The 288,358-nt window shown below is 41.6% G+C and overlaps 13 protein-coding genes and 1 long non-coding RNA gene across 25 annotated transcripts in view; 8 read left to right on the top strand and 6 right to left on the bottom strand.

The window, feature by feature from the left end:
* Positions 1-35,582, top strand: part of LOC133527635 (protein prickle) — a 681,722-nt gene extending 646,140 nt beyond the window's left edge. For all 3 annotated transcript variants that reach the window (XM_061864727.1, XM_061864726.1, XM_061864725.1), the window contains 3 exons: positions 16,972-17,175; positions 32,703-32,982; positions 33,236-35,582. In XM_061864727.1, the coding sequence (XP_061720711.1) occupies positions 16,972-17,175; positions 32,703-32,982; positions 33,236-33,984 (1,233 nt within the window). In that variant the 3' untranslated portion in view covers positions 33,985-35,582. The remainder of the gene's footprint in view (positions 1-16,971; positions 17,176-32,702; positions 32,983-33,235) is intronic.
* Positions 35,583-93,260: 57,678 nt separating this feature from the next.
* Positions 93,261-203,780, bottom strand: LOC133527633 (uncharacterized). The gene is made up of 2 exons (XR_009800905.1): positions 203,653-203,780; positions 93,261-93,509 (listed from the first exon to the last, which is right to left on the bottom strand). It is a non-coding gene; the product is annotated as an uncharacterized LOC133527633 (long non-coding RNA).
* LOC133527350 (protein spitz-like) lies at positions 95,955-98,800 on the bottom strand. Its single transcript, XM_061864300.1, has one exon. It carries the CDS (start codon positions 98,210-98,212, stop codon positions 97,517-97,519), a length of 696 nt encoding a protein of 231 aa, XP_061720284.1. The 5' UTR covers positions 98,213-98,800; the 3' UTR covers positions 95,955-97,516.
* LOC133527349 (general transcription factor IIH subunit 4) lies at positions 102,833-124,268 on the top strand. 2 transcript variants are annotated; one of them, XM_061864298.1, is made up of 10 exons: positions 102,833-103,143; positions 103,379-103,483; positions 112,168-112,299; positions 112,752-112,937; positions 113,661-113,841; positions 114,383-114,466; positions 118,006-118,196; positions 118,510-118,624; positions 121,910-122,050; positions 124,124-124,268. In XM_061864298.1, the coding sequence occupies exons 1-10, from the start codon at positions 102,992-102,994 to the stop codon at positions 124,265-124,267; spliced, it is 1,431 nt and encodes a 476-aa protein (XP_061720282.1). In that variant the 5' UTR covers positions 102,833-102,991; the 3' UTR covers position 124,268. The 2 variants fall into 2 exon arrangements, with proteins under 2 accessions (XP_061720282.1, XP_061720283.1); XM_061864299.1 differs by lacking the exons at positions 121,910-122,050; positions 124,124-124,268 and adding an exon at positions 121,789-121,839 and having other exon boundaries at positions 102,835-103,143.
* Positions 127,754-160,790, bottom strand: LOC133527625 (cleavage and polyadenylation specificity factor 73). Its single transcript, XM_061864708.1, has 17 exons — positions 160,582-160,790; positions 160,294-160,357; positions 159,305-159,402; positions 158,733-158,861; positions 157,487-157,664; positions 156,955-157,044; positions 149,689-149,839; positions 148,175-148,350; positions 142,153-142,282; positions 141,419-141,594; positions 140,813-140,953; positions 140,359-140,467; positions 139,989-140,080; positions 139,804-139,896; positions 138,845-138,970; positions 130,091-130,213; positions 127,754-127,910 (listed from the first exon to the last, which is right to left on the bottom strand). Exons 1-17 carry the CDS (start codon positions 160,653-160,655, stop codon positions 127,800-127,802), a joined length of 2,061 nt encoding a protein of 686 aa, XP_061720692.1. The 5' UTR covers positions 160,656-160,790; the 3' UTR covers positions 127,754-127,799.
* On the top strand, positions 142,295-147,613 carry LOC133527627 (delta(24)-sterol reductase-like). Of its 2 annotated transcripts, XM_061864710.1 has the most exons (5): positions 142,295-143,828; positions 144,344-144,528; positions 144,792-144,902; positions 145,279-145,435; positions 146,379-147,613. In XM_061864710.1, the coding sequence occupies exons 1-5, from the start codon at positions 143,795-143,797 to the stop codon at positions 147,530-147,532; spliced, it is 1,641 nt and encodes a 546-aa protein (XP_061720694.1). In that variant the 5' UTR covers positions 142,295-143,794; the 3' UTR covers positions 147,533-147,613. The 2 variants fall into 2 exon arrangements, with proteins under 2 accessions (XP_061720694.1, XP_061720695.1); XM_061864711.1 differs by lacking the exon at positions 144,792-144,902.
* On the top strand, positions 160,914-164,261 carry LOC133528007 (protein KRI1 homolog). The gene is made up of 3 exons (XM_061865246.1): positions 160,914-162,449; positions 162,992-163,161; positions 163,365-164,261. Exons 1-3 carry the CDS (start codon positions 161,007-161,009, stop codon positions 164,197-164,199), a joined length of 2,448 nt encoding a protein of 815 aa, XP_061721230.1. The 5' UTR covers positions 160,914-161,006; the 3' UTR covers positions 164,200-164,261.
* On the top strand, positions 168,430-171,694 carry LOC133528008 (small ribosomal subunit protein uS4). The gene is made up of 4 exons (XM_061865248.1): positions 168,430-168,579; positions 169,261-169,489; positions 169,782-169,968; positions 171,500-171,694. Exons 2-4 carry the CDS (start codon positions 169,267-169,269, stop codon positions 171,672-171,674), a joined length of 585 nt encoding a protein of 194 aa, XP_061721232.1. The 5' UTR covers positions 168,430-168,579; positions 169,261-169,266; the 3' UTR covers positions 171,675-171,694.
* LOC133527632 (pyroglutamyl-peptidase 1) lies at positions 179,275-185,650 on the bottom strand. The gene is made up of 3 exons (XM_061864723.1): positions 185,289-185,650; positions 181,061-181,296; positions 179,275-179,503 (listed from the first exon to the last, which is right to left on the bottom strand). The coding sequence occupies exons 1-3, from the start codon at positions 185,511-185,513 to the stop codon at positions 179,281-179,283; spliced, it is 684 nt and encodes a 227-aa protein (XP_061720707.1). The 5' UTR covers positions 185,514-185,650; the 3' UTR covers positions 179,275-179,280.
* Positions 185,853-191,925, top strand: LOC133527626 (dnaJ homolog subfamily C member 2). Its single transcript, XM_061864709.1, has 3 exons — positions 185,853-186,953; positions 189,570-189,713; positions 191,032-191,925. Exons 1-3 carry the CDS (start codon positions 186,084-186,086, stop codon positions 191,869-191,871), a joined length of 1,854 nt encoding a protein of 617 aa, XP_061720693.1. The 5' UTR covers positions 185,853-186,083; the 3' UTR covers positions 191,872-191,925.
* Positions 197,663-202,527, top strand: LOC133527481 (uncharacterized). Its single transcript, XM_061864503.1, has one exon. The coding sequence runs from the start codon at positions 198,557-198,559 to the stop codon at positions 202,337-202,339; it is 3,783 nt and encodes a 1,260-aa protein (XP_061720487.1). The 5' UTR covers positions 197,663-198,556; the 3' UTR covers positions 202,340-202,527.
* A 13,780-nt stretch (positions 203,781-217,560) lies between the features above and the next one.
* On the bottom strand, positions 217,561-224,504 carry LOC133527775 (uncharacterized). The gene has a single exon (XM_061864940.1). The coding sequence runs from the start codon at positions 224,026-224,028 to the stop codon at positions 222,718-222,720; it is 1,311 nt and encodes a 436-aa protein (XP_061720924.1). The 5' UTR covers positions 224,029-224,504; the 3' UTR covers positions 217,561-222,717.
* Positions 224,505-232,825: 8,321 nt separating this feature from the next.
* On the bottom strand, positions 232,826-235,983 carry LOC133527629 (glutathione S-transferase 1-like). Of its 3 annotated transcripts, none has more exons than XM_061864715.1 (7): positions 235,856-235,983; positions 235,637-235,775; positions 235,408-235,466; positions 234,560-234,707; positions 234,088-234,284; positions 233,710-233,838; positions 232,826-233,025 (listed from the first exon to the last, which is right to left on the bottom strand). In XM_061864715.1, exons 1-6 carry the CDS (start codon positions 235,894-235,896, stop codon positions 233,712-233,714), a joined length of 711 nt encoding a protein of 236 aa, XP_061720699.1. In that variant the 5' UTR covers positions 235,897-235,983; the 3' UTR covers positions 232,826-233,025; positions 233,710-233,711. The 3 variants fall into 3 exon arrangements, with proteins under 3 accessions (XP_061720699.1, XP_061720697.1, XP_061720698.1); XM_061864713.1 differs by having other exon boundaries at positions 233,741-233,838; XM_061864714.1 differs by having other exon boundaries at positions 233,741-233,838; positions 235,697-235,775.
* On the top strand, positions 235,698-239,973 carry LOC133527631 (glutathione S-transferase E14-like). Of its 6 annotated transcripts, none has more exons than XM_061864722.1 (6): positions 235,698-235,928; positions 237,702-237,759; positions 238,286-238,442; positions 238,535-238,732; positions 239,213-239,329; positions 239,707-239,973. In XM_061864722.1, exons 3-6 carry the CDS (start codon positions 238,356-238,358, stop codon positions 239,884-239,886), a joined length of 582 nt encoding a protein of 193 aa, XP_061720706.1. In that variant the 5' UTR covers positions 235,698-235,928; positions 237,702-237,759; positions 238,286-238,355; the 3' UTR covers positions 239,887-239,973. The 6 variants fall into 6 exon arrangements, with proteins under 6 accessions (XP_061720706.1, XP_061720704.1, XP_061720702.1 ...); XM_061864720.1 differs by having other exon boundaries at positions 237,702-237,832; XM_061864718.1 differs by lacking the exon at positions 235,698-235,928 and adding an exon at positions 235,984-236,134 and having other exon boundaries at positions 237,702-237,832.
* Positions 239,974-288,358: the final 48,385 nt, after the last annotated feature.

The raw sequence follows: 288,358 nt of genomic DNA, 5'->3' as shown, positions 1-288,358 counted from the left end.
CACATGAAACCACATGGATTTAATTTAAATGTGGTGTAGTTATAATTTTTTAAGAATATTTCTACCACAAATCCCACGACCGGTTTGGCCTAGTGGGTAGTGACCCTGCCTACGAAGCTGATGGTCCCGGGTTCAAATCCTGGTAAGCGCATTTATTCGTGTGATGAGCATGGATATTTGTCATGGGTGTTTTCTATGTATTTAAGTATTTATAAATATTTATATATTATATATATCGTTGTCTAAGTACCCTCAACACAAGCCTTATTGAGCTTACTGTGGGACTTAGTCAATTTGTGTATTTATATTTAATTTTATATTTGTGGGTTGTGGAAACGGGCGAGAAATTAAGTTTTACAATCACTTCTCAATTCACAAATTAAATATCTTAAAGCAATAGCATTTAGTTTAGAATGTATATCAAATTTTTAAATTTAAAAATACAATTAATACTTCCCAAATAATAATTTCCAAGCCCGTATAGTGCACCTTATTAGTGGTGTAGAGCCGAATGTTACTCGGATATCGTTTTAGACAAAAAACAAAGTTGGAATATATTACAAACGAATCTCGGGCATTTGGCACGCCCACCGGTCGGCCTTAAGGCTGAGTTCATCACAACATTTGAATATCTCCTTCATATGCTAGCCCCACAGCAACAAACATAATAGCACCTCCGGACGAACAGGGCCCCGGTCCCGGATATATACATATATATATACAAGAATTGCTCGTTTAAAGGTATAAGATATTTCTGTGATCTCGAAAACGGCTCTAACGATTTCGCTGAAATTTGGTATATGGGGGTTTATGGGGGTATACAATCGATCTAGATCAGTTTTATGTTTGGGAAATCGCGTGTTTTCGAGTTTTCATGCGTTTTTCTTTCGACGCAGAATATGGTCGCTAATTTCGTGTTGCCAGCCACTGTCCGTCTGGCCCAGCGGGTTAAGACGCGGACGGCTAGAAACGAGTGTTACGGGTTCGAATCTCGCCCAGTGACTAACTTTTGTTTTTTTTTATATGTTCAAGTTTATACATATATTTTTAATTTTTATTGTTTTAGACAAGTTTATTTTAGTAAAAAAATGTAGTTAAGATTATCACCTATACACCACCATATTACAATAAATAGTTATAACCGAGCAACGCCCGTACAAACACTACAAACGGCAAACTGAATGCCTAAAGGAATTATCTATCAATCAACCATCAGGCTCAACAGAAACATTATTGATATTGGCGGCAACAATACAGTTGACAGTATAATTCAGCAATAATGCTGAAGTATTCTGGATCCAAACGGTACCTATATAAAACCGAGCCCAGACAATATGTAAACATCTCCTTAAGAGTGTGAGCATGCGTGGAATTTTAACAGCACGCCGCCTACCGCCGCGGGCGGCGATACCCTAATCATTTACTTCAATAATCCTGATTTACTCACAGCTTTTTGTTTCTTGTATGGACTTGATTGCAAAGTTTTCCTTGTTAAAATTTAACTTAGCTACTTATTCGGCTTGTTCCAGCGAAGGAATATATAGGTATATAGACGAGAATCTCAGTACCGTGACTGACTCTTATCTGATAAATATCGCTGAAAGTTATTCCTTCTCTAGTATAAGTAAACCCTATCAAGCATATGACCCGCCTGATGGTACGCCTATGGACGCCTGCAACTCCAAAAGAACATACTCGTTGACGACTCTTTAAAAACCTGTACACACCATTTTTGAAGGACCCCATACTGCAGACCCTCGGGAAAACCTCGGCAGGGAGCTCATTCTACAGCCGGAGCGTCCGCGGGAGGAAATTAACCTAACTATACGCGACCATCCAGGGTTGGAGGATGAACACCCTGCTGACGGCGAGCGGTGCGGTGATAGAAAGTGGCCCTTGGCATCATGTCAAACCATTCTTCAGAGTAAACAGTTGTGATTGGTCAATAAAAGTTTTGATTCCTTAAAACAAAAAGTTCTGTATGTCAAACATCTTGCGCGGCAAAGTAGCGTGGTAAAGGGAAGTATTGAATACTTATTTTGATGTTGTCAAGCTGCGCGCAGTACAGTTAAGTCCTTCAGGACACAATAGTTTTTCTAGTGGATTGCAAGTAACGCAATGCCAATTTTCAAAACTGCTCCATTATCTAACAAAAACAATGGAGACAAACCAATCAAACTATCAACGAAATCGAAAAAAGAGCCACAAACAAAATTCAGTTTGGAAACATTAGCGATAAGAAAACAAAATCGGGTGAAAACCAATCAATTAGTAGACGTGTAAAAAACGGGAGGCGATGCCTTTTAATTAACGACTGGGCCGGCGTTGGTTCGAGCGAGATCTGTTGAAAAAACCGGCCAAGCGCGAGTCGGACTCGCACCCCAAGAGTTCCGTACTTCACACATTTATCGACCGGTCCGGTGTTGAAAAAAACAAATGAAGATCGAACAATTTGATGTAAGATGGGTTCCTTACAAACGAGAATCATAAATTCTTACCACTTCGGGAACCAATAAAATTATTTTATTAAATACTAGCCCTTACCCGCGACTACGTCTGCGTGGAATTAGTAATTTGTGTAGCTTATTTTTATGCAATCTGCTTTTTATTACTACATACAAACTTCCACCCCCTTTCACCCCCTAAAGGGATGGTCAAAAGGCATAAACATTTTTTATTTCTTACGAAAAGTTAAATGATAAAAGTCTTATAGTCCTTTTTAAGAAAATATTAATTCCCTTTACGCATATATACTTTTTATACCATTACAGGATTATTTCGGGGATAAAAACTATTATAATATCATTCCCCACAACTCAACCTTTTCAAAAATCAGAATATCAAATTAATTAAGTTATTAATCAATAAACAAATTTGCACCACCTTTTCCACCCCCTTTGGGATGAGATAAAAACTATTTTATGTCCTTCCCCGGGACTCAATCTATCTCTATACTAAATCTCAACTAAGTCGGTTCAGAAGTTTAAGCGTGAAGAGGTAACAGATAGACAGACGGACAGATGGACACACTTCCGCATTTATAATATTAGTGTGGATTTTGATTTGTGTTTAAGTAGTCACCCTACAAATGTTGAAGTTACAACGTGAATCAGTTTTTGTTCATTATTTATGTTTGTGGTTAGTATTGCACATTGTAATGTTGACAGACATAAGAAATTATATTTTATTATTTATTTATTGAATAATCATGTTCATTATATTACACCAATGGTATGTGCAAAGTAAGAGGTACATAGAAGGATAGATTTTTCCTCAATCTCCCATTGACCACCTACGCTTTAACTTTTTGAACCCTTCGAAACGTCGAGATGTATTCACATTTACATTCACATTACATTATTCGCGATAATACAGTTTACATCGTTTTATTTCATGAGTAACTATCGAGTTTACTTACAACCCTTCTGGTGTTGCGAGTGTCCATGGACGACGGTAATCGCTTACCATCAGGTGATCCGTCTGCTTATTTTCCTCCTATATCGTAGAAAAAGCTAAACTAAGACAATTATTTTGATGGCTTTATTTTATACATTTTGCCTACGGAACCCTATTCCCGGACGGCTAGATAAAGTTGTCTAGCTCCGAATTTCGTCGTCGTAATTCACAGATCGCCGATCTATGCGTCGATAAACTTACCTGGATGCTGACATTTCGGATTTTGGTCCAGTATCCAAAGTTGCAAGATGTTGAGGAGGCGTAACCAACTGACTTCGTTTATTGAAAACGCGAAACGGGACTTAACCCTGCATACTTACGCTCTAAAATTATAATACCTCCGACGTTTCGAGGACGGCATTGTCGTGTCGTCATGGTCTCGGAGAAAGATTGGCTGAAGTTAGCAATATGCCAAAGTGAATTTACAAGTATTTTTTCTCCACGTTTATTGGCAAACCTTGTTACAGTTAGTTTCGATTTCTATGACACTTGAAATAGAATGAAATAAGTGACGTAAATGTTAAATAAAACAGTCGTCAGGACTTAAGATAGAGTAATAATCCCTTATCTGATCGGGAACTTTCTAAGTGGAAACTTGCATGAGAATTATCTCATGAAAGTTTACAGAAACCATGGGAATTTTGAGAACGTTCTGCAACTTGCACATTGCCAGCTAAAGTTGACATCAACATGTTCTAGCTGCCCAAGTTTTTCCTAAGGAACCCTGTCGGGAGCTAGATAAAGTTGTACTTGTGACCCGTTGACCGCCGTGACATGGATCGCCGATCCACGCGCCGCGCCGCTTTACCTGGACGTTGACGTTTTGGTCCAGTTACATCTTCCCTAAACTTGCAAGCCGTACTTATTGATTTCAATCTAGCAGACGTATAAACAATGATATTATAACTCCAGACTAGGTTACAGTGAAGTGCTTAAATTGTACAATTTGTACAGTTGCTCTTTAGTCGCGGCTAGTAAGCGAGAGATGTAAGTACCCGTGCTAATAGGATCTCATTACAGCACACCGCAAAAAAGAGACAAGCTTAACCTCAATAACGAAGAATGGTATGCGAAAATTAATCAATAAAAACAGATTCATTCGTTGGTAATGATATTCGTAAATATGGAAGTATTTTTGTGCTTCTTATGTATAAGTACATCTATAGTTATATTATATCATTGCGTGACAATTAAACCAAAGTAGACCGTGAAAAGATATGCAGAATTCAATGCAGAAAAGAAAGCTGGTAATGTACGTTTGATATTCATATCTAGTTTCTTATAACTATAACTGTTGTGTCTATTGTTCTTAATGGTTTCCCATAAAACAAACATATAGGCGGCGTCTGAGTTTTATATGAAATAAATCCGTAAAATACGTTATAACGTCTCAATAGTGTCCCCGCAATAGACAAAATAAAAGAGTTTACGCATCATTTACAGCCAACGATGTTTTGATTTAGAATTAGAAATTATAGTTGTTGTTATTGTGTTTCTGAGGCTTTCAAAGCGCTGTCTTTCGATCTTTAGCATCATCTCGGCATCTGACGCCGATAGGAATTGTTGTTTGCTAAGTTGAAATTGTATGACAGTGATAAACACAAAAATCGACAGCTGGTTTCATATGCTGTTGATTAAAAATGAGAATTTTTATACACTTTATTTCTTACGAAGTAGTTTTCTTTCGAGAAAAGCTTTCATAGTAAGAAATTCGTCTAAAACTGCACAGTGCATAACCATGTACTTAGTTTCAAAGATGTAATGAACGCCCAAGCGGTGCAGTAGTTGCGATATTAGCCCAACGCAATCCGAATATTCCAAATCGCCACGCCATCGTCTCGTCCCATATAAACGCCAGCCGGCGCAGACGCACCGATTTCACGCCGACCGTTCCCACACGGACCAACCCGTTCTACTCGGGGGTCCACTATCCCAAACACCACTAAACAACCTATCTACACTCACTACCATTCATACGACTTTTACCTTTATCTAAAAATAAATAAAGTCTAAAACCCCATGCATGTTTGTTAGACTTGGGCCAGTTTTACGACATTTAAAGCATTGTTTTGTTGTACTCCACAGTTTTATTGAGATGTAGTTACTTGAATGTAAGGGCAGTTTGAATCTTGGCCCACCTTAGCTTAGAACGACTTTAACAAAGAAAGAACGTGATTGATGACATTGTCACTAAGAGATCGAATTTTTACTTTGGATTGGAACTAGTCTTCAGAGTTTCAGGGTCATTTTATGGTAGGCATTTTTTGTTACCAAGTCTATACACCCTTTAAGATATTTTATTGTATAATTGGACAGCCGTCAACAGCTGAAGTAGCTAAGTGCCAGATTTTATGTATTTTATTTTATAGCGAATAGTGACACAAAACCACAGTTATGTGTAATAATGACAATGACGTTGTTGTATACAAAACTTAATACATTTTTCTCCCTTTGTACAGTTGATAGTTAAATTTAAACTAGCAAATTTTGATACTCAGACTTAAGAAGACTACTCATATAAGCAGTCCGGTTTCCAAAATTTTAAGTTGGAACACAATTCTTCTCGGAATGAATTGTGTTCCAAGCTAAATAGGTCACGCGTCTGCCCACGCGCACAAACAGTGCATACAAACACAAGCTCGACTATTGGTTGACTCCACGGGTATGGCTTGGAAGAGTTGGAAGATATGGGATTTTCGTTGATCGATCTTTTTATCGATAACTTTTAAACTGAAATCATTTGACACAAATTCTTATATATCCAAAATTCGAAATATTTAATTCCTTGATAGAAAACGTGACCGATATTATCTATATATTTTAATTATTTTTCTTTTCGTTTGGCGTTTCACGATTTACGATTATCATCTTGGCTAGGCCCCCTGGTAAATTCAACGGATTTGGCATCGAAGCTATGGGATTTTCGTTGATCAATCTTATTATCAATCACTTTTAAACTGAATCATTCGTAGGTGAATATATATTACTTACACATATGTCCATACAAACATAAACTTGGAACACTGTTAGTACTCTACGGGCATAGCTCGGCACGGAGGCTATGGGTTTCTTGATCGATCTTTTTATCAATAAGTCACTTTTCATTCCTGGATCTGCAATTCCTAAAAAAACACCAAGCAATGTTGTCGCCCCCGTAACAAAACAGACCAATCATTTAATCAACTTTTCTCATTGTAGCATTAGTACTTACATATTTGTGTTTGAACCTATGGTTGACTGCGGTGGCAGCATGGTTCCATTTTTATCACTTGTCACTATGCCCGTCACTTTCGCGCTTACATTCTTATTAGAACGTGACAGGCATGGTGACAAATGATAAAGAGCCGACCATCTTAGCCCTACTGGTAGAGGATGACATTTGACATAAAGTCTGCTCTTTGTACATTGTTATATGTTGTGTATTAAAACTTAAATAAATAAACGTGGATTTTATAATTAAATGTAAAAATAATTGAGGCAAAAATAACAAAATACACGAAAAGTTGTTGCTATTAACTTCATAATTTACGGTCGTTAATAATGACGCTTATACACATTAAAATGAACATATTTTTGTAAAAGTTGTACTCCCCTTGTACTCCTGATAATTTCAAGATCTTCCTAAGATACGTCATAATCTTCCTATTTCCCAAATTTTGACCGCCAGCTTCATCTTCCAACCAAAAGGAACTACACCTTATCAAGCTTTGCCAATTTGATTTTGAGCTTTGTCAAATTTCAAGTTCTTCTACTCCTGTCGAGATATTATTTCATCAAAACAGCAAATCCCTTGTCTACATTATCTACATCCAATATTCGATTCCGTGAACTTGGTTTCGCAGCAAAGCACCGGAAAGTACGTGCTTGCCGATCGAGCTATCGATCTTACACAACTATGTCATTCCACCCACCAAATTCCATAGTAACACGATTCAGACTTGAAATACATTACTCGTTCTTTATTAAACTCCCTGGAAGTTAGCTAAGTGACTCAGCAATGGATGTATCTCTATTTTGGTTGTATTTAGTTCTGCCGCCAAAGCGTTAAATGACTGCCCAGGGGGCAGACGACAGGTAGAACCATCTTTTAACAGCCAGTATTTTAATTTTCGACTCTAAAGTCAAAGACACAAATGCTGTAGTTGATGCATTTGTAAATGATTAGAGGTTTGTACACGTTTCCAGCTACATTTATGAAATTGTACTTTAAGATAAAAGTGTTAAAGGTGATATTGGTTGTATTGTATGTAGCTTATGAAGGTTTTTTGAAGAAAAAAGAGTCCGTTCGGGACAAGTGCGTGAGGTACGCTTTATTGAAGGTGGGAATGATCGAAGTTTGCTCTGTGAATGGCCGGGATATTGTAGATAAATATTTAAGGAATTTGAGCACGTCCCGGACATTTATTTGTAAGTTGATCGAGTTATGGAAGTTTTTTGAAGCCAAAATGTTTCGGAAAGCCTTTTATTTAAGAGCCGCAGTTTATAGTTGTAAAAATCTCTATGTATTGAGAACAAAATTTCAAGAACACGGGAGGAATAGATATTCAGTCAAGTGCTTTATGTTTCTGTATGTTGTAGTCTTTAGTCCATCGATCGTCAGTGCGGATAGACGGATTTTAAATATATTAAAACGGGTCACTCACGTATTTCCAGTCAAAATATTATTATGTTCGACATGTTTCACTCCGTACCGAGAAGCATCATCGGGAGCACGTGTTGGTGTTTGGATACAGACCGATTTAATATATTTAATAAACGGTTTTTATGATTTCCTGATCGTAGATGGTTACTGGCATTGTTTTACGTTTTCGTATCTTCTCTTCCTCGTGTTGTCCCGGCGTTTCCGTATATAATACAAAATCTCATAGTCAATAGGTGTAAGTTATCCGAACTTGCGAGGATTGTCGGAACTTGGAGGAACTTGAAGAGGACTATAAAATATGTTGATGGCCATGTACCTGCTCTAGCTAATATGAACTTGGCATATAGGCTTCTCCTTTTATTTTAATGAATCATCAAAAAATTTAAAAGGGCCGGTATTGCCTCGCGACACCTCTGAATTGGCTAACTGACAGTTTTTTGTAAATAGTGTCAATCGATCTTGATTTTCCTGGGGATCAAATGTCTATATAGGACTCATGGCATTTAAGCAACACAAAGGTCAGAAATGAGAGTTAAAGTCTAACGCTCGCACTGGACGATTGAAACGCTTCTAACAAAATGATAATGTGATGTGACGTCACATTATATAAGTCTGTCCTAAATGTATGGAAGATCAAGGAAATTGCCATTTTGAGACAAATAATTTTTGTTTTTGCGACTTTGGAGCCTTGTGTTTTTTTATAAACTCAATATAATTTTTTAACTTCAACTTTTTTATAATGGACGGCTCATATTTTGTCCATTTAACTAAATTTTGTTATAATATTCGACATGTGTCAAGTACCCAATTGCAAGCCCTTTCTTTAGGCTAAATTTCCACTCACTATCAAGGGTGGCATAAACTTATTAACCTCAAAAAAACTACGAGTAAATATAATAAAACACACCAGTAAAAGGACACGCAACGCCGATAAACATCGAAGCTACCAACCCAGGAATCAAAGTCATTAACCTAATCGGCCTAGTCAACCAGCCCAGTTAGGAGTTAGTCAGCCGGTGGTCCCATCCGTCATCACGCACCCTCTAATCTCTATGCCGAAATATTTGTCCAAAACGAAATCACTGTCAATTTATAATATCACCAACTTACTTTTTTGCCACCCAGAAAATATAGCAACACCTTTGTGAAGCTTATAATAAGTGTCATGTTGCTTTGTGCGGTTATTAAGTGACGTCTTAAATTGAGAGTGGACTGCGCGTTACAGTCGGCTCTCTTTGCAAAATAATGGTCAGGGCGGGTCGTTGACGATCTGTTTGATTAGGCTGTACCGACTAGTGTTTTTTGACAAATTAGCAGCTTCGTTGGTTTTCGTGATTGAGATTTGATTGTTTTTTAAATTTGGCCAAGGTGTGGTCTGAATCCATCGGGGATGATGATAGATCTATCATTACTATTAGTCTTTGTGTGGTTAACGATCGATCGTCAGTAAAGTGTCTATAACCTTTATTTTGTTCAATAAATTACCTTTATGTGTTGAATAATTTCTTCTTCTATCTTCCATTGTTTGGATTAAGTATGAACACTTTATTGTCCACAAGGTTTTTAATATGTCAGATATAGTAATTTGAACTTATATTACTTGCATGTACATATGAACTTTTCCAGTTAATGACTGCGGGCATAAAGCAGTTTCAGTAATAATATGTTTATACTAAAACTGCTGCCTTTACCAAAATTTAATTGACAAACAACTGCTTCATGACCCTTTTGAAGGTTTGATCTTTTGTGTTTAGATATCTAGAAAACTACGGAATTCAAACACCGTTTGAGTCCATTCAGAATAAGGAACCGTTGAAAATACTTGACTAACTTTTTCTGCCAATTATGCGATTCAAAAAGTTCCGCCACACCAGGTCCTTGATGTCTGACCTTGCCAGAATCAGATGACTCACACCAAAAAAAAGGCTTTTGCATTCCCAGAGACTACGACAACGACCATTGACGTCACATCCTCTTCCGTTCCTCAACTATTCTTAACACGTCATGTGCTCGTCTGCCTGCTGGGCTCTAGTGTAACTTGGTCTTTGTTTTTGTTATACTTTTCCATAATCGGAGGTCAAAGGTATACTATGTAAGGTAAAATGGTGTTGTGAGTAGTTAGCCAGCTGGGCACGTAGCAGTGAAAGTGTGTGTCTTATGACTAACGTTACATTAAAGTTACTGTTTTACTGTTAATGCACTTCCTTTGGTCGGTGTCAAACCTCGGGTAACTCGGAGCAAAATAATTTGGCAATATCAAACCTAATCGTCATATCTCTTCCTCGTAATAGGAATAAATGTTCTCTGACCTGTCTCCATTGTCTTCTTCAATATGCCACCGTAATCTTCATTAGATTCTTTAGTTCATCATGGAAGATATTCATATTTAAGTATATTCATTTATTCGGTGATACCAGGACTAATTGAAACTTTAGTCATACAGCTTTTGATAACTAGACGGTTGGAACAAGTCCTATGCCGTCATGAAAGTTAGACTTCAAAATCCATTTATTTTATGATGTCCATGGGAAAGAAGCATAACCTTATAGAAGCATATAAATCATGCTAAAAATATTTTTGGCCGATTTTTAGAAATCAAATTCTTTGGACCTAATACCTACTTAAGGTAAAGTGAAAAATGTACTATCTTGGGCCAATTTTTTAATTTCGAGCGCGAGATTTAGTCACTAGAAAATCTGTGGAAAACGGCGATATTCTATTTTTTGAAATACGAGCGAAAGACATTGGGAATCTAGTGGTAGAGGGGTGGAGAATACAGTGGAGATAGAATTACAGGGAAAACACAAAACCGAGCGATCGAAATTCAAAAATCGTAACCCTGAACTAAGCCAGCACTGCGTTAGTGTGCCAATGTTCGATGTTCCAATATTGAAACAGAAATATAAGAATCCACGCACACCTAAAACCTGAGGGCCTACCGCAAACATCGAAAACCAAAATTTTGTTATATGCCTTTATATCTCTCGCTCTTGCATATTCGAGATTGTCAATATCCCGGCTAGCAACCGGAAAACATAACGTATGAAATCAAACATGTCTGTACTTGTTACTGATTAAATTATATATTATAGTTACAAGTGCTCGATAAGATGACTAATACATAATTTGGTTATATGACGTGGATTAAAACCCGATTGGAGTTACATAGTTTATCTGCGTCATATGAAAAACCATTTAATATTTTGCAATTTTAAAATAACATCTACTTTTCTTTCTCGACCATATAATTTTAATAATGAAAAGGATAAGGCCATAAAAGTATGAAGTCATGGGAACAGGAGTTTGTATTACTAGTTAAGATGTAGAGAAAGAATATAAGTTGAATAAGGCCTTTTCTTCGACGCACAATGAGGCGCATAGTTTAACGCCTCTGGTGCAAGTCATAAACTGATAATTGATCGCGTCTGTGCATAAGAAACTTCATAAAGTAACATGTTCAAGAAAAAGTCTCATTTCAGGATGGTACATGTAATCCAGTGTTGATTTTGACCATCAGATAAAACTCAGAAATAGGGCAATTCGAAAGAAGATCCTGGGACCTATCAAGAGAGATGACGGCACCTGGAGGATCCGTAAGAATGCCGAAATCGAGGAGTTAGTGGCCGAACCCAATATCATCGGCGAAACGAAATGCCACAGACTTCGCTGGTTCGGCCATTTACTGAGGATGGGTGAGGATCGAGGTGTTAAGAGAGCTTATTTGGGACGACCGACTGGTCGCCGTCCAGTGGGTCGGCCCAGATACCGCTGGAGCGACAGTGTACAGGCGGATCTGTGCCAACTCAAAGCCGATAACTGGCAGGAAGTGGCACAGGATCGGGACAGGCGGCGTTCTATCGATTTGGAGGCCAAGACCCTCTTTGGATCACTGCGCCACAATAGTTAGTTAGGGCAATTCGAACGTACAGCGCGCTGCACAAATGACTGACACAGCCAACAAACAAACTGGGTTTCTATGCAGGGGGATCTCAGCTTCAGCAGCTATGCGGGGTCAGCTTACTCTTCTGAAACTGATATCATAATGATAATTGAATCATGTTATTTAACTATCGTGCATTTTGCCCGTGTACGTTCAAATTAGCCTGTAGATATGTCAAATAAAGGTAGGTTTAATCAATGCGGGACTGACATTTGTGTCTGCAACTGAAGTGGGGACTCATAAATATTCTCGGAAATCTGTCGAGGTAGGTAAGGTGCTTTTGGCATGCTCCTGGCCCGTATCTTAGAACCTTTGTCGCAAGTTTCTTAATGGTATCCCTCCACACAATCTGCTTCTCCAAAGTGCTGCTATCGATTTAGAGCTTTTTTCACCATTTTAAAAGTACTTACATAGTTAGTAGGCAACAGCTCATGGCTTGCGCGGGCGCATGAGTCACCGCCAGACGGGCGGCTATGTGGAAGTAGCTATATCCGCGCTACAGGCTGCGTTGTCCTCGCCCAGCACTGTGCGATGACGATGTCAGATCTGATTGTTATGAGATATAAATAAATAAATAAATAAATATTATAGGACATTATTACACAAATTGACTAAGTCCCACAGTAAGATCAATAGGGCTTGTGTTGAGGGTACTTAGACAACGATATATATAATATATAAATATTTATAAATACTTAAATACATAGAAAACACCCATGACTCAGGAACATATCCATGGAACAAATATCCATGCTCATCACACGAATAAATGCCCGTACCAGGATTTGAACCCAGGACCATCGGCTTCATAGGCAGGGTCACTCCACGAGGCCAGACCGGTCGTCAGAGATATCAAAATCTAAATAAACAATTTAGCTACCAGCATCAAACCCCTTAATTTTGAAAATAGTATGAATACAAATATGTACTGCATGTTTGTTGCTCACATGAATAAAGTAAAGAACAGTTAAATATAGGTAATACTTAAATATAATAATAGTGTCAGAAGGAAACTAACACGTGGCCTTAGGACTAAAATCTACATACACTGATAGAATAACAAAATATGTCTGTCCTGTAAGTACGTACCCGAAAGCTAAGGATAACTTGAGAAGAAGGAGTTAAGATCTGGATTGTTAATTACATCTTTTTTAAACTACGTCGGTGGCAAACAAGCATACGGCCCGCCTGATGAGAAGCAGTCTCCGTAACCTATGTACGCCTGTGACTCCGGCTATAATGCGCGTTGGCGACCCTAACACTCCGCACCCTCGTTGAGCTCTGGCAACCTTACTCACCGGCAGGAGCATAAAGCAGCGGTTTTCTTTAAGATGGAGTACTTCCCCAGTTGGGCTCAGGATCTGGAATGACATCCGCTCTGCGAGATGACATTCACAATGCCCATACCTCTCTTTTGGACGTAGTTAAGGACAACACATATCACCCGAAACTCGTTTCGGGAGATATGTTCCTAGGCATTTTTATTGTAGGTAAATATCACCAATTTTCTAAAATTTTTGCATTTAGAAATGTAAATACATGTGAACTTTAATTTAAATCTCCATATCACTCTAAATTAGACGTTACATTAACTATTTAATTTCGGCAAATACCAAAATAACCAATTCGTGCATGCATCTATGGGCCCATTTTTTTTGCGATTCGCGTTTCTGAGGTACTCGGGAACCGACACCCAGGCACGTAGTTACCTTCCGCGAAGGTTTCACCACTACTATCCTTTACATACGACTTTAGACTTTAAAATAAGAATGATAGAGTTGTATATTGTGTTTCTGCGGTCTGGTTTTGAACTTTATCAGGCCCACCTGCACTGATATGTGTATTCACAATACAATGCTATGATTTCGTGTGCCTTTTATGTACGAAATTAAATAAAGATCACCAACTTAAGAATCAAGGACGAGTGCCAAATACGGTTTGGAATGGTTCCAACACGGATGTATGTTGGAGGTCATAAATATGTATACATTGAGTAGAGCAGTATGACGATATTTTTTCAGTGATGTAACCAATCGTTGCCAATAAATCACGAGATCTATCTATCCTTACAGGAGACAACAGTGTCCCCAGATTTTTATTTGCAATTCGTTACCATTTTTCATAGACTTTGTATGATATGGAACGGAATAATCGAAAAATTTGTGGAAATTTTTGGGCACTTTTTCTCCTCTTAAGATTGAAAGAGCTCGTGATCCTGAATATTTACAAATTTAAAAAAGCATGAAAATTTACAAATTTAATAAAGTGTACAACTTTAACCTTTTAACTGCTTAGAATTATTCATCGAGCGTGCGCATGTCACCGCCGGTACGAAGGCACACAAATTTTTGTCTTATTTATGAAACTGCGGCGAAATGAGCTGGATATTGTATGTCTTATATATCAGACTACAGCGGTTAAAAGGTTTTTAATCTATCATTAACATTTTTCCATCTTACCACCAACTATGCGTGATTCAACGCTGAATAGATGCTAATCCAAACATCGCTGGAATCCCAAACACATCGAGGTCATCGTCACCGTCAGCTGATCGTTACATCATTATGTCACAGGGTCAACAAGATTATGTCAGTCGGAAGAGGCATTTGAACTACGAATTGATCTCAATTTGAAATCCATCGCAAATCAATTGCTTGTAAATCTAAATACGTACCTAAACAAAACAGATAGAAGTATATTTAATTACTTTGATATTAACAGACAACGCACAGCATAAATAGTTGAAGTTAGGATCTTGAAATGAGGAACGTAGCTCCACTAAGAAAATATCTTGAAATAAAGAGGTACCCCTACTTCTTTGTTGTTTCACTCTTGACAGAGTGCTCAAGAGTCTCAGTTTAGCGATTTGTGACGACCTTCTCCACAAACCGCCATTCTCTTCTGTTGGCTGGTCTCCTGGCACACTCGTGTGCTAACCCATCCTCTGCGGCGTTGACATACACCTAAGGGGGTAAACATAAAGTTGAACCGCGAATAGAGCCGCTATGATAGGTACATAATAAGTATCATCGAGGAGCACTGCGAGTGATATCAAAAGGTAAATTTGTCAAACCGAATGCCGGACCTTGAATCACCTCCAAGATATGCTATTGAACCTCAAAGACCAACTAAATAAAGAAATAATAATAAATATTATAGGACATTATTACACAAATTGACTAAGTCCCACAGTAAGCTCTATAAGGCTTGTGTTGAGGGTACTTAGGCAACGATATATATAATATATAAATATTTATAAATACTTAAATACATAGAAAACACCCATGACTCAGGAACAAATATTCATGCTCATCACACGAATAAATGCCCTTACCAGGATTTGAACCCGGGACCATCGGCTTCGTAGGCAGGGTCACTACCCACTAGGCCAAACTGGTCGTCAAAACTTTCTATCAAAATCACGAAAATATAAAATTAGATCTTTAAGAGACATTTAAAATTTCACAGACAAAATACATCATTCTCATTGACGTGAGAACTTGATACAAATGGGCACAACTACGCACAATTCGGCATGAGATAAATATCGATGAACCATATTACCATCAAATATTAGTGTAAGTATCAGTATCAGTATGTGCCTCGTGGCACCGTATCAATGGCACTTGCTGTCGGAATGACAATTAGTATTGACACTTCGATGTTTGCGATTTTGTCTGGAACTGTCCACAGCTCGACAAAAACGCACTTTCGATTTCAAAACGTTGCAAGTTTGTGCAATGAATAGATAATAGATTCATTTTAGTTTTTTTGTTTATTTACTTTGGAGTTGCCACATTTGTAGTAAAATTAATTTTCTATCATTATTATTTCATAGCACTTTACAAACATAGTATAGAGTTATGCTGGTTATATAAAATGAATCCAGCAGGGTTCATTAGCCATTATTAGTTCTTCCTCAATCGCTCAAGAGTTAACTGGAAGAGATCCTTGAGAGAGATAGGTCCGCCTTTGTACAAATGATGTGTGTTCTTTCCTGTTTTATGTTTCTTTTTGTACATTAAAGTGTTTTACTACTACTACTATTAGCATTGTTACCTCACTGGACCTTGGTAAATTTAGTATAGGTATCCCATCTATTTAAGGTTTTCATAATCTATGTTCGTTATCGCCAAATTAAATTGAATCTTAATCGTAATTTCATTTTAATTCAAACAATTGTTAAGTGACCACGCATAACTTGGACTGGCATCTTCAGCATTTCTAGCTAATGCCAACCCCTAGGCCACCATGCAGGTCACAAAGACACCCATCCCAATTTCTTGAGTATAAATATTAAACCTAGGCTAGGCATCTTCAACCAAACTTTCAGTCATATAAGATGGCTTTAGTCATCAGTTCACACGCTGATTAAACCTTATGCCAATTTAGTCAAATAAAAGTGCAACAGCCGACCATCAAAACAAATGACGTTGTTTACGGCGCGGCTTGTACCGCATTATGCAAAAAAGGCAATCTTAATCGAGATCAAAAACAGAGCTCATATATATCTGAGGTACATTCTACCTGCATATGACATCTAAGTTAGGTGCTGCTAAGTATCTGGGGAAAAAAAATTCGATATTTTTATAGCTGATCTCCATAACCAAAAGATACTTCCCTGCCAGAGTTAAAAAAAGCTATGTTTTATCCACATGCAACGAATTTAGGTAAACCTTGGATGTAAATAACTGTTACTGTGGGACTAAGTCAATTTGTGTAATAATGTCCTATACTATTTATTTATTTATTTTATGTAGCTCAATAGCTGTGATGGAAAAGTAGTCTCACTGTCGCAGTCTCAACATTGTATGTCAAATACAATAAAATTAGTAACGTGGGTCATAGCAACGGGGCTTAGGTAACAAATTTTTGTACACCACACGTATCACATTTTTTTCTCGACTAACCTTTACCATATCTTTGTTCACAGTGCGAGGAGGGCATGTCCGCCGGCGACATGTGCGTGTCTGCCGCCCGCGCCGGCCCCGCCGCCCGCTGGCACCCCGCCTGCTTCGTCTGCTCCTCCTGCCAGGAGTTGCTCGTCGATCTGGTGTACTTCTGGAAGGACGGGCGGCTGTACTGCGGCCGCCATCACGCTGAGACGCTGAAGCCCCGCTGCTCGGCGTGTGACGAGGTAAGACCGCCTACGTTGCATGCTCCTTCTGACATGAGTTACTCGTCGACCTGGTGTACTTCTGGAAGGACGGGCGGCTGTTCGGCGGCCGCCATCACGCCGAGACGCCCAAACCCCGCTGCTTCACGTGTGACGAGGTAAGAATGCTTCATGCCGGTCAGGGGCTGTTCAGCCCGGTGTAGTTTTAGAAGGACGGGAGGTTGCATGAAAAAAAAACATACATGTAACACAGGTTTGTACACATCAAGAGATTCGATCGAGCTTTGTCATTCAATTCATCATCATATTGCACAATACTACTCGTACTTATGCCTTATGGCAGTTATGGCATTATATTAAATAAGGTGTTGCGTTACATTTTTATTTATTATTTAGCAGTATATATTTATTAAAATACAAAGACCACCATTAAGTACATAGTGAGCCCATTATACCCCTCACTCAACCCTCTACTTCCTGAAGAGTCTCTCTCAACCCTCCCGATGCTATCGCCGGATATTGGAGGATCGTTATCGTGCGCGTGCGCCGAGGGCCCGGGCGGCTTTACAACTTTATCAATCTGTTTTTGATTTGATATAATGTAACTTCGAAGTCCCACTTCGAAGGCTTTAAACTATTTGGGGGCCTCATTTTATCCAAACCCATTTGTTACCATGTAACAAACTTGACATAAAAACTTTCATATTTGTAATTAGTAGGATTTAATGTAGTAAATATTACTAGTAGCTTATATCAATATATACAATTTATCATTTTTCTTGCTATAAATGCTAAAATTATAAAAACTTTACGCTGGTGTATCAAAGCTAAAGGAGAATATTATTTTAAAAATACCTTTTGCTTTACTTTAATTATTTTAGTTAAAAAATTAATGGCATTTCGTAAAAGATGTAGAAAAATAATCCTAAAAAATATTTTTTTGCATATTTTTAAGCCACCCTGTGAAGTACAACCTAGATGCACTGCGAGTAATCATAATTATTCAATATCAAATCAAGAACAGATATTTGAAGTTAGAATACCGCTCACGTTTGCGGTAATTTCATGCTGAACTTCATTTCACGTTTTGCGGTGCAATTGAATTGAATTGACCAATGTAACAGGAATACTTCCATAAGTCATTTATTATTCGGTTTTTTATTAATTTCTCAAATTCACAAATCGGGCAACGGCAACAGAGAGTAAATATATTTGTAACTAGCTTCTGTCCGCGTTTTCGTCTGCGAAGAATGATAATGATGATTGATAAAACTGTTCTTTGTCCCCGGGTCTGCATCTATCCCTATACCAATTTTTTTCTAAACCGGTTCAGAGATTTAATCCTGAAGAGGTAACAGACAGACAGACAGAGTTACATTCGCATCTATAATATTAGTGTTTTGAATACCAAGGGGCTTGGAACTCAAATGAAGCATCATAGGCATTGCCAACCCTTGAAAGCCATCTATTATTGTTCACTTTATTCATTTAGTAGCGGACAAATGCCATATTCTCACTGAGATCATGTTTCATAGTACATCCTTATGAGCTTTGATGACCTCTAACTAAATAAAGTTTTGCAGCAGTAAAAACTTATCAAAAGGTATCAAAAGTTTTACCATATAAACTAAAACTCCATTGCGTATTCAAATTATACACTGTCACGTTCTGGAATTCGCATGTCTTGACATTATTTACCGCCCCTGTAATACCTCGTCACGCTCTTTTAACCCCCAAGCACCTTTACCCCAAATTTGCCAACATTAAGTACTCAGGGATGCCAAAATTGACCGTTTACCAGTTGGCCAATAAATCAGTCTTATCGAGCCGTCTGCTCAACTAACAATACACTCAACTGGCCATTTGTGAACCTTATGCTGTTGCAATAAGATATACAAATGGTCAAATCATTATTTCAACGATAGTATTAAAGCGATACTTTTTACTGATCATAGATGTGTCTTATTGTCTTAGCAATAAAGTTGAAGAATTATCAGTTAACAATGTGGACGGCGTAAGGGCAACGAAGAGGAACGGTATTCCTGAAATGACGCCTAACTGTAGGAACATGCAAATTTAAAGACCTTATGGTCAAAAAGGATTAAGAAAGTATTTACCCTCCTACAAATTTAGTAACATTAATAAAAAAAGTTATGAATATAATTTGGTGCGTTTCTCCAACCTAATGGCATGCGTTGCAACTGATAATGACCGGCAAGCGTTTTACATGTTAAACTTATTACCCGTCGGCAGCAAAGCAAAGACGAGTTATGTAATGATTTAAGCAGCCTATGTGCCAAAATAGGGCGTTGAAGCTTTTGTATTTTTTACTGTCTATCTGCGATCAAAGAACTATACGTTTACGTAATTTTTAGGTGACTTGAAAAGTCGTAATTGTACCTCCAAAAAGCCGCGTTCGGCTCGCAAGCTGTTTGCCGACTTCTGGCCAAGTGGTTATTATTCAAAATTCTAATTTGTTTTACTTACGGGAACCAAAACAAATTAGAATTTTGAATAAGTATAATCTGCTACAGCCAAATATTTCAGAACCTCCATATTCAACCGCAGTGGACGGAACACATCAATCATCCAAATCCTGCAATCGTTTCGCGTGGAGTATGAAGGGCTAATTTATTCCAACAAAAAGGTCGTAAACGCCACGATATCTCGTATATCTTACGATCTTTAGAAATGAGAGGGTTTTCTGGGTCGAGGGTCGGAGCTCGGTTCCATTAGCTAGGAAAAGTGCTCTAAGTGCTTGAGAAAATACTTAGAAGAAACACAAATATCAGTCTCTGATGGATAGAATCTGATACTCTGATACCGAATCTAGGAGAAAACTCTGAACAAAATCGATGAAATAAACAGATCAAGATAGATACGTACTATGCAAAGTCTAGGGCGTAATTGCTTATAATTGGCTGTATTACTTTACCTTATTTACCTTTCTATCATAAGACGATATGTATTTTGTAGCCTGAGTAATGTTTTTGATTCAAAATGTACCTGTATGAAACGGTGAATGTCCCGTAATTATATCTAGTTTTATTTATAGTAATACCTATTGAGTTTTCTTCATTCTCTTAATATCTTATTTAAGTACGAGTAGATATGATAAACTTCAGCTCATTTGGGTTATGATTCTCCACCAAATCTCGATAGACTTCTACGCGAACAACGTCGCAGGAGGTGGCTAGTCAATAGATATAGCATCACGATAGATCAAGATAAAATTAGAGATCGCGATAAAAAGGTCATTCAACTCTAATCAATTGGCGTTGAAGATACCATCGATAATTATCCGACGTGAACGTGATCTACATACACACTAAAGATCAATGAAATTGGTGACTTTGGTAGGAAATTTTAATACAAAGTGACCCGTTTTTATTGATCGATAGTGCAGATGTAATAATATGTGCAAGCAGCACGTTCGCGAAAACATAGGCTTTGGCGGCAGGTGTGAATATTGCAACAATAAGGATTGTTAATAAGTTGCGGTTTGTTATTTAATAACGGCAAGCTGGAGTTCAGCAGATGGAAAGTACTATATAAGACTATGACTTAGTACGTACTACGTCTAGATCTTAAAAAATCCATTAACTGACCTGCAGGCGTATTATCTATGGTTTTTAGGGTTCCGTAGCCAAATGGCAAAAAACGGAACCCTTATAGATTCGTCATGTCCGTCTGTCTGTCCGATTCTGTCACAGCCACTTTTTTCCGAAACTATAAGAGCTGTACTGTTCAAACTTTGTAAGTGGATGTATTCTATGAACCGCATTAAGATTTTCACACAAAAATAGAAAAAAAACAATAAATTTTGGGGGTTCCCCATACTTAGAACTGAAACTCAAAAAATCTTTTTTCATCAAACCCATACGTGTGGGGTATCTATGGATAGGTCTTCAAAAATGATATTGAGGTTTCTAATATCATTTTTTTCTAAAATGAATAGTTTGCGCGAGAGACACTTCCAAAGTGGTAAAATGTGTGTCCCCCCCCCCCCCCCCCGTAACTTCTAAAATAACAGAATGAAAATACAAAAAAAAATATATGATATACATTGCCATGTAAACTTCCACCGAAAATTGGTTTGAACGAGATCTAGTAAGTAGTTTTTTTTTAATACGTCATGAAATTAAAAAATTTTTTTTTTTTCAACATACCCATACATGTGGGGTATCTATGGATAGGTCTTCAAAAATGATATTAAGGTTTCTAATATCATTTTTTTCTAAACTGAATAGTTTGCGCGAGAGAACCTCCCAAAGTAAAAAAAAGTGTGTCCCCCCCCCTGTAACTTCTAAAATAACAGAATGAAAAATCTAAAAAAAATATATGATATACATTGCCATGTAAACTTCCACCGAAAATTGGTTTGAACGAGATCTAGTAAGTAGTTTTTTTTTAATACGTCATGAAATTAAAAAAATTTTTTTTTTTTCAACATACCCATACATGTGGGGTATCTATGGATAGGTCTTCAAAAATGATATTAAGGTTTCTAATATCATTTTTTTCTAAACTGAATAGTTTGCGCGAGAGAACCTCCCAAAGTAAAAAAAAGTGTGTCCCCCCCCTGTAACTTCTAAAATAACAGAATGAAAAATCTAAAAAAAATATATGATATACATTACGATGCAAACTTCTAACGAAAATTGTTTTGAACGAGATCTAGTGAGTAGTTTTTTTTTAATACGTCATAAAATTAAAAAAAAAATTATTTTCGTCAAACCCATACGTGTGGGGTATCTATGGATAGGTCTTCAAAAATGATATTTAGGTTTCTAATATAATTTTTTTCTAAAGTGAATAGTTTGCGCGAGAGACACTACCAAAGTGGTAAAATGTGTGTCCAAAGTGGTAAAATGTTGAACGAGATCTAGTAGTTTAAGTAGTTTTTTTTAATACGTCATAAAGGAACCCTTCATGGGCGAGTCCGACTCGCACTTGGCCGCTTTTTTTATCCATGTAATATAAGTGTCACTTATACACCCAATTTTTCAGACAGGTCCGATTTTTGAATTTCGATCGCTCGATTTCGTGCTCTCTTTTTGATAATATCTTCACCACTATTTAGGCATATAAATTCTACTAATATAATTGAAAACGAGTCAATACCACTAGATTCCCAATTTCTATCGCTCGTGTTTCAAAAATAGCATTTCACCGTTTTCCACAGATTTTCCTAGTGACGAGATCGAACGCTCGGAATTGAAAAATCGTTTCCTTGTAGGTAAATTTTTTTATATACTCGTATTTTGTGCTATAAAGTTTAAACAACTATGTAAATATATATTTTCGTTGTTTACTAATAATACTCAATTTCAATTCGATTTCAATTTATTCAATATAACAATATACATTGTGTCTGAATTTTGACTATCAATAACTTACAACTAACAACTTACATATTTACATTAATATAATAGAGAAAAATATTACATAATTATCCATGTTTGCTATTTCCATAATATGTGCAAGCAGCACGTTCGCGAAAACATTAATTAATTACATAATTCAAATTTTCAACATACATATTATTAATTGTTACAATACAAGTACAATACTGGTTAGACTAAGTAAAAATATCACAAATTTTCATTTTTTTTTAACTTAACCGTAACCAAAGCATTACTATAATCAAAAACTAAATATTACCCAAATACACAAAAATCACACACTCCACGTAATAAATTCTAAGCTACCCAAATACGCATTTTTAATAGGTAATTACGTTAAAGAATTCGCCGTTAACAATCATAAGCTCAATTATGAGGGAGCCAGGGAAATGGGCGCTTAATTGGTAAAAATACGAGCGTACGTCCAAGTAATAGGGGGAATGACCCCGTTGGCCGATAACGGCCACGACATTTCCACTATGACCTTATGGTTAGGGGTCATCCATTAATTACATCACACGTTTAGGGGGTGGGAGGGGGACAATAAAATGTGACATGTTGTGACAAGAGGGAGGGGGGGGGGAGTCAAAAACTTTGTGACGTCACTTTAACTTCATAGGTAACCGATGTTTTTTTATTCGCTGAACAGTTAAACAGCGAGTTTTTGGAACGGTAATCATTTTTATTCGATTATTTTTCTTTCCCAATCGGTTTTCTGTTATAAAATTACTAATATTTCTGTTGTCAAAAATATTTTAATAATATATTAATAATACCTAACTCGATTTGCCTATTTCGTTGAAAACAAAATTGCCAAAAATGTGACGTCACGCCAAATGGGGAGGTGTTTGCCAAATGTGACCAAGTGTGACAAGGGGGGCGGGGAGGGGTCAAAAAACCTCGAAATTCGTGTGACGTAATTAATGCATGACCCCTTATAGGTGGAGGCATGTTAAGAAAATGCTGGTTAGCGAAATGATTTGAAGAAGGGGATCAGGTAAAAATCCGCGCAGCGGCCATATCGTCACCAGTTTTGCGCTTGCACCATATCTTTTGTTTCCTTCTAATTTCCCTTACGCTTTAAGAAAAGATCCAAGAAATAAAAATTCTGATAGTAATGGGTAAAGTTTCCCGCCGTACGTTAGATAACTGTCATTAGCTATCAAAAAACTTTATGACGGTAACTTTAACGATTGAATACCTACTATTATTTTAAAAAAGCTTTCGGAAAAAGTTGTCTTTAATCCAAACGGCATTCAACACAAATGAAAGCGGCCGCCCAGTGTCTAAAAGCATTGATATAAATTTCATGCTTTTACCTTTTAGTCAGTTGAATGGGAGAGCTAGGTACCTATTTAGCACTCAGTATATTTTTTAAGTGGGTTGGTGGAAATGGTGGACTCAATAGGTTCTGTAGCGTCTAGACTACTAGGCTAATTTTAGTGAATGAGGTGTCAGTCGATTTATTTTTGTGGACTTCTAAAAAGTATTAAAAATACGAACTTAATCGGATTGAAGTTTTTAAACATTTTAGGTACTTGTCAAATTAAGTCATGTAATGAAACTAATGAATTGATAACGTGCCAAAAGACATATAAACTGTTAAAAATAGCCAGCAGTGTAAAGAAATTCGTTACATTTCATCAATGTAGAATCAGACGATTGCATGTGAGGCGGCCATTTTTGCGGACCCTGCAAATTCTTGTCTAATTGATACAGGGGAGAGTTCTGTCCTAAGAAGCAAAACAGTCGGAATAGGCATAGCAAAACCAGCTTGAATTTGGAATTTATTGCGTGAGAATAAGGTATATAATTTAATGAGTTTTCGAATGGCTGTTACGACTTTTTTTATTCGGTGCAATGTCTCGAGAAGAGTTTATGATACGTTTAAACAAACATTTAATTGCCTGATACATAATTAATAATTTTGGAAGTAAATATATTCGTGTCAAAAAAATTCGAAATAAACTTGGTGCCGTTGTATAAAGTGATATCTTGAATAATTTAATTTTTGTTTTTGGTACAAGCTGACTGTACCTTTCTTTCCACAGGCAACTAACACTCATCGAGACAATTCTAACAAGCCCAAGTACAATTAGGTTGCGTTGTTTTATCACAGAGTTTCTATGGCCACCTCCTGTCTCCATCATCAGATCAGCTCGATGGTACCATAATATTGCTTTTTCACGCGACTAACAAGTGTACGCAAATTTTCAACTTCATCGGAAACCGGGAAGTGGGTCAAACTTAACTTACAAGATTTGATTACAAACAGACAGACAACAAGACAGGTGAAACTAAATAAAAGCTTGTATTGAATATAAAAAACACGGTCGCGATTTAACTGACATCCTAATGGATATCCAAACATTTCATCCATAATTAGAAGTATTAGAACTAAGTAGCAGGATAGCATATAACATTATTTTCTTATGTAGTCAATACTTACATCATGACGGGAAATAGTCTGTTTGTCATTTATTAGATGATAAATATATTCATTCTCTAAGTAGGTACATGTGACATGTACGTGAGTGGCCCATTTTCACATATTTAATATATCTGTATCTCACGGAAGTTTTAAAGTAAGTACATGTTAATTTAAAATGAGAATATTTTCTTGTTTCATTCCTTTTAGAGCGTAGTTATTCAGCGGTCAGGGTTTAATTTTTGAACTTATTTTTTCCAAGGTTTGTTCAGCTACAAAAAGAGAACATACAAAACGCTGCACCAAACAGATCTACACAAAGATTAACAACATAAGTACGGTTTAATAGCAAAGGTGAAATAAATTTGACCGTAGGCCTTGCTTCACTGCGGGCGCAGGCCTGCCAAGTTTCAGACTGCAGTGCACTTGACCTTTTAATGGTCAATAAAATTTAAAACCGAATAATACACTAAATAATATAAAATAATAGTCGGTACGCTATTGAAGTCTTATAATTAAGTTCTTGAAATGTAGAGATCAAGAATTTTTGAGATCAACGTCTTTTTAAGGGGGTAAAATGTGATTAAAACTTGTACCAGTAGGTACGAAAGTGCAGGCGAAGGCTAGATATAGTAAATTTTTGAACTACAATAATAATTTAAGTCTCTGCGCCTCAAATGAAATTTGCACTCGCTGCGTTCGTGTGTTCATCACTGTCTTGGTAAATGTCATATTTTTAAACTTAAGTCATTGTCAATAGAAATGACTGCAGGGTCTCATTTATTGGGCATTAGCATGTCGAGCACTGGGACGTTTACATTACTCGGCGGTATCAACATACGTGTAATTGAGCATGAATATCGATATCGATATGTGTAATTGTGTATATTCGGCGGTATCGATTGAGTCGATGTCGGTAAATCAGCGTCGCGTGTCGCGCCGCCATCAGGTTCGTGTATCGGCCTCCTGACACACGCAGGGCTAGCAACAATATATAACCATATCTTAATCATGAAACGACGAAAAACTATAATCATAATCTTTATCACATTGTATCTAAACCTATTACATAGAATTGTATAGAATGTGACACCTTGTAGGGCGCAGCAAACATTTTATTCAAGAGGAGATCGAGTTTTTTGTACAAGATGTTATATAATTATTAATTATTGTATAGGTACTTTATTAATTGCAATTATTGGTCAATCAATAGGTACCATGGCTAAAAGTTAGATAGCGTAAGAGAAGCATTTGAAGGGAATCGTCATACTGTTGTTCTTGCTCCGAGAAAAATAAACACATTATCTCATAAACTATTTTTTAAATCTGGAACAAAGTACAATCTTATACACTTTATCTTTTGAAAGTCATATTTTTTTCTTATATTGGGATCGGCTAGCCAAAAAATAAAGTTAAACATTAAATAAACTATAGGTAGTCGACCAATTAGGTACATACGACTAATACTTTAACATCTAAATCATTAAACAACCTTAAAATAACAATCGTTCCTGTCTATCTTTTCTGAAGAATTAACAACAAAAAAGGTTGATTATCTCGGCTAGGTTAGGCTCTCGCTTGCAAATAGGCATTGGTCACATTTATCAAAATATTAAGTTCTAATCATCTTTATCTCTCATCAATCTTCCGAAACACAGTCGTGTGAAATTGCCAAATATGTACAATAGGTGTCAAACGAAAACTTTCAACCCGATTTTCTAGAAAATTGCCTTTTGGCAGCCCTACCGACAGTGCACGAGGGTGAACGCTACTAAACTCACTGCCAATCCACTCAGCCCCTATTCCCTCAGCCATAAGACCACTAGTGCTGGAATGCATCCATTACATTTCACTTTTGGCAACGACGGCGGTTCGGTACTTTGTAAAACAATTTGGCTTGATATTTGAAAAGTCGATGTCTTTATTCGTTTGGGTCTTGTTCTTGTTTTACTGCACTACTGCAAGAATACGATTATAATGCAACTTGTAAGTTGTTTTGCCTGTAAATTGTCTTTGAAATTTGCGTACGTACTTAAATGGAATTGGGTGGATTAATTTAATTTCTCGTGGACAGCTACAGTTTATTACCACACATTATCAAGTAAATGAATACTTACTCAGATACGTGTGTGCGGTTTGTAGGTACAATTACTAAAACCAGACATTTGGCAATGACTCCGGGGAATATTTTTTTATTTTTTATTTAATCGTATATTTGTCAAGGTCGCTTACAGTATTAGTAAAACTTTAACTAATTAGGTACTATAATTTTACATCTAGCTCCTTCACCCATCGGGCTGCATTTTCATCAGGGAGGAGCAAGTTCAGAGTATCTCCAGGGTATTTATTTGACAAGTATTCGATACAGTCAGCATCAATGGCATCGCACCAAAAGTATCTGCCAGCCTAGAATACTTTTCCAAATAAAGATATGTATAAATATATCTACAGTTCGCGTTTGTGTTTAAAGAACTTTATTTCTCAAAAGAAATTTTACATTTCACTTAATGAGAATATATACTAAATCAAAAGTAAATCAGTATCGTTTAAGAGTATCTGTTCCAATTTGATCATAACATCATCATATATCACATCAAACGTGAAACATTTTATTCAGCAAATAGGCCACAGGGGCACTTTTACACATAACATTTTTACAAGCAATAAAAATAACCAAAAAATACAAAATATAATTACAAATATGGAATCAATGAAATATTAGATACTTTATACAGTCTTTAAATGTCGAATAACACAAAAAAAAACTATGATAAAAAAATAAAAACAACAAATACTCAAATTATTTAGAGATGTCTCTGTGTCAAAATATAATTTTAAAAACTATCATTAAATTATCCTTAAGGATGTAAAGGGTATCCAAGACTTGAATTCTTATATAAATAATTAAAAAAATAAGAACTGACAAACAGACAAGAACCGAATAAAGTGTCTTGAAAGTAAAGTTACATATTTATAACATAACATGTAGCCCGTGTAAGTTTAAACAGACCGGTCTCTACAAGCAGCACCCGCTCACGAGTATGACGCGTATCTCAGCCATCGCCGCCCTCAACGTTATTTCAGGACCTTCATCTCTTTTTGGTAAGCTGTTAGAGAATGAATGAATTAATACTTTTAACGCCTACCTACAAATATAATAATAAGCATCCAGTATACATCTGCCATGAGTTGCACTGAAATCTACACTGATCAAACCCACGTCTTTGCCAAAAGCACTACTTTTAAGTATGTTAACCGCACCAATCATGGAACATTTAAGAGAAAAAATTGAGTATTTTTGATATTTCACCGACATCTGTAAGTTTCTACCGCTTTATGCTTTAAAAGTTGAATGTCCAATTCGTCCTCTATGTTTTCTATGTATTTAATAAAAGCTACTGCAATTGGTTTCAATATTATTAACCGATTAAAATTATAGTTTTTAGCTCCAGTCATGGGATATATGACGTCATTAATTTTCGAACTAACAAATATCAATGAAAAATTAAACTTAAGCAGCTCTTTGGCTCTTGTTTATGGTAAAATGTTGTCAGCGTTATAAACTGGTGATAAATACTTGTTTTACAGGATTTGTCTATACCATCCCATTACTGGTGCCTGTTCCATTATAGGGGTGTTTACTATACGTACATAGTTAATTAGAGTGTGTAATATCTTATGTTTTCGCTGTCCGCGACATTCCTTATCTAAGCATAACATTTTTCCTGACACTGCCAACAATAGGCACGTTTATGTTATCTAAGCAAGTATAAAAATGAACTTTTCCGTTATTTCAACAAGTACAATGAATCAGAGATTCCTGCGCTCCTGCGTGTCGTGTCGTATGCGTCGAGTTATGTAAACGACAGTCCTTGCAATTGTATAATTAGTTAAGTGATGTAACGATCAAGGTTGCCGTATCATAAAGATAGGTCTATCGCAGATACAAAGTCGTGCACGAAGGTGTAATCTATATCCTCGTAAGGCATACGACGGCCCTACCTGTACAGCCTACTCGACAAGTTCAAAACGGTGAATAATAGAGATACTACTCCTAAAAATACATGTGCACCTCATTGGATTGGGAATGATGTATGGAAAAAAGGACTCTGGTCGCATAATAACTTTTCTCATATTTTTAATTGTCATAACACTTTATGCATAAAATTGTAAGTCATAAAAATCTTTAGTCAGAATTATTCCTGAGTATAACTGGGTTTTTGTCATAAATGAGTTATGTCATAATTTTTATAGTCATAAATTTAATTCGCATAAAATTTTAGGTATGCACAAAAAATATATGACAACTGCTGTGTATGTCATAAAATATTATGGCTAAAAATATATGACACAATATAATATGACTTTTCATTTGTATGCGCAATGATGATTATGACACAAGTTGTTATGCTTATCAAAGATATGACTTAAACTTTTATACAACCCAATATGGACCCATGGAAAAATGTATTCGAAGCCTTTATTTTATTAGCATGCAAATCAAAAGTTTAAAAAGTTATTGACAGAAAAAGGCGGAAATCAATGAGGTATCACACGTACTTTTAGGAGTAAGTATCACTATTTTTCACCGTTTTGAACTTGTTGAGTAGACTAGTAGTACTTAGTATCTAAACGAATATCAATTGGGATATTTCTTTTATTATTTATTTATCGTATGGCGTTTACACACTGGTTTTTACAATAATGATAACATCGAATTTTTTGTTTTGTTTTGTTCGATTTTAAAATAAAATCAAATCCAAGTCAATTTTTATATATATAGGGAGCCTTAGGAGGTGATGCAGTGTCAATGTTTGACACTGCTCCAATAGTTCTACCTTCTTTTCTAATTCTTAGTTAATAGAAGTGACAAATATTAGAATCTGTGTGTCTAATAATTACTTCCAGCCTTAATCTATGTACTCGTTCATCATTCAACGATAAAAAGATTCAACTTTGGCCCATTTATGCTTTTCTGGCTACGGGACGCTAAAAATGGTCAAGCGTTTGAAAAAGAAACACTAAAAATACCAAGCTTTATCTGTGCAAAGCAACATAAATATTGAACATAATACGGTAGCGTGTTAGACGGTGCATTGTGGCACAGACAATGTGGCATCTCGACGGCTCCCAGGCCGCCATTGAAATCCGGCAGGCGAGGATTGGAACACTTGAATCAGAGGTCATACATAACATTACGCGGGATGAATTACCTTTTTCACGACTTGGAAAAAGGAGGTAGGTGGATTGGGGTTTTTTTTTAATGCTGGGGAAAATAGCAATGTATTATCTTAAAGCAGATTTAACCTTTCATATGTGCATGGTAGTCAAAAATACCTATAGTTCTTATAGTTTCGGAAAAAAGTGGCTGTGACATAGACGGACAGACAGACAGACATGACGAATCCATATGGGTTTTCTTTTTTGCCATTTGGCTACGGAACCCTAAAAACTCTTAACACCCTTAAAAAAAATTTAAGGATTTCAGGATTTCATAAAGTAAATCGTCCATCGCGTCTCTTGGACCGTTTACTAAAATGAAATTGTTAAAGAATTTGAAAATCAATTAATCAACTTAATTAATTAATAATAAGAGCCTATTGTCAACAGAACCTTTAACTACGAAGGCTTATGTAAACTACCTGGTCAACTGTATTTATATCGCTACACAAAGTTCAACAAGAGATAGCAACATTAGCAACCATTCTAAATCACAAGAAAAACCACTATTGAAGGAAAGGAGTCAATTTGGAGATACATCTCTGTAGTGGACTTTGGTCCAGTACTGTCCAAAAGTCCACTACAGAGATGATGCATATTTAAGAAATTTTAAACAAGATAGACTATAAAACATGATGTACCTATAAACCAACCGCAGTTATGCGATAAAGTGATATTAGCAGCACAACAACAACACACACTTAGCTTGAGTCACCCGGTACTTGTAATCCTGCTACGCCAATACTTCTCAATTAAATTCTTACATCTTGTTTAAGGGGTATCCTGTGCGCATTTTGTATATAACACTTTTTAGTGCTTTTAATTTCGTACCTATTTGTTCAACATTTTTATGCTACCGTATAATGTGAGTACTTTGCTCCTCACTACGTAATTGAGCTACTACACTATGCTATAGGCATATATATATACTATCCAAATACCTGCCTACCTAATTTGCCTATCGAATCTTGGAGCAAAGTAGGTACATTTTGCGGTAGCATAAAAATGTTTAGCAAATAGGTAGGTACAAACCAAAAAGTTTACGGGTATTATTGTTTCACATAACACATTATCACGAAACGTAGAAATCAAAAATTAAAAGTATTAAAACTCAAAAAATAGAATAGTTTTTTTGCATTCGCCTTAAAAATAACCATAATTGTCCAAATTAGTATAAATTTGAAGAAGTATAAAAATTTAGTTGCGCCTTAACTAAGTGCCAAAATATTGTAGTAAAATTGCACTAATTGATTGCATTAGTATTAATGACAGCAGTTACGTAATCCCGTTAATCAATTAAACTCAAAAACTGCAACGAGATCTTGACAACTGTAACACTTGCATCAAATGTACCGTTCTAAATATTAATATGAGGAAACTTCACTAATGAACATGAACAAACATAAGTTTGAGGCCCGTGGGAGACTCCCAGTGGTATTGTGCGCACGCGTCGGCTCAAAGCGATGTAAGCGCCGTTGGATCTTCACTGTTATAACCATCTTTTTCATCACTAACCAATATAAAAGTATCTTCAATATCTGTAACAATTCTTCCTTTGTCACGGCACATTTTATACTGGCTTAATGGAATGCTGCGCTTGGAAAGCGATTTTAATAAATTCGCTCAAGAAATCTTAGTGCTTTTTAGTTAAAATAAGTGCGGGGTCGACAGCATCTGCCCAGGCGCACGTTGAATGCCCAATTAGTCTCCAGATTCTTAATTAGAAGGAACTGGTTTGGGGCGTGGGGAAAGTTCGGATTTGGCTGGAATCGTCGTAAGTTTTTAGATGATCGAACGAGCCTGCTACGTTACGGTGCTTTCCGTTTACGATCATGATATGTGTGGTTAAGAGTACGGCAGTTTGTTTTATTGCAAAAATAATGATGATTTTTAAAAGTGGTGGAAATGAGGGAACGCGAACATTTTTCAATAAAATTAATTAGTCTTGCTGCCTGTTGTCTTAGTAAGTAAGTAAGTAATATTTTATTTGTGAAACACAGATGACATATAATACAGATGACAGTGAAATGATATAGTACTCTGTGATCTACCATATAGGTGTACAAATATTACTACTAACATTTAGTCTTATAGCTGACTTATTATCTAGATAGCTTAGAACCTATTATATATTTACATTATAGCAAATTAATTTTACATTCGGATACATTGAAATTATGTCACATAAAATAAATTAATAGAAAGGATACTTTTGGTCACGGGCAAAGTTTTTGTCAGATATTATTGATGGTACAGTATGTTCCTTTAATGAGCTCTGTCTTTAATATGTTTTTAATATTTATAAGACTGTAGGCTTCTATTTAGCCTCCAGATTTTCCGTAAATTGTTAATTTCCTTAGTTCATTAGTAATAACTCTCTCTCCTGTTCACGCTATTTTAATATGTATCATGTTTAATCGTGATATTTCATTATCCATTAAAGTCCACTTAATTTAATTTTCAAACAGCAAACTCACCCTAATCTTCTTCTGCAGATAATCCTCGCCGACGAATGCACGGAAGCCGAAGGCCGAGCGTGGCACATGAAGCACTTCGCCTGCGCCGAGTGCTCCCGCCAACTCGGCGGCCAACGCTACATCATGCGCGAAGCCCGACCATACTGCTTGCCTTGCTTCGATGGATGCTTCGCGGAGTACTGTGACGCCTGTGGAGAGCCGGTCGGAGTGGACCAGGGACAGATGTCGCATGAAGGGCAACATTGGCACGCTACTGAGCGCTGCTTTGCGTGTCATACTTGTCGAGCCAGCTTGCTAGGTTAGTATCGTTATGAGTAAATCCGTGGTCTTTTAGATATATCCTGAAGGTCCCGATGCGTTAATAATTTGCCGAAATTGAGAGCATATCACCAGCTAGCAGAACCAGCTAACCAATAATTGATTCAGTTTTATAGTTTGATTGTGACACTATATAAAAAGGAACGTCATTAACTGTGATTCTTATAATTTATACTATTTTTTTAATAAATTTAAAGATATTTAAAGATCTATATCACTATTTTGTCCCCCAGGTCGTCCATTTCTACCCCGGAAAGGAGCAATATTCTGCTCCATAGCGTGCTCAAAAGGCGAGCCGCCGACGCCCTCCGACTCCTCGGGCCCCGGCCCGCGGCCCCCACGTGCGCCCCGCCCCCGGAGACCACCGTCTCCCAAATCCCCGCCTGTGACGCCGCAGCGAGAACCCTCACCACATATAGACGCAGATTCTGAGCCTAGTGGGTCGCTGGCACCAGAAACACCGCCTCCGCACCCTCCGCCGCCGCACGCTTGCCTCAGCCTCGACAGGGCTCTAGCTGATCTGCGTCTAGAACAATCTATGACCGAACACCAGATCCAACCCACACCAACGTCTGAAGAACCTAAGGAGGAGTCGCCAGAAGATTGGAGACCACCGCATCCTGTTGACGCGCAAGTTGTGAACCCTGGGCACTCTTCTTCAATGCCGGAACTTACGTTAGTAGACGGTAACTCCCCGAGGAAACCTAGAGGAGGGAGAACTGTGAGGTTCTGCGGTGATGATAACCAAGCGTTTGAGCCTGACGAGCCTGTAAGAAAAGAAAGAGTAAGAGATGATGACGCGAGCAGCTACTGCAGTACATGCTCCTCGTCTTCTTCATCAGCTGAGTCTTATACTTTACCGACGAGACGAGCTTACGGTGGTGTAAGAATCTCCTACGTGCCCAATGACGCTGTGGCATGTGCCAAGAGAGAAAGACAGAGAAAGAATGCGCAGAACGACAAGAACTGCATCATCTCGTGATCCTGGACCTTCCTCACGCATCCTCCGATCGAAAGACTGACTTTTTGATAGTTTTATCACACGCCATAGTTAAGGAGAATTTTAAAACTCAATGTAATAAAAACTAGAGCTCGGCTACGGAACAACGCCACCATAATACAATACATTTTCCAGGCAGCCCACATTTAAGACAAAGAAAAATAAAAATAAATTGTGTTTGAGTAAAGGAAAAACGAAAGTCTATATCCCAGCAGTTTAAAAACGAGTGTATTAAAATCTACACATTTTGCTTGCCAATACTTTTAATTATAAAGGGTTGACGTAGGTTTATTGTGTAATAAATCTTCTTAAAAACAGCCTTTTTGATTCCGTAGCTGACAAACAAGGACATTGTCTTCCTTAGTAATAGAAACAGCTTTGCTTTTGGCAAATTGCTCGCAAATGGAAACCAGGTGTCGAACTAACCATGTTGTGACGTGCGCGTCAAACACAAATAGACGGATTTTAATACTTATGGTATTGAAATTAAAGCATATAATAGTTCGTCTGTGAAATTCGCCGCCGCTGTCAGATCGTATGCTTATGCGTATCTGTATAAAAGGCTTGTCCATTGACAATTTTGACAAATTTATAAACGACGTGTAATTTGGACGTAATCGCTTCTAAATGTGACGTCCTATTCATGGCAGCACCTTTCCGTATGATGGATTAAAGGGGTGTGTTTACGTCTCGTAAAAAGGCTTAAGTAACATGGTAATGCTCTGAAACGTCATTTCGTGCGATAATATAGCATTAACGAATTGTATGGCCTATTTTGTCCGATCTAGTTAAATAGGGAGAAAAATGTTAAAGAGTATGCAATTCTGTCTATTTTTCTAGGTTGGTTCGTAAATATTTATATATTTAAATGGCAGCTTTAAATTATTTGGATTATTATAACATATCTAACGCTTTGTACGTAACCATATCTTATATTATATGTTAAGACATATCCCACTTTGCCACTTAGGATAAGTTAGCTTAGTTTATTTGTATGATAAAGAGATAAGTACAAATAATTGTATTATTTTGTATTACACTTTGATAACGTGTGTTCAAATGTAAATAACGTATGAGTAATATAACATTAGTATTAAAGTTGCCTTCGAGTAAATTGCCTGTAACTATGTTAAGTAGGTTTTTGAATTATAAATGTAATTTTAATTTAGTTTTTGTTGACCACCTTTAATTGCATGATTTATAAATGAATTAAAACACTCATCCTACTTTCACCTGTTTTTGGATTTTTTTTAACAACAAAAATTATGATTATAGGTAATAGAATTGTTTTCTTTTTCAGAATTTTGAATGATTTGCATAAACAATTTCGAAATTAAGTATTGTTCTTATTAACTTAGGTTTGAGATGCTTTATGATTTATGACCTAAATAAATGTGTTTCTTTTATGTACTTTACCTAAAATATACTTTACCTTTTAATACTCTTCTGAAACGGAAATATATGGAAAAAGCAATACAAATTTATAAGTTTTATACAAGTGTTTGTACAAATAAATAATGTAAACTCGTATGATTGTAAGTTACTTGTAATGCGAAGAAAATAAAATGTTTTGAAATATAGGTATCCTGTTTTATTGAGCACACCGGCACCAGAATTTAGTAATAGAGTTTTGACATCCGCAAACGTATTTATAAGGTAGATCCAAACCATTTTTAGGGTTCCGTAGCCAAATGGCAAAAAACGGAACCCTTATAGATTCGTCATGTCCGTCTGTCTGTCCGATTCTGTCACAGCCACTTTTTTCCGAAACTATAAAAGCTATACTGTTCAAACTTGGTAAGTAGATGTATTCTATGAACCGCATTATGATGTTTACACAAAAATAGAAAAAAAACAATAAATTTTGGGGGTTCCCCATACTTAGAACTGAAACTCAAAAAATCTTTTTTTATCAAACCCATACGTGTGGGATATCTATGGATAGGTCTTTAAAAATGATATTGAAGTTTCTAATATCATTTTTTTCTAAAGTGAATAGTTTGCGCGAGAGACGCTTCCAAAGTGGTAAAAAGTGTGTCCCCCCCGTAACTTCTAAAATAACAGAATGAAAAATCTAAAAAAAATATATGATATACATTGCCATGCAAACTTCCACCGAAAATTGGTTCGAACGAGATCTAGTAAGTAGTTTTTTTTTAATACGCCATAAATGGTACGGAACCCTTCATGGGCGAGTCCGACTCGCACTTGGCCGCTTTTTTTAAAATTATATCACATACTTATTTAAAAAATTATACCACGCATATATGAAACTACAGTTTAAAGACAAAAGCTAGTCAAACTTTGTATAACATTGAAATAATATAAATAAATTTCGACTTTAAACAAAGCTGAAATAAAATAAATATAAATAGATATCGCATTACTACTAGCATTATTCGTAATAACAAAACCACGAAAAAATCAGGGAGAGGCATTTTTACTACTATGGAAGGTAGAGGCAAGGAACATAAACTCCATATACCAAAAATTGTCCGACAAAAAACCATAAATAGGTGGCGCTACAATACCTAGAATACTTGAGAAAAAAATCTAATCATAGACAGCGCAATTCACTCCGTCAATAACGCCTAGGTATTCGCTACTCTAGCGCTTATCTGGAGAGATTTGGAAATATTATTTATAGCTGACAGTGGACACTTTTGCAACAGTTCTGCCTAAGGAGACTTTGTTCCTTGCCTCTACCTTTCATACTCGTATTTACGACAAACACAGGAACGTCAGTTGTCATATAGTTTTCATCATGAATTTTCATCGAGTCATTATCGAGCAAAGACAAGTCATGGGCTCAGTCACACCAGTGTAGTGCGCTCTCAGATGACGCCATCCATGACACGGTCAGCAACAGAAGTTGCTAAGCATTCTATGAGTTTAAAATCTGCTCAGAAGTCCAACATTATTCTTGAGGGAAAGGGAGCATGTCGTATCATCAAAAAGTTATTAAACACAGCCTTGTCCGAAATTTTTTAGGCACAAAGGAAAGGCAAGATTACTTTTGGCAACCTTATTGTAAATAATTAAATAAAATTTCATAAAATATAAGTTTCATCTGGTAGGTAGATGGGTGAAGGTCGGCCTTACATGGGATATTTGTCTTAAAATTAAATATAAATTAAAATAATGATTGCCTTGCATCGTACCCGGCTCAAATGTCTCCAAACCGCCTGCAGTGCAGCATTGCCTCGATGCACTCCAATTGAAAGCTGTTGAACCAGGTACGATCTAGAACGCAGCACCGCTCCTTTCGTCGATAGTCCGGCCCAGTTCTAAAATCAGGCGGCCAACCTCACTGTCCCATGGCTCATACATAATTATTTTTTTATTAAGCAAAAATGTCTGCACGCGATGCCATGAAGCTTAGAAATAAATTAAAAGTGTAAAAATTTACTGACTCAGGGAGCGAAGCTCGAACTCGTGACTCTAGGAGTCTAGTCTAGGGCTAGTCGCGAGATCAAGCATCGCCCGAGACAGTGAATTTTTCTACTATGTTTTTATTAATAATAATTTATTTGTATAACTCTAGAAGTCTTGTAACATTGGCGTAAGAGTCGCGTCGCCTGCGCAGCGACGGTCTTGTCAGCGAAAGTGCATATTGACGGCGCTGGGAACAGCCGCCATTGTTGGCCAGAGAAACCCGGATTAACATACGGGTGAGATTATCATGTGATCATATTTATGACGATATCGATGACTGACAAGTGTTATATGGTTCAATTATAAATGAGTACCATAAAACCACCCTGCTATAGTCCATAATCACAGAAATCTGGTACAAACTTAACGCAAAATATCTTAGAAGTAAGAGCTAAACTGATACAACCTTCAAACCGAGAAGAGCGTACTCCCATCTTAGCCCACCAGCAACGTACTTACTACCCCTCTGGTGATGCGGGTGTCCATGAGCGATGGTAATCGCTTACCCCATCTGCTCGTTTCATATTATTTGAATATTATTTGAACGAGCCTATTGTAAGGCGAAATATTTTCATAAATGAGAGCACAAACTCGAAAAAATGCGAAAACAACATTGGATACTCGTACTTGCTCTCGTGGACTATAGTTGTAGTATTGGACTATTATATATATATACGTATAGTAGTCTATGGGTGGTTTGACAGTAGCTCAACAACAAAGGAAATTCTAGGCTGAACCCAAATCGGCAAACCACACGGCTCACGAGTCACATGCGGCCCTTTCGATCTGCAATGATTGGAACACCCAAATCAGTATCGCTTACAGGACTTCGACCACTCTGAGATTGCTAAAACTGGAGATTTCTACTGCGTTAAGCTTTTCTTCAAATGAGCTAGGCCTTAAGGCAAACAATACCAAATACTTAGTACAGTAGTTAAACAGGCGACATCGAAATCATTTCTAATTTAAATGTTCCAGACACTACCTACATTTAACGATATCCCCATAAAATACGTTTTTACTTAGGAACTCTTTGCTTCTTAATTTTAAAGAAAAAAATAATGTCTAGAAGCTCTCAAACAAGAAATCAAAACCAACGCAATATCCGCATCACACTTTATATTGCCAAACTTGAACAGTCTTGAAAAAAAAACAACCGTAAAACCTGTAGGTATAATCAATATACACCGTGGACTGGTAAAACCCGACAGATTTTAACCACGCATTCCTGAGGTCATGAGGAGCAAAAAATTTTATATAAGTTAAAATTCGGCAAAAAATTATTTTTATCGGACTAAAAAATTTTTTTTTCTTTTTCTTCATACGACACGTTATTTCTTCTTACATCTTGTCGAAAAAAAAAAAACTAATTAGTTACAACGAATAACTAAAGTTTTTTTTATTTACACTAAAAATTGCGAGTTTCTTATAAAACTTTTATTTCTGCCAACAGGTATATCTAAACCAAGTCACATAGTGGCAGCGTCGCAGCCAAAAATGCGTTTTTCACTAAGTTATTACTACTTATTACAGAAACAATTTTTTACAAAAATTGTCATTATCTCTAAAACAAGGCCGATTTCAGGAAACTTTGTATCACATTTTGGTCTCTAAATGCGGTCAAGAATACACCTTTAAAATTTGTCGGGTTTTATCAGCCCACGGTGTATGTATCTTCAGACATACGGTCGATTGCCAACAAAGCCGAGATATTTTCTTCATATATTATACCTGACCTACCAACAGTACGACAGCAAATGAGAGAAGCAGCAAGATAGGTATAATAAATTTCTGTTTCTTGGAAATATTGCATATACTTACATATAAGTATTATTTGTATATGATATATTGTTTTGTTTTGTGTTTATTCTGTGCTAGACTTCTTTTATTGCATCTGGAACACCCACTGACATGACATAAATTTATTTAATTCCGCTACCTAAAGGTTGTCTGGAAGAGATCGCTTTTTAGCGATAAGACCGCCTGTTGTTTACTACCCGCTATTTGTATTGTATTGTATTACCTAGTATATGTATGTCACTACTCCAACCCTAGCCGAAGAACTCACCCGATATTAGTTCTACCATACATCTCATTTCCATTCATGATATATGATGTTATATATTATAGTGAAACAGCAACTTATGAATTTGAATGGCAATTTTTGTGGCACGAGGCGAGCGATTGAAGATTATGCAGACAATACCGCCCAACAACTAGAAGGTCCAACAGTCGATTTTAAACTATATGCCATTGCATTAAGAACTATCAAGTGTCACGTAACAGTGGCAAGGCTTTAACTGCAACCGTGGAAAGTTGGTAGTTTAAGTTATTTGGCTGGATTTTTATGGGACTTACTTTCTAGGACTAAGAAAATTGCTTTCTGAGAAGTAACTGTCGTCAACCTTTTTTTCTATTTACAATAGCGGAAAAAAAATATTTACTCCTCCCTCAGAAAGTTAAGCATACTGGAGCCTATTGCCAGATAGTGGTATAAATATGGATACATTTATTAGTCACAACGTAGTTTTGGGTTATAAACACAAAATAGATATTAACTGAGAAGGTTTTCTTTACATTTAATATGTCATAGTTTATGTATTGAACAAGAAAATTAGGTTAGGGAACATATTCATACCTTTTCTCACAATTTTTGCTGCGGCCACTGAATAATCCGCGTAAATTAATAAGGATTTATAAATAAGTAGGTAAACAATGCGTTGATAACGAGCAGTATTGTGCAACTCCTGACTCACAGCGACGCAAGTATCACGGCAAATACAATCAATTGACTCAGAGAAATCCCCGACACGTAAGAACCCTTGAAACTGCATGTAATATTGACACAAACCTTCTCATTCTCATATTCCCGGTTGCCTGAAGGAGCCTGGAGTCCATTTTTTTGTAGCCTTAGGTACCCTTCTAAGAAGTATGGCTGAGGGACGTGACAACTGTGGACACTCTTGACCAGTGTTCGCCAAGCCGCTCTATCTTGGGTCCGGTGTATGCTGTCAAACGTCCGTTCCGTCAAACGTCCATCCCTACGCTTCCTTGCCATGCGGAAAGTAATCATGAGCTTCTCCAGACTATCGTTCTCCGATCGCCGCACGAGCTCCCTCAATATCAAATTATTAATTTAACTAGGCACTTTTAGCCCAATATAAACTTAGTCTTATATTTAACATTATATATGTGTAGTTCCTCGTTTCGCTTTTTGAATTTTATATGTTTGAATCTTGTCAGCACTGTAACTACTAATATTATCGTCAGTGTAATAATATTAGTTTAGTACATATTTTACCTAACATTTTATACCTCAATCCGAAGACAATGCCACTTATATATTATTAGTTTATAAATCTTAGTGGGAATTGTCTCAAGATGTAGGTTGCACTTATAATGTAAAAACCAATATCCTTTTTTCTGTATCATCTGCCTATGTCTGTTTTTTCCCCAATAAAGAAAATAGATAAATCAACGTCAGATTTTCTAAGTTCAAATGCTACTCGTGGTCTATGGTGCGTACGTTTCCGCAATAAATTCAAGTTACCATAGCGTATTCGTCTGCCAAACACCACGCCAGGGCTTCCGTAACTGTGCGACACGACAGTGAGTCGCGACGTTCAGACGACGCTAAGAATCCACATAATACACAGTACTGTAGGCATCGCATACCCCCATGGCTCCGCCATTTTTAATCAATTTACAAAAAATTATCCTACTATCAAAATTTTACGAAAATCGGTATAATTTCTAACCCAATTCGTGTGCAATTTTGTGAACAGATTCGATAATTGTGTGGATTTTTTCAAAATTCCGACATTTTGAACTTTACATTTATTTTTTGTTAACCCTTTGACCACCAACGACGTCAACTGACGCGCGCAGCTACGGCACAATTTCAACCTTCGTGCATCACGACAAGGTTCACAATTACGTACCGCATATAATAATCGTGCTTTTAAAGGGACAATAAACTCTGGAGATACACAGCTAATAGAGCCACTAGTTCACTAGGTAGATAGTAGTATCTAGTTCAACGTAGGTTGAAGGGAGTTGGAGGAGGGAAGAGTCATAAAAAAATGACAAACTCCTTTGAGCGTAAAGTAAGTAAAAAGAGTTTGGGAAGCCGTGCACTAGGCCATTTAGACGGCTAGACGCAATTCGCTAGATAAGCCTAACTCGATGGCTGTTTCCCGCCGAACGCCATTTGTACTCGTTGTTTATTGTCGGACAAATGTTTCGGCCCTCGTGAAATCGAGTCATACATAAATTACGGCCCTTCAGAGCTGAAGTCTCGGCGTTTCAGATTAGTCTTATAGCGAACCCGAGTCGAGTAAACAGAGATCAATCATTTTCTTTCGTCCTTTCTTCTTATAACTAACTACTTAATATTTATTTAGTTAAAACAGTCTAGACATATATATGATACTGGGGGACGAGTTTTCGAGCGATCGATTCTGTCACTCGAAAATCTGTGAAGAACGGCGATTTTAGAAATACGAGCAATAGAAATTGGCAATCTTGTGGTATCGACCACTCGTAGAATTCTACTCATAAAATTGAAAAATAAAAAAAAATCTATGAGTATAATTAAAATGCCTTGCAGTGGAGATATATGGAAGGGAGCCACACGAAATCGGGCGCTCGAAATTCAAAAATCGGCATCATTGACATATATTAGCATGTTCGGAGTACAAATTTAAAGGCCACACTCAAATAAATAACCCATTGACCTTGGCGCACCCTCCGGCTGGCTGATCCGCCATGCCCCGCCCTCTGCAATTATTAACTCGGTAGAAACAAGAGTTGAGGGAATGTCGCGGGACTCGTGGGAAAGGGTTGATCAGATGATCATAGACTAGATAATGACGTAGACACGATTTAGGAATATTCTAACGATAAATATACCTAATTTAAACTTAAATATACGTAAAGAAGAAATCTTAGCTACTGTGCGCCTTAATATTAATAACTAGAATCAAAATATTTACTTAAAAAAATATATGAATTATTATATTCTTCCTGGTATTAGTAGTTTAACAAGGTACTTTACATGGCTTGCATGGTTGTCGCCTTGTCGTAGGTCAATCCTGTCTGTGTACGAAACATATTTCTTGTTAGATCGGTGAATATGACTATAACCTTCATTTGTGGTTATATCAAAACTACACAATAAAATAAATTGATGTATTAACTAAGTTGATAGTTATTTTACTATTACGAACTTAGTTACAAAACTAACGCTCCTAGCGTGCCTAAATATCTGATGTTATTTAAATATAAATTGTCATAGTGTATATTTGATATAACCAACGAACGAAGGGTTTAGTCCCATTTATCGATCTAACAATATTTTTTTCGTATTTATATTATTTGACCTAAGACAACAATGCCAGCCATATAAAGTACCTTGTGAAACTTCAAATATCTGGAATAATATAATAACACATGCAATCTTTACCCTCTTTCTGCAAAATTATAATTAATTTTTGTTTGTTTGAAATAAAAATGACAATTAATAGAAATAACGAACAATTCAGAGAAGGTTGTCTGCAAGAGTTTTTAGCGATAAGACCGCTTGTTGTTGGTGCTCTATTTACTGTACAGCTGCATTATATTTTATAATATTAAGGTATGCATTTGTTTGTATTTGTATTGTAATTGTAATTTCCCTATATCTACACACATTCGTGGGGGTTATTTTACGAAATTCAAATTATTTTGCGTCAACACAACACGCCAAATTGTGTCGCCTCTGAAAGATATTACTCTCACAGTTCCTAGGGGCAGAATTAACCCTTCCGCCGCTACAATACCGCATTGTTTCAGTTGTGATCTCATTCGTTAGCAGTAATCGCCGGGTGTCGGGTTAGTCGTTAATCGTTGGTAAATTGCCCTGTTAATTGTTCTCAAATCGGTTAGCGTCGTAATGGGTTTCTTTTATAAACACTATATTACTGTAATATCTGAAATGGAATCGGGGTTAAACTTTAGTGACCTTGTTAGTTTTTTATGGCTTTTGATAACTGTGAAAGCAAAATATACAATTTAGGTAATTTCGTGGTAAACTATTTATTTATTCTATGTTTCTTCCTTTTGTTATGTTGTTATACTTTTGTATGTCATAGTTTATCACGAATAAATGCTATGATTTCTGATTTCTGATTTCTGAGGTACCTTTTTCAGCGTCTTGAAACTCATCATAGTCATCTAAGTTTAAGTTTAAATTTAAAATAACTTACTTTTGCTATTAACTTAAGTGTTAATGTTATTCTTTAAATTGTATTCAAATATTGTAATAATTTATAGTTGTTAATTTAGCAACTAAAGAAGAGCGGCGGAGTATCTGTTAGTTAAAAAGAGGTACCAACCCTGTATAATGTAAACTAACACTTATACGAAATAACCAATTGTATTATTAATCTACCCATATATAGGAGCACCATGTAACACCTCTGGAGTTACAGGCGTCCATAGGCTACGGTGACTGCTTACCATCAGGCGGGCCGTATGCTTGCTTGCCACCGTCGTGGTATAAAAAAAACCATCCTTGACGTAGAGGTCGGCAGGAGAGTTGAAGTGGATATCAATTTCTACGAGTAACTTCGATTTTTCCACCAGGTCCTTTAGCCCTTAAATTGGCACAAAAGGTCGTGAGTTTAAGTCCTATAATTCAAATTATTTTGTTTCGGAAAAAACGGTCAAAGTCAATGGGTTTTTTATACTTTTTAAGACTAGAATTTTTCTAACATCAAAAACGGTAAAGTCAATGGGTTTCCTATACTTTTTTAAGATTAAAATTTTTCTAACGTCAAAAACGGTCAAAGTCAATGTGTTTCCTATACTTTTTTAAGATTAGAATTTTTCTAACGTCAAAAGTAGTGGTAATTAACTTTTTCTTCGGAAATGCAGAGGTTCATATGACCTCTAATATTGAGGTCAATAAATAAATATAAATATTATAGGACATTATTACACAAATTGACTAAGTCCCACAGTAAGCTCAATAAGGCTTGTGTTGAGGGTACTTAGACTTAGGGTATTTAAATATTTATAAATACTTAAATACATAGAAAACACCCATGACTCAGGAACAAATATCCATGCTCATCACACGAATAAATGCCCTTACCAGGATTTGAACCCGGGATCATCAGCTTCGTAGGCAGGGTCACTACCCACTAGGCCAAACCGGTCGTCAAAACAAAGAAATAAATTCTAAAACATCTAATCTGAAAAAAACGGGGTATAGTTGTATCCCGTTGCCACTTCAAGGGTTAAGAGCGTGTTACACCTTCCTGAATTAAGTTAGTGACGAGAGGAACGATGCAATACGTGAGACACGTTGAATATATCTCCATCTCATCTCTACGTATCGCTTCGTCCTTGTTCCGAGTTATAACAAACTCTTCAGAGACCCGTGGCAAGACAATACAGAACAAAGCTAAGAAAATGATGATAGTGATGTATCAAGTAGGTACACGGCCCACACCTGATGCGGTCATCGTTGCCTATGAGGTGTCACAAGCGCGTAGCCCATCCTATCTGGAATCCCGACAGGTGTGAGCAGGTGGACATGTAATCTCGGCCGCGGCGGCGCGTGACGGTCAGCTGCGTTCCGCTGCGCGCGCGCACCTGATCGCTATTGATTTATTGGCGGTCGATCAGTGCCTGTGGTAAAGCACGAGGAACTTTACCGGGGGACGCAGAAGCTTGCAACCTGTAATCGAAAATCAAGTCAAACAAGTGATTTTGATATTTATGTTAGGTTAAGGCTATTTTTGATTCGTTTGCGTGTATTTTTATTATTTTTGACAAATGTATCTGTTTTCTCAACGTTTAAGTAAATAGGTCTAACTATAAGCTTTCATTGTGTTCAATAAATAAATATACCCCAACTGCAAAGTCGTGAAAGCTTGTACCTACATAGTTATATTGTACGTATTCTAAGCGCACGCAGAAATGCGGAATTGCACTGTAGTTTTTCTTATATTTCTCTCACCAACTGTTTTTAAAAATGTTGCATGTTTTTGTGTAAGTTACTGGCAGAATACGAGCGATGTGGCTTGCCGCATCACAATGCCAGCGCCTTTTCTATGCCACACATGGCTTCATTATGTATTAGTTTTAGTAATTAAGTTTTGCATGTTTTTATCTTATACTTTTCTTTGTTGTTATCATGCCATGTACCTATGTTAATAAAAAAATATCTATCTAAGCCTGTCTTTTTTAGCTAAGCTAAACTCTCTCTTAAAAGTTAAATAGAAACTTCTATGAAGTGCCGATCAGCAGTAAAGTGCCAGGGCCGTGGAAGTTTGAGACTTATTGTCTCGTAAGATGAAGGCACTTTTTCAAAGTTCCATAGTAACTTCTGTTCAGTGCCGATCAGCAGTAAAGTGCCAGGGCCGTGGAAGTTTGACACTTAGTGTCTCGTAAGATGAAGGCACTTTTTTCAAAGTTCAATAGTAACTTCTGTTCAGTGCCGATCAGCAGTAAAGTGCCAGGGCCGTGGAAGTTTGAGACTTATTGTCTCGTAAGATGAAGGCACTTTTTCAAAGTTCCATAGTAACTTCTGTTCAGTGCCGATCAGCAGTAAGGTGCCAGGGCCGTGGAAGTTTGACACTTAGTGTCTCGTAAGATGAAGGCACTTTTTTCAAAGTTCAATAGTAACTTCTGTTCAGTGCCGATCAGCAGTAAAGTGCCAGGGCCGTGGAAGTTTGACGCTTATTGTCTCGTAAGATAAAAGCATTTTTTTTAAAGTTAAATAAAAACTTCTGTAAAGAGCCAATCAGCAGTAAAGTGCCAAGGGCCGTGGAAGGTGGATGTTTGGTACTTGTCTCGTAAGGTGAAGGTTCTTTCTATAAAAAAAAGGAATAGAAACTTCTAACTACTTTATTTACACCAGCTTTCATGAAACGGGCGCATAAGTAATTGTTGTAGGTCCTTACATTTGGAATACCTATTAAATTAACCACGATAGGTATGATTCACGTAAAAAGTAAGTATCCTTATTCGACACACACGGTTTATTGTTTATTATTGCGGTTAGCTTTGTAGTAATTAGTACAAACCTATAACAGTCATTCTATAAAGTGGAATTAACTTAATATCACTACTAAACAAAAAATATATATGTACATATACAACGTGTCCCTACTCTCTGGACATTGACCGAGATCCCGAGTAGAGTTCCTTCCCAGGCATGTTCTAATATGATAAATCATTAGATAAACATTAAAAAAATATTTTTTAAAGTTAATTTAATCCTAATCTAGTCGTTCACAATGACCATAACATAGAAGTGACACTAGTGACATGACTTACTCTTTAATTACCGTGTACATACAGGCTGTTCCGAATTATTAAATTGTAAATTATTAATGTCTCCGTTAATACTGTGGCATTTGCAATGAGACTCTGTACATACGTTAGAAATACCCTAATCAACACGTCCTATTCATCTATGTACTTTTTTAATTCCACACGAAATATCTTACGTTATATCATCTAAGCTTCTCCTGAACTTGTGAGGTACTGTATTAACAATGCAAGCGTCACGTCTCTGTCAATTCTGACGTCCCAAAATTGTTATTTTTCTGGTTTTGGAGACCTCGAATGTCATAAACTATTTCATGTATTACTCCTGCTCTAACTGCCCTATACTTTAGTATAGATACTAAACTTACTCTATGCAGTCTACTAAGCCATAGACATTGTATCTACATACATGTTTTGATCAATCTAATAAATAACTCAACCAATAAAAGCCGACCATATTACGAGATTTAAGGTCGAAGAATCTAAGGCGAATGCTTCATTTTGCCGAAGCGTGTTGCAGATGTTTTTTGCTCTATATTGGTAATACTTTTTGCAGGCACCAAGAATTGGGGGGATATCAAAATATCTGGCATTGATGGAATCTGATGGATGATCCCGGAGTGAGATTGGCACCATGATTTTCCGCAAGGCATCAAAGGCTATCCAGAACGGCAAAGACATCTCACACGTCCCGCGAGAATGAATATATTAAAACCCGGGGTAAAACGGTTTAAAATATGGTAGTCTGTATTTGTAACTGACCATTGATAACCAAGCTTACGCGCCGTTCACCCGGTCGATAGTCGATAGTCCACCCCCGGTAACTCGACCCCTGCGGTCGCCGGTGCCATGGTCATCATAAATACACAGTATCTTGACTCTAAGTAAACCCTCCGACACTAACTCTTCGCCGACTTACACAGAACATAGTGAGGGAGGGTCATTATAAATATCATATTTCCATATAAATTTGCCTTTTAGGCTCCGTTTTCACCAGAGAATGTGGGAGGATGCCATGTGTTTGTTAAGAACCAATAGAATTTCCTTGTTCAGTGTGTAGTGATTATATTGGCTCTTAACAAACACATCCCTCGCAACGCATCCTCGCCTAATGAAGACATGACGTCACATTGTCATTGCAAATTCCATGCATAGTTATCTTGGTCCGACTTTAAACGTCTTGTGCGTGTCGTCGTTTGACATTTCGTTCATTGTGATATAGAACATCTGATTAATTTTCACGTGAAATATGATGCGGCCATACTTTGGCACTGCCAAGTTGCTGGTGTTGCTGCAAACGGACTCTAGAGGCTCTGTACTCTGTACTCGACCAAACCAAATAGACTTAAATGTCATCAACAACTTACAAAATGCCTTTAGCCAGGACCGGGATAAGTGGCGTACTCCGCGAAGAGAGGCCTATGCTCAGCAGTGGGCGACTGGAGGCTAAAATGATGATGATGATGATGTAGCCTAAAGTATTATTTTTCAATTCACCTACCGTGTAAGTGTCACCTATTTATTATTTATACTTATTCGCAATTTTCACGGCGTTAAAACGATGCAGAAGAAGAAAGCATCAAACACCATTTCTGAAAGTATTTTGCTATGTGGTGTGAAGTCAAGTATTTTACTGTGAAGCTCTGATGTTTGTCAATATTTCATTAAAATTCACAAGCAGTTGTTTGATATTAAAATACTGTTCATAAAACCTTAGTCGTACAACTATCCATACAGCACGTTATAAAAATATTTACAAATAGATTAAAGACCTCGATCCGACACTAATATGATGAATGAAACATTGTAGTTAGTTTTTGGGAAAGTTTTTAGTTAGACCAGGTCACAGGCAGGTAAAGAGGTAAACAGGAAAAAAAACAATTCATCCGAATTTAGGCTATACTTGCCGCCAAACTAAGTGGCGAGTCAGGTCATAATGCCATCTCTTTCACTCTTGGTTGGTCTTAACAAGGGTAAAGGAAATTATGATGTCAGTCGCCAGTAAGTTTTGCGACAAGTATAACTCTGCGCCGTTTTGAAAAGTGACAAAGTGAACTCCAAACTCCTCTGATAATACTAAACTTGTCGTGTCTAGATAGATAATACGTGTTTCTGGTTAAAGAATATTTTAATTTTCTCAAAAATAAATTTACATTTCACTTATATGAGAAACATTTTTCTATAAAATTTAATGAATAGGTACATACAATTCATAATTATTATTTATACATTGCGTAGATAAAGTATTTAAGTTTTACAAATGTTTGGTTCAACAAACATTCATTAATATAATACGATAAACGTAAACAATAATATTACAGATTTATTTCTAAGTACTAAAGCATGCAGTATCACTAAAATTACATGGTTTGTAATTAAAGTAATTATTATCATAATAAAAAAGATAAGATCGAAAAATCCAGAAATTAGACGTTAAAAATGAGTGTGATGAACGCGCGTTATTTATTGAAACACTTGGATAAACTGAACACAAAAATATATTTAAAGAATTACAATTAATGGGTCATCGCTGTTACGACGATATTTTCAGACTGCCATGGTTACATACATTTCAAATTATTCTATTTTACTGTGACATGGTTCTAAAACCAAATAGAAAATAATACAAGAAAACTAAAGCATAAATAAAATCTTTTTGTAATGCGGAGCAGAATACGTCACAATGAGGTAAACGTAGAATCTCAACGACAGGCAAGGTGTACATAGTGTTTCTACTCTGGTACTCTTGTTTGTCGATTCAATGACTGCCAGTGAGATCAACTTCATAAGAAGAGCGACGCGTGAGGCCCTCGCGCAGGGGCGATATAGAATCCTAAAAGCAGTGTTGTTAGGAATGAATGAATGAATGAATTAATTAATTACTGAAAGAAAGAATGAATGAATGAATGAATGAATGAAATTTAATCCAGATTTTTTTTTTCCATATACATTATACATACAATACAATACATATAATATTCATACAATATTATGCAACTGTTGTTCTTTTTTAATTCTAACTTCTAGGCAAAAATCTACATACCAATATTTACTTTGATTTTATATATACTTGTAGGTGTTTGCAGCTGTCTTAGAAAAAATAACCTCGATTAATTATGTAAGTTCGGCCCTTGAATAAAGAGCCCTTATTATGTACCTACCAAAAGTTGGTGCCGAGATAGTAAAACAAAGCCGAGCAAAGCAAAGCAAACCACCGCAAAGGAAAGCAAAGCACCGCAAAACAAAGCAAAGCACCGCAAAGGAAAGCAAAGCACCGCAAAGCAAAGCAAAGCACCGCAAAGTAAAGAAAAGTAAAGCATCTCTTTACATTTTATGCAACCTTTTAATCAGTCAACAATAACAAATGATTGGTAAAATAATAAATATAAAAAATAAAATGTCATTAGCTAGTAGAGCTTTTATACGTTTTGTATGCTTTGTATATAGCTTTGCAGAATTCTTAATGTAGCTTTCAATAAAATATTAATTTGATGTTTACGTAACATATCTACTTATAAATGTAGCACAATATTGTTAACATTCTTCAGATAAGGAAGAGCGGTACCTCCTGGCACAAGCTATATTAAAGCTTAAAAGGAGGTTCCAATCACTAACTTTAAGATGATTATTGTGAAAGTAAAATAAACATTTTGATTTTTTTGATTTTTTTTTTTGATTTGATTTAGTAGAAAATGTCATTAAGCTTCGGTGGGCTTTATTATTCAAAGGGACAGATGGGACAATCGGGATGTTTTCAGTTGGACTGTCCAAATAAACCTCAGTCAGAGATGCATGGAAAAGCGAAAGGCTTTGGCCAGCTGAGGGTTGTTGGTAGGTAATGATTCGGAGAGACGCGAAGTGCAGTGTAGTAGACAGCAGAGGGCCTACCGCGAACACCGAAGTTCGCAAATTGCGGGCATCTTTCTCTTTTACTCCAATTAAGGCGTAATTAGAGTGACAGAGAAATCAATCAATCGCCAAAAACTAGACGTGATCGCCAACGTAAGCTCCAAGTTGTACCAAACTTAACATTCGTGTACCTAATTGAAATAAAAGTGTGTAAATGTCCGTTGCGTGCTCCGGGATCGATCGTCGCGGTCACGGGCGCCATTAGAAAGCAGACTTTGGAGTTTAGACCAACTTTCCAGCTTACCCTGGTCAACGACGATTGTAAAAATAAGTTCGTTTTTTTATTACTACGTCGGTAGCAATCAAGCATACGGTCTGCCTGATGTTAAGCAGTCTCCGTAGACTATTGACGCCTGCAACTCTGTTACATGCGCGTTGCCGACCCTAACACTCCTCACCCTGTTTGAGTTACCGTCAAAAATATGTTTTTGATGTACACTTAACACTTTTATTGCCAACTGTATTCTTTTTTTACTACGTTGGCGGCAAACAAGCATATCCGCCCGCCTAGTGGTTAGCAGTCTCCGTAGCCTTATACCCGAAATTTCGAAAAAAATCTGCTATCTCATACATTTCGGTGAATAACAATAATAACTTACCATCAGGTGTGATCGTGATCAAACGCCTGCCTAACCTCCATAAAAAAAAAAATGTCAACGTTTTGTACGGAACTTTTTTTCACGATTTCGGGGCTGGCCCTGTAGTAAAAGTTATTCAGAATGCCCTATATACCTATCCATCCCTCACAACATGGTCAAACATAACAAAATCAACCTGTATAAAACTATGCCCGGTAAATCTTTATACTATATTGACATATTGACTATATTGACAATCTTTATTGGAGCTATAATTTTATTTCATTAGTACTGTTATTATTTTCATTTTTATTTTATTTTGACGATCATGTTAGAAATTCTTATGTTTTTGACGTCAATGCAAATTTATTATGTAATTGTCTTTCATGAAAAAAAAAAACAACTCTCATATGCGATGCAAATCTGTACAAAGGGACATCGACGGGGTGAGGAAGTAAGTACGAGTAGAGCCTTGTCGATTGGAGTAGAAAGCCAAGATACCGATCGAGATGACCAGGCCCTTGCCAAAACACCTAATGATCGAAAGTTTTGTTACAATCAACCTTAAATCTTGTGTAAACCATCATTTTATACTTATTAAAGGAAGGATTCCATTTTTGACTGCATTTTCGCGCCACTTGCTGCCGGCATTAATACAGCCCTTGCTGCCGAATATGCTGTTAAACGGATCTCCTTTTTAAGTGGAGATCCGTTTAACAGCATATTCGTGTTCTCATAAGAAAAGTAGAAGAAAAAAATTTGATGCGAAAATTTTTTTTTCTACCCAACCCTCCATACAAAGGCCAAAAATTTTTTCATCAAAAATTTTTTTTCTTCTCCTTTTTTTTCCTGTATGTGCTCCATTGCTATGACAATTGGGTGAAATAGAATTAATTTAAAGTACATTAAATTAAAATATAACATATTTATAAATGTAGATTAAAATAATATTGTATACAGCCTATTCATAAAGATGAACTTTACTTTTTTTTGGTGTCTGAATTTAATTATTATATAAAAAAAATAGGTACGGAAAGTAAAAAGCGGCAAATTTAAAAAATTTAGGGGCGAAGGGTTATTGTCCTATAGAAAATTTTAAATTCGCACCTTTTTCTACTGACAAACTTGTTTGATCGGCTTTATACTGCTGTATCGTAGTACCGTCTTGGTCACATGCAATATTTCTCCGCCAATAAAAAAAGACCAATAAGACACAGCGTCGCATACTTAGTGGTGGCACACTTACGCTCGGCCAAAGCCCACTACCTGTTATTTAGCAACACTTGTGCGAATTCCATCGCGGCTTTCCAGACGTACATAAATGTATCAATACAGAGTTTTAGCTATAATATAACGCCGTAGTAGATGGCGCTATTTATTATATTACCATTTTAGCTTAGTGCATTCAAAAATCTTAATACTAAATTCAAATAACGAATCTCGATCCTAGTCATTTCCCTGGTGGTTGCTGATCTACCGCGTTGTGTTTTGAAGGGCGCGAAACTAGTTCTAGTTGTATGGTGAGTTTTTTTTTTGTAGTTTTGACGACTTAAGTTTTTACTTTGTACATAAGTACCTGATGAAATTCTTGCCAAAAAGTTATTCGTTTCGTTTGAAGTTATAAATAACAGTAATATAACAGTTTATCATACTTACGCATAAAGTTGAAATAAAATAATACATAACGATCATCTACAACAATGATAACGCACACTACGTTGAATGGAAGTTAAAACTCTTAATCAATTTCCTTCTCTCCGCCGCAGCTTAATGACTAAACGACGTACATCGATGTCGTCACAGACGCGACGCGACATCGGCAAGGACGCCAGACTCAACGTCAACAGTGTTCCTTCTAATGACTTGGGTAAATTCAGCAACTTTGTGGAGTAAATAGCACCTAAACTTGTTATTTGGCAACTTTGTTCCGTATTTTTTTTTTTTTCAGTTAAAAAAAGTCCTAGTCTTCGCGATAGCAACTAGCGATTTTTAATATACGCTGGCCACACTATCAAATTTAAGTTCAACACTGGGTTAAAATTCTCGTAACCAGACCATTCAAAGTGAAAAAAAAACAGTCTGACAGCGCGCGGCCGGCGCGGCGCGGGAAATGGGGAAATTTTACGAAGCTATGAATCATTGGACAAACAGCCAAGCACCAGATTCGATTGTAAAATGTTACCGGAAAACAACGTGTATTTTACAAGCAGGTATTTCATATTAGATAATTACTTACTGTACTATTTAGCCATCTGTAGGTGTAGGTCTGATATAATATATACTCAAACACACCCAGCTTGTCAGTAGAAAAACGCGCGAAAATTAATTACCTATGGGATCAAATCTTCGCGCCTACATTTATTAAATTTGTCGCATTTTTCTAGACAAAGTGGATGGGCCAGAGAACAGCTAATAAAAAGCGAACTTTTTTCTCATTCGTCCATAGCCCACTTTAAAAGTGCGCCCACACCGCAGTTAATTTTTGTGGAGTCGTGCAACATGGTAACATTAAGGTTACTTACCGGGCGGCTAACGATCAACGGTAAAAAAATAGGTCAGCTGCAAAAATTGTATCAAACATTAAACATTATTGATAATTCAAGACAAAGTTTTTACTTACATGTACAAATATTGTTAACAATGTTCTCAAATTTCCTGAAACGGAAAACTATCTTGCTCGGAGCGACGTTAGTACCGACGACGTCGCCGGCCGGACGGCAGGATGGATGTAATAAGCCGTATTTTCCTAGTTACGTACTGTTGCAAAGTTGACACCTGCACCTTTAAGCTAATTTTATTTAATAACTATGTGCCATAACATAACTGTACGTCAACTTCTAATGATGTTCTAATGATAATTAAATAGCCTCTAATTAAAACAAACAATCAACCTGCGACGTCATTGGATCTCCCAAATAACAGTATTAAACGCGGTAAATATTTGCCGTAAGAATTCATGCAATTGTGCATGAGTCAAGCGTCAAACATTTTTATAATGCAATAATTGTGCTTATCATATAACCGTCGCAACAGCCATTGGGAAACCAATTTGAACTTGAAACTTGTTACTCGGGAATACGATACTGAATTGAATGGGTTTTCCGATGGTTACGGCTGTCGGGCGGGTGGCAGAATGGCCGTCAGGATGTGGTAGGTATCGTAATTTACTCGGTTAAGTGGGTTATCAAGTTATTAAGAAGTAGGAATTCGCGTATTTTGGGTCGTGTATTTGTGTTGTTTTATTTTTTGTGGGAACATATTAAACTGTATGTTTGTATGAGGCTGAGAAATCTAAAATTAAATAAATCCAAAAATATTTGTAGGTAGGTGTACTACGTAGACTGGAGTGCTATGGACAGGAAAACCTCCTAAAGTGCCGAGCCCCTTATCATTCCTCTTGATTAGCTGATCCGAGGGTAAGGGAATGGCTCTTGGACGGTGCGCCCCGGGGGCAATGATAAGTAATCTCTTTGTTTCCAAGTAATTGCTCACCGGTGCTGCCAATGTCCTGTCTTGGGGAGGTTGGGGAGGTTCCAGGGTGTCCTCTCAATGCGGGAGAGTGTGCTGGAGGGGCATCTTTGGGCCGGGCGGCTGCGGTCGCAAATGGGGCCTTCGGGCCGGGCGCCTTCGGCCGGGCTTCATTGGGCGCGCGAAAGCACAGGAATGCCGCTGACCTGTATAAAACTGCGGTCCCCGTAACTGTCTATGATGACGGCCGGGGGTGTTGCCACTGCTGACCACCTCTATAAAAATCGCTAAGGAACCTAACGCTAGGGAACCAGGCTGTGTTCGCGGTGGCATGCTCCGCGTCCACGTTTGGTCTTATATACTTACGTCACACTGCACGTGGCAACAGGCAGCCACGTTAGCACAATGCGGATTGGGGACTTCACGCACACCAATTAATGTATGTTATAAATATTGGATTTCTTATTTGAAAACACTTAAAAGCGAATCTTACCAACAATAAAACCTAGATGCATCGATGTTTCGCCCTCCTTAGCCTCTGGTTTGAAAATTAAATCTAATCATTATTTTACAATTTAATACCCACCGTGCTACCGCGAAAACTCGGGCAAACTAGTTTAAAAATGCACCCATTCATCGAAATCGCTAAAGCCGTTTTTGAGAAATAACCAAAATAATTATACAGCTGTATCAGAAAAAAATATGATAAATCATTTGCCGCTACTGTATGTTGATTTATATTATTTTAGTTTCGTAATAATACAAGTAATAACGACTATATTTTAAAAGCGTTACTCTATAAAAAGACACGTTAATATCATGTAGCCTTTTCTAATGCTAGAAAAACGAGGTACAGCTGAAATGGAAATATTCAATGACGCCTAGCTCAGGGGTCCCTCCCATCAGTATGGGAAAGCAATACTGATATCCCGCACGTAATATTTGATCTTCAGTAGAAGTTTTACATACAAAACTTCTACTCACTTTTTTTTGCTTTATGTAACAATTTCTAGCAAGGATAACTATAGTACTAAACGTAGATAGGTATATATATGTTACTTAAATATTAATATTATTCTGGGCGCTAATGAACTAAGTGTTTCCGAACCTAGGGTCTATTTTAATGGCTTCTATGTATTTTCATTTTCAATTGTGTTTTTGTTTTTTTCTCACTTTGTACGTATGTGTGTGTGCGTCAGTGTTAGCATTAATTTTTTTTATATACTTTGTAATTACTTGTGAGTTCCTGTAATTGGCTCTCTGTATTAATCTTGTTGTCCTATTGTAAGTTTAAACAACTGGAATAATAATTGTACCCGCCTGGCATGTTTTTTTTTTTTAAAAGCCTGTTTGAGTGTCCCACTGCTGAGCAAAGGCCTCTCCCCTTGATTTCCACGATTCCCGATTTGGTGTTTCCTCCGGCCAGTTGTTCAGGAAGTTGTCCAGGTCATCCCGCCATCTCCGCCTGGGCCTGCCCCGTCCACGTCCCTGGCATGTTATACCTAACATTATAATAGACTGATGTTATATTATGTAAGTTAGCTATAAATAGTTCTAAATATGAAAAATTGTATTGACATGTAAAACTATGTTTTATAAAGATAAAGATAAAAAAAACCTGTTGGTTCTCCTGGACATAAATAAATAAATAAATAAAATGTTCAAGCCAAATTACATGTAATTTAAGCATCTAATTTCAAAGTGAACGCCTTTTTCGCGGCGGATTCGTAGGAATCATAACTGTGGCTATTATCTCCTCTCGCCATAATTCGGCGCACATAGGCGCCACTCGCGCGTGCTGATTGTATGATTGCCCGATTGTGTGATTGTATGAAGTGTTTGATTGCGCTCATGGACAACATCCTCCTGACTCAGAGAATTTTCCATTTCCTCCTTAACATCGACAACGTTACATAACACGTGAATCAGAAGCCTAATGGGCTACAATATTAGTTGAATCAGTACTTTGTGATAAATATTTCCTTTTTTGATGATTGTTCAATTGGAATGAGATATAAATAAATAATAAATATTATACGACATTATTACACAAATTGACTGAGTCCCACAGTAAGCTCAATAAGGCTTGTGTTGAGGGTACTTAGGCAACGATATATATAATATATAAATATTTATAAATACTTAAATACATAGAAAACACCCATGACTCAGGAACAAATATCCATGCTCATCACACGAATACATGCCCTTACCAGGATTTGAACCCTGGGCCATCGGCTTCGTAGGCAGGATCACTACCTACTAGGCAAAACACCACCACTAGGCCACTAGGTCCTCATATATTTCGTAAGAGATGTCCTATTTGAATCATCATAGACTGAATAATTTAAAACGAAAGCCGAATAGGACTTGTATTGAGGGTACACCTACTACTACCACTGGACGACGAATTATATATGCCCCAACCGGGATTCGTACCCGGGACCTCCTGCTTCGTAGGGCACTACTTAGGCTAGGAGGCTTTTCATAATAGACAAAATCTCTACAGTTTGCGTTCAATGTACTTATTCTATATATATATAATTTTACACACTCAATATATTTTTTATTTCTACCCTATTATATTAAACGTCAGAGTTCATGTGATATGTAGATACTGATTTACTCTAAAGACTATTAAATAGAATTTAAGTATGGCTCATGATTTCATTTTCTTTCTGCTGTTACTATGTATGTTAAGTTGTTAACATTATGTACTTAATTAATAATGAACCTCCGTCTATAATTCTTAAGTATGTTAAGTACACTACATTGTACTTCAAATCCATTTGTATATGTGACTGTTTTGTTCTGAATAAATTAAAAAAAAATACCTAATACATACCTACTATATCTCTTTTTGTTAAGCTGTTACAGAATGGTATATACTTTTGATGCGTGGTCTGGGTGCCTAGCCAAGGTGACTATCATTTGCGCTATGGTAACATTGATAACGCAATGCTTTGTTTCTCTCTATCACTCTTCCATGCGACAGTGACAGTTGTGTTTAGACAGTGACAGTAGACTGTACAACAACGGCTTACCAAACTTCTCAACAGTACAGTATTTATTTACAATAGCAATATACATAATGGATATATACAGAGGATTACTATAACTAGCTTAAATTTAAAATAGACCCTTGAGGCATTGTACCAAGGATGCTGCCGGCATTTCCTCGTTGTATCGCAATAAGACTTATCTTATCAGTATCAGTTGTGCGAAGAAGCCGCCAGCTCTTCGGTTACCAGTTACGTCAACCAGACGTTTCGCGATTTCTGCAAAAAACCATAGACATGGAGATACAACGCCAAATGGTACAAAATGGTTATCTCTACCTACAGTACAATTAAGTTCAAACATGACATTAAGACAGTGACGCTAAACGCTACTAGTTATGCTTACGTGTCCGTCGTGTGTCGTGTGCCCAAACTGCCAGGTGCTCTATAAAATGCAGAAGAGGTCTGCACTACAAGTAAGTAGGTCGGCGCGAGCGCAGATGCTTGCCATTATGTTTGGCATTTGTTCGAAGTAGTGATTAAAGGGTATTTTCATCTTAGACACGCGGCATTTTTTGTTCTGCCTTCAGATCAGTTGGATAATCTTACACCTGCAATGATATCCTGCAAAAGGAAACGCGCCCAAATATTAGAGACAATATTTAAATATATAGAGATCCATTTATCAAAATATGATTGCAGTTACTTATCCTTCACGACTGGCAATTCTACTTAGATGCTTACGAATATTAGTTATGTTTTTAGAGCTCCGTACCTTAAAAGGAAAAACGGAACCGGCTATAGGATCGCTTCGATGTACGTCCGTCCGTTCGTCGGTCTGGTCAAGACCTTTTATCTTAGTGTCGGGTGGAGATATCAAGTTGAAATCAAAACCATATAGTGAGATCTACAGTTCCTTGAAACTGTGAAAAAATCAAACTTCTACGTTAACGAAAAATAAAGATAAGGATGTCGCAAAAAACGTATATTTCGACGTTCTCAAGGGTACTTTCCATTGACCTAGAACTATGAAAATAGACAAGTAGAGTCAAACCTATAAGTTGGCAGCGATTTTCATATCATATCATATCATATTATCATATTATATAATTTATTCAGTAATAATCATACATTGTCATTTATATATACAATTCATTTAGCTAAGGATAATATAGAATTAGATAAAAATTAATATGTCAATTTGCATAAAGATGGAATGTTAATATTTTTATATAAGTAAAAAATAATAATAATAAAGTTTTTACGATATGTATGCCATACGATTAAATAAATAATAATAATGTCATGTCTCATTGTTCCTATTAATAAACTCATTTACGGAGTAATAAGCCTTTTGAATCAACAAACGTTTTAAACGCGAGTTAAAACCCGAAATGGTGTTTATGTTTTTAATGTCACATGGGATATTATTGTAAATCTTAGTTCCAACTACATGTATAGAATTGCCAGTCTTCCTAAGGCGATGAGTGGGCTGCTGCAAGTCATGCTGACGACTGTCCCGGAATCTCTTGCTGTTCCACTGTTTTTTGGGGAACGAAAACAAGTTAACTCGCACGTACTTTGCCACCTCGAGTATAAACAGGGAGGGGAGTGTTAGAATGCGGAAATTAATGAAAAGTTGGCGGGCAGGTGCATCGGGGGCAACTCTCGCCATTGTCCTGATTATCTTTTTCTGGATTACAAATTGCCGGTCCCTGGCTAGACGGTGCACAGGTTACTTTACTCGTCAAACGTCTATCTATGCAATTATGACGTTTATTTGACACTTGCACCGTCAGGGCTATCAAAATCAGTGCCGACTGATCTTGGTCTGACTTTAATATTGTCTTACACTAAGAGTACAGAAAAAAATCTCAAACCTATATTTTAATATGAAATAAAAAATTAAATTAAATTTGTACGTAACCCTCGGTGGGCGAGGCCGACTCGCACTTGTCCGGTTTTTCTTTTGTTTGATACCGCGCTATTTGGATTTATCTCTTCTACTTATATATTGGCGTAGGTACTCATTCCCTATTAGGTACTTACTGTACAACGACCTACCTAGTTTTATAAAAAAAAGTAGTTCCTTCTAGATCTTATTCAATTTTTTTTTTTATAAATATTATAGGACATTATTACACAAATTGACTAAGTCCCACAGTAAGCTCAATAAGGCTTGTGTTGAGGGTACTTAGACAACGATATATATAATATATAAATATTTTATAAATACTTAAATACATAGAAAACACCCATGACTCAGGAACAAATATCCATGCTAATCACACGAATAAATGCCCTTACCAGGATTTGAACCCGGGACCATCGGCTTCATAGGCAGGGTCACTACCCACGAGGCCAGACCGGTCGTCAAATTAGAGCAAAAAGTAAAGTTATTGTGGTTGCCAGGCGATATTTCTTTACCTAGTAACCTGTACCCAAATATCTATTCAATTACTTAGCCGGGCTAGATATAGAAGATATAGTTTTACAATATTCACTTACTTATTACACGCATCTCGACTGAAACTTCTATGGAAACTGCGCACTGACTGCGTACTTTCAATGCAATTAATCTGTTCGTGAATCTGTTTTTTTTTAAATATTACGTCGATGGCATACAAGCGACGGCCTGCCTGATGGTAAGCAGTTTTGGTAGTCTAAGGACGCCTGCAACTCCAGAGGTGTTACCTACATTTTATTTATATTGCTTTATATTTGTGTATAACAACCGTTACATATATAAGTCATATTGCTGAGTGGTATTGTAAGTACCTAACACGTGGCATAATTTTAAAATGATTTAATCTCCAATAGTCATAAATACCGGTGTGACCACATCAACATTCACGGAACGTAGGTAGGTACGCATATCGACGTACGTAATACGTATAAGGAGAAAATGGCCAACTATGACTAACCGAAACTCAACTAGATAAGGCATGACTTAGTAATCGACAAATATTTGCTCTTTCTTACAAACTTGTTCAAAATAGACGAGTACATTATATACTAAAAAATTACAATCACCTTTATGCACTTATATAGTACTTATCTTACTATCAAGGAAAATAACTTTTTTTCAGTCAGTTCGCCGGACGATATCGGCCTGTCATTTATTCGCGATTGTCATCAGCTTTTGCGAATAACCGAAGCAAGCCCTTTAGAGACAATTAGGACCGTGTCATATATTTTTGCAAACAAGAGATTATATCTGATACTTAGGTTTCTATACAATGTGAGTAACTAGACTTTGAGCTTGATTGAGGGTTGGATACGTCCAAAGAGTTAACGAGCAAGTCCCACTAAGAGGTCACCGGAACGGCAGACTGAGAAAAGTGGACGTGAGCGGTTTCTACAAGGAATGCCGCGCCAATGTCATATAACCCATTATAATATAACTATACATATTATAATAAGTAAACAAATATTTAAACATACGATCTGTAGCACTAATTAATGGCTTTGATATTCTAATTTAATTCCTTGGTTCCAAAACGACATCGACACAGGATAAATCTAACGCTTCCCCATTTATGTTTCCTCCATTTCTTATCTACGGTGGTTGCACGTTTGACATGACTATCGATAAATCGCAGATTACCTAATCATTAGCTAAATAAGCCGTTTACCTGAACCGTCTCCAAACATCTGGCGCTTAGAGCTTATCTAAACAGCCTCAACGAAGCAAAACAATTACAAACAAATCAGCTTATAACCATAAAATAAATGCGACTTTATCTCTTCACCCGACTGCCGTAAAATAGATGAAAACCTTATTGAGATTGTGATAAAAGTTATTTTTGAATAGCTTTATGGTTTGAGGAATGATTAGCCAAAACAGCTTGGTTATCTGCGCTTTTAAATTGCAATAGATAAGGTGTGGTGTGAAGGTTGGCGATCTATTGTGGTCGCACGTGTTTGGGTTGCCCAAAGGTGAATGGGCCCGGACTTTACCTGTATATTATCGTAGTCTGTATTCAAATACTATGTATAGTATTATAGGAGGGTCATACCCACAAAACGTAACATAAGATGCCTCTCGTATTCCTGAAAGTTAACGATACTCAACCTTAAATTCAGCTTGTGACTAAATCTAATTGACGTAGTTTTGGCCTGTGTCAAAATTATAGGAAAATGTACTGAACATTTAACTTAGAGTTGGTTAAAGGCGCCTAGACTTTCAAAGATATGGGGAGTCCGGGAGACTTGACCAGATGGGAGACTTAAACCCATATACAAAAGTGACAATATAATAATATTATTTATAAATATAGGGGTCTCGGCGCCGAATACAATTTCATACATTTTGGCGTCGAGACCCTTGGCCCGTGGGGTCCAAGTGCCCTTAAACTCTTTAAGGACCTTTCAAAAAGGTTAGCAGAAGTCACCGGCGACCGCAGAGCTGGCAGCTTCCTCGCTCAAAGAATTAGTCTTGCAATACAGCGAGGAAATGCTGCCAGTATCTACGGCACCATGCCGCAGGGGGATATTTTTTAGTATTTTATTTTAAGTTTAGTATTATTTATTTTTAGATTTAGGTTTTAAGTTTTATAGTGTATTCTACAAATTGTATAGTCATGTTACAATAAATAAATAAAATAACAAAAAAAAAAAAAATATTATTTAGTTTTTAGAATACATGTGTCATGTCTAAGATAAACATCATTAGGTGATATTGGAGTGCTGATAAATTAAATTTGATTTTTGGACTTTTTTTAGTAAAATGGTTCCAGCTTCCCACCTGATCAAGTCTCCCGGACTCCCGCTACACCAGAGAATTTTGGACGGGTACCGCCGTGGCCGGGTGGTCTATAAGCTGAAGACGCGGGATCGATTCCCGCCTCGGCCACCGGTGTACTTGGTCACTTTTTCTTTAGTGTATGATATCTACTTCAGTTTATAGAGATAGATATCCGTACAGAAATGTGTCTCGTGGACAAATCTGCTGTACATGTATAGGGATATAATATGTGTCAAGCCATTTGGCTTGAGCAAGCTATTTAGCTAGGGAGCTTATGAAGATCCAAAGCTTGACCTATTTGGTTTGACTTACATCTACCGACAATTTTAGGACCAGCCAAACGGGGGCACGGGCAACATGGCCCTCCACCTGTACACGGTGACTCACAGACCAGTCAATGGCTATATCCTACTTACGACGATTGTCGTAATCTGCCCGCGACAATGTAGATGTAGTGCCTAGTGGACATTTCTTGTAATGTCCGATTTTGGGCGCTTTCTCAAAAGACGTCTAATACAACTGTTATTTTATTCCCCTTCCCCAACTAGGAGAAGGGGGGTAGGTACCATAAGATTTCCACAGAATTTAGACAGATTTTTCGTATCCATTAAAGTCTGAAAACTTACATACCGTCGAATTTTCACAAGTTAGACTACTGCGTGAACTCTAACGGTTATATTAGTATCTAAGCTTCATTTTTTAAAGGCTTGGAAAATTATATAATAACATAATTTTGGAAATTCGGATACAAAAAACGTATCACAGTGGTATTATTAGTCTTATGTTTGACCATAGCATAAACAAGGTGTTAGATAATTTTCTTAGCACCCCTGTATACATATTTGCACATTAAGCTGTTAAAGCTAATAATTTTGCTGACTGTACCAAGATACTTGTAGGCAAGGATTAAAATTCAAGACATGTTTTCTTGGTATTTGATTTACCTAAGTGTATTGCATAATTATCTAGTCCATACCACTTTAGATTATAGCAAGTGTTGATTAAGAATCCTTCGCGTGTATTGAGAAAGTGGAGCGCGTGACGTCACTTCCCGCCGCGGCCGGGCAGGAAGCGCGTGGGATGAGTCCTAGCTCGGGCTAGGTCTGAGTGGAGCCTAGGTTCTCTGGGACTTGTCTAACCTACGCTTAAGATCCATTGATTGTGGAAGATGTGTAAAATAATAATAATATAATAATAATTCAGCCTATATACCACCAGTGCCAGCCTATATACCAGCAGTGGGACATATACGTCCCACTGCTGGGCACAGGCCTCCTCTCATACGCGAGAGGGCTCGGGCCATAGTCCCCACGCTCCAGGGATCGGAAACCGGTATGTTTTGTATGGGAACGAAATAGTTATTTGTACAACAAGAGAGCAAAGTTTGATATTTCTTCGAGTGCTTGTTTTGAGTCCCGTGCAAGCGAAAGATTCTATAATAGATTCACGAGCGTAGCGAGTGAATCTAATTTAGAATCTTGAGCGTAGTAAGGGACTCAAAAGCGCACGAGATGTAAATAACTTTGATCTCGTGTAGTACACAAAATTTTTCACGTCAGTCAGCCATCAAAAAATACAACCTGAAAAAATGTAATCCGTCTTCATCACTATTTCACTCATGTTTTCTGAAGGTATTCTAACAATTAACTTTAATTACCGCAGTAAAACAAAACGAAAGAAATTTCAATAAAATGATACGAAAATAATGAATTAACGAACATCAATTGACAGTTCAATCGTCAACTTTTTTTTGTTAAAAAAAACCTTTGTAAGATACGGTCCGAATTGCGGATACTACTATTTGTCAACTATAGTAGAGATCGTTAAAAGTCGTTAAGTAGAATTATTTACTGCGTAACAATTGCGTAAATTTGTATAAGTACATTGTTTTGATTGTATAATAAAATACGTAAAATATGGTATTTTTGTTAAATTTTAAACTTTTATTTCATTAATTAATTATTACGAATGAAAACTCGTAGGGTGTTTTGGAACGATGCGGTCTGACTTATTTCGAGGGTCTATTATAAACCGTCAATATATCGTTGAATTACGTATGCACTTTTTTTGTCTCTTTCTTTTTGCTAATGACGTGAAAGGGACAAAGACAATAGAATCCAAATACTTCGAACTTGTATTAGGCCCCGCACGTTGAAATGACATTTGAATATGAAGGTCACTTGAATGTTATTTTGTCTCACTCAGTGAGCAAAATGCGATTTTGCTCACTGTTTTTAAGCAGCAAATTACCCTTGTTCCAGCTGCTGACGTGAAAACGGTATTTTTTCGTTCTTTGTTAATTATTTCATTTCTAATTGGGCAATCTAATATTACGAAGTCGTTATCTAAAAACACAACCGAGTCCTATATTTGGAGTATAAAATAAACCGAAATATACGTTTATTTCAGAATTTTTCCAAAAAACCGGTTCCGATCCCTGCCACGCTCTAGCCCAATACGGATTGGGGACTTCACATACACCTTTGAATTTCTTCGCAGATGTATGCAGGTTTCCTCGCGATGTTTTCCTTCACCGAAAAGCTGGTGATAAATATCAAATGATATTTCGTACATAAGTTCCGAGAAACTCATTGGTACGAGCCAGGATTTGAACCCGCGACCTCCGGATTTGGAAAGTCGGACGTCATATCCACTCGGCCACCACCGCTTGGAAGATGTGTAAAGTTTAAGACAAATTCATCTCTCGAATTTGATAAACGGTACCTACATTATGCTGCTCGAAGGTTGACGTTCGACAATTCAATAACCATCAAACATATGCAGCAGCATGGCTTCTGTTCGAATGTCCGAATGGCTAATTTACTTCGCAATCATCACAATGCATTTGTACGCATTTTGTATTGGACTAATTGGGTCCAAGTATATATTATGGGTTATTCAAATAAGGTTTAAGTGATAGGTACACTTTTTTTATGATAGAGGAGGCAAACGAGCAGACGGATAACCTGATGGTAAGCGATTACCGCCGCCCATGGACACCTGCAACACCAGAGGGGTTGTTAGTGCGTTGCCGGCCTTTAAGATGGGAGTACGCTCTTTTCTTGAAGGTTTGAAGGTCGTATCGGTCCGGAAATACCGCAAGCGACAGTTCATTCCACAGTTTAGCTGTGCGAGGCAGAAAGTGACACTGAAAATGATATCTTATAATCCTTTAAACACAGGTGCGAAAAGTGAGTAATAAGTTAAAAAAACAAATGTCTTTATCGCAAGTAGTCATTAATATTTTACGAGTACACACTCCACACCTCCTTTTCTGTACTGCGTGTAAAATCGATTTTTGCTCCTTCTACATTTTTCTTTTGCCGCGCGGTTGGTGGGCGCTGGTTCTTCATAACCAAAAGTGTTAGAATAATTTGTAATAATTATTTGACACCAAGAACATTACCATTTTATTTTTTTTCATTTTATTTAAATACCTCCGTGCTCAATTCCCGTTATTCGAGCAGGTATGCCCTTATCTCACCCACGTGTCCAAACAAAAGATAATGGCTGTGTCCAGTGCGGGCCAGATGGTGGCTGGTCTCCGTTACCTGTGGAGCTGCAGATAAAGATAATTAATCTACATGTGGACACCAGATGTTGCATTGTCAGTGTTTGCAGAATAAGGTTCAAGAAATGTTTGGGGAAAATTTCCCGTATTCCGAATATCTTAAACGTGCCCTAGTAAGCTCTGACGTAAGAGTTACTTGTACACGAAGCCGCGCCATCCAGCGAAATATCTTCAGTCTCAGTTCTTTGCCCACAGGCATGGTGAAAGTAAAGTAAAATCTGTTTTTTTTACATATTTGTCTTCGTTTAAATTGAATCCGAAAAGTGAAGAGTGTAATTAAACATATTTTTTTCCCGGTGTGTTACAATGGCTAAACGGCGTTTTGACCAAGTATTTGGATCAAATATTTCTAACATTCGAGAACAGAAAAAATAAATTAAAACCTAAATCAGTGTATGACCCAACGTTATTGCCTAAAATCTGTCAACTCAACCAATATTGCAATACTACAAGACGCGACAAAAGTAGCGACTTGTACCTACTTATATTTATTTTATCTGCATTGTGGTTTGAAACGGCAGGCATATTCAAAAAGGTTTGTCTCTTCTCTACTCGTTCGCAGTTAGTAAAATGTCACGAAAATGCTTTTTCCCAGCAAAACAGACAGGCAGAACTCAAAGTCCAGTTTCTTGAACTTGATCCTATTCCACGTTCAGTTTAAGCAGACGAGCATCAGTCACAGGTGACGTCAGACGCCATCTTGGGCTCTCCCACGCGCTTCCAACAACACCAACACATTGAACATTCGTATACCTTATGGCTTTCTGATAAGGTTGATAAAAGGTCAGCTGGTGGCCATGGCACAATATAACACAACTTATGACGATCTAACATAACATCTCGATTCGCGACATGGTTAGGTCAGGTGGGAATAAAACCACATTTTACAAACTTTTATTTAACTTGCAATGATTGTTAGATATTCGAGTAAAATCTTGCAAACTAAATCAGACCCACTTCCCATTATTCAATAGAACTAAAACTTCACGTATAATTTAAAAAGGTTCAAAATGCAATAATATGGTACCGTCGAGCTGATCTGATGATGGACACAGGAGGTGGCCATAGGAACTCTGTGTTGAAACAACGAAACCTAATTGTGTTTGGGTTTTGTTAGAATTTTCTCGATGAGTATTTGTTGCCTTTTGAAAAAAAGTACAGTCAGCGATAAAAGCTTGTATCAAAAATTTTATTTTATTGGTTTTGTTTTGGAGCATTCCATGAATGTATCTATCGTTGTCCCGTACAAACGCAAATTTTCAGAAAAATTGCAGGTTAGGAATTTCTTTTTTTATGATAAATGGTCTCATGGTAAACAAAGGGAAAGCTCTATAAGCTACTGTCTTATAAGACCTGCATTAATGTACGGAGCTGAATGTTGGACTACTACCATACCATACCCATACTTCCTTGCCGTATCCGGCAATGGCGACTCCATCAACAGTTCTTATCCGGATTATGAAATGCCCTTATGTGGCTCGCAAAACCAAACTTTGTTTTGAAGATGCGGTCACACGAAGCGCAATGGAGTTGTCCAGTCGAGTTGCGGGTGTATGTGTAGGAGGGCTTAGGTTGCGTCTTGCGGATATGACGCTTAGCATCTAGGTCTTCCAGACGCTGCTGCTCAAATTGAGCTACTTTCTTTTGAACACTAGAACGCCATTCCAATCTTTGCAATGCAATGACCTCCCAGCAGTCGTGGACTACTAAAGCAGTACACGAGCAACAACTACATACAATGAAGATGCTTAGATGGGCAGGTGGAGTGACCCGTCTGGACAAAGTCCGCAACGAACACGTGAGGGGATCCTTTAAAGTAGCTCCAATAGCTGAACAAATAAAGGAAAGCCGACTACGCTGGTACGGACATATTTCCAGGCGAGATGACGACTATGTAGTCAAAAATGTCCTGAACATACCAAACCGATCAAGAGGACGAGGTAGACCCCCCCGCTACTTGGTGGACCAAAGTACAAAATGAGATGAACCAGGACAGCCTAACTACGCAAACAACCCAGAACAGAGCTCTCTGGCGCAAACGTACAAGGAGACCCGACCCCAGATGAGCTGGGAAGGGGGTTGGCCAAAGAAGAGGTCTCATGGTAAACTAGATTATAATACACGAAATAAATTGCGTTTGTAAGGGACAGTAAATACTTTATATTGTTATTAATTACATATATAATTATGGATTAACCTAAGTACCTGCGAGCGAGATGCACTAGTAATGTCCAATCAACATAAGCCTTTCGAATACCGAATGCTGCTCCAGACCTAGCCTTATTGAGTCAGATATCGATCGGGGATCGATAAGTGATCGCATAAATATTAAATCAACGAGGAATGCGAGAGGTAGGCAGAAGCGCCGATATTTTAATATGGTAGCTTCGGTTTTATCTTTTTATTGGACTGGCCATGTGGCCAGTGTCAGTTTGCGTTCATATTGTTCGAGTTGTATTGTTACCCAAGACGGAAAAGGTACATAGAGTTCGTCTAAGGACCACCTCCCGAGAGTTGGCGTCTCTATGGCTGCTGCTCGACGCAATGTTGGGCAACTGCGCCGCGACACCATTTTCCATAGCGTTCTCTAGATGTCGACGCTAAAAAGATGCTAGTGTGGGATGACTCTAAGCTAACTTTATGCCGACTTCAACAGTTAAGCCGAAGTGAGACATTGCCATTATAAATTACGTATATGTGGTGATGTCTACGATTAAACGTACATTTTGTGGGGCTGAGCACAGACTTATTACACATAGACAAGTATGAGAATTAAATAAGTATGGGACATGCGGCTAATCTGCCAAAAGTGAAGCCTAAACACGATCTATGTGTGCGTACGACGATGATGAAGTGATCGCACCTATATAGAAAGCATCCATCCCATCTCATGTATCCAATTACATAGTTTTCATAAATAAAAAATTATAACAAAACAAATATTTATGATTTTATAACATGTAAATAGGAAATAGCAACCCGTGCCGAACTGCCGGAGAACATGGCTCATGAAGGCTTTGATCATAAAAAACATTGAATTAAAGTACAAAGTTAAAATATTACTAAAATATTAATTATCGTATAGAAAACATGTCAAAAATTATCGAATAGGTTAGTTAATAGTACTTCTAGGAACAACGGAAAGCTCACAAGGGCGCTCCTTCAACTAGGGAAGGTCCGACTGAGTATGGTAACCAGTGTAATAACAGGTCATGGACTATTAAACAAACATCTTTTCATAACAGGTGTCACAGACAGTCCCCTATGCCGAGGATGCATGGAAACAGAAGAAACAGCCTCTCACGTGGTGCTGGAATGCAGCGGAGTGGCCCCATACAGGGCAATACATCTCGGATCCCCGAGAGACCTCCCTGAGGTCCTACTCAACATCAAAGGTTTGATAGGATTCCTCGAGGAGCTGGGCTGGCAGGACTAGCCCACCCTCCACCCCCCCCCCCCCCCCCCCCCCCCTTGTCACGCAAAATAGGTGCCAGTCGTCGAGTTGCGGAAAATCGCCCGTACTACAATACAATACAATAGTACTTCTAGGCATATTCCGCAAGTTGATAACCATTGAGCCTATTTTGCGTGAAACAAGGTAGCGCTGCTCTAACCACCCCAGCTCCTCCGCGAAGCCTAGAAATGTCTTGTGTATTGCTATTGAGAAATAAATAAATCTGAATCTGAATCTGAATCAGGTTGCTAACTGCCTCTTTTAGTGTGCACGGAGTCCCTAGGTATTTGCTTCTGTATATTTCTACCTAGAAGAATGTGTTTTGTTGTTTCCTGTTCTTCCATGCACGCTCTGCACATGGGGCTGTCTGTTTTACCCATATTGTGGATGATAGTCTGATAGGTATAGGTATATACCTAAACCTATCACGATTCATATATATGATTCGTGTTATATTAATGTGTGGGTAGGGTACCTTACATATCTAAGATGAGTAACTTTTTAGTAGAAAACAATGATTAGATCAGAGGTAAAACCTCACCGTAACCTATGCATACCTGCAAGTCCAGAGGTGTTATATGCGCGTTGCCGCCCCTTTAAAAACCTGTACACTCCTTTTTTAGGGTTCTGTACCCAAAGAGTAAAACGAGACCCTATTACTAAGATTCCGCTGTCGTCTGTCACCAGGCTGTATCTCATGAACCGTGACAGTTAGACAGTTGAAATTTTCACAGATGATGTATTTCTAATGCCGCTATAACAACAAATACTAAACAGTACGGAACCCTCGGTGGGCGAGTCCAACTTGTCCGGTTTTTTGAAGTACCCCATACTGTAGGCCCTCGAAAATCGGCATCGATTATCAGTATGCAACTGTTGCACCTAATAGCTAAAAAGAAAAATTATACACTAAAAATAACCAAAACTAGTTATATTTAATATTTAGAATGTATTCTTGAAAAGTTGTTAAATACGAAAAGCATTTGTTGATAACAATATATTTTATATTTATCATGGGTCTGATTTGATTGACTCTAACTACATTTATTAATCCTGGGCAACAAAAAAATAATCTTAGCAAACTTTGTGCTTTGTTGGCGAACAGTTTTCATACTAATTGTGACTCAAAATGTTCGCATATCATGTCATGTCATTCGGCGATCGAATATTCAGCGCTTCGGCCGAGAAAGGAGCCGTATATTCGGTATTCGGCCAAAACCATTATTCGGGGCATCTCTAATGTGGATGACAATCAATGCTATTGGTTGATTCCCGCACGCCTCCTCTCATCTCCGCCTCAGTGCCGCCTTATAGTTTTCCCCAATTTGCAAATGGTCGAAACCCCAAGTATGGTTTCCCGCATTGTGTGGTGGCGGCGCGCACAGGTCCTGTGAGCAAGGATCCCGCGACGGATACGGCAGAGCCTTGCTCATATGCATATCTGCCGCCAGTTTTCCCTTAGTCACCTTTTACGACACCCACGGGACGAGATGGGGTGCTATTCTTTTCTGACGCCGGCACCACAAGGCACAAACAATCGGTTTTCCGCATTTGCAAATGGGCAAAGCCCTAAGAATTCGTAACAGCCAGCGTGTGTGTATGACGCAAGCCACAATGTAGGGAAGCCGCCGCGCCGTGGGAAGATCGCGGGATCATGTTCTGGTACCGCACGAATGGAGATCTGATGCTGGTGTGTGGGGAATGCGGCGTTGCGTATTACGAAAAGTGTATATAACAGAGTTAAGTGGATAGAGGTTGACAACTTCCCCGTATATTTTCAGACTTGACTGTATAAACGTAGTCCCCGTTTCCGCTCTGGAGATTGACATTATAGAAAAGTATTGCGATACAACGAGGAAATGCCTCCAGCATCCTTGGTACAATATCTCAAGGGCCTATTTTAGATTTAAGCTATAGTAATCTCTTACTATATCCATTATGTATATTGTGATTACGGGCAATATATTTCCTTACATTTTTTAACAGCTCCCAACTCTCACAATAGGTAATAAAATTCAAAGATTGAAAAAAAACAATAAAATCAATAGCTGTGGTTAATTTACATCAAATTGTGGAAAAATATTTTCTATAATTTTCTATGAATGAAAGTGTCTTTAAAATTGTAGATTAAATTGTTTTGGAAAATAAGGAAGTTCATCAAATTATGCAACGCGCGGGTACCGGAAATTCTGTAAACTTTCATGGGAAAATTCTCATGCAAGTTTCCACTTAGAAAGTTCCCGATCAGGTTAGGGATTATCACTCAATACACTTACAACTGTTGACGACTGTTTCATTCAACATTTACGTCGCTTATTGGCGTATATTCAAGTATATATCGAAACTAACTGTAAGAAGGCAATAAACGTGCAGAAAAAAATACCGAGGGCATTTGTCAAGGAACTCAGTAAAAAAATGATTCGCTGACATATTCTAGAACGAAGACCCCTGTCTATGGTTGTTTTTATTGACATTTGACAGGTCAATCTAACAATCGTAACTAACAATCATAGATGATGTGATTGTTTTCTTTCGTCGCATAAATACCTCGCTATTGTCCAGTGCGAACAGTTGTCACAATGGTCTGGTATTTTGCAATACAGTCCCCTCTGACCTGAGGAATGCTTGCATAAAACTCTATTATATGTATAAAACTCCGTACAAATAGTACCTAATGAAGCCATTGGTACTTTAAGAAAGCAAATTCTTAGCTATTTAGTTCAGTTATATTTTTTTTAAATACCTACGCTTCGAATGATAAACAACCTAAGTCTCTAATAACACTTATATACACAATAAATAGTTTATTCATGGCAAAAATATACAGATAGAAAGAGGAACAAAAAGAAACTTATACATAACATTACAACATATAACATTACATTTGTATTTTTTAATCTAAAAGTCACATACACAATTTTTAAACACACACAAGTAAATTATTAAAAACTAAAGAAAACAAACCTTAAAATAAAATAAAAAACTTAAAAATAAAATTAATAATACGCTTAGCCTAAAATAACCCCCCCTGCATTGCACCTGGCCCAAAGGTCCCCATAATGCCTGCAGCATTCCCCCGCTGAACTGCTATGGAGAGCTGTTGGACCAAGTACGACCCAGAACGAGGATCACCACCCCTGTCCCGCAAACGCCGGCCTAATTCCCTAAATAATTGGCGGGCTTCCATACCCCACGGCCCCGCTGTCTCTACAGCCACCGGCACAAAGTCTTACGCCGATGCCAGTGTGGAGTATTTAGCGTGTTTCTGCTTAGCAGCAGCCTCTGCCGCTGCACCAGCACGACGCACGGTCTGCCCCAAATGGGATGCAGCGAAGGTCCTCACGCAAGTCGCATCCCACAAAAGGCAACGCCCTCTCCGCCACGGCACCAACGTCAGGCCGTCCCGACACTTATATTGTCGCATTAAAAATGTTGTCCCACAGATGTGTAATTAATTATAGTACAAAACTGGTACAAGATGAGGACGATTTGGTAGCAAAATGCCGAATGGAACTATCATTTACTTATATTTTGGTATCTGGGATATAGAACACAGCTAATTACTCGTAATGTACCTTATAATTGCTAATTTTAAGAAGAAAAACTAATGAAATTGTGTGGCGTATTTAATTACGTAAAAACACATACACATAAATCGATATCCACACTTCAACCACGCTTAGTACCCTTGCCATAACGTAATAAAGTTTATATTAACCACTTTTAACAAAAAAAATCACCAACTTAATAATGCGGTCATCCAATTACTTTTCCCTTGTAAAAATCCTGAAATGGTGGAGATGCTGGGTGAAAGGGTGAGTTGGTTGGTCGACCAACTTAACAATGCGGTCCACCGAATCCTTTTCCCTAATAAAAGTCCTGGAGTGGTGGATTCACTGGGTGAAAGGGTAAGGTGGTTGTCACTCGTGACGAGTGGAACAGGTGACACGTGCGCGAGCGCCGTTTTTGCCGCAACTGGTTCGAGGACCGCAGACTAGAGGGCAGAGATGGCAGAGGCTGCGAATTCACTACACTAGCTGTTGGCGGCGGTTTGGCGTATTGCATACCTTCAACAATTTTAGATAAGAACGCTAACGATTGTCATCTCTTGGCTAGGGCTCCTCCTTTTATACAAGCTTTTATTTACTTTCACCTGACCGTTGTCTGTTTGTAATCAAATCTTGCAAGTTAAATTTGATCCACTTCCCGGTTTCCGATGAAGCTGAAAATTTGCATACATATGTAAGTCGGGTGCTAATGCAATATTATGGTACCATCGAGATGATCTGATGATGGAGACAGGATGTGGAGGAGGCAGGAGGAACTCTGTGATAAAACAACGTAACCTAATTGTGTTTGGGGTTTTTAGAATTGTCTCCATGAGTATTAGTTACTTGTGGAAAGAAACGTACAGTCAGCGATAAAAGCTTGTACCAAAAATGAAATTTTTGCCAAAAACTGATTTGTGTTAGAGGGCCTACCGCAAAAAACGAAACTCGTAAATTGCGGGGATCTTTCTCTTTTACTCTCACTAAGACGTAATTAGAGTGACAGAGAAAAATGCCCGCAATTGACGTACTTCGATTTTTGCGGTTATAGCCCTTAGAGCTCATCAGTTGCAATCCGCTGTGTCGTGTCAGTGAAGGAAAAGCAATACTACGAGTACATATTAATAGTTGATTGTTAATCAAGGGATGAAACGCACCATTTCTGTCAAGGTAACGCAGAGAGAGAGCCAATAGTCTGAGACTGAAACCTTTGCCTTTCACCTGAGTTAAACACTCTACTCTTCATTTTAAGTCCGAGGAAAGTAAAATACATGTGTATCAAAAAAACATGACTAGGTATTAAGTATAAACTTTCATAGTACTTCTTAAGGGTAAGTACTTTATTTATAAAACTATAGTTAAATATCAGAATGGAAACTGTCCAACAAATCCATTTAAAACCAAATATTAATGATTAATTGCTATCGTAAAAAAAATAAAGAAACGTATTTAGATTGTAAAATGCTTTAGTGCAGAAAAGTATTACTTTCTGCACTGCACACCTTGTAGAACAACAATGACCCACTTTCACAGCATCAGAAATGAAAACACATTATCTTCATTGATTATCTTTGCTTTAGGTTATTAGACTAATTACTATTGTATTTAATAACTTTGGCTTAAATTAGAAAGACACGGCTTTTGTTTTCCTGTGTCTTCAACTCGAACACTATAATATTTTTATTTATTTTCATAATTGTAATGAAACAAAACGGTGCGTTAGGGTCTCCCCAAACCAGTCGACGCGGAGTCGGCTTTCGCCGAGTGTTTTACACCACACTATTCGCATTTAGCCGATCGACCGTCTCCGCGGTTGGACACCTGCGTTTAGCAGTCTCATCCTCCTTGCGGCCGTAGAGACGCCCGATCGCCTGCGACTTGCTATCGCAACAGTTGTAAAGCGACGGTCGGCTCTCCCGTGCTCCGTCCTGCCGTCGAGACGTCAGACAGCACACGTACAGCCGTTGAGTCCGACGAACAGATGTAGGACAGCGGGTGATCGGCAATCGTAAATCTCATTTTTGGAAACTGATTGTTAGTAACAACCTGAGTTTGAAATTGAACAGACCTGTAAGATTATTTTCCTTGGTAATTGTTACATATTATATAATAACCTGTGATGATGGATATTTTACGTAGACAGGCATGGAAAAAAAGGCTTACCAGCATTTTTACCGTCATCGGCTCTGTTCGGCCGTCGTCAGCTATGTTCGGCCGTCGAAGACGCTGAACGGCTTCCGCCAGCTCTGACCGGTCCTTATCGTAGGTACTCGGCCGTGATCGGAGCCGTTCAACTCTTTCCGGCACCGTACGGCGGTATAAGGAGATTTATGAATGCGAACGTGTGCGGTAGTCTGCAAACAGCGTCGTACGAATGCGAACAGCTTTACGGCAAAACGCCGTTTTCCCGTCGAAAGACGTCGTTTCGCGTGGGCCGAGCCGATTTACGACTTATTCGCTCTTATTGCGTTGACATAAAGCTTTTTCCGTACGCGATTTGCCGAAACGGCGTCGACTAGTTTGGGGAGACCCTTACTCTATGCCGCTCGGTGCGCACGCGCCGCGCCGCAGGAAGCGCGCTCGCCTGGAAGATGGGCTTCGCACAGGTGGCGGCCGCCCGGCGCATGATCATACTGATCACGGCCCTCGCCACTTACTTCGTCCGTCTTTTCACCTCTCTATCACTCGGATATGCAAGAGTAGCGAGGTAGACGCGATTTTCGAGGCCCTCTGACGTTATTTTATACTACTGTGTTTTATGATTGTCTCCACCAAATAATTTAGTCTTGTAAAACGAGATGAGAGCTATAGTATCCAGATGAATATGTTTAATTGTTTATGCTTAGACTAGAGATGATGACCTTTAGCCTCTTACCCTATCGTTTAGTCGGACAAAGTTAAGTAGGCCAGCGGTGGCAGTATGGTTCCATTTTTATCGCTTGTCACTATGCCCGTCACTTTCGCACTTACATACTTGTTGGAACGTGACAGGCATGGTGACAAATGATAAAGAGACGAACATCTTAGCCCTACAGGCAGGCATTAGCAAAGACAAAGTGTAACAATGTCTTATATGATGTCTGTTTTGACGACCGGTTTGGCCTAGTGGGTAGTCACCCTGCCTACGAAGCTGATGGTCCCGGGTTCAAATCCTGGTAAGGGCATTTATTTGTGTGATGAGCATGGATATTTGTTCCTGAGTCATGGGTGTTTTCTATGTATTTAAGTATTTATAAATATTTATATATATTATATATATCGTTGCCTTAGTACCCTCAACACAAGCCTTATTGAGCTTACCGTGGGACTTAGTCAATTTGTGTAATAATGTCCTATAATATTTATTTATTTATTTATTTTTATATAATGGCACTACTTCACTTTGTCCTATTCACACCGAGGCACAGTTAGCTTAGAACATTAGACAGACTAAGTATATTAAATTCCTTGTCCTAATTATTTGTATATCACTCACCAGCAGTAGGGCTGGTTGGCTCTTTATCATTTGTCACCATGCCTGTCACGTTCTAACAAGTATGTAAGTGCGAAAGTGACGCATGACATGACAGGTGATAAAAATGCGACCATGACACCGCCGCAGAACGGTCGTTTATACTCTACGTCTAGTTGACATGCGGGCATTAGACACATATGATATGACACATGGCGTCTAGTTAACGATACCCACAATAATCAACTTGTCTCCCTCGCTAGCACGCAATGATGCGAAAGTAAAGAGGAAACTATTATAACGTGAACGTGAACATTAAAATGAGGAAACTAGTATGACATAAGTCGGATTAGCCGACTATTTTCCGTAGTTGGACCTAAGTATATGAAAATGTATTCTGTATGACCACAGTCCATTTTTTTGTAATTTTTGATCTTGATTATGTAGTACCTATTAGATACGACTATGCACGCCAGAGCTAGAATGCATTTAAATACAATCATCATAATTATGATTTACAGCGCAATACGAACATTAACATACGCCAAATATTCGGTGGGTAGATAAAGAGAGTTTTTGTTTGATGAAACGTCACTTTTGACACTGACATATCCGATCCGTCTCGTACCTAATATCTGACGTACTTAAAGTTCGAAGCGCGCCGTTAGACGTAATTAAAAGTCCGAGATTTCTACCAAAAGTTAACGTCCGTGCAAAACAAAACACGAAACAATGCCGTCTCGTATGACAAGTAAATATTCGAGAAAGTAAAACGTTACAATTGTTACAAAGATCCCACGGCAACTATGAAATTATTCGATCCAGGTCATCACGGCTTGCGTAAAATTCGTTCGTTTGGCCACGAGGGCGCTAATAGTAGTTTTTCTGTTTGATCCATTGTGGTCAGATCTTTGGCAGAACAATGTGGTTTTATTTATGTTCACCGGTAGACCAATATAAGCGAACCTACCGGTGAACTAAAGTATGATTAGTTAGTGAAGCTATTTCGGGCTGGTTTAAATAAATAAATAAATATTATAGGACATTATTACACAAATTGACTAAGTCCCACAGTACGCTCAATAAGGCTTGTGTTGAGGGTACTTAGACAACGGTATATATAATATGTAAATATTTATAAATACTTAAATACATAGAAAACACCCATGACTCAGGAACAAATATCCATGCTCATCACACAAATAAATGCCCTTACCAGGATTTGAACCCGGGACCATCGGCTTCACAGGGTCACTACCCACTAGGCCAGAGCGGTCGTCGTAGTTTAATGTTTTGCATACATTTTTGGTGTGGAATATGTAGAGCAGGGGTGGCCAACAGGTCAATCGCGACTGTTCGTACAGTCGATCGTGGCAAGGCAAAAAATATAAATACGTAGACCACAGTTTCATTTAAGGTTTCAAGAAGTATGTAATTGGTAGATCGCACAGGGTTTCGTTAGTAAACAGGAGATCTTGGGTCTAATCAAGTTGGCCACCCCTGATGTAGAGTAACTAGAGTTAGTAAAGATATAATATGTATCTAAACTAGTTTTAATCCTAAAACTCAGCTATCTTCGACTATCACCGCATTACTAGCTTTACCAACCATCTGAGATAATTGGTAAACCGGTCAATTAACCGGATGCTATAACTATAAACCAAAACTCATTAGTAAACCGGTACGTAGATAGGTACCCTATGTACAATAACATAAGTACATTTTAGCGACACTGATTTGGTTGGGTCATATACATAGATTTTAACCGTGGACAATATTTTAGTTAGGTATTGTACACGGCGACAAAAATTCCACAATCAGTCTTTGGGAAAAGACTTTGCTAAATTAGGCTTTTCGTATCTTCGGATCGTCGTCACACATTACTGTGTGATGCTTATCATAATATGTCACATTACATGTCAACAATTTTTGGTCAGCTAATAAAGTTCATAAAGTACAGTAATTATTTGATAAAACGATAATTGATGAACGATCGCCAGAGATCGCCAAAGACCCACGTGCAGTATTTATCGCCGAGTACTGTACGAGCTTGCCCTTAAATGTAGGTGCTTTGGTATGTCCACATGACAGGCGTGAAACTAACTACTGTGTATGACCCATTTCAGTTTACTTCGAGAATTCGGGGGCTTAAAATTTCCCTACACTGACAATTGACAAATGACAATTGACAGCGGATGTCATTCCAGATCTAGAGCAGAGCCCAACTGGGGAAGTACCTCCACCTTACAGAAAATCGCAGCCAAATAACACTAGACCCTACTCATAGTGTTGTGTTCCTGCCGGTGAGTAAGGTTGCCAGAGCTCAACGAGGGTGGGAGGGGGTTAGGGTCGGCAACGCGCATGTAACTCCTCTGGAGTTGCAGGCGTACATAGGCTACGGATACTGATTACCATTAGGCAGGCCGTATGCTTGTTTGCCACCGACGTAGTATAAAAAAAAATTGACACCTGACAATATCCTGTCCATTTCGGGGTCGATAGGTAACGACGTTACCGAGCGTCAATATTTACTTGTTAGACCAGCAATGCACAGCAAATTGTCATTGTCAGATCAGCAGGCCTATCCAAAAACCAACAGATTAAATTTAACTACTGATCGCTCTCATAAAATATCGTCTCCATGATTCATTAGGAAAGGCCTAACTTTGGGCCCTACAAGCAACTATTCCTATAAATACTAAGATATTTACAAAAGAGAAGGAATTTACAAAACATGCATTTAATATATTTGATAACAAACTATATTCCTCAACAATACAATTTAGATTGTGTACTCGTATGTTAATGCGTTCCAACGAAAAATCGCGGCGTCTGGCCGTGACATCGATTGTTTGCTCGTTCGATTCTTTCTGTTGCAGCGTTACGTGAGAACATATCAACACATATCGAGTATCGGCATGTGCGATCTTGATCATGGAAGCAAGGAGGAGGGAAGTATGAGGTGATTTTTCAAAATCACCTCATACTTCCCTCCTCCTTGCTTCCATGATCACGATCACATGAATGAAAATGATCACACGAAAAAAAATTCGTCAAAAATGCTTCAGCTTGTTATCGCCCAGTACTGAACATATGATCAATCGAAATTGAGTACAGTCAAAAGATGTTAATCTGAACTTAGGTTAAATCCTAAATGGCTTTATAATAAAAATAAAAGTAGGTACGTCACACTATCCATATACCTATCTATCTATCACGATATCTATCCCGATGCGAAGCTACTCTTTTTCAGAAATGACTTGCGTTTAACCCGCGATCTTCCGATTATAGTTTTTTGGTTGTGAACCCCGGAAATTTTGAGATGTTTTTACGTCATTTTAGTCTCAAGACTGCATAGCTACCTGTACGATAAGTAATCCTAGACTTACACGATATGTTACTAAAATTACCGGTCCACCACTACACGAGATGGCAGAAAACGAATACTTCCTACACTCAAATTAATAAAAAAGGGTAATTTTAAGCGGAAATTTCCATGATCTCTTGAGTGCCTACATGAAACATAATTTCCAAGTGAACTCCCAAAATTCCATCGTGACAGTTCATCCAAAACAAAGTTAGGTACCTAACAAACGTAGATCTGCACGCCATGTTTGTAGTTCGCAGGTAATGACAAGTGGGCCGCACGTAGGCACGTTAATTGCTCGGAATGGACTGCCCGTCGGCTATTTAGGCCCTGCGTGGGCTTTGACTGGACAAACCAGACCCCTAAAGACTTTCAATAGCCCGCAATGTCGTCTCAAGTACTAGGGCCGAAGGAGCGCGCGGGAGTCCTTCTTAAACTGGCGTTAAGAGTTACAGACCAGCGTAAAGAGCTATAATTTTGCTATTATATCCTCGCTTCCCTTACATCATGTGAGTGAGAGGTACGGGGGAGGTCTGGTTATGATGGCGCGTTGCGATTGTCTTAATGTGTTCATTCACAGAGTTTCGCAGGCACGCGTCCATCTAGACTTTCGCTATGTTTTGCTATCTCTGTGTGATTGATAAGTTTACTTGTGATCTAGGCTCGTATACAGTTGAAATATTTAGGTTTATATATAGCGTACGGTGAAATAACCAAGCAGCCCAAGCAATATACTGAATAATTCGTGTTGTTTTAGGAACATTAGACATCGATAAAAGTAGATCATCGATGGTACAATATGAATAAGAATATGACTAGGTATTCCAAGAAGAGAGGTATTATCATTTGAGTGTGAAAATCCGACATTAGCGTCGGATTCAACCTGACTAAGCTGAATTAGGCCGTGTGTCATGATTTATGAAACATCCGAGTTAGGCGTACCACTAAACTAAAATAAACTAAAATAGGCACTGGACAGCTACCGCGAAAACCGAAATTTGCAAATTGTGGGGATCTTTCTCTTTTACTCCAATGAAGGCGTCAGGGCCGGATTTAGGGGAGGGCAACCGGGGCTACAGCCCCGGGGCCTCCACAAAAGAGGGGCCCCCACAATAGAGACTTCGGAAAATTTACCATTTTACTTGGAAAATAATTTGAGCCCAGGGGGCCTCCACTCCTTTATTGCCCGAGGCCTCCAGACCTCTAAATCCGGCATTGGAAGGCGTACTGGTAATTAGAGTGACAGAGGAAAATGCCCGCATCCCGCGCACTTCGATTTTCGCGGTTATAGCCCTGATCTGATTTATTTATTTATTTAGAACACAAACAGTCACATATACAAATGGATTTGAAGTACAATGTAGAGTACTTAACATACTTAAGAATCATAGACCTGGAGGTTCATTTACATAATGTTAACATACATACTAACAGCATAAAGAAAATGAAATCATGAGCCATACTTATCGGACCTATTTTTTTACCAACCTATCGGATAGGTTGTATTTTTTTTTCTATTAGTAAAATATCTGGTAGGTATTAGGACAACCGGAAAGTTACATTTATACATTGTATTATATTTAATTATTTGAAACACTTGAACTAAAACAATTTACGTTTAAGTATCATTTTGAGACTAGACAATGAAGTGTGAAAAGGATCAATATCAAGTAGGTACTTTATTATAATAACTAGGGACTCGTCTGAAAAAAGTGTGCCGAGAGTAATTCTTGCGGGCAAAGGTGATATAAAATAGAGATCTAAAAATATGAAAATATTACAGCATTAAGTAATAAGGAAAAGGTAGCAGTGGCCAGGCGTCCATAGAATTCCATTCAGATAGACCTCACTAAGAATAGGAAAGCCAATTTGGCTGGGGCTTGCCTACGAATACCTACTTTTGACACGCCGCGCCGCCACTATATGTATATATTATTCCAATGGTAGGTAATATTATTAATAGATACTATTGATATGAAGGCCTATGATATCCGCACATATTACATAGATGACGCAACGTTTTAACATATTCAACATCGCGCAACATAGCGCCGATACGTCTGTTCTGATAAACCGGAAAAATGGCCGACTAGTTCTAAAAATAAACCAGATCTGCCGAAATCGGTCATCTGGTCACCGTCGTCACTAGATCGGTGACCCACTTGTACAGGTGCCAACGTCTGGGGTGTGTCATTCATCGGTAGCCCTTGACTTGAGATCATTGCCAACGTCTCAGTTTCAGAGAACGAGAAATATATGATATATGGAGACATTTAGTATTTCAGTAGCACCTGACGACCGGTCTGGCCTAGTGGGTAGTGACCCGATGGTCCCGGGTTCATGAACACAGATATTTGTTCTTAAGTCATGGGCGTTTTCTATGTATATAAGTATATATTTATCTATATACGTATGTGTATCGACGCCTAGTACCTATAGTACAAACTTGGCTTAGTTTGGGGCTAGGTCACACCTCTAGAGTCGCAGGCGTCCATAGGCTACGGTGACTGCTTGCCATCAGGCGGGCCGTATGTTTCCCACCGTCGTGGTATAAAATAAAATATAAATACTCGTACACTTAGGTTCCAGGATTACTTTACATAACTTTTGGTCAAATAATACCTTAACTATGTAACTTAAATCTCCAATATATATTCTCTTCATCCACAGAAAATGCAATAATAGTACATTACGATACAAGTGCGAAAAATAGGAAATTCGAAACGAGTGGCGATAAATTAAAACACAGTACATATGGCCATTTAAATGTTCGACACAGTAACGTAATAGGCTAATTTTCGCACTAGTGCGGTAAAGTATTACCATTTGTACTGTAAAGGTAATTGATTAATTATTCAATTGAAAAAATGATAACATTGATAACATGCGTGCATAGTGCATACGGGCCTCGCAAGTTTCATATTGGGACCTTGCACGACGACAGCGCCACGTAGCGGTTGTATGGGTAACTATAGGCATATTTTATATCAGAGAGAAGTAAGTAAACAGTAATAATTTGAACTAAATCTCATGATATTTGCAACATAAGATATTTGCAATATATAGTAATATAAGACAATCCTGGACGATGGTAGTATTGCCAATTACATTAAAGTTTAGTTGCCAGTTACAGTTTAAAAAACCGGCCAAGTGCGAGTCGGAATCGAGCACGAAGGGTTCCGTACCATTACGCAAAAATGTGTCCAAAAAAACACGTTTGAATTTGTAAATATTTCTTTGCATCTCATGAACCGTGATAGCTAGACGGTTGAAATTTTCACAGATGATGTATTTCTATTGCCACTATAACAACAAATAAGTACGGAACCCTCGGTGGGCGAGTCCGACTCGCACTTGTCCGGTTTTTTTTCTTCTTACCAATTGTCTCATGACGGTGGCGAACAAGCATACGGCGCACCTGATGGTTAGCAGTCACCGTAGCCTATGGACGCCTGCGACGCCAGAGGTGTAATATGCGCGTTGTCGCCCCTTTAAAAGGATATAAAAAATACTTACTTACCTATCCACTTTGCGGTGTAAATATTAAGTGTGTTTATAATATATTTATTTATAGGTAATATTATCTGACCATCTTTTGTGCGATATTTAAAGCGAAATAAATTCATTTGTATTTGTGTTTCGTTGTTCTTGATTCCACCATACTTTTAGAAATTTGTAAAATTTGCCGTCACTATTCTTTAGTTTTTTAAATTCACAAGTACCATCAGATCTACACCCGTCCACTGGTTACCGTTACTATGCCACATTGCCCCGCCTCACCTTCGACGGCTCCAGGCACTGAGGAAGGAAACCCAGAAAATTACTAAGAACCCTGCTCTGCCAGCTCACAATGAGTTTTGCCATGCACCCCCCAGCGACTAAAATCCCGGAATCCACCCTTCGCTACAGCCCAGAACTTAAAGAATTTTAGCATCTCAGATAGGTGGAAGATGGAGTGGTCTGCTGACACGGCCGGGAAATTCACCCTTATAACCGATCCGACACAAAGATTAAAAGGGTTCGATCTCCCTCGCAAACTTTGGTGTCGCCTGAACAGATTGAGGACTGGGCATGGCTGTTGCAACTCTCTTACCTACAAATGGGGCTGGAATGTTTCTGCACTCTGCGAGTGCGGTGAGGAAGAGCAGACCACTGAACATATCATCCGGAGCTGCCCCGTTCACTCTTATTCTAGACCAGCTGAAGATTTTGTCTCCGTCACTCCTGACCTGATTTCCTGGCTTGACAACCTCAAGGCCATACTTTGATTGTCCTTCAACTGTGCATGACATACGATTAATAATAACAACAACACATCTTTTTAGGACCATATTTACTTAGAAACTATCAATGTTTACCTACTGCAAATCTGCAAAACCATACGCCTGACAGCTCATGTCAACACAAATGGTTTCATATTTGACCGTAGCGAGCGCTGCTGTGGTCTTTTTGGCTTCCCCACGGCTTTGCACGCAGCGAATACCGACCTTAAGCGACTTTGTATTTAATTAGCATTTACAGATTATCGGTACTTAAAGGTTTTACGACTTTTATGTCCTCGTTCTACTCACAATAAAATCCTACAAAGTTTAAACCAAATACGCCAATAAAGTCTGCGCGATTAAGAGATCAATGAAGCCGATTTTGTTTTAACAATTTCATTTTGTCGACCGGTCTGGCCTAGTGGGTAGTGACCCTGCCTATGCAGCCGATCAGCCGTGTTAGACGTATATCTATTATATTAAAATAACAGAGATAGCTTTAAAAAGTGCAAAATGGATTTAGGCACTATGCTTCACATAATACTTGAACAAAATTTCGAAAAATGTCTTTATTAGGTACTGAGATACATATTTAATATTTTAAGATAAAAATTTAGATTTTTTCGAGATTAAGTTATGCGTATATCTTTCATCTCAAGTTAAGATAATTATGCGTAACTGCTCGCAGTTTTTACAAGCTTTTATTCAACTTGCCCTGTTAGTATGTATGGGACAAATCTTGCAAGTTAAATCAGACCCACTTCCCGGGTCGGGTGACAATGCAATATTATGGTACCATCAAGCTGATCTGATGATAGAGACAGGAGGTGGCCATAGGAACTCTGTGATAAAACAACGCAACCGAATTGTGTTTGGGGTTTTTAGAATTGTCTCGATGAGTATTAGTTACCTGTGGAAAAAAATACAGTCAGCGATAAAAGCTTGTACCAAAAATGAAATTTTTGCCAATAATTTATTTTGACCGTGTCCGGATATCTATCCACAACAAAGCCTTACCGTGGGACTTAGTCGATTTGTGTATGAATGTCCAATAAAACTGATTTATTATTTATTTATTTTGATACGACGTAGTCCTAGACCGTGACCACCAATCAGCGTTAGGGTGAGCTGATTGATGATGACGAAATGTAATCAGGAGTCGTGTTATAAGGCATTTCGCTAGCTAGCTATGGGTGCGCGAAACGACTCAAGTCGTATCAAATCAGATGAAAACCATATCAAATTTTTAATACTGCATCGGCTTCCAATGAATCAACAAACAGTGTACATATTTCGATCGGCGCCGGCGCCGGCGCTGCACGCTGGCAGCTTGCCTGATGAAGTGATCCGATCACTTGAACCGATCTAATTCAATTATACGACCGGTCAACGGTTGGTGTCACGTCGCTGTCGAATGTAATTGATATTGACTTTTCTGTACGCAAATTATTCAAATAACATACTGATGTTGTTATATATAGGTCATACTGAACAACTCCGATACTCAAAAAAAAACTGCTGTCTCAACTCTCAACCGTCACATACATTTCGGCAAGTCATATGTAATGTTTTCTATGGAACAACAACAGGTCTTAATTCATACATGCATGAACTTACGATGTACAGTCAGCATCAATAGTAGCGGATGAAACAACGCGCCAAAAGTATCTGATATTCCAGATAACTTTTCCAAATATAGATAAATCTCTAAAAGTTACATTCAAAAGTAAATCTTTTACCGTCTCAATTGTTCTACACGTAGAACCACCACATTTTGTTAAGCTGTTACAGAATGGTATATACTTTTGAAACCTTGTTTGATCCGCTACTTTTGATGCTGACTGTACAATACTTTGGGAACTCGTATTTATCTCGTATAGAATCTAATTTGACTTTTCTATTTTGATTCAAAATTACGTCAAATTCGGGTACAAAATTACGTCAAATTTTAGGTGACTTAATTTCATTCTCCTAAACCAGGGGTTGGCAAACCGCGGCTCGCGAGAAGTATATGCGGCTCTTTGGTCTTACAATTCCGACTCTTTAAGAGACCTAAACAGCACTGAGTATTTATTATAATATATTTAAGACCAGTCAAATTAACTTTTGTGGCTCTTTAGCATTCCTAAAACTGATCATGTATAGTTTGTTAGGTCTCCTCTTTCCGACACTACACTTTCGGGATAAGACAATTCGGGACAAGACAAGTGTTGACTCTTAAATAAGTGGGCCAAATATTTCGTTGTTTGGTTTAACGTGCCTCATGAAGTGCTTACGTTCTATCTATTTTTTGCGCATACGTCACTGAGTGTAGTGTAGTAACAAGATTGCCCGTGATCGAAATTGCACATGCGTGCTAAATTTCGAGCCAATCGGACAAAAAATGTGGGTCAATAACGTATAATGTTTGTTTACAAACGTCATGTTTCATTTTACACTGATATACTTTAACACTCTACCGGTAGTAAAGCAAAGTTAACTCTACATCTTCAGGCTATGTAGAATTAAACATAAAAAATAACCCAGGAAAAAACACGGTACGGTTCAAAACACAGTATCAATATATCTTACTTTCATAAGGTAATTATATAGATATAGTGAGTAGGTGCCTACAGTTGGCATAGGTACTATTTGATGATTAATACCTATTAGATAGAATAGATATAGAACATGCAAAGGCTAGCATAAAATCAAGATGACGGTGGAGTGCATTCATTGGTAGGTTATCTTCCCACAATTCCTGCGGTGCCACAAGCGAGTTGCCCTTTATAAACTTCACACCTTACACCGACCCAAACTTTGTCTTAGAAGATTTCTATTCGCAGTTAATAAGTATTAGGTCTTATTCGGAAATTGTTAGAGTAGGTATTATGCATCACCTCACCTGTCTGGCTGTGTCCTCGTTTCCGCTTCCGATGCTCTGAGAAATCGAAAAACAACAATTCAAGCGAATCATGAATAAGGAAATGAATCAAAAACGTATTCGTACTGTGCCACAGTTGTATCTCAGGACATTCAAGTAACTGTCCCACCGCCGGCGAGAGTGATTATTCTCTAGCTCAGAAAACATACGTATAAATAAAGTAAGGAAATGCTTACTTACTTACTTAGTAAATATGTGTATACCTAAACACTTGATGGGCGCTCACTCTTTTTGCTAGTCGTCAGGTGTATCTTTGTAGGATATTTATAGGGAATAATCTACCGTCATTTGTTATTTATTTGTGATAAGATAAGAAACAATGATAGATAATATTCGCATTGACACATTGCAAATTTAATAGGTTGCCTAGTGTAATTGCGTACGGACAGAAAATAAATATTTCGTAAACTTATTTTATATATAATCTAACAACAGTCGAGACCATGATGGTTGCCTAGATTTTAGATAGAGTAAACCGTCTATTACTGGCCACCCTCCAATTACTGACCACCTTATACTACAATGGATTCTGTTTAATAATCACACAATCTAAGTTAATCATCAGAACGATAGTTATTTAGTTTACTTGAATTGTGTAAATAAATAGAATTCTTATTTTAGCCATTTTAGTATAAGGTGGCCAGTAATTGGAGGGTGGCCAGTAATAGACGGTTTACCCTAAAAATCGGTAATTGGACCAACTTAATAAGACAACCTATTACAGTTAGATTATATATAAAATAAGCTTTCATTTGATATAATAGATGATTAAATAACAGAAAATGAAAAAAAAAATGTCTGTGTCAATGTGAATATTATCTATCATGCCTTATAACGTATCTGAGACCATCTATATCATCTAGGTTTGCCAGCAGCTTGGTTTTAACCATGTCGACCCGAAATAAAATTCTGTCTCAATGCACTGTTGACTCGTCGTCGTTGAGTTAAAATTCCATGAGTGTGTATGGCATAGAGTTGGCCAACATGGAAATAAACAATGTTGTTTGTTTCTATTACCGCCCCTAGCCAGTGAAGCGTGTCGCTGATCGGGCTGCAAATCGCGCTAATTGTCGACCTAGGCCGTAATCACGGGCTAGCTTGCGGGATGGACACTGGCCGTTTTTTACCCTGGCTAAACCTTCCCGTGGGAAAAGCAGGATAGTTTAGCTGGTCCAACCTACCGATAGCGAGGGCCAGCTACCCATAAATTCCAACTCACCAATACCCCAGTAACACTCAAGGCAAGGTACATTACAATCACACCTTGCCATACTCCACACGAAGCGGGGGAGTCTTTAGTTCGTAGGCGGCTGGGCACTATTCCCAGCCGAGTCGGATATAACTGTGTATAACCAGGTACTTACAGGCTTGGCAGTATACACAAAGAACATGAGTATTCTCTCACTCGTCGAAAAAAAAATTTGGATATGTAGTTAGTAGAGCTAGGTTTGATATAATTGATATTAGCTGGAGCTACGACAGAAAACCTCCTAGAGCAGTTGATCCGGGAGGAGGAAGGGTTTTTGAACGATGTTCTCCAGGGGCAACGGCAAGTCCTGTTAATGGGGGTTGGCGGTTCCGCACAGGGAGTACCGCAGGCTGGACCGCTTGACAGTAGTGTAACAGATGTAAATTTAATTGTATTGTATTGTATTGTATTGTATTGTATTGTAATTATTTATTTGCAAAGAATAAGTAGGTACAAAAGTGTCTTAGGTGGTAAGTGACAATTGGTTGCTTATTCTGCTATTTGTACTAAACAGGTTGTACTAGCATGCAAAAATCTTAAAACTACTACAACTCTGGCTGTATATCTTCAGAGAGGAAATCATTTACACTATAATAGCTTTTATCAGATAATAGCTTCATTAATATGTTTCTAAATCTATGTACAGGCAGTTCTCTTATAGATTTTGGTAACTTGTTAAAAAGTTTCATGCACATAACGAAACAATGATTCGAATATAATGCTGTCCTGGGAACACAATTATGAACCAACCTTCCAGGATCCCGTTGATTTCTGGTAGAGGCGCTTTCAGCTGTTGTAAATAAATACATATGCCTCTTTACAAACATGCAGATTTCTAAGATGTATAAACATGGCAGCGGTAAGATCCTAAGTCTTTTGAAAGATGGTTTGCATGTCTTGTATGGGGCTAGATTACAAATAGCACGTATACATTTTTTCTGTGCTACGAATGCAATGTTAAAATTCGTACAGTTTCCCCACAAAATAAGCCCATATCTTAACACTGAACTAATATACCCATGATACGCGGTTAACGCCGTATGTAAACCCGATGAGCGTCTTAACTTGCGTAGTACATAAACAAATCTATTTAGTTTACAACGAATCTTTTCTATTTGTGCTTGCCAATCCAAGTGTTTATCTAAAACTATCCCTAAGAAACTTACATTTTGCACTTCTTGAATTGACTCATCTCCGTAGTTTACATTAATCTTAACATTTTCGCCAAGTTTGGAGTTAAATTGTATGTAATTAGTTTTACTCATATTAATTCGTAAATTATGTCTTTCTAACCATGTTAATGTCCTGTAAGTACGAGTAAAAAAAAACTAATAACGTATGAGATAAGCGTTGTTACTGAGAAGGTAGTAGATTTTCATGTATATTTAAATTATTTAGTAATATGTACTGTGTTAACATATTAGTCACGAAACAACTTTATCGAAAAACAAAATAAAGTTAAATTAAAACATTAAATCAATTGATTCTCCTTAAAAATCCTTCCGATCTCCCGAATCCTTAAAACTAAACCCAAACACCCATGAATATACTTGGAAGCGATCTATTTCGGTGCACCGGTCCTATTCCGAACACGGGTCAGTGTTGCCAGGCTTATGATAATTACCGTACATGTAAGATAATTTAAACTCCGATACAATCAACATTATCGGCAAAAAAAAACAATAAATTTATCTCTAGGATAATCCGTTCCAAAGAGTCTAATAAGTATCCAAAGGAAGTAAAATACGACCTAAGAAATAAGTAGAAATAGCAACAGCTGGCAGCTGTTACTTTAAAGCCGTTAGCAGGCTCTTTGGGGATTAGACAAGGGAAAAAAAGAATGGAGGGAACTGCATCGATAAGAGATTATAATAGGCAGTGCAAAATATTGTTTTTTCAGATATATATGTATTGTAAATTTTCATCATTTTTTTATGATAAACCGGGTATTGGTACTTGAACACACGGAAGCTGGACTTGAAACAATTGCAAAGGTCATCTTGCGCGTTTGTCGTCATTCCCTTGCACCCCCCGACCCGCCTTGCAAACCCGGCACACAGGTTTTCGGGAACGTAAACAAGACTCGATGATCCCGCGGCAACCGGTCTCGTGCTAACGTCCCGTCTATTCATAGTATTACACGATCTGTGTGATTGTAAGATTGTCCTTATAAACTAGCTTTAAAAAAACCGTATAAATGTAGTTAGATATTAATACATTTTTCATTCAGAGGTAAAATAGGCTACAACTGACGTTAGGCTTATAAATGCCAATATCGATAATTGGGAACCAACGCAAAAAGCTCATAAGAAATGTATATTTCATGAAGAATGACTCAATAGTATTAAATACCTAGATTTGTTTCTTTTAAAATCAGACGTAACAGAAGAAAACAATATTTTTCATTGAAGCTAATTAACAGTATATACAGGGTAGGTACTAATACGTAATACGCTATACTAGAAATTAGACCAAATTGTCAAGTGACAACCAAAAGTCAGTAATTAATACCACTTAATATATTCGGAGCCATAGCGAACCGTAACCGTACTATATAGTATTTTTGTTTGATTATTTTTATGTAATTAGTGAGTTGGTTGTCGAGGAAATTGGACAATGCAACTTAAATTAGATCGTTTATCTATGCTATGGCATTGTCGAATGGTTAAAGCGCCATCATTTATTTTTTCTCGGCCTTCCCGATTGACTTGCATTCCCTGGCAACCCCGGCACACAGGTTTTCGGGAACGTCAACAGACTCAATGAACCCGCGGCAACCGGTCCGGGGCTATTCATAAAAATTACACGACTGCTCAATGGACGCGCAGCATAACGCTGACTGATTATAATCTCCCTGTGATTGGAACTTTGTCTTTAATATTGACTTTCTGTCTAAATTTTGAGTTCAGAATATAATATTCAACATGACTGGGTTAAAATTCGAAAATTTTAGATAAAAGACAGTGCTTTTTGAGTTTAAACCTCATAAATGGGAGAATATGAAATATTTCTGCAGAAGAAGTTAAGAAGCAAGATCCGAAAGTTTCCTAAACTTTTTTAAACGAGCTTTAGGTCGCATTGAGGAAACGAGGGAAATGAAGAATAAAATACTTCACATATATATAACTCATATGTAAATGTGTCCAATAGAAATGTCTGAATTGAAAGCATTTTGGTCAGTACCGAATTTTTGCGATGTACAGCTAGTTAAGTACTTAGGTATGTCTTATTTCTATATTATGTAGACCTAGATCACCCCACCAATCCCTGACCCGTCAGCAAAATCTAAGAGGAAAAGCCAACAGCAGTAGAAGTCGCCAGTTTTAGGAATCATAAGGAGCCGCAAATGTTGTTCTCAGAATTTCACTATTATCAGTGGTCTAAGAACTGTAAATGTGATTTTCTTGGTTCTTCGAAAAGCCGCAATAGCATCTCCAAAGAGCCGCATGCGGCTCTTGAACCACGGTTTGCCGACCCCTGGCCTAGACTTTACTGCCGGTAGCAGGCAAAAGTGTCTGAGCAAACGAAGGGTCAAAATGATATATGACGCTCTTGCCTTAAATAACAACTTTTCAGTCACTTGCAATAATATCTTGCTCAACGAATCGCGCAATAATATCTAAAAAAAAATATTTGTAGGTACAGTCGCCATCAAATATATCGGAGCGGGCGAGGTGCTCAAAAATGTATGAACACGCACTCTATCGCCTTGACAATATAGGCGTGTTCAGATATTTGTGAGCGCCTCGGCCGGTCCGTTATATATGATCGCGACTGTACGTCGTGTATGTGTGCCATACTCATACACGTTCTGCAAGAAATTATTTCAGGTATCCGGGGGCCTAGCCAAGATGACAAACGTTGATAGAAAATCCCAATCAAACTTTTAAAAAATCGGACAAGTGCGAGTCCAGGCGCGGATACAAGGGGGGGCCATAGGGGCAATGCCCCCCCCCTAAAACCCTGGCTCTCACATTACTAAATTGAGTAACATTTTTTTTACCTTATTTTTCTGTGCAAAAATATATGATTTTCTCAAAATGGCCCCCCCCTAAGCCAAATCTTGTATCCGCGCCTGTGCGAGTCGGACTCGCCCACCGAGGGTTCCGTACTTTTTAATATTTGTTATTATAGCGGCAACAGAAATACATCATCTGTGAAAATTTAAACTGTCTAGCTATCACGGTTCATAAGATACAGCCTGGTGACAGACAGACGGACGGACATTTCCCACCACCTCCTCATGGTCTTTCCTGGCTCGCGCCGTACAGACCGAATCGCGGGAGCCGTGCCGAGTTTTTGCCGTCTTCATGACTTCCTGGCGTGTCTCGTTACACGTTGCTTCTTGTCTCCCTACAAAATTATCTGTTCTTTTTTTTTATAAGATAATTTTTATTTAAATGTCCCTGGCCATTCTCCCTTTCTGGGCAGGCCTGCTATCTTAGCATTTCGTTCACCCCCAAATTGGGCTTGTTGGGTCCCGTTTTACCCTTTGGGTACGGAACCCTTAAAATAGTGTAATGAATTAGACACGTTACTTTTCGCCACATCTGTTATCCCTATACATTTTTTCTTTTCGTCCGGATTTTGTGCGATTGTCACCTTGGCTAGGCCCCCTGTAGAGATCATTTTGGACACATCGACCGCTCATCTACCTTGCGTGTCACTGGGAACAATTTCGCAGCCCCGGTAGATGCCTACATTACTTATTGACCGCACTGCGATGACCACAAGTGTTGCACAATTAGGAGAAAAATATTGTGAGTCGGCGCGTGGGCGGCCTCGGCAGACAACGCTACCTACTTGCCGGTTATTGGGTTGCTACGTAGGTACCTACCTGTCCAGGAGGCCAATTCGAACTAACATTGTGATATCAAAATTATGTCTTTGTTATCATTCGTGCGAAGGTACAGTTCGCTCGTACTAGTGAGGCACGGGCGATAACACAAAGATATCTTTTTTGACATTAAAATGTAATACTACGTCGGTGGCAAACAAGCATACGGCCCGCCTGATGGTAAGCAGTTTCCGTAGCCTATGTACGCCTGCAACTCCAGAGGAGTTACATGCGCGTTGCCGACCCTAAACCCCCCCCCCCCCCTCGTTGAGCTCTGGCAACCTTACTCACCGGCAGGAACACAACACTATGAGTAGGGTCTAGTGTTATTTGGCTGCTGTTTTTCTGTAAGGTGGAGGTGCTTCCCCAGTTGGGCTCTGCTCTAGATCTGGAATGACATCCACTGGCTGTGCCCTACCACACAAAGCGAGATGGCATTCACAATGCCCATACCTCTTAATGTACGTTTGAATTGGCTCCACATAGACTAATCCAATTTACATCAAAAAATTTGGTAGCTCCACTTCTTAATCCTGCCTTTTATTCCTGTAACGCCGTATTTTACGAGCTGCCCAGTCAACCATCACATATAGTGTGGAAATAGGGAGTATTACTGCAATGTTCTGCCAGCAGAATGCAGCACTAGCACCTTCTGTAAACCATAGTAACTTACACATACTGTGCCTTAAAACTGTTTTTGACAAGTTTTCACAGATAATAAAATATGACATTGATGCATCAAAGCGGTTTTTTTACAACGGGAAACGCGAAAATCGAAATTTGGGTTATCTGCCTCATTATCGCTCGAATATACAAGAGTGATAGAGAGGTTAAATAACGAATTTCAATTTTCTTGTTTCGCGGTAGACCCTCAGATTGTGATGGATTGTGGTAGTGGCGCCCCCTACGCAGAGTTTCGAGTAATATTCCCTATTGCGGCTCATTTTCGTTGTTCTTAATATACAATACAATGTACCTACCTACGAAAATTATTGATACACAACTCGAGCATGTCGTGACTGTTTCAGTAAAAACTATACCAAACGACCTACTGTACATATATATTCTTTATTCATATGTGGGTCAAGAATATAATAATTAGCTTATTTTTGTTAGAATCGGTACTTTGCCGATTTGAAGCAGTTTTATTGGCCAAGTACATAATATGTAGTCGTCATCATATTTTTTACTTACTTACCATAAATAGTTATTTGTTTTACAAAGGGGCAAAGTTGTTGTTTAACCGCTCGTGCTAATATTGATACCCGAGCAAGCGAAAGATTCCAAAATTGAACCACGAGCATAAATCGGCAGTACTCTGCCGACTAGAGTTGGGCTCATAAATATGTGTAAATGAATATATGATGAACTTCAGTTTTCTCCGATTATACATATGATAAGATATAGATTCGATCTTTTCTATTCAAATTTAAGAGAGAATCTTTTGTCTTTACAATTTCATCCAATCTTATGCAATTTCCTTCATCCCCTGGTACTGTATGTACATGCGACTCTACGGTTATCCAATTCCTTACTTGATCCATGTAACGTTTCTTACATCATCCCTTTTGTTCCCTATAATTTTACCAATACACTTATTTGGAAATTTAAAAAACTGCGTCTTTTAAATCATACACTCTATATAACTACTTTCTCAGACAAAAAAATGAGAACGAGATAATATTGAAGCGCATTTAATATATTTTGGTTTTAAGTAAAATATCTACTTTTGTAACTAGAATGGATGTCAGCGATAAAAATAAGTCAATATAAGAACAGTTACGAAAACTTGTCCTTCCAAGGAGTTCCAATTCCCGTGGGGTGGGAGATTGAAAATCAATCCGGTTTGCAATCCCTAAATGTGGCTTATGTGAGAAGTGAAACAATTTAAATTATGTATTAGCAATTTCGGACGGAGAACCTACCTATTAGTACGTCTCCCACCACTTTGACACTGACATAGGTATTCGCTAACGTCTGCGTAACTTACTTTCTACACATCTCGCGCGCACCATATATGCCAGTGCGAGCGAGATGTATAGAAAGTAAATTACGCAGACGTTAGCGAATATGTTAGTGTCAAGCTCGTGGTAAGGCTACAGCACCAATCCAGTTTTGGTCACCCAAGCTACATATGTACATCCTAACCCTACCTCATTTTAATAAAACTGAGAATCTTGCATATACTGGGTGACTGACTACTTAACTATTTGTGGCTATAGTAGATTGTGTCACAAGGGAGCAAAACTACGTAATTACGGCGTAGTACATTGAATCCTGAACGAAGAGAAGGATTCCAAAATATAAACCCGAGCCCAAGTTAACGGCCAAGGTGTGACACATACTGCTTTTCACATCACCTATGAGGAAATCATTTGAAAATGATTTTCATATTAATGTTCATTTCCATTATGTATAAAATAGTGTCCTAGAACAGAAAAGTGTCACTTTGATCCTTCGTAGCAGGCAAGAAAAAGCCCTTTTTCGAATAGGTGATGTGAAACAGAAATTGATGATTCCTATATATCTCCTAATTCCTATATGCTTCCCTTCATAATCTATTACACATATTATAATATTATTAAGAATTAAACAGTAAAATATGTACCTATAATAAATTAATAAATGATTACTGAATACTGATTATTTTAATATTATGTATCTATTTAATATATTATTTAATAATACAAAATATCGATGTTTGTATGCAGTTACTTATTTAAAACAATTTTCAAGTCAGAGCTGTTGTATAGATTTCAGAAATACAAATACCTGAATGGTAATAGCCTGGGTATGTACATGAGAGGTTGCAGAGATCAATAAAAGCCAGCCGTAAGGATTTAGTTTCGTATAATTTTCTTTTAACAAATGATCAATAGAAAACTGTATAATTAACAATGTAGCGTCTTAACAGATACTTCGAAATTATTAGCGATGTACGTAATATTTTACAAATACTTTGGAATGTTCATAATATATAAACAATCTCATGATGAATGCCGCGTGGGACGCGGACGGGTCGCCGGGGCCCCTGGGGGCTCCGCCGCGGGCCCCGGGGGTCCAGGCCCCACGGGCCCGGGCTCCGGCGCTCCGCCCGCGCCGCACAGCCCGTTAACTAATTTGCTATTTTTTTGAGTCCCATGCAGTCTAAACAGCCTCTCGCACAGCTGGGGCTAAACAGAGTTAAAAATAAACAGACAACCTTCCTTACATGCCGTGCCGTGCCTACTGTGGCTGTATATTACTTTACTCCATGTTACATTGCCTTTGGTTCATATTTAGTTTAGAAGATACAAGCGAATAAAGGTATCATGTTGCATTTCTTGCTTTCCAATTTTTTTGTTTAGATAATTATAAAGGTTAAATATAGAAGAACAACTAACTTGTTAAACATATGCCTTCATCCACTCATGTCATCTGTACACTGAACTGTGTCAGACCAAGATAAGTTGGCAGTGATTGTGGCAGACCAAGTGTTATTTTAAATGGCAAACTTCTATGAAATTATAATGTTTACTTAACACTTGCACAGGCTGGGCTATCAAAATCGCTGCCAACTTGGTCTGAGTCTATTCTGTTGTTTTGACAGCAGCTACACTACAATACAAGGAAACTTAACAATATGGCTGGTTAGACTGCAGAGCGACCATTTTATACACCATCCAATGTTATTTTATTTTTTACAAAATACCAAGACAGGAGGAGATTCATAATGAGATTACAATTGGGAATAAGTGATTTGCGAGGCCATGCGTAGCAGGTGAAATGAAAATGCAACCGTTATGTCGAGTTAGGCTTACAGTGGCTCATCTCGGAGATAACTAAATAAAGCAGTCAATAAATAAACGATCATAAATATCTAATAAATACCTATGCGGGCTATATTTACAAGAAGCCTACCTTCCGGGCCACATCTCAGCCTTTAAACGAATATAATACAGCACTATCCCAGCGGGATAACAGGTATAAATTATAAAATAAAGTAAAGCTGCCGGCTTAACACTCATTACAAAATAATACTGACACCAGTAACATACACTATCCTCGAGATGGAATGTGCGTCCGGGGCCTTCCCCGCCTCACACCTTCCACTTCATCACAATCTATTCAGATACAACGGAGGACTAATAAATACAGTGAACGGGGATCCGCAACATCCAGGAGGCCGGGAGCGTGGAGGGCTCCAGGCCCGCCGGTTCCCCGCACACGACGACACAGGTACCATCCACAACACTCTGAACACTGAATTTATCGACGCGACGATTGACGGATCCGGTATATACAAAAGAGATTCCTTCCGAATAAATTATAAGCTTCGTAAAATAATTATCACATAAATTTTCTTATATTCTCGTTCGATCCACATAACTTAACACATAAGCGCACTAGCGTCCATCAGCGCGGGTCGGGCGGGTGCAGGGCGGCGGCGGTGACGGCGGGCCGGCCGGGCGGCGCCAGCGCCACGAGCTGCACGCGCGCCGGCAGCCCGCTCTCGGGCGTCTTGGGCGCGGGCGCGCGCCTCCGCAGCCGCACCCACGCGCCGAAGCAGACTAGAATGGCGAGGAACACCGCCACCGTGGCGCCGCCGGCGATGGACGCCGTCTCCATCATCAGCTGCCGGCTCGTCAGCACGTACGAGTCGTCCAGGTCCTTGAACTCGCAGCGCTGCCCCACGAACCCGCTGCGGCACTCGCAGTTGTAGATGGGGCTGTCCGAGATGACCACGGTGAAGCACACGCCGCCGTTGAGGCAGTAGTACTCGGAGTAGTCGGGCTCGCACGGGAAGGTGGGGAAGGTGACGTTGAGCCGCGGCTGCGGCGGCGGGCGGGCGGGCGCGGCGGCGACGGGCCGCGCAGGCCGCGCCGGCCGCTTGGAGATGGAGCTCGAGCACGCGCCCGCCAGCGCCCAGGCCGCCGACACCACCGCCCACCAAACTATCAACGATTGCATTTTCCGCACGCTCCGGAGGGTACGCGGCTCCCGTATCGGCGCTCGCGGTACGTGCACGATTTTGACATTGGACGGTGACTTATACGAAATCCGAGAGGCGATGACATGACCGCTTTCGAATTTCGAACCCTTCGCTCGCATCCGCGTCGGCGGACCGCCGAGACATGTTTCCTGTGTTAACTTTTTTTACGTCGCTCGCTCGACGATCACTGGCTCATGACGGTTTCTACGGGCGCCCGAGATATCTCATCGAACCCCGCGGGGGCATATCGCAAGAGAAACACTGTATTCGACTCGACACTTTGGTAGTTCGTGCTATTCGATTATTCACGGAGCACATACACACAATGTCCCGTTCGAAACGATACACACAAAATGGTGCTGAGCGAAAACACTGTGCTCGGTCGGTTGTCTATGCGCGACTGACGGTCGGAGCGGAGGGCGTCTACTGCATCCGCCATCTGCCGACGAGAATGAATGGCGGTGAACTCGCCCGCGCGTGTGTGCGCGCCGCGTGCAGACACAGGGAAATACACAAGTATGCGTCATATGGTCGTTTGTGTGGGTGAACCTTTTTTTTTTTCTTTCGTATGGGATTATGAACAAGTATTTAGCTTCTTTATCTCAGACATTCAGCCTAGCTCCGTTCTATATCTCGAGTAATAAGCAACTTTACAGCTTTCAAAACGCCCTATTGGTTGTGATATATGAATTACTCCGATTAATATCTTCACGAATTATGAAACAGTTACCTATGTAGTTGATACGATACTTGACCAACGGGTAGGTGGGTAAAGTGTGTATTCATTCGGGTTGCACTGGACTCTTGAAACACTTACGCCACGTTACGAAATCAACTCAGAAGGTTGAACCTTTAATTAGATTATCTATTACGGTACAGCTACTGTGAAACTTGGGAAATTTTAATTAATGCACAATCCGTAACATAAGTATTTACTTTAATGGCAATGCACCTAATTAAAGTACCTAATAAACTTCTGTAGGTAAGTGGATATAATTAAATTTAGACAAATTTAATTTCATAAATCTTTCATGGGTTCCTTTAACTATTTTATAAGTTAAATGTAAATGTAACTAACAACTATGGATTTTTTATCCGAAATAAAATCATTTTATTATTTATTCATTATTATTTATTAAAAACTGCCGAATCTGATCCACATGCGAAGGGTTCTTTCTGTAGAATAGAACAAATCAAGAAACATAAGTACCAGAAATATGTAAACATAGAGTACTCACTCCATAAGTACATCATTTTTCTTACTAAAACGCTTATTACTTGCGTAGTCGACATCTATGTATTATTATTTATTATTATTTATTTATTTCAAATAACAAATTGCACCTTACAGCTAATATAATGCCAAAGCGGCACAAATTGGAATACATGTAGCGTCAAGTAGCGGATTTATCAGTACCGCTACTTGACACTAGATGTCACGAGTGTCGCGAATAACGAAAAGTTTATTGCTCAACAATTTACACTAATATTACAAGCTGAAGGAGTTGAAAATAGAGTGAGTTCCGGTTAATCCGGTTATAATATTGGCTGGAACTTATTGAGCATTAGACTTTTTGTTCGTCGCGACATCTATTGTCAAGTAGCAGTAATCATTGCTAACCCGTTATACTTACTTGCGTATTTTTGGCAGCAGAAGCAGTACTGATAAATCTGCTACTTGACGCTAGATGTCGACTACGAAAATAATAAGCGTTTTGGTAAGAAAACTGATGTATGTAGTGAGCACATGCTTACTTATTTCTCGAAGTGCTTACCTAAGTCAGATTGCTGTATTTTTTACAAGGTTTTATTTTTTAACTTGCAATGTACCTATGTATAATAACGATGTATGGGTCAAACTTGCAAGTTAAATTTGACCCACTTCCCGGTTTTCGATGAAGCTGAAAATGTGCATGCTTATGTAAATCGGGTGGCAATGCAATGTTATGGTACCATCAAGCTGATCTGATCATGGAGACAGGAGGTGCCCATAGGAACTCTGTGATAATACAACGCAACCTAATTTAGTTTGGAGTTGTTTGAGTTGTCTCGATGATTAATACTTGCCTGTGGATGAAAAAGTACAGTCAAAAATGCAATTTTTGCCAAAAACTTATTCCATTTAAATACCTACATACTTACCTACAACCAACTTATAGGGTAGGTGCGTTAGATTTCGTCCAATTTTAAAGAGTTGCCAACTTTTAAATGCGGATAAAAACTTAAGTAACACTTACTTAAATGTATTTGTATTTGTTTGTTATGCCTATATTGTCTATTTTAGGTTAATATTACTTGACAATAAGTAATATTTACGGTTTTTTTTTTAAATATTTTTTGCAAATGTAGTGATATTTTAGTTTCCGTTCGCTTATGAGCTAGTTTTCGTCCACGTATGATATGAGCTAGTTTTTAACAACCTCATTATTAAGTTGAAAATAGAGTATTTATTACGTTTTTATTTCTTATCTTATAAATAAATAATTTTTAGTTGGTTTTATAGCTTCTACCCGCGACTTCGACCTCGTATAACGAATATTTTCGTGATAACCCTAACCTGTGTCCTTTTCCGGGTCCCAAACTATCTCCATACCAAATTGCATGTAAATCGGTTCAGCGGTTTAAGCGTGAAGAGGTAACAGACAGACATCATAGTACGGATTATAACTGTAATACTCGTATGTACCTATACAATACTAGCGCCCCACCCCGGCTTCACACGGGTTACACAAAACCTTAATAAATTATACACCTAAACCTTCCTCAACAATCACTCTATTGATCGCTGAAAACCGCATGAAAATCCGTCAATCGCTTTTGAGTTTATCACGAACATACATACAAATAAACAGACGCGGTGAGGGACTTTGTTTTATAAAATTAGTGATTTTGTAAAGGGAGGGTCCCTTAAAAATTCTTGATGACGCCATACACCGGGGTGAAGCGAATAAGAAACTCATCCCTACTTTTTTCCACGTCGTTGATAAGTCACGATAACAAGCCAATCGAAACATAAATTATGGAAATAGTCTTTGAATTTCGACCACTCGATTTCTCCTATTGGTATTGAAAACGAGTGGTCAATACCACTTAATTTCTATCGCTCGTATTTCAAAAATAGCATTTCGCCGTTTTACACAAATTTTCGAGTGACGAAATCGAGCGCTCGAAATTCAAAAATCGGTCTCCTGATGAGATGCTATACCTGTACTTTTTTTTTTTTTTCGTTTAGCGTTGCCGATGTTTGATTGACATCTTGGCTAGGCCATCAGAACTAGTAGAATAAGTGGCGTACTAGAAGATAAGTAGGTCTATGATCAGCTGTGGACGATAAAAAGCTGAAATGATGGTAAATAAGGAGTTGATATCTAATTACATCCCCAAAATATGGGTGCAAGATTTTATTTACTCGGTCAGCCTGATTAATACACTTGAGGTCAGTGTGACGGGTTGCAGGAGTGAAAGCTATGCTGATTGTGGAATTTCTTTTCACAGGTAAGTGACAATTATTCAATTTTACGATAAAAATACAAGACTATATTGTCAAACATATTAGGGTGACCATGATGTCGGCACGATATTAATCGGTGTTTCTTCTTATTACTTAATGTAAAAGTAACTATATCTAAATAGGTATGTCTTTATTTCGGCATGGTTAATATGATCGACGTACTGAGAGCTATTATTTAATAAATAATTGACAAAATGTAAATCCAAAGTCCTTAAAACCTTACAGACCCACATTTATACATAATATTTTATTACTGAAACGTTGCTTCAAAATATGTATATATATGTAATCGATTCTACATAGGTTGGACACACATATTTGTCCGTAGGCCAAGGCGGCAAATTTGAAAAATTTAGCTGCAATCACAGATCTACGATGATGCTGACGCTCAAAGTTAGCTGAAGTGTGCAAAAGGGAAGCCATCATGTATAAGAACATCCCATGAGTGCCAATGATCATTTTTGAGTGCGACAGTAGTCGCTAACGGCCGACATTTATGATTTATTCATTTACAAACACATGGAATCGTAACACCTATATTTTTAAATTAAGTAGAAAATATAAATCAATCGGGGAGGAAACTATTAAAAACGTACTGCAGTCAAACTAGCGTCGTGTTGTTTAACAGGTAATTATGATATTCCAGGTGAAATGTTCTAAACAATAGGGTAAGAGGTAAGAGAAACAGTTTATATTGCTCGGGACAAGAGTAACCATAAATATAAAATAAATATTTTGGGGATAATCTTACACAGATCGAGCTAACCCCAAACTAAGCAAAGCTTGTACATACGTATATAGATAAATACATACTTATTCTTATTATATACATAGAGAACACCCATGACCCAGGAACAAGTATCTGTGTTCATTACACAAATAAATGCCCCGGTAAGGGTAACAAAACTTTTTGCACCATAGACAATTATGTTATCGTGATGTCAAAAGCAGTTAATAGCGTTTTTTAGTAAAAGTGAAACAAGCTTTTAAAAAAAAGAAATGTTAAATGTCAATTTCGAAACGTTTAAAAACATTTTTTTTGTATGATGGCGTTTGCCATTTTCCGAAAATAAAGCTTAATTATTAATTTTGTTTTAAACTTTCAGTACATTAAAAAAGGAAGTATGTATATTTTGTACAAATTATTGTAAAATGAAGTTTGAAACTTGTAAACGTTTTAACTACAATAAACACTAGCGCAGTCGAAAATCATACCGCGCGTACTATATTCAGAACGTACACGTCGAACTAACAAAGTTTGTAGTTGGCTACTGACAGTATTGTTAATTTTAGTTGTGTTTAAAAATTTATTTCTACAGTTTAATTATCTTCTTTAGTGATAATTTATTAAGAAATATATGTCTAATTATTAATCAACAGTTCCACAATGTCAGAGTCTTCTAAATCAAAGAGTTCTTTGAACCTGAACCCTGCACCGACATTGCAGTGTAAAGATCTTCATGAGTATCTAAAAAGTCGGTCAGCACAGTTTCTAGAGACTTTATACAACTATCCTACAATATGCCTAGCCGTGTACAGGTAATTTGTAAATATATATTGCTCACTTATGATACTGTTGCTTTTAGGTTATGTCGGTTTTGATATGTTTATATTTTGTCAACAAAAACAAAATTATAGTTTACTGTGACGTTTGAACACGTATTCTGACAAGATTGCACTCTTAAGTAGAGGGAAAGACATTCTAAAGTATGTTAGAAACGCTTTGTTGAATACTTTCTTATGATACACCAGTCACTACACAGTTGTGTTGCAGAGAGCTGCCGGAGCTGGCGCGGCACTTCGTGATCAGGTTGCTGTTTGTGGAGCAGCCCGTGCCGCAAGCTGTCGTAGCATCCTGGGTCTCACAGGCACATGCTAAGTAATTGTTTAATTTAAATGTTTGTTAGTGTGTTATGTTGGGAAGGACATGGAATAGTTTTTATCAGTCCTCATTATCATTCCACGCTGATGAAGGCATGTACAGAAGCTAGTATTCTATACTTGATGCGGCCAATGATGATCAATATTAACCTTTTGAACGCCACGCTTATCATACGCGGAGTGTAATCGTGAACCTTGTCGGTATGTATGAAGGTTGATATTGGGCTGTCGCCGCGTGCGTCATATAACGTCTGTGGCGGTCAAAAGGTTAAGTAATAAAAATATGATAAAAACCTATTTCTTCAATTATTTTTTACTTCTTACTTAATCTATCGAAAAGCTATTTGGAGGGAAGGCATACGGACCATCATTTGCCACATCAGGTATATGTATTAAGAGGGAAGAATAGCTTTGCGATCCTAACGAAACAATGGCACTTTCTCCATGAAACTCCATTTCGGAAGAAAACGTTTTCCGCTAACTAAATCTTAACAAATCACTTTGATTTTGATGTCGATCGCTTCAGCATTATATATTCTAAGTTTATAGACTTAGCTTTTTTGAAAAAGAATTTTTTAATATATTCAAATCACTTTGATTTTGATGTCGATCGCTTCAGCATTATATATCTATATTATATAAAGCTGCAGCCCGAACGTTAATTGACACGAATTGTTCTCCCGGAAGGAGGCGCGGGGGGGATTCGAGTTTGGTACGGTCGTACAGGGGGCGGTCCGGTGACCTCCGGAAAAATCCGACATTCGGTCTACCGGATCGGGACAGAAAAATGTTTGACGGCCCGGCTAAACGGTGGGAGATAGTGGGGGGGTGCTCGACCAAATGTCACAGAGGACCCCGGGCAGTTTCGGAGGCCGCCATTTTTTTTTCAAAATGGCGGATTCAAAATGGCGGCCGATTTTCAAGTCGGTCCCGGCGCGCTCAAATTTCGGTCACGGAATCTCGGGGCCCTCTAGATCGGTATGGAAAAAAAAAATTTGGAAAAAATCCAAGATGGCGGACACCATGGCCACTTTTATTTTGTATGGCAACTTTTAAACGGTGACAGATAGGTGGGGGGTGCTCGACCAAATGTCATAGAGGGCCCCGAGACAAATGGAATGGCATTAAAAAAATTCAAAATGGCCGACTCAAAATGGCGCCGAAATTTCAAAACGGTCCGAGAGCGCCGAGAACCGGTATGTGGGTACATATGGGCCCCCGCATTCGAAAAAAATTTTTTTTTTTTTTTTAGCTCGAAAAAAAATTTGTATGGGATTTTTTTTCGAATTCCCCACATGCTAAACGGTGAGAGATAGGTCGGGGGAGCTCGACCAAATGTCATAGAGGGCTCCGAGTGGAATCTGAATAAGAAAAAAAAAATTCAAAATGGCCGACTTTTTTTTTTCTAAAACTTCAAAAAGGTCCGAGCGCTCTGAAATTTTGGTCGCGGTATCTCGGAGCCCCAATGACTCGTACGGAAAAAAAAAATTTTGGAAAAAATCCAAGATGGCGGAAAAATGGCCAGTTACTTTTGTATGGCAACTCTCAAACGGTGCGTGATAGGTGGGGGGTGCTCGACCAAATGTCATAGAGGGCCCCAAGACAAATAAAACTGCATCAAAAAAAAATTCAAAATGGCCGACTTTTTTTTTTTCTTTTTTTAATGTTGGTCCGAGCGCGCTGAGATTTTGCATGCGGCGAGCCTGGGGGGCCAAGATTACCATATGAAAAAAAGTTTTTTTGGAAAAATCCAAAATGGCGGTGGACAGGGGCAAAGTCAAATTTCCAAGTAGGTTAAGCGAGCCCGAAGGGCGAGCTTCAGGCTGGGAGGCCGAAGGCCGACCCCGGCGGAGGGCCGAAGGCCCGGAGCCTTCACCCCGACCCCCAAGCGTGCAACCCCCAGTAACTAAAAGCGAGGCCGAAGGCCGAGCTGCGTGCGTACGGTGCTCCCAAGCGTTCTACCAAGTCGACTGTCTTGATAAGCGGAGCCGGCGGGCCGACGGCCCGACGGCGACGCGTCGAGGCCAGCGAAGGCCGAAGGCCGAGCTCCGCGTAGGGCCGAAGGCCCGAAGCGTCACCTGAGAGGGGGAAGTTGGAGCTTAAACACGACCCAATAGGAAAAGTGTCTTAGACAAGCGAAACGGCGGGCCGAAGGCCAAAGGCCGTAGGCCCGACGTGAGCTTGTCAAGACACTTTTACTATTGGGTCGTGTTTAAGCTCCAACTTCCCGCACTACTCCCGAAGCGAAACCAACCCTCCCCGAGTGTCTTAATAAGCGAAGCGGCGGGCCGAAGGCCCGACGCTGAGCTTCGAAACCCAGCGAAGGCCGAAGGCCGAGCTCCGCGTAGGGCCGAAGGCCCGGAGCGTCCCACTGGATCGCCCAAGTACGCGAGGCCGAAGGCCGAGCTGCGAGAGTGCGGCCCAAAGCGGAAGTACAACCGCATTACATTTCACCTTTGGAAAACAAATATTCTTTATACTAAACATAACGGGAAAAATGCATTTATAGAGCGAACCGGTTACAAGTTAACTGTTTTAATAAGCGAAGCGGCGGGCCGAAGGCCCGACGCTGAGCTTCGAAATCCAGCGAAGGCCGAAGGCCGAGCTCCGCGTAGGGCCGAAGGCCCGGAGCGTCCCACTGGATCGCCCAAGCACGCGAGGCCGAAGGCCGAGCTGCGAGAGTGCGGCCCAAAGCGGAAGTACAACCGCATTACATTTCACCTTTGGAAAACAAATATTCTTTATACTAAAAATATCGGGAAAAATGCATTTATAGAGCGAACCGGTTAGAAGTTAACTGTTTTAATAAGCGAAGCGGCGGGCCGAAGGCCCGACGCTGAGCTTCAAAATCCAGCGAATGCCGAAGGCCGAGCTCCGCGTAGGGCCGAAGGCCCGAAGCGTCCCATTGGATTGGCCAAGCACGCGAGGCCGAAGGCCGAGCTGCGAGAGTGCGGCCCAAAGCGGAAGTACAACCACATTACTTTTCCCCTTTGGAAAACAAATATTCATTATACTAAAAATAACGGGAAAAGTGCATTTATAGAGCAAACCAATTACAAGTTAACTGTCTTAATAAGCGAAGCGGCGGGCCGAAGGCCCGACGCTGAGCTTCGAAACCCAGCGAAGGCCGAAGGCCGAGTTCCGCGTAGGGCCGAAGGCACGGAGCGTCCCATTGGATCGCCCAAGCACGCGAGGCCGAAGGCCGAGCTGCGAGAGTGCGGCCCAAAGCGGAAGTACAACCGCATTAACTTTCCCCTTTGGAAAACAAATCTTCTTTATATTAATAACAACAAAAATAACGGGAAAAGTGATAAAGCGAACCGGCAACAAGTTAACTGTCTTAATAAGCGGAGCCGGCGGGCCGAAGGCCCGACGGCGAAGCGTCGAGGCTAGCGAAGGCCGAAGGCCGAGCTCCGCGTAGGGCCGAAGGCCCGAAGCGTCCCCTTCGAGGCTCGCCAGCGGGGAAGTTGGAGCTGCCCCACCCCCAGTAATTTTGAGCGAGGCCGAAGGCCGAGCTGCGGGAGTGAGGAACAAAGCGAAAACCTATATAAAAACTGTCTTAAGCGAGCCCGAAGGGCGAGCTTCAGGCCGGGAGGCCGAAGGCCGACCCCGGCGGAGGGCCAAAGGCCCGGAGCCTTCACCCCGACCCCCAAGCGTGCAACCCCCAGTAACTAAAAGCGAGGCCGAAGGCCGAGCTGCGTGCGTACGGTGCTCCCAAGCGTTCCAAGAAGTCAACTGTCTTGATAAGCGGAGCCGGCGGGCCGAAGGCCCGACGGCGACGCGTCGAGGCTAGCGAAGGCCGAAGGCCGAGCTCCGCGTAGGGCCGAAGGCCCGAAGCGTCACCTGAGAGGGGGAAGTTGGAGCTTAAACACGACCCAATAGGAAAAGTGTCTTAGACAAGCGAAACGGCGGGCCGAAGGCCAAAGGCCGTAGGCCCGACGTGAGCTTGTCAAGACACTTTTACTATTGGGTCGTGTTTAAGCTCCAACTTCCCGCACTACTCCCGAAGCGAAACCAACCCTCCCCGAGTGTCTTAATAAGCGAAGCGGCGGGCCGAAGGCCCGACGCTGAGCTTCGAAACCCAGCGAAGGCCGAAGGCCGAGCTCCGCGTAGGGCCGAAGGCCCGGAGCGTCCCACTGGATTGGCCAAGCACGCGAGGCCGAAGGCCGAGCTGCGAGAGTGCGGCCCAAAGCGGAAGTACAACCGCATTACATTTCACCTTTGGAAAACAAATATTCTTTATACTAAAAATAACGGGAAAAATGCATTTATAGAGCGAACCGGTTACAAGTTAACTGTTTTAATAAGCGAAGCGGCGACCGACGCTGAGCTTCGAAACCCAGCGAAGGCCGAAGGCCGAGTTCCGCGTAGGGCCGAAGGCACGGAGCGTCCCATTGGATCGCCCAAGCACGCGAGGCCGAAGGCCGAGCTGCGAGAGTGCGGCCCAAAGCGGAAGTATAACCGCATTAACTTTCCCCTTTGGAAAACAAATCTTCTTATATTAATAACAACAAAAATACCGGGAAAAGTGATAAAGCGAACCGGCAACAAGTTAACTGTCTTAATACGCGGAGCCGGCGGGCCGAAGGCCCGACGGCGAAGCGTCGAGTCTAGCGAAGGCCGAAGGCCGAGCTCCGCGTAGGGCCGAAGGCCCGAAGCGTCCCCTTCGAGGCTCGCCAGCGGGGAAGTTGGAGCTTTAACACGACCCAATAGTAAAAGTGTCTTAGACAAGCGAAAAGGCGGGCCGGAGGCCGAAGGCCGTAGGCCCGACGTGAGCTTGTCAAGACACTTTTACTATTGGGTCGTGTTTAAGCTCCAACTTCCCTTCAATCCCCAAAGTAACCATATTGCGAAGGCCGAAGGCCGAGCTCCGCGTAGGGCCGAAGGCCCGGAGCGTCCCATTGGATCGCCCAAGCACGCGAGGCCGAAGGCCGAGCTGCGGGAGTGCGTGCTCGCACGCGGACCATTCCTTGCAAGCAAAAGTACAACTGCTTTACCTTTTCCCTTTGGAAAACAAACTTTTTCACTAAAACAACGGCACCTACAACAACAACTCATCAACAACAACATCAACAACAGCACCAACTACAAAAACAACAATACCAACAACAGCACCATGCACACCGCGGGGCCCCCGGGCCCCGCGCACCAAGCAAAATCTAGTCTATATTATATAAAGCTGCAGCCCGAACATTAATCGACACGAATTGTTCTCCCGGAAGGAGGCGCGGGGGGGATTCGAGTTTGGTACGGTCGTACAGGGGGCGGTCCGGTGACCTCCGGAAAAATCCGACATTCGGTCTACCGGATCGGGACAGAAAAATGTTTGACGGCCCGGCTAAACGGTGGGAGATAGTGGGGGGGTGCTCGACCAAATGTCACAGAGGACCCCGGGCAGTTTCGGAGGCCGCCATTTTTTTTTCAAAATGGCGGATTCAAAATGGCGGCCGATTTTCAAGTCGGTCCCGGCGCGCTCAAATTTCGGTCACGGAATCTCGGGGCCCTCTAGATCGGTATGGAAAAAAAAAATTTGGAAAAAATTTAAGATGGCGGACACCATGGCCACTTTTATTTTGTATGGCAACTTTTAAACGGTGACAGATAGGTGGGGGGTGCTCGACCAAATGTCATAGAGGGCCCCGAGACGAATGTAATGGCATTTAAAAAAATTCAAAATGGCCGACTCAAAATGGCGCCGAAATTTCAAAACGGTCCGAGAGCGCCGAGAACCGGTATGTGGGTACATATGGGCCCCCGCATTCGAAAAAAATTTTTTTTTTTTTTTAGCTCGAAAAAAAATTTGTATGGGATTTTTTTTCGAATCCCCCACATGCTAAACGGTGAGAGATAGGTCGGGGGAGCTCGACCAAATGTCATAGAGGGCTCCGAGTGGAATCTGAATAAGAAAAAAAAAATTCAAAATGGCCGACTTTTTTTTTTTCTAAAACTTCAAAAAGGTCCGAGCGCTCTGAAATTTTGGTCGCGGTATCTCGAAGCCCCAATGACTCGTACGGAAAAAAAAAATTTTGGAAAAAATCCAAGATGGCGGAAAAATGGCCAGTTTACTTTTGTATGGCAACTCTCAACGGTGCGTGATAGGTGGGGGGGGCTCGACCAAATGTCATAGAGGGCCCCGAGACAAATAAAACTGCATCAAAAAAAAATTCAAAATGGCCGACTTTTTTTTTTTTCTTTTTTTAATGTTGGTCCGAGCGCGCTGAGATTTTGCATGCGGCGAGCCTGGGGGGCCAAGATTACCATATGAAAAAAAGTTTTTTGGAAAAATCCAAAATGGCGGCGGACAGGGGCAAAGTAAAATTTCCAAGTAGGTTAAGCGAGCCCGAAGGGCGAGCTTCAGGCTGGGAGGCCGAAGGCCGACCCCGGCGGAGGGCCGAAGGCCCGGAGCCTTCACCCCGACCCCCAAGCGTGCAACCCCCAGTAACTAAAAGCGAGGCCGAAGGCCGAGCTGCGTGCGTACGGTGCTCCCAAGCGTTCTACCAAGTCGACTGTCTTGATAAGCGGAGCCGGCGGGCCGAAGGCCCGACGGCGACGCGTCGAGGCCAGCGAAGGCCGAAGGCCGAGCTCCGCGTAGGGCCGAAGGCCCGAAGCGTCACCTGAGAGGGGGAAGTTGGAGCTTAAACACGACCCAATAGGAAAAGTGTCTTAGACAAGCGAAACGGCGGCCGAAGGCCAAAGGCCGTAGGCCCGACGTGAGCTTGTCAAGACACTTTTACTATTGGGTCGTGTTTAAGCTCCAACTTCCCGCACTAATCCCGAAGCGAAACCAACCCTCCCCGAGTGTCTTAATAAGCGAAGCGGCGGGCCGAAGGCCCGACGCTGAGCTTCGAAACCCAGCGAAGGCCGAAGGCCGAGCTCCGCGTAGGGCCGAAGGCCCGGAGCGTCCCACTGGTTCGGCCAAGCACGCGAGGCCGAAGGCCGAGCTGCGAGAGTGCGGCCCAAAGCGGAAGTACAACCGCATTACATTTCACCTTTGGAAAACAAATATTCTTTATACTAAAAATAACGGGAAAAATGCATTTATAGAGCGAACCGGTTACAAGTTAACTGTTTTCGAAACCCAGCGAAGGCCGAAGGCCGAGCTCCGCGTAGGGCCGAAGGCACGGAGCGTCCCAATGGATCGCCCAAGCACGCGAGGCCGAAGGCCGAGCTGCGAGAGTGCGGCCCAAAGCGGAAGTACAACCGCATTAACTTTCCCCTTTGGAAAACAAATCTTCTTTATGTTAATAACAACAAAAATAACGGGAAAAGTTATAAAGCGAACCGGCAACAAGTCAACTGTCTTAATAAGCGGAAGCCGGCGGGCCGATGGCCCGACGGCGAAGCGTCGAGGCTAGCGAAGGCCGAAGGCCGAGCTCCGCGTAGGGCCGAAGGCCCGAAGCGTCCCCTTCGAAGCTCGCCAGCGGGGAAGTTGGAGCTTAAACACGACCCAATAGTAAAAGTGTCTTAGACAAGCGAAACGGCGGGCCGGAGGCCGAAGGCCGTAGGCCCGACGTGAGCTTGTCAAGACACTTTTACTATTGGGTCGTGTTTACGCTCCAACTTCCCTTCAACCCCCAAAGTAACTATATTGCGAAGGCCGAAGGCCGAGCTCCGCGTAGGGCCGAAGGCCCGGAGCGTCCCATTGGATCGCCCATGCACGCGAGGCCGAAGGCCGAGCTGCGGGAGTGCGTGCTCGCACGCGGACCATTCCTTGCAAGCAAAGGTACAACTGCTTTACCTTTTCCCTTTGGAAAACAAACTTTTTCACTAAAACAACGGCAACAACAACAAACACTACAACAACAACACATTAACAACAACACCAACAACAGCACCACGCACACCGCGGGGCCCTCGGGTCCCACGCACCATGCAAAATTCTAACTGCTTTACCTTTTCCCTTTGGAAAACAAACTTTACACCTCTACTCTAAACCTACAACAACAACTCATCAACAACAACACTAACAACAGCACCAACTACAAAAACAGCAATACCAACTACAGCACCATGCACACCGCGGGGCCCACGGGCCCCGCGCACCAAGCAAAATCTAGTTCTAAGTTTATAGACTTAGCTTTTTTGAAAAAGAATTTTTTAATATTTTCATTTTTTAATTTTTTTTTTTTTTTTTTTAGTAAGGAAAACTTATAACTTAGTTTTTGATTGTGTCAATAACATACTAAAAAATCATGGAGAATATTTAGAAGTGGAAAAACATTTTCTCTTTTTGTATTGACAAGTATGTTCTATACTTCTCTCTGAAGTAAATTTTGCGCTTGTTTCATACAAACCAATGTATAGGGACCGTGCGCGTTAGAGGGTCTGCCATCTTGCGGCCTTAATCGGAACCAAAAACATGTACATTTACACGTCAAGTGTTTTCTTGTGCATAGTAGGTTCTGCCATCTTGTGGGCTACATCGGAACAATAAACATCACATTTACGCCTCGCGCCAAAAATCTGACGGCTCCTGTGCTGCCTCCTACAGTTCATGCACGCTCCCTATTATAATTTGACTTTATTTACCAAAGATGTATAGAATATGCTTACGATGGCACTAATTAGTAGTTAGTACCTGAGTCGTCTAGACAAAGTACTTTTTCTTAAGAAAGTCATCAGTTGTCACGCCGGCATATTTTTCAAGGCCTCCAGAAAATCAGTATCAAAATATTGTTACAGAGAGCAGATAAAGGCAGCTGAAGCCCTGTCCGAGCTGTCGGTGTGGCAAGACGCGCCCATCCCCGGGGGCTTGCCTGGCTGGATGCTGGCACAGTCCTTTAAGAAGAACCTGAAGGTTGCTCTGCTTGGCGGGTAAGACATTTTACTCTTGAAACGTTTTGGGACATACAAGATTAACATTATTTCATCAATAATACTATCATTGTCATCTTAAAGAGACTAACACTGAAAATTTAATTGGTCTCCTGTAGGATTACATTTTGGCAGATACTTTGCTGTAAACTATGAATGGCATATCTGAACTGCTCCAGTTGATTAGTTCTTAACACATTCACTGCCGGGAACCCACCTGGTGGGCGCTCGTGAACTTTGTTCAGATGTCGGACAACCCGCTGGGCGGGTTGTTTTGTACGCAGCTATAGACCACCGGTTTCTGGGGTAGTGCGCCGTTTTTTGTCTGGCAGTGAATGTGTTAAACATACAAAGTTGAAGTAGAACATGTTCTGAATTGTAAGTTATAAAGACTGTAATTGCTGTAAATGTTTATTTTGTAGCAGTACTTAATTATTTTCTTTACATTACAGTGGGCGACCATGGAGCATGTCCATGTCCCTCGAGCCCGACGGCAAGGCTCGCGACGTGGCGTTCCTGGACGCGTACGCCTCGGAGCGCTGGGAGTGCGTACTGCACTACATGGTGGGCTCCGCGCAGACCGAGGGCATCTCCGCTGATGCTGTGAGGATCCTACTGCATGCTGGGCTCATGACCAGGTCTGTAGTTTCATACCTACTTGTGTAATTGGACCCGGGTACGTCCTTATACTACGTCCACAAGAGAGGTATGGGCATTGTGAATGTCATCTCGCTTTGTGTGGTAGGGCACAGCACAGCGGATGTCATTCCAGATCTAGAGCAGAGCCCAACTGGGGAAGTACCTCCACCTTACAGAAAATCGCAGCCAAATAACACTAGACCCCTACTCATAGTGTTGTGTTCCTGCCGGTGAGTAAGGTTGCCAGAGCTCAACGAGGGACGGAGGGGGTTTGGGTCGGCAACGCGCATGTAACTCCTCTGGAGTTGCAGGCGTACATAGGCTACGGATACTGCTTACCATCAGGCGGGCCGTATGCTTGTTTGCCACCGACGTAGTATAAAAAAAAGTAATATGGTGAACTGGTAAACGATGCCATTTTAAAACTTAAAATCTTAATCTCAAAGAAACGTCATAGAGTGACGACTTAATGGTTTGGCTTGCTTCTGATAGGTGTTTCGGTCAGTGGCCGATTGGAGAATTTTGCATTTTTATTTTATTTAAAATATTAATAATCCTAATGTTTATACTGAAATGGGACCATTTTTTAGAATCATATTAACATATATTTATGCTTCTTTGAAACCATTATTTCCGTGATTCTTTACTGTCATCATGCCAATTCTAGGTAGTTTATTTACAGTGGTTGTGTGCAATGAAATCACTTATTTGTTAATTTGTAGAGACGCAGAGGACGGTTCCGCAGTGATAACGCGCGCGGGCTTCCAGTTCCTCCTCCTGAGCACGGCCAAGCAGGTGTGGCTGTTCCTGCAGCACTACCTCCACACGGCGGAGAAGAGGAGTCTATCGGCGGCAGAATGCCTGGCGTTTCTTTACCAGCTCAGCTTCAGCACCCTGGGAAAGGTAGGCCTAACACAAAGTTTCCTGGAAAAGGCGATTGTTGTTGAACTTCTACTAATGCGTAATCTTGGCCTGTTTTTAGGGTTCCGTACCCAAAAGGTAAAACGGGACCCTATTACTAAGACTCCGCGGTCCGTCCGTCCGTCTGTCACCAGGCTGTATCTCATGAACCGTGGTAGCTGTAACTGTCTAGCAGTTGAAATTTTCACAGATGATGTACATATTTCTGTTGCCACTATAACAACTAATACTAAAAAGTACGGAACCCTCGGTGGGCGAGTCCGACTCGCACTTGTCCGGTTTTATTTTATTTTAAGTGTGTAACTTCACATTTAAAGCGCGCCGTAAGCACGCTATTACACACACTTCACCCAGTATAATTAGTAGAAAGCTAAATCTACAAACGATTAGGAAGCATGTAACACACTTTGAATAGTAGTTAGGAACGGCTGCGTAATTGTGTCCTTAGCAATTATTCTAGAAAATCTCGTTGTCTTCTAAGTATCAGGTTTTATATTGAGTGTCTGTTTGGTGGCACTTGCAGGACTACAGCACGGAGGGCATGAGCAACAACATGCTGGTGTTCCTGCAGCATCTCCGGGAGTTCGGCCTCGTCTACCAGAGGAAGGTGTGTTGACTAATGTGAAGGGTGATCCCTGTACGTAACTTTACATAACAATGCAATAAATACGCTTTATTGCAAACCTTACACAATTTATGTGCAGAAGGGAGAATCAACTTTTTAGCGTCACTCGTTGCCATGGTTACCATTAGTTGTCCAGGGGACAAAAGTTCATTGAAATACTGATTTTATGGTACTTAAATATATTAAACTTGCGTTTTTGTGGTCGTTATAACCAATGTCCATAATGGGGCCCCTACTAAGCATGTTAATAGAACGGCATACAACGTCTCTTCAAACAAACTGTGCCACTGTTGTCCCTTGGACAACGGGACAGGATAACAAAACAAAAAAAGTTGATTCACCCAGAAGCATAAATAAAGAGAATATACAGGATAACTAATATTTGGATATTAATGCTAATAATCCGTGTTTTTTTGTCCGAACGATATGTTCTTTTTCGTACAAAGGCGGGATGTTTAGGTGTCACTTTAGTATCCAGAGTATGTATCAGAGCCACGGTAAACAAAAAACATTCTGCAAACGTGGGAACAACTGCTACGTGTTAATGGCGACAATGCAGTACAGCAACACTCGGTGCAAATGCCGACGACAGACGAACTGGGCCCGAAGCCAACCCGAGGCCGTCCGGCAGGCACGTCACCAGCACCGACCGCGACAACATCCGACACTACCCGTACAAGCCACCACCTCTGCTCCTCGGAAGTCTCTCTCGCACTCGGCACCTCCTACTGCGGCACCCGTCGCCGTCACTCCTGCGAGTGAGCTGGCCACTGCACCTCCACCGAACCCGTGCCGAAAGTTCCCGAGAGCCGGCCGCCGAATAACAGTGACAGCGGAGATATCGCGCCGCCGCCGACTGTGGCCACAAAATCCGAGGTTCATACCAAGCAACCGGTCAGGGTGCCTCCTATACTACCTAATAATGTCGACTCGGAAACTCAGAATTCCAAAAATCAACGTAAAAAGAACAAAGTAATCGTAGGTACGGGCGCAAACAATAATAACATCCGAGGGGCCGAACGACTGAAATATATACAGGCCTGGTCATTTAGACCCGAGACAACCGCCGAAAATATACTAAGTTTCTTACAAGAAAAGACAATGTCCCATCATCAGACCCTGACTTGGTGTCAACGGGACCATCTCAGGGTTATACCCAATAGATTAAAAAAAAAATTTTGAAAATCGGTTCGCGATTCTCGGAGATATCGAGTAACATACATACAAAAAAAAAATCAGTCGAATTGAGAACCTCCTCCTTTTTTGAAGTCGGTTAACAAACAGACATGCCTCATTCCTTATCGGCATCCCGGAAAACTTATATAAGGGTTTTAACTCGCCTACTGTGTGGCCCCGCGCGTGCGATTCACAGAGCGGCCTGGCCCCGCCCTCCGGCCGCCGCGACCGCTCATCGCCACGGTTCCATCCTCGACTAGTGATTCCATCATAGTGAGAAACAAAAATTACCTAATAAAACCAAAAAACTAGAGGTATTATTAACAAAGTAGCTATCCTGCGATATCCTCATAATGACCGAACACTGGCTCCAGAGCCATGAGCTAGTGTCCGTAACTCTCATTAATTTGGACTTAATATCATACTTTTGTAGATCAACGATCGGCCACGGTGGAAGCTGCATCTACGTTAGAAATGGCATTAAAGTAATTAATAGACAAGATTATTGCGACTTATCAGTCGAACAATTGTTTGACGTGTGTGCCGTTCAGCTCGTAGTCGAAAATATATTAGTGGTCGCAAAATAACACTCCAACCAAACAGATGATATTGCGTACCTAAAATTATTCGACAAGTCACTAATCAAAATATGTAACGAAGGACTGGACGCCATTATAATGGGCGACATAAATATAAATTTGCTTAGAAATGCAAAAACACAACATGAATTAGTTGATCCGGGCACAATTTTAATCAATTGGTCGATTTCGCAACAAGGGTGGAGGGGACTAGTCAAGACTACGGCGACACTAATAGATCACGTGTACTGTAACCTCCCCTCGCGGGGCGTCACCCGTCACCAGCGTCACCCGTCACCAGCGTCACCCGTCACCAGCGTCACCCGTCACCAGCGTCACCCGTCACCAGCGTCACCCGTCACCAGCGTCACCCGTCACCAGCGTCACCCGTCACCAGCGTCACCCGTCACCAGCGTCGACCGTTACCAGCGTCACCCGTCACCAGCGTCACCCGTCACCAGCGTCACCCGTCACCAGCGTCACCCGTCACCAGCGTCACCCGTCACCAGCGTCACCCGTCACCAGCGTCGACCGTTACCAGCGTCACCCGTCACCAGCGTCACCCGTCACCAGCGTCACCCGTCACCAGCGTCGACCGTCACCAGCGTCACCCGTCACCAGCGTCACCCGTCACCAGCGTCACCCGTCACCAGCGTCGACCGTCACCAGCGTCACCCGTCACCAGCGTCACCCGTCACCAGCGTCACCCGTCACCAGCGTCGACCGTTACCAGCGTCACCCGTCACCAGCGTCACCCGTCACCAGCGTCACCCGTCACCAGCGTCACCCGTCACCAGCGTCACCCGTCACCAGCGTCGACCGTTACCAGCGTCACCCGTCACCAGCGTCACCCGTCACCAGCGTCACCCGTCACCAGCGTCACCCGTCACCAACGTCGCGGCGCGCCTCGGCGGCCACGGCGCGCAGCGCGGCCACGTCACGCGCGACGGTCTATAACAAACGCGAATAAAAATCACTTCGCAAACGCCCTCGAGTCGATCGCCTGGTCTGCGGTGGTTGACCGATCAGGGCGCGACTGTAATGTGCTCGCGCAAGCTCTTTTAAATATTATAATGGACAAATTTTACATATGTTTTCCCATAAATAAACAACCATACTTTAAGAAAAATAACTGCTGGATCGACAGCGATATTCATAATTTAAAAAATCTGTTATTTGATATTCTGCATATAAAGTGTTCCCAGATAACGTGAATCTCCTAAATACACCCGAAAACTACTCTGCCAGATACAAGGTCATGCTAAAGGAAAAACGCACGAACTAGTACTCCAAAACAATTAGCGAGCACCCAAATAAGGTTAAATGTATGTGGAACGTTATAAACACAGAACTCGGCCGACGAAACCACGATAGGGTCGACTATACAGATATCCTACTAAACGCCAATGGAGTAGTCTTTAACACCAAACAGCAATTAGTTGATGCATTAAACACAGAATTCACCACGGCTGCCAGCGGGGGCGGGGCCCGCCGGTCAGCGACTCGCCACTGCGGTTAACTCTGTTCACCCCTGACGAAATAATAATAATACTAAACAATTACCACCTATTGTACATTATGCAATAAGTACCTAATGTATTTCCTAGACCTAGGCCTGACATGTAACATGTAACTTGGTGTTATGAATAAATTTATTTATAACACCAAGTTACATGTCAAGCTTAGGTCTAGGAAATATAATTATTTGTATTTGTAACGCATAACGGACGTACGACAAGTGTGACTTTCTTAAATGTTTTATTTCAGCGTAAAGCGGGCCGCTTCTACCCGACCCGCCTGGCATTAAACATAGCGAGTGTTAGAGGAGACGCCGAGATATCCCAGCCCGCCGCCACGCGCGGGTACATCGTGGTGGAGACCAACTACCGCGTGTACGCCTACACGCAGACCAGCCTGCAGGCGGCCCTGCTGGGGCTGTTCGCAGAGCTCGTCTATAGGTATTTGTCGCCTTTTCATTGTGTTAACCTCTGACAGAACGGAGGTACGTGTTTAGGACGAGAGATTATTAGTTGTACGTCCATAAAAATTAATGTTTCCATTTATCTCGAGTCTCCTGAACAGAACGACCATTTCATATAGCAGCGATAATTCTTAGATGGATACTCAGGTGGCAGCAATTAATTTTCTCGGGGCTTTTTAGAGGAATTAAGAATTTAGAAAAGAGCAGGACATTTAGAAATGTTCAATTTAGTTGTAAAGTTTTGTCTATCATCGAAGAATACATTTTATAATATATTGTGTATGTTCCAGGTTCCCTAACTTGGTGGTGGGAGTCCTGACCCGGGACTCGATCCGGCAAGCGCTGCGCGGCGGCATCACGGCTTCGCAGATCATCAAGTACCTCGAGCAGCACGCGCACCCACAGGTACTAGCCGCGTGTCCTAGGTGTCCTAGCCTAGTCGTGTCTCACCCGGGACTCGACCCGGCATCACGGCTTCGCAGATCATCAAGTACCTCGAGCAGCACGCGCACCCACAGGTACTAGCCGCGTGTCCTAGGTGTCCTAGCCTAGTCGTGTCTCACCCGGGACTCGACCCGGCATCACGGCTTCGCAGATCATCAAGTACCTCGAGCAGCACGCGCACCCACAGGTACTAGCCGCGTGTCCTAGGTGTCCTAGCCTAGTCGTGTCTCACCCGGGACTCGACCCGGCATCACGGCTTCGCAGATCATCAAGTACCTCGAGCAGCACGCGCACCCACAGGTACTAGCCGCGTGTCCTAGGTGTCCTAGCCTAGTCGTGTCTCACCCGGGACTCGACCCGGCATCACGGCTTCGCAGATCATCAAGTACCTCGAGCAGCACGCGCACCCACAGGTACTAGCCGCGTGTCCTAGGTGTCCTAGCCTAGTCGTGTCTCACCCGGGACTCGACCCGGCATCACGGCTTCGCAGATCATCAAGTACCTCGAGCAGCACGCGCACCCACAGGTACTAGCCGCGTGTCCTAGGTGTCCTAGCCTAGTCGTGTCTCACCCGGGACTCGACCCGGCATCACGGCTTCGCAGATCATCAAGTACCTCGAGCAGCACGCGCACCCACAGGTACTAGCCGCGTGTCCTAGGTGTCCTAGCCTAGTCGTGTCTCACCCGGGACTCGACCCGGCATCACGGCTTCGCAGATCATCAAGTACCTCGAGCAGCACGCGCACCCACAGGTACTAGCCGCGTGTCCTAGGTGTCCTAGCCTAGTCGTGTCTCACCCGGGACTCGACCCGGCATCACGGCTTCGCAGATCATCAAGTACCTCGAGCAGCACGCGCACCCACAGGTACTAGCCGCGTGTCCTAGGTGTCCTAGCCTAGTCGTGTCTCACCCGGGACTCGACCCGGCATCACGGCTTCGCAGATCATCAAGTACCTCGAGCAGCACGCGCACCCACAGGTACTAGCCGCGTGTCCTAGGTGTCCTAGCCTAGTCGTGTCTCACCCGGGACTCGACCCGGCATCACGGCTTCGCAGATCATCAAGTACCTCGAGCAGCACGCGCACCCACAGGTACTAGCCGCGTGTCCTAGGTGTCCTAGCCTAGTCGTGTCTCACCCGGGACTCGACCCGGCATCACGGCTTCGCAGATCATCAAGTACCTCGAGCAGCACGCGCACCCACAGGTACTAGCCGCGTGTCCTAGGTGTCCTAGCCTAGTCGTGTCTCACCCGGGACTCGACCCGGCATCACGGCTTCGCAGATCATCAAGTACCTCGAGCAGCACGCGCACCCACAGGTACTAGCCGCGTGTCCTAGGTGTCCTAGCCTAGTCGTGTCTCACCCGGGACTCGACCCGGCATCACGGCTTCGCAGATCATCAAGTACCTCGAGCAGCACGCGCACCCACAGGTACTAGCCGCGTGTCCTAGGTGTCCTAGCCTAGTCGTGTCTCACCCGGGACTCGACCCGGCATCACGGCTTCGCAGATCATCAAGTACCTCGAGCAGCACGCGCACCCACAGGTACTAGCCGCGTGTCCTAGGTGTCCTAGCCTAGTCGTGTCTCACCCGGGACTCGACCCGGCATCACGGCTTCGCAGATCATCAAGTACCTCGAGCAGCACGCGCACCCACAGGTACTAGCCGCGTGTCCTAGGTGTCCTAGCCTAGTCGTGTCTCACCCGGGACTCGACCCGGCATCACGGCTTCGCAGATCATCAAGTACCTCGAGCAGCACGCGCACCCACAGGTACTAGCCGCGTGTCCTAGGTGTCCTAGCCTAGTCGTGTCTCACCCGGGACTCGACCCGGCATCACGGCTTCGCAGATCATCAAGTACCTCGAGCAGCACGCGCACCCACAGGTACTAGCCGCGTGTCCTAGGTGTCCTAGCCTAGTCGTGTCTCACCCGGGACTCGACCCGGCATCACGGCTTCGCAGATCATCAAGTACCTCGAGCAGCACGCGCACCCACAGGTACTAGCCGCGTGTCCTAGGTGTCCTAGCCTAGTCGTGTCTCACCCGGGACTCGACCCGGCATCACGGCTTCGCAGATCATCAAGTACCTCGAGCAGCACGCGCACCCACAGGTACTAGCCGCGTGTCCTAGGTGTCCTAGCCTAGTCGTGTCTCACCCGGGACTCGACCCGGCATCACGGCTTCGCAGATCATCAAGTACCTCGAGCAGCACGCGCACCCACAGGTACTAGCCGCGTGTCCTAGGTGTCCTAGCCTAGTCGTGTCTCACCCGGGACTCGACCCGGCATCACGGCTTCGCAGATCATCAAGTACCTCGAGCAGCACGCGCACCCACAGGTACTAGCCGCGTGTCCTAGGTGTCCTAGCCTAGTCGTGTCTCACCCGGGACTCGACCCGGCATCACGGCTTCGCAGATCATCAAGTACCTCGAGCAGCACGCGCACCCACAGGTACTAGCCGCGTGTCCTAGGTGTCCTAGCCTAGTCGTGTCTCACCCGGGACTCGACCCGGCATCACGGCTTCGCAGATCATCAAGTACCTCGAGCAGCACGCGCACCCACAGGTACTAGCCGCGTGTCCTAGGTGTCCTAGCCTAGTCGTGTCTCACCCGGGACTCGACCCGGCATCACGGCTTCGCAGATCATCAAGTACCTCGAGCAGCACGCGCACCCACAGGTACTAGCCGCGTGTCCTAGGTGTCCTAGCCTAGTCGTGTCTCACCCGGGACTCGACCCGGCATCACGGCTTCGCAGATCATCAAGTACCTCGAGCAGCACGCGCACCCACAGGTACTAGCCGCGTGTCCTAGGTGTCCTAGCCTAGTCGTGTCTCACCCGGGACTCGACCCGGCATCACGGCTTCGCAGATCATCAAGTACCTCGAGCAGCACGCGCACCCACAGGTACTAGCCGCGTGTCCTAGGTGTCCTAGCCTAGTCGTGTCTCACCCGGGACTCGACCCGGCATCACGGCTTCGCAGATCATCAAGTACCTCGAGCAGCACGCGCACCCACAGGTACTAGCCGCGTGTCCTAGGTGTCCTAGCCTAGTCGTGTCTCACCCGGGACTCGACCCGGCATCACGGCTTCGCAGATCATCAAGTACCTCGAGCAGCACGCGCACCCACAGGTATGTCCGAATAACTAACGATATTTTATACAAAACTCCTCGTAAATAGTTTAAAAAAATATATCCCTACAACAGTTTTTCTCTACATATCTATACTCTCATTTTTAATATTCATTTTCAGATGTTAAAAGCGGACTCCGGGGGCATCCGCTCGGAATCAGTGTTGCCCCCCACAGTAGTGGATCAGATCAAGTTGTGGGAGAGCGAGCGCAACCGAGCCACGTACACCGAGGGCGTGGTTTACAACCAGTTCCTATCGCAGGTCAGCTCCTACTTTATTCTATCAATTAATATGAAAATCCAAGTTTTATCATGCCTCTTCTATTTAAATTGATTCCGTTTGTAGAGTATCAAGAAACTGCTATCGCTTTCATCAGTTTTTCTCCTATTTTGTGGTCATCCGTAAATTACGTTACACGAATTTATAGTTTTCTCATTCTCTCTATATTTGTCAATTTTGATTTCAACGAAAGCGGTAATTTGAATCAGGGTGTTATTTTATTAAATAATATTGATGAAATGGATGTTAAAAAAATTATCCGAAAATTTATAAGGAATCAAAATTACACGAATGAAAACGATTATCATTGTAAAAACTAGTTATATAACTGTAAAATTAATAAAAAAGAATTTTTTTTTTCTTGGTAACGGATATTACAGATGAAGTTAAAGTGATGTAAATTTTGTACCTCCTCCTTCTCTCGTAACATGTCACGTTTTCTTGACCTTATCCGCCCCCTAAACGTGTGAGGTAATTAATGCATTGCCCTTTTTGGTAAATTAATCTATCAAACATCTCACTTGTTAGTTCAAAGACAGAGTTTAATGAGTATCAAGCGAGTGGTTACAGTCAATGAGAATTAGAGGTGGATTGTGAAGGAAAACTTTGTAGTAACATAAATTTACTGCCATCTTTCCACACATGATACAAAATTTTAGAACGTCATTGTCATTAGACTTTGATCCTTATTCTTTCACTGATATGTGTCAAAGGTCGGGGCGCCATCGCTCGAAACATTTGCCACCATCATACCTTTGGCTTATTATCTATTAGATGGTGTCACTTTTTGATATTTAACAAATTGAACACATCAGTGAAAGAATACCGTGGAGACTATACGTCTCTGTCATATTGTGTAATATACTTGACTTGGTACATACTAGTTATGTACAGAATGTAGCATTAGTTTATGAGACTGCTAGTTTAACAGTCCAGACGCGGTTTATTTATTTAGTATAAATTTTATTTTGACACTTGGAGAGATTTTACACCTCCAAATTTTATTAGTATTAGTACTCTGACATTGGGGACCTTTTACATCTCCAGATTTAATGTGTTTTTAACCATAGAGACTATACATCTCTATTGTATTGTATTAATTATTTATTTTAAGATTATTATAATGTAATGTTTACCCAGGTATTGGCTGTTGTATTTATAAATGTTGTTATGTATTTTTCATGTCACTATATGATGTTACTATAAATGTTGTATTGACTTGTAAAAGAGCCCTTGAGGCCTACTTGCAGAATAAATTTTGAATTTTGAATTTTTTGAATTTTGAATAAGGATCAAAGTCAAATGGCGTCCTAAACTTTTAATCACGTGTCGAAAGATGTAGCAAATTTACTGGGGTTAGTTAGTTGGACCCGGGTATGTCCTTAAACTACGTCCAAAATAGAGGTATGGGCAATGTGAATGTCATCTCGCCTTGTGTGGTAGGGCACAGCACAGCAGATGTCATTCCAGATTTAGAGCAGAGCCCAACTGGGGAAGTACCTCCACCTTACAGAAAACCGCAGCCAATTAACACTTGACCCTACTCATAGTGTTGTGTTCCTGCCGGTGAGTAAGGTTGCCAGAGCTCAACGAGGGGGGTGGGGTTAGGGTCGGCAACGCGCATGTAACTCCTCTGGAGTTGCAGGTGTACATAGGCTACGGAGACTGCTTACCATCAGGCACGTCGTATGCTTGATTGCCATCGACGTAGGATAAAAAAAAAAAAAGTTAGGGCTTCTGGGCATTTTCCACAAATCGACAACCATTGTGCCTATTTTGCGTGAAACGAGGTAGCGCTACTCTAACCACCCCAGCTCCTCCACGAAGCCTAGCAAAGTTTCCAGGTTGCTAATTGCCTCTCCTAGTGTGCACGGAGTCCCTAGGTATTTGTTCCTGTATACTTCTACCTGTTTGCAGTCTAGGAGAATATGTTTTGTTGTTTCTTCTTCTTCCATGCACGCTCTGGGGTTACAAAGTTTTCTTTGATAATCCACCTCTATTTCAAATTGTTTTCGCTAGAGTAAATAGAAAATGAGTAAATCGGTGCACTCGCAGGCGGACTTCGCGGCGCTGCGGGACTACGCGCGCGGCGCCAAGGTGCTGATCTGGCACGCCGAGCGCACCCGGACCGTCGTGGTCACCCGGGCTGGTCACGACGACGTCAGGAGGTACTGGAAGCGGTACTCCAAGCGGGACTAGCCGCGCCAGGACCGTCGTGGTCACCCGGGCTGGTCACGACGACGTCAGGAGGTACTGGAAGCGGTACTCCAAGCGGGACTAGCCGCGCCAGGACCGTCGTGGTCACCCGGGCTGGTCACGACGACGTCAGGAGGTACTGGAAGCGGTACTCCAAGCGGGACTAGCCGCGCCAGGACCGTCGTGGTCACCCGGGCTGGTCACGACGACGTCAGGAGGTACTGGAAGCGGTACTCCAAGCGGGACTAGCCGCGCCAGGACCGTCGTGGTCACCCGGGCTGGTCACGACGACGTCAGGAGGTACTGGAAGCGGTACTCCAAGCGGGACTAGCCGCGCCAGGACCGTCGTGGTCACCCGGGCTGGTCACGACGACGTCAGGAGGTACTGGAAGCGGTACTCCAAGCGGGACTAGCCGCGCCAGGACCGTCGTGGTCACCCGGGCTGGTCACGACGACGTCAGGAGGTACTGGAAGCGGTACTCCAAGCGGGACTAGCCGCGCCAGGACCGTCGTGGTCACCCGGGCTGGTCACGACGACGTCAGGAGGTACTGGAAGCGGTACTCCAAGCGGGACTAGCCGCGCCAGGACCGTCGTGGTCACCCGGGCTGGTCACGACGACGTCAGGAGGTACTGGAAGCGGTACTCCAAGCGGGACTAGCCGCGCCAGGACCGTCGTGGTCACCCGGGCTGGTCACGACGACGTCAGGAGGTACTGGAAGCGGTACTCCAAGCGGGACTAGCCGCGCCAGGACCGTCGTGGTCACCCGGGCTGGTCACGACGACGTCAGGAGGTACTGGAAGCGGTACTCCAAGCGGGACTAGCCGCGCCAGGACCGTCGTGGTCACCCGGGCTGGTCACGACGACGTCAGGAGGTACTGGAAGCGGTACTCCAAGCGGGACTAGCCGCGCCAGGACCGTCGTGGTCACCCGGGCTGGTCACGACGACGTCAGGAGGTACTGGAAGCGGTACTCCAAGCGGGACTAGCCGCGCCAGGACCGTCGTGGTCACCCGGGCTGGTCACGACGACGTCAGGAGGTACTGGAAGCGGTACTCCAAGCGGGACTAGCCGCGCCAGGACCGTCGTGGTCACCCGGGCTGGTCACGACGACGTCAGGAGGTACTGGAAGCGGTACTCCAAGCGGGACTAGCCGCGCCTGCTGGAAGCCTCGCTGTTCACCCCTGCCGGTGGATTTTGTGCTAACCTTGACCGGACTATTTGTTTTACGAGGGGGCAAACTCCGCAAACTTGTTCTTTAATCCCCCATGCTGATAGTGATACTCCAACGAGCGAAAGATTCCAAAATTGAACCACGAGCGGAACGAGTGGTTCGAGAAATGGATTCTTGAGCATTGCGAGGGTTTTGAGGCACGAGTATTAAACAAACTTTGCTATCAAGGATTTTTTACCACACCGACGCAAAGAAAATACTAACTGTAAAACATCAAACAAAATCAAATCCAAATGAACGTTCTTAAATATTTATTATTCTAAAACATCATTTAGAAGTAAATTTTACCTGCCAACATAAGGAAACAACTCAAAATTTGCATCAAATTACTTTCTAATTGGTTTTTGAACAACCGAGAAAGCCTTTTCAAGCTGATGTGGTGAAAAATATATACCCTTGACTATACAGGAATATCCTACAGATTTTATTCAAAAGCAACGTAATTCTCTATAAGTTAAGCAAGGTTTTTTTATATTAAATACCTTAACCCTTTGATCGTCACAAACGACTCTGGACGCCACTGAGAGGTTAACAGCGGCCACAGTGAATGTAATAAGCAATTACTCGGGACTCCGTAATGACCCATTTCACTGAAATAATCGCGCTCGCCTGGCGTCCAGGGCGCGGGTGTACTCCCACGTGTACCCGCGGGTGTACTCCCACGTGTACCCGCGGGTGTACTCCCACATGTACCCGCGGGTGTATTCCCCCGTGTACCCGCGGGTGTACTCCCACGTGTACCCGCGGGTGTATTCCCCCGTGTACCCACGGGTGTACTCCCACGTGTACCCGCGGGTGTATTCCCTCGTGTACCCGCGGCTGTACTCCCACGTGTACCCGCGGGTGTACTTCCACGTGTACCCGCGGGTGTATTCCCCGTGTACCCGCGGGGGACTGATGAGAATACACCGGGACACGGCTTATTCCTTCGTTGTTCGGCGTTCAAAGGGTTAATGAAGAAACCTAATTTCCAACGCTGTGCGTTCGTAAATAATAAGTTTTGTAAATACCTATTATGTTAAGGTTTTTAATTTAATAAATAATAAGCATTTGTATTATTTGTCTTTTATTCTTATATCCAACAATACAAAATACGTATTCAATACACAACAGTCATTCGCCCGATCTTATTTCAGTTCATTGTGTGTAGCCTATTTCGTGTCCCACTGCTGGGCGAAGCCCCTTCCTTCCGCCACTCGTCACGTTTTGCCGCTATCTTTTTGGGTTCGTCTCTGCCCCGGCTACTCTGTGGTGTTGTTGGTGGTTGGTAGTAAATTTGTCCCACCGATCCAGTTCATTAAATTATTCAATTTATTATTAACCAAGCTGAAACAGTACTTATAATCTTTATTATCTACGTATTGTATTTTTTTTATACCACGACGGTGGCAAGCAAGCATACGGCCCGCCTGATGGTAAGCAGTCACCGTAGCCTAGATGCCAGATGACTACGGAATTGGACGTGACTGGAGATGTCGACACCGAGGACCCCAGTACTCCCATTTGCTTTTGAATGTAAAATGTATGACATTATTATTATTTATATTCCAGTATTTATATTTGCCAATCAAATGACTGCCAATTAATTTTATTTGAAGCGCGGCGAGTGCGGCGCGACGGTTTTTGAGTATAGGATCATAAAGATAGTGTTATTAGTGATTGCTGTTGTTTTAGGAAAAAAAAAGGTTTTGGTACATAATTAAGTTTTAAAATTTGATGAGACAAAGTCGAGTTTTGTAATTTTGGCCCTTTAATTTTAAGAAGTGTGATAGTGTACCTGTTGCACAAAATGATGAATTTGTGATTTTTGTGTAGAAGAGAAAGTAGGTAATATTGTAAGATTATTTTATTGTGTATGCTAAGTATGACGGTATGATTGTATAGTTTGAAATACAAATTTAATTATTGTATGGAAATTGCGACATGATCAAAATTATACCTATACAATGTTTTAGTATAACTAAAAACTGCATTCGCGGATTGTTAGGGTGGAACCAGTGGTATTTATTGTGATCGGCTTATCATTTTAAAAGTGGTTACTCTCTTGGCGGTTTGTCGAGTAGAGAGGGGGGCAGGCGTCATTTCGTCGGTCCGGTGATGACGGGGTCCGACTGGGCGCCCGGGGCGGGGGACGGGGGGTGGCGCTCCCCACGCGCGGGGCGGGGGGCGGCGCCCCGCTCACACGGCGGGGGGCGGTGCCCCGCTCACACGGCGGGGGGCGGGGGGCGGCGCCCCGCTCACACGGCGGGGGGCGGGGGGCGGCGCCCCGCTCACACGGCGGAGGGCGGGGGGCGGCGCCCCGCTCACACGGCGGGCGGCGGCGGCGGGCGCGCGGGCGCCAGCGCGGAGTACAGCTTGCTGATGGCGGCCTGCACGCAGCGCTCGATGTTCTCGTCCTCGGGGCACGACACCTCCTGGACGACACGGGAACATACATTTACGACAACGATCGTGTATACAATGTGTTTGTACACGTATAATGGACCCGTTAACTACGTATAGTACGATGAATTTTATAGACAAATCATCCCCCATACCTATGTTTTTCTCAACCATTTTAAAAATACACCCTTCCAAAGTTTTATGGCGCCAAACACGACTGCATTTGGTTAATGGTTCACCACCAACTCGGTTTGGTAGTAACTACTGGGATTTTTTTTTCCCAGTAGTTACCACTGGTAAAAGGTGGGAATTTTTTTCCCAGTAGTTACCACCAAAATGTTGTCAGAGTTCAATACTAATAAAACAATAGAAGTAGTATAGTATAAATATAGAATGCTTTAATAAATAATTATAAGGCGATTAGTGTTTCAGTAAACTGCCTTAAAAGTGATCAAAAATATTTAAACCGGTACAAGTGGCAAAAAAAACTATTAGAGAGAAATTAACGTTTGGGTAAAATTATACTTACTAGAATTTATTTCTCCAACAGAATATCACAATTCACTTACATAGAGAAATACTATGCAATCATAAAACACATTATTTACATAGTGCACGAATAGCATAAAATATATTCTAAAACAAAACAGCTTATTTATTTCGTTTACGTATTTACGTATACGTACTGTGTGAATTGGCAACTCGTAAGCCAGTACAGTACAGTGAAATTGTCATCGCGCGAGCGCGGGCGGACCGGGCTGTCGCGCAGACCGGCGTGACGTGACACAGAATTGATAAAGAGAGCGCGCGTTGAGATACGCGTTTTTACTGGTTGGGCTGAGCGGTCAACACGACCGCCGAGCTCGCCCAGCAGTTTGCGATAACAGTCCTACAACATACCATAATAATATGGGGTTCCATAAAATCCAAAAAAATAATAATACATGGGGTTATATTACGTGTTCATTTTTAATCGCTACGGCGTCCTATCCTACGGATAGCAATACAATCAATGTAGTTTGTTAAAATTTTATTTTTACGTATAATAATTATTTTACTTCGTTTTATTTGGAATTATTATATTATATTATGTTTTTTTTTTTCCTTTTTGCTATCAGCCTCGAGGGTATGAGAGCATTTATCTTATTAATTTTAAATTGAATTAATTGTGACGTTATCTATGAAAACTGGATCTTTTGTCAAGGGCGCTTACGCCACACTGTGTAGCGCAGCGTTGTATTTATATAGGAGCATCGTTGATAATGGCATAAGCGCCGTCGACAGTAAAGACCCTTTTAATAAATAACGTCACAATTGTACGAACGAACAAACAAATCAGTCAATGACAGATTTTTTTATCACTTTTAAGGCAGTTTACTGAAACAGTAATCGACTTATAATTACACGAATAACGAACTAACTTATAATTAATCCGACTTTTAATTAATTATTGAATAAAGCACTCTATATTTATACTTTTTTTATTAGTATTGAACGCTAACCAAATTTTGGTGGTAACTACTGGGAAAAAAATTCTCACCTTTTACCAGTGGTAAAAAGTGGGAAAAAAAATCCATCTTTTACCAGTGGTAAAAAAATCCCAGTAGTTGCCACTGGTAACAACTTGCTGGTAACTAGTGGGAATAACCCGATTCGACGAGTATTCTTAATGGTTGCACGGTGCAAGTTATACATAAAATCCGTCGCATACGTTTACCCTAATTACGAGTAGTAGTAACTCTCATACTATTGTTCACTAGCCCGCTCACACCCGCGCCAGCTAGCAGGCCCACCCACCATCACCCACCATCTATCTACATTGGGACCCTCATCAAGTCCCAATGTAGATAGATGGAATACTCTTTATTGGCACACTTCAGTAAAAAGATGCAAGAGAATAAACAATTGATTCAATGTAGAGGCAGACAACAGGCGGTCTTAACGCTAAAGAGCGGTCTCTTCCAGACAACCTTTGGGTAGCGGAAATAGAGAAGTTAATCGAAAAAGTAGGTGTTGCTAAAACGTTATGAGCAGTGTAGTAATGTAATTATTGATTTACAAATTAAATTCAACCTTTGAACTTTTACAAAACTAAAACAAACTTATGAAATCAAAAAATGTACATGATCTGTAGGAAGCAACACCTGACACCTACCATAAACATTCATTTTATTAAAAATAAAAATAATACATATATAAAATATGAACTTACCATATGCGCCAAATCGATGTCAGCACGCTTGCCGGCCACGTCCACGTGCAGCTTGTCGCCCTTGAACATCTTGGGCACGGAGTTCTCGCCGAACATCTCCTGCAGCATCTCGATCACGCACTCCTGCAAATTATTGTAACATCATTAACATTATATCATAAATCAAGACTTCAAGAGAAAATTTAAAAATAATAAATAGATAAATTGTTTGAGCCTCGGTATGTTTTTGTGTAGGTAATTGTTACTACAAATAATTAATTACGATATAAAATAAATATAGGTCCGTCATTTCGTTATTTTTTGACATCAATCATTAACTAACATTTTATAGGGAGCGTGTATGAACTGTAGGGGGCAGCACAGGAGCCGTCAGATTTTTGGCGCGAGGCGTAAACGTGATGTTTATTGTTCCAATGTCGCCCACAAGATGGCAGAACCTACTATGCACAAGAAAACACGTGACGTGTAAACGGACATGTTTGTGGTTCCGATTCGGGCCACAAGATGGCGTCCCAACGCGCACCGTCCCGATACTCATAGCTATTATTGTATAAAGTAAAATAATATATTAAGGCCGTTTTTGACTAAGTCTAAAACCTGTCATACTGCTAGCACCGAGCAGGGTGCTGCGAGCAAGAGAATGGAATGCAGACAGGCGGTACCTTGAAGTGCATGCGGTCCAGCTTGGGCGCCAGCGGCAGCGCGCGCGGCGCGGGCAGCGCGGCCGCGGACAGCACGGCCGCGAGCAAGGGAACAGGACAGGGATGCAGACAGGCGGTACCTTGAAGTGCATGCGGTCCAGCTTGGGCGCCAGCGGCAGCGCGCGCGGCGCGGGCAGCGCGGCCGCGGACAGCACGGCCGCGAGCAAGGGAACAGGACAGGGATGCAGACAGGCGGTACCTTGAAGTGCATGCGGTCCAGCTTGGGCGCCAGCGGCAGCGCGCGCGGCGCGGGCAGCGCGGCCGCGGACAGCACGGCCGCGAGCAAGGGAACAGGACAGGGATGCAGACAGGCGGTACCTTGAAGTGCATGCGGTCCAGCTTGGGCGCCAGCGGCAGCGCGCGCGGCGCGGGCAGCGCGGCCGCGGACAGCACGGCCGCGAGCAAGGGAACAGGACAGGGATGCAGACAGGCGGTACCTTGAAGTGCATGCGGTCCAGCTTGGGCGCCAGCGGCAGCGCGCGCGGCGCGGGCAGCGCGGCCGCGGACAGCACGGCCGCGAGCAAGGGAACCGGACAGGGATGCCGACAGGCGGTACCTTGAAGTGCATGCGGTCCAGCTTGGGCGCCAGCGGCAGCGCGCGCGGCGCGGGCAGCGCGGCCGCGGACAGCACGGCCGCGAGCAAGGGAACAGGACAGGGATGCAGACAGGCGGTACCTTGAAGTGCATGCGGTCCAGCTTGGGCGCCAGCGGCAGCGCGCGCGGCGCGGGCAGCGCGGCCGCGGACAGCACGGCCGCGAGCAAGGGAACAGGACAGGGATGCAGACAGGCGGTACCTTGAAGTGCATGCGGTCCAGCTTGGGCGCCAGCGGCAGCGCGCGCGGCGCGGGCAGCGCGGCCGCGGACAGCACGGCCGCGAGCAAGGGAACAGGACAGGGATGCAGACAGGCGGTACCTTGAAGTGCATGCGGTCCAGCTTGGGCGCCAGCGGCAGCGCGCGCGGCGCGGGCAGCGCGGCCGCGGACAGCACGGCCGCGAGCAAGGGAACAGGACAGGGATGCAGACAGGCGGTACCTTGAAGTGCATGCGGTCCAGCTTGGGCGCCAGCGGCAGCGCGCGCGGCGCGGGCAGCGCGGCCGCGGACAGCACGGCCGCGAGCAAGGGAACAGGACAGGGATGCAGACAGGCGGTACCTTGAAGTGCATGCGGTCCAGCTTGGGCGCCAGCGGCAGCGCGCGCGGCGCGGGCAGCGCGGCCGCGGACAGCACGGCCGCGAGCAAGGGAACAGGACAGGGATGCAGACAGGCGGTACCTTGAAGTGCATGCGGTCCAGCTTGGGCGCCAGCGGCAGCGCGCGCGGCGCGGGCAGCGCGGCCGCGGACAGCACGGCCGCGAGCAAGGGAACAGGACAGGGATGCAGACAGGCGGTACCTTGAAGTGCATGCGGTCCAGCTTGGGCGCCAGCGGCAGCGCGCGCGGCGCGGGCAGCGCGGCCGCGGACAGCACGGCCGCGAGCAAGGGAACAGGACAGGGATGCAGACAGGCGGTACCTTGAAGTGCATGCGGTCCAGCTTGGGCGCCAGCGGCAGCGCGCGCGGCGCGGGCAGCGCGGCCGCGGACAGCACGGCCGCGAGCAAGGGAACAGGACAGGGATGCAGACAGGCGGTACCTTGAAGTGCATGCGGTCCAGCTTGGGCGCCAGCGGCAGCGCGCGCGGCGCGGGCAGCGCGGCCGCGGACAGCACGGCCGCGAGCAAGGGAACAGGACAGGGATGCAGACAGGCGGTACCTTGAAGTGCATGCGGTCCAGCTTGGGCGCCAGCGGCAGCGCGCGCGGCGCGGGCAGCGCGGCCGCGGACAGCACGGCCGCGAGCAAGGGAACAGGACAGGGATGCAGACAGGCGGTACCTTGAAGTGCATGCGGTCCAGCTTGGGCGCCAGCGGCAGCGCGCGCGGCGCGGGCAGCGCGGCCGCGGACAGCACGGCCGCGAGCAAGGGAACAGGACAGGGATGCAGACAGGCGGTACCTTGAAGTGCATGCGGTCCAGCTTGGGCGCCAGCGGCAGCGCGCGCGGCGCGGGCAGCGCGGCCGCGGACAGCACGGCCGCGAGCAAGGGAACAGGACAGGGATGCAGACAGGCGGTACCTTGAAGTGCATGCGGTCCAGCTTGGGCGCCAGCGGCAGCGCGCGCGGCGCGGGCAGCGCGGCCGCGGACAGCACGGCCGCGAGCAAGGGAACAGGACAGGGATGCAGACAGGCGGTACCTTGAAGTGCATGCGGTCCAGCTTGGGCGCCAGCGGCAGCGCGCGCGGCGCGGGCAGCGCGGCCGCGGACAGCACGGCCGCGAGCAAGGGAACAGGACAGGGATGCAGACAGGCGGTACCTTGAAGTGCATGCGGTCCAGCTTGGGCGCCAGCGGCAGCGCGCGCGGCGCGGGCAGCGCGGCCGCGGACAGCACGGCCGCGAGCAAGGGAACAGGACAGGGATGCAGACAGGCGGTACCTTGAAGTGCATGCGGTCCAGCTTGGGCGCCAGCGGCAGCGCGCGCGGCGCGGGCAGCGCGGCCGCGGACAGCACGGCCGCGAGCAAGGGAACAGGACAGGGATGCAGACAGGCGGTACCTTGAAGTGCATGCGGTCCAGCTTGGGCGCCAGCGGCAGCGCGCGCGGCGCGGGCAGCGCGGCCGCGGACAGCACGGCCGCGAGCAAGGGAACAGGACAGGGATGCAGACAGGCGGTACCTTGAAGTGCATGCGGTCCAGCTTGGGCGCCAGCGGCAGCGCGCGCGGCGCGGGCAGCGCGGCCGCGGACAGCACGGCCGCGAGCAAGGGAACAGGACAGGGATGCAGACAGGCGGTACCTTGAAGTGCATGCGGTCCAGCTTGGGCGCCAGCGGCAGCGCGCGCGGCGCGGGCATCGCGGCCGCGGACAGCACGGCCGCGAGCAAGGGAACAGGACAGGGATGCAGACAGGCGGTACCTTGAAGTGCATGCGGTCCAGCTTGGGCGCCAGCGGCAGCGCGCGCGGCGCGGGCAGCGCGGCCGCGGACAGCACGGCCGCGAGCAAGGGAACAGGACAGGGATGCAGACAGGCGGTACCTTGAAGTGCATGCGGTCCAGCTTGGGCGCCAGCGGCAGCGCGCGCGGCGCGGGCAGCGCGGCCGCGGACAGCACGGCCGCGAGCAAGGGAACAGGACAGGGATGCAGACAGGCGGTACCTTGAAGTGCATGCGGTCCAGCTTGGGCGCCAGCGGCAGCGCGCGCGGCGCGGGCAGCGCGGCCGCGGACAGCACGGCCGCGAGCAAGGGAACAGGACAGGGATGCAGACAGGCGGTACCTTGAAGTGCATGCGGTCCAGCTTGGGCGCCAGCGGCAGCGCGCGCGGCGCGGGCAGCGCGGCCGCGGACAGCACGGCCGCGAGCAAGGGAACAGGACAGGGATGCAGACAGGCGGTACCTTGAAGTGCATGCGGTCCAGCTTGGGCGCCAGCGGCAGCGCGCGCGGCGCGGGCAGCGCGGCCGCGGACAGCACGGCCGCGAGCAAGGGAACAGGACAGGGATGCAGACAGGCGGTACCTTGAAGTGCATGCGGTCCAGCTTGGGCGCCAGCGGCAGCGCGCGCGGCGCGGGCAGCGCGGCCGCGGACAGCACGGCCGCGAGCAAGGGAACAGGACAGGGATGCAGACAGGCGGTACCTTGAAGTGCATGCGGTCCAGCTTGGGCGCCAGCGGCAGCGCGCGCGGCGCGGGCAGCGCGGCCGCGGACAGCACGGCCGCGAGCAAGGGAACAGGACAGGGATGCAGACAGGCGGTACCTTGAAGTGCATGCGGTCCAGCTTGGGCGCCAGCGGCAGCGCGCGCGGCGCGGGCAGCGCGGCCGCGGACAGCACGGCCGCGAGCAAGGGAACAGGACAGGGATGCAGACAGGCGGTACCTTGAAGTGCATGCGGTCCAGCTTGGGCGCCAGCGGCAGCGCGCGCGGCGCGGGCAGCGCGGCCGCGGACAGCACGGCCGCGAGCAAGGGAACAGGACAGGGATGCAGACAGGCGGTACCTTGAAGTGCATGCGGTCCAGCTTGGGCGCCAGCGGCAGCGCGCGCGGCGCGGGCAGCGCGGCCGCGGACAGCACGGCCGCGAGCAAGGGAACAGGACAGGGATGCAGACAGGCGGTACCTTGAAGTGCATGCGGTCCAGCTTGGGCGCCAGCGGCAGCGCGCGCGGCGCGGGCAGCGCGGCCGCGGACAGCACGGCCGCGAGCAAGGGAACAGGACAGGGATGCAGACAGGCGGTACCTTGAAGTGCATGCGGTCCAGCTTGGGCGCCAGCGGCAGCGCGCGCGGCGCGGGCAGCGCGGCCGCGGACAGCACGGCCGCGAGCAAGGGAACAGGACAGGGATGCAGACAGGCGGTACCTTGAAGTGCATGCGGTCCAGCTTGGGCGCCAGCGGCAGCGCGCGCGGCGCGGGCAGCGCGGCCGCGGACAGCACGGCCGCGAGCAAGGGAACAGGACAGGGATGCAGACAGGCGGTACCTTGAAGTGCATGCGGTCCAGCTTGGGCGCCAGCGGCAGCGCGCGCGGCGCGGGCAGCGCGGCCGCGGACAGCACGGCCGCGAGCAAGGTAACAGGACAGGGATGCAGACAGGCGGGACCTTGACGTGCATGCGGTCCAGCTTGGGCGCCAGCGGCAGCGCGCGCGGCGCGGGCAGCGCGGCCGCGGACAGCACGGCCGCGAGCAAGGGAACAGGACAGGGATGCAGACAGGCGGTACCTTGAAGTGCATGCGGTCCAGCTTGGGCGCCAGCGGCAGCGCGCGCGGCGCGGGCAGCGCGGCCGCGGACAGCACGGCCGCGAGCAAGGGAACAGGACAGGGATGCAGACAGGCGGTACCTTGAAGTGCATGCGGTCCAGCTTGGGCGCCAGCGGCAGCGCGCGCGGCGCGGGCAGCGCGGCCGCGGACAGCACGGCCGCGAGCAAGGGAACAGGACAGGGATGCAGACAGGCGGTACCTTGAAGTGCATGCGGTCCAGCTTGGGCGCCAGCGGCAGCGCGCGCGGCGCGGGCAGCGCGGCCGCGGACAGCACGGCCGCGAGCAAGGGAACAGGACAGGGATGCAGACAGGCGGTACCTTGAAGTGCATGCGGTCCAGCTTGGGCGCCAGCGGCAGCGCGCGCGGCGCGGGCAGCGCGGCCGCGGACAGCACGGCCGCGAGCAAGGGAACAGGACAGGGATGCAGACAGGCGGTACCTTGAAGTGCATGCGGTCCAGCTTGGGCGCCAGCGGCAGCGCGCGCGGCGCGGGCAGCGCGGCCGCGGACAGCACGGCCGCGAGCAAGGGAACAGGACAGGGATGCAGACAGGCGGTACCTTGAAGTGCATGCGGTCCAGCTTGGGCGCCAGCGGCAGCGCGCGCGGCGCGGGCAGCGCGGCCGCGGACAGCACGGCCGCGAGCAAGGGAACAGGACAGGGATGCAGACAGGCGGTACCTTGAAGTGCATGCGGTCCAGCTTGGGCGCCAGCGGCAGCGCGCGCGGCGCGGGCAGCGCGGCCGCGGACAGCACGGCCGCGAGCAAGGGAACAGGACAGGGATGCAGACAGGCGGTACCTTGAAGTGCATGCGGTCCAGCTTGGGCGCCAGCGGCAGCGCGCGCGGCGCGGGCAGCGCGGCCGCGGACAGCACGGCCGCGAGCAAGGGAACAGGACAGGGATGCAGACAGGCGGTACCTTGAAGTGCATGCGGTCCAGCTTGGGCGCCAGCGGCAGCGCGCGCGGCGCGGGCAGCGCGGCCGCGGACAGCACGGCCGCGAGCAAGGGAACAGGACAGGGATGCAGACAGGCGGTACCTTGAAGTGCATGCGGTCCAGCTTGGGCGCCAGCGGCAGCGCGCGCGGCGCGGGCAGCGCGGCCGCGGACAGCACGGCCGCGAGCAAGGGAACAGGACAGGGATGCAGACAGGCGGTACCTTGAAGTGCATGCGGTCCAGCTTGGGCGCCAGCGGCAGCGCGCGCGGCGCGGGCAGCGCGGCCGCGGACAGCACGGCCGCGAGCAAGGGAACAGGACAGGGATGCAGACAGGCGGTACCTTGAAGTGCATGCGGTCCAGCTTGGGCGCCAGCGGCAGCGCGCGCGGCGCGGGCAGCGCGGCCGCGGACAGCACGGCCGCGAGCAAGGGAACAGGACAGGGATGCAGACAGGCGGTACCTTGAAGTGCATGCGGTCCAGCTTGGGCGCCAGCGGCAGCGCGCGCGGCGCGGGCAGCGCGGCCGCGGACAGCACGGCCGCGAGCAAGGGAACAGGACAGGGATGCAGACAGGCGGTACCTTGAAGTGCATGCGGTCCAGCTTGGGCGCCAGCGGCAGCGCGCGCGGCGCGGGCAGCGCGGCCGCGGACAGCACGGCCGCGAGCAAGGGAACAGGACAGGGATGCAGACAGGCGGTACCTTGAAGTGCATGCGGTCCAGCTTGGGCGCCAGCGGCAGCGCGCGCGGCGCGGGCAGCGCGGCCGCGGACAGCACGGCCGCGAGCAAGGGAACAGGACAGGGATGCAGACAGGCGGTACCTTGAAGTGCATGCGGTCCAGCTTGGGCGCCAGCGGCAGCGCGCGCGGCGCGGGCAGCGCGGCCGCGGACAGCACGGCCGCGAGCAAGGGAACAGGACAGGGATGCAGACAGGCGGTACCTTGAAGTGCATGCGGTCCAGCTTGGGCGCCAGCGGCAGCGCGCGCGGCGCGGGCAGCGCGGCCGCGGACAGCACGGCCGCGAGCAAGGGAACAGGACAGGGATGCAGACAGGCGGTACCTTGAAGTGCATGCGGTCCAGCTTGGGCGCCAGCGGCAGCGCGCGCGGCGCGGGCAGCGCGGCCGCGGACAGCACGGCCGCGAGCAAGGGAACAGGACAGGGATGCAGACAGGCGGTACCTTGAAGTGCATGCGGTCCAGCTTGGGCGCCAGCGGCAGCGCGCGCGGCGCGGGCAGCGCGGCCGCGGACAGCACGGCCGCGAGCAAGGGAACAGGACAGGGATGCAGACAGGCGGTACCTTGAAGTGCATGCGGTCCAGCTTGGGCGCCAGCGGCAGCGCGCGCGGCGCGGGCAGCGCGGCCGCGGACAGCACGGCCGCGAGCAAGGGAACGGGACAGGGATGCAGACAGGCGGTACCTTGAAGTGCATGCGGTCCAGCTTGGGCGCCAGCGGCAGCGCGCGCGGCGCGGGCAGCGCGGCCGCGGACAGCACGGCCGCGAGCAAGGGAACGGGACAGGGATGCAGACAGGCGGTACCTTGAAGTGCATGCGGTCCAGCTTGGGCGCCAGCGGCAGCGCGCGCGGCGCGGGCAGCGCGGCCGCGGACAGCACGGCCGCGAGCAAGGGAACAGGACAGGGATGCAGACAGGCGGTACCTTGAAGTGCATGCGGTCCAGCTTGGGCGCCAGCGGCAGCGCGCGCGGCGCGGGCAGCGCGGCCGCGGACAGCACGGCCGCGAGCAAGGGAACAGGACAGGGATGCAGACAGGCGGTACCTTGAAGTGCATGCGGTCCAGCTTGGGCGCCAGCGGCAGCGCGCGCGGCGCGGGCAGCGCGGCCGCGGACAGCACGGCCGCGAGCAAGGGAACAGGACAGGGATGCAGACAGGCGGTACCTTGAAGTGCATGCGGTCCAGCTTGGGCGCCAGCGGCAGCGCGCGCGGCGCGGGCAGCGCGGCCGCGGACAGCACGGCCGCGAGCAAGGGAACAGGACAGGGATGCAGACAGGCGGTACCTTGAAGTGCATGCGGTCCAGCTTGGGCGCCAGCGGCAGCGCGCGCGGCGCGGGCAGCGCGGCCGCGGACAGCACGGCCGCGAGCAAGGGAACGGGACAGGGATGCAGACAGGCGGTACCTTGAAGTGCATGCGGTCCAGCTTGGGCGCCAGCGGCAGCGCGCGCGGCGCGGGCAGCGCGGCCGCGGACAGCACGGCCGCGAGCAAGGGAACGGGACAGGGATGCAGACAGGCGGTACCTTGAAGTGCATGCGGTCCAGCTTGGGCGCCAGCGGCAGCGCGCGCGGCGCGGGCAGCGCGGCCGCGGACAGCACGGCCGCGAGCAAGGGAACGGGACAGGGATGCAGACAGGCGGTACCTTGAAGTGCATGCGGTCCAGCTTGGGCGCCAGCGGCAGCGCGCGCGGCGCGGGCAGCGCGGCCGCGGACAGCACGGCCGCGAGCAGCGCGTCCGCGTACATGTCCGACACCGGCGACGCCTGCCACTGCCGGGGACACAGGTACGTTATGTACATCGAACACAATGCAATGTTTCAATAGTAAAAAAAATCACCCGCAATAAATTTTACATCATGAAACTTGGTCCCTATAACTCACTTCAGAATTTTTTTCACTGCTAAGTTAAATAGGTTAATTTCTACCATAATACTACTGCTACCATAACATATTGTTCTCAAACTTGCTACGAAATGATGACACGACTTACGTCAAATTAGATCCGGGAATACTACATATCGGGTGCGATGAGTGAAGATTATATGTAAAGGAATTTCATACAGCCTTACACACCTAGGCCTGTAAAGCAATCTTCTTTTGTTTTTTAACGTCAAATTGTGACACAACGTTTTGATATCCGACCATCAGCTAGCTTCAGTTAGCTTGATACGGTGATTTGTTGTGCATATTCGTTGCTAAGCAACGGCGGTGGCGCACCGCGCAGGCGCGCGGACTTACGCGCGGAAGGTTGTACAGCGCTGGTAGAGTGGCGAGCCGAGTAGGTCGCCACAAAACAAATTGACTATTTTTTTTTGTTTTAATTGCAAGTTTGAGAAAAACCTTATACATATCTCGGCGAGAAACGGGATTACCGGTCGCGTATCTCTATCCGACTTCGCTACGCTCAGCCGTATATATCTACTTGGCCTGCAACCCTACGTTTCCCGGCCTCTACAGTAATGTACTATTACATTACTACATGCATGTAACACCTCAGGCACCACTTAACATATGCTTATTTGTCTCCCAGTCTCTCTATGCTTTACCCTCGCTGTATTCACAACCACTTAATAAAACGTGATCTCTGGAGACGTACTCGTACCTCCAGCGTGATCATGCCGCCGTCCACGGTGAGCTCCACGCACTGGTACAGCCGCCACCTGCTCTCCGTCAGGAACTCCACGTTGCCGGCCACCTGCAATAAAACATATTTGTAATGTTACTAACGAAACTTACGTGAAACAAACATATTCATTATATTAAAACGGGTACAATATGAATGGCTACCTGCACGACCACGTGCCGCAGCAGCGCCAGCGAGCCTGCGTAGTGGATGGACTGGCGTTGGGACACTTCGGATTGCGTCAGCTCCGTGTATTCTGCAACAAAATACATATAAGCAGTGTGAAATGAACTCCCTTTTCAGGTCTTCCTTTCAGTATTGACTTTTTTAAACCAGTATCTGTTTCATAAAGGTCCGGTATCGACAATGTATTGACAATGTGTTGTGAGTAATTTGATAAATTCTCAAGCAGGAGGAAATAGCTACAAATATTATAAAATTTTTTCGTCGTCGTCACCAACGGAGCAGCATCTGACGTCAACGGGGCTTCTTTACATAGAATAAACGTTTAAAGAAAAGCAACTGGTTAGTTACTGTTGAGGTCCTGCGGCGCCAGGATGTGGTAGTTGAAGTTCCGTTTGACCAGGATGCCCTGCAGCTGCTTGCCCTCCTCGGGGGGCTCCACCGCCAGCGACCCCATCACCTGTGGACACCGACAACATGTTTTAGTAAAGGCTAAACATAATCCAATTATAACTCCCGTGTGTTATACTAACATTAAGTTAAATTTAAAACTGTCACGCGAGATACGCAAGTTAAATCGTAAAATTATCCTAAAAAAATACTTTAAGGCTAATTTTGGCTAAACATTGCTTTACAAAATGCTTGTATGTAATCATAACAGAAGGCTGAAATCCATTCAAACTGTTAACATTAATGTACGGAGTGATTGGAGTGGAATTCATTCCCATGCCTGAACGGAACGTTTTTGTGTTTATGTATTTCATTTTGTTATTTACTGTGTAAATAATAAAATAAAATGTAATACCTTGGCAGTCTTGTCGCCTCTGAACGTGAGCGATAGTTGTTGTGTGTTGCGCGGTGTGTGTACATGGAGCGCGCCGCGGTGCTCTCGCTGTAGAGCGGCCTTTAGACGCGACATTTCGTTTTGCTCGCCGTGGACTAGCACCTGAACAAGTCGAATCCGTTCATGGTCTATTTATTTAATAATAAACTGGAATGTACTATAAAATTACTAGTATTACAAAAAAATAAGTCACTGTCATATTAAATCCTGGTCACGGCACCAAATTGTAACTCAAAACTAATAAAATAAATAACATAAAATAATACTGATGAAATAAATATAGGATGTGAGGGAGAGAAATATACATAGATTAGAAATATACAATATAGAAAGAAAACATCAAAAAAATTCTATGCTATATATGTAAATGAACTTTGATGTTAATAAAATAAAATAGATGTAGTCCATGGCCATAAGTAGCAGCAGTAGTTGCCCCGGCCTTGGAGATTACTTCCTCCAGCTGGAACATGGTTTAACACGTTCACTGCCAAGAACACGCATTTTTACTGGAAACGGGGCGCCCGGCACTAAAAGTGTTAACTTATTTGGTTTAGTTGAGTTACTTACGACATGTGGTGGTTTCAGTATGTTGATAAATTCTGAGGTCTGCTGATAGTCGGTGTGGGCGGAGAACGAGATGTAATCGACCGACATCCGTAGTGGGAGCTTCTGGCCTGACATGGACGTTACTTCTTCGGGCTCCGAGAGGATGGTCTTGGCCAGTGTGCCTTCGACGCAGTAACCTGCACAAGATGAAAAATATTAATAATACATGTCTTCAACATTTATTATGAATACCGAGACTTAATGAAGACTGGGAGAAAAAGATAAATTAAATTTACAGCTTGATAAAAAAAAGTGTAACTTAATATTATTAAAAAAAAGTGGCTGTGACATAATCGGACAGACAGACGGACATGACGAATCTATAAGGGTTCCGTTTTTTTCCATTTGGCTACGGAACCCTGATGACAAACATGCGCGGAAATATTTTCGTTGATGTTTCATATAATAGACACCCACGGCGTTTTGAGCGCGGCGATTCAGTCTTAACGCCTCTTAAGACGAGACCGTCTCGTAACAAAAAGTTGACAAACCCAATAATGATTTTTAAATTTAATTTCTCTAATAAAGTATATATTATTTCATCGATTCCATATTTTTTTATTTGTAATTTTTATTGTTTTTAAAAATGGACATGTAAAAGTGCCCCTGTGGCCTAGAATATTTGCTAAATAAATGTTTAGATTTGATTTGATTTTTTTATAAAATATATTTCAGCCAAAGGGATAGAGTGTTACCGGCAATGATGACTCCATTCTTGGGGTCGGTGCACCAGGACTCGAACAGTTCCCGCGACAGCCCGGACTGCATCATGCCGGGCGACGCCATGATCACGCACGGACCGATGTCCTCAAAGTGGTCGATGCCCTGCAACAAACAATTTATTTATAACCTTTAACATCAAAACTCCCAATAAAATCGGAATCTACCTAAGAATCATCCCGACAGGTAACATTTCCGATTTAAAAAAACCTCACGCAAATTGGTCCACCCGTTCAGGAGCCACGAATCACTGACCACAACTAAGTTCGCGTAGAAGTCGTCAAACTGCCAACACCCATATAGCAGATTTTTTTGTGAAGAGACATGTTATTACTGGAAAATCACCACCTTAAGAGATGTTTCTACTTCTATATTTATTTCGAACCTAATTAAGCTTCACGTACGCCAAGTTTCATACTTCATCCGAATGAGAATGTAGACCATTTAAATTTGTAAAGGAAGATTAGAACAAAAGGATAATAAAGATGTATGGATGTTGCCCATCATTTAGTTTGGAGGTATTGATCACAAACAATTTAATAAATTCCAATATCTTACAATTCATTCAACGTAAAAAAGTACAATTATCCAAATCATTGTAAATCTTCACTAGTGTTTATCACCCAAATATAAAGCATCGCCTGGCAACACATTATCGCTTCGCTGACCAAATTCTGTGCTGCACGTGGGATAGTCCTTATAAACGGTGAATATAGAGATCCATATTACATAACTCGCGCGCAAATTCGCCAGTCCGTTGAATATTTTTCAATGAATTTGTCGCGCCCAAGGTTATAAGGTAGCCGCTCTTTATTTTAGGTTATATCATTCATTGGTGTAAAATTAAATAAAAACCGCGATAAAAGACAAATTGTAATAGTTGCCCCAACTCTAAACGTTATTATTTTGCGTTAATATCTTTGGGGCTTTATGGATAGCTGTTTAACATGTTTATATTTATATATTCATAAAAACATACATTTCTAGTGAGTCTAGCTGTTTACAAACAAAACCGGTATGTATTGGAAGTTTAGATCTGACATTCTTTCTACAGAATGTGAAAATTATTGGATAATGTTTATCCATAACAATCTTATTGTTACCGGCTTTTCGTGAATATATCACTTTTGCCTTTACATATTGATAATATAAATCTGTTCATTATTATCAAGAATTAATCGTAATAAATCATTGTTGCTAAAAATAGCAATTTTCATTATCATTAATTTATTTATTTCGGCATTCAATTTGTGCAGTGTTCTTGAACTTATATTTCAAAATTTTTGGTTGTTTAGGTAGTTTTTTTTAACTATGTTAATTAAGTCCGTTCTTATGGGGGCGATAATGGTAATATATTTGCGTATTCGAAAAACACACTTAAAAAAGAAAAAAGAACTTATATTTGTTGTCATGTTCTCGCATCCAGACACGGATTGTTAGCTATCAGTTGCGATAATCATATAAGGATTAGAAGGTAATAGATAAGGTACCATAACGCAGGTGTTCACGATAGGTAAAGTTATCAAAATAATCTATTTTATGTTTTGTTACTCAGTCTCAAATATGAAGCGATTGTGAGTGGTCTGAATATAGTGAACAATTTTATAATTTATAAACATGTTGATATCATGCACTGTTATGTTTATATACGGTTTGTAGTTTCGTGACACACACTTTTGTAGCCTAAATTAATTAAATTAAATAAACATTTATTTCAGAATTAAATTTCCATGTTATATTAGTAATTTATTACCTAATATACTATATTAATAACTTTTTTTTTGCTTGTTTTCTAAATTTCTCCAAAACATTCTTTATAAGTGTATTTCTACCAAACCTTTAGGTGTTTTCGGGATAAAATCTGGAAATCCATTTTCAAAAGGTCTATCTATATCACTTATTTGTAAAAAAAAGCGACCGACAGATAGATTTAGCGGTTACTCTCGTGGTAAAAATGATCACCAGCACAAAATCTGCGGGGTTTAAAGGTCTAAATTACCGTAGCAGTATTTCTGCACTATTAAATTACCTGTATTTCTTTAGCATTAAAAATGTTTCGCGCCAGATATTTTGGAGCAGGAAAACTCTCTGAACATAATGCTTCTTCTACTTTACAAAACCAAATAAGTACTTGCAATTATTTATTCTAATTTCTACCGTCGACAGCCATGCTGCCCTCATCGTGGAAAGCCCGCATCATCAGCTGGCTAGAAGAGCACAGAGAGCTGGTGGTCCTTGTCTTCTGCCTGCCAGCCAGCTTCTTGTTCAGTCTGTTTTTGAAAGTGCGAGCGGCCGCCCGTCGCTTCACCACCGGCAGCCATGATGAAAGGGTCCGCGAGATACAGCGACAGGTTGGTACTGATCATTTGTCCCCCCTCCCCCCCCCTAGTTCACTGGTAACCTACGCCCTTGCGCATACTACTCATCTCTGGTCACGCAGCCTAAGAGTATCGTTCGCTAGACTGTATTACTGTATATTATTCTCACAATAGTCTCAATCGAATTGAAAAGGACAATCTCTATTTCTACAGTCTACTCATCCCAGTTCATCTTTATTTTCTCGCACAGTTTCGCAAATATGGGCCGTTTATCAATGTATATTAATCTGCGTCAGGTGCAGGCATGGAACCAACTGGACAAAGACAACCGCCGCCTGTTGTGCACGGCGCGACCTAACTGGTTGTCGCTCTCCACTACATTCTTCCAAAAACATCTGCACCATCGGGTAAGTGATAATGAAGAAGATTCACAAAAACGAAGCTTTCACAATTTCACATTTTTCCCATTAAGTATGTTAGTAGTTATTTAAATCAAAGAAGAAGAACCGCAGAAGAAGATTAACGATAGCTGAAAACCTCTCGTTGATTTACCACCCGTGTAAAAGTAAATTGCTAAATACATTAATGTTTTGCCCGATTCGTGCAAAGCGAGTCACGTTAATAAGTGCTTTCTTTTGTCTTAAAAAAGTACCCGCCGGTGTGAACAATACGTGCTGAATGATACACTCTCTCTTTTATTCACACGGGGTCTACATGGAATGTACAAAACAAGTTTTTTTGACTTTAAAGTCGTCAATATAACCATAAATTTTTCTTTAACAGGTCCCAATCCCCCTGTACGATATCTTAGAGCTGGATGAAGCCAACATGTCGGTCCGCGTGGAACCGATGGTCACCATCGGAGACATCACCAAGTTCCTCATTCCTAAAGGATACTCGCTGGCGGTCACCATCGAGTTGGATGACGCCACGCTGGGAGGTGGGTCGATAATTATGATCAACTGTACTATTCTTCATCTGCCTTCTTCATTTTTTTAGCATTGGAAAGAAATTCGCAGAATTAACTAAGCTTGAGGTTCCAAATCGGGCTCTTTTTTCAGTAAAATTTTGAAGTAAATGATAAGTATTGACCATCCTACATTAGATCATTCCATTATTATTATTATATTAACAATTAAAGAGCCTGATAAAAACTGTACGCTTACATCTGTGAATTTCTTTCTAATTTTTTTTTTTTTTTTTTTATACCACGACGGTGGCAAGCAAGCATACGGCCCGCCTGATGGTAAGCAGTCACCGTAGCCTATGGACGCCTGCAACTCCAGAGGTGTTACATGCGCGTTGCCGACCCTTTAAAAATCTGTACACTCCTTTTTTGAAGAACCTCATACTGTAGACCCTCGGGAAAACCTCGGCAGGTAGCTCATTCCACAACCGGAGCGTGCGCGGGAGGAAGTTCCTCTTAAACCGCACAGTAAAGAATAACGAAGTAACATGATGATGAGGTCGATCTTGAGCTCCTTCCCTCCAATCCCAGCTGCCTTATGAATATCCACACCCCGCCTAGTTACAGAAGTCCACAATGCGTTTGCCGTTACGCCATCTGCACTCAAGAAGCAGTATGCGCCCTCGATTCTGCGGCATATGTGGCCTAAATATTGCCACATCAGTTTGCCAATTACTCAGCCAGTTGTTACGAATATTAAAATACCAATAGGCGCTGGCTAAGCTTAGCACCAAGTGGAGCTATCTTAGGCCATCTTATGCAGCTCCTTTCGGCATACATTGGTGGTTGGTGGTCATAAGTTAAGTGCATTTATTCATAAGTGCATTGTAATAAGTGTATTTGATCTCTCCCATATCTAAACAACCTACTGCAACTAATGGTTCAAGTTTTTTCATTCCATCAACTTTATCAACAGGTCTGGCGTTCGGTACCGGCATGTCAACTCACTCGCACAAGGCGGGCCTGTACCACGAGACCATCACCAGCTACGAGGTGGTAGTCGCCGACGGTTCCGTGGTAACGGCCACGCCACACGAACATAAAGAACTCTACCAAGCATTACCTTGGTCGCATGGAAGCTTAGGGTTCTTAGTCGCTTTGACGCTGAGAATCGTCAAAATCAAACCGTATATAAAAATTAAGTACATTCCAGTTAAAGGTCAGGAAAATTACTGTAACATGATGAGGGAATTATCAGGAGCGTATGAAGCTAAACCTAAAGAGTTCCCAGACTACATCGAAGGAACCATCTTTAGCAAGAACGAAGCTGTCATCATGACGGGAGATTATGCGGACTACGACCCGAAAATACCTATCAATGAGTGTTCCAAATGGTATAAACCCTGGTTTTATAAACATGTTGAAAGCTTTTTGAAGAATGGGGAATCTGAAGAGCTTATACCATTAAGAGATTACTTGCTAAGGCATAATAGAGCAATATTCTGGGTAGTTGAAGATATGCTTTCGTTCGGCAATAATTTTCTGTTCAGAACACTATTTGGTTGGCTGTTACCGCCAAAACCAGCGTTTTTAAAATTCACAACTACCCCAGGAGTACGTGAATATACTTTCACTAAACAAGTCTTCCAAGATATAGTACTCCCTATCAAAGAATTGGAAAAGCAAGTTGATATAGTGACAGAGCTTTTCGACAAGTACCCATTACTAGTGTATCCATGTAAAGTTATAGATCACGGGCCTTCATCCGGGCAACTGAAGAGGCCAGACCCTAGATATATGGTACCCGGTACCAACTACGCGATGTATAATGATTTGGGAGTATATGGAGTGCCTGGGAAGGTGAAAGACAAGAAGAAATACAACCCTGTAGATGCTATGAGGAAAATGGAGAAGTTTACTAGAGATGTTGGGGGATTTTCGTTCTTGTATGCGGATATATTTATGACGCGGGAGGAGTTTGAGAAGATGTTCGATTTGACGTTGTATGAGAGAGTGAGGAAACAGTATGGGGCGGAAGGCGCATTTCCGCATTTGTACGATAAGGTGAAGCCAGAGTTGGATGTGTTTGCTATTGGGGTGAAGGCCATCGGGGAAGAGAAATCTAACTAATACGCGTCACGAAATGTACAATATGTTTTAAGAAATAAATATTTTTATATTTTTTCATAACTAAATTCGGCATTTATTTTACCCCTTGTCCTGTATACGGTTAAGGCATTTTCCGTTAATCGATGCTGAATAATGGTAATGGCACCAATAAGTATCTTTAGCACGGACTGCACTTTCATGTTACAATTGTATTTATTGATGATTTTATCATCTTATCAATCAACGATACACTTTTGAACATCTGATCATTAAATCTGCGTAGGTTAGCCAACGAGTCGAACATAATAAACTAGAGTGACGTCTTAATACTTATGTCCGAGTCAATAAATCTTTGTTTGGTACTAAATCCTGGTCAGGAACCAAATTGTAACGGACCACCACATGAGAATAAAACAAAATGATTACCCGGGTCCAAACAGAGCGAGCATACGCGCGAGGTAATTTCCTCATGCACAAACCGGCCAGTGTAGACGTGCCTCGGTCAAGGCGGCGCGTGCGTTTTCCTCGCCCGAGCACGCCGCCTCGGCCGAGGCACGTCTACACTGGCCGGTTTGTGCGTGAGGAAATTGCCTCGCACGTACGTGCTCGCTCGCTCGCTCTGTGTGGACCCGGGTTATCAACAACACTTTTGTGTAGACTTACCTTAAGGTTGGAGATATGCCTGAACACGAAGGGGTTGTTAACCGCGATCTGTCTCCGAATGCGGTCGTTCATGGCATTTACATATGTCTGATAGACAGCCATGCACTTCTTGGCCAGAGACGACGCGTAGTAGATCGGCACGTCCTGAAGCTCGGGGTGGAGGGACCAGTATTCGTCTGCAACAAATCAGTCATATTTAATAAAACTTCGGGGAAAAAAATGCCGCTTTTTCGGTAATATCTTGAGCCTTCCCTTTCACCTTTTTCTTTTAGGGCTCGATTTCACGATTTGAATTTTATTACTGAATTATTAAATCAAGACTCACCTAGAATAAGTAGCGAGGCAGTGGCCGCCGCGAGTCACGATGTCTGAGACGAGTGTGTAGCTGTCTCTCTCTCTCACCTAGAATGAGCAGCAGCTCCTGCGCCCGTCCGAGCGCGAACACGGGCACGAGGCAGCGGCCGCCGCGAGTCACGATGTCTGAGACGAGTGTGTAGCTGTCTCTCTCTCTCACCTAGAATGAGCAGCAGCTCCTGCGCCCGTCCGAGCGCGAACACGGGCACGAGGCAGCGGCCGCCGCGAGTCACGATGTCTGAGACGAGTGTGTAGCTGTCTCTCTCTCTCACATAGAATGAGCAGCAGCTCCTGCGCCCGTCCGAGCGCGAACACGGGCACGAGGCAGCGGCCGCCGCGAGTCACGATGTCTGAGACGAGTGTGTAGCTGTCTCTCTCTCACCTAGAATGAGCAGCAGCTCCTGCGCCCGTCCGAGCGCGAACACGGGCACGAGGCAGCGGCCGCCGCGAGTCACGATGTCTGAGACGAGTGTGTAGCTGTCTCTCTCTCTCACCTAGAATGAGCAGCAGCTCCTGCGCCCGTCCGAGCGCGAACACGGGCACGAGGCAGCGGCCGCCGCGAGTCCCGATGTCTGAGACGAGTGTGTAGCTGTCTCTCTCTCACCTAGAATGAGCAGCAGCTCCTGCGCCCGTCCGAGCGCGAACACGGGCACGAGGCAGCGGCCGCCGCGAGTCCCGATGTCTGAGACGAGTGTGTAGCTGTCTCTCTCTCTCACCTAGAATGAGCAGCAGCTCCTGCGCCCGTCCGAGCGCGAACACGGGCACGAGGCAGCGGCCGCCGCGAGTCACGATGTCTGAGACGAGTGTGTAGCTGTCTCTCTCTCACCTAGAATGAGCAGCAGCTCCTGCGCCCGTCCGAGCGCGAACACGGGCACGAGGCAGCGGCCGCCGCGAGTCACGATGTCTGAGACGAGTGTGTAGCTGTCTCTCTCTCTCACCTAGAATGAGCAGCAGCTCCTGCGCCCGTCCGAGCGCGAACACGGGCACGAGGCAGCGGCCGCCGCGAGTCACGATGTCTGAGACGAGTGTGTAGCTGTCTCTCTCTCACCTAGAATGAGCAGCAGCTCCTGCGCCCGTCCGAGCGCGAACACGGGCACGAGGCAGCGGCCGCCGCGAGTCACGATGTCTGAGACGAGTGTGTAGCTGTCTCTCTCTCTCACCTAGAATGAGCAGCAGCTCCTGCGCCCGTCCGAGCGCGAACACGGGCACGAGGCAGCGGCCGCCGCGAGTCACGATGTCTTGGACGAGACCCGTGAAGCGGCTCTCGCGTTCTTCGCGTTTCTCGTGGATGTGAGTGCCGTACGTGGATTCCTATACACACAACACACTAATTTAACCAGTGATTTGTAAATATTAAACTGAAAGAAATGCCACAAGGCGGGTCCACACAGAGCGAACAGCCTCGCGCGGGAAATTTCCTCGCGCGGCAAACGCCCGACCTCGCGCGACCGCATGCTCATATAACTTTTGCCTCACTCGAGCAAATGTTCTGTTCAGAAAAACCGACACCGAGCGGCTCGGCCAAGGTCGCGCTCGGGCGAAGAAAACGCGCGCACCGCCTCGGCCGAGGCACGTCTACACTGGCCGGTTGTGTGCCTCGCACGTATGCTCGCTTTGTGTGGTCATATACACTAAAGAATATAAACGTAAACATAACGATGATTGATTGATTGAATAAAATATCAGTGGCCTAGATCCCAATCGTACCGGTGTCTTGAGCTTAGACGTGTAACACCATTACCTCTACTAGGCCACTCGACCGCGTACCCCCAGTTACCCTACACTACACAATCCTTAGTTGTACAGTAGTTAAGTTTCAAAAAAAAAATTACCACCAAAAAGTAATAATGACAGACCCAATTTACTTACCAACCTATGTGTTTTTGTACTTAAATGTCAATTTTATTGGATCATTATAAATAGGTTGAACATTCAAATTGTCATGTTAGTATTTGGGGTATAAAAATACATTGGGAACGCAATGGAGATTCAAAATAATAATCATCCGAATGGCGGCGACGTGGTACGCCACCCGTCACGTCTCGTTTCTCGCGGGGGCGACAAGCGGCTCACGGAGAGCCGCTTTGCTACGCTGCAGGGGCGGCGCCTCCATACAACTCGATTCCCACCGGCTTGCCTAAAATTTATTGCTACATATACCAAACTTATAAATCATCATTAAAATTAAAAATATATCCACATTGAAAACACTACGTATTTACATTACCTTGGAATTGATAACACGATTTACTAAAGCTTCACGAGCGGGCGCGCAAAGTCAAGCTAGTTAAGCCTAAACTTGACTATTCATTCATAAGACACTACACGGATACGAAAACTCACACACACACTCATAAAGTTTGCTATAGAGAGTCCGCGCGAATGAGCTTCAAAGCAACTCGGTCTTGTATCGAGTTATTCATTTGAATAAAAACCTTAAACGTAATAATTAAGGTTTATATTGGAAAAATGCACACACACATTCATAAAGTTCACGCGAGTACTGAGGGGCCTACCGCGAACCCCGAAGTACGCAAATTGCGGGCAACTTTCTCTTTTACTCCAATCATGGTGTAACTAGAGTGACAGAGAAAGGTGCTCGCAATATTTGCAAACCAAGGCGTTCGCGGTAGGCCCCGTAGTACACGGCCGCAACAACGTCCGTTATATTAACATGCTGCTTTATTTGAATTTAAACTTTAAATACAAACAGGTAAGATTTATATTAGAGTGTAATGTTTCACAATTTTGAATCGAGTGGCGTTTGCCGCGCGTATGCTTAATATTGCCATACAAAAACATTGAATGAATAAACGGGTAAAATTGTATTGTATTTTGCTATAATTAATACCAAGGTTTGTAAAAACCTTTAAAAAAAGATACATTTTTAACTTATGTAGTTTCAATTTTTGTAATTTGATAACGAACGTTTCTTCAAAGAAAGTTCTGTTTGAAGGTTTGTAGTAATAGGTTTTAGAATTCGTGGGTGAAAATGGAATAATGTTATGACAACACTCCCGTCTCGGTTGTTCCCAAGGCTTGTGTTTTTATGTGATTTTAGTTAGTTTTGTGCATTTTATATATTATGTTACTAAACCAAAACCAGTAAAATTTTGTGCGTATAAGTGTTGGATATTGTTCGTAGCGCAGGTGTTTTCAAGGGACTGACCTTGTTTTTAGGAAAAGGTACTTTCTTTTATTTTACTTATGGCCGCGTTAGTCCACTTCGATTGTTGTGTAGTAGATTATTTATTAAATGACTCATTTCGCTCTTGGCTAACAGACTTATAACTGGTCACTGCCACTCCCCGTGTTGTTTTCCACGCGGCAAAGCCGTCGTGGGTGAAGTGACCTCTCCACAGACACTGCATCGCCTGGGACACAAGCGAAGAGACACAGGGCTGCCCAAGACCTGTGACTCTCTCTCGACCTCACCGACTGGGTCCGCGGGAAAGACAAGTCGATACGCGCGGAGTCGGATCGGCTGCAGGTGCATAACGGCTGGCACCGAGCCGGGTTTGTTTCAAGTTTTCCTTCTCTATTGCTATCTCTTCCGTTAAACAGCAGGAGGACCACGTGCAGGCGAGACAAGCGGGGCACTAAGATATTGTTCGTACCCCCCCCCCCCCCCCGGCTAACAGAGGAGTTTCTGTAATATGACTACCTTTGTATCCTGTCTGTGGAAACCTGTAATTGGCTTCCCTGATACATATTTATGTTAACCTAGTTTTAGTTTATTAAGCTGTTGGTTTTCCGAATAAAATAAAATAAAATAATAATAATAAATATTTGATTCCATATTCGAAGGAATTCAAGGCCCGAATTCGAAGATTTATAGTGAGCCCCCGCGACGTCCGATTAAACACAGAAATGGACTTAAAAACTCAGTATAAACTACTATATCAAAAAATATTGTTAACGTTTTAATTCAAATAGATTCCCGATATCGATCATTGAATAAACTCACTTTCTTGGATTTATTAAACAAACACAAATACACCCAATATTGCAGATTATTCCCCGATGAAAAAATATCCGATTTAATGAACGAGTTTCCAAATGTTTTCAATTTCACGGCCTTAAAAAATGAATTAAATGTTATGTACACCTCGCCAAGTCTAAATACATTAGACGCGTACGAACTTTATTTGTACCTCCACAATTCATCCTTGAGGGACATATTCTCGCAACTTTTAACTTTGTGTCACATTTTTTTGACTTTTCCCGTATCGGTTGTATCCGCGGAAAGATCGTTTTCGGCCTTGAAGCGCATTCATACCTACACGCGAAATTGTCAAAAAGAAGAAAGATTGTCAAATTTGGCCATAATTTCAATAGAAAAACATTTACTGCTAAAAATTCAAAAACGTCACGAATTTTACGATAGTGTTTTGGCTCATTTTGTTAAAAAAGACCGCAGAATTATGTTACAATACAAATAGACTGTTATTTAAAGCCTAATTCAGAAATTATCATTTAAAAAAATCAATCAGCTTTCAACCTATTTTCAGTTTAGGTAAATGCATGTTTTTTTTTAATAAATATTTAGCGTTAGCAAGAGGTGTTGAGACTGTTAAGTCTATTACGGCTAGAACACACGGACGCGGATCCGCGCGCCGTGGCGTGGCGTTGTGCAAACGAGACATCGCTATGTAATGACCATAGCGCTGTCTCGCTCGCAAAGCTTTACGGCAGGGTTGCTGGTTTCGGTTTAATAATGTGCAAGATAGTTTTTAATTGGTGTTTTTTAGCTGGTGATTTAAGCTTTGCTTTACTGATTTGGTCATTTCTTATTTCATTAAAACGTGTAATCCTTGTGTTTTTTAAATAACGCGTGGAACGTGCAGGGATTAACAAAACCTAAAAGTAGTTTTGATGATATTTGCAGGTTTAGTAAACGCACGTTATTCTAAATAGGTGTTTAGGGTTTGAAAGACGTGTTGAGTCTATTAGGGCAGGTTTCGGTTTAATAATTCAATAATAGGTTTTAATTGACGTGTTTTAACTTGGTGATTTTGTTTCACTAATATGGTCATATTTTAATTAATTTACATGTGTAATGTTTGTATTTTTTAACCAACGTGTGTGCTGCTTAATTCACCGTTTTTTTTTGTAAATAAGCAAGTTGCGTTTGCAAGAGGTGTTGTCTATTAGAGCAGGTAGTTGGTTTCGGTTTAATGATGCGCATGATAGCTTTTTAAGTAATGATTTTTACTCGGTATTTTAAGTTTCACTGGTTTGGTGTTTTTTTATTTAATTAACATTTGTAATGCTTGTGTTTTTTTTAAACTAACGTGTGTTACGTGCTGGGATGTGAATGCTGTTCAAAAGGCTTTTTTCAAAGCCGCTTTTGTCATACTCGATATACACTGTTTACGTGAAGTCAGTGATGACTAGTATGGCAAAGGTGGTTTATGCACTAACTGCAAAAGGTCGCGCCCAAGGACACACATAGCGCACGCTTCACTTTTATCACGGAAAAATAAGTACATAATGTCAAGGTAAGTGTTTTTTTTTGGTCCGAGTTGCCTAGCCAAAATTTCCACGCGCCGCTACTGCTACGCTGAATGTTGGAGGAGGAATGGAAGAGAAATTAAATGAGGTTTTGCAGATGATGGATGAGAGAAAAATTGATATTTTGTGTGTAAATGAGACGAAACGGAAAGGATGCGATACTACCCTGCATGGAACCTACAAGGCGTATTGGTCTGGGGTACCTAGTTCGGATCGCGCCTGTCAGGGAGTCGGTATTGTACTTTCCGCAAGAATGGCTGAGTGTGTGAGAGAATTTGAATGTGTGAATTCTAGACTGATGTGGATTAGACTGAAAGTGGGACTGATGCGCATATTTGTGGTAGGCGTTTACGCTCCAGTAGACCAGGGTGCGAGGATCTCACAGTGCGTTCAGAATGACAGGCAGATATTTTGGGATGAACTAAGAGAGGTTTTGAAAGTATGTAAGGGGAATGAAAGAATGATTTTGTTAGGTGATTTCAATGGCTGGGTAGGAATAAAACGGGACGGATTTGAAAAGGTTCTTGGAATGCACGGTGACAAAAGAGTAAATGAGAATGGGAGAAGCTTATTAGAGATTTGCCAAGAGTGGAACCTTTGTGTAACAAACACGATGTTTGACCACAAAAGGATACATTTATACACTCGTGAGGCGGATAATGTAAGGAAAAGTGTGATTGACTTTGTGATAGTGGATGAAAGAATTAGGAAGAATGTTATCGACTCCAGGGTGTATCGAGGGTCGGGTATCCATACTGACCACTTCCTGGTGATGTGCCGATTAAGAGGCTTGTTTAAAGGATGGCGACAACGGCCCCGTGCAGTTACTGCAGATTTAAAAAGAATAAAAGTGGAGAATTTGCAAGATGAAGGAGTCAATGATGAGTATAAGAGTAGATTAAAAACCGAATTTGAAGGTATGGATGAGATTAGTGAGACTGAACAATTGTGGAATAGTTTTAAAAATAAAGTAGTAAGTGTGGCAAGTGAAGTATGTGGAGTAAGTAAGAGGCACAAAGGAAAAAAAGGAGAAGAATGTTTGGTGGGATCAAGAAGTGCAAGAAGCAGTGTGTGAGAAGAAAAAGTTGTGGTTGGATTGGTTAGCCACAAGAGCTAACCAAAGAAATCACACAGCTTCATTTGACGAAGTCAGTGAAGCGAAAAAGGAATATAGAAGAATGAAAGTGTTAGTGAAAGAATTAGTCGACAGAAAGAAAGGCGAACAGAAAGATAAAATGGAGGAAAGGCTGTCTCAAGATTTCCAGGCAAATATAAGTTTTTCTGGAAGTCCATTCGTTTGGCCAGGGTAACACTCAGAATCCTGAGCTAAACTCAATTAAAGACAAGAATGGAAGATTAGTGAATGAGGAAGAATGTATCTTAAAAAGATGGAAGGAGTATTTTGAAAGTTTGTTTGATAGAGAAGAGGCAAACACGCCAATTTCGGATTTGAATGAAAGCATTGAATATGTGTCGGAGAATGAAGATAGTATTAGCATGGATGAAATTGTGAAAGCGCTGAAAGGAATGAAATCAGGAAAGGCTGCAGGATATGATAAAGTTTCTGTCGAGATGCTGAAAGCTGGACAGGGCATTGTAGCAACTCAGATGTATCGCCTTTTCAATATGTGCTTTAGAACCGGCCAAGTGCCCAGGGACTGGTGCAAGGCTATCATTGTACCTCTTTACAAAGTAAAGGGATCACAACTGGATTGCAAAAACTACAGAGGCATTAGCTTACTCAGCGTCGTCGGCAAATTGTATGCAAAGATATTGATTGAAAGAGTAGTGAAAGAAACCGATGAGGAAGTATGGGATGCACAAGCGGGATTCCGAAAGGGTATGGGATGTACGGATCAAGTCTTTTCCCTGCGATGCATAGCCGAAAAGTATTTGGCCAGAGGTCAAAAGGTCGTCTCATTCAGGCACTGAAATCGCTCTATGAGGATTCCAGTGCTTGTGTGAGAGTAAACGGATCGTACACTGAGTGGTTTAGCATCGAAAAGGGTGTTAGGCAAGGATGTGTAGCGTCACCGTGGCTGTTTAATCTATTCATAGACAGTAGTATGCATGATTTGAGAAATGATGAATGTGGGCTGAGAATGAAAGGTTTACTCGTCAAATGTCTTCTTTACGCTGATGACCTGGTATTGCTGGCGTCATCGGGTGAAGAATTGCAGGAGATGGTAACTAGAATGCATAGATCTTTTGAAAGGAAAGGAATGAAAATAAATGTGAGCAAGACGAAAGTAATGGTATTTGAAAAGGGAGAAAGTATGACAAACTGTGAAGTTTTGATTGGTCAAGAAAGAGTTGAACAAGTGAAAGAGTTTGTGTATCTGGGAACACTTACACATATGTATGGTAGCGAAAGTTGGGTATGGCAGAAGAAACATCAGAGTCAAGTGAATGCAGTGGAAATGAGAGCGTTGAGAAGTGTGTGTGGTGTAAAATTACAAGATAGAATTAGGAACAGTGTGATAAGGGAAAAGTGTGGACTGAACGAAGATGTAGTGACAAAAATTGAGAAAGGTATGTTGAGATGGTTTGGACACGTGGAAAGAATGAGTGAAAGAAGGTTAACAAAGAGAGTGTATAAGGGAGAAGTAGAAGAGGGAGTTGGAAGGGGTAGACCTCGGCGGACTTTCTCTGATCAAATCGGGGAAATCCTGAAGAAAGGCCAGGTCAAGAGCACCCTAAGCCGACGAGCGTCTATGAGGAATGTCATGAAAGTGAAGGAAGCGAAAGAGGTATGTCAGGATCGTAGCAAGTGGAAATCCGTGGTCTCTGCCTACCCCTTCGGGAAATAGGCGTGATTATATGTATGTATGTATGTATGTAAAAATACAGCATAGGTTCTATAAAATGTCCCTAAAATGCACATTGTTTGTCAAATGAACAGTTTAACTCACAGTGATGAGTACATCTGGATGCACGGTGGGAATCTCAGCTGCCATCAGATGCCTGTCCTCCTGCCGCGAAAAGTCTCCCGTGTACAACACCTACAAATACACAGAACAGCTTTAGACATCAAATAATATTACTGCAGTTTGTGTTATCCTGGGTGCAAAAAGAGAAGAAAAAAATATTTACAAAAATATGTAGTATCTCATAATAAATATTATTTTTGTTTACATTTAATTATCGTATCTTTTTAGATACCTAATTTTTGCTCGTTACAAGTCCGATGGATGACGATCGTAAAGTCTGAAGGACGTTCCTACCCTAACATTTTATGTTGTCGAACACCGTTTGGACATCCCAGGTACCGCTGGAGACTCAAACTGCCTGTACAAAGCAGACAGAGAGACCTTTCTGGCCATCATTAGCGTCGAAGGGCAAGATCACTTCGCGTCTGTGTCGTGTCGCGACTCAACAGTAAGTAGTAACTGTAGAATCTTGTGAAATACGAGTACATTAGGAATAAAGGGTTTTAATACTAACCTTGACGCCTGCAATCTCAATCATGAACATAGCTGCGCCCAGCACATGGCCAGCGTTGTACGCCCAGAAGCGCACACCCCGCACGTCTTTCTCCTCGTGGAAGTTGACCGTCTCTATGCGGTCCATGGAGCCCTCCAGGTCCGACTCGGTGTACAGCATCTGCTCTGTTGATATGTTGCTGCAACATTACACATTTCGTTAATGTTTATTCCAATTCATGTAAGTCACAGCTGTTTAACACTTGTCTCTAGAATAGGTAGGTACAGGTACAAACTAGGGTAGAAATAGAATCCATATATGTATTTTGGACTCTACATGGTCCTTACAAAGCCTCTGAATTACGTGAAGGCAAGATTGTGGCATCGAGTCGAGCTCCAACTATTCAACGGACCTTCTCCAGTTAAGCCGTGGGTCATCCAGGTTGGCGTAGGGCACATCCAGCTACGTGCAAGTTCTCATCGCGTCCCAGGAGTCAGGATCCACGACGAATGAGCAAAGCAGCGACGGACACACAGAGGATCCCATTGCAGAGGGAATGTTAACTTTATAGTGTTAGACCAAGCTAAGTTGGCACCCAATTTGATAACCCAGGCTGTGCAAGTGTTATTTTAAACATCCAACTTCTATGAAATTATGACGTTTAAATAACACTTGCAGTCTCGGCTGTTAAAATCGCTGCCAACTTAGCTTGGTATAACTCTAGCCATAATAAAAAGGCTAATACTGCTACTTCGTTCATTGAAATCCAGTAGTTTAATTAAACCCATTCAGTACTTTCTTTAATTAAAATCCATTCAATATTTTAAAAGGACAGAATTCAATGGAAAGAAAATAAAAATATGTATTATAAATACAATAAAATAGCCTTTTATTTCTTGCGAAATTTTAACATTGTTGTTTAGAGTTAAGTCTTAAGTTTGCTTATAGTTTTTTAATGTTAGTTCTAAAATTATTTTAAAATGAATTTTAATATGTAGCAAGAAGGAGTTTTCCACTTATCTCTATCTTGAGCTATTCGCATCCAGTTTTGACCAGCGATATTTTTTATTTCGTCTTCCCATCTAGTAACAGGTTTTCCTATACCCCGTTTTCCTAGTGGCCCTTTCCATGACGTAACATTTTTGGTCCGACGCTGGTCCGTTATTCGTGATACATGTATTACGTATTTTAAATTTACAAGGAAAAACATTTATGTGAATGAAACAATTGCGCCATAATGGTGCAACAGTTGATGAACAACACCCACCTGACTTTGATGTAGTCAGAGACGAGCCAGCGGTAGATGGCCTTGGTGGCGTGCGTCATGAACACTCGGCCTTTGAACGAGGTTTTAGTGAGGAACCATGGCAGGGCTCCACTGTGGTCCAGGTGGAAACTAAAAATAATCAATAAATAAATCATTGTTTCATTAAGTACTAAATTCTGGAATCTCAATCAGTTTTGTTAGACATAGTTCGTGTCATCCACAATGAAGCACAGATTTGTCAAATCCAACCTTTAATAACATGACATCACTAGTCAAGGCATGCATCTTCGTGAATGACACGATTCTAATCATAAGCTGGATCCACACAGAGCGAGCATACTCGCGAGGCAATTTCCTCACACACAAATCAGCCAGTGTAGACATGCCTCGGTGCGCTCGGGCGAGGAAAACGCACGCGCCACCTCGGCCTAGGCACGTCTACATTGGCCGGTTTGTGCGTGAGGAAGTTACCTCGAGGATATGCTCGCTCTGTGTGGACCCGGCTATTGGTCTGCATTGTGGGAACCTTAAGAAGCTATTTCCTCCTAAATTTATGAAAATTAACAACTTACTGTGAAATCAGAAGAAGGTCAACTTCATCTGCCTCTATCAGATCCACAAATGGCAGAGCATCCATGCCTGATAGCCCCGGGTGGATACCACAGTCCAACTACAAAATAACACATACAAAAAGGTTTCATTAATGTTGGTATGGGAAAGAGCAGCATATAAAATGTATTGCAGGGGCAACCCTCATAGGGACAAGACATTTATACACGACTGACTAATCTTCTGATTGGCTTCACTTTTTCCACTCTACATTGGAGGATTTGACCACTGGAGTTGCCTTTAAGAGTGTACCCCTCGCCAAAACCTCGGCCAATGGTCATATGGATTGTATGGACTGACATTTATTTGACATGGGTATTTCTATGTTATGTACAAATAGCCATACATTTGGTGTGCCCCTTCCCCACAAAAATTGGCAGACTGCGTTGTACAGAAAGTTCCAAACAAGGCGTCTCCAGTTGTTAAATCCTCCCAAGTGCTCCACGGATCTTCAATAAGTGCACAAACACAAGTACAGTCTTCCCTTAACCTTTTGTATGTATGTATGCCACTTTATTGCACATAAACAGGTTAACATAAAACAGATAAAACAAAACCAAAAAAAAATGCATGCATGCTTTTATAAGGCAACGGTCTCAAAAAATACCAGTGTACATCATCTTTTAGTATTTTATTCTTGTACACAATTTTCAGGACTATAGATTTGCTATGAGGCTTGAATTGGGGCTTTTTTCAGTCTTGCCCGTTAAAGGGGTATAGACAGGCTTCTTCACATTGACCTTACTTTTTGTATTGTTTGATTGGTAGTTGAGTAGTAAAACATATGGTGCCAAGAAAACCCCAGGCTACAAGCCTGAATATTCATTACTTCACCGTAAACATGTAGTTTAAATAGAAATGTAACTTAATTATAATCCAACTTGATAAGATAAAGAAAGCATATCAAAACTTGTCAAAACAAATGAAGTAATAAAAGTCTCTTTAATCTTACCATAATTTTCTTTCCTTTAAATTCCAGCATAATACATGATCTTCCAACTTCCTGGCCGGCTCCCCTGAAATCATTGACATTTTATAGTTGCTAAAAGGTAACTTCTTTCCTTCACAATCATATGAAACGTTTAAGAAACGTTCCTAAAATTGCCACGATTATTAGAGATTTAGGCACTTTTGACGTTATAAATATTTGAACAAAGGCATATATCGCTTTAATTAAAGCCAAACAACTAATATAAACAACAATGAAATGAGAAATAGGTAAATAAACATGATATTTTACAATGGTCGAATTGTAAGCTGATCACTTTCCTCCAAGGGCCCCGGGTCGGTGCCCTTTCTCGGATTTGTCGTCATAATTTATAAATTGCTTAATGCACTTAATGAACTATAAAGCACACATTTAACACTTTAAAACTTAGCTTTCTTATTTAAATGAGCTAATTGATAATGAAAACAACACCAAACCGGCAGCTCAACTCAACAATCGACATCGACAGCGAAATAGGTTATGATATGGTTATGATTATGTTGCCACAGCAAATATCATGCTGAATTGAGCGTTTTTAAATAAAGCTGGAATAGCTTAAAAACTGTAAACGTCAATGTGACATTTTTTTACAATCATGTTTAGCATGCAGGATTTATACATGAGTTTATTTTATTGGTTATAAAATGTTGTAAACTGAGTTAATATATATTGTAAACATGCCGAAAAAAGCATTATTTGACGAAGACTCCGAAGAGGAAGTTACACTTAAAACCGAGAATGAATACGCTAAGAAATACGACTCGTGGCGTCAAAAAGAAGAGCTTCACAAATTGGAGCAGAAGTACGGCCCTAAAGCGTTGAATTCCGACGCTTCACTGTCTTCAGATAGTGAAGACGACAGTGACGAACCGCCAGAAGTATCAGAAGAAACGGAAACACAATTCCTGAAAACACTAGCATTTTTAAAAACAAAGGATCCTCGGATCTATGATCCTAACTTCAAATTTTTCGATACTGAAAAGAAAGAAGAAGAAAAGAAGCCAGAGGTGAAAACATTAAGTTTTGCTGACAGTGACGACGATGATGATGATGGAAATATATTTAAAGTGGAAAAGGCGGCTGAAGTTAAATTAACAGAGAAACCTGCTGAAACAGAAAATAAGACGGAAAAAATAAAAGATTTCCTCACAGGTAAGGCTGAGCATATCAATAATCCTGTAGAAAGGGATCTAGCTCCCCTAAAGGCACTGTGGTCAGACCCAAAGTTGAATGAGGGGGAAGCATTCCTTAGAGACTACATCCTGAATAAGAAGTACCTAGAAGATGGGGATGCCGGCGAGGCAGGTGACAAGATTCGTGACGACGCAGACCTGGAAGCTGATGAAGCCATTGTGGAGGAACAGGGTAAGTTTGAGAGAGCCTACAATTTTCGCTTTGAAGAACCAGATGAAGAATACTTGAAGAGATTTCCTCGTACCATGAACTACATTAGGCCCAAAGATGACCGCCGCGCCAGGAAGAGGGCTGAAGTCAGAGAGAGGAAGGAAGAGGAAAAGAAGAAGAAAATGGATGAAATTGCAAGAATGAAGGCTCTCAAGCTGAAAGAGATTCAAGAGAAAATTGCCAAAATTAAAGAGGTAACTGGAAACCAAGATTTAGCTTTCAGGGAAGAAGATATGGAAAGTGACTTTGATCCTAATGAACATGACAGAAGAATGAAGGAGATATTTGATGAGGAATATTATGGTGAAGTGGACAATGAGAAGCCTGTGTTCCCAGACCTGGATGAAGAGTTAGAGATAGAAAATTGGGAGAAGTATGAAGAAGAGGAAACAGCTGAAAATGAGCCGCATTGTGAAGATGACGAATTTAACATGGATGCAGATTATGACCCAAAGCAAGCCCGGTTAAACCTGCTAGAAGAATTGCAGCAAAACATGACAAAGAAACGTAGAAACCGAAAGAAGAAATCCAAGTTAGCAGAGTTGTTGACAACTGAAAAGCCTAAGTTTGTGCCAACAGTGGCCGACAAAACATATTCCCAGTACATGGAGGAGTTCTACAAGATGGACTGCGAGGATGTCATTGGTGGGGACTTGCCCACCAGGTTCAAGTACAGAGAGGTGGTGCCTAACGACTATGGGCTGACTATTGAAGAGGTATAACTATATGGTGTATAACTATTGACGACCGGTTTGGCTTAGTGGGTAGTGACCCTGCCTATGAAGCTGATGGTCCCGGGTTCAAATCCTGGTAAGGGCATTTATTCGTGTGATGAGCATGGATATTTGTTCCTGAGTCATGGGTGTTTTCTATGTATTTAAGTATTTATAAATATTTATATATTATATATATCATTGTCTAAGTACCCTCAACACAAGCCTTATTGAGCTTACTGTGGGACTTAGTCTAGTCAATTTGTGTAATAATGTCCTATAATATAATATAATATAAATAAAAACTATAAAATGGGAAATTATCATACCCCAAAAAATACACTTTTTTTACATTTCCGATGAACTAAATTTCGACAATTCTGCAGGTATTCATGATATTGAAAATTTTGTGTACTAAGAATACGACAAATCTGATCTCACTAAAAACATAACAAATGGAATTCAAATAATATTATCTTATAGGAAAACAATTAATATGGTAAAAATACAGGATTTTATTAATGTTCAAACTTTCTTCATTTCAGATCTTGTTAGCAGATGACAAGGAGCTAACACAGTGGGTGCCACTGAAGAAGATTGTGAAGCACCAGCCAGTTAATGTAGAGAAGGGAGAAGTCAAGGTGTACCGGCAGAAGGCAGCTGACAAGCACCTTAAGAAGAAAATTTTGCCAAGCTTGTTTAAGGATCTGCCTGAGTAAGCTATGTTTTGTTATCCATCTATTTATGAGAGAGTATAAAATAATAGGGTTTAGTATACTTTTCCCCTTACAAATAAAAACAGGTTGACATTAAAAAATCTATTTACAAAAACAACTCTCTAAGTAAACAGAAACAAATAGTAAAGTTCAAAACATATACTTATAAATTTAAAAAGTATTTTAATACTTTATATTTCAGGGAACCAGAAATAGTTGTTCCTATTGAAGCAGCTAAGAAAAAAAAGAAGAAGAAGAAAAAGAACACTAATAAAGAAAAAAATAGTGTAAATAATGACAATCAAGAAGAAATAGAACCCAATGATTTTATTACTAATGATCCTGGCACTTTGCCAACTGAAAGCAGCAAAAAGAAGAAAAAACACAAACATATGGAGGACAATGTAGAAACGGAAAATAATCCTAGTAACATAGCAAATGATAATGCAGTTCCCAAAAAGAAGAAAAAGAAAAATAATAGCAATTCAATCAATGATGTACAAGACATTGAATCAAATCAGGATGAAACTAATATTAGTAATGTGACTGAACAAAGTGAGAATAATTTTAAGAAACAGAAGAAGAAACATAAAACTGAGCAAAATAATTCTGAAAACAATATTGATAGTGTTTCAGTCACCTTAGAATCCAAGCAAAACAACCAGAAACTGGACAAGTCAGAAAGGGGTAATGCTAATGAAAATCATTCTGGGAAAGCTAAAAAAAACAGAAAAAACAAATCAGATGCAGAACAGAATACACAGAAACAACATTTAAAACGAAAATTAGAAGATACTGCAAGTAATAATCCAGTACCACAGAAAAAGAAGAAAAGGAAAAATAAATCAGTCAATGCCAATGTAAACAATTTGGAAAAAAAATCAGACAAGAAAGGTTTAAATGTACTCAAGAAGAAAAAGCAAAACCAATCCAAAGCATCGGATAATCCTTACAGCAATTTGTCTGATGAGCGCCTGAAAGCGTATGGATTGAACCCTAAGAAATATAAAGGATTTATTAAGTATAAAAAGTATTAAGTCTTTTTTGTGCAACTTCTTATGGTTTAATGTATGTTATCAATAAATAGTTATACTTGTTATATTATTCCTCTTTATTCGTTGAACATCTTAGATTAGGTTTTTTTGTGACATGAATATAAAGGTAATTTTTTAACGCGCGTTAAAAAAGCGTTCGTTCGTATGAGGCCTATGGATACTTCATTAATCAAAATCGGTCTAGATTTTTTTTTCTTTTTTTTTTTTCTTTGTATGGTCTTGAGGGCATCGGTCTAGTTGTTTTCTTGTTAATGCGCCAATTACAGCCACACTTCCCGATTTCGGGCCTGATAATAGTTTTCCGTTTCACGGAGCACATCGTTAACAATATTTGAAATGTAAAAAAAAAAATGTTCATATGCAAAAATATTAAACATTGAACATTTTTGGTAATTAGAAACAAAGTATTTGAGTAGATTTGGTGAAAAGGAAAAATACTCTTTCTCGGGCCTGATATAGTGTGGATGTAATTGGCGCTTACGGTTTCTATTTATCGTATTCGTATCGTATTTCTTTGTAAGTAAATTGAAAGCAGCGCCAATTACATCCATGCTTCCCGAAATCAGTCAGGATATCGGGCTTGATAATCGTTTCCCTTTTCACGGAATATCAGCACATCGTTAACAATAGTTAAAATGGTAAAAAATGGTGGAAAAATATCAAACATTGAACATTTTTGGAAATTATAGAAAATTGTAATTTATTTTACAAGGAGGCAAAGTTGTTGTGTAACCGCTCGTGCTAATGTTGATACCCGAGCAAGCGAAAGATTCCAAAAACGAGCGTAGCGAGTGGTTCCAGAAGTGGAAACTTAAGCGTTGCGAGGGTTTCAAGCTGTGCCTCCAAAGAGCGTTTTGGGCGCGAAAGCAACTGTCAAAATATATTTTGTTAATTTAACATATTTAAAGCCGTTTTTAGTATAAAAGTTGAATTTTAGGGCAATTTTTATTTAATATAGAACGTAATACATGCGTTTCGAAAAATTAGAAACAACCCTGACGAATTTCAGTTTTCGCGGTAGCCCCCCTGCAGCGTTATCATCAGAGAGCATATAATCACTACGTTTTAGTTATCATGGTCGCATTTTTATCATCTGTCACTATGCCTGTCACTTTCGCACTTACATACTTGTTAGAACGTGACAGACATGGTGACAAATGATAAAGAGCCGACCATATTAGCCCTACTGGACTGACATTGGGCGATAACGAGTGTTGTTTTTATGTGGTTGTACTTGTACAGTGCATACATCTAGGCCGCACGAGCAAGTTTCATCTCCGCAACTTTTTTGTCTCTATCCCACTTTCATATTAAGTACCTATAAACTTAATATGAGAGATTTATTTACTCACAAGAACGGTTTACACCAATTACACTTGCTACTAATAATACATTTATCAGCATAGAGATAAAATAATTCTCTCTCTTCCTCCTCGCGTTGTCCCAGCATTTTTGCCACGGCTCATGGAAAATAATATAGATAAAATAGTTGTGGAGACAAAAGTCGCTCGTGCGCGCCTAGAGTTAACTTTTTCTCAGCGAAATAGATTAATCTGTATGATCTCGACCCCAACCCAAAAAAAAACTCAAAAAGTTCATTCAAATAATTGGCAGTCATATTTCAATTCCAAAGTCTTAAAAACAAAACTTTGTCTATGACATTAGTATTACCAGTAACATTTGAATTTCAACAAATATGGGTAAACGTCTAATTTTTTACCACAAAAATGTAACCTAGAGAAGGTGTTCAGGATATAAAATCGTATATGGCTGCACTTATACATTTGGTTTAATTATTGCATTGCATTCTGGTCTATGCCGGGGCATCTTAACAAACTCACCATATTTTAAAAATGTATTACGATATATTTAATTTATTGGGGAAAATTATTTTTGTAATCTTGTAACCCAATTCATTTTCGACTTGAAAACAGTGTTGCCAACTTGGCATAAAAAATGCCAGATCTTTGTCAGATTTTTGTCTTGCCTCTGGCAATTATTTCGAACTTAAGGTTTGCGTAGTGTGTAATATAACATTTGATACTTTTGTATTTTTGAATACATGTATATAAAATAATATTTTTTGCGGGTCTGTGATGAATTTATTTTACTTGGCTTTGTTTTTGATATTTTGAACTTAGGGTCAGTCCAGAGTTCCAGACGGGATGATCAAATTCAATCGAATTCAATTCGTTTAATACAGTTGCGAATCAAAGCGAGGTTTATCAGGCAAAAAAATCCAATAGGGTTGTTTCCATCCAAATCTTAGGGCAGAATTGTATCCCAATAAATTCTTTTGGATTATAAGAACATGTTAAACTACTTTTAGGGGACCTGTAATGACCATATTTTTGTAAATATTGAATTTAAAAACCTTTGGCACACGTCACGTGACCAAACTCGAAACGTCATTGAAGATTCTATTGACGTCACAACTCTCGTCAGGCCCGTTAGGGCCAGTTTGTACGCCAGTATTTCTTGCTAAGATACGGGTCCGGGATACCTCACTGTGCGAATGCGGGTTCGACGAAGGCACCGTAGATCACATTTTCTTTTCTTGTCCGAGATTCATTTACTCTTTGTATGATGTGCTACCTGAAAATATTCCACGACCTATAAATTTCTACTCACTTCTCACTCTAATGGACCCGCCTCTAACTTCTATTCTTATTAAGTATATACAGGAGCATGGTATAAAACTTTAATTTTTACTCTTACTATATTTCTATCTATCTATATATTTTAATTTCTATGTTTTTTCCTCCATTTCATCCGCTATGTTGCTTGCCTTAACAATCTGTCATCCGCTTTCCGCTCTTTTTTCTAATGTTGGTATTATGTCGAATGTGTCATGTCATGTGTTTGTCTGTGTTGTTCATAATATTTGTTTGTTTTAGGTTCCCAGTCTATCCTTCCACAAAAATAAAAATTAAACCGAACATTCTCTGCTCACATAAGTCAAAAGTCCACACCTCGACATTGGCAGAATCCATCTTGCTAAATTAGCGAGGAGTAAAAGCCATCTATGAAAAAAAAAAATGTTTCAAACCGTAAACTGTGACGTTACACAATTTTCAAAGAGCGTTTTGGGCGCGAAAGCATCTGTCAAAATATATTTTGTTAATTTAACATATTTAAAGCCGTATTTAGTATAAAAGTTGAATCTTAGGGCAACTTTTAGTTAATATAGAACGTAATACAAGCGTTTCAAAAAATTGGAAACAACCCTATTGGTGTTAATCCCATCTAGCGTCCGCAGTTACACACGCACACAATTTAATCACTAATTTTAGATTTATAGTGACATTCGAGAGCTGCAAATTAATAAAATGCCCCCAAACGCACATACTAATGTCGAAAATTGGGTTTCTTACGTCAGCATGTTATTATGCCATATTTTAAAAATGTTAACATATTTTCGGCATATAATACGTACGGCGTAATTACTAAGGATCTATTTATTAGAATATACAAGTCGTATCTCCGTCCTTTACTTGAGTATGCTTTTCAGATATGGTCCCCCTACTTTAAAAAGGACATCACTTTGCTGGAAAAAGTACAGCGAAGAGCAACTAAAATGGTTGCTTCACTGAAAGACAAGCCATATGAAGAACGGCTTCAGGAATTAGGTCTTACAACATTGGAGGACAGAAGGAAGCAAGCCGATCTTATTGAGACATACAAAGTCTTGTCTGGACACTACAATGTTCCAAATATTAAAGACCTATACATATCAAGCCAGAATGTAAGGTTAAGAGGACACTCTAAGAAACTAGTCAAACCTCCATGTGCTAGCAACCCTAGGAAACACTTCTTGCCAAATCGTGTAGTAAATGTGTGGAACTCTCTACCAGAAATTGTTGTTAGTGCACCGTCAGTGAACTCTTTCAAAAATAGACTAGATACACATTTTAGAACATTAAAAAGTGCTAAATAAACACAAGTGCTGCGATATACACGCATCAGCTCCAAGAGCTGCTAGTGTATCAAATAAAATAATAATAATAAATATAGGGACCGTGCGCGTTGGAGGGTCTGCCATCTTGTGGCCCTGAATCGGAACCATAAACATGCACATGTACACGTCACGTGTTTTCTTGTGCATAGTAGGTTCTGCCTTCTTGTGGGCTACATCGGAACAAAAAACATCACATTTACGCCTCGCGCCAAAAATCTGACGGCTCCTGTGCTGCCTCCTACAGTTCATGCACGCTCCCTATCCTAGACACAAGTCTTGTATTATTTCAAAATCCGAGTTGGTAACACTGCTTGACATTTTGACATTGACGTTCCTGCCCTGCCAGCCATAGCCAATATTACTTTCTTTCTGTTTTGATCGACGAGCCGTGCTGACGGAGCGAGGTGAATATTATATATTTTTTCACTTAAAATTAGAAATAAGTAATGAAAATAATTGCTAACTTATTTGTATTACATAATATGCACGCTAATTATTGTAATGATTGCTCGTTTCTGTGATGTAAATGGATTTCTGCGGCATAACCTCAAAATTATCTGTGGGCCTTTGAGTAGAACATGTCGTTATTCTATTTATTGACGATCATGTATGGACATAAAGGCAAAAGTAACGTCACGAACATTGATCCCCAAGCGTACCACAGCTCCGGCTCGCCGTTGTCGGAGTAATTGCGTTTGCAACGGTTCGTGGCTACAAACTCCCCCAAAAAGGGAATAAATTAGATGTTCTAAGTTGATTTTTGATGACTATTTCTGTGCCTTTTAAGTTGACATGTCGTTATTCTATGACGATCATGTCGTCCAGGAGGCAATAGCAACGCCACGGACATTGATTCCCAAGCGTACCAGCAACTCCGACTCACCACAGGAGTCGGAAACGGAATATTGCGTTTGCAACGGTTCATGGGTACCAAACCCCCCCCCCTAAAAAGAAGTAGCTACTTTTACTTTCTATATCTACCTTGTTCGTTTACATCTTGATCATGTTTAAAAAAAATACATGTGGTCCATGATAGCACATGTAAATGTAACCTAGCATTAACAATATTGAATGTTCATTCCTAGCTCGTCATGGTGAACAACCGAGTGCCTTCGGTCTTCTCCAAGACCTATGTCACGCCCCGGCGTCCCTTCGAGAAGGCGCGCCTGGACCAGGAGCTGAAGATCATCGGCGAGTATGGACTGAGGAACAAGCGTGAGGTGTGGAGGGTCAAGTACACGCTGGCGCGCATCCGTAAGGCTGCCCGTGAGCTACTCACCCTGGAGGAGAAGGACCCTAAGAGGCTGTTTGAAGGTAAGATTAAATTTGTATTTTTCGATGCTCCATAGATATCACGTTATGTTGATCCTGTTGTTTGAAGTAAACGCATGTGGCATAGTTTGTTAATTCAATATAGAGAGAGAGCAATCACTATCCCACTAACCTTAATTACGTATTCAAGCACTAAAATTGACTCAATGATGATTATAATGACACCTCTTGTCAGACAAACCTTTGTTGATACCTTAAAAATATCTGACTTAACTACATCCGAATCTCAAGCCCCCCATCACACTAAAAACTAACATAAGTTTATAATTGCCAGGCAATGCCCTCCTTCGGCGTTTAGTTCGCATCGGAGTGCTGGATGAGAAGCAAATGAAGCTGGATTATGTGCTCGGTCTGAAGATTGAGGACTTCTTGGAGCGCCGCCTGCAGACCCAGGTGTTCAAGGCTGGTCTCGCCAAGTCCATCCATCATGCCCGCATTCTTATCAGGCAGAGACACATCCGGTAATTATCTCAGTTTATCAAAATTATTAGTTGTCATTAATTTTGTAAACCATAATTTTTCAAAGAATTATCATGCAAGCGTAGACAAATAGTATTTGCGTTTGCAACAATTTGTGGCCACAAACCAGAACTCTAAATGTGATGTGAAATTTAGCTAGCTCATTTTAATTACTATTATTTATGTGTCAACATGTCATATATTTTATGAGGATTGTGCCTGAAAGGGAAAAGCAATGCCACTCACTGGTGTTTTGATTCCCAAGTGTACCACAACTCCAATTGTCTCCACTGGTGTTTGAGTATTTACGTTTGCAGGGTTTGTGGCTACAAACACGTGCAGTCTGGGCCTGGGCGATCAAAATCACTCGACTTAGCTTAAGGTCATTTAAAAATTAATTGTTGCATTTGGATTCATACTTCAAAGAAAGTATGAGAGCTTGACATAATCGGCAAACTAGTTTTTATTAACCAACTTCACAATTCCTTGGAACTTTTTTTTTTTCATATTTAATTTCTTCAATACACATTAACAAATATTGTTGTAGTGTTTTGTTATAAATTTCTCATAAAAGAATTATAACACAGGTGAATGAGTAGCCCGAGCTGTGAAGGCTTGGCTTGAACCGCACTTACACTGTTATCATGAAGACCACTTGGTCAGCCTTGTGTTGATTTCAATGTCTTGAAATGTTGTCTCTTGTAGACATTATGCAGGTAATGTATGACTACTTTATCAATTATTATTTTGCACACAAAAATAATGGAAGGTTGGTAAAAGATTACTTTATGAAATCCAACAACCTGGTCTAGTGGGTAAGTGACCTATGTAGCCGATGGTCCTGGGTTCGAATCCTGGTAAGGGCATTATTCGTGTGATGAATAAAAATATTTGTTCCCAAGTCATGGGCTCATGGGTGTTTTCTATGTATATAAGTATGTATTTATCTATATGAGTATGTATGTGTGTATCATCGCCTAATACCGTAGTACAAGTAGCTTTGTTTAGTTTGGGGCTAGGTTGATCTGTGTAAGATACCTGTAATATATTTATTTATTAATTATAATTATTTAGATTGTAATACCCGAATTCACGATAGTTTTTACTTAGCATTGTCTAGGTTTTCTAGCAGAGCTTTTGGGGGTCTGTTGAGCAGCCTAATGTTAAAACTATGAATGCTGTCCGACTGTCCAATCCTGGAGACCAATTCAAACCATTTTGATATTTTGTAATAATTCTCCCGTGCGTCTCGTTATCATTCGCCAGTTCATGTACGCGTGAATGATATAACAAACAAAATGACGGCGTTTTGATGTCAAATTATACGTTTTAATTGTCCTCCAGGATGAAGACTAGGTTTTATTAGGATCCACTCCAGTTACCATACAGACTTCTATAAAAACAATATGCTTAGGTTGAGGCACATCCTCAGAATCAAACGGCTTCACGTGGCAACTTCCTCTCGAGGCGGCGGCGGCGGCGGCTTGTTCTGTGTGCACCCCCAACCTTGACGATACGCTTGTTGTTCCGCAGCGTGCGCAAGCAGGTGGTGAACATCCCGTCGTTCATCGTGCGCCTGGACTCCGGCAAGCACATCGACTTCTCGCTCAAGTCGCCGTTCGGCGGCGGCCGCCCGGGCCGCGTCAAGAGGAAGAACCTGCGCAAGGGCCAGGCCGGCGGCGCCGCCAACGACGAGGAAGAAGATTAAACAATAAAATACTTCATCTACTTTTTCTCTTATTTCACTCACATACCTAACCTACCTAGACTTACCCTAGATTTTGAGTCATATTCATATTATATGACCCAATATATGGACTCAAATAGTCTTGTTACGGTTGAATTTTACTGCGACACAGATTTTGATTAAATTTACATATCACTGATATCACCAAGGAGCTGGAGGACTACGTTTTGTATTTAACCCTTTTCCAGGCATAGCACGATTCATCCACTACACATATGCGTCATTAGAATTGCAACTTTAGCATTCCGATTTAAGGTTCAAATTAGATTACTTTCGCTGGATTAATTGGAATATATTTTTGGGAAAACCTTTTAGATTAGTGCGGCCTGGAAAAGGGTTAACTAAATTGAAACTGAAGATATGTAATTAATTTCACATCTAGTATATCTACAAAAAACTTGACATCCACTCACTTTGAAACCACTACACACGTGATTACATTGTGACGTGATAGACAGTTGAATGGGCACGAAGGGCAAACAGGCCCTCGTGTAATTGCTAGCTAATCTCTGCAAAGGGTTAGAGCGCAGAACCCACGTATGGGCTCAGTGCTCTGCGGGCCCAGTTGACCACCAAGGGATAGGGCCGTGGCACTTGCTCCGCCGTTTAGTTATTTTTGCTTTAGTTATTCTGTGGTGGCGATAAGCTTTTATAACGGTGGTGCAGGTATATAAAGTAAACCGCGAGTCAGAATGGCGGGTGTACCTAAATAAAATTAAATGAAAACCATACCACATTTTAGTGTACCTAACCGCCCACGCCGCGGCGCCGTGGGCCCGGTCGAGGCGGTTTATCTACATCGCAATACAAAAATTTCACGAGGCGGAGCGGTACCTCGCCGCTACGTGGGTTCTGCGACTTACCGCGGAATGAAAGATGAGCAGGAAACACGTACCCCCCTGCATAGACACCTCTCTCTGCAGCTGACTGTACATATGTTTTACACCAAAAGAGCCCTTGAGGCCTACTTTCAGAATAAATTTTTGAATTTGATATTTATGAAGTCGATTCGGGGTCTTATGCTTCTATTCTAGCCCGAATGTAACGCTTGAGACAAATTCCAATTCCCGTCTGCGCCTGCTAAACAGAGTATTTTCTGCCGCTCGCATTTGAATGTGTGTGTGTTGGAGACAGTAGTATACCTAATATCAATAATATGTGTTGGAGTGAAGGGAAAACCAGCTCAATTCTGATTTCTGAAAGGGATGTCCGGCTGTTACGGGTACATAAGTATGACTCAGCACTAATGTGTGTAGGCAAAAGTATTACGCATACATCAAACCAATAAGTCATACATAGGTGTAATGCATAAGTACCCACCTAATCAGAGATATCGATATGTTATCAATATCAGTGGGAAACTACATAAACATGCGCCAAAATTATCATATCGAATTCAAGAGGAGTGCCAACTGCGCGTTTTGGAGTTCATATCCGGTTTTTTTTTTTAAGTATTTGATAGCTATTTTTATTTAAGTGCAAAATCAAGACTGAGGTAAGTGTCCCCATGGTTTTTGTGATATTATCTTATATGTACCTTTAAACGAGCAATTCTTATATGGTTATATTTCAGGGATCTCGTAACGATTTCGATGAAATTTGGTAATGAGGGTTTTCGAGGGCGAAAAATTGATCTGGCTTGGTGTATCTCTGGGAAAAGGCGCATTTTTGAGTTTTTACATGTTTTCTGAGCAAATCTCTGTCTCCCATAACATAACACGTAACCATGATTTTTACTCAAATTAGAAATCCAAAAAATATATTGAAGATTAAAAATGCTCAAAAATATTTAATCATGCCTCTATTGTCACGACGTAACAGTACATTTTCAGGTATTTGAGCTGGTTGACCGCTCCGAGAAGTAGGAAATATCTCGGGGTCTAGCCAAGATAATTGGTATCTTGTATTTGCGCCGTAGCTAACAGAACGCTGTCTCTATCACTCTTCTAAATAAGTGCGACAGAGACATTTAGCGTTTCGTTTGCTACGGCAACTGGCTAAGCCTCCGGATAGCGACTTCTATTTAGTTCCTATTATGCTTTTCAGAATGGGTCTCTGCTGGTCCTGTTGCTGCTGGCCGCCGCCACCGCCGCATCACCACGGCCCGCCGCACCACCACGGTCCAGGCTTCGGCCCCGGCGGCCCGGCGGGCTTCGGCCATGGCCCGGGGCCGGGCGGGCCGGGCTTCGGCCATGGCCCGGGGCCGGGCGGGCCGGGCTTCGGCCATGGCCCGGGGCCGGGCGGCCCGGGCTTCGGCCATGGCCCGGGGCCGGGCGGCCCGGGCTTCGGCCATGGCCCGGGGCCGGGCGGCCCGGGCTTCGGCCATGGACCGGGGCCCGGAGGACCGGGCGGGTTTAGATAAAGGATCTACCAAACGCATTTATTGATAGGACACTTTTGTGATGATTAATCAAGGTTGAAATGAAGTTGACATGTAGTTATGTGGCTATAGGTAACAGGTCTTAGTAACTTCGAGCACACCCGACTTGAAGATCTTGACGCCAAACGTCAGCTCCGAAAAACTCAGCCCAAGCCCTCCTACCATTACACATACAACGCACCTGGGCAGCTCTAGTCGTGTTGCCGGACTTTTAAAACAAAATTTGGATTCGCAAGCCACGTCCGCGCCCATGCACGTAATAGTTAAGACCCTTTTTATTTGTCAGGATGTCGCCGTCGACGGATACGTCTGGGAGGACATCATCATCATCATATAATTGTAATGCACCTAATTAAAAAAGAACCAGAGAGTTGCCAGTGTCACCACAGTATGAGTCGGACCGCGTCAAGTTGCCAAGTGTAGTCATTAGTCAAGTATTATGGCACTTTGAAGGGTTATGAGATAAATGTACAAACTGCAACACTTAACGTCCATCGGTGGACATTATGCCTTTTGTAATAAGGTTCATCGATGGACAGCTAGTTAATTAACAGCGTGGGAGATGGTACCCTACAGTGCAAAGTTAGCGTGGTCGGAGTCTGCCACAATTATGCCCCATTATGCATAAAAACCGTAATTTAGGAAATTCAGTATGATTTTGTAATTTATGCAATGAATCCGAGAATTTATATTAATTGAATGAGGTTTTTTTGAGGTTCTCATGCCCTAAAAGAGGTCATTGTTGTTCTATGAGGTGTGCAGAGAGTGAAACGTTTCTGTATTAGAGCATTTTAGTTTCCAAGTACGATTTTTTTACAATAAAAAAAAACTATGAAAGTTTATGCTTAGGTAATCATGTTTTTTTTAACACATGCATTTTACTTTCCTCTTATTCGAAATGAAAAGTAGAGTGTTTAACTCGGGTGAAAGGCATAATTTCAACCTCGAATTATTGGCGACCTCCGCTGAAATGAGTGCCTTTCATCCCTTGGTTAACAATCTACATACAATTAAATGTCACATACGACTGTTATGCGTCGTGGGCCACATGCGTTTTGTGTACATACGAACAGGGCTGTTTTATTTGTTTTTTAGTGTAAAAGTGAATAAAAACTATTTTGATATAAACTATGTATTATTTACAGATAACTTATTACAATTAGGTACTTATTTTTATTTATAAATTTTATAATCACGATGATAATTTAAGTAGGCCTGAAATTAAACGAATAAAAAAATATAGCATTTACTCGTTCGCTATCAATAAGTATTTGAATTTAAAATACATCAGGCTTTATCTGTCATACAGATGTATTAAAAATCCAAATACATATAAGTATGCACTTCTGTAAACTTAAATATCAACAACAGCCGAAAACGTGGTACCTTTTTACTGATTATGCAGAAATCAGGAGCATTCCATGAAATTGTCTACCGATGTCCCATACAAACGCGAATTTTGTGAAGATTTGCAGGTACAATTTCCTTTTCTGTGACTAATGGTCAAAAATACGCACAGAGAAATAATCGTCTGCTTTAAACGCCGAAAAAAAGTCGCTATACAGGAAATAAGGGCACAAACACAAATCACGCGAGGTTTTTCGGCTACTTTTTGACCCCCCCGTCCCCCTTGGTGATATTTGGTGAGCAGTGCCGGATTAAGACATTTTGATGCCCTAAGCATTTCTAGACTATGGTGCCCCCTCATCAAGAGTACATTGAATTTTCTTGTTAAATTGAGTGACGTTTATTGCCGCATTACTGCTGAGAATAGAATTTTCAATCCAACACATCATTTTATCACGGAAATTGACAGTACTGCAGCAGTAATGTTCCAACAGTATGTAAGGTCAAGTGTTAGCAAATGTTGTGCTTCGCATAAGGCCGGAGGCGAGCCAACCAATGTCCAAGTGTGAGAAGACATAAAAGGCATAGGCCGTTCTCCGCACAGGGTTTTGCAACCTCTAGAGCTTTCCTGCGAAGCTCATTCATGTGAGAGCAAAGGCAGAGCTTCAGTAGGAGCTTAGCCATTAGGGGACTTAATAGGGTAAGATTTAAAATTACCACTGACCCGATGTTTCAAAAACTGCGTTGTCCCCATGGTCTCGGAAAAGACTGGGTAAAGTCGACATCAGTATCTTGACGTTGGAGGTAATTTTAGAACTTAATCAAACGCGATTAAGTCCCGTTTTCTTAAATAATAATATGTCACAATTAGGCCAATAAAATCAGTTTTTTTTTCGAATTTGGTCCTAAAATGCGTGTAATCCGAGTTTGCTCCATTCCTGGAGGTGTGCATAAATGTTTCCTCTTTTTCAGTTTTTTTGCTTGAAAATCGAAAACGGTACGTCCGGCGTAAAATTTGTTCTAATTATGATTAAAACTGATATCTGAGGATCCGAAATGTAATTTAATTATGTTCTTGTAATAAAACATTGATTTATTGAAGGTATGATGAGTAATATGTATTCCTAGTCTAAATTGTATAAAAAGGTCGACATTTTTTATTTTTGGTAAAATCATGTTAAAAATCCAAAAACGCGTTCTTACCAGTGTCTAATCCACGAACTGTCCTATGTCCTTCAAAATCAAGTGGTTTCGAAAGGAAAAAAATATCTCCTAAGAATCCCAAAATGTATGCCCCCTGGGATGGAGCAAACTTGGATTACACGCATTTAGAATGAAATTAAAGTATTAAAACATTTTCCAGCTTGCTGGGAATTAATTCCTCAAAACGCTATTTTTGGATTTAATTTGATTGGCCTAAATCGTGAAAGTTTAAATCAGTGTTTTTAAAGGCAAAGTATAAGGCTGAGCTTTTCATAAGGCTGAACGCGCGGAGCGTTCGATCTGCGCTTACGGATGAGGCATGGATGAGGCCAAAGGTCGAGCTGGAAGAAAGCATTTGAATTTGACTACTGGCGAGGTATGAATGGCTGAACGTCCGGAGCGTCCGATCGCGGTGGGTTATCATACAATACAACTGATGGCGAGGCAGGGGCGTAGCTACCGCCGTATCTGCCGTATCAATTATACGGGGCCCCCGGGCCACGGGGGCCCCCAACGTACGTTTTTGTGAGAAATCTTTACCCTTCCTAAGGGCCCCCAAACAAATTTTTATACGGGGCCCCGCCAAGGCACGCTGCGCCACTGTGGCGAGGTGTGAGCAAGGCAGAAGGCCCAGCTTCGAGAGAGGACAGCTTAGATTTGGATCCATGTTAAGTGAAAGTAAGGCAGTTTGCACAATGTAGAAGGCCTAGCGTCGCATAAGACCTAACGGCGAACTGCAAAAGAGTGGCTTGAAATCATTGATACTTGAAATCGAACCTATGTAATCACGGTTCTCCTACTGCTCGGCCTTTGGCTTAAGTGGAAACCAAAACTTAATAAGTTGCTTTTGGTTTTGTGCCTTCGCGGGGCCCTTTATAACAGTTTGACAATTAGGTCGCAGGATCGTGGTTCTGCAGCAACTCGGCCAGGCCGACACATCTGGCGTGCAAGAGAGCAAAATTCGCTACAAAATCGGTAATCTACGTCGAGAAAATCGGTTGGCCACAAGCCCGACGGTAAGATATTTTGGCTATTAGCTTTGAGGGCCTCCGCGAAGGGTTGGTGATGTGCTTACGTGTCCTCACTCTATTACGACCCTTCGTTATTAGATGGGTACTTGCACACGTCAAAGTCGACAAAAAGTTTCGTGTACATAAGTACTACGACTGCGATGCAGCCTGCGCGTTTTTTTCTTACGATTTTGGTGCCCCCCTAGACGTGGTGCCCTAAGCAAGTGCTTATTTTGCTTAATGGTTAATCCGGCACTGTTGGTGAGGTTATTGGCGAATCCCCCCTCCCCCACATAACCTCACGTGTATTTTAAAAATTTTATTTTAAGATAAATAGTATTGTATAGAGTAAATCTTGTTTAGACTCGCTATTTGGAAGTGTCAAGTGAAGATTTATGTTTAACAAAACCGAGAAAAAGTATGTAGTAGATATTTTTTCTTAGTTTTTTTCACCATAGAAAAATACACGTGAGGTTTTCTTATACCCTCCCCCCCCCCGTGATCTGTCGTGATTTTTTCGTGACCACCCTCCCCCCCTATCGAGCCTCGCGTGATTTGTGCATAAGCCCTAACATGCGTCCGTACGGGACAGCCCGTGGAAAGCTCCGTCAGTAGTGCAGGGACAGCGTATGATTCACAGTCAAAACATTAGAACCAGTACATTAACATCGATCCATCTTTCTCTATAATACTGGCCAGTGTGCGTTAATCCAGCAATGACACTATGGTACCTATTTAAATAGTAACTATAGTAATGATAATATAAGCTACCATTGTATTGTATTTCTTATCGTAATTTCTTAAGTTATGAATAATACCTAATATCGAAAAACGATAGCCGACGGACCGACGATGTAGTAAAGATCACAGGGAACCATTGAATTGTCACAGTCGGCCGATTCCCCACAAGCAGTAGTTATGATTATCCTTGGGGGAGGCCTACGCCTAATGATTTTCGCTAATTTGATGAGGTTAAATTCTTTTACTTAACCGTAATGTAGTTAAAAACTATATTATTGTAGATTGGATACGGCGTATTCGTTCTTCGAAATTGATGTCTCTGTAACGCGATCAATTAAAGAAATGAAGACAGGCAAGAAAACCTTTAAAGTAAGCTACCTTGTCCTTCCTTTTCTAATAGGGAGTATTACTAAAATGTTCTGCCGCCAGAGAGCAGCACTATCACATATTCTAAACCATAGAGCATGAGAACAGATGCATCAAGTCCATTTGTTTACAGGGCTAAGTTTAAGTTCGTCAATTGCGGGCATTTTTCTCTTTCACTCTAATTACGTCTTAGTGAGAGTAAAAGAGAAAGATCCCCGCAATATGCGAGTTTTGGAAGGCCCCCGGACGCCTACCGCGAAACGCGAAATTTCTGTTATCTGGCTCTTTATTGCTCGAATATTCAAGAGTGATAGAGAGGCAGACAAACGAAACTTTGATTTTCGTGTTTCGCGCTAGGCCCTCAGTATGTGCTAGAGGCGCCCCCTACGCAGAGTTTTGCGTAATATCCCCTATAGTCTGCAACGAGTAAGTCACGGAGTGCCAATAGAAAACTAGTGCGCAACAGTCTCAGTTAAGTGTTCGAGTTAAGTGTTTTATAAGGAAAAGAGATGTCTCAGGGTTAAATCTCGTTAGTATCTTGTAAGCTGACTTCAGCCATCTTCCCGGCGGTGTCATTGAGGCTCTCCCGCTCGCGAAGCTGCGTGAGACAGAGAGAGACGATGCGCTCGAGGCCTCTGGTGACGCGCGCCGTGTCCCACACGTTCATGTCGGGGACGTGCACGAACAGGGTGCGCGTGTTGTCGGCGGCTAGGGATGTGTAGTAGATGTATTCGCATAGGTACCTGGAAGCAATACAAGGACCATTATGATATAGGGATCGTGTGTACCCTCCAAGGTCTGTCAATTTGTAACCCAAGGTCAATGTGGGGAAGAGAAGCTCTTTCGTCGCTTTTAACTCTTACATCATTTGTAAATCATAGAGCAGAAGGAGTAAAGCTCTTCCTTTTTGACCGTGTCTGAGCGACGTTCATATACAAATATGAGAGATCTTTCCCTGTGACTGTCTTTCCTCTAATAAATTTTATATACCGGTTTTCCCCCATTAAAGATGTCAAAATATACCTAAAGCTAAAGTGGAAGCCAGATAATCTGCGCAAAATATTGTCCTATATCTATTTTATGTGGGGTATATGCATTGACATCATCTGCTTATGTCAGTAAAGAATAACTCATAAGATAAGACTGATAAATTCATTGCCTCGTGTCGTGTCGTCATTTTATTGTCAGTTATGAAATATTTATATGGTATTGTAATATTGTTTCTGACTCTTATTTGCAAAGTCAATGATCACAGCAGTTGATACAATAGTAGATAAATCTTCATGACCTCAATGATTCAACACGACACATAGTCACTCTAACATACTTCATGCATCATGTTATTCCGCCTCTGCATGAGTTTTATCCACTATACGATAAGTGGACGATATTGGTAACTATGGCGATTTAACGGTAAACCGGCCGAGAGCTGTATTGGCTTCCAGGGGGACTGATACGCAATGGTTAACACGTTCACTGCGGGACAAATCTTGGCGAACTTTAAACTGGTGCGGTTGAGATCGAATCAGCCCAAACCTAAGCTCATTTACAGTGCGGGTGAGGCGTTATGGACCTCAAATTTCAGTAGTTACTTACAACCTTCATAATTTTGCCTAGACAAGGATTAGGTGTTTTGTTTATTGTGGTCTTCATTTGTCAGTAAATGTTTAAAATACCTTTAGCTTCGCCCTTGGTTCTGACCTCTGGTTAAAGAAAAAATACTGTGCAAATATGTAAACCACTTCTTTCTGCATGCTATGCGGACCATAAATGTATTATATTCATGATTATAATACATTTATGGTCACTTTTTCCTTTGTATATGACATCAATATAAGTTTATAACTGTAATAAAATTCAAAATACATGTTATTTTTAAAAGTTGTTGAAAAACGTTGTTTAGTTTGAGGAGTAGAGTCTATGTTTTAATTTTTTGCTCTTATTACAGGCCACACCCGGTATATGCTTTACACTATTAACATTTATTAAAACACAATTTAATTCACACTTGCAAATACTAACTGAAACACTATAGGTCACGATCGTTTTCGTATTTAGGTTATACCTATTATTTACGTGAAACACGCTGGCTCCGTATCGACTAACTATATGGCCGCACTAACGTTAAGCGATCGACTCCCGCGCCGCCCGCGTCCCGCTCAGTGCGGCCGCATCCCTGACTCGACGGCAGTCAGCTCCCGTCTCAGCTCAGCACATATTCTGGAGACATCTAGTTTTGTGTGCAGCCTGACAGCGCCGCCACCAGTCGTCGCACTGCTCGGGGGTAGTTCTAGACTCACCGGCCCGCGTCCTTGGACTCCACGGCAGTCAGCTCCTCGTCCTGGTTGAGTTCAGCGCATATCCTGGAGACATCCAGCTTCGTGTGCAGTCTGACGGCGCCCCCGCCAGGCGCCGCACAGCAGTGGTTAGCGGGACACTGCTCGAGGTAGTCCTGCCGCTGGTAGCCCTTGCGATGCGCCTGCGTCTCCAGCGTCAGGCTCTCCGCCAGCCGCGACACGCCCACGTGGATCATCAGCTTTAACATTCAAATTTGAAATTTATTTTTTTGCTAAGATCAAGGGCTTTACACTTGGCTCTACTAGTAATTAACAATATACATTTAAATGAATTGTTACAAAAATAAACTAAATGAGAACTTGAACAATTTAACATGAGAAGCAGAATGCATAACCAACCCCCAATCTTCACATATGTAAAAGGAATGGTAGTTAATGGACCATCACAAAAGATATTTATAGTGATATACAGGCCTCGGAGTATTTTTAGCACGGTAAGACTAAGGAGAGCTATGGAGTCTTTGTTAACATTAAAATTAAATTCATACTCATACTCATCCTCATTAATTAAGTTCGTCCGAATCGTTTTATAAATACTTAGACTACTTATATGTAATTAATTCTGTTTACATATATTTAATTAAATGTTATATTATAAAAAAGTAATAATATGTATATGTGTATGTATATGTATATGTATATGTGTATTCAAGTAATAGACGACATTACACAATTTTTTACATGTTTCGGCCCTGACACGATTAGAGATAAATTTGTAAAAGTTCTCCAAAGGAACCCAGATATTAATGAAATACGAACGATGGCAAGCTCACAACAATTTGAGGAAGTTCTAAAACATGCTACTTTAACTTCAGTCGATGTGGAAAGATCTTTTTCGTGTCATAAGTGGATTTTTGACCAACATAGAACATGTTTCACTCCAGAGAACATGGAAAAAGTCTCAATTATTTACACATTTTACAACTGGACTGATGAAATAAACAACGTACACGTACCATGTGAAGATTTTGAAGAACTCATTCCTATAGCTACGTGTTCTATGGATATTGATTGTTAATTCTATGGGGTTGTTTACCTTCATATTATTTGTTACTCGTCAATGAAGATGGTGGTGTATTTTTTATAGCTATTATTTATTTTATGAACTAAATTAATGAGGATGAGTATGAGTATGAACTTAATTTTAATGTTAACAAAGACTCCATAGCTCTCCTTAGTCTTACCGTGCTAAAAAAACTCCGAGGCCTGGTGATATACATCTGATTATGGCTATAAAAGCTGATGGCAGATGAAATTAATTAAAAAGCCCTTTCGAAACTCCGATACTTTGAAATGGAACCTGCTTAAGGACTAATACCAGTGACACCATTTAATAGTTTTGCTCAGGGTGCCACTGAGACCCTGCAGCACATAGCATATTCATATTCATTATTTGACAATGTCAGGTTAATTTAAATAAACAATTACAAAAAAATCTACCCATACTACACTTACACGCTACAACTTAATTCCACACACACCACAACGCCACAGCCTCCTGGCCACAGCGGCAAATACATGGGACAGAGGCCCTTAGAGGCATGTTATGTGTGCCTGCATGTTAGTTTTAATAGTCAATTTAATTTAATATAATATTATTTATTTAGTTATTACTATTTAATTTGAATTTTTTTAAGTATCTTGTATTTCATTTATATCATTGTATGTTTTAAAATGTTATTTAATTTTCTAAATATGGATTATCAATTATCTGAAATAAATGACTAACTAGTCCAAATCTTTGGATTAGTTGCGAAGCGGACCCCAGGTTCTCCCATGAGCCGTGGCAAAATGCTAGGACAACACAAGGAAGATGACATAGACTATCTATGATATTTTACTATTTACGTTTAGAAAGGTATTCTGTTGTTGAATAACATGAATAAATTTGCATTGTAGTTGTATTTTATTTTTATTGTAAAATACCTATTTAATATTTGACGATGTTCCTGAGCCATAGGTGTTTTGGTATTTATATAATATATATATCATTGTCTAAGTACCCACAACACAAGCCTTACTTATTGAGCTTACTGTGGGACTTTAGTCAATCTGTGTATAATATTTATTTATTTATTTAATATAGGGCGACTTCAAATTGGTAATACAAAATTAATGTTTTACACACATTTTCCCTTAACTAATCCCCTTAATTAAGTCTCATGCTATTAAATTAAGCAAAAGTATTTTTTTCTTAATTTTTAATTTATCCCTTTTGTTTAGACTTCACATGGTTATCCTACCATAATAATTAAAAAAGAAGTTTAGAGAATTTCAAATGAACACTTTCCTCTTTGGTTATCAATCACCTGTCACGGTAATTATGAAGAAAACGTGTTTTGATTAGTAATTGTCACTTGTCAAAGAAAATAATATTTTCCGTGAGATTTTAATTTCACAATTAAATTAAAATGCCTCGACGTTATCCGTATACTAATGTTCAAAAAATGGATATTATTTTACTTCACGGAGTACTGTGCGAACTCAGGCATTATTTCACGAACGATACCCTGATTGCCCAACACCTACACGTGTATTAATAAACAGTACCATCCAGACATTGATGTACGTAATAACCCTTTTACTTATATCAATGGTTCCAATACATGCTCAAGCACAAGGCCGGCGGCCGCGGTATTCAAAAGCTTTTCGGAGAAGAGTGCTCGAGTTTTTTAACCGCAACCCAGAAGCCAGCACAAGGGATGCTGCTGCGAGATTCGGCACGAGCCAATTGTTTATTTGGCGGCTAATGAACGCTGAAGCAAAACATCCCTTTAAATTTCAAAGGGTACAGGATATTGTATTGGCTGATTACCCTAGAAAAGTTATTTTTGGGCGTTGGCTGCAGCAAAACTTACACTTAAATATCCTATGGACCGACGAGGCAACTTTTACAAGAGTCGGCCTCTTTAATGTGCACAATGAACACTGGTGGGCTGATCGTGATGCAAATCCTCACGTAACTCGGCGAGACTTTTACCAAACTCGTTTTTCTGTAAACGTTTGGGCAGGCATTCTGAATAATTGTGTGATTGGACCGTATTTTATTAACGGCAACTTAAATGGACCGAAATATGAAGATTTCCTGAGAAACGTGTTACCGATTTTGCTACAAGAGGTGCCGGAACAAAATTTGGAAAATCTCTATTTCCAGCAAGACGGTGCACCAGCACATTTTGCTCTAAGTGTGCGAAATTATTTGGATAGAATATTCCCTGGCAGATGGATTGGACGCAACGGCCCAGTCGCATGGCCGCCTCGAAGTCCCGATCTGACGCCACTCGACTTCTTTTTGTGGGGCGAAATTAAAAGGAGAGTGTACGCACGGGAATCAAATACTATCGATTAACTTCGCCAAAAGATAATCGAGGCATTTAATTCTGTAAAAGCCAATGAATTTATTTTAGACAGACTCAAAATCAACCATAGACGGCAGGCCGACTTATGTGTCAGGGAAGGCGGTGGTCATTTTGAACACATCTTAAAATACGCTTAGGTAGGTTCACACTTAAACTTTTAAAGGGTCATGTTGTTAATAAACTTGATATGCGTTTTAAAGTGGTTCATTCTTATAAATAATTATTGCGATAAAGAAGAGAAAATTTCGAGTTTGTATTAATCGGTAGATTAGGTATAATAATAAATGATTTTAAAAAAATAATTCGGCTTATTATTACCATAAATTTATCAGGGTACTTACTTAAAACCTCATCAAAACAATTTAGTTACACGAGTGTCACTTGTAGTGATAACAATGATAATGTACATTGACGATAACATCGAGTGACAAGTAGGTATGACAGTTAGATATTTAATGTAGAGTAACCACACTTTGGGACTTTAATTATTGGTTTTGTTAGAAAATTTGCAAGAATTAAATGCAGCTGATTTTAACAACGGAGTGAATGTATTATAATGTTTGGTATTAACTGAACCACAATCAAGTGTTTTGTATTACCAATTCGAAGTCACCCTGTATATTAGTTCGGTAGATTGGCCATAATAATCAGCGATCTAAAGTATGTAAGTTACCTAATTTCATTTATGTAATTTATTGTACTGTAACGTAATATAGATTGTAAATATTAAGTAACAAATATGGACTGTACTAATTGTCTGATTTTTTTTATTGCAAGCTCTGATTAGAACAGAATGGGTGTAAGTTTAGTACCTTAGGCTCGTGCGTGTCCCACAACGCCGGAACGAACTCGTCGACATTGCTGTAGGTGACGGGCAGCTCCAGCGTCACCAGCTCGATGTTGTGCTCCTTCTCCAGCACCTCCTTGTTCATCAGCTTTACTGCCTCCCAGCTCGCGTTCACTGGGTGCCCCAGGAACGGCCCGAATCCCGTCACCAACACTATGGGCTTGAAGAACAAGTCCATGTCGTTGCACATGTTAACCGAACACAACAGCTCTCTGTGTGTGATTATCTGAATAGTTTAATGCACAATGCAAAAATACAACTAAAATATAACTTTTTGTTTCACAATGTTTTGACGGCTAATGATAAGAATGTCATTGTCAGGTGATAAGTAGTGTTAGTAGGTTGGCGGCACTGCACTGATGAGCAATTCTTGCCACATGAAAACACATAGGGGCATTGTACATGAGCGTTATCGAAATTCGCTAAGATAAATGTGTTTTGGTTACAACACTACGTAGAACAGTCTCGGTCCTCGACCTGTCATTCAAGTTTCAACATTTTATTTTATCATTCATTCGTTCATTTTAAAATGAACTAAACGTAGTCCTTGATATTTTCATGACGCGTTTTAATTTTTAATAAATGATGTCCTCTATAAGTTAACATTAAAATTATTAATTTATTATAGTTATAGATACAGTTTTAGTTATCCGTAGTACTATTACCAAATTGGCGGTGGGCAACTTAATGCCGCAGTGTTTACTCAGTTATAGGTTATGTTAGGGTCGAATCCATATTTTATAAAGAGACCTTATTTATAATGACGGAAGGCGAGTCTAGTAACAATACGCGGACCGTGGCGGTGCCGTGTCCGTTCGTAAAGAGGAAAGTGGAATGCGTCGGAGCGACGTTCTTGAGATACTTCAATATAAAATGCCACGGCGAGGATGCTTTGTTCGAAACGTCGACGGCAAACGAGAAATCGGAGGAGGTGGTGTTCGACGACGACGTGGAGTACCTGCGGAGTCTGGACCCTAAAGAATGGAAACAACAGGACCACTACGCGGTCCTGGGTATGAAACAGCTGCGCTACAGAGCTACGGACGATGACATTAAGCGCGCGTACAGACAGAAAGTGCTGCGCCACCACCCGGACAAGCGCAAGGCGCAGGGCGAGGACGTGCGCAGCGACGACGACTACTTCACATGCATCACCAAGGCGTACGAGACGCTGGGCACGCCCGCCAAGCGCCGCTCCTACGACTCTGTGGACCCGGAGTTCGACGACTCCGTGCCGACGGCCAGCGACGTCAAAAAGGAGGGCTTCTATAAGACGTTCACCAAGCTGTTCGAGCAGAACGCGCGCTGGTCGGAGAAGCGCAACGTGCCGCTGCTGGGTGACGACGACAGCCCGCGCGAGGCCGTCGAGCGCTTCTACGCGTTCTGGTACGAGTTCGACTCGTGGCGCGAGTTCTCGTACCTCGACGAGGAGGAGAAGGAGCGCGGGCAGGACCGCGAGGAGCGGCGCTGGATCGAGAAGCAGAACAAAGCGGCGCGGGCGAAGCTGAAGAAGGAGGAGATGGCGCGGATCCGGGCGCTCGTGGACCTGGCCTACGCGCACGACCCGCGCGTGCAGCGCTTCAAGCAGGATGACAAGGACAAGAAGCTGGCCGCTAAGCGCGCTCGACAGGTAACACTACTGACACTTATTTTATATAGATAATAATAATAATTTAGCCTATGTACGTCCCACTGCTGGGCACAGGCCTCCTCTCATGTGCGAGAGGGCTTGGGCTATAGTCCCCACACTAGCCCAATGCAGATTGGGGACTTCACATACACCTTTGAATTTCTTCGCAGATGTATAGAACAGATCAATATTTCTTATTCTGATTTAAAAAATAATAGAGTAAAATCTCTAGTACTTATAGTATTATTTAGGAGGATTAGGACATAATTCAAGCATTCAAGAAACTTTGACTTGTGCATGTCCCACAACACCAGCACAAACTCAGAAATCTTGTTAGTGGGATTAATTGCAGAACTGATAAAAAAATTGTACTCACATTCAAATCTAATTCTTTGGTGAGAAAACTGAGAAACAGAAATTGAATTATTCAAGTCAAATCAAAACCTTTATTCAGATCAGACCAATGTAAAGTCCATATTATACTTAAAGGCTAGTTACTATAATTAATTATGTACACCCAATCAGAACGTTCAGCCTCTACTTGACATATTGTTGTAGTTCTGACCTGATCTATCCTTTTTGTTGATGGAGTGGGAATGCATATACGCACGGTGTGTGGGACTCGCCGCTCCTTTCCCCTCTCCTGGCAAGAGGGGGGGGGGGGAGAATTTCCGTTTCACCCTCTTTGCCGTTTGTGAGGGCGCTCCGGGATTGATGACATTACACCATGGCACCCTCCAGACCTGATCTATCCTGTGCCACATTATGAGGCAGCTAAATCTATCTATCAAGAGCAATGGAGAGGAGCATTCTCAGTATAAAACTAAAGGACAAGGTTAACAGCAAGTACATCCTATCCAAAACAAACATCATAGATACACTTGAAAACTCAAGTCATCGCATCATAGATGCACTTGAACCAGAAATGGAGATGGGCCAGCCACATAGGAAGATTGACAGATGACATATGGACCAACAAAGTCACAAAGTGGCCAGGACCCCATGGCAAAAGGAAATGGGCAAAACCCACAACAAGATGGTCCAAAGATATAGCCACAGCTGGAAAAAACTGGCTGATCAAGGCTAAACACCGAGAAAGGTGGAAAGATATGGAGGAGACCTATACCCGACAGGGGTCCTTAATATAGAAAAATTAAAAACGATACTGTTAGAAAACTTTTAATATGTAAATATATTTAAGGAAAAATAAAGGCTTAAATAATAAATCTATCAGCAATCACCTTCAGTCAATGCTGTTTTGGCCTTCTTCTATGGGACCCTCAGTACCGTGATTTTAATTGTGCATCATCAAATGAAAGTTGTCTACATACATGTAATTAATATGCTGTTGTCATACAGATGCAATTTTTTTTATCATGTTACTTAAATTGATGACTCACTTGTGATAAGGAAACTCCTGGAACAATATGTGAAGATATATGCTTACTTATATAGACATTATCTTCAGTCATTGGATTATGGAATGTTAGTTAGACCTAACAACTTGTCTAACTCAATAAGATCGTATCAGAACTCACATGCAAGTTTCATTATGTTGCGGTAAGTATTTGATTGGAGTCGTCGGTTGAATTGGATGTCTCCTCAATAGCCTGCAATGTAACTAGATATGTAATGTGAGTTCACGCGCAAATGGGCCCTAACCTTATAAGGTTAGTAGAAATTAAATAGGACGGACATATAATAGCTTATAAAATGGTGTTGCCACTGTTGGTGATCATTAATAAAAAAATAAAAAATTATGAACAAAACAGATTGTACTTAATGCTAATAATGACTAAAAGTAACATCATAATCCAGATATATTTTAGATGTTTAAAGTATAATTCCAATATATTATACAGATATACAATTTACAGATGAACACTTTAAAAAGAACAAACACAAGTCAAACTATAACCAATTAGAAATCTAAACAATAACTAGATACAATTAAAATATTAAAAATAAACTAAGTAAAAAATCACCTCTGGAAAAACTCCCCAAAATGCTAGCGACATTCCCCCTCTGAATAGCCAAGCCTAGCATCTGGGCAAAGAGCGAGCCGCTCTAGGCGAGACGCCTACCAGTCGAACCGCCAAAACAAATTGGTCGAAACAAATTGATAACTAACTGGAAATATTTTATCTTACTCCTGCTACACAATACACATGGTTGGCATGTATGTCTTGGTATGTATGTCAATGTCTGCATTATTTCCTAAAGTATTGCAACTTGAATATTTAAACAAATAAGACCAAGCTGCGTAGCGAGGGCCAGGGTTAGACGTAACGTTTGAAGGAAGAGCAAAATCGATATTCATAAATAATCATTTTAACAAACAAACATCTAATATTGACCATAATTTCTTATTTCATTTGATAACATATGTACAGTAAGCAGCCAGAATATGAAACGAAAAAAAATTTCAATTAAATAACTTTAAAATGATCAGGATTCAACCTAAAATGAAGGTTCGGTTTTGCTCTAGTTTCGGCCGAAACCGAACCCTTGACCGAAATATGATTAGCGAAACCGAAACTTCGGTCGGACCCTAAAAATAATAACAGTTAGTAGTGCAGACACCAGAATAATATAGCATTGTTTTCTACATTCCAGGATGCCGTGCAAGCGAAGAAGGCGGAAGAAGAAAGGCTCATAAAGGAGGCGCTGGCGGCCAAGCAGAAGGCCGAGGAGGCCGAGCGCGCGCGGCTCGAGGCCGCCCGCGCCGAGCGCGACCAGGTCAAGAAACTGCTGCGGAAGGTAACATTCTAAAATTTATTCTGCAACTAGGCCTTAAGGGCTCTTTTACAAGTCAGTACAACATTTATAGTAACATCATATAGTGACATGAAAAATACAAACATTTATAAATACAACAGCCGATGCTTGGGTAAACATTACATTATAATAATCTTAAAATAAATAATTACTACAATACAATAGAGATGTATAGTCTCTATGGTTAAAAATACATTAAATCTGGAGATGTAAAAGGTCCCCAATGTCAGAGTACTAATACTAATAAGATTTGAAGGTGTAAAGTCTCCAAGTGTCAAAATAAAATTTAACCTAAATATTGTAAATAAATCGCGTCTGGTCGGGACTACAGAATACATAACTAGTATGTACCAAGTCAAGAATATTATACAATATTACAGAGACATATAGTCTCCACGGTTAATACATTACGTTTGGAGATGTATAAGGTCCCCACGGTCTGAGAAAGATAATACACAATAATAATGACATTAATAAGATTTGGAGGTGTAAAGGTTCTCCAAGTGTCAAAGAATGAAAAAAAAAAGTGTATGAAATACATGTTTCACGTCAACAACACGTAACTAATTTACCTGCTATACATATTTGCTGGTTTCCTTGGGCACTGTGTGGTTATGATACTGTCAAACTGATTTGATGGAGAGGAGAGACTGTTGTAAACCAATGTACCCTTAATGAGATTGGGCTCTTAGAATCGTCTTAATACATTGTTGTAGGTATTTGTTGATTATCCTGTATATACTGTAAAAGTGAATAATTTCTCTCTAACTCTAAATATTATATCTATACACCGTGTTTTTTTTGATTTGCGTTAATTTCGAGGGTGCATTCCTGAGCTTAAATAAAGTAACTTTCTCAAAGATACCGATATTCTAACTAACTCCATTTCGGAGATAATCAATCATTAATTTTTATCTTATAAGACCCTTACGAGCGTGTACACTTGCCTTAGGGCCTGTTTACTTATTGATTAGTGTTTAGTGCGAGTTCATACATTTGCTACTAAACGTAAGTACTATCTCGGACGATCGACGTTCGAAATGACATTGACATGTCACAGTTTTCAATTGTTTGGTTGAGTTAATGTAATGCCCGTGTTACAACAACGCTATATGCAACATTTAGTTACTTTTATAAAAATAAAAATAGTAAAAAAAAAAACAAAAAAATTTTTTTTTTTTTTAAACTAACTATGCCATTTAGTTTCCTTAAACGTACTTACCGAAACCCCGGAGTTAACGCAATTCAATAAAAACACGGTGTATTATTGTGATCCTAAAATAACTTTCCTTTGAAACAGGAACGTAAAGCCCTCCGAGACACGTGCAAGGCCAACAAGTACTACGCGCAGACGGACGACGAGGCCGTCGCGCACATGGCGGCCGTGGAGAAGATCTGCGAGATGATGAAGGTCCTCGAGCTCCAGCAGCTGGTGAAACAACTCGAAGCCGACGGCCGGGACGCCTTCCTGCTCACCGTCAAACTGGCCGAGGACAGGCTGGAGGAGGAGCGGCAGTCGCTCTTCGAGACCAAGAAAGAGCAAGAACAGAAAGTCAAGAAGGAGCTAGCGTCTAAAGTACCCATCGAATGGTCCGCCGACATGACGCAGTTACTCATCAAAGCTGTGAACCTCTTCCCCGCCGGCACCAGCCAGCGCTGGGACGTGGTGGCCAACTTCCTCAACCAACACGGAACGTTCATAGACGATAGACGCTTCAACGCTAAAGACGTACTCGCCAAAGCCAAGGACCTCCAGAGCTCAGACTTCTCTAAGAGCAGTCTCAAGAAAGCCGCCAACGAAGAAGCGTTTGACACATTTGAGAAGGAAAAGAAGAAAGCGGTCAGCGTTGATGACAACAGCATATCAAAGAGTGACAGCGGATCCAAGCTAGTCAATGGAACAGCCAAGCCTAAAATGAACGGAGACGTACCTAAAGAAGTCAAAGAGGTACCCTGGACGAAAACAGAGCAGGAGCTCCTTGAGCAGGCCATCAAGACCTTCCCGGTCAGTACTCCGGAGAGATGGGACAAGATCGCAGACTGCATCCCCAACCGGTCCAAGAAGGACTGCATGAAGAGATACAAGGAACTAGTAGAATTGGTGAAGGCCAAGAAGCAAGCCGCCAACTTAGCTAAATAACATTAAATGACGCCTAGTTCTGTATCAAATTGTTAAATACATATTTTTATGGGATTGAAGTGATTTTAGATTTTAAATTTCCCCTAAAAGTCTGGTCAATATTATTTTTTTCTAATTCTAATGTTTAGGCCTTGTCTTTGGAGAATGTGACTTAAATATGCAATTTAATTGTTTAATAGATAACAATTTTAATTCCTTATTCAGGTTTAGTTTGTTAAACTAAGCATAACAAAAGAAGCTCAACATGGCGACGTTCAAAATGAATTACATATTTATTTAGATATTAGCATGTCCAGATCATTTTGAACACTTCGCTCGCATAGTTACTTCTGCTGCTGAATGTACAAACATTATTTTACGTAAATGACTACTTGAATCAGCCCACTATCGAGAAATATCTTCAGAAAATTTCGGGTGTACTTTGCAGTGAGTCCTGAATTTTGCCTCAGACCTATGAATAGACTAATACTGTGTCCTCAATAAGCTTTATGGGTCGTCAACGCCCATGGGACACCCCTTAGTGTTGCGAGTAACAATTTTGAATAATATCTTAATTTAGGTACTATTCTTTTAATAAATGATTTTGTTACCAAGCAAAGAAGCTCTTTAGTTTATTATACTAACCCTTTTAACCATTTTCCAGGCCGCACCAATCTACAAGGTTTTCCCAATAAATCCAAATATATTCCAATTACTCCAGCTTTGATGATTCATTTGAAGACATTTCCTGAAAGTGTAATCTAATTTGAACCTTAAATCAGAATGCTAAAGCTGAAATTCTAATGGCGCGTATGTGGTTGATAAATCGTACTATGCCTGTTATAGGGTTAAGGTTAACCCTATAACAGGCATGCTGGTTGTCGACAAGAACGCTTATAAGAGTTATAAGTGATGGTGATGGCATGCGTTGATAAAATAACCTGTACCTATGAGGTTGCCTCGTGCGCGTTATTTTGAAAATTTAAATAATATTATTTAATGCTTTTTAGGGTTCCGTAGTCAACTAGGAACCCTTATAGTTTCGCCATGTCTGTCTGTCTGTCTGTCCGAGGCTTTGCTCCGTGGTCGTTAGTGCTAGAAAGCTGAAATTTGGCATGGATATATAAATCAATAAAGCCGACAAAGTGGTACAATAAAATCTAAAAATTTAATTTTTTTTAGGGTACCTCCCCTACACGTAAAGTGGGGGTGAATTTTTTTTTCGCTTTAACCCTAGGGTGTGGGGTATCGTTGGAAAGGTCTTTCAAAACTAATAGGGGTTTTCAAGAAACATTTTTTGATAAAGTGAATATATCCCCCCCCTCTAACTTTTGAACCATAGGTCCAAAAAATATGAAAAAAATCGTGGAAGTAGAGCTTAAGAAAGACATTAAATGAAAACTATAGCGGACATGATCAGTTTAGCTGTTTTTGAGTTATCGCAAAAAGTTTTCCCTTCATAGTAAAAAGACTTACTTAAATTAGGTACTGATTATGCAAATTTGCCTATTTGTTTAACTGGGGTAAAAGGTACCGTTTCATCCCTTGGTTAACAATTTACTATACTTTAAGCTCCAGTTTAGCTTATTGTGACGGAAGAGTAACTACGGAACCCTATACTGAGCGTGGCCCGACATGCTCTTGGCCGGTTATTAAATTTAGTTGAATTTGAGTTGAGCGTGACTGGTCCCTCTGGTCGGTAATCTCATTCAGCGAATGGATACTGATTACTGATACCTGGCCTTATTTGTACTGCCCTTGATCGCTGCGAACGTAAATTCCTTCTCTACTTGGCAGAGGCTTCTACAGACATTGCAACAAATTGCATGCGATTTTGGATAATTGATGGCTAAGTAGGAGCAACGAATTCAATCGATGGATCAATTGATGGATGGATGGATGGAGTCATGGGTGTTTTCTATGTATTTAAGTATTTATAAATATTTATATATATCGTTGTCTACACAAGCCGTATTGAGCTTACTGTGGGACTTAGTCAATTTGTGTAATAATGTCCTATAATATTCATTTATTATTATTTATTTATTTATTTTATCAAATGCCGGAATATATCGCAAATCGCACGCAATTATCGGTGAGGCCATATGGAACCGGCCGACATGAGTGTGTACTTCATCAATCCCATAACAACAATTCGTTGCCAATTAAATTTCTACTTTCATTAATTTAAATAATTCCCACGATTATTTGAAACGCACGATTCGATAAAAAAATTCCAGACCCTTCAGAATCAGAATCAGAATTGGGTTCCCTTCATTTTTAAAGTCGATCAGAGTTGTAATTTTATTTAATTATTTCTTTGAAACATAAGATACAGCATTACAGTCGAAACCAAAGCACTGTACACTGTAATGCCTCGTCATACAGGCAGCAGCAGTAGTAGCTAACCGTTCCAGTTGTTCAAAATAATCTGAACACCTTTATTATTGGAAGGAAAAGTGTGTGTCATAATGAACAACTCACCAGTGCCACACAGAATAAAATAAACCACTTTATGTGTAGCTTCCTATTACTCACAGTTGCTACGAATTTCGGGGCCAATTTCTACTGGACGAATTAAGACAGTAACGAATATTAGTACTAGGTATGTACTAATATTCGTTACTGTCTTAATAGTAACGAATATTAGTACATACCTAGTTGTAGTACATTTTTATTTTAACTTTAAGTATTTCATTGTGTTGGACTCCCATTAATTCAAATAATTCCCACGATACTTATTTTGAGAAACACTATTCGATTAAAACTTCTTCAGACGTTGGTAATTGCGTGCCGTTCATTTTTCAAGTAGATCTAAGTTAAACTGCGTCATATAATCGGCACTGATGGCAACAGAAGTAGCTAACCGGGCCAGATGCTTAAAATAATCGGAACGCCTTTATTTTTGAGGAAGTAAGAGTCATTTTGAACACTTCACCTGCTTAGAAAGTTCTGCTGCTGAACGTGCCTTCTATCGTGATCTTTTTCTCTTTGGCTCTATGGTTGACTGATAGAGAATGCCATGAGGCATTAAGTCCGCCTTTTGTACCTTCTTGACGTGCAATAAAGTTTAAATTAAATAAACGTGCTAACATAGACAACAAGGTTTTACAGTGAGCGTTTATGGTTTTGTTTGATAGTCATCATAACATTTTTTTTTTAATAAATATTTTATGACATTATTACACAAATTGACTAAGTCCCACAGTAAGCTCAATAAGGCTTGTGTTGTGGGTACTTAGACAACGATATATATAATATATAAATACTTAAATAGGCACATAAAAACACCCATGACTCAGGAACAAATATTCATGCCCATCACACAAATACATGCACTTGCCAGGATTTGAACCCGGGACCATCAGCTTCATAGGCAGGGTCACTACCCACTAGGCCAGACCGGTCGTCATAATACTTAAGTTGATTGCATTAAATTACACACGACTGCTTTGTTAAACAGTAGATAAAGTTCATGCCCTTGAAGCGTTGCACAATGAATCATTCGCTATGATAGTCAATCATATTCATAATACTGGCAGCAATCTTTACTGGCCATCGGTGGATATTTATGTCACTGCACTATGGTTCATAATGGCCAACAACAGAGTGGACGATGGTACAGTGAAGGACTTTATTATTAAGATATTTTGCATTTCTTAATCTTTCATAGGACAAGTATTGAAAAATCAAATTCGCTTGAACCCTAAATATCCGTAGCAATTACCGAAGTCCGTGAGCTTACTCAAACGCACACTTCTTTTGTTTTGTTGAGGTAGGAGATAACATCTTCCGTTCCGTTCATGTACCTATTTGTATTATTTGTAATGTAAGTAAAACCACCTACCGAGCTACCAAGTAGTGATGAACGTATCATACCTACATTACCTACCTGCCAGTGGTGGCGTGGTGTAACATCAGACTTGTGTATATAGTTATAAAGATTTAATAAGCATTTTTTAGGACTGGTGAAAAAAAAACCGGCCAAGTGCGAGTCGGACTCGCACAGGAAGGGTTCCCTACCATTAATTATCTATAAAAACGGTCACCCATCCAAGTACTGACCGCGCCCGACGTTGCTGAACTTCGGTGATTGGAAATTGGAAAGAAATATTTATTTTATTCTGTTTTTAGTATTTGTTGTTATAGCGGCAACAGAAATACATAATCTGTAGAAATTAAAACTGGCTAACTATCACGGTTCATGAGATACAGCCTGGTGACAGACGGACGGACGGACGGACAGCGGAGTCTGAGTAATAGGGCTCCGTTTCACCCTTTGGGTACGGAATCGCTGAAAACTTGTTCAATAGTTGTTGGAGAACGCAGGATCATAACGCCTAACAAAAACCTCTCTGCAAAGCCGCCCGCACTCCTGTGCGCTACAACTTATTATAATAGGATTTTTAGTTTTAAGCACTTACACGTAAGCTTTTGTACCGACTGGTAATAAAATAGCCATGTCCTAAATTAAATTACGCTAGTTTCCATTCTCCTCCTGAAAGACCCCACCATGGTCCTTACGACACGGATAGAAGACACCAGCGACTAAAATAATAATACGGTCAAGAGGAATGTGGAATTGTTGGAGAGTTAAATATCAATTGGCATCGGGTGGCACCATCATCGAACAAAGGATCGTCTAAAGTGGTCGAGATTTAAAATAATTATAAGACTTTAGTAAAGAAAAGTGGTAATCCTGTGCTAATTGTGTATATTAAATTTAATCCAGCACTCTACAGGTATTATTTCAAGTGTAATTTAACTATGTGACAAGGTTAGTATCCACGTGTTAAGCTTTGTTCTTTAACTTTAGATTTAATTTAAGTGTACCGATCTGATTTAATTACAACTCATTAAGTTAATAAAAATACTTATATCAATTACTAGTTTAAAATATAAGTAATTTAATAATATTCAAAATCAGAACGCTTAATATTCACACTTGAATGCCCAAAGCTTACATTGCACTTGCCATCAACATTAATTATAATTAGTTATAAATCAAATGTACAATCAACATTGTTTTTAAATTTATTAAAAGTGCTTTAACGTGATTCATATACCCATATAATTAGAAACTGTTAAATTAACCTCAAACTCATAGTTGTAACTTTAATTTTGCTTGCTTATTGCTAGGGCACTTTAATTGATTGTTATTTCTCCTTTACAAATTTGTAACCTAAATATTCCAGGTTGACTAAACTCGCTTCCCAAAATGACTGAAGAAAAAGAGCTAATCGCCAGGCGGGCCAGCTATAAAGGCCGACTAACCATTTTTGAAAAATATATGGAGGGTTTGAAAGTTGCTTCATTGACATCAGCTGAGGTAAATGAATTGCAGTTGCGTATGGGCAAAATTGAGTCGTTGTATCTCTATTATGATGAGGTTCAATTAAAACTTGAGTGCAGTTCGAGCGACTCTGACAGTCAGCTAACTGAGCGAGCAGAGTTTGAAAGTAGGTATTTTAAATTACTTTCTAATGCTCAAGATATATTGGCCAAATACGCCAAAAAGCAAGAATCGAGTTTCAACTCGGCCGCAAGCGACCAATCATCGCATAAAGGAAATAATAAGCTTGTTCGGTTACCAACTATTCAATTGCCAAAATACAATGGTTCCTATGAAAATTGGTTAGGCTTTCGCGACACCTTTACTAGCCTCATTCACTCTAACGACGATATAGACGACATAAACAAATTTCATTACCTTAGGGCTTCCCTGGAGGCATCCGCTGCAGTCGTCATACAGTCGGTAGAATTCTCGTCTGACAACTATGCCTTGGCATGGAATCTTCTGTGTGATCGCTTCAATAACAAGCGCCAATTGCTGCAGAATCATGTATCGGCCTTGTTCAATATTGAACCGATTGCACGAGAATCTTCTAGTCACATTAAAAGGGTCATAGATCAGGTTAACAAAAACCTTCGTTCTTTAGAAACACTAGGCGAGCCCGTTAAAGAATGGTCAACACTTCTCATTCACATTATTTCACAAAAGTTAGACACAAAATCATTTCGTGAGTGGGAGGAGTTCAAGGGTGGTTTAGACAAAAACAAAACTGCTACTTTCGAGGAGTTCCTAACTTTCCTACAAAGCCGTGCTGATTTACTCGAAACACTAGAATTATCATCGAATCAGTCACTTCAACACACTAAAGGTGCAACTAAAATTAAAACTATGATAGCAGTGCAGGACAAAATAGGTAATAATAGCAATAAAACTCAGCCGCCGGCGACTAAGCCGTGCCCGAGATGTAAGGGCGATCATTGCTTATCAAACTGTGCACAATTTCTTGCGTTAAGTAATACGGCTCGATTGCAACTATTACCTAATTATAAGGTTTGTTTTAACTGTTTTAGAGGTGGTCATTATGCCAATCACTGTAAAAAACCTGGTTGCAAGATATGCAAACGAAAACACCATACGTTAATTCACGTATCTGAGAGCATACCTAGATCGACATTAAATAGTGATAATTGCACGGGCGTTATCAGTGGTGTCGACCAGAGGACTGCGCCCGCGCTCCCGCTCCCCGCCAGTGCCGAGCCGGCTCAGGTTGCATTGTCAGCAAATGTCTCGCCGAGTACTTCGTCTTTATACTGACATAGGGCACAAGACGTACTGTTATCAACTGCACTTATAAAAATATACGATTCGAATAAACAGGAGCACATCGCTCGCTGTGTTTTAGATAATGGCAGTATGTCTTGTCTCATGTCTCAAAAAATGTATAATAGGCTAAACCTGGCAACCGATTTTGTAAATAAAAGTCTTATAGGTGTAAACAAAAAGTCGTCGCCTATAACTGAAATGTGTCGAGTCGAAATTAAATCGCTCAATGAGAGGTTCGCAAGTGATTTGCACTGTTATATTTTGCCTTCAATTACAGACGTTATTCCCTCTCATCGAATCGACGTGTCAAAATTAAATATTCCATCTAACATATGCCTAGCGGACCCGTATTTTTACAAGCCGTCTGATGTAGATATGATAATTGGGGCCGAACTATTCTGGGATTTGTTAGGATGTCAAAAAATTAAACTGGGTCACGGTTTGCCGATCCTTTGGGAAACTCAACTTGGATGGTTGGTTTCCGGTCCTATTTATAGACGCAACGAATCGACAATGCCATCATCATCATCATCCATTAAATGTAATTTCGTAACAGTTAATTCAGGCAACGCTCTCTCCACCGTTGATGACGACCTTCAAAACCAATTAGCGCGTTTTTGGCAACTGGAGGAAGTTAGCCATCAGTCGTCTCAATATTCTCACGAAGAGAAATTATGTGAGGAGCATTTTCAAGCTAACACTGTCCGTTTGAAGGACGGAAGTTTTTGTGTTAGGTTGCCTTTAAAGCAGAGTCCTAAATTGTTAGGCGAATCATTTCAAAGAGCCAAACATTGCTTCTTATCGTTGGAGCGTAGGTGGAAAAATAGACCATCATTCAGGAAGCTATACATCGAGTTTATGTCGGAGTATCACGCTTTAGGTCACATGTCCGAGTACGTACCTACCGATTCGGGTACAGGTACCTACTTTATACCCCACCACGGAATTTTACGGGACAGTACCACTACCAAATTAAGGACTGTCTTTAATGCTAGTAGTCCCACTACTTCCGGTGTTTCGCTAAACGATTTGCAAATGATTGGACCAACTGTCCAAGATGATCTGCTGTCAATACTCATACGTTTTCGGCAGCATAAATACGTAATATCGGCTGACATTGAAAAAATGTACAGGACCGTATTTCTTCATCCTGATGATCGCAAGCTACAGCTGATCCTATGGCGTGAAAATGAATCTGACGCCTTAAAGACTTATCAGCTAAATACCGTAAGTTATGGGACGGCTAGCGCAGCATTTTTAGCATGTCGATGTCTTAAACAAATAGGTTTAGATTGCCAAGATAAACCGTTATCTGAAATAATAATTCACGATTTTTATGTCGATGATTTATTGACCGGGGGAGATGATTTTGACGAGGTTATTAGATTGCGGCAAGGAGTCACTGATGCTTTAGCTGCCGCGCGCATGCATTTAAGAAAGTGGAAGTCTAATGATCCACGCTTAATTGACTCGTTCTCTCCTGAATCAAAAAACTTAAACATGGGAACGTCCGAGTCAAGCAAGATATTAGGTCTGGGTTGGCATCCAGACGCGGACCAGTTATATTTCCCAATCGGCATTTCAGTTCCTAAGGGAACCACTAAAAGGGATATATTGTCAACCATTGCTCAGATTTTTGATCCCTTAGGGCTTTTAAGTCCTTGTGTTATTAAAATGAAAATACTCATGCAGAGGCTGTGGTTGCACAAACTTTCTTGGAACCAGGAGCTTCCTCCTGAAACTTTAAAACAATGGGCCGATATAGTTTCAAGCCTGCCTCTTCTTAATACTATCCGCATTCCGCGACGAGTTTTGTGCGACTCCTACAAGAGTTTGGAACTACACATTTTCACAGATTCCTCAGAGCGAGCCTACGGTGCCTGTGTTTACGCCCGTAGCATTAACGATGCAGGAGAGGTTTTCGTGCGATTACTTATAGCCAAAAGTCGAGTTTCTCCCTTGAAGCCTTTAACCATTCCGAAACTTGAACTTTGTGGCGCGCTGGTCGGTGCTCGGTTGTATCAAAAGGTTATTAACTCACTTCGAGCCCAAGTTAGCAGCGCAACGTTCTGGAGCGACTCGACCATAGTTCTCGCGTGGCTCAAAACATTACCAAGCAAGTTGCAGCCATTTGTTCGCAACCGTACAGCCGAGATTCTCGAAATATCAGGCAATAGTTCCTGGCGACACGTTCCGACTAACGAGAATCCTGCTGATCACGTATCTCGCGGTGTTAGCTTCGAGGAAATGAATTCCCTTGATTTATGGTGGTCCGGTCCTAGCTTCCTAAAGCGTGATGCTTCGACGTGGCCACAGAATCCGTGTACAGAAGTTTCTAATTTACCTGAGGTTCGAACAGAAATAACCTTGTCTGCTTGCATTCAAGACGAGACTTTCATTGACTTTGAACGATTTTCAAACTTCTTACGGTTAAAACGCGCCGTAGCGTACGTTTTGCGCTTCATATCGGCTTGTAAAGGGATGGCAGTAACTACTCAATATTTAAACGATGTAGAATTAAAAAACGCATTAAACCTCCTGATAAAAATATCACAAGCCGAATCATTACCTGAGTATAAACTACTATTAAAATCTCAAACTTTACCTAAGGGTAGTCCACTGTTAAAGTTAAACCCCTTTTTAGACGAAAATTCAATCATGCGTGTTGGTGGTCGCCTTGCAAACTCGGAATTTCCATATGAGCAAAAGCATCCCATCATCTTACAGTCCACTCACAAATTTACAAAGTTGCTTTTCTATTTCGAGCATAAGCATTTATTACATGCACCACCACAGCTTTTATTAGCCACTATTAAAGAGCGATACTGGCCGATAGGAGGACGCAATTTGGCTAAGTTGTGTTATAGACAGTGCGTCCTATGTATCCGAATGAAGGGACGCGTACTTAGCCCTTTGATGGGTAATTTACCTAAAACTCGGTTGTCCCCCGAAGGCCACGTATTCGTCAATGTAGGCGTAGACTATGCAGGTCCTATCAACTCGGCTAGTCGTCAGGGTAGAGGTTGTAGGATAGTAAAGGTGTACATCGCCATATTCATATGCTTTACAACGAAGGCCATACATTTAGAGTTGGTTGGTGACCTAACAAGCAATAATTACTTGATGGCTTTGAATAGATTTATGTCGCGCAGAGGTAAGCCCGCTAATATCTACTCAGATAATGGGACCTCGTTTGTTGGCGCATACAACGAATTGTCAAGGTTCCTCAAATCCAATTGCAATTCTATTGCCGAAAGTGCGTCCAATGTAGAAACGAACTTTCATTTTTTGCCAGCTTACGCGCCACACTTTGGTGGTCTCTGGGAAGCGGGTGTAAAGTCAACAAAACATCACTTAAACAGAGTGCTGGGCAATTCTAATCTTACATACGAGCAACTTAATACTACTCTGGTTAGGATTGAGGCAATTTTAAATTCTCGGCCACTCACCGCTCTGTCTACGGAACCCGACGACCTGATGCCGCTAACTCCTGGACACTTCCTCATCGGCCGTCCACTGACCGCGCTGCCAGCTCCTGACTACCGAAACCACTCCTATAACTATTTAACGCGCTTCCAACGGGTAGAACAACTGCGCCAGCACTTTTGGACTCGTTGGAGCAAGGAATATATCTCGGATCTGCAGCAAAGGGTCAAATGGCAAACGGCCGGAGACTCTTTATCCCAGAATACTCTGGTTCTTCTAAAAGAAGATAATCTTCCCCCTTTGAAGTGGAGGCTGGGCCGCATCGTTGCAGTTTTCCCTGGACGAGATGGAATTAATCGCGTCGCCGATGTGCGCACTGCTAATGGAGTCGTCAGAAGGGCATTCTCCAAGATATGTCCATTGCTGAATGCTGATGTTCCCACATAAAAGGCCAGCTTTCAGCGCGCGGGGGCATGTTGGAGAACGCAGGATCATAACGCCTAACAAAAACCTCTCTGCAAAGCCGCCCGCACTCCTGTGCGCTACAACTTATTATAATAGGATTTTTAGTTTTAAGCACTTACACGTAAGCTTTTGTACCGACTGGTAATAAAATAGCCATGTCCTAAATTAAATTACGCTAGTTTCCATTCTCCTCCTGAAAGACCCCAACAATAGTCAAGAATCCTAACCATCTTATGCTGGTGGATACCAGTTGGTGGAACAACTTGCGTTTGTCCCCGGCAGTACAATTATTACCTACTTATACAAACAAATATACAGGCTGTTTATTTGGTCACCTGCAATAATTTACGGGGTGAATATTATATAGGTCATATTAAGCAACTTTTACTATGGGACCAACCACGAAATCACTAAAAAATTGGCTGCTTCATAGATTTTGGCTCTCTGACCTTGACATTTGACCCTACACATGGGAGAGTAAATTTTCATTCAGCCCGTAAATTATTGCAGGTGACTATATAAATAAGCAGCCTGTATTATGGTATTAGTTGCGTTTAGGGCGATGAGCGCTCAACCGTGCATTCGTAGCGCCAGCGATCGTCTGCATTGTTAGCTGACAACACGTGAACCTTATTACAAAGTTATAAAGCTTACCTATAGTCAGTAAGTTGTTAGTAGACAGTTGACTGTTGCATAAAAAGAGGGTCATCACCATCAGGGGTCGAAGGTTGCCGCAGGACTGTTTACCAACTTGGGAAAGGAGCTATCGGTTAAAGGCATCCGTCTCACTGCCGGCGACAAAGCGGCTAATAGTTGTCAACTATTGCGTCGCGAGCAACAAAATATAGAATAGAATTTGTTTTATTCATAAACACACAAACAGTAATAGACAGACATAAAAGAGAACATAGTGAGAGTAAAGTGTCACGAAATGGCCTCATCTCAGCATGTTGCTGGCGACTTCCAGCGCTGATCTTCCGATGAGACCGAGAGATATATAAGTACAGCAGATGTGTAGATCCCTGCATTAAAGCCTCTGGTTAATGCATATATCTATTGGCTGAGTGTCTGTGCTTAAAGTAGATCTAAACTGAAACGGGGACGGCACCTTTGTGAATCCTAAATAAATAATACCTACCTCGAAGAACCTCATCTACTTTCATCAGTCAGGTTGCGCTACTTCTTTCATACTTAAAATAAAACTACATACAGTCGCCATCAGATATATCGGAGCGGTCGCGATGCTCAAAAATATCTGAACACGCCTCGGCCGCTTAATTATATCTGATGGGGACTTTTTTTTTTTTTTTATACTACGTCGGTGGCAAACAAGCATACGGCCTGCCTGATGGTAAGCAGTCTCCGTAGCATATGTACACCTGCAACTCCAGAGGAGTTACATGCGCGTTGCCGACCCTAACCCCACCCCCCTCGTTGAGCTCTGGCAACCTTACTCACCGGCAGGAACACAACACTATGAGTAGGGTCAAGTGTTTGGCTGCGGTTTTCTGTAAGGTGGAGGTACTTCCCCAGTTGGGCTCTGCTCTAGATCTGGAATGACATCTGCTGTGCTGATGACATCTGCTGTGCTGGACTGTACCTACCTACACTAACTAAATAGCAATACAGTAAACTGACCATCGATAGATGATAGAACTTATCTCGTTGCAATAAGGTTTACTTAGGTCAAGTATAATGATGTGTTGTTGTTGACGATGGTATTATTTAGCAGCACGCTGGTCGGCGCCGACACGAGTCGTTTACCGCAGTGGCGCGAGTTATCAAGGTCGTGGTAATAGCCCCGCGACCACCGTATTTATATTTGTCCACTTTCTAGTTATGCTCACGTTCTACAATTTTTTATATAATTCGAAAAACTACGTATTCATCCTCTTCACACAACATTGTAGGTAGGAAAAGCACGCCGAAGAAGCAAAGCCAATTGCTGGCTCGCGGGATTATAAATTTATAACCTACCCCGGTAATAGAACCTTTTCCCTAAAAAGAAATTGAGAGAGAAACGGAATTCACCAACCAATTTGTTCGTCTATTTTGCCTCTGATTCGTTATTATATACCTATCGTTCGATATGCAAGAGCAATAGAAACTATAATAAGGATGCCTGTCCACTGAGGCGAAGCGGAGCGGAGATTTGGGGAATCAACTAATTGGTTGTTTCCCCTTATCTCCGCCTCAGAGGACAGACAGACAGGAAGCAAATAAGCGATTTTCCATTTTCGCGATAGGTATAGCATGTATATAATAGCCTCCAGGAACGTGGTATCTTCTTATTGTTAGTAGATTGTGGGTCAGAATGAAGTACAGGATGGGCAAATAAGAAGTATACATTTTGTTTTTAAATTTTAACTGTATTAAGTTCAAAAATTCTTAGGTATTGTTTTAAAAATATATTCTTCAGGGTTGGCAAATTCATGCGAAACATAATGTCTGACATATGTCCACCTCTAACAGCAGACAAATGTAAGCCCTTATCATCCCAATGTTCAGCATCTATTCGCACATTTTTGGCATTATCTTAGTACATTTGTGTCGAATAGTCGGTTTTAACTGTTTAAATTTCATCAGCTCGTTAGCATAGACACGTAATGTTAGATAGCCCCACAGAAATAAGTCAAGAGCTACAAAATTTGGAGAATTTGGGTGCCAATGACTGTCACTTTTTTTCAAAATTAATCGAGCAAACAACGTGTTTTAAACAACAGAAACATTTGAGATAAAGTTGCTTGCTGCTAGTGGTAGACATTTGGCAGAAATTATCTTCCGTATACAATTGCGAACCAGGGCCCCGACAACCCTTTCCGCGATAAAAGCCTTTCAATGGGCGTCCCATAAACATTGCTAACACATTGAAAGACTGTCCAGTTTGAACTGCAAGCCCATATATTTGACTAGCCCTTACCGAAAAACTTAGCAAAAAATAAAGCTAGCCCTTTGCAATTGCTTACTGCTATCCTATATGCCTTGCAATCCCTTAATAAGGGTTACCCTTATCATTAAGCGCTTTTTATAAAGCTTTCCCTTTAGTAATGTCGTAGTTGAGCGTTGCGTGAAAGAGGCAGAATTAGTATATATCTACGCTAGTGTATGAAAAGGAAAGAAAATACGTTCCTAGGGAAGGGTTTTTTAAATAATTTTGTTCGCTTACCATCTACTATATACTAGTACGACTACAATTACTAGTATAGTAGCCGTTGCCGTGCATCGTATTAGCTGAGTGATGAGTCCGATTGCACTTACGAAACTAGGCGACTTTTTAAACTTAATTGTACCTACTGGCTGACAAGTGTGAACTGATTAAAATAAAACAAGGTCCACAAGTCATATATATTTAATTAAATATGACTTTTCTCTAAAGTTAAACAGAATAGTACACAAGTAAGTCCGACTCACGCTTGACTGCATATTTCTAATAGGTAATAGCAACGGCGTAAATAACAATAATAACAATTAGGGTCACTTCTGTCCGAGTAAGAAAACTCGGAAACGGTTTAAAAGGTACCGGTTAAAACCGGTTTATTTCGGTTTTACTCCGAAATTTCAGAAGAACGCGAACATTTTAAGATCTTTATTGTAACCTTAATAAACCGTTTTATTGGGGGAGCGATGAGACGGCCGTGTGCCGCATAGGGCATAGCATTCTTTCGTTTCGTGCCGATTTGGTGTCCGAGCCCGAATCAAGTTAATAACATTACTATTTTATACAAGTGGTTATTTTTTTTAAGTATGTTTACGTAAAAATTAAAATTTGATAAACTAAACCATATAACTTAAATAAAAAAACAAGTAAAAACTCATTTCCCTCCTACCTAAAATAGCTTGGCATTGAGTAGGTTATTAAAAAAACTACTATTTGTGAATAAGTGCATTTTTATAAAGAAGTGCATAATTTATATTATATTAGAACACAGCAAGCCCAGTTAAAGTAAAATTATCCTAGAGAGAACGCAGATTTTAATTTTATCACATGAACAACTTCTTTTTCCGTCTGAAAAATTGTGACTTATACCAAGTCTAAACGCACAATTGTTTAAGAATAGGTATTTTCTTTTTCACCGCCTTAGATCCTCAGCACACGGAGCGTAAGCGTCGCGTAAACGTTTCGTAAAAACGTTACGAGTACGAGACGCGTAAGCGTAATCGTTAAATAAGTGGAATCTAGCTGAAATCATGGTGTCGCTGGCGTCAGATGTCTTCGGCGGATGTATCAACGATCTTACTTTCTCGTCAGATGAAGAAGATTTTTTATTGTTTGATAAGGCTGAAGTTTTGTTTTTTGCGCCCATATTACGCTACGTCTGTCATAATGACGACAGAAAAGACTTGTTTGAAGTTGTTCGCGCTCGCAGCGCTCTCGTTCTACGCGCGTATTACGATACGCTTACGCGTTTCTTACGCTTACGCTCCGTATGCTGAGAGCCTAAGTATCTGTAAAACGTCAATGAAGAAGGTTTCGTGCTCATGGTTTAAGTACGGCAAAACAAATTTTTCTTCATCGGAAATCCACTTTGTCACGGTTAAGTACTCATAGATATATGGTCATAAGAGGGCCATTGCCAGGGCTAAATACGATTTCGTCGACAGAATTGGTGAGAAACTAGCCAGCTACCCCACTGGGAGTCGCGCGTTCTGGTCGCTTGCCAAAGCTGCCGAGGGAAATTTTTGTCAGTCGTCCTTACCACCACTGCGAAAAGCTGATGGTCATCTGGCCCACAGTGCAAAGGAGAAAGCCAATCTTCTTGGTTTGCTACTATTTTTGCCTCAAGCTCGACCCTAACCGACGACGGTTGCGCCGTGCCGCCCACCATCCCACGGTGCGTATATTCCATGCCCGAGATCTCATTCACGCAGAGGGATATTCGGCGGGAGTTGCTATCGCCGACGCTCATAAGTCGAGCGGGCCAGACGGCATACCAGCGATTGTGCTTAAGCAATGTGCTCCTGAGTTGTGTCCCGTGATGGCGCGCCTTTTCACACTCTCTAGCAAGAAACGGCATGTTCCATCTTCGTGGAAGACGGCCCTTGTGCACCCTGTGCTTAAAAAGGGCGACAGATCGGACCCATCGAGATACAGGCCTATCGCTATTACCTTTCTTCTCTCAAAGGTCATGGTGCGTATAATTAACGCAAAGCTACCTAAGAGAAGCACCTAGAAGAACACGACCTGATCAGCGACCGCCAGTATGGTTTCCGTCACGGTCGCTCGACTGGTGATCTTCTATTGTATATTTGTATCTCACACACCGCTGAGCTTAGGCCATTGAGAGTCAAGGTGAGGCATTCGCAGTTAGCCTAGATATAGCGAATGCGTTCGATAGGGTCTGGCGTAGGGGTCTCCTATCGAAGTTACCATCTTATGGACTGCTGCAGGGACTATGCAAATGGATCGCTAGCTTTTTTTTCCGGCAGACGCATACGAGCCGTAGTAGACGGAAGCTGCTCCGATAGCATGGACATTAACGCTGGCGTTCCGCAAGGTTCTGTGCTATTCCCAACGCTGTTTTTGCTGCACATCAATGACATATGTTGTCTAACGACGACATTCATTGCTATGCAATGCAGACGACAGTAGGGGATGCCTATTACACAGGCTGTGCCAACATCCCTCGTTCTGTGGTGCTGGAGAGTCGTGAAAAGCTTGTGTCGGACATTGAAAGCACTCTATCCAGTTTCGGTGTAGGGTTGGGACAATCTAGTCCGATTTAACCCCACCAAGACACAAGTTTGCGCGTTTACCGCTAAGAAAACCCCATTTACTGTGGTCCCACAGTTCCAAGGCTCAGCCCTTACCATGTCAGGGAGTATTGGGATCCTCGGTGTCGACATTTCCAGTGATGTCCAATTCCGTAGCCACCTGGCATCCAAAAAACTCGGTGTGCTCAATAAAGCGAGACGATACTTTACAACTGCTGCTATATAAATTGCAGTCCCCATATGGAGTATTGCTGTCACCTTTGGGCAGGAGTACCTGCATGCTAGCTTGGACCATTCGACTCAGTCCAAAGGCGCGCTGTACGTACGAATCGTCGACGATCCCAAACTCAGAGGCGGTACTGAACCTTTAAGTCTAAGGAGAGACTTTGCCTCCTTGTGTGTGTTCTACCAATGGCCGCTTTCTATCACCGCACCGCTCGCTCGCAGGGTGTTCATCCTCACACCCTAGAACCTAATTGGTCGCGTACTGTGCGGTTTAAGAGGAATTTCCTGCCGCGAACGCTTCGGCTGTGAAATGAGCTTCCTGCTGAGGTTTTCCCGAGGGGCTACAGTATGGGGCTCTTCAAAAAGGAGTGTACAGGTTTTTAAAGGGCCGGCAACGCGCATCTAATACCGCTGGTGTTGCATGCGTCCATAGGCTACGGTGACTGCTTACCATCAGGCGAGCCGCATGCTTGTTTGCCACCGTCGTGGTATTAAAAAAAAGGTAGTAATATAGTGATATGATACTATCTAATGCAAATAAATCACATGTAGTATATATTGGGTAGGTATATCTTTATTCGTTTCACTTGATTGCCTTCTAGCTAGATAGATGATGGAAAAAACATCTTTGAAACTTCATTCCATTCCAATCCATTTCTGCCCATTCCTTCCAATATTTTCAGTTTGAAAGAAAAGATAAATATCTTATTAGAAAATGGGTTTTTATGTAAAATAATAATAATAGATAGATACATAGGTAGTTTAGATCTTAATGGCAAATATTGGACACAAATATATTTTATATTTGAGAGAATAATTGAATAAAGCTTAAATAATAAACGAAAAGTCAGCTACCACTGCCAAAGCCACTAGGTCAAAGGCTGAACTTCAGTGAAGCAATTCTCGGACAAAAATCAATGCCCAAGTATCGTAAAAATCGGGGCCGAAAACCCGGAGCTTCTGATCTGAGAATTAGAACTTGGTCGAACGGATCCCCACTGTTTTTGTTACACCTCGTATTTACAAACGTCGATATACTCCCTTGTTTGTGTCTTGGTTTAATTCAAGTAGTTTATGGTTCCATATTTTAAAATATCATCCCTTTAATTTCTATCCAATAAAGTTCATTTACATATAATCTAATTTCATTCCCTTTCATACATGATTTATTACCTTCCCTCGGTTTTACATTTCCGCCTATGCCTTCATTACATTCCTTACATGTTCCTTAAAAGTAATAGTAGTACTAGTATATTTCATTACACAGTTCAAGAGCTAGCACCTCTGGAGTTGCAGGCGTCCATAGGCTACGTGGCTGCTTAACATTAGGCGGACCATTTGTGTGTTTGTCGCCGCCATAGTATTAAAAAAACAATACATATATAATGAATAAACACATATTTATAAGCACATAATGAATAAATACATAAATATCAAAATAAACACAAATAACTTTAGAGGACAAAAAACGTTCTACGAATAAAACAATAATTCGGTACGAAACTAGAGATCGGCCCGTAAACAAAGACACCGCGCATGGAATAAACTGGATTTTATTGTTCTTAACCGGTTAATCTGACAATAACTTTATGAAAATGTTCTCTAAATAACCGGTTTAAAAATAACGGTTTTTCGAACCAAACTGAAATTTTAAGGTTTCGCGCCAAGTACATGATAATGGTTTGTAAATTTAACCGGTTTCGGAGCCTTGCGAGTAAGTATATTATTTGCAACGGGAGCTAATGATAACATTGGCACGTGTCTAAGACTGAAGAAAATAGCGCCGTGACGATACTGACGATGCGCTCGATCCGCGCAAAGCAACAGACAATCACAACTCTTTGCCATTGAAAATTGAACCGTATTTAATCTACAGCGGCTTCGATCATTCGGAAGCGCGCGAACATCAAAGAACACCGCCGCCAACAACGATCGCTTACTATTGGATTTACAGTAATGTGTGCTTTATGAACAAGGTAGATGATTTAAATTAGCACGCTTATATGCTGAAAGGGAAGCCCTTTATAAGGCTAACCCTTATAAGCGATATGCAAGGTATTGGTGAGCGGATGATAAGGGTTTTGTAAGGGTATTAGGATACCGATACCTCAAAAGGGTTAGCTTTAATATAAGGGCTTTAAAAGCAAAATGAAAGGGTTTCGCCGGGCAAAGGGTATGGTGAGTTAAGCCTTATGCAAAACCCTTACAAAACCCCTTATAAGGGATAGCGGGCCGGTCCCTGTTGCGAACCCTGAATAATTTCCACTTAATGTAATTAAAATTTAAAAACAAAGTTTATCATTCTTATTTGTCCACCCTGTATTATTGGCAAACAGAGCGAAACCTTAATTACTATGAAGACGTCACTTATATGTTCTCCGAGACATTCAAGAGTTCTAAGTTTTCTAGGTGTTTGTAAATCATACGACGCCGGATGAAGACATAATCCAAGATCAATGATGGATCGATGCACAATGGCGGAGAAAGTGCGCCTGCGCGTCAGTTCCGCGTGATTCGGCGAATCGAGTCGTGGATAAACCCACGAACACCGAAATTCGCGAGCATCTTTCTCTTTTTCTCCAATTATGGCGTAATTATATTATAGTGACAGAGAACGGTGTCCGAAATTTCCGCACTTCGGTTTTTGCGATAGACCCTCTGTTACTGGCAGATTTCGGAGCTCGCAATTATAAGATTAGTTAATTGCGCAATCGTAACTATCACTGCATACATCTAGTATCATTAGTTAATTAAAGTTGTATCCCTTTCTTAGAAGCACGTAAGTCAAAATGACAGATCGTGATAAACGATTACGTGTTAGCTAATTGGGAAAATGCAATAAACGCATTAACTGTTTTTTTTTGACAGAAGCGCATTGAGTGAGTCTGTACGGTTTTTTAGGTTATAATCCTTTTAAATAATACTTCCTTTTCTTTGATATATTTGGTGACGGTTTATTAACAAATTTAGTTTAACTTAAACAATAGAATCTTAAAACCTTCTGGCCTAAGAGCCGACAAACAGTTATGGCAGGGAATGAGAAGGAGAAGCCGCCGGACCCCGGTGGTGGCAATTTCATGGATTTAACGGACAATCCCAATGCAAATAATGCAATGGATGTTGATATGCAAACAAGGAAAAGAAACGCTAAATCCCTGGAATTGACACAAACCGATTTATCCCGAGAACCACACGAAAAGAGACCAACGCAGGGTGACATCAGTAATGCGTCTGTTTCCACTTTTTATAGTCACCCTGACCTCGAAAAAGAGTCACGCAAATACAACCCCAAAGACTGTGGCCCATTTATAGTGCACATTTCGCGTGAAACCGAATCCCCCATCAGAGTAGGTCAAATTTTTGCAAACGACAATGTCCCTGATATTAAAAAAGATGGCATCAAGTCCCTTGGTCGTAACCGCGTTGCGGTCCAATGTAAATCGGCAGATGCTGCCAACAAGTTAATGGAAAACCCCTGCTTAGCTCGCAATAAATTAACAGCGTCCATACCGTCCTACCACGTATCCCGCATGGGTCTTGTTCGCGGCGTCCCTGTAGACTGGTCAATGGAGGAGTTTGTCTCCGCTACTGATTTAAAAGAAGGATCTGGTAAAATTTTAAAAGCTCGCCGCCTTCAGCGCAAGGTCCTTAAAGAAGGTAGCCCTCCATCATGGGTTCCGACCCAATCGGTAGTTGTTACATTCGAAGGACAAAATCTGCCATCCAAGATCTATGCATTCTATACATCACTAAATGTGGAAATATATGTGCTTCCAACTATTCAGTGCAGGAAATGCCTGCGATTTGGCCACATTCAAACACAATGCAGATCAGATGCCCGGTGCTTCAAGTGTGCCAAAAAACATCCAGGTGAAACTTGCAACATTTCTCCGGAACATATTTCATGCCTTTTCTGCACAGGTTGCCACTTCGCCACAGATAAAAACTGCCCAGAATTTGGTAGACAAAAAGCGATTAAATTGTTAATGTCAGAACAAAATATTTCTTATCAGGAGGCTGCGGCACGTACTCCTACCGTTCGTAAAACCTACTCTGATGTAGCAAACACCATGTTCAGCCCCGTAGCTCCAGAAGCCCCCCGTCACTCTCCTTCTTCAGACATGGCTCCCTCTGGTTCACAAGCCGTACCAAGTGTACCTCAATCCCGCCGCCAGACTATATACCGCCCCATTCGACCTAGGACGCCCCTTTCCCCCAGTTATGACCGCTTTGCACACCAAAATATAATTTCTACTCCCTCTTCTCAACTGCCAAATGGACACGCTCTTTCACTTCCTCCCATTGATACCGAAACCGTGACCCCTAATGACAACAGTCTATCACTTATGTTAGCTCTAATGCAGAATCACGTCGCCATGCTTAGCGACCTTATACCGAACAACGTTGCCCATCATCTTGCTGCCATCAGAAAAGAACTAGCCTCAGTCAAAGGTCCCTATGGCCAATATTCTACAGTGGAATAGTCGTAGTATTAATAATAAAAAAACTGATTTAATCAAGTTAATCAATGATCACTCCGTGACGGTTGCGGCCGTCTCGGAGACATGGTTGAGACCTGGATCCCGCTTTAAAATCCCAGGGTTTTCGTGCCTCCGAGATGACCGCAATGACGGACGCGCGGGTAGTGCATTATTGATTAATAGGAATCATCCCTTCACACAGATTCATCTCCCCCCCCACTCCCATGAAATTAACGCAGTCGCCGCTAACGTCATGGGATTAAATATTATATCTGTTTACATTCCTCATCCAAATTTAAACTTAATACCTGATCTCTCTACTCTCTTTTTTTCTGTTCCTCATCCCCTCCTGATCTTAGGAGATTTTAACTGCCATAACACCTCTTGGGGTTCAGCATACAGTGATATTTTCTCCTCATTTCTCATTGACCTGTTCGACGATATCAACGTGTCAATGATTAATGATGGTACTCCCACTCACCGAGTATACCCTGGCCAGAACCCCAAGTCGGTCTTAGATCTGTCTGCTTGCTCTCCTAGCCTTTCTAGTCTGCTTTCCTATCAGGTTCTAAATCAATCTTTCGGAAGTGATCACTTTCCTATAATAATTTCTAAACCATCTTCAGTGTCTCCTCTTTCATCTCCGGAACCTCTTTTAAAACATAGGCTTGATAAGGCCGATTGGCCCCACTACTCATCTCAAGTTGAGGAAAAATTAAAAGAACTAGATAGTATAATAAGTCCTCTTGAATGTTACTCCTTGTTTAAATCTATAATACTTGAAGCAGCAGATAATCATATCCCAAAGAAAAAATCACCTGCTTCTAAGATACTGTCCCCTCCATGGTGGAATGCGGACTGCACTGCAGCAGTTAAAGAGAGAGATGATGCAGAACGGAGATATAATGAGACAGGCCTCACTACAGATTTTACTGCTTTCAAAAAAATCTGTGCCCAAACCAAACGCCTCCTTAACAAAACAAAAAAGAAGGGATGGAAGGGATTTTGTGAAAATCTTAATCCCAGAACCCCATCATCACTGGTTTGGAGAAATATAAAGAAATTCCGAGGATCTTTTAAGTCCGATCCCTCATCGTCTTGCGATCCTTCTATCTGGCTGGAAGAATTTGCAAGCAAATTGGCCCCACCATCTGTCCCAGAAGAGTGCTGTCTAAACCCAGTTTACGTTTCGCACTTGGTTCCATTTGACAACCCCTTTTCTATCTCAGAACTTGACATGGTTTTAACTGGTCTCCGCAACAGCTCACCTGGAGAAGATGGCATTCCATATTGCTTCATCCAAAAATTGAGCCCTCCTTCCAAAGACCACCTTCTAAAACTGTTCAATTTGTTTTTCATGTCTGGCGAGGTCCCAGAGGATTGGAGGACTCAAGTTGTAATTCCAATCTTGAAGCCAGGCAAAGATTCCCGCCAAGCTTCTTCCTATCGCCCCATCGCATTATCTGCAACTATGGGAAAGATTTTTGAACACTTGGTGAAGAACAGATTAGAATGGTTGGTGGAGAATAAAGGAATCCTAGCTAATACCCAATTTGGATTCCGCAAGGGAAGAAGCACCTTGGACAGCTTAACCATTTTAACTTCAGATATTAGACTGGCCCTCTCTAAGAAGCAGCAACTCGTTGGGTGCTTCCTAGATATCTCATCGGCATATGACAATGTGCAACTCCCTCTGCTCAGAGCAAAACTGCTACAGCTGAGCATACCTGCGAGAATTGTACAAATTGTCTGCAAGCTGTTCATGGGAAGAACCATCAAAATCAGAACTGGGAATACCTTCCACCCACCTTTAACTGTATGGCAAGGCCTTCCCCAGGGCTCCGTCCTCAGTCCTCTTCTATATAATCTTTATACATTTGATGTTGAGCAATCTGTCCTCCCCTTCTGCAACATTCTGCAATATGCCGATGACTTGGTGGTTTATACCACAGCCCACAATGTAGATGATGCATCTACAAGATTGAATGAGGCGTTAGTGTACCTCAAAGACTGGTTGGATGAACATGGCCTTTCACTTTCACCCTCCAAAAGCTGCACAGTCACTTTTACACGCAGCCACTTCATTCCTAATGTTGTTCTCCACTATGAGGACCAGATTATTCCCAACAGCAGAAGTGTAAAATTCCTGGGTGTTTTCTTTGACTCCAAAATGACAGGTGTTCCTCATTTAAAGCATGTTGTTGACAAATGTGAAAATGGCATTAATGTGCTCCGATCCCTGTCTGGGGTCTGGTGGGGCGCTCATCCCTACTGCCAAAAACTTGTCTATAATGCCCTAATTCGTAGCCAAATGGACTATGGTTCATTTGTCCTAGAACCATGCAATAAAGTAGCTCTCAAGAAGTTAGACGCTATACAAGCCAAATGTCTTCGGATTATTCTTGGAGCCATGAGATCCTCGCCAAAGAATGCCATGCAGGTTGAGTGCGTGGAAGCTCCCCTTTTTCTCCATAGGCAACTCCTTGCAGACCGATATGTTTTAAGGGCTTGTTCGATATCCAATCACCCCCTCATTCCTCGCTTACAGGCTCTCTCATCTGTGGTATCTGTAAATGCATATTGGACCCATAAACAAACACCAAGATTCATTACCAGCTTCAGAAAAATTGAAAACCTCCCTTCTTCACTTTATAACACAGAGAAAAACCCAATATTTGAATTTGAATTTAATTATTTAACTTACTGCCCCAGTGTAATTTTAGATTTTAACATCAACAAAAATGATCCAGGAGCTAATATTAAATTAAACAAAGAATTGGAAAAATGGCAAGATTTCTTACCAATCTTCACTGATGCTTCAAAATTGAACCCCAATAGCTGTGTGGGAGCAGCAGTTTGGATCCCTAGATACCACATCCTCTTATCATATAAATGTCCCTCACAGTCCTCCGTCTTCACTGGGGAATCAATTGCCTTATTGGAAGCAGTGGCATATGTTGAGTCTCACAAAATCCCCAAAGTTATCATCTTCTCTGATGCCAAAAGCTGCCTCCAAGCCGTATCAGGTAACCAGCTCAAAATGAAAATGATTTCCCCTTTCATCCTGAAACTTAAACAACTACTGTACAGATGTGAAGAAATAGGCTTACAAGTAACATTAGTCTGGATTCCGGGTCACTGTGGGATCGACGGCAATGAGGACGCCGACATGTGGGCTAAGCAGGCCACCCTTAATGGATCTGAGACTCACAACATGGTTCTAGCATCTGACTTAATGATTAAAGCTCGCCGTGACTCGAGGGACGATTGGCAAGAATTATGGGATTCTTCTAGACGCCACGTTGGAAAACATTATGGAATCATACAACCAATTATACCTTATAAACCGTGGTTCTTCCGTTTTCGTTCTGCTAGTAAATGGGCCACGTCTACACTCTGCCGTCTCCGTTTGGGTCACGTCTGTACTCCTGTATTCCTCGCAAAAATTAGGGTGCGGGACAACTCTTTATGCGAGTGCGGTCTTGACGAAGGAACTTCGGATCACATTTTCTTTTCTTGCAACAGACTTAACCGCTCGTTATATGATGTATTACCGAATAATATCCCGCGGCCTATCAATTTTCAAACGCTTCTAGTTCTCATGGATCCTCCCATCACTGGAATTCTTCTTAAACACATACAAGAAAATAATATAAAACTTTAACGGCTCTACATTTTCTAGTAAAATCATCTTATGTCTATTGTCCATTTCTTATCTCTCCTTATGTTGGTATGCCTTCTAATTGTCAAAACTGTTACCTTTCCCGCTCTTTTTCTAATAAACTGTACATGTCCTGTGTTGTCTGTGATGTCCATAACAATAAATGTTTTTAGGGTTCCGTAGCCAAATGGCATAAAACGGAACCCTTATAGTTTCGCCATGTCCGTCTGTCTGTCTGTCTGTCTGTCTGTCTGTCTGTCTGTCTGTCTGTCTGTCTGTCTGTCCGAGGCTTTGCTCCGTGGTCGTTAGTGCTAGAAAACTGAATTTTGGCATGGATATATAAATCAATAAAGCCGACAAAGTCGTACAATAAAATCTAAAAATTTAATTTTTTTTAGGGTACCTCCTCTACACGTAAAGTGGGGGTGAATTTTTTTTTTCGCTTCAACCCTAGAGTGTGGGGTATCGTTGGAAAGGTCTTTCAAAACTAATAGGGGTTTTCAAGAAACATTTTTTGATAAAGTGAATATATTCGGAGATAATCGCTCCGAAAGAAAAAAAAAATGTGTCCCCCCCCCTCTAACTTTTGAACCATAGGTCCAAAAAATATGAAAAAAATCGTGGAAATAGAGCTTAAGAAAGACATTAAATGAAAACTATAGCGGACATGATCAGTTTAGCTGTTTTTGAGTTATCGCAAAAAGTTTTCCCTTCATAGTAAAAAGACTTACTTTAATTAGGTACTGATTATGCAAATTTGCCTATTTGTTTAACTCGGGTGAAAGGTACCATTTACAACACTTTAAGCTCCAGTTTAGCTTATTGTGACGGAAGAGTAACTACGGAACCCTACACTGAGCGTGGCCCGACATGCTCTTGGCCGGTTTTTTGTTTTAGGTACCTATCATAAGTCCTTTTACCAAACCAAAATTTATCATACACCGAACATGCTTATCGTGCGTGGTACGTCTTAAAACGTCGTCATTGGCAAAATCCCTCCTGCCAAAACACAAGAGGGGAAAGCCAGGAAAAAAAAAAAAAAAAAAAAAAAAAAACGCATTAACTGATTATTTTCAATTCGTAAGACCTAGTCTACATATAGAAATGGGCTAAAAAAAACTAAGTTCTTCTGGTACAAACAGATTTTAATAATTCTCATTTAATAATCAATCGTATAAAATAACTAAAATACAATCTCTAAAAATGATCATTAATTAGGACAATTACAAAAGTTGAGTAAATAAACACCGCTTGTGAAGTTTAATTAGAAAATATGCTAAATAAAATATCACCCTGTGTGTTAATCAGAACGTTTTCACCTTATAAACACCTTAGTATATAGGAAAGGTCTATGCGGCCAACTCCGTCTGCGGACAATTCCGTACACTAGCATAGGTATTTTTTTTTTGTTCAACTGTATTAGGAAAAAGAGCCGATTGGCTTTTGAATTGTTGGAACTAAAAGCACTTGCTGCTTTGTCGATGAAGTTAACAATCGTGTACTATTGTTACAAAAAAAAAAAACGCTTGTATACGTTATTTTCCGCAGACGGATTTGGTCGCATTGATTTTAGTGAAATTGTGCAGTCGACGTCAAAGATATGTTTACAATTTTTGCCTTACTAACAGGGACCCATCCACCCCTTCCCTTTAAATGGCTTAAATAAGGGTTTATTGAATAGCCCCAACGATTAGTTTTCTCTTTGAATTGATTACCCGTTCATTTGACTTAGCTCCTAGAGCTAAGGGGCCTAGAGGGGTTTTCCTTTAAGAGATACCGTTAAAATGAAGGAGTATCCCCTTCCTGAATCAAAAAAACTATGACAATTGTGTTGTCATTGCGCTAGTCCTTCACTTTAAACATAAATAAGCAATATTTGATTATATTTTTACGAAGAGAAAGTTGAAAATGGCATAAGTGTTATAATGAATACCCCCAAGCAAGAGGTTATAGTTATAGCGCTCAGAAACGAGTATCTACCCGTGTTATGAAGCGCTTAAAAAGCCAAATAAAAAGGCTTTATGAGCAAAGCCTTACGAAATATCCCCCTTCCAAAACCCTTGAAGGAGTAAAGAGCAAAAGTGTAAACATATTTCTGACGTCGAATGTACAGTTTAAAAAGTCACTAGGGACAGTCACCAGCAATAACACCTAGGTATATATTTTTGCACGCTTTTGTTGCGCAAGATATTATAGTAGACGACTGTACCCACTATCGACTTTTGAGTCCGACTGTACGCATGACAGCTAGGTATCGCAGTACCCTAATCCCTTAAAATAGTGTAAACCTTATGGCTAATTATCGAGTAAGTAATAAATAATCGAGTTTGGTTCGGTTCCGTTAAGGCACATTCAAGGCCAAAGATTGCAATTAAAGCTTAGTTAATTAATCGTGTCAGCGAAATGAGACGGTCTTACGTAGGTTAATAGGGCGCGTTTACACCCGGCGATTTGCCTTGTTAGCCTTGTTGTCGGAGCACTGAAGGCAACAGGCATAAATCACTCGTAGTTCCCGCAACTTGCATATCTATATATATAATATATGCAAGTTGCGGAAAGTTGCCCAAAAGTTCAAAAATATGTCATAGGAAACAAAGGAAACTTTCATTTTAGCTTCAATAAAAATTAGAGGGTACAAGAAATGTATAACCGTCTCATTTCGTCACACGAGGTACAATCATTATCTACAAGATTCTTAAAATACTTGAAGTTGTTTACAAAACACTTAATAAAAATTCTAAAATCGAAAATTATACCGCCATTTCAAATTAAAATAAGAATTCCGAAAATAATCAACTCAAACAAAAATATTTCTTTTGATCATTACAAAAATCGAAATGGAAAGAAACAACAGACTTCAAAAATATACGAAGACGAAGACTAGCTGATTAACTTAACATACTAACTAACGTTACATACTTAAAGTCATAGCTACCACTGACTTAATCATCTTCATATCATGACATACAGAGCGGATATGAAAAAAAAAATCTAACAGGATTTACCGCTAACGTCGAGTTTTCGTTATATTTGCCTCTCTAGCGCTAGAGTCACTAGACAATGCAGGTGCGATACAGAGGCAGATACCTAAAAAATTTTGGTGTCCGCTTCGCGGTAGGCCCTCAGACCTGTCTACTGCTAATGAAAAGGAATAACTAGATAAAACGCTAATAAAAGTGGTTATCAATCATAATGCAAATTAACACAAAATATATCAAAGGGCCATGGGTCGCTATAACACATCACATGTTGTCAAATTGTTGTCGCGCTCAAAGGAATCAAAATCATGTGTTTACAATTAAGCACTCTGTTCCATTGAGAGAAGAGAGAGATACAGCTAGAAATTTTTCCCCTAAGATTTATAGCACATCGTGTTGCAGATACCCGATCTGGATGACCGAAGCCGTATCACCGTCGACAATTGACTGATCAAATTTGAACTTAATCACAAAGGCATAAGATCCCCCGAAGGTGATTAGTGTAATACGCGGCTGTGTGTCGACCCCCGGTTCATTCCTGGAATTATTAAGTACAGAAATAGCCCTGGAGATAATGAATAGCCTCGCGAAAATCACAGTCGCTACCTGTTAGGCTGTCTGTCCAGAGGCTGAGCGGAGCGGAAATGTGCCTCCGCTCCGCCACAGTGGCTGGGCAGCCTTATGCTGACGAGCATTCAACAGATATAACACAGCTTCCAATAGGTATCTAAACCTATTACAGCATCTCCTGCCTCAAAAAGTTTTTTTTTGTAAACTATAGGGGCGGCAAAGACCAACTGTAATTGGCTGTACCCCGGCTATAGCTCGTAGACCCCACAATAGCGTCTTTTGAGCGTCGGCGTCTAGTAAGCGCTATGGAAAATGGCGTCGCTGCGCAGTTGCGCCAACGTGTGTCGAGCAGCAGCCATAGAGTTGACTAGACGCTGACGCTAGGGAGACGCTAGTGTAGGGTGGCCTGAATGTAGATTATGCAATTATAGTATGAATAAGATGTGGCATAGCAGGGGTAGGCAAACCGCGGCTGTTGGAATTAACAAATTAATTGCGGCTCTTCAAGCTACCTAAAATATTAACACTTAACTGTTCACTGACCACTGAAAACAGTATTTGCAGTCAGCTCTTCTTAACAAAAGATTGCCGGCCCCTAAATCGGTAACAGTTTATCTAGATATTTTTTGTGCTAATTGCATTTTGATTGAATACCTCTAGAACTTCCGTATATAACGACACTTAAGTGTTAAGTAATAACCGTATCGACATTACACAACCGTAACGCTATAGCGTATGCATAAGCCATATGCATATTAAATACCCATTTATGTTTTATAATTCCGTCCATATTTAGACATAAATAAGGCGATGTGAATATTTGATCAGTTCCAAGTGTTACATAATATAAATAGCTATATAAATACTGATACATATATTTTAACATTTGTGAGAATTACTCTGAGCACCATATACATAGAAGATTAGATAGGATGGAATGACATAAACACTCATCATAATGTTGAGTAAAAAAAGGAATTGCTCATGTAGTACTTATCCTACATATGGTAGGTAGGTACGATATTATTATCAAAGTAGGTTTTTAATGATCATTGTACTTTTGATAATGATGAGCCATTGAAAAATTCTCACATACTGGTTTGAAATGGTGGCCATTTAATCCTGGTGTAAATACATAAAAATCTACCATTATTAGATTAGACCTTCTTTTCAGTCTAAATAATTTATCCTCTACTGAAATAAGTACAAACCAGATATTCCAAATCAAATACCTATAGGTAATTAGGTTATAATATTATCAATTAAATGTAAATAATTGAGATTACAATTTTAATTGAGAAATTTTGAGCAAATATAAGTTTTTTATCCCTTTAGCAAAGAGTTAAGGCCAGTCCAGACGGGAACAATTTTTGCCAACCTGATCTTCGTGAAATCGTATGATCAAATCAGGTAGTGCGGACGCGATCATGATTGATATTACCCATAAAATGGAGGTGCGGACGCAAGAATACCAATTTTTGAAGCAAATATTCGCGTTTGGGGGCATTTTTCTTATTTAGAGTGCTTAATATAGATCTCCATAAATCTAAAATTGGTAATTCAATTGGAGATTGACGCACATTTCTTTTCTGATCAAATCGGTTGACCATCCCGTCTGGACTGGCCTTTATACATTACAATATGAAATAATAGAGAGACAATTAGTATAGACTCATAGAGTACTAACAAGAGTATCAATGTCAAGAGTTTCTAGTAAGTGCCTCCGTAGGCATGGACAATCGGATACATTGTCATAATGGAATAAATACAGCATGAGATAAGACCGTAATTAGACTATCATAGATACAGATTTAAATGAAGAACCTATTATGGTGTAATAACAACAATTAAAATTTTAACAAATTTGACGTATTTGATCATAATTGTAGGATTACTGTAAAATCGGATCCTTTATATATTATATGTGATTATTTCTATGATAGTCTAATTGCCGCCTAAATACGATATGTTAGTTCCATATTGGAATAATTGACTACATTGCAATAGATCACGTTTTCATGTTTATAAAACAGTGTGTTCATAGCTTATCAGAAGACAAACGTGACTCAACCTGCAATTTTGTGTAACACTTAATAATTATTAAATTGGAATGTAATTTTCCCCTAATCCTACAAGGCACATGCTCCTTAAAGTTACAAAAATGGCTCGTTCATTGGTTCTGCAGGTCCCTGCCAGAGAATAAAAATAGATACTGCCTTACACATCGTATAATACTACAAAATAAATTGAACTTACAAAAAGTAAGTATTTTGGGCTATTTGTATTTGAACACACTACACCATATGAGAACTTTAGGCTGCTTTCCCACTCGGGCAGAGATGAGGGGAGATGAGAGGAGACGTGCAGAAATCAACTAATAGCATTGTTGATTTCTGCACGTCTCCTGCTCTGCTGGATTTCTATTGGTTGATTCCTGCATGTCTCCTGTCATCTTCGCGCCAGTGGGAAGGCAGCATTACTCATATGCCCAGTTCATGGTGTGTAAAGTGTAGACAAATCTAGGAATAAGCATGAATATTTTGAGCCTTTGTTTTAAATTTGAGATTGCAATAATCGTCATGCTCACCAAACTCACAAACTATTGCAAAGCTTTTTTTTAACATTGCTTATGCATTGGGCCATTTGACCAGATACTACTGTCAATGTGTTAAAAACAATCTTTCTAACCAAGAAGAAATCGACAAACCTGCAAGACTAAACATGTAAATATATCTATTGTATCTTGCATCCCTTTCTCTTCTTATGCATCTCAGCTTGCTTGCTCTTCTTTTTGGCCAGGCCCTCGGCAGTGATGTCGGATATCACAGACAACCTCTTGGAGTTGTCCTGGTGTCTGTCCATGTGCTGGGGGCCTGGCAGGTCCGGGGGGAATGTGGAGCTGTATAGATTGTTGTTCTCACTGTAGCTGTGCGGAATTGTTTGCGGAGGACTGTCACTGGTCTCTGCAGCATAGTGAGAAGCCGGTCGGATACTCACTGGGTCAGGAAAGCGGGGCTTCTTGCCAGATGTAGGTGGAGGTGGAGGCTGCCTGTGCTGAAGTGATGACGTCCCAGAATTGGATGCAGTGCGCTCAGATTCAAAAGACCTGGTGTGCACATGTGTCACATTATTTATATTTACAGTGGATGTGCCGGGTTGGTCATTGTAGTACTGTTTGGACATCTCCTTGGCCTGCAGGGCGCTGGCTTTTGATTGAATATGTTCCTTTTCGAAAGGCTCTACATAGTTCAGATCTGAATCCACAGATTTGCAAAGCCTTAATCTATTATCGCGTATCATGTCCCTGGGGTTGCTGTAGGCGTCGCAGAGTGTGGCCTGGCTGGTGTCGGGCGTGTCTATTTGCTGGGCTGCCAAGCGCTGCTGTTTCTTGAGGAGGGCTTTCTGTCGAGCCTTCTCCTTGGCTCGCTGAAGTTTCTTGTACTCGCGCTCCTGCAGCAGGCGTGCCAGCTCACCGTCCTGCGCCTCCACCGCGCAGCGCATGTCCGCCAGCAGGACGTCCTGCTCCTGTACCTCGCTGCTTAACTGCCTCGCGAGCCGAGCATCTCTCTCTTCCTGCTCCAACCTCAATCTGAGTTCTTCAAGTTCCGCCGGCGACAGCCCCAGCTCCTCCGGCGCTATGCCGTCTAAGAGCTTAGGCGGAGATTTGACGGGAGCCGCCCGGGCCGGTTCGGGCGGAGTGTGCGAGGAGCTGGGCCGGATGAGGTCTGTGTGCTGGCGGCGCTGGCGGCGGAGGTTGATCTCGGCCATCTCTCGCGCGATGTCGGCATCCACGTCCGCCTGGCGGCGGCGCGCGAGTTCACGCAGCCGCGCCTCGTGCTCGAGCCCCTGCTGCTCGCTCAGCGCCACCGGGAAGTCCTCGCGGATCTGCTGGTTGCGGAACCTGTTCTCGCAAAGGTGCGAGGAGATCTCGCGGTCCTGCAGGCGGTGCGCCAACGCGCCGTCCGCGCGCACCAGCCACTGCTCGCGCAGGTCCCCCACATGACCGAGTTTCGGCATTGTGTCGCTCGCTTGAAAACCCGCCATCGAGTAAACTTGACCAAACTTCAGTATTAAACACGAGATTTCACTAAGTTTCCGAGTTATTTATTGATTAGCACTTAGCTTGCCATGGCACGAACAAACAATTCCAAATTTCCAATCACTGTAAGATCCACAACACTGTCTGATACTTTTCTCATTCAACTTTCTTCGTTCCGTGAGAATACGCGGTGGCTTTTTACATTTTATGTGAACCGACAACAATGGGGTAAGTTTTGATAATCTACATAATAATTAAATTACAGAACTGTGCAACACACGAGCAAGCAATCGCGAACGAGCTCTCCCCGCCTCGCTCCGCTCCGTCCCCACTTCATAACAAATTCCTGTATGACAGGTGAATTCCTACTAGTGATGTACGTTTCAAAATACATTTCGATGTAATCGATCGATTGTTTTATTTTTCGAAACTAAAATTAAAAGGAATAAATTCGCCTCGCCCTACGTATTATAGTTTAACCAAGGAATGTCACTGTCTCATTTCAAAGATAGATAGAATCATACTGTCTCGTGACTCACTGAGAGAACGATTCAAGGAAATAGATATTCTCACAGTAGCTTCACAATACATACTAGATGTGATAATGTATACGCATAAGAATATAAAGTCCTTTAAGAAACTGTCTGATATCCATAGTTATAATACGCGAAATAAACATAAGTCGGCAACGCGCATGTAACTCCTCTGGAGTTGCAGGTGTACATAGGCTACGGAGACTGCTTACCATCAGGCAGGCCGTATGCTTGTTTGCCACCAACGTAGTATAAAAAAATAAAAAAAAGTTAGTAGTCTCCAAGTTTCGTCTACAAAAAGTTAAAAAATCGTTCATGGGAAACTGTGTAACATTTTATAACAAAGTACCCTTAGAGGCATGGAACTTGCCCTATACTTCATTCAAGCAATACGTCAAAAATGCATTTCTCAAAAAGGGATACTATAAAATAGATGACTACTTGGGCGACACGGAATCATGGCCAAGTAACCAGTCTCAAAAGCTGTAATAGTTTTGCGTGCAGTGTCCCGGAGAGGCATATGGCGCTGTTGTTTCTAGCTGTTCAACCTTATGTATTAATGTTTGTTTTTTTTTTTCCATAAATAGCTTTTACTCCTCGCTAATTTAGCAAGGTGGATTCTGCCAATGTCGAGGTGTGGACTTTTGACTTGTGTGAGCAGAGAATGTTCGGTTTAATTTTGATTTTTGTGGAAGGATAGACTGGGAACCTAAAACAAACAAATATTATGGACAACACTGACAAACACATGACATGACACATTTGACATAATACCAACATTAGTAAAAAGAGCGGAAAGCGGATGACAGATTGTTAAGGCAAGCAACATAGCGGATGAAATGGAGGAAAAAACATAGAAATTAAAATATATAGATAGATAGAAATATAGTAAGAGTAAAAATCAAAGTTTTATATCATGCTCCTGTATATACTTAATAAGAATAGAAGTTAGAGGTGGATCCATTAGAGTGAGAAGTGAGTAAAAATTTATAGGTCGTGGAATATTTTCAGGTAGCACATCATACAAAGAGTAATTGAATCTCAGACAAGAAAAGAAAATGTGATCTACGGTGCCTTCGTCGAACCCGCATTCGCACAGTGAGGTATCCCGGACCCGTATCTTAGCAATAAATACTGGCGTACAAACTGGCCCTAAGCGTAAACGACAGATTGTAGACGTGGCCTATTTAGGATAAGCTCGGAATTTAAAAAAACATGGTTTACGGGGGATGTTGGGTTAAATGTGGCCATAATGCTTTCCTACCTCCAATCTGGAAGAATCCCAGAGATTTTGCCACGTGTTAAACAGATCAGTCTGTGCATGGCTCAGAAGGTCAGAGCTGTATATCTTGTCGTGACCTGGTGATCTCAATAGCTTGCCTTGCCCACAAGTCTGCAGACTCATTTCCAGCAATACCACAATGGCCTGGGATCCACCCGAGTACTATTTTTAACCCCTTTAAGTCACATTTTCTTAATAAGGTTTTGATCTGAAGTATTAAGGGAAATTTTGTCTTCATTTTAAACTGATTGCCCATAATAACTTGCAGACAACTCCTACTATCTGTAAATATTATCATTTTTGTTATATTGTGAGAGTCAGCATACGTTACAGCTTCTAAGATGGCAACAGCCGCGCCTGTAAAAATTGATGATTCTGGAGGGCACTTAAACATCAAGACAATGTTATATTTTGGAATCACCACTGCGGCTCCAACACACTTTGTGGGATCACTTTTTGATGCGTCAGTAAACACTGGTAAGTAGCCTGCCCACTTTTCTAAAAGTCTTTTAAATTTGCTATTAGCTCCCGGATCATTTTTAAATATTCCTAGGTCTAGAATAACCCTAGGAGAGTAAATTAAAGTTTCAAATTTTGTTTGAAATATGGGGTTTGTTCCTGATTTATATAATATAGGGTTTATACGATTTAATTTAGAATAAGTAATAATAGTTTTTGGAAACTCCTTATGCATCCAATATGGGTTTTCAGTGACCAGTGAAGCAAGAGCCTGCAAGCGTGGAATCAGCAAGTGATTGGAATTGGAGATAGCTCTTATGAGGAACCTGTTGGCAAGATATTGTCTGCGTAGTGCCAGTGGAGGCTCCACACATTCTACTTGCATTGCGTTTTTTGGAGAAGACCTCATGGCACCAAGTACGATTCTTAAGCATTTAGCCTGTATTAAATCCAACCTTAATGTTTGTTATGTTTTAGTTATTTTGATGATGACATTGACATATTAAATACATAGTAGTTATGTATTCTGTAGAACTAGTTTTAAGATTGTTAGCTCAACAGTCTCTTGACGTGAAACATGTATTTCATAATTTTTTTTATTTTTTTTATTCTTTGACATTTGGAGAACCTTTACACCTCCAAATGTTATTAATGTCATTATTATTGTGTATTATTATTTTTCTCAGACCGTGGGGACCTTATACATCTCCAAACTTATTGTATAATATACTTGACTTGGTACATACTAGTTATGTATTCTGTAGCATTAGTTTATGAGACTGCTAGTTTAACAGTCCAGACGCGGTTTATTTATTTAGTATAAATTTTATTTTGACACTTGGAGAGACTTTATACCTCCAAATTTAATGTGTTTTTAACCATAGAGACTATACATCTCTATTGTATTGTAGTAATTATTTATTTTAAGATTATTATAATGTAATGTTTACCCAGGTATTGGCTGTTGTATTTATAAATGTTGTTATGTATTTTTCATGTCACTATATGATGTTACTATAAATGCTGTATTGACTTGTAAAAGAGCCCTTGAATTTTGCTATTTTATTGAATTCTGTCTTTGTCTAAGCTAGTACTGTACTAGAACCCAAAAAAAGGGACGAGTATAGTTTATTATTCTTATTAATTAACTGACAAATTGGGTTTGCCCGATTATATCTTCTAGTTCCTAAAATACTTGTCGTGGAGGAGTCCATTCTGATCTTCATGAGCAGTTTTTTTTACCACGACGGTGGCAAACAAGCATACGGCCAGCCTGATGGTAAGCAGTCACCGTAGCCTATGGACGCCTGCAACACCAGGGTATTACATGCACGTTGCCGACCCTTTAAAAACCTGTAAAGTCCTTTTTTGAAGAACTCCATACTGTAGCCCCTCGGGAAAACCTCGGCAGGAACCTCATTCCACAGCCGAAGCGTTCGCGGGAGGAAATTCCTCTTAAACCGCACAGTACGCGACTATTTAGGTTCTAGGGTGTGAGGATGAAGACCCTACCGACGGCGAACGGTGCGGTGATAGAAAGCGGCCGTTGGCATCATGTCAAACAATTCTTCGGAGCACAGCCCATTGTACAAGCGGCAAAGAGGCAAAGGCGGAGGCAAAGTCTCTCCTTAGACTTAAAGCTTCAATACCGCTTGTGAGTTTGGGATCGTCGACGATTCGTACAGCATGCCTTTGGACTGAGTCGAATGGTCCAAGCTGGCATGCAGGTGCTCCTGCCCAAAGGTGACAGCAATACTCCATATGGGGTCTGACTTGCGATTTATGAAGCAGCAATCTTTGCCCCGGAGTAAAGTATCGCCTCGCTTTATTGAGCACACCGAGTTTTTTGGATGCCAGCGCAGCCTTTCCTTCCAGGTGGCTACGGAATTGGACAATCGCTGGTATGCCGTCTGGCCCGCTCAACTTATGAACGTCCAGCGATAGCAACTCCAGCCGAATATCCCTCTGCGTGAATGAGATCTCTGGCATGGAGTATACTCCCGTGGGATGGTGGGCGGCACGGCGCTACCGTCGTCGCTCAGGGTTGAGTTTGAGGCAAAGAGAGTACCAAGGAGATCGGCTTTCTCCTTTGCACTATGGGCCAGATCACCATCAGCTTTTCACAGTGGTGGTAAGGACGACTGACAAAAATTACCCTCGGCAGCTTTGGCAAGCGACCAGAACGCGCGACTCCCAGTGGGGTAGCCCGCTAATTTCTCACCAATTCTGCCGACGAAATCGTATTTAGCCCTGGCAATAGCTATCTTGCTGGACCTCGAGGCAGCGTTTAAGAGCAATTCCTAGCTGAGCAACTTTTCAAATCTCGAATTTTTGAAGCTATGTTTCTGTCGCGCTGCGGTGGGCGGGAGCGGGAGCTATCTAAGTGTGAGTGCGCGCACACAGACGCGAGACTCGAACGCTCGCTCATTGCGCGCCGTTCCGTCGACATCGCCCGCGAGCCGGACGGAATTTATCCTGCGCTGCCCGACCGACGCAAGTTGTTTTTGTTGTTATCACATAATATTGTTTTTCATTTTTATATTATACTGTATCTATTAATTACTATATAAGTAAGAGAAAAAAAAGAATGATGTCCCTGCTTCGGTCGTCGTCGTACAGTCAAGTGCAAAAATATGTATCGAAAGAATCGTCTCATAAATATGGTACTACGCTCTTATTACACTGGAATAAGATGCAACGGGACATATTTTTGAGTAAGATGTGTACACCCATATTTTTACACTTGACTGTACCTATCCGTATCAGTAAGTTGGGAGTGATCATGGTGTTTTGTGAAATTTTGTAAGTAGATATAAATATATGTTTAAACTACAATCTATTTAACTTATAGTACGATGGGGCTAAACTTGATGACAATGACAATCTGGGTAATGCCGGAAAATTTTGGGACCAATTGAGAGAACTCGTGAAAAAATTTTTTTCGAGATCTCAGCACGTGACAGATTCTTGAAGTAAGGAGCGAATCGTTAAATAATAACCGTAGATTCGGCCTGAATTTTGGTAATCTTCAATATAGAACGGTTAGGGTAACGAGTGTTTTGCCATCAAGGGAGAACATCGAATGGTGAAAAAAAGTTGCTTCTAATGGAAAGAGAATAAGGTATCACAAAGAAATAGGTCCGGTGTCTATTATCCATTGTATATAAATTACATTACAGCCACCAATAATTACAAACTTAAAAGTTGTCAACGAAAGTGTTTTTTTTCGTATTTTTGTATCCGATCTTAACCCTGATACAAAAATTGGTAAAATTGTGGCTCTCAAACTTTGATACCTATGTCATAACTCATAAGGTAATTTGATAAGTAAACAATGTGCTAAGAAACCTCTTATTGTAAGGTTTACACGAAGTAATAAAATAAGAAAAACCACTAAAATAATTGATAGGTTTCGAAGTTTTGACAATTTAAGATCTCGTGAACTGTACAGGTTTAGTAAAAGTGTAAATGTATTGTTTATTGAAAGGAATGTACTGGAATATATTAAGTACTTAAGTAGGAGGGACAAAAATCAAAATAAAAAATAATCGTGCCTAATCATTTTTAATGAAGGTCGCCAAAAAAATAAGAATCAAATTTAAAAATCAAAAAGACTAAGTAGTTCTTTAAAAAGGTCAAGGTCACTGCGAGCCCATCTTGAAGTATGGAAAATAAGTAAAATTGCGATTTTATTGGTTTAATTTTGCAATTATGTATATAATATATAGTTGATATATAATCTTTTTTTTATAAAATGTAAGGATCGTATGTAAAGAGTAAAGTAAATATATAGGAAAAGAGAGCCCTCTTGAAGCATTTTAAGGAAACTAATTTCGAAGCCCTATCTCTATTTTGTATCCGAAACTAGCTATGTATGTATGCGTGCACATCTACATATGCATCCGTATGTGTAGGTACTTTATTGCGAAAAATTGCTCATTTGCTATCTATTTTACTCGATTTTGTTATAAAATTCAACATGTATCATCATCCCTATACAATATAAATACTCTTTATTACACACCTCAATAAAAGAAAACAATACAAAAGAAAACAGAAACATAAGCACAGGTAAACAACATGCGGTCTTATCGCTAAAAAGCGATCTCTTCCAGGCAACCTTTGGGTTGCGGAAATTAAAAAAATTACATTGTCAGTAAGTAAGTGTACATACACATACAACTGGATGGTACAGGATAAAAATAATGGTACGAAAGTGTGATCAAGAAAACAATAAATGTGATAATTAAGTAGGTCAGTAGGTAAATTGAAGAAAATTTAAAGTTTGACAATCACTGCTGTTTTAAATAGGTAAAGATGGGATTGTTTCTTTCCGATCTTTACCTGGATGGGTCACGATCGGATATCGGTCTACAGCAGTGCTAGGTCTGTTAACACAATTACAAAAACAAACACAGTTTCATCACAATACGCAAAATAAATTACAGGGCGAATTCAAATTCGCGAAATTTACCTTGCTCTCTGTGATTGCGCATAGCACAAACTCCCTAAGCAACGCGGGGACACTGGCAGTCGAGGCGCAATGAAATGATGTCCTACACAATGTTGCCACCATTAAAAAATAAAGCCAAATTAGGAAGAAATGAATGTCCTACGTTCTTCACCCGCATCCGGTATTTACCCAACATACCTTAATCGTTGAACCGCCGCATTTCAAAATGGCCCTTATTTTGATATCGGCTAGCCGTAATGTAATACGTCGGATTATACAATACGACTGCGATACTTATAAGCAGGGATCGGAACCGGTTTTTTGCAAAAACATCGAAATAACCATATATTTCGGTTTATTTTATACTCAAAATGTAGGACTCAGTTGTGTTTTTAGATAACGACTTCGTATTATTAGATTGCCCGATTAGGAATGAAATAATTAACAAAGAACGAAAAAAAACCGGTTTCGTTCCCATACAAAAAATACCGGTTTCCGATCCCTGCTTATAAGTATATAAATCCCCTCGTCAATGTAATTGCATTAAATTTGCCATCTAGTGGCAAACATCAAAGTAGTTATCTTTTACTTGTGACGCACAAGTGTGCGCAATGTAAAATACAAAGTATATTTCTTAAAAAAATTACCTTGTTTATTGTGATTATACTTAGTAAAAGAACATGTGATTATTAAATTATAATACGAAAAGTGGTCAAATCGCAAAATGCTGTCATTTTATTTAAAATAATGAAATAATTAGACCGGTTACGAAAGTACCGGGAAATCCTGGTTCTTTAAAACAGTACCGGTTCTGCAATCCCTAATAAGGATGTTATGCCCATCACTATTTCTTCTGTGTACGTATATTTCTGTGGCCCTAGTGAAAAAGGGTACAAGTCTCTGGCAGTTTAGGTGTATAAGGGCATAAGTGTTACGTGGAACTTACACCCCTTTACACCTGCGCTGCCAGAGACTTGTACCCTTTTTCACTAGGGCCACAGATTTAGAAACTGTCTCCGCCTCCAATTCGTGCGATAAGGACAACTGCAGCCCGGACTGAAATTCACATGCAAAAAACTCAAAAATCGAGGTTTCGCTCTCGACTGTTTCCTCCTCCAAAACGCAATCAATCTTTATGAAATTTTGGAAACTGCAAGAGGAAGAAATAATCTATGCCGCTATGTTTTGATTTTTTGGATATTTTTTGTCATATTTGTATACTGTGCCTTTTTTTACAGCCAATTCAATTGAGCCGTTTTTGCGATTTTCGAGGCGCTGTATCTTTCTTCAAAATAAAATAATCCAAAAAAGCAAAACATAGCGGCACAGATATTGATGATATTGATCTTATTTGAAAAAATCACTGCTCTAGGTTAAAAATCCAGGGAGGAATCAGTCGAGAGCGTTTGTATGGAAAAATCGCAACTAGGAATTCCTCTTAATTTGCGTTTCACATCAGAAACGTTCGGATCCTTAGTAGCTACGGCCCTGTAAGCGGCTTGCTCGCGAACTGTAGCTTCTTTACAGGGCCGATTAAACCAAGGACGTCCCTTCGCTCCCGCAGCTATTACCGAGTTGGGAATGAAACAATCCATTCCCATCAGTATTGTCTCGGCGATATTGGCTGCGCGGCAGTCAGGATCTTCTGATGTGAAACAGAGCTGCCTCCACGGGTACGACGTACATATTATGCTTTTAAGATTTGAGGAGTTCCCTCAATTCTTCATGGAATCCATAATCAGAACCCGGCCTATAAAAATGTTGCTTAAAAACATAACTAAATGAACGAACTTCGTACCTGTCGTAAAACGTGAAACTACGTGTCATTAAGGTGTTGTTCTGGTCTTTATCAGGAGTTTCACTTCATCAAATGACATGACAAACAGAATAAATGACAAAAACTTGATTACTTGATGAAAATATTTCAAAAAAATAACTTAGTTGAGAAATAAACGGAGTACTGAGTCGGAATGTCACTATAAATGCCAAATCGTGTATGAAAATATGACGTGTATAGGGTAGTTTTCACACTTTGTCATGTCCGTCTATTAAGGAGCTGAAAAAAAGCCTTCATAAAAGCGTTGGTATTCATAAAGTTTTTATTATATGGTAGTTATTAAAAGGATAAAAAAAAACAATAGTAATAAAAACGTTCCTTTGGTCTAGTAATATTTACGCTATGTGGTTGTGGGTTCCGTAGTTGATATGTCGTTCCTACGATCTTCAGAGTTCCGTGGATATTTGGATTCATTGGGATTGAAACAATTTCCACATTCTAAAAAGAAGAAGAAATACATCAATGACTTTGTACCCAAATATCATATCACAAGTATGTTAAAATAACAGTTTGAATAAAAGACTAAAAACGCTATTATTTTACTTTAAAACTTGCAATAGTAATTTTGGTCATCACTCATCAGCATGCACGTAGTTTTGAGGTTTTGAGGATTCGCCATTGAATTTTTAGCGGATCTAGTTTATTTATGGTAGCAGATCCTTATTATAAGGGAATTGATAGTTTATATGGTACCGATAATTTAAATAATTTATTTGTCATTGTAGTTTTTAATTGAATAATAATTATAGCCTTACTTGAAACTTCTGTACTTAAATATATAAAACTTTGTACTTTAGCGTGTAGCTGCGCTCTCTCGGAAAGGTTTCCACGGAAGACCAGCGTCGAGACCCTTAGGTGGTATCTTGACATTAAGCTGAGTGGAGACCTTTTCAGTGACGCTTAATAATAAATTGATTCTGTCGTCTCATGTATTAGATACTTAAACTTAAGCGTTTTCTGAATAAATTTCTTCTATTCTATTCTATTCTATATTACATCAGTACATCACTTAATAGCCGGGTTCACACAGAGCGAGTTTACGCGTGAGGCAATTTCCTTACGCGTAAACTCGCTGACCTGGCTATTGTGGAATACAATAAAAATATTTTAGTAATCTAACACCTTTAGGAATTTTGGATTGGAGTCAACTCGCCTATTCTTCTCGTGAACTCGGAGAGTCCTTTCTTGTTAGCAGTGCAGAAGAACTTCTCCTCGGCCATGCGGTGCAGCCAACAGGATAGCTTGGGAAAACTGGAAGACATATATTAAAAGTAGGTAGCTTTCACATGTTGGGACCTTGTACATGTATGTACAATATCTATTTCGGGATGGTTAATACCTTTTTTGACAAAGTGGTTTGAGTTTCAACATTTACGTCATCATCATGTCAGCCGAAGGACATCTACTACTACTAGGCAATATTTCTCTCCCAAATCCGGCATTACGCGGCCCTTATCTACCGGTTTCGTGCGATCTTATATCTATAAATATTTTTCTAACTTGCTGACATCGATGGGCACGAGTACGTTGAGAGTGCTGACGGTGGCGGCGAGCGAAATGTCTGCGAGCGAAGGCCAGTTGCCGCTGCTGAACCACGCACGCTTTGCTAGCATACGCTCCATGTCAGCGTACGCACACTGGATCTCGCCGTTCGTCTTTTCATCTACAATGCGCAGCGTGCCACGCAGAATTGGGTTCTGAAAATTTACAGGAAATGAATTGAACCACCGGTGATGATGTTCGCTCCTTTAAGAAACGACAACATAAACATTTACTAGGAATTAAAATTCAAAGCCTTAAGCCTGATTGACATGCGTGCCAAGACTTGCCAAGCGTCAGAGACGCAGCAATGTGGTGGAATGAGATAGCAATATCACTTGCTTCCTCTAAAGTCTAACCCATGACTGCGTCCCTGATGCTTGGCAAATCTTGGCACGCATGTAAATCAGGCTTTAAATGGTAGAAATCTTACAGATGCCGCCTTGTACTGCGGGTATAGCACGCTGCTGTTAAAGTGCAGAAATTGGTCGACAAGGGCGCGATTGCCAGGATCCAGTGGCAGCAGGAACTTGCTCATCTCCGTGCAGTAGCGGGACGCCAGGTACGTCGTGATGGCGTGGCTGCGATACCATGGTTTAAGGCTATGTTACATCTATCCTTTTTCAAGAAACTTAATTTGTACCTAACAAAAGGGTGGGTGTCCGATGGCCAGCTTTCGGTTTCACAGAATATCAGACCTTCGTTAATAATACTTCAAATGTAAAAGATTAGTTGCTTGGAATTGTCAAAATTAATGTTATATTTTTATACTTAAACTCAACTAGAAATGTTGATTCTGGAAGTAGATTCATTTTTATTCTTTATTGTATTGATATTACAATTTTAACGAAATACTGACGTTAGGATACTAATGACTTCTACAACTGCTGCAAGAATGACATGCGATTTTAAATAATTCCCAGCTAAGTAGGAGCAACTTGTTCAATCCATCTATCAAATGCCGTAATGTGTAGTTTTATGGTGTTATTAATTTATATTTAGTTTTAGGATAGGTTTTGCTCATTGTTATATTTTCTTGCTGTGCATGCACATTTTGGACGGCATTTATATATAAAACCTTCCACTTAGGATGGTAGCATTCGTTCACCGACTTTGCTACAAAGTGACAAAAGTGTCCGGCGGCCGTATAGATGTAATAATCCCTGTTGTGTAGTTTTAAGCTAATGTCTAAATAAATTTTAATATTAAACTATACCTAAAAACTAGTGGACCGCAACATTTCATACAGTAATTTACTTTAAAATGCCAAGATCAATATACCTATCACTTATTATTAAATCTCTGTCCTTTAAAATCGGCAATGTTTGAAGAGGGTTCATCTGAAAGATTGTAAGTAAAATTAGGTAACGTACAGTTATGACTTTAAGAGAGCGTAGGAATAAGATCATAAGATATTGCTAGGAAAAATCTGACAGGCGCCACAAGTTATGTAGTGATGTACAAAATTCAACATAATCGGTCGATTTAACACACAAAAAACTATACAAACAGAAATTATTCCTGGACTTTTATGTTCTTCTTTATCTATGTTGACGTCTACTTCACGCACATCGATGTTCATAGCATCCAATGCCATCAAGACTGCACGACACGCAGGGCTGCGGTCTGCTTTCCACAGCGTGCAGTGCCTGAAAAATATAGTAAATAGAAATATCTACCAGTCAGAAGTACTGCCAGATATACTGGTAGAAATTAAAAAATCGCTAACTTTAAACTAGTCGTTAAAGGCCTACTAGATGTACCCCCCATTTTAATTGATTACGGATAACCTAATAACAGAGGTATTTAAAATTATTAATCATTTTTCAATCAGCTGAGGTTGCATTTTACTATTTTTTGGTTATTTGGTTAAATTTAAATGTATTTTTCTACCCCCCACACATCTCAATGTCGTGAAACCATAGACATGCTGTCATATTTGTAATTCTTTCAAATCATACGCTGCCAGATTGCCATTCTTACCTTCTTGGGAACAAACATAAAAAAAGTAGGTAAGTATAAGTACGTACAGTCGTGGTGATAATCAAAGGTAAAGTGATAATACCACGATTATACTAATTACTTATACAAGTAATTAAACAGATACGCCACACTTTTCAGGTTTTATCACGTGTCTAAGAAAGGGACTTACACTGAAAAATATCTTCACTGGAGATAGTGACTCACTTTTTATTTGAGACTCATTTACTGTAAAATACATAGATCTAGATTGTATGTACAAGATGGCCTGTCTTTTAGCACCTTTTAGTTCAAGCCAGTCGCTAGCGGCCGCTAAGAAGCTCCAAAGAAGCGAAAATAAATAAAAATAAAATGTACAAAAAATACCATTACCTAGTGAGTCGATTTGCCGATATATTAGCGCTGTACACAAGTATACTTGGTATACTTCTGAAATAATTGAATGTAGGGAACCCGACGTGTGCGAGTTAAAGGAACTCGCACTTGACCGGTTTTCTGCCTTTTTCTCACTCATGATTCATGAAATGTTCGTTAAGTGATGGCTAATACCCTTTTGCTTTGCACGCTTCAATTATATTTAACCGTAAACGTCAGTATAGATTGGTGTATAAAACAAAATAGGTAAGCAATTCTAATTCTAAGGTGTTTGCCAGGTACACAGCCAGGTATGAATATTGCATTAGTGTCGACGTGATGACTGTCTGTCGTGGTACAAATCGGTCGGCCACGCATAACATGAAACGTGATATGACGAGGTTCTACAATGTTCACTGCAGTTTTTAACCAACTTCAAAAAGAGGAAGTATTCAATATTTGATCCCTCGTGATAATTTTCCCGGTATTGTCAGGTCCAAATAATGTTTATTTTAGCTATAAATATTCTTCAGAATTTCTGGAATATGTGCGATGCTCATACAGCTTTTCTTTCATAGCGGGCATGAACGAAATGTTATTATATACAAAAAAAAGCATGTTTTCATGCTTTCACTTACTTTAAATCAATTAAAACTCATTAAAACGAGGTGGATTTGTAGTAAGAAATCACTTCAACGTTTCATAAAGTGGTTCACCTAGCTGATTCGATTAATTAGCATATAAGTATATTATTATATGTATGTCACTTTATTGCACATAAACAGATTAACATAAAACAGACAAAACAAAACAGATAAAAAATGTTATGTACAAAGGCGCACTTATCCCTAAAAGGGATTCCAGGTAACCTTTAATACCTTAATATCCTATCCTATAATAACCTTTATATCCTTAATTTTTTTAATACTACGTCGGTGGCAAACAAGCATACGGCCCGCCTGATGGTAAGCAGTCTTCATAGCCTATGTACGCCTGCAACTCCAGAGGAGTTACATGCGCGTTGCCGATCCTAACCCCCTCCCTCCCCTTGTTGAGCTCTGGCAACCTTACTCACCGGCAGGAACACAACACAAAAATAATAATATTATAAGGATATCTACATTTGTTTTGCACCATTGTAGACCGCTCTCGGCGATTTGACGCCCATAAGTCCTTTATCAACATAATATGCAAACTAAGCTTAAAGTTACATATGGATGAAAGAGCTTTTTTGTTTTCAGAAGGCGTCATTGGTCAGTTGACCTCGGAGGAGGAAAGATTGCGTTGCGTTGTCTTTTGGTAAAATGGCTTATTTTAATTTCAATAACCTGTTCCGAGTGATAACCAGATGCTGCAGTACGAATTCGACAGTGTAAGTAATTTGTTATTAATATATATTTTAATATTACCAAAGGTATATTTTTTCACTTTGTATCATAATTCATATTTCAATGAGTACTTATCGAATCAATCGATATGGAAGAAGGGACGGAACGTGTAGGTACCCTACAAAATTTATTTATATTGGTAATTGTACTCCTCTTAAGTTCTTGAGTTTTCTTTTCATCGTGTACTTTTTATATATACAGAAATAAGTTGATTTAGTACTAGTACTTTTAACAGAAGGCATAACTATATCGTCGGGAATAGTATACAGCGTAACTAACAAATGCAGTAAGTTCCAATTACCTTGTACATTGTTTGAATTTTCACTCTTTCCACTCTGTTATTTGCGCGGTTTTGCATCCCCCTATCCCCGACGATATGCAACTTACAGACTTTGTGGCTTTTGAATGTGATCGGTGAATTATTATATTTTTTGTAGAAACAAAATTAAGAACAACAAATTAATCTTGTATGGGGACGAAGTATCCCCTCCCGTTCGGTTCACACTAATGGTTGCATCCATGTTGGAGATCAAGTTTGATTACCATCACATAGATCTATTTAAAGCAGATAATAAATCTCCTTTTTATACGAAGGTAATGTATTATTCACACTTTAATAAATGTATGCCTAATGTATATGTGTATTTTTTGTTGAGATATGCAAAATATTTTCTTTTACTTTATAGATAAATCAACTAGAAAAAGTACCCGCGTTGCAAGTCGGCGATGAAGTCATTTGCGACAGTCACGCCATTGCATTATATCTGTGTCGCACCGGAGATGGTCAGCGACTGTACCCAAAAAATCCAATTACAAGAGCAAAAGTTGACCAGACCCTGTTCTTCAACGCTAGCACGTTGTTTCCTATTGACAGCTATATATTTGTGAGTATAATGCGATCTTGATAAAATAAATTAAAATTAGATTAAATATACCTACCCATACGTATATTTCAAGCCTGGGGCCCCTACAAATTGTTGCCTTAGTTTATATTAATAGTACGTATACAAAAAGTGATAAAAATTAATTTATTAAAAATTAAAAAATCATATACTTAAATAATACAAAAAATAATTTTCCAAAATCGTAAAAAAATCAAACTAATAATTCAAAATACCTTTTTCAAAAATATGATACCAGCCCGAGCATTATAATTTATGAAATCCATTATTCCATTCAAAATTTATCTCACCACTATGATATGGAGGAATCCATCGCCGTATCGGGGAGTCCCACCTCTCGGCTAGCGTTAACACTTACATGTATGTGCTATAAAATTGCTGCAGAGTTATCTTGGTCTGACTCTATCTACTAAGTAAGTAGATAAGTTAATTATAAATTTTTAACGGCGTTTCCTTTTTTAGACGGAATATTTTCGAGGCAAATGGCCTGTCAATGATGTTAAGATTCAGGAGTGGCGCTCCGCAGTGGACCGTTTAGAGCATCTTTTGGCTGATCAGATGTGGCTGGCTTGTGATAAGGTAATATTAAGTTGCATTTTTGTGTTAAGTAAAGTGTATTCAGGTGATTTCGTATACTTCAGAATGCGAGGTAAATTCGAAAACCACCTTTAACTCCATTAAATTAGAGTCGATTTTCGGAATTATCCTACAATTTTAAGTATATGGAATTACCTGAACTTATGTTACAATAATCTCAGGTTGTATAGTTCTTCGCGCGTAATATTTCTGTAGCTTATTTTAAATTATGTGTAAGTATATTGGGGTTAGTCAATTTTGTATGTTAAGTTTAAATATTCGAAAACAGGTTATCTATTCGATCTCTTTTCCCACGACCCAGATGATTTGCCTAATCATATGTATTTTAATTGATTACAAATACAATGTTTTATTTTCAGGTTACACTTGCTGATTTGTGCTGTGCAACTACAGTAAGCTCGCTACAACTATTGGTGCCCCCGTTGGACTGTCATATTAAAGTTAAGCAATGGTTAGACAGGTTGCAAACGCTCTCTTGTTATGAAACAAACTTACGTGGATTAGAGCGACTGAAAAATTGTATTCGTAGTTTAGAATAAATATTCGAACAATAAAAGTATATTTATTGGAGCTTCCAATAAATACTTATGTGTGAAATTTAGCATTAATAAATCAGTTGCACAGTGTTGGTCACATATTATTGCAAACCTTACCGCAGATCAATTACACAAAAAACATAAATCTTAGCTTAGGGTGGTATTACTGGTATTCCATCTATCTTCTCACATCACGTCTCACATTTTGCTTAATGAAAGACTGAGATGCAATGCACATTGGACCAAGATATTGGAAAGATAGAATATTGTCCTCAGATGAAAAATAAAAATTGTCTTCTCGATTGTACATTTTGAGAAGTCGAAAGTCGATACCGAAACTTATTCTATATCTTATTGATGTTGGCAACATCCAAGCGAAACGTCAAAACTCTTTGCCTATGGACTCTATTGATTGGTCAACGAGGAGATGTAAAAAATGGCTGCCTTGCATTCTCCTACTCAGGTAGAATTAATTAAAATTAAATAATCCGTGTAGTGCAAATTAGACAGAGTTATAGCAGAGAAGACAATTTATTAAGTGATCTACAATATCGACCAGTAAACGTTGCGCGAAGAACGGAAATGTTCTGAGATATTCAGTGACAAAGTTTTGTGAACTTAGTTGATTTACGCTGCTTCAAATAATATTGAAATTGACTGCTTTAAGCAGTCCGTGTTTAATAGTTATCTTCGTTATACAGTGTAGTGAATATACGTGGTGTATAATACAGTTTTAAAACCTAAACCAATCAGTAGTTCCGCAGTTATTTCGGTTTCAGCTGAATGTCATGAACTGACCAAATGTCACACCCTTCGTGTGATTGAAAATACTTGTTTTAAAAGTTATCACGCCGGGAGTTTTGTGTTTTCAAAATGTGGCTTGAACCGTTGCAGGTGGCAGGGAACCACAGCGCTATATACGAAGCGTATTATCACCAGGTATGAGGTATTTGAAGTTAACAGTAGTTAGACGCACCGTCTTGCATGTTTCTCGTTATAAACACTGCGTTACGGTTGATAGTGGCGTATTGATTATGGAATTACGATACGACGTCTTGTGTCCTTCGAAATTGATGTGATTTTTTAAAATAAAGGAATGCTTGGAGCTTATCTTGGCTTTAGAAATGACAAGTGAGATTGGCCTCTACATACCTCACGGTACTGTGAACTTAATAATAGTCTCACTCTTACTTATCAAAGATAAAAGATCTTTAAAATGTTTTCCGAATTCTTATTGACTCAGCTGTTATCTGGAAATCCTAAGGTTGTTCATCTTGATAGTGAGAGGCATGTATCTGATGCTAGACAATAATTATCTCAAGTATACATGTGTATTAATGAAATATGTAATTTGGATAGTTTTAATAATATATAAAAACAATTCATACAATGAAGAGAAGAGAACCAAACATTGTCAAACAAATGATGTCTTTCATTTAATAAGTAAGAGCTTATTGAAAGTGTGGTCTAAAATTGTAGATTGCATTTATTTTTCAATAGATGGCTGTCATGAAATATGTAACACAACCTATCAAAATGCATACTAGCAAGTGGCTGCCAGGCAACTACTTTGCTACCTAACAAGTCTATTGATTGGTTAACAATTAGTAAAAACAGAACTGTACTAAAGGTGTGATACTGTTTGAATTTTGTATGGTTTTATCTCCACTTGAACCTTTTGTATGGTTTTATCTAAGGTCCGACCGAGATCTCGGTCTCGGTCTCGGCATTCTCGGCCAAAAATCGAGCCGAGATCTCGGTCTCGGCTCTCGGCCAAAATGGGCCGAGATTCTTGCCGAGACCGAGACTGTGAGGATGTGAGGTGACCGAGGCAATGAGTTATCATTGGTGAATTTGAATTTTCCGCGCACGAGCGCCGGGGTCTAAGCCACCCGTTGGTTGCATCGCCCGGTTCGTGTGACGTTTTTTGTGATTTTGATTGATTTCGTATCCACATTTTAAGCCAATTCCTTATCAAATACTAAGTGTTGGGATCGGAGGCGCGGTTGAAAGTAATGACTTGTTCATTTGTATCTTTTCTTTTTATGGTTGTTGTTATTGATGAATCAATGAGTGTATATTGTTACCTGGATGTAACTTAGATTAACTTGTTGTGAGTGGATGACACTGGATATTTTAATACTAAATATATTTGTGTTAACGGGAAAAAGCGAAGCAGTAGGTAAATACAAAACGACACCTGTGGCCGATTTTTTGGGTTACAATATAGAACTCTTTAGTTTGATTATTGTTATTGTACCTCTTTTTGTGCACATCCGTACTGAAAAAACCGGCCAAGTGCGTGTCGGACCACGCATAATGGAAGGTTCCGTACCTTCATACATTACAAAAAAGCCGCACAAGCAAAAGAGCGTATGGTAGTGGCACTTTCGTCGTTTTAATAATATCAGTTTTTTTATAACTCTTAAATGGCTTAACCAACAATATTCAAAATAATTTTCCCGAAACATTATTTGCTTATAAAGCTTTATTATTCAGATATTTTTAAATGGTTTTGCTCTCCCGGTTCAAAAGTTAAGAGGGTATCACACTATTTTTTTGGAGCGATTATTTCCAAAAGTATTTACTTAATCAAAAAAACGTTTGTAGCAACCTTCATGTATTTTTAAAGACCTATCTAATGATGAGCCACATGATTTTTTTAAAAACTTTTAGTTACATTTATATGGAGTATATATTGAAAATATATTTAACGATTTTTTTTTAAACTAAGAAGCGACATACATAATACATCTACAGCTATGTTCCAAATTTGGTTATAAAATATATCGTATAGTTTTTGAGTAAACTGGCTGTGACATACGCATAGACCGACAGACATAAGGTCATGACAAAACTATAAGGATTCTAAGTTTGCCATTTTGGCTACGGAACCCTAAAAGTACTATTTAATAGCGCTACGAATTGATTATGATAACTTTTTTCTGATAAATCGTCGAATTTCGATTATAAAAGCATTTTTAGTGCAAATTTCGTATTTTTTTTTCTATTTTATATATTCTCGGTCTCGGTCTCGGTCTCGGCCGAGAATCCGATTGAATCTCGGTCTCGGTCTCGGTCTCGGCCGAAACAAAAAATGCGTTCTCGGTCGGACCTTAGTTTTATCTCCACTTGAACCTTTTGTATGGTTTATCTCCACTTGAACCTTTTGCCTTTGTGATAAGGTTTACTAGTTATCAGTTGACAGAACACAGTATCCACACTTGAGCATAATTTATTAATATAGTTGGGCCAATTTAACTCTATGAATAACAAGTCATTGTAAATGTCAAATTCCTATGAAGAGATGTTTGTGACAACACTTCCACACTTTGTTCAGTTAGAGTTGGTGCAAAGTATTCAAAGGACAACTTCTATTCTACAAACTTTTTTGTAGTGAAAAATTCTTTAGCGGCGCTGCACACTTTTTGTGATGGGGAAAAAATGGTAAACTTGCAACAAGTCACGTGACTGACAGATTCGTCAGATTGAAAGTTCATAAGATGGACTCATGACCTGATCGAAAAACTCCATGATGGTTTTAGTAATGATGATGGTGTAGGGGGCGTCCATTAATCGCGTCATATTGTATAGGGGGGGGGAGGGGGTCAGCAAAAAATCACCAATGATCACCACAGGGGACGGGGGGGTATGGACACGTATCACGTGTATTTTTTTTTTCATCTGTGCTATACTGTATTATAGTCAATAAAATAAAAATAATAGTTTTCCGCCCTTATTATCCTTCACGTGTACTTAGGTTCATTTGTTAGAAAACTGTTCTTTAGTTATCGAAAAAAATACACATATGTCATATTGGAGGGGGGGGGGGGGGGGGGGTCCTGAAAATATCACCAAAGATCACCATGGGGGAGGGGGGGGGGTCTAAAACAAGCCAAAAACGTATGACGCGATTAATGGACGCCCCCTGTAAGACTCATTAAAATTATGGATGAAAGTTGACTTTTCTGAGAGATAAACTTTTTAATGTTAAATAATGTAATAGTTCTACATTAATGCTCTACAACTTTTTAAAGAACTATCTAAAAGGCTGGTCGACTTCACAGGTGACCGAAGAGCTGGCAGCTTTCTCGCACAACGTATTAGCATCGCTATACAGCGGGGAAATGCTGCCAGCATCCTCGGCACCATGCCAAAGGGGCCAAATTTTTTAGACATATTTTAATTTTATTTAGTATTAGTTTTTAGTTTTAATTTAGTTTTGAAATTGACTGCTTTAAGCAGTCCGTGTTTAATAGTTATCTTCGTTATACAGTGTAGTGAATATACGTGGTGTATAATACAGTTTAAAACCTAAACCAATCAGTAGTTCCGCAGTTATTTCGGTTTCAGCTGAATGTCATGAACTGACCAAATGTCACACCCTTCGTGTGATTGAAAATACTTGTTTTAAAAGTTATCACGCCGGGAGTTTTGTGTTTTCAAAATGTGGCTTGAACCGTTGCAGGTGGCAGGGAACCACAGCGCTATATACGAAGCGTATTATCACCAGGTATGAGGTATTTGAAGTTAACAGTAGTTAGACGCACCGTCTTGCATGTTTCTCGTTATAAACACTGCGTTACGGTTGATAGTGGCGTATTGATTATGGAATTACGATACGACGTCTTGTGTCCTTCGAAATTGATGTGATTTTTTAAAATAAAGGAATGCTTGGAGCTTATCTTGGCTTTAGAAATGACAAGTGAGATTGGCCTCTACATACCTCACGGTACTGTGAACTTAATAATAGTCTCACTCTTACTTATCAAAGATAAAAGATCTTTAAAATGTTTTCCGAATTCTTATTGACTCAGCTGTTATCTGGAAATCCTAAGGTTGTTCATCTTGATAGTGAGAGGCATGTATCTGATGCTAGACAATAATTATCTCAAGTATACATGTGTATTAATGAAATATGTAATTTGGATAGTTTTAATAATATATAAAAACAATTCATACAATGAAGAGAAGAGAACCAAACATTGTCAAACAAATGATGTCTTTCATTTAATAAGTAAGAGCTTATTGAAAGTGTGGTCTAAAATTGTAGATTGCATTTATTTTTCAATAGATGGCTGTCATGAAATATGTAACACAACCTATCAAAATGCATACTAGCAAGTGGCTGCCAGGCAACTACTTTGCTACCTAACAAGTCTATTGATTGGTTAACAATTAGTAAAAACAGAACTGTACTAAAGGTGTGATACTGTTTGAATTTTGTATGGTTTTATCTCCACTTGAACCTTTTGTATGGTTTTATCTAAGGTCCGACCGAGATCTCGGTCTCGGTCTCGGCATTCTCGGCCAAAAATCGAGCCGAGATCTCGGTCTCGGCTCTCGGCCAAAATGGGCCGAGATTCTTGCCGAGACCGAGACTGTGAGGATGTGAGGTGACCGAGGCAATGAGTTATCATTGGTGAATTTGAATTTTCCGCGCACGAGCGCCGGGGTCTAAGCCACCCGTTGGTTGCATCGCCCGGTTCGTGTGACGTTTTTTGTGATTTTGATTGATTTCGTATCCACATTTTAAGCCAATTCCTTATCAAATACTAAGTGTTGGGATCGGAGGCGCGGTTGAAAGTAATGACTTGTTCATTTGTATCTTTTCTTTTTATGGTTGTTGTTATTGATGAATCAATGAGTGTATATTGTTACCTGGATGTAACTTAGATTAACTTGTTGTGAGTGGATGACACTGGATATTTTAATACTAAATATATTTGTGTTAACGGGAAAAAGCGAAGCAGTAGGTAAATACAAAACGACACCTGTGGCCGATTTTTTGGGTTACAATATAGAACTCTTTAGTTTGATTATTGTTATTGTACCTCTTTTTGTGCACATCCGTACTGAAAAAAACCGGCCAAGTGCGTGTCGGACCACGCATAATGGAAGGTTCCGTACCTTCATACATTACAAAAAAGCCGCACAAGCAAAAGAGCGTATGGTAGTGGCACTTTCGTCGTTTTAATAATATCAGTTTTTTTATAACTCTTAAATGGCTTAACCAACAATATTCAAAATAATTTTCCCGAAACATTATTTGCTTATAAAGCTTTATTATTCAGATATTTTTAAATGGTTTTGCTCTCCCGGTTCAAAAGTTAAGAGGGTATCACACTATTTTTTTGGAGCGATTATTTCCAAAAGTATTTACTTAATCAAAAAAACGTTTGTAGCAACCTTCATGTATTTTTAAAGACCTATCTAATGATGAGCCACATGATTTTTTTAAAAACTTTTAGTTACATTTATATGGAGTATATATTTGAAAATATATTTAACGATTTTTTTTTAAACTAAGAAGCGACATACATAATACATCTACAGCTATGTTCCAAATTTGGTTATAAAATATATCGTATAGTTTTTGAGTAAACTGGCTGTGACATACGCATAGACCGACAGACATAAGGTCATGACAAAACTATAAGGATTCTAAGTTTGCCATTTTGGCTACGGAACCCTAAAAGTACTATTTAATAGCGCTACGAATTGATTATGATAACTTTTTTCTGATAAATCGTCGAATTTCGATTATAAAAGCATTTTTAGTGCAAATTTCGTATTTTTTTTTCTATTTTATATATTCTCGGTCTCGGTCTCGGTCTCGGCCGAGAATCCGATTGAATCTCGGTCTCGGTCTCGGTCTCGGCCGAACAAAAAATGCGTTCTCGGTCGGACCTTAGTTTTATCTCCACTTGAACCTTTTGTATGGTTTATCTCCACTTGAACCTTTTGCCTTTGTGATAAGGTTTACTAGTTATCAGTTGACAGAACACAGTATCCACACTTGAGCATAATTTATTAATATAGTTGGGCCAATTTAACTCTATGAATAACAAGTCATTGTAAATGTCAAATTCCTATGAAGAGATGTTTGTGACAACACTTCCACACTTTGTTCAGTTAGAGTTGGTGCAAAGTATTCAAAGGACAACTTCTATTCTACAAACTTTTTTGTAGTGAAAAATTCTTTAGCGGCGCTGCACACTTTTTGTGATGGGGAAAAAATGGTAAACTTGCAACAAGTCACGTGACTGACAGATTCGTCAGATTGAAAGTTCATAAGATGGACTCATGACCTGATCGAAAAACTCCATGATGGTTTTAGTAATGATGATGGTGTAGGGGGCGTCCATTAATCGCGTCATATTGTATAGGGGGGGGAGGGGGTCAGCAAAAAATCACCAATGATCACCACAGGGGACGGGGGGGTATGGACACGTATCACGTGTATTTTTTTTTTCATCTGTGCTATACTGTATTATAGTCAATAAAATAAAAATAATAGTTTTCCGCCCTTATTATCCTTCACGTGTACTTAGGTTCATTTGTTAGAAAACTGTTCTTTAGTTATCGAAAAAAATACACATATGTCATATTGGAGGGGGGGGGGGGGGGTCCTGAAAATATCACCAAAGATCACCATGGGGGAGGGGGGGGGTCTAAAACAAGCCAAAAACGTATGACGCGATTAATGGACGCCCCCTGTAAGACTCATTAAAATTATGGATGAAAGTTGACTTTTCTGAGAGATAAACTTTTTAATGTTAAATAATGTAATAGTTCTACATTAATGCTCTACAACTTTTTAAAGAACTATCTAAAAGGCTGGTCGACTTCACAGGTGACCGAAGAGCTGGCAGCTTTCTCGCACAACGTATTAGCATCGCTATACAGCGGGGAAATGCTGCCAGCATCCTCGGCACCATGCCAAAGGGGCCAAATTTTTTTAGACATATTTTAATTTTATTTAGTATTAGTTTTTAGTTTTAATTTAGTTTTATTTAATAGATAAGTTAGTTTATTTTTATAATGCCCAATTAAATGTATTTTATCTATTTAGAAAGGACATATAAATGTTAACAATAACTTTGATTATCACGTTATAGTTCTTAAGTGTAAATTTTTTAATGTATTATAAATTTTCATGTTTGTGTATGATTGCGCAATAAATGAATATTGTATTTTACCACATAAATGATAGTACTTTTATACTGATAATTAAATCATGCAAAATTAATCTCTAACCATTCCAAAATATAAAAAATGCACAAGTTAATATTCAAGTTTTCACTTCTGCCTGCACTCCCGTTTTGTTTTCATTTCAAATAGTTTTCTACTATAATGTTAACCTTGAAGTTATAATAGCCACCAATCAATACAGGACTCACAGACTATTAATACAGTCAAGTATGATTCATATAAGAAACTAATGTGTTATCAAGTGGTGTTGAATTATTGGCCAACATGCTCTAAAGTCTAAAACACACCAATAAATAAGGAAACATCCACTTTAGTACATATAATTAAGCCTTGTAGGATTGAGCTTTGTTATTAGGTGGGTCCACACAGAACGAGCAGGCGGGTCAGTTCATATAGATGTGCTTCGCAAGAGGTAATGCGGCCGAGGTACGTCTACACAGACCGAATTGTTAATGATTATGATTATTATCCTCTAGCCGCCCAGACGTCACAACTTTTCAAGACAAATGAAATGCAATTCAGTTTTCAAAATAAAGATAAACCTATAAATGGAATGGGAGACCTTATAAAGCAGGGGTTCTCAACTTGTGCGTAGACAGTAAAGAGGGGCGCCTGAGACAATTCCCCTCACCTATCTATATAGAATAGCCTAGCTAGACATGGCGCCAAGTTACAAATTTTAAACTTTAAACTTGGAAGTGTGTCTCCGACTGAAAATGATGGGAAACCTCTATTATAAAGTTATTTATAGGCCTCGGGTGGCTGGAGGTTACAACAGTCAAAAATCTTTTTCGGAGAACTTAAAAATGGTTTTCTTAAAAATAATAGGAAACATGACATGGAAGTAGATAGTCGTAATACAGATTTTGACCTACAAAATGATTACTATAACAGGGTAACGTATATACTCCATTCCAGTTACGTACAGGCTATATATTTTATTTGTCTATATTACTTTTCTAAAATTTAATTTTTTGGTATAAAAACCAGCCAAGACTAATCCTGAACTTTAGTTACATCCCAAGTGAACTAGAACTTGGCATCCATATAGATCTCAATTCTTTTGCCGGCGAAGTCAACAATGATGCATATTCTTATATGTTTGATGGGATATCATTACTTTTTTTAAAGAAATTATTAGTTCATCATAGTTGACATAGTTTATTTCGAATTTATAATTTATTTTTGCTATTGCTAGGGTGTGTCAATAAAAACTGTTTCTTGGAAAATATTACAAATCATACTGTTCCTTTTATCTTAAGTTTGTAACCACATAATTGCTCAGCTGGATGCAAAATTTCAACTTACTAGGTCACCTGGAAGTGGGTTAGATTTTTGATGTTAGGTCAGTAGGTCAGTCAGTGAGAAAGATCCTGATCTTAAGATGTTTGTATATTAAGAACCAGTTGAGGTATATTATGTTATGAAATTTGGGCAGGCCTATGGAACTCTCCGCGCGAGCTCTGATTTATGCCTACGAATCTCGTCCCGTTCACGGTACAAAAGCAAGCCAGGATTGTCACACGCGCTCACGTACGCACGTCACGTCGCCGCGCGCTCGAATATGCCAAAGTTTATGCGAAAGAAATGTCTTCGTCACGAACAAATAACACAGCTTGTAGTATGGATGGATGCAAAAACGGCACTAGTAAAAAATATCGTTTTTGCTCTTCCGATAGATAGGAAAAGTAAGTAGACATTCTCAATATAAGTACACCTATTGTTATTATTTTTAATTACGATACTTGCAAGCTACATAGGTGGTATTGAATTTCTGTTAAGATGTAATATTTTTACGATAAATTTATTGTTATATATATATACCTATTTGAAATAGGTATCATAACTTTAAAAGTTCTTTTGGTACATGTTTATTTTTACGACAGTAAGAACTTACTGCCATTTAATTTTGTGTAGGTATTAAAACGGTAGGTTTTTGCGATTTCTTTGAGAGATAAGTATCTGTTCGTAAGAACTATTATATAATCTGTGATTTGGGGTCCTAGTTAACCTTAAGGGTCTTAACTCTTAATAAATAAACTCAATTACATATATACAATAAAAATACCTTTAATTTCTTCAAAATGTAAAATATGTTTAACTTAACCTGAGATGAATTAGGCTTTATAAGTTTCTCTTGTTATCTGCTTGTATTATCTATTACTAAGCTTTATTAATTTTAATTTCTTTATTCTACTTTTTCTTTTTCTGTTCAACATGGTTGCCAATAGCCGCCTATGTAATATATTTAAATAAATCGTATAATTGCCCTCACGGGACAGGCTTTGCCTAGTGTGGGGGTCAGAATAAATTGTAACTTGCTCTAATATTTTTTTTTTTTGGAAATAAACTATTTGTATTTTGTATTTTAAGATTTTCACCCCCTTTTCGCCCCCTTAAGGGCTAAAAATTTCAAGTTTTTTGTTGTTTCTGTACTAATACGATATTACATACCAATTTTCAGCTTCCTAAGACATTAGGAAGTACCCTCAGAGTTTTGATGATCATCAGTGAGTGAGTGAGTCGGTGACGAAATCCGGGTTTTATAGATATTAATAAAATCGAAAGTATAAGAGCTATACAATGGAATTTTTTTATGCTTAATAAGTCTACTATTGACATCATATCCCGAGAATTTTGTTAATCTGGTATAATCCAATCCCAAGTTATGAGGGTTTAAAAAAACGACGAAGCGCTTCGGGAAAAGGTAGGTAGTGCCCTTGCGCTTCGCTTTGCTCGTCTTGGCCTTGGCTCGCTTGGTCAGATGCCTGGTCATCTCTATTTTTCTTATTTTTGACCGAAACACGCAAAACGTCCTACTTTGTCGCTTGCGAGACGAGATTTGCTTGTATCTTCATACGAATAACCTGTCAAGGCGCCCTTATGGCAAGCGACAAAGTAGGATGTTTTGCCCGTTTCGGTCACATTTTAAGCATACTCCTTTCCATTCCCCTTTGGCATGAAACTATCATCTTTCTGGCCTTTGATGAGAATTTCCATGTTTGACAATTCATACGTTTAAGTTTAATAGATTTTGAGTTACCTAGGGGTCAAAAGTATTTGTAATATTTATTTCAATAACAATATTCAACTTATATTAGGTACAAACACATTAAATAAACGAATCAATCTAATCACTAAAACGAAATAAATCTTGAAACAAATTATTTGTAATCAATTGAAATCATGTTTGAAACATGAAAATTATTCTCCTTCTTTTCATCCTGTTATATATTCTCTATTACACTACACTATTCTTCTACTTCCACTGGAGGGCCTACTTCACGTATGTGGGCCCACCGCCAATCACCTCCTTCGGTCGTCTATATGCCTCTCTATCGCTCAAATACGCAAGAGTAAGAGAGCAGACCTTTATCGTGTGGTGTTTGCAGGTGGACCCGAACGCGACGGGCGCGGTGCAGGCGGCCGACGCCGCGCGCTTCCTCAAGAAGTCCCGGCTCAGCGACGTCGTGCTGTCCAAGATATGGGACCTCTCCGACCCCAACGGCAAGGGATACCTCGACAAGGTAAATACAACCACTTCAATTAACTACAGGTACAGCTGCAGAGAGTTGACTCCCCGCTGCAAACAAATTTATATGCAGGAGGGGTCAGCTATCTTTGCAGCTGTTTGTACAAGCCCTTGCAATCAACATCATCTTGCGCTATCTAGTTGAGGCTATCTGTGTACCTATCTGCTCAAGCCCGGCATCTTTGGGTACGCAGATGACAGCACAGTTACGGAGAGATACCTCTCTGACGCGAGGGCCAGTGAAGGTGACACCAAGATCCTCAGGGAGACCATGGTGGAACGTTTGAATCTGTCCTTGAACGCCGTGGCCGAATGGGGCGAAGCCAACTTGGTCGGATTCAACGCCACCAAAACACAGGCGTGTCTTTTCACCGCAAAACGGAGCCAGTTCACCTTGGCTCCCACTTTCCGAAATGTGTCCCTTCCCGTGACTAACACTTTAGAGCTTCTTGGTCTAAGTTTAAAATCGAACTTAAACTTCGGGTTGACTATTGAGTCCAGGGCTAAAACTGCTGCCAAAAAACTTGGTGTCCTATTTAAGGTGAGGCGGTATTTCACGCCGAAACAGCTTCTCTCCCTATACCAAGCACAGGTCCGCTCGAGCATGGAATACTGCTGCCACCTATGGGACGGTTCCGCCAAATATCAGCTGGCGGCCCTGGACTCGATAGAGCGCCGGGCTCATAGACTTTTTGGCGATGACCCATCAATCAAGTCAAAATTACAGAGCCTTGAGCATCGCCGTCGAGTCGCTAGCCTATCGGTGTTCTATCGGATACATTTCGGGGAGTGTGCACAGGAACTGCACGGTCTGATCCCACCTTCCTCTTTCCATCATCGGACGTCCAGGCGTGGGGAGCGAATGCACCCGTTCGTGGTACACATTCCATTTGTTCGCACTAAACGGTTTGCCTCCTCTTTTTTGTTACGGACGGCTAAAGAATGGAATGCGCTCCCGCCCTCTGTATTCCCTGATAAATATGACCTCGGTCTCTTTAAAGCAAGAGTGAATAGGCTACTACTGAATCGGTGAGCTCCATCTTAGGCCCTGTCTTCACTTTCCATCAGGTGTGACTAGAGCCAATCGCCGATCAGTTTATAATAAAAAAAAAAAATCTAGTAATAAATCGCGCAAATATATACGAATGTAGAAATATAAGATCTTGTCGAATCAGATATTTTTACAGTTTTCGTTAGGTACTCATAATATAATTAAAGTTAGTATTATTATAGAAATGTACTTTAAATCAAATTTGAATGAAAAAAAAACCGGTTGACAAGTTTAACACACTGGGACGACACATCCACAAATCAGATCCACATGCTGTCCACCTAGTGTTAAGTGTAATAATGTGTAGATTTAAAGAGCATATGGAATAATTGAATTCTGAAATAAACTTATATTATCATAGACCGCGAGCCAGGAACAGATTTCCATGACCAATCGCCTCCCGGCCGAAAACTCGTGTAATGGTTAACGGCTAGGTATGATGAACCCTCGTTATTGTTACCGCTGTTATTAGAAAATTGTCCATGGCTCCCGTTTGATTCTTTGTCAAATGATAGTTCAGATGCTATTCTTTGTTAAAAAAAATCGTCAGCCGGCTATATCGCGGTGGTAAGAACATCAGCTGGTCGCATGAACATGTAAAAAATAAGCGCTGTACTTTTTTATGATAGCAATATAAAATCATGAAACTTTGCATGTAGCATTTCATCAGCTGTAACGCCTGAAAAGCATTCAAAGGATTACGCAATTTACACATTACGCATACTTTGCCGGACATATAGTGCATGGTAAGGCGTATATTTTTTACATGTTAATTTTATAGCTGACGGTTTTTCCACCGGGATAGAACCGGCTGACGGTTTTTATTTTATTTAAAACAGCATCTAAACTATCATTTCATAAAGTATCACCCGGGAGGCGATGACTGACGAAATATGCTTCTGGCCCGCGGTCTATTATTGATTAGTGCCAGAAAGGAGATGTAGGTTTGAACAACAATAAATGGTAGGTTTTGATATGATAGACGTCATTCGATAGAAATCTGTCATTCCACTGAATGGCATTTTAACGAAGGTGTCCCCCGGGCCTGAATATAACTGACGGACGTTCTATTAAAGAGGCACGGAGGATGGCTGTGAACTGAAATATCGAAACCGAAACCGGACACAGTACCGGAAGTACCGGAACTTTGCTCGCCGTTCGGGCGCTTGCTTTATTTATTTATTTATTTATTTAAACTTTATTGCACACTACATGAAGAGTACAAATGGCGGACTTAATGCCAGAAGGCATTCTCTACCAGTCAACCATGAGCCAAACCGAAAGATCCTAATCGGTGCAGGGTCAGAATACAGAGTAAAATGACAAAAAAAAATATCACAAAATTATATAAAATTATACGTGCCTTAGTTTGCCAGCTGTGGGAGAGAGACGGCATGAATGCCAGTCTTTATTGGTTTACAATTGTATTATTTATTGTAATATCTGTGTGTTCGGTACTTTTATATATGTACGCACAAATACTACGTATTTTCGTTTATTATTTTCAAATCAATTAATACTTAATGGACTAGCATATTCCAAACGGGATAAGCCTAAAACGGAACGCTTTTCTCAAAGCGCGCAACACTGAAGCTCGAGTGTTGCCATACTCTCTTCCCAACGATCTCCAAATCGAAACACGCTGTATCTGCTCGCTCCGTCGAAAGTTTGAGCCTAAAAACCCAAAATCAAATTTACAAAGTGTTCGGCACAAATAGAAGTCGTCTCCCGACGCCAGCCTGTGAGATTTCTACATTTCACCATCGAAGGAACCAAACCAGGGGCCCCTGAGGAAGCTGCATACCACATCGCAGGTGAGTCCCCAGGGTTTATGCTAGTCATTTATCCAACATATGTTACTATCTGGTATCGGTTTATGCGTATTATTTGTGCTGTACAAAAGTAATTTCAAGTAAATTCCTTTCCTGTTCGTAAGTTAGCGGGAACCTACCTCCGCTTACAATTATTAATATCGATATTCCGACAACGTCGTGTCGTGCAATATTTCTCAAAAATACTGATACGTACAGTTAGATCTCAACGAGATCATTCTAATTATATATAGTTTTATATGGTTTTGAGCACTTTTTGCGAAATTACATTCGTCTATAATTTCCGAGAACCGGGCGGTAGATATTACAGCGGCGCGCGTGGAGTCATTTGCCTTTGCCTAGTACTAATACCTAGGTCTAAAATATATTTTGTCGCAACTTATTTCTTTATTTGTACAACGTACATAACATTACATTTAGTATTTACGTACTTAAGTGTATTTTTAAGGTTCTGGTATAACTTACCGAAAACCACAATATCGTTTACTGTCGCGATAACAGTATCGAGTAAACTGTCGCTCGTATTGCGTACGGCACAGAGTTCAAATTTCTTTAGCTCGGGTTCTACCGACGGGAAATATTATCTTTGTATTTAACATTGCATGTTAAATTACAAGTTGCTTTTAATTTGCGACAAATTATATATAACTAGTTTACAAACAAACTAACATTTTGCTAGTACCTAGCCATTGTATATATCACAGTCTCCTGGCCGTCGTGGCAGGTAGATGGGACAGTGCATTAATTAGGCACTGGACCTCCCAACATCTTAGTTTAGGTACTAACATAGTAATTTAAGTATATTTGTAACTAACAAAATATGGATTGTGTCGTCCGAAAACAATGATTTTTATTTTTTATTTTATTTATTTATTTTATTTATTTTATAGATCTTATAGCTTAACATATACCTACCTGTATAGATACAGATTCACAAGTTTAATCATTTCTTATCTCGTGATAACTTTATTATTTTCCACAGTATAATAACTCAATTTCTTACAAAATGACCGCTATGGAGATGGAACAATTGACATTCGAACGTGATTTAGCTATTAACAATATTCAAAAAATTGTAGATTGTTCGAATAATGCAGCCGAATTTCGAGTTCGAGTTAAAGAGTTAGCCTCAATCAAAAAATCTTTTTTCCAAGTTCAAGCGAAAATTGACAAATTATCGGCAAAGAATGAGTCATTCAACCGCGATGATAATTTAGCTGTGAGAAATCTATTCGATTCTTTGTACTTTAAGGTCCAAGTTGCCTTAGATACGCTTAAGGAGGAGCGTAAACAAAGCATTACGTCCGTCTGCGGCGGATTTAATGGGGTGTCACATGCGAGTTGCTGCGCTCAGCAATCAAATCAATCGCATATTCGTTTACCGCGCCTATCGCTTCAAACATTCACAGGTGTTCTAACTGAATGGAATGCTTTCTATGATTTATTTAAATCACTTGTACATGACGTCTTTTTAACAAATGTCGAACGCTTCCGGTATTTGTTATTGTTTTTAAAAGATGAACCGTATAATCTTATCAAATCAATTCCTGTTACGGATTCTAATTACGAAAATGCCTTACGGGTATGAAAACAAACGAATTATTTCAACAAAACACTTTGACAACATTTTTGACTGTGAGTCAGTTAACGAGAAAAATGTTGAATCAAGTTTACGTAACTTGATGAATTGTTATCACGAGAATATTACTGCTTTGAAATCATTAGGTTTACCAGTTGACGACTGGAGTTTTGTACTTTTAAATATTTTGCTCTCCTCACTCAGCTGGGATTTCCTTACTGTTTCGTATTTATCTTTAAAGTTATGAAATGGAACTACACAAAATCATAGAAAAACTAAAATTCAAACGACCCGAACATTTATTATGTATAAAAATCAGTTTGCCACATGTAAAAATAAAGTATTATCGAAGTTTGAATGTCAATTTCGTCCCTACTAACCCCATTTTACGGTATACTATAGGCTCCGGAGTATTGTATGCTTAAAGAATAATCCGCCACTGCGGGGCGATTCCACACAAACTGTGGCGTGTGGCCCTGGCGACTAGTTCAATGCTGGCGACACTGTGACGAGTGTCCACGCATTCCGCATCCAACCAATATTCACTCTGCAATTAAAGATGGCTAGCATGGCGCCACTACTGAATGGCACTACATTTGAATCAATTTGGTTCAATAGATTCTGAAATGAAGCGGTTTCAGATCCGCTTTCCATTATTAAGAGAATCGTGGACAAATGCTTCAAACGTAATCCCTTTTTTCTTCTCTGAGTATTGACTTTTCTAAAACACAATTTTATGTAGGTATATTAACAATAGCTTTTCCTGTTCGTTTGAATATTTTTGGATTTAGATTATTATAAGAGTTATGATAGGAATGAAAAATAAAATATATACGGATATTTAAAAGTTGTTTGGACGGTAATCTCGATGAAACAGTAGCAACCAGAATGATTCAATTAAACATATCTTTGAGCATCTGATTCGGATATCGAGTGTATGTGCGGCGAGCGAGCGATGTCGGAGGATGTCTAATTACATACAGGGTGATAATGATAACATATCACTTCTCTGGCCGCGTATTTGCTTTGTCGCTCTGACACGTTTCAACTATCATGACATATGAATACGTTTAACAAATAACCAACGGTTCCGACTCTTTAGTAAAAACAAATTTTTAAGTGCTAGTAGTGTAGTGATTGTATAGTGTTTGATGATAGTATAGTGTGGAGTGTAAACTTCTTAATTGAATGATGGGCGTATGTGATAAGTTCTCCGTGTGGAGCGTGGAGTTCGCAAGGTACTTTCTATCGTCTATAATGTTAGCTTATTTGTAAACCTTATTGCAACATCAGTCCATCGCTAAGGCTGCTTTCCCACTGAGCGAATCCAGCGGAGCAGAGAAGAGATTACAATCAATGCTGTTGGTTGATTCCCGCCTCAATGGAAAGGCAGCCTTAGAGTGTTGATGTTAGTATATAAATGTTACAAATAAAAATATTTTTTATATTACAATAATGTATGAATGTCGTAGCCGCCCCCTACTTCCGCCCACCGTCTTATCAGTAAAATTCCCAATATCTTATCGCGTTTAGAATAAAGGATATTTTTCCATAATTTACATCCCAAGTGTAATTAGTAATGTTGTTATCGGATCGGAAAACTAGTCCAGAATTGTAACACAAACCTAAATGCACTGGCTTACTCCAACAAAGTCATACTTAGATGGGTACCAGGGCACTCCGACATTAACGGAAACGAAGAAGCGGACGAACTTGCTAGAAAGGGCGCAGACACACCCCTGGTCGGCCCAGAACCGTTCTGTGGAATCACAAAACGGGATGCATATTCTCTGCTCAGCAACTTAGAGAAAACAAGAGCAATCGATTGGTGGAAGTTTGCCAAAGGACAAGAACACTCGAAAGCTCTAATCAAAGGGTTCTACACCAAATTTGCTAAGGAGCTACTAGGGCTCAAAAGACACAAAACCTGCGCGGTGACCAGAATATTGACTGGACACTGTAAGTTGAACAAACATGGTTCAAATTATAAAGAAACAAGATGCGACATGCAGGTTCTGTTAGGAGTCAGAGGAGACTGCAATGCACATTCTCTGTTCCTGTGGACCACTAATGTCAAAAAGAAGTACCCACTTAGGGCGGCACGTATTGCAACCCTATGAGGTACAGAACATTACGGCCCAAAGAATCTGGAATTTCCTGGATTCAATGGGCATTAGTAATGAACTTTAAAGGGCTGTCACAATAGATCACTGCCTGGTCGACGTGGCACTCAAAGGCTCACTAACTCCAATAATAATAAATAATGTTGTTATCAGCCTATATATTTTTAACTTAACTAATTAGTAAACTATATTATGTGGATTAAACGTACGACCGATTAATTGATAAAACATGTCGTTTATTTAATCTGCCTCAGACTTCCGCCGGTTTTTTTGCGAATAGCACGATATTTTTTTCCTTTTCTTTGACATACATTCTACTAAATATATAACGGTCAAATACAATAAATTTCTACCAAAATAATTTAATGTTTTAAAGGATATTGATAGGTTATGGATCTAAGATTCAATGTCCGACTGCTGGGCAAAAACCCAATCCGATCTACTGTATAGGCGTTTGTGCGTGACTGACCAACAAACAAAAACATCCAAATGTTTAACGTTGGATGCATGTATGTATTTATTCCTAACAATAATGTAGCTTAGGTAATGTTTACCTAAGTGCCTTGGCTAATCTATGTGGTAGTGTGGATCAGATCCCATGTTTATTGGGCAGTAAAGAACGTCGCCGAACGTAACAGCTGCTGCCCGTCGTGTCACGTCCCGAGGGCCCGCCAGTTTACAGTTCAAATAAAGCAAACTTGTACAGTCGCCATCAGATATATCGGAGCTGCCGAGATGAGATAATAGAGGCGGAGGTGTGTTCAGATATTTGTGAGCTCCTTGCTCGCGTCGATATAATATCTGATGGCGACTGTACTCGTACAATGTAAGAATTATACAAGCGTCCTTGTACTAAAACCAATAAATAATAAGAAACTCACTCGCGAGGTCAGAAGGAAGGGTTATGATTATGATTTTGGCAGTTTATAACAGTGGGCTTGTGTTGTGTGCACTGCACGACGGCGCTCAGGAGTTCTCCCGATACCAGTTTTCTATACAAATACAGTACCAGAACCGGGAATTCCCGGTTCTCGCCATACAAATTCAGAACCGGGAGCATTCCCTAGACGGCGCGATGCCTATACGAACCGCGAGTATTAGCCATTAGCCCAACGAGGACTCGTACGGGATCCCGTTTCGTTTGTACCACGGTCGCGTGTCGGGTATCGACTGTCGTAAATCCGAGACGCTTTCCGTTTCATGTCTCGTTCGGCTACAAGTGCGTTTGCGGTTCGACTGGCACGATTATATAATTGTATTGTCATGTGCGACCGACAGTTGATTTACCTTTTATTTTTAAAATAATTATTAATAAATAACTGTTTTAATATTTGTAACGTTTTAACTTGTTAGCTGTAAGTTACAGATATGTATACTTGAAATAAAATAAATAAGTACAACCGTAAATTAAATGGTACTTACTCAACTCCTTTAGTAATACTTACATTTTCCTCTTCAATGATCTCGTGAAGTTTATTTAGTGGCATTGCCTCCAATTGCGATTGGAACACATTTTATTCGGTGCATAAAAATAACAAAACGGAGATTACAACTTATAAGCTGATTTTGTTAACCGTAATGACCTGTTTTACAAGCATGGATGTGAGCGCAAAACTATTCATAGCATTTTTTCCTAAAGTCATACTAAGGGACTTCTCGATCCCATTCAGGAAGCACTCGTACTCAAGACTTTTATATTCAATGCGATCGGGCCACATGTAGCCTATTTCAATTGATGATTGATGTTTAATTGTGTGCAGACGGGGCTGTTCGTGGCGCTGAAGCTGGTGGCGCTGGCGCAGGCGGGCCGCGACATCAACATGAGCAACATCCACGCCGACACGCCGCCGCCCAAAGTCGTCAGTAAACTCTACTCTTCACAGTCTCTGCTCTTCAATCTCTTCATCACTTGTTTACCATGTCCATATCCCGTAGTCTAAAAACGGATTCCCAGAATCCAATTCGTACGTTGTAACGAAGTTACAACGTTGAATTGAAGGAAATATGGAATAATTCCAGTCACCGCCTCGTCTCGGTCGAGATCAGGTCTGGGCCGAAAGTGCAGTAATCTGAAATAACATCTTGGATGTTTAAAGATTACCTTACCTACTATCAGTAGCTCTTTGCTACTAACTACACTATCTCGACTGAACACACACAACAACACCTTTGTTTTAAGTAAATTTTGTTGTGTTCCATGATGTGTCAGTACAGGAATGTTCCCCTCCAGGGCGAGCTGCCGCGCGCCGCGGCGCAGGGCCCCCCGCGGCCCGCGGCGCCGCCCCCCGCGCCCGCCGCCTCCGACTGGTCCATCAAGCCCAGCGAGCGCGACAAGTACAACGCGCTCTTCGACTCGCTGCAGCCCAGTAACGGGCTCATCGCCGGCAACAAGGTAACAGTGGGTCCATCAAGCCCAGCGAGCGCGACAAGTACAACGCGCTCTTCGACTCGCTGCAGCCCAGTAACGGGCTCATCGCCGGCAACAAGGTAACAGTGGGTCCATCAAGCCCAGCGAGCGCGACAAGTACAACGCGCTCTTCGACTCGCTGCAGCCCAGTAACGGGCTCATCGCCGGCAACAAGGTAACAGTGGGTCCATCAAGCCCAGCGAGCGCGACAAGTACAACGCGCTCTTCGACTCGCTGCAGCCCAGTAACGGGCTCATCGCCGGCAACAAGGTAACAGTGGGTCCATCAAGCCCAGCGAGCGCGACAAGTACAACGCGCTCTTCGACTCGCTGCAGCCCAGTAACGGGCTCATCGCCGGCAACAAGGTAACAGTGGGTCCATCAAGCCCAGCGAGCGCGACAAGTACAACGCGCTCTTCGACTCGCTGCAGCCCAGTAACGGGCTCATCGCCGGCAACAAGGTAACAGTGGGTCCATCAAGCCCAGCGAGCGCGACAAGTACAACGCGCTCTTCGACTCGCTGCAGCCCAGTAACGGGCTCATCGCCGGCAACAAGGTAACAGTGGGTCCATCAAGCCCAGCGAGCGCGACAAGTACAACGCGCTCTTCGACTCGCTGCAGCCCAGTAACGGGCTCATCGCCGGCAACAAGGTAACAGTGGGTCCATCAAGCCCAGCGAGCGCGACAAGTACAACGCGCTCTTCGACTCGCTGCAGCCCAGTAACGGGCTCATCGCCGGCAACAAGGTAACAGTGGGTCCATCAAGCCCAGCGAGCGCGACAAGTACAACGCGCTCTTCGACTCGCTGCAGCCCAGTAACGGGCTCATCGCCGGCAACAAGGTAACAGTGGGTCCATCAAGCCCAGCGAGCGCGACAAGTACAACGCGCTCTTCGACTCGCTGCAGCCCAGTAACGGGCTCATCGCCGGCAACAAGGTAACAGTGGGTCCATCAAGCCCAGCGAGCGCGACAAGTACAACGCGCTCTTCGACTCGCTGCAGCCCAGTAACGGGCTCATCGCCGGCAACAAGGTAACAGTGGGTCCATCAAGCCCAGCGAGCGCGACAAGTACAACGCGCTCTTCGACTCGCTGCAGCCCAGTAACGGGCTCATCGCCGGCAACAAGGTAACAGTGGGTCCATCAAGTCCAGCGAGCGCGACAAGTACAACGCGCTCTTCGACTCGCTGCAGCCCAGTAACGGGCTCATCGCCGGCAACAAGGTAACAGTGGGTCCATCAAGCCCAGCGAGCGCGACAAGTACAACGCGCTCTTCGACTCGCTGCAGCCCAGTAACGGGCTCATCGCCGGCAACAAGGTAACAGTGGGTCCATCAAGCCCAGCGAGCGCGACAAGTACAACGCGCTCTTCGACTCGCTGCAGCCCAGTAACGGGCTCATCGCCGGCAACAAGGTAACAGTGGGTCCATCAAGCCCAGCGAGCGCGACAAGTACAACGCGCTCTTCGACTCGCTGCCGCCCAGTAACGGGCTCATCGCCGGCAACAAGGTAACAGTGGGTCCATCAAGCCCAGCGAGCGCGACAAGTACAACGCGCTCTTCGACTCGCTGCAGCCCAGTAACGGGCTCATCGCCGGCAACAAGGTAACAGTGGGTCCATCAAGCCCAGCGAGCGCGACAAGTACAACGCGCTCTTCGACTCGCTGCAGCCCAGTAACGGGCTCATCGCCGGCAACAAGGTAACAGTGGGTCCATCAAGCCCAGCGAGCGCGACAAGTACAACGCGCTCTTCGACTCGCTGCAGCCCAGTAACGGGCTCATCGCCGGCAACAAGGTAACAGTGGGTCCATCAAGCCCAGCGAGCGCGACAAGTACAACGCGCTCTTCGACTCGCTGCAGCCCAGTAACGGGCTCATCGCCGGCAACAAGGTAACAGTGGGTCCATCAAGCCCAGCGAGCGCGACAAGTACCACGCGCTCTTCGACTCGCTGCAGCCCAGTAACGGGCTCATCGCCGGCAACAAGGTAACAGTGGGTCCATCAAGCCCAGCGAGCGCGACAAGTACCACGCGCTCTTCGACTCGCTGCAGCCCAGTAACGGGCTCATCGCCGGCAACAAGGTAACAGTGGGTCCATCAAGCCCAGCGAGCGCGACAAGTACCACGCGCTCTTCGACTCGCTGCAGCCCAGTAACGGGCTCATCGCCGGCAACAAGGTAACAGTGGGTCCATCAAGCCCAGCGAGCGCGACAAGTACCACGCGCTCTTCGACTCGCTGCAGCCCAGTAACGGGCTCATCGCCGGCAACAAGGTAACAGTGGGTCCATCAAGCCCAGCGAGCGCGACAAGTACCACGCGCTCTTCGACTCGCTGCAGCCCAGTAACGGGCTCATCGCCGGCAACAAGGTAACAGTGGGTCCATCAAGCCCAGCGAGCGCGACAAGTACAACGCGCTCTTCGACTCGCTGCAGCCCAGTAACGGGCTCATCGCCGGCAACAAGGTAACAGTGGGTCCATCAAGCCCAGCGAGCGCGACAAGTACCACGCGCTCTTCGACTCGCTGCAGCCCAGTAACGGGCTCATCGCCGGCAACAACCTTCACTAGACAACAAAGTTCAATTCCAACTTCATACAAGCTAAATGATCATGTGCTTAAATCTGTGTCATGTATGAAGGACCTGGGAGTCACCCATGATTCAAAGCTTTTATTTGATACTCATATAGATAATATAGTAACTGGTGCTACCAAGACTTTGGGATTCATAATGCGTAGTTCTTTACATTTTACCCAAATTAAAACTATAAAAGTTCTTTATTGTACATATGTCAGAAGTAAACTTGAATATGCGTCTCAAATTTGGAGCCCCAGTTATAATATTTACATTAACAGAATAGAACGTATACAGAAAAAGTTTGTAAAATACCTCTGCTTTAAAATGAAAACTCCTTATAATTCATCCAATTATGAGAATATTTGTAAAAAACATCACCTTATCCCACTACATAAACGTCGACAGATTGCAGATATTACTTATATACTTAATATTTTAAATGGTAACATTGATTGTCCTGAATTGCTCGCTAAGCTCTCCTTCAATACTCCATCTAGGTCTAAAAGATACTTCCCTCCCCTCTCAATTCCTTTTTCATCACGTAATTACAGAAAGAATAGCTTTCTACTACGAGCTGGTAAAAGTCTAAATGAACTAACGAAGGAGCGGGATATAGACGTTTTTAATAGCAACATCACAACTATAAGACGGATTCTAACAGACAAATTACTTGAGTGAGCGAGTCGTATGTGTTGGCATATTATTGTATCGATTAACGTATTAAGATTACTAATAAGTTTTGGTTTCTTTGTTCAGTATATAATATAATAAGTATTAATATTTAAAAATATTAGTGGTAACACGTTGTAAAAAAAAAAAAAAAAATCTAGTGCTAACCACCAATTATCTGTTAACCTGTTGCTACCGGTGGGAACCTATAATTGGCTCTTTGTTATCTATATATATAACTATTGTACAATTTATAGCTGTTGGTTCTCCGAACAATAAATAAATAAATAAATAAATAAATAAACAAGGTAACAGTGGGTCCATCAAGCCCGGCGAGCGCGACAAGTACCACGCGCTCTTCGACTCGCTGCAGCCCAGTAACGGGCTCATCGCCGGCAACAAGTTAAAAACCGGGACAAAACAGGAACGAACATCACCTCAACTACAATCTAAGATGGTGGGCATGCGCTTTTTTTAGAGTCGGCATGGTACTCGTTTTCTAGGTTTTCGGTGGTGGGGATTTTGAATATCTCGAAAAATAATTACGAAAAAGAAAACAGCTATTTCAATGATCATTTATAAGTAGCTGTCCTAATTAAGCAAAGTATAAGCAACATATTGTTATAGTAGTGATCATGTGCGCAGGTCAAGGGAGTGTTGATGGAGTCCAAGTTGCCGCTGGATACTCTCGGCAAGATCTGGGACCTGGCGGACCAGGACCGCGACGGCATGTTGGACCGTCACGAGTTTATAGTGGTGAGTTAAACAATTTTATATCGGAGAAACAAAATCAAACCGCTTAATTCAATTCATTTTTATTTATTTATCAAGTAACATGACTCATACAATTGGTTAGTATACAATACGATATTAATTCTTATATCTAATGTTAGTATATAATTAATAAATTAAACATAATAAGGGCTGCAAGACACATGCATCTCACAGCAACGCCTCAAGTATGGACAGTCGAACCTGTCCGCAATTGAGCGCAGGATGGGGTTGGGGCTGTCCCGCACCCGGCGCACCAGGGATGAGCATCGCTTGCGTATGGTCGCATGAAAGCAATCCATACGCGCCTCCGCAAACATCCCAGATGCGCTACAGAAGCGGGGCAGCCCCACCAACACCCGAAACGCGTTAATAAAATCGTAGAAATGTTCTGGGTAAAATTACGATATGAATAAGCGTGATGAACGTGAAACATGATTTTTTTATAGTATGTTGCATTGTGCATTGTAGTCGTACTTGTAGTTGGAACACTTTAATTTAGGTATGTTTTAATGTGTCGACTTCGTTCTGTCGACAAAATAAAATTATGTAAGGATAACTAAAAAAACTATCAGAGCTCACCGGAAGGTTTCTTAAGTGAAAAGTGGATTCCTAAAGACTGTTGACTAATGTTTTTGTAAACCGTTTGGCACCTAGAAGCAGTTGTTTTGTTTTTAAATTTGGAACTTTTCTTGGATGGAAAGCTACATATGGAAAATATGTGCACGGGGTCTCAGGAGAGTGAAAGATTTTTGTGGAACCGAGAGGGACATGGTAAATATTGGTAATCATGAACATGAAGCAAGTTTAAAATCTACGACGTGTGGCCCACGCGCGACTCCGTTATAGGGATCGCGCGCGTTGGGGGGTTTGCCATCTTGTGGCCTGAATCGGAAACATAAATATATACGTGTCAGTGTACATTGACACTTTACGCCAAAGCAAGTGCTGCCATCTACCGTTCTCGTACGTTTTCATTTGCATAGTCGGTTCTGCCATCACGTGGGCTACATTAGAAGTATAAACTTCATATGCACACCTCGTGCCTAAAATCTGACGTCTCCTGTGCTGCCCCCTACAGTTTACGCACGCTCCCTATGGCAGGAGAAAGCAATCTCTCGGAGTTATGAAAAGAGGACGTGGTTATTCCCCCAGGCGATGCACCTGGTGTACAAGGCGCTGGAGAAGCACGCGGTGCCGACGACGCTGCCGCCCGAGCTGCGCGCGCGGCCGGCGCGGCCCCCCTCGCGCCCCCCCTCCCGCCCGCCCTCGCGCCCCCCCTCGCCCGCGCGCCCCGCGCTGCCCCCCGCGCGCCCGCCGCCCGCGCAGTCTAACGCCAGCTTGCTCGAGGGCCTGCTGGACTTGTCTAGCGTGAGTATACGATTATTTTCTAAGCCGCCCGCCGTAACAAGCCCTTTTCTAAGTAAGAATATTTCATAGTCATATTTTTACTTTCAATTCTGTAGACCCATAAAGAAACTCACATACTTACAAAAAAGTAGACATAATATGTATAAGTAGACAATGCGTTATCCACGTATTAAGGGTGCATTTTTAAAATAGTTGAGAAAAACAGGTATGGGGGGGATTTGTTGATAAAATTCATTGTACTATACGTGGTTAACGGCTCGACTATACGTGGACATACTCGTTGTACATATTTCTAAATGAATCTTATTAATCGTTTGAATTGAATGAAACGCATAATTTGACGTAAAGTTCTGTCCCGCAGCCGCCATCGTCGCAGCCGGCGCTGATCGCGCCGCTGTCGGCGGCCGGGCCGCCCCTGGCCCCGCCGGGGGCCCCGCTGGCGGCCCCGCTGGGGGCCCCGCTGGCGGCCCCGCTGGGGGCCCCGCTGGGGGCCCCGGCTGGCTCGGGCTGGGTGGTGTCGGCGGCGGAGAAGGCCGCCTCGGACGCGCAGTTCGCGGTGGCCGACGCGGACCGCGACGGGCTGGTGTCGGGGCTGGAGATCAAGCACGTGTTCCTCGAGTCCGGGCTGTCGCAGCAGACCCTCGCGCACATATGGTGGGTGCTATACACGCTACATCATACTGTCGGCGGATAAAATTCTTGTGGTTTTGAGAGAAAACTTTTTCAGTGCGTACGCGAATTCCAAATCGACTAGAATAAAATGATGATAGCAGTTATCTGATAATGTATGGTAATTCGCAGGGCGCTCTGCGACATTGAAGGCGTGGGCAAGCTGAACCGCGGGCAGTTCGCGCTCGCCATGTGGCTCGTGAAGAGGGCGCTGCGGGGGGAGGCCCCGCCCCAGCACCTGGCCCCCAACATGAGGCCCCCGCCCGAGGCCGCCGTTCCACAGGTACACACTGTTCACATGTGGCTCGTGGAGAGGACGCTGCGGGGGGAGGCTCCCGCCCCAGCACCTGGCCCCCAACATGAGGCCCCCGCCCGAGGCCGCCGTTCCACAGGTACACACTGTTCACATGTGGCTCGTGGAGAGGACGCTGTGGGGGGAGGCCCCGCCCCAGCACCTGGCCCCCAACATGAGGCCCCCGCCCGAGGCCGCCGTTCCACAGGTACACACTGTTCACATGTGGCTCGTGGAGAGGACGCTGCGGGGGGAGGCGCCCGCCCCAGCACCTGGCCCCCAACATGAGGCCCCCGCCCGAGGCCGCCGTGCCACAGATAGATACACACTGTTCACATGTGGCTCGTGGAGAGGGCGCTGCGGGGGGAGGCCCCGCCCCAGCACCTGGCCCCCAACATGAGGCCCCCGCCCGAGGCCGCCGTGCCACAGTTACACACTGTTCCGATGTGGCTCGTGGAGAGGGCGCTGCGTGGGGAGGCCCCGCCCGAGCACCTGGCCCGTAACAAGAGGCCCCCGACCAGGGCCGCCGTGCCACGGGTCAGGTACCACATTGTTGACATTTGATCGTGAAGCCCTACTACGAGGGGGCCCTCCAACTTCGTTCCTGACAATCTGATCGAGCTGGGGTCTATTGCATTAAAAAATAAAAGCAAAGACTATAAGTGATTTTATTTGTAATAGTAGTTTATTTTATTTTATTTATTAAGGTCTACCAACAGTTATTACATCCAATACGTTTACATAACTCAAAAAGCGGCCAAGTGCGAGTCGGACTCGCCCGTGAAGGGTTCCGTACCATTTATGACGTATTAAAAAAGCTACTTACTAGATCTGGTTCAAACCAATTTTCGGTGGAAGTTTGCATGGTAATGTATAACATATATTTTTTTTAGATTTTTCATTCTGTTATTTTAGAAGTTACAGGGGGGGGGAGGGACACACTTTTTTTCACTTTGGAAGTGTCTCTCGCGCAAACTATTCAGTTTAGAAAAAAATGATATTAGAAAAGAAACCTAAATATCATTTTTGAAGACCTATCCGTAGATCCCACACGTATGGGTTTGATGAAAAAAATTTTTTTTTTATTTTATGACGTATTAAAAAAAAACTACTTACTAGATCTCGTTCAAACCAATTTTCGGTGGAAGTTTGCATGGTAATGTATATCATATATTTTTTTTAGATTTTCATTCTGTTATTTTAGAAGTTACAGGGGGGGGGGGGGACACACTTTTCACTTTGGAAGTGTCTCTCGCGCAAACTATTCAGTTTAGAAAAAAAAATGATATTAGAAACCTCAATATCATTTTTAAAGACCTATCCATAGATACCCCACACGTATGGGTTTGATGAAAAAAGATTTTTTGAGTTTCAGTTCTAAGTATGGGGAACCCCCATAATTTATTGTTTTTTTTTTTTCTATTTTTGTGTAAACATCTTAATGCGGTTCATAAAATACATCTACTTACCAAGTTTGAACAGTAAAGCTCTTATAGTTTCGGAAAAAAGTGGCTGTGACATGATCGGACAGACAGACGGACATGACGAATCTATAAGGGTTCCGCTTTTTGCCATTCGGCTACGGAACCCTAAAAAAAGAAACATTCAGTGATGCATAACTAATTATAGGTAAACACAGCATGCAAAAGAAAAACAATTTCTTACTTAACATAAAGTGAAAGTTACAGGTTAAATAACAAAAATAAATTAAACTTGTCTATACTATAGATTCATATTCAATAATTTTCGGAACCTGAGCAATGAGTCAGAATGAATATCGCAGCAGTGGCTAAGTTTATTGTATAATCTACATAGTCGTGGAATGGGTGAATTAGCGCCTAAGACGGTTTTCCTAAATACCGGAGACAAAAGGTCTATTGTGTTCCTAGGATATCTATATGGGACTCTAAATCTAATTTTGCGCAAAAGTTGTGGACAATCTATATAATTATTTAAAAAATTATATAAAAATTGAAGATCAAGCAAGTCTCTTCCTTTATCAAGAGTATTAATTTGGAAGTGTTGTAATCTTACTAATAAGATGTATATTTGCTAGCTAATGGTGTGCGACTAGATATATGCCAAAGAAATCGTTTCTGAATTATCTCTATCCTGAGGCAATGAGTTGAATAGTGACGCCGCCACCGGTTCTTATAATAAAGCCTGGCATTTTAGAAGACTTCTTAATAATAGCATCGATGTGCGGTACAAAGGTCATCTTTTTGTCTAATATAACTCCCAGGTCTTTGATATGATCAACTTCGTTAAGATGTTTCCCAGCGATGTGGTAGGATGAATCTATATGGTTATAATTTCTAGTAAATTTTATATGTAAACATTTTTTGATCTTCAACTGCATTTATATGACTGCTACATAATAAAAGGCATTAAAATACACGAGTGTGGGTTTAAGAAACGAACAAAGTGAGTTTCTTAATAGGATCATACGAGTGTTTTAATGCGTAATTATGTACAGTTACATACACTATTTTGTCTACACACATATTATAAACTTTCTACTGTTACCTGTCATTAACCGACTTCAAAAAAGGAGGAGGTTCTCAATTCGTCGGAATATTTTTTTTTAATTTTTTTTATGTATGTTCACCGATTACTCAAAGACGCCTGGACCGATTTGCAAAATTCTTTTTTTGTTTGATAGGGTATACTTCCCAGGTGGTCCCATAGTCATTAGGTAAGGATCTGATGATGGTATCCTTGAGAAACTAGTGGTATTCTTAAAATTTTATAGGCAATTTTAACGTTTTTCATATACTTCGTAAAGCTATTTAGGTATTTGCGCCTGGTAGTCATCATCTCGTTGCAGAGCTGATGATGGAAGATACAATTCCTTAACGGTAAAGAGATAGGGGGTAGATAGCTTCCGTTGTTGCAACAATACGTTTACTTTAATGATGATGAATACACGGGAAACCTTGTCAATACTAGCAAACCGCTTTCTTGGCCTAATGAATAGGTACCTGTCTACCTTTAGTCAGTAATGAGATATCTCAACCGTTGCATTTCTGCTAATGCCCGTTCATCGTGGGGTTTAGTTAACAGTTTAGTGGGTTCTAAATCAGATAGAGCTATTCCTTCCAGTTTTTACTCTGCTACATATACTTGTCCCTTAGCAAAATTCTTTTTTCCTAAATCTATAACAGCTTTATCGAGGGTTATACCCTGTAGTTTATGTACTATTACAGCCCAGCATAAAATAATAGGTAACATTCAACTTCTTCAACTTCAACATTTATTCAGCAATTAGGCCACAAGGGCACTTTTACACGTCAACATGGAATTTACATACAAAAAAAAACAAGCGCATCAACAATAAGGGTTGCCCTCATGTGGCAGAACAATATTGGTCAGAAACACACTTGGCATAACATGTTTCGCAGAGACACTTTCGGTCGAATGGTAATTTTGCATAAAGGTATAGTTGGAATTATTAATACCACGCATACGACACATTTTGCAGAACATTGTTTCGTAGAACATTACTTTGGTCGACTTTGGTTTAGCATCAAAATTCAAAATTCAAAAATTTATTCTTCAAGTAGGCCTCAAGGGCTCTTTTACAAGTCAATACAACATTTATAATAACATCATATAGTGACATGAAAAATACATAACAACATTTATAAATACAACAGCCAATACCTGGGTAAACATTACATTATAATAGTCTTAAAATAAATAATTAATACAATACAATAGAGATGTATAGTCTCTATGGTTAAAAACACATTAAATCTGGAGATGTAAAAGGTCCCCAATGTTAGAGTACTAATACTAATAAAATTTGGAGGTGTAAAGTCTCTACAAGTGTCAAAATAAATAAATAATCATTTTAGATACCATAATAATCCTATAGCGTACTATTACATGGCATAATTATTTTCTGCTAAGTAGGCATAATAGGATTGTTAGGTATCTTGCGTCCCCAACACAACCGACTCGCTATCAAAAAGGAAATACAGTCCCAGAGTCACCGTTAGGTACGACGACGAGCGTAGCGAGGAGGAGTGTTAGGTATATTGCGTCCCCAACACACCCGACTCGCTATCAAAAAAGAAATGCAGCCCCAGACTCACCGTTAGGTGCGACGACGAGCGAAGCGAGGAGGAGTGTTAGGTATCTTGCGTTCCCAACACACCCGACTCGCTATCAAAAAATAAATACAGTCCCAGAGTCACCGTTAGGTACGACGACGAGCGAAGCGAGGAGGAGTGTTAGGTATCTTGCGTTCCCAATACACCCGACTCGCTATCAAAAAGAAATAAAATAGTAATAACATGTAGCTGTGAGACACAACATTTTGTGCTTGTATGTCAGATAAAAGACGCAATAGCTACACAAAATTACTAGCTTAAATTAACTTAAATGTACTATGAGATGTAAAGGTCTCTAAGTGTCAGAATTATTAAAAATATAGGTATACACAATCAAATTAAACACAAAATAAAAGTAAAAATTTAGAGATGTATAAGGTCTCCAAGTGTCTAAAATTAAAACTAAGTTAAACAATATAAGTCAGGAATATCTGAAACGGTCATTTTGTTCCAGTTTGCCTGAGCAGGAATTTTTCGTTTTTTAATATGATTTGAACAACGAGTACAGGTCACGATATTACCTAAAGCGATTAAAACAGCAGGAAGTAAATTGTCTAGATTTGTAGTTACTAGTCTCGTACGCTGCTGAGGATATATCATTTTATTGCAAATGGTGCACACCACATCATGATGGCTATATATATATATATATTTACATCACTAAAAAGCAAAAAATAAATAATTTTTAATTAAAAAAAAACCGCCTTCAAAAAATATCCAATAAAGAAAATAGTAACTATATACACAGTTAGATAAAACACTAAAAAGTTAGAAATAATAAAGTTTTTTCTGTATTATAAATCCAAAGTTCGTTAAAGAACCCCTTTACAAAATATATTATTTACTTACAAATCAATAATAATAAACAATATTTGGAGTCGGTGCCAGCAACGATATAAAAATAACTAGTGATACAACTTAAATGTCGTTTTCAATTCAATAACTTAGAAATTAGTAGATAATGTAGATATGTTTACAAAATCTTAATCCCATTATATCGTTGCTGGCACCGACTCCAAATATTGTTTATTATTATTGATTTGTAAGTAAATAATATATTTTGTAAAGGGGTTCTTTAACGAACTTTGGATTTATAATACAGAAAAAACTTTATTATTTCTAACTTTTTAGTGTTTTATCTAACTGTGTATATAGTTACTATTTTCTTTATTGGATATTTTTTGAAGGCGGTTTTTTTTTTAATTAAAAATTATTTATTTTTTATGCATTCATTAACACGAATATAAGAACATACATAAAAGGTTTCATGAAGTCTATAATGTCTATTCCTCATAACAGCACTTGTGCTTTTAATCGCTATAACGTTACTGCAATTAATGGCTACCAACCTAAAAAAATCAAAACGAATACAGTTTTAAACTAAGTGCATTGCTGCCAACTTACAAAATATTCATTTGGTTGCATAGTAAAAACAATTACTTCATAAGTCAGAAACACGTATGTGACACCCGTAATATAGCAACACCCATAGACTACGAAGACCGCTTAGCGTTGCTTGTTAGTCTCCGTAGGCTACGGTGGCCAAAATCGAGAAGAAACTGTCCAAAATTTTATTTAGCAAGTAGCAAGTACCAGGGCCTCATGAGTTACGAGGTGTCGCTGACCGGCCGGCCGCGGCCCGGGGCGGGCCGGGCACGTAACAAGGTATGCTCGCGCGTCTTGGCTATATACTTTTGCTTTGTTTACCTAAATTAAGATTTATTTTTGTTGACTCGTAGGAAAAGTATTGTATGCAACGTTGTATAATTAGGTCAAAAAATGCTCGTGGCGTATTCCTTTACAATGTTCGCCTACGCCTTCGGCTCCGGCTCACATTGTAACTCACGCCACTCTCCTTTTTTGACTCTTCTTATACAACTGTTGCATAAAATATTATTCTATGATATATTCACTAACCCAAATTACGGGGCTTGGCGGAACTCGCGGATATGTGGCGGCGTCACCGAAATATTTATATCGCTCATTTTACACGAATCTTTTGCTATAGTTACTTTAAAAACAACAACTAATTAATAGTATGTAGTACGTCAAATGGCGGCAAATGAAAACTTTTTTCACGAATGTCACGCATTCGTAGTTTTTTTTTAATTCAGTGACAAACCCTCCGTATCACTCGATACAAACTAACATACGAGATATGTCAAAATTGTATGCAACTGACATTTCATTTCGAACAAAAAGGCATTTCTATTGATATTAGAATAGAGGTCAAATGGAATTGTTATTGTTTTCAGAGATGTGCCAAATTTGAAGTCATAACAAATTAGTATTAAGGTAGGTGTAGTTAGTATTAAGGTTGACTTACGATAACTTTTCTTTTGTGCAATAAAGTTTAAATAAATAACCAAATCGATTTTGATGTAGTTATGAAGCAATTACAACATCATCACAGATAAGAAATGTGTTGTTACAAAATAGTTTATCGTAATGTTGGCCATTATTTACGGATTTTGAAGGCATCATAGAGGGTTTATGATGTGTGTGTAAATAAAGTAACTAATTCAATTTAATTATTTATTCGTTCATCAGAGGTACATAAATATGTAGTTGGCAACTAAGTATTCTAAGGAACAGCTATGATGTGCCATTTGGCGTACGAAATAACATCTTATTTATTTTAGTATTACCTTGAATGTTATTATATAATAGGCCCCTGGTCTTTAATTTACGTCATTATGACGAGTCTCTTTAATTTCTGTAAAAGTTGCCGATTTATTTGATTTTTTTCTATATGTGGTTTTTACATGACAGTTTTTGGTAAACATATCTTAGTTCAAGTTGCTCAGGTATTCTGGGTTTATTAATTTGTCACAGTGTGAGTTTTTATTGCTCTGCTCGCCGATTACTGAGATATCGTCGCTCGTTAAACCGATTTAGTCCGTGAAAACGGCCCTCATTTGATTTATACGTTCATTTATACTACTAGTTTTGTCGTGCTGCTAAAGTATGCAGGTTGACATTGAGAAAAATATGGAAATAGTAAATTTAGTATTATTTATTATTTAATATGTAAAGTTGAAGAAGTGTGCTGGATGGTTGTATTTTATGTTTATTGTATTTTTAAAGTCGATACTTTACTTTTGGTTTTTGACACCATTCATCCTGTGATGACTTATTGATCAGTGCCACGAAGAGTATGTCTTGAGTTACTCAAGTTGAGTATCGCGCCCACAGCGATATCGCTTCGGCAGAAAAGTTACCTTCTAATTCTACGGACGCGATAACTCACACGCTATTTCATATCCAATGTATGAAAATTCAAAACCCTTGGAGGTTTTTGATATTGTCTACGGCTAGTACTGGAGGGGTTGAGGCTTCGTCGTCACACTACAGCGTGATGTGCGCGCATCTCGCGCTTGGACGTAGCGGGTCGCCTCGGGCCATCGGATTGATTGATTGACTTTAATCTATTGTATATGGTGTGTTCCAGGCGGCGGAGGCGCCCACGCTGGGCCCGCAGCCCACGCCGGAGATGGAGGCCATCGCGCGGGAGGTGGACGCGCTGGCGCGCGAGCGGCTCGCGCTGGAGGCCGACGTGGCCGGCCGCACGCGCGACCTGGCCGCCGGCACGCAGGAGGCCGCCGGCCTGCAGGTACCCGGGGTCCTACATCTTGATGCGAGCGGCTCGCGCTGGAGGCCGACGTGGCCGGCCGCACGCGCGACCTGGCCGCCGGCACGCAGGAGGCCGCCGGCCTGCAGGTACCCGGGGTCCTACATCTTGATGCGAGCGGCTCGCGCTGGAGGCCGACGTGGCCGGCCGCACGCGCGACCTGGCCGCCGGCACGCAGGAGGCCGCCGGCCTGCAGGTACCCGGGGTCCTACATCTTGATGCGAGCGGCTCGCGCTGGAGGCCGACGTGGCCGGCCGCACGCGCGACCTGGCCGCCGGCACGCAGGAGGCCGCCGGCCTGCAGGTACCCGGGGTCCTACATCTTGATGCGAGCGGCTCGCGCTGGAGGCCGACGTGGCCGGCCGCACGCGCGACCTGGCCGCCGGCACGCAGGAGGCCGCCGGCCTGCAGGTACCCGGGGTCCTACATCTTGATGCGAGCGGCTCGCGCTGGAGGCCGACGTGGCCGGCCGCACGCGCGACCTGGCCGCCGGCACGCAGGAGGCCGCCGGCCTGCAGGTACCCGGGGTCCTACATCTTGATGCGAGCGGCTCGCGCTGGAGGCCGACGTGGCCGGCCGCACGCGCGACCTGGCCGCCGGCACGCAGGAGGCCGCCGGCCTGCAGGTACCCGGGGTCCTACATCTTGATGCGAGCGGCTCGCGCTGGAGGCCGACGTGGCCGGCCGCACGCGCGACCTGGCCGCCGGCACGCAGGAGGCCGCCGGCCTGCAGGTACCCGGGGTCCTACATCTTGATGCGAGCGGCTCGCGCTGGAGGCCGACGTGGCCGGCCGCACGCGCGACGTGGCCGCCGGCACGCAGGAGGCCGCCGGCCTGCAGGTACCCGGGGTCCTACATCTTGATGCGAGCGGCTCGCGCTGGAGGCCGACGTGGCCGGCCGCACGCGCGACCTGGCCGCCGGCACGCAGGAGGCCGCCGGCCTGCAGGTACCCGGGGTCCTACATCTTGATGCGAGCGGCTCGCGCTGGAGGCCGACGTGGCCGGCCGCACGCGCGACCTGGCCGCCGGCACGCAGGAGGCCGCCGGCCTGCAGGTACCCGGGGTCCTACATCTTGATGCGAGCGGCTCGCGCTGGAGGCCGACGTGGCCGGCCGCACGCGCGACCTGGCCGCCGGCACGCAGGAGGCCGCCGGCCTGCAGGTACCCGGGGTCCTACATCTTGATGCGAGCGGCTCGCGCTGGAGGCCGACGTGGCCGGCCGCACGCGCGACGTGGCCGCCGGCACGCAGGAGGCCGCCGGCCTGCAGGTACCCGGGGTCCTACATCTTGATGCGAGCGGCTCGCGCTGGAGGCCGACGTGGCCGGCCGCACGCGCGACCTGGCCGCCGGCACGCAGGAGGCCGCCGGCCTGCAGGTACCCGGGGTCCTACATCTTGATGCGAGCGGCTCGCGCTGGAGGCCGACGTGGCCGGCCGCACGCGCGACGTGGCCGCCGGCACGCAGGAGGCCGCCGGCCTGCAGGTACCCGGGGTCCTACATCTTGATGCGAGCGGCTCGCGCTGGAGGCCGACGTGGCCGGCCGCACGCGCGACCTGGCCGCCGGCACGCAGGAGGCCGCCGGCCTGCAGGTACCCGGGGTCCTACATCTTGATGCGAGCGGCTCGCGCTGGAGGCCGACGTGGCCGGCCGCACGCGCGACCTGGCCGCCGGCACGCAGGAGGCCGCCGGCCTGCAGGTACCCGGGGTCCTACATCTTGATGCGAGCGGCTCGCGCTGGAGGCCGACGTGGCCGGCCGCACGCGCGACCTGGCCGCCGGCACGCAGGAGGCCGCCGGCCTGCAGGTACCCGGGGTCCTACATCTTGATGCGAGCGGCTCGCGCTGGAGGCCGCCATTCCGTCTATTTTGGACGCTTGCTAACCACCCGTTAATGGTACATAGTTTAGCTAAAACATCCTTCACGTTTGCGGTAAGATCGCTCACCTAGGGCGGAGCGTCAGGCCCAAGAGGGAGAACATCGAGACCGTGGGATGAATGGATAAAGGGTCAGAAATCAAGTTAATTTAATTTATTTCCTTTATTTCAGAGTGAATTGGACACATTGACGGCGACGCTGAAACAGTTAGAAAACCAAAAAGGAGAGGCACAAAAGAGGTTAAATGATCTCAAAGCACAGGTTAGTTTACTGGTATATAACTGTAATATACGGGATTTAAAAATATTGTTGGTGTTATTCTTTCAAGAAATATTATTGATTATTAATTTATTACAACAAAAAAACAGCAACTGTGTTCCTTGATATATCAGAGGCATTTAACCAAGTTAATCATAAGATATTTTATTTAATAAACTACAGTATCTTGTTTAATTTTAAATATTAGCCAAAGAACATCTAAATGGTGCCGAAATACCGCCGGTCTAAAACACTTCGTATGTACAATTTATGTTTTTATCTTTAAGTAGAATGTTAATGGTGTAGCGCAAGGAGGTGTTCTTGGTCCGCTTCACTTTTTATTTACGCCAACGATATTCACAGTATTCCACGGACCATCTCAGCAACTAGACGGAGCACCTAAGACAATCACCACCCATAAGTGCTCCCCTCCAAATTTAGTATGGAAGCGCGACCGCTCATTTCAGCTGCGTCTATAATAACAACCAGTATTCGTGTAAATTAAAAATATATAAACACAGATTGTAATTAGTTTATAAGAAGTATTCGAGTCGTGTCGTGTCGTCCCGGCAGGTGGAGAAGCTGCGCTCGCAGGTGGCGGCGCAGGAGGCGGCGGCCGGCGAGACGGCGGCCGAGGTGGCGGCGCGGCGCCAGGCGGCGCTCGGCCTGCGCGAGCGGGAGCGCACGCTGCGCGACGAGCTGGAGCGAGCGAGGCGGCAGGCCGACGAGCTCACGCACGCGCACAGCCGCACCGTGCTGCAAGTCAGCCAGGTACCGAGGCCGAGCGAAGCGAGCAGGCGGTCTATTTTTTTTTTTTTTTTTTTTTATACCACGACGGTGGCAAACAAGCATACGGCCCGCCTGATGGTAAGCAGTCACCGCAGCCTATGGACGCCTGCAACACCAGAGGCATTACATGCGCGTTGCCGAAAAGTCTAGCAGTATCTCTACTTTTTCTCAACGACTATAATTTCTATTTTAATTTCGCTTCCGTATACCGTGTGTGTTGTGTGTTCCGTGTTCCGTCACCGATTATTTGTTATTTTATTTTATTTTTTTATTCAGAAACAGTCTTGTATTGTTATATTAAATACAATAGTAGTTACTTATTCAATTCAATTCAATTTATTTTTATTTCGGACCATGTCCATAGTGTTACTGTGTCCACTTATGTTGTAGACTTACAGTTTCCTTTAATAAAATATGTGAACCTAAACATTACATGATTAAAGTATACGAGTTATCTATATGAATCGTTAATGACATAAACGGTGTGTTAATAAACAGTGCTAGAAAACCTGCAATAATTTTATAACAATGTTATGGCTGTTGAATACATTCTAAAGATAATCGTTTGAAGTTAAATAGTGATTCATGGAAAACATCTACAATTTTAAATTTTTCGTCATAGAGCCTGCACGCTCTCCTAATGAAAGCGTTTTTTGCATATGAAGTACGACTACGGGGGATATGAAACAGGGGTTTTTTCCTACAAGCTCGCTCACAACGCCGGGGTACTCTAAAAGAAAGCGAGTGTAATAACGAAGGTGCTTCGATGACGTTATTAATAACTTTGTACAAGATCAAGACATCAATACGTTCGCGACGAGAACATAATAAAGTAAAGTGTGAGTGGGTAGTTCACAGCCCTAGACGGAACACTGCTCCCTAGCGAATTATTAAATTAAAATAGTTACGATGCCGCAAAAAGAGCTTCAAAGTGCTGTTTGCGCGCTACATAAAACGATAACGTTACTGAGTGATAAAATAAGTGCGCTCGAGACAAAGATAAACGAGCAAAATCTCATAATTACGGATCAAAGTGAAGTGTTAAATCGACTTAAAACTCACTTGGAGGGTAACGCAACGAAGGCCCGTAAGTCAATTTCTATTGCAACACCTCCAGCAGCGCTGCAGCGCCCAATACGACAAGCGCGCTTAAGAACGGTCGCGGCAGCAGCAGTTAACAACGTGAAAAAATCAAGCGCAAACACCGCTAGCAGATCATTAGTTTCTGTCGTCGGAACGTCACCGATAACGCCGGAGGTAAGCCAAACGGAGACACAGCCGAACGTTGCTGTTTGTAGTAAGGAGACCAGACAATGCGGCGTGGTCACAGTATCAGCGGGTCCAACTCAATCTCTAGAAAAAATGACATCTGTCGACCATGATCGATCCGACCGCGGAAAAAAAAAACCGTTTACACCTGAGTCTGAGGAAAGCCGAACAAACACTGAGCCGAACGTTACTCTCTCAAAAGATCCTACAAACCGCAGCATGCACACGCCATCGCAGACTCCATCTTCCGTGAATACAACTCCTAATGACTGTAATGAGGATGACGCCAACCCCAATAAATGGGAAAAGGTTACGTACAAACGTATTTCTAAACCTCGAACGATTATCATTGGAGCGGGAAAACAAGACGTTGACCTTCAAACAGTGGAGCGTCAAAAATACGTACAAGCATGGTTATTTAGGCCAGAAACGACTACTCAAAATGTACTAAAGTACCTAAGTGGACGGTTAGCAAGTAATGAAATTACAGTCGAAAAACGAAATATTCAGACAGACAAACATGCAGCCTTCATTATTGGCTTTCCCGAGCACTTGCAGGAGAAAATATATACCCCATTGTCGTGGCCACCTGGTGTAAAAATATCAGAGTGGTTTCGGAGACGAACTGGCGGAGCGCAGGACGCGCGGCCCGCCGGCACTCGCACCACACCCGATCGAAGCCGGCGCGGGCGCACACCCGACCCGGCCGCCAGTGCCAGTCGCATCGAGCAGCCGTAAACACAAGATAATGCACCAAACTATTACAGTATGCCACCAGAATATTGCTGCATTAGAGCATAAAACCCTTCGCCTGGAAGTGTTATTACAAGATGACATTAAGTGTGACATCCTAGCGATCACGGAACACTGGCTCCCAATTACAAAGTTGAAATGTGTACAGATAGACGGCTACAAACTAGTCTCTTGTTTTTGTAGGATTAATGTGTTGCACGGTGGATCGTGTTTATATGCGCGAGATAGTGTTAAATGCGTCGAGAATATGGAGATAGTGAACTTATCGGTAGAACGGTACTGTGAAATTTCTGCTATAGATCTGATTGATTATGACTTAACGATAGTATGTATATATAGAACGAATTTAATTTGTGTAAATGACTTCCTAATTGCCTTTGAACGGGTGCTCAATAAGATAAATGATTTAGACCTGCATTGTATAATCGTAGGTGACTTCAATATAAATTGTCTGGGCGAAGCTAGTACAGATTTAAAAAAATGGTCAGACATACTTCGCTCGCACGGGCTAAGGAATGTGGTGGACTTTCCTACTCGTATCACTCCCACGACCTCGACCTGCCTGGACCATTTGTATTTGTATTTAAATTTGCCAATAGGTTCGGTCACCGTTACGCCTGTAACCACTAACCTCAGTGACCACCTCGCTATTAAAGGAGAAGTTCGATTACCGGATAAATGTATCGTTAACAACTCTAATACATATGCTAGATCCTTCTCCGAATTCAATCAAGCAAACTTTACGGCAGCTATAAATAGTGTAGATTGGAACGAGATACTTATAAAAAATAGTGATGCAAAAAAACTTGCGTTCTCCATTATAAACATTATAGTCAGCAAGTTTGATATTTGTTTTCCTTTGCGGAAAAGAAAAGCAATTACAAAGCATGACTCCTCTTGGATTACCACAGAAGTAAAACTATATAAATCCTTATTTTTTGACATTTTAGACTTTAGAAATAGATTTCCAAATAATGAATTACTGAATAATATTATATCTGACATGAAAGTTCAATATGATAAGATAGTGAAGAGTTGCAAATCTAGTCACCATAATAATATAATTAAATCTAGTACAAACACAGCTAAAGCGATGTGGAGTGTAATAAATAAAGAACGTGGAAAGTGTAATAGTCCGACATTAGATATTACAGATGTGATTCGCAAAGATGATGGGTCAAGGTTCGACAGTAAGAAACAGGTAGTTGACGCGATGAATTGCAGGTTTCTGAGCGCTGCAGCAGCGTGCGGGGCGCCGCGCGCAGACGTCGCCGGTGCCCTGCGCGCGCTGCGCGATGCTCGGCCCGCCTCGAATTACCTACTTGCTCTCCGCCCCTTTACAGCGGATGAGGTATATCGCTTAGTAACTTCCCACATTCCACCGAAAGCTTCTAAAGATGTATACGGTATAAGTATGATACTACTGAAACTAGCACCGATTCCCTTGTCATTTGCTATGGCGGAGCTTTTTAAGCGCTGCATAAATGAAGGCACTTACCCAGAATCATTAAAAATAAGCAAAGTAGCCCCTATTTTTAAAGGTAAGGGTAGCAGAGGTGATATAGACGCATATAGACCAGTCGCAATCATACCAGCGATAGCGAAAGTCTTTGAAAATGGCCTAAGTACTCGACTCACTAGCTTTTTAATCTCCACCGGTAGTCTATCAGATAGGCAGTATGCGTATCGCGCGGGCCGATCCACAACTTCCCTGACCCGCGAGCTGGTTCGGCGCATCATGGCCGCCAGAGAGCATCAGAAGCAAGTGGCCGTCTTGTGCTGTGATCTCTCAAAGGCGTTTGATGTCGCCGACCACGCTGTGCTCGAGGGCAAGCTACAGTATTATGGCATCCAGGGCACCGTCTTATCTCTATTTAAAAGCCTCCTGCAAAATAGATCGCAAGTCGTTGATGGGGGGAAGGCGAGATCAGATCCATCGGGAGCGCAAATGGGCGTGGCGCAGGGATCGTCTGTATCGAACCTTCTCTTCTCTTTGCTTCTAAATGACCTGCCGGACGCTATAAAAACGGGTGACGTCCTTATGTATGCTGATGATGTTGCCGCTATTGTAACAGCTTCAACCATAGATGGCGTCTGTCAGGCATTGAACGCAACAGCAGCGCAGCTCGCTCTGTGGTTCAAAACAAACGGCCTCTCATTGAACCTAAAAAAGACTCACTACATTCACTTCAATTTAGCGGGCCGCTCTATGACACCGCTCCCTGTTCAGATCGATGGAACATCGCTTGACCAAACCACCACCACAACCTTTCTAGGGTTCGAAATTGACTCGGGTTTGAAATGGGATAGGCATGTCGACAAGTTGTGCAGCAGAATAGCTAGTGCCTGCTTCGCTCTAAGCCGAGTTGCTAGGACAGTGACTCCAGAGGTCGCCCGTACGTGTTACTTTGCAACCGTACACTCTCTTTTGCAATATGGAGCTGAACTCTGGGGTCGCTGTGCTGAGTGGGAAAGGGTCTTTCGCCTGCAAAAACGTGCCATTAGAATCCTTGCACGAGTACCAATTGATACACCGGCTAAAGACCTTTTTAAAGAGTTAGGGATTCTTACGTTACCTGCTATTGTAATCATGTAGATAGCAGTTTATGTGCGTGAAAATATACACACCTATAAAACAAATGGCATGATACATGGGCGCAATACTCGAAATGCACATAAGCTCGTTGCTATCAACCGCAAGCTTGCCAAGTCCTCGAAACTGACTCATGTGACGGGCCCCACAGTATATAACCATCTACCAAAAAATATAACTGGGGCCCCAAGCGTAAGCAGCTTTAAACATCGCCTAAGAAGTTGGCTTATTGAGCGCCCGTTCTACAATTATGAAGAGTTCATAATGACCAATTAATAATTGTGCTATTTACTTTGATTACTCTCTATTGAAAGTATTAACATTTTTTTATTATTATTAGTGACTTGTAAATTAGCTTTACAAAATAAATGATTATGATTATGATTATGATTAATATTTTGTCTTTTCATGGAGGTGATATAATCTATATATTTATGTCCAGTGCGATAATCAATTGCCGTAGCAAACTTTTTCTGTACTTTCTCTATTTTATCACTGTGAGTTTTGTAAACTGGATTCCAAACGGCGCAAGCAAATTCTAACCTACTACGGACATAACTGTTAAATTATACTTTATAAGTTGACAATCTACTGAAAGGCTTTCCTACTCGTAATATAAATCCCAATTGATTAAAAGATTTAGCTATCTGTGTGAGGTACGAAGGTAAGTTTTGAGTCCATAAGTACGCCGAGGTCACGGATCTGGTTAACACGCGTCAGCCCTTTATTGCATAGTGTGTACCTAAAGTTTATAGATGTTCGCTTCCTACTAAAACTAATAATAAAGCATTTATCTGGATTTAAAAATAAGTTATTCGAGGTACAAAAACACTGAAAATTATTTAGGTCATTCTGCAAAACAGTACAATCGTCAATAATTTTGATAACTCTGAATATTTTTGTGTCATCAGCGTATAATAGCATATTTGAATTTTGTATACAATCTGTGATATCATTGATATAGAGCACAAATAACAGAGGTCCTAAGTGTGATCCCTGTGGACCCTGTGGTACACCGGAAGTTCTAGGTTTGTAACAAGAAGTGTGTCCCTGCAAAGCAACTGCTTGTGAACGATTCTCAAGATAAGATTTTATCTAGCGGAACAGGTCGCCATGTATACCGAAATGCCAGAGCTTCAATAGTAAGCGCTCATGACAAACCTTATCAAATGCCTTGGCAAGATCAGTATACACTGCGTCTACTTGATAGTTGTTTTCTGGCGCATCCAATATGGTTTCTGCATAAGATAAGAGATTCCAATCAACACTACGACCGCTGAGAAAACCATGTTCGTTTGGAATGATATGTGGACGCAATGCAGAAGAAAGTTGATCAGTGACTATTTTCTCAAGGATCTTACCGAGTTAACACAATTTCGAAATTGGGCGATACTTTTCTATATCGGCGCTAAGCTCTCCTCTTGGTATCGGTGTAACTAGTGCACGCTTCCATACAGATGGTACGCACCCCTCCCTTATGGACTTTTCGAAAAGTAAACTGATGGGTACTGCTAAGTTAGAAGAGCAATTTTTAATTAAGATAGAAGGAATATCATCAGGACCCTACCTTTATTAATATTAATGCGTTTTAGATATTTGGAGACAAGATTTTTAGATATGAAAATGGTGTCCATGTCGAAAACAGTGTCTCTTACAGGAGCAAGATTATTTAGGTCTACAGAAATATCGCTGGGAATTGTGAACACGGAGTGGAAATGTTCATTAAATAAATCACATATCTGTGCACCATTAGAGGCTGTTATTCCCTTATAATACATTACCTGTGGAAGACCACTTTTAGCGAAAACTGATTTTATGTATGTCCAGAAAATTTTTGGATGAGTGTTGATTTCAGCTTCAGTATGGTTAATGTAATCTCTGTAACATATAGGTTCCAATTTAGATTCTTTTTCTTAATAATTTATAAGTATCTAAGCCCAGGGGATTACCGTACGTCTTCCACAGCTTATGATATTTCTTTTTTTCATTTAACAGTCTTCTAAGGGGCCTATTATACCACGGGGGCCTCGAACAGGATGTGCGTTGAGGAGCCTTTGGAACAAAATTGTCGATTAAGTCATTTAATATATTATAAAAAAATTGTACACAGTCCTCTAAAGCGCGGCCTGAAAAGAGTTCAGTTCATTTGATTTTAGATAATTTAATATTTATTTCGTTGAAATTTGCCTTATTATATCGATATACAAGAGTAGAAGCCGGTTATAAACCTTTTCACTTTTTGCTTACTCAGAAAAAGAGTTGAAAATGCGTTAAAGCTGCAGTCTGGACGCCAGCGGGCAGAAGGGCGGCGAGCACCAACTCGAGGCCGTACCTAGTTGGGATCGAGTTTCAGCCCTGAACAACCGTGAAATACTGCTCCTCACGCTGCGCGCTAGTATCCAGGCCACGGCTTTAGCGAATAAGGGTCAGTTGCACCGATGTCACCTACGGTACTGATCAATGTCACTCAGTAGGGAGCTATAAAATTCTCCATATAGCAAAATACAGGGACGGGCGGTTTGGTGAAACCGACCATAAATTCGGAGACGTGTTTTGGTTGCAGGCGAACATAAAGATAACCCACCTGGAGGAGCAGCTGCGCATGATGGAGGAGGCCGTGGAGGCGCTGGCGGCGGGCGGCGCCGCGGCGCACGGCGCGCTCGGGCTGCGGCCCGCCATCGACCAGGCCAGCCTGGAGCGGCTGGTCGGCGCGGGCCAGGTACTCCATACACTACCTAGCTAGCCGTGCAGGCGCTGGCGGCGGGCGGCGCTCGGGCTGCGGCCCGCCCTCGACCAGGCCAGCCTGGAGCGGCTGGTCGGCGCGGGCCAGGTACTCCATACACTACCTAGCTAGCCGTGCAGGCGCTGGCGGCGGGCGGCGCTCGGGCTGCGGCCCGCCATCGACCAGGCCAGCCTGGAGCGGCTGGTCGGCGCGGGCCAGGTACTCCATACACTACCTAGCTAGCCGTGCAGGCGCTGGCGGCGGGCGGCGCTCGGGCTGCGGCCCGCCCTCGACCAGGCCAGCCTGGAGCGGCTGGTCGGCGCGGGCCAGGTACTCCATACACTACCTAGCTAGCCGTGCAGGCGCTGGCGGCGGGCGGCGCTCGGGCTGCGGCCCGCCCTCGACCAGGCCAGCCTGGAGCGGCTGGTCGGCGCGGGCCAGGTACTCCATACACTACCTAGCTAGCCGTGCAGGCGCTGGCGGCGGGCGGCGCTCGGGCTGCGGCCCGCCCTCGACCAGGCCAGCCTGGAGCGGCTGGTCGGCGCGGGCCAGGTACTCCATACACTACCTAAAAAAAAACGTATACTTTTCGCTATGGGCTCCTGACTCAACTATAATGACTTCATTACGAAACGCTTTAGTAACTTATAATGATCACGTGTCGCCGCGATCGAGAGGACAAAACTGACTGAACTTTTTTACTGAATAAGAAGCTCTTAATTGTTTTTTGTTCTATCCTGTTATATACTGAGACACCTGATTTTGTATTTAAGTTGTACAGTAGAAAAAGTACTATCAGGCTTGACTTTCTCCTACGCTTATGTCGGTTGAACGAATCGCTCGCACCGCACGGATCTTGGTCAGCGTCAAATACTTTGTAGCAGTCAAAGTGGCCAAATAGTTCGGTACACCATACTAAATATATGGTGTACCGAACTATTTGGCTACTTTGGTTGCTACAAAGTATTTGACGCTGACTGTACGTACACTAAGCTCGGATGATGGCGGGTGGCATGTGACCGACGCCCGCCGTTGTGGGGTAGTCAGTCTGCCTATAAATAGTTTGACGTATGAAATTCGGAATGATAACATAAACAAACTTGTGTATCAGGAGGAGGAGCCAGCCAGCAAAGGCTTCTCGGACATGAACGGCGGCTTCGCGGACCCCTTCAAGGACGACGCCTTCTCCGCGCCCGCCTCCGCCGCCGCCGCCGCCGCCGCCGCCAACAACCACGACCCCTTCGCGCCCAAGTCCGGCGCCGCCCCCGCGCAGGTCAGTATACAGTCGAGTTGTTAAACCTGGCTTAAAGTGTCTACAGGTTACCGTACCGTTACCGCACTGACCACAGACAGACCTACCATGAGTTTCCTAATTCTACTTCTGTGGCACTAACTGCATTTTGCTTGGAGCGTTTAGGCGCGAAATTAAACATGTTTTTTATTCAAAATTAATGAGTTTTTTTTTTAATATATTTATTAATTACATGTAATTTGTATAAAATTAAAACAGTTCCAAAAGTTTGTCAACATCCCTATTCAATACATGTTGTGACGTGAAATATTCGCGTCATTCGATTTGAACGAATTTGAATGAAATTTGACACAACAATTATACAGCCTCCGGGTAATATTATACTTATTCCATAAAGGATGTTTTTATCGCAGAATACATTAGTAAAGACGAGTAGGGTTTTGGGGGGATATCTGTAGGTTGATATTTTCTTAGACATTTTTTTATGCAGAATTAACGGTAGACTACTTGTAATGGAATTGGTGTTTGTTTGCAGGACGGGTTCGGCCGGGACCCGTTCGCGGCGTCGGGCGGCGACCCGTTCGCCGGCGACTCGTTCGCCGGCTCCGACAATAAGCAGCCCGCCGATGTAAGTGCCTCCCTATCGTTACCCGATCCCGGCGTGTGCGGAATATAAGTATAGGCCTACTGTGCTACCTGCCGAGGTTTTCCCCAGGGTCTACAGTATGAGGTTCTTCAAAAAAGGAGTGTACAGATTTTTAAAGGGTCGGCAACGCGCATGTAACACCTCTGGAGTTGCAGGCGTCCATAGGCTACGGTGACTGCTTACTATCAGGCGGGCCGTATGCTTGCTTGCCACCGTCGTGGTATAAAAAAAATTGGCATTGAAAATATCTGCATGGCGAGAAATTTGTTGCCAAATCATTCCCTTTTCATTTGAAAAATCAGCAGTTTTGCAGGCGGAGTGAAATCAGTCCACGTGACACGAGCAGTTAATCGTGTGCGTGCATTTCATTCGATGGTTACTTATTTGACACCAACTGCTACTAAAAAAGTGGGTTAGGTTAGATCTGCGACCTTCACAGAAACTAACTGCTACTAGAAAAGTGGGTAAGGTTAGAACTGCGACCTTCACAGAAACCAACATCTACTAGAAAAGTGGGTTAGGTTAGATCTGCGACCTTCACAGAAACTAACTGCTACTAGAAAAGTGGGTAAGGTTAGAACTGCGACCTTCACAGAAACCAACATCTACTAGAAAAGTGGGTTAGCTTAGAACTGCGACCTTCACAGAAACCAACATCTACTAGAAAAGTGGGTTAGCTTAGAACTGCGACATTAACAGAAACTAACTGCTACTAGAAAAGTAGGTTAGGTTAGAACTGCGACCTTCACAGAAACCAACATCTACTAGAAAAGTGGGTTAGCTTAGAACTGCGACATTCACAGAAACTAACTGCTACTTGAAAAGTGGGTTAGCTTAGAACTGCGACCTTCACAGAAACCAACATCTACTAGAAAAGTGGGTTAGCTTAGAACTGCGACATTCACAGAAACTAACTGCTACTTGAAAAGTGGGTTAGGTTAGAACTGCGACCTTCACAGAAACCAACTGCTACTAGAAAAGTGGGTTAGCTTAGAACTGCGACATTCACAGAAACTAACTGCTACTAGAATAGTGGGTTAGGTTAGAACTGCGACCTTCACAGAAATTAACTGCTGGTAGAAAAGTCGGTTAGGTTAGACTTGCAAGACTGTGCAAGTGTTATTTAAACGCTATATTTTTTATAGAACTCTATGTAAATCGGTCGGCCAATTCTTACGCTGTCATTTCCAATTTAGCTAGAACCTTAAATGGCTCGACAAACATGTGGCGTGACTGTACTTGCACGACCAAAGTCACCATAAAGATGTATATAATGTACGTCGTGTTGTCAGCCTAATTGGGAGGCGGACCCGTTCGCGGTGCTGCACGCGCCGACGCGCGGCTCGCCGACGCCGTCGCTGCCGCCCAAGCGGCACAAGACGCCGCCGCCGCGCCCCGCGCCGCCCAGACCCAACCCGCCCGGCAAGGTACGCACACACACTCACACATACCGTCGCTGCCGCCCAAGCGGCACAAGACGCCGCCGCCGCGCCCCGCGCCGCCCAGACCCAACCCGCCCGGCAAGGTACGCACACACACTCACACATACCGTCGCTGCCGCCCAAGCGGCACAAGACGCCGCCGCCGCGCCCCGCGCCGCCCAGACCCAACCCGCCCGGCAAGGTACGCACACACACTCACACATACCGTCGCTGCCGCCCAAGCGGCACAAGACGCCGCCGCCGCGCCCCGCGCCGCCCAGACCCAACCCGCCCGG

This window comes from Cydia pomonella, chromosome 18, assembly GCF_033807575.1.
Source record: "Cydia pomonella isolate Wapato2018A chromosome 18, ilCydPomo1, whole genome shotgun sequence".
NCBI classification, from domain to species: domain Eukaryota; kingdom Metazoa; phylum Arthropoda; class Insecta; order Lepidoptera; family Tortricidae; genus Cydia; species Cydia pomonella.
The sequence above is the reverse complement of the archived record's forward strand: the minus strand, read 5'-3'. Positions and strand labels throughout refer to the sequence as shown.

Coding starts and splice junctions, on each gene's coding strand:
- LOC133527350 (XM_061864300.1), bottom strand. CDS start 98,212: ATGCGAGCGAAGGGTTCGAAATTCGAAAGCGGTCATGTCATCGCCTCT.
- LOC133527349 (XM_061864298.1), top strand. CDS start 102,992: ATGTCAGAGTCTTCTAAATCAAAGAGTTCTTTGAACCTGAACCCTGCA. Junction 103,484..112,167: donor GTCTCACAGGCACATGCTAA/GTAATTGTTTAA, acceptor ATATTGTTACAG/AGAGCAGATAAAGGCAGCTG. Junction 112,300..112,751: donor AAGGTTGCTCTGCTTGGCGG/GTAAGACATTTT, acceptor TTTACATTACAG/TGGGCGACCATGGAGCATGT.
- LOC133527627 (XM_061864710.1), top strand. CDS start 143,795: ATGTTGATATCATGCACTGTTATGTTTATATACG. Junction 144,903..145,278: donor AAAAACATCTGCACCATCGG/GTAAGTGATAAT, acceptor TTTCTTTAACAG/GTCCCAATCCCCCTGTACGA. Junction 145,436..146,378: donor GGATGACGCCACGCTGGGAG/GTGGGTCGATAA, acceptor CTTTATCAACAG/GTCTGGCGTTCGGTACCGGC.
- LOC133527625 (XM_061864708.1), bottom strand. CDS start 160,655: ATGACGACAAATCCGAGAAAGGGCACCGACCCGGGGCCCTTGGAGGAA. Junction 149,840..156,954: donor ATCCAGATGTACTCATCACT/GTGAGTTAAACT, acceptor TTGTGTGTATAG/GAATCCACGTACGGCACTCA. Junction 140,468..140,812: donor GAGGCGACAAGACTGCCAAG/GTATTACATTTT, acceptor CGGTGTCCACAG/GTGATGGGGTCGCTGGCGGT.
- LOC133528007 (XM_061865246.1), top strand. CDS start 161,007: ATGCCGAAAAAAGCATTATTTGACGAAGACTCCGAAGAGGAAGTTACA. Junction 162,450..162,991: donor ATGGGCTGACTATTGAAGAG/GTATAACTATAT, acceptor TCTTCATTTCAG/ATCTTGTTAGCAGATGACAA. Junction 163,162..163,364: donor TTGTTTAAGGATCTGCCTGA/GTAAGCTATGTT, acceptor TTTATATTTCAG/GGAACCAGAAATAGTTGTTC.
- LOC133528008 (XM_061865248.1), top strand. CDS start 169,267: ATGGTGAACAACCGAGTGCCTTCGGTCTTCTCCAAGACCTATGTCACG. Junction 169,490..169,781: donor CCCTAAGAGGCTGTTTGAAG/GTAAGATTAAAT, acceptor TATAATTGCCAG/GCAATGCCCTCCTTCGGCGT. Junction 169,969..171,499: donor ATCAGGCAGAGACACATCCG/GTAATTATCTCA, acceptor GTTGTTCCGCAG/CGTGCGCAAGCAGGTGGTGA.
- LOC133527632 (XM_061864723.1), bottom strand. CDS start 185,513: ATGTGCAACGACATGGACTTGTTCTTCAAGCCCATAGTGTTGGTGACG. Junction 181,297..185,288: donor GGGACACGCACGAGCCTAAG/GTACTAAACTTA, acceptor TGAATGTTAAAG/CTGATGATCCACGTGGGCGT. Junction 179,504..181,060: donor GAGTCCAAGGACGCGGGCCG/GTGAGTCTAGAA, acceptor TATTGCTTCCAG/GTACCTATGCGAATACATCT.
- LOC133527626 (XM_061864709.1), top strand. CDS start 186,084: ATGACGGAAGGCGAGTCTAGTAACAATACGCGGACCGTGGCGGTGCCG. Junction 186,954..189,569: donor CCGCTAAGCGCGCTCGACAG/GTAACACTACTG, acceptor TCTACATTCCAG/GATGCCGTGCAAGCGAAGAA. Junction 189,714..191,031: donor TCAAGAAACTGCTGCGGAAG/GTAACATTCTAA, acceptor CCTTTGAAACAG/GAACGTAAAGCCCTCCGAGA.
- LOC133527481 (XM_061864503.1), top strand. CDS start 198,557: ATGTCTTGTCTCATGTCTCAAAAAATGTATAATAGGCTAAACCTGGCA.
- LOC133527775 (XM_061864940.1), bottom strand. CDS start 224,028: ATGGCGGGTTTTCAAGCGAGCGACACAATGCCGAAACTCGGTCATGTG.
- LOC133527629 (XM_061864713.1), bottom strand. CDS start 235,896: ATGGGGGGTACATCTAGTAGGCCTTTAACGACTAGTTTAAA. Junction 235,467..235,636: donor AAAGTCCAGGAATAATTTCT/GTTTGTATAGTT, acceptor ACAATCTTTCAG/ATGAACCCTCTTCAAACATT. Junction 233,026..233,740: donor CGAGTTCACGAGAAGAATAG/GCGAGTTGACTC, acceptor TCTTCTTTTTAG/AATGTGGAAATTGTTTCAAT.
- LOC133527631 (XM_061864720.1), top strand. CDS start 237,765: ATGGCTTATTTTAATTTCAATAACCTGTTCCGAGTGATAACCAGATGC. Junction 238,443..238,534: donor AATCTCCTTTTTATACGAAG/GTAATGTATTAT, acceptor TTTACTTTATAG/ATAAATCAACTAGAAAAAGT. Junction 239,330..239,706: donor TGTGGCTGGCTTGTGATAAG/GTAATATTAAGT, acceptor TTTTATTTTCAG/GTTACACTTGCTGATTTGTG.